Source organism: Gopherus evgoodei, chromosome 2 (genome assembly GCF_007399415.2).
Source record: "Gopherus evgoodei ecotype Sinaloan lineage chromosome 2, rGopEvg1_v1.p, whole genome shotgun sequence".
Taxonomy (NCBI): Eukaryota; Metazoa; Chordata; order Testudines; family Testudinidae; genus Gopherus; species Gopherus evgoodei.
The window spans coordinates 131,364,693-131,653,050 of record NC_044323.1 but is presented as its reverse complement, the minus strand read 5'-3'; the positions used below and the strand labels follow the sequence as shown (position 1 = coordinate 131,653,050).

At 44.4% G+C, this 288,358-nt stretch overlaps 5 protein-coding genes across 13 annotated transcripts; 2 read left to right on the top strand and 3 right to left on the bottom strand.

The window, feature by feature from the left end:
• Nucleotides 1-6,865: 6,865 nt before the first annotated feature.
• Nucleotides 6,866-8,360, top strand: LOC115644943 (zinc finger and SCAN domain-containing protein 29-like). Its single transcript, XM_030549377.1, has 2 exons — nt 6,866-7,289; nt 7,968-8,360. The coding sequence occupies exons 1-2, from the start codon at nt 6,911-6,913 to the stop codon at nt 7,991-7,993; spliced, it is 405 nt and encodes a 134-aa protein (XP_030405237.1). The 5' UTR covers nt 6,866-6,910; the 3' UTR covers nt 7,994-8,360.
• Nucleotides 8,361-86,190: 77,830 nt separating this feature from the next.
• SNRNP48 (small nuclear ribonucleoprotein U11/U12 subunit 48) lies at nt 86,191-100,615 on the top strand. Of its 3 annotated transcripts, none has more exons than XM_030551712.1 (9): nt 86,191-86,426; nt 87,226-87,339; nt 87,701-87,761; nt 91,163-91,237; nt 95,425-95,619; nt 96,787-96,908; nt 97,753-97,880; nt 98,857-99,021; nt 100,288-100,615. In XM_030551712.1, the coding sequence occupies exons 2-9, from the start codon at nt 87,265-87,267 to the stop codon at nt 100,325-100,327; spliced, it is 861 nt and encodes a 286-aa protein (XP_030407572.1). In that variant the 5' UTR covers nt 86,191-86,426; nt 87,226-87,264; the 3' UTR covers nt 100,328-100,615. The 3 variants fall into 3 exon arrangements, with proteins under 3 accessions (XP_030407572.1, XP_030407570.1, XP_030407571.1); XM_030551710.1 differs by lacking the exon at nt 86,191-86,426 and adding an exon at nt 86,435-86,562; XM_030551711.1 differs by lacking the exon at nt 86,191-86,426 and adding an exon at nt 86,608-86,630.
• Nucleotides 100,616-110,268: 9,653 nt separating this feature from the next.
• ROPN1L (rhophilin associated tail protein 1 like) lies at nt 110,269-132,896 on the bottom strand. Of its 4 annotated transcripts, none has more exons than XM_030551706.1 (6): nt 132,703-132,896; nt 127,123-127,290; nt 123,912-124,035; nt 123,490-123,651; nt 120,424-120,599; nt 110,269-110,652 (listed from the first exon to the last, which is right to left on the bottom strand). In XM_030551706.1, exons 1-6 carry the CDS (start codon nt 132,786-132,788, stop codon nt 110,604-110,606), a joined length of 765 nt encoding a protein of 254 aa, XP_030407566.1. In that variant the 5' UTR covers nt 132,789-132,896; the 3' UTR covers nt 110,269-110,603. The 4 variants fall into 4 exon arrangements, with proteins under 4 accessions (XP_030407566.1, XP_030407567.1, XP_030407568.1 ...); XM_030551707.1 differs by having other exon boundaries at nt 123,538-123,651; XM_030551708.1 differs by lacking the exon at nt 132,703-132,896 and adding an exon at nt 129,594-129,692.
• Nucleotides 132,897-139,414: 6,518 nt separating this feature from the next.
• MARCHF6 (membrane associated ring-CH-type finger 6) lies at nt 139,415-264,374 on the bottom strand. 4 transcript variants are annotated; one of them, XM_030551703.1, is made up of 26 exons: nt 264,293-264,374; nt 250,812-250,908; nt 249,750-249,823; nt 225,687-225,830; nt 222,827-222,899; nt 210,334-210,499; nt 204,148-204,340; nt 203,555-203,616; nt 201,683-201,715; nt 200,069-200,120; nt 193,563-193,621; nt 192,838-192,918; nt 190,579-190,647; nt 190,407-190,481; nt 188,918-189,052; nt 188,278-188,397; nt 186,799-186,899; nt 184,112-184,249; nt 172,360-172,561; nt 170,639-170,708; nt 169,157-169,353; nt 167,486-167,620; nt 154,845-154,934; nt 147,448-147,580; nt 142,905-143,040; nt 139,415-140,979 (listed from the first exon to the last, which is right to left on the bottom strand). In XM_030551703.1, exons 1-26 carry the CDS (start codon nt 264,309-264,311, stop codon nt 140,889-140,891), a joined length of 2,745 nt encoding a protein of 914 aa, XP_030407563.1. In that variant the 5' UTR covers nt 264,312-264,374; the 3' UTR covers nt 139,415-140,888. The 4 variants fall into 4 exon arrangements, with proteins under 4 accessions (XP_030407563.1, XP_030407562.1, XP_030407564.1 ...); XM_030551702.1 differs by having other exon boundaries at nt 250,812-250,911; nt 264,293-264,364; XM_030551704.1 differs by lacking the exon at nt 264,293-264,374 and having other exon boundaries at nt 169,157-169,338; nt 250,812-250,936.
• A 15,930-nt stretch (nt 264,375-280,304) lies between these two features.
• LOC115644942 (serine/threonine-protein kinase SBK2-like) lies at nt 280,305-282,382 on the bottom strand. The gene is given in 3 exon segments (XM_030549376.1): nt 280,305-281,190; nt 281,592-281,791; nt 282,211-282,382. Coding segments are annotated over 3 exon segments (939 nt in total). The 5' UTR covers nt 282,380-282,382; the 3' UTR covers nt 280,305-280,620.
• Between the last annotated feature and the right edge of the window lie 5,976 nt (nt 282,383-288,358).

Genomic DNA, 288,358 nt, shown 5'->3' with positions numbered 1-288,358 from the left:
CCCTGGCCCGCTGGTACGTCTGATGCGGTTTCTCTGTGTTCTCATGGCGCTGCTGCTGATCCCTGTTGTACCCGTTTGCCTGCATCTCCTGTGCAATCTTGTCATAGGAGTCCACATTTCTACAACTGCTCTGTAGCTGTGCCTGCACAACCTCTCATCCCCACAGACCCTGGAGATACAATACCCCCGTCTACTCCAGACAGGAGCACATCTAGCGTGTGGAGCCAGCATGATTGGTTGGGCAATTCCATGCAGCAAGAGAGATGCTAGGTCTGCTTGCCGAGGTGGGAATCAGGAAAAGGCATTTCAAAAATATGCAGGGTGTTAAGGGAATGGTGGCTGCTGGTCTCCTTGGCAGTGGAGATCACAAGTGTGAACAGTGCGGTGGCTGTTGGCATTGTGGGACAGCTGCTGGAGGACTGTTAGGGTCAACACAGGTCATGCAGTATCTACACTTACACTGTGTCAACCTCAGTAGGTGAAATGTGGCTCTTTGCCATTTGCAGAGGTAGTTTCACAGCACTGCCTTAACAGGGTACTTGTGCAGGCAAGAGACAAATTTGAGTGCAAACACATGCACAAATAAGTTGACATAAGGGGACTTACATCAGCATAACTCTATGGTATAGACCAGGCCTTAGTCTCTCTGTTTTAATCACCCATCTGTAAAATGGGAACAGTAACACTTCCTCTCTCCTCTGCTTTATTTAGGTTGTAAACTCTTTGTATATGAGTATATACAGCACCTAGCACAATAGGGTCTCAATCCTGTTTGGGGACTGTAAGTGCTACTATAATACAAAGAATTAATAAGGGTAACAACCTTATTACAGAAAAACAAGAGTCCTATAATCAAGGTTTCACTATATTAAAAATAATTTACAGAACTGTTTGGTAACAATACATAAAAAAACAGGGCATCTCCCAGGAATGATTGTTCTGTTGACCTTAATCTGTCATTGGCAAAGCTTGCTGGCTGCACTGTATTAGCAGATGGATAATCGGATCCAGCTGAAATTACTTGTACAGTTAAGTAGTTTATTTTCTCATTTTCCTACAGTGACAATCTTAAAGTAGACAGCTGGTCTATAAGAACTCATGTTTCTCTCTCTGTTTGTATTTGTTTTGCTGTTGTATTGAGCTGTTATGAGAAAAAGGCTGCCGACAGCAGAGCTGTATGCTGTAATTCATTTTCCAATTCATCTTACAATAAATCCAAAACTGAGTGAGCCCATTAGCTGCTTAGCACATTTCATTTGGCTAGAGAAAGTGCAGAGGGTCCAGATAAGCTGTTAATGTGATGTATACGCCTTTAGTTTTTCAATACTTTTGCTATGATTGGGAAGTTTGATCCAAAAGTACAAAGCTTAGATCAGCCTCCCATTTCAGGCCTGTCCTAAAGCCCGTAGAATGGGAATCTTTCCATTGACCTGAACAGCTTTGGATCAGGCCTGTTTCCTCCTTTAAAATCACATGTTGCCAGGCCTCCCTACATTGACCTTACTAATGATGGTCCTATGCCATGTACAGAGAAATAAACATTCATAGATGATTTTGCTAAGAGATGTTCAAAGGGCTTTTGATGACGCCAAAAGCCTCAGAGGACAAGAGAATGCAAAATCTCAGACCAGTCATAAGCAAAAATTAAAGTCTAGGTTCATCCTACCAATGACAAGGAACTGTATTTGGTAAACAGAAAGATTATGAGCTCTGCAGAGACATAGTTATCACTCCAATAACCTAGCAGAGGAATTAGGATATAGGAGAGCTACAGAGAGTCAGAATATGAAATGGTGTAAGCACTGCCTTCAGATACATGTGAGATCCTTGTAACCTACAGCCTTTCCAGCCTAACAAAGGAGAGTTCTGACAAAGACTTTTATAAAACTGTAAACATCCTGAAAGACCAATAAGGCAAATCAAGTCAGTAGCTCTTTCCAATGGGCATTCGTCCAAATGGCTTCCATTCCCTCACAAGAGTCCCTGGAATTCTTCAGTGCAAGGTTGGATTGGACTGCATGTGCCCCCATGATTTCTGTCAAGGCTAGCCTGCTAAATTGCTGAAATAAGATTAGACTAGAATCAACAGATGTGTAATTATGGTCTCCATCCTGAAAGAGGATCTGAAAGTCTGTTCCACAAACACACATGAAAGCACTGTCTGACTTGAATGCACTGATGACCAAATGGGCAAAAATACAAATAATCAGAGCAAATTGTGCACCTGTTGGGAGATTTATTAGGGGAATGAAATGTGGATTGCCTAGGAGTCTTGAGAGGTACCATGGAATATGTGTGAGTCTATTTGAAACGCTCAGCAATGTAGTTGTAAATGTGGTAACCACACCTTGTTTTTTTGGGATGCTGAATAATGTGAATTGAAGCTGGATTGTCTTCCTTGCCATATAAACCTGAAGCAACTGTGAGCATGCCACAAGGGTAATTTTAATGGAGCATGAATTGGAAATGGTTGAAGGAACATTGGCTGTGGAACTCCCATCTTGATTATATTGATTATGCTTTCATAATCCAGAGACAGAAGGTCTATCTATTTAGCCACTCTGAACTCTTGACAAAATAATGGATAAATTATGCTCAAATCAGATCAAGAACAATAGGGTAACCCTCACAGATGGCTAAAGCTGTAAATGAGAGCTCAAAAAAGGGAAGTCTTTGTGTATGGTGAAAAGCTACAGGAAGCAGCTGACTTAGTCTCAGATTTTCCAAGAGTTATATTGCCCCTATATTCTGCAACATAAAGAAAATGTGGCTCAAAAAGAACAGATAGGATGAAATTAGTAGTTTTAAGGCAGGCATGGCCAGTTGGCACTGTTACAAATAGTCATCCAAGAGCTTTTTCTCACTGTGCAAACAAATGCTCACTCTTAAGAAGAATTGTGGTGGTGCTGTGTTGGTTGTTAATTCTTGGGGCTATAGAATGTCCTGAGGAGAGACAGTGTTCCTTGGACAGTGAGCTCTGTGAGCAGCAGAAGAGTTTGCTCTCTGTCTCAGTCTCTTATTAGATGCAATTGTGGAGGCAGATGTGCTTTTGGGAACAGGGCTCTGCTGTTGGGTTGAGTTTCCTGAAAAAAAGGATTGCCTAACATGCTTTTTTATCAACTCTGTTCTAGGACTAGTGTATATATGACAATAAAAAAAAGTTATAGTTAGAAGATACTTAGACTCTGCATCACTGATTTCTTTTCCACTGGGAAGCCGATCTACAAAGCTCTTGGACATCAGCTACCACTCAGCTGAGGGGCAATGTTGATGTCAGAATGGGTCACTGGCATCAGGAGAAGAGGCAATTCTGGTGTCAGGTGTGGGAAGGAGTTTCCACAGAGAGAAACTGTGAACTGGTCTTCCTGTTGAACCAAGAGCAAATATTTGAGGCACTTGAGGAATTCAGGGAGGTCCCAGAGGAATAAAAACAGCACCTGGAGGCATTTCAGAAAGGAATGAGAAATGACCAGAAGATGGAGATCAAATCCAGTCAGCTCTAAATAAAATCTCTGTTGGATCAGAAGCTGAAAAGCTACAAAGTCAGACCTTGCAGCCCAGCTACAAAGTGCCCAATCCAAACTGGTGAAACCAGTTGAAAGGCAACAAGCAACTTGGAACCTGATGACGAATGGAGGCAGGAAACCCAGTTACCTAAACACAAATGGACTTCCAAGGGAAAGGTGAGTGAGAGTGAATTGCATTTCATTCAGGGTGGTGGTTGTTTTTTAAATACTCCTTGCAAGAGCAATGGTGTTTCAGAATCCTGTGCAAAATTTGTTTGTGTCTGTTTGCTTTCACTGTCAGATACCTCTGAAGGGGTAAACTGGGAACCAGAGGGCTCACACCTTTGGTGGGATTCTGGAGAACATACAAGAGCTATTGGGGAGGCTAGGGAGAGACCACACTAGTTTCACGGCCTAAGCAATTGAATTGGGGTGTCCCCACTGCCAGGAGGGGTGTCAAACGCTAGATGTGCACCAAGAGTGTGTGCCTAGAGGCCCAAAGCCTGGGACAGATCCTGACCCCCAGCAAGCTACAAGCACGCGGGATTCAACATTTGGATCCTTCACAGCAGTCTGAGTGTCTGTACCCTTGAGGGTATATCTGCAGTGCAGCTGGGAGCAAGTCTTGCAGCCCAGGTAGATAGACTCACACTAGCTCAGCTCAAGCTAGTGCACTGAAAAATAGCAGTGTGGCACTGTGGCTTGGGCTCTCAAACACACGCTGCTCCCTGGGCTCTGTGAGCTCAGGTGGCTTTTGCTGGAGCTGTAATGTTCACACTGCTATCTTTAGCCTGTCAGCTCGGCTCAAACTAGCATGAGTCTGTCCAACTGAGTGGGTAGGCTCTCCCAGCTCCATTGCAGATATAGCCCCAGAAGTCAAGATGGGAGAGATCAGACTTCCCCCAGCTCACGTCATAAATAAATAAATAAATAAATAATAAAGAAAAAACTTCCCAGGAGACTGATTTGCCTCAATTTGACATCAAAGCCTCAATGAACAGTTGAGGAGAGGAGCAGAGAGGGGATTTTCTAGCAGCTAACTTGAGTGGCTGCAGAACAGAAAACAGACTGCGTTATCTGGCAGTTTGGAGACAGCCATGCACATGAACTGCCCAGAAGAGGAGGCACACTAGAGACCCCACCTGAACTGGCAGAGGACCTCATGAGCCTGGTATATCCAGATACCAGTGAGGACCTACGAGATAAAATGGCAATAGATCAAGGTATTGATGCACAGCTAGAGACGGAGTGAGTTCATGAGTCCCTTGACTCACTGCATAAGGCTTTCTGAATATCAACACACATAATATTTTGGCCAAAAGGATCTCAGTGATTTTCTTAGCTCCAGAAATGCATGTGGTAAGGGTTCTTTTAGCACTACAACTGCTTATGTTGCTATTCAAGCTGCTGTCTCTGATGACAAGTGTGACTAGGTGCCCAGTGACATGCAGCCTTTCATGTCCATCTTTACTGGTGCTTATCTCAGAGATAATTATCTGGGATATTTATGGAGAAAACAAAAGTTTCCCCTCTGTCTGGTGAGTAAAAGTGTCATTGTCACATGGTGAATGATGAATGAAAGACACAGTCTTACCCTAAAGCATCACTTGGGAGGAATAAGTGAAGGAAACTGGAAGTTGATCTGTGGCAGTACTGTGAAAGATAAAACAAACTTAATGAAGAACATATTATAGCCTGATTTTTGTAAAAAATACATCAGTCAGGGAACTAGCTAAGAAAATAGAATCTCTTTCTTGGGGATAAAAGATCACACCAAACATTAAATAATAACTGTGCAGTAAATCAAGCGATGGTGATGTCTTAATGCAAGGTCTAGTACAAGTTAGCTGAACTAACATCTGCTGATTTATACAGAATAGAAGTCTGGTTACACCATAAAGTGTTCTGGGGAAGAATGGAGTGTGTGTTTATTAAAACAATCGTATATCTTTATACATAGCCTCTAACAAATAAAGACACTTGCCTTCAGAATGTGAAATGATTTGAAGTTCTAAACAAAGGACTGCAGAGTTGTCCAGGAGGGTGAGGTTTTCAGAAGTGCCTAAATGACTTTCCGTAGGACTTGTGATTCTAAAGTTACTTCAGCACTTCTGAAAATCTCACCTGATATATCTGACCTGAGCTCAAACAGATTAAGGACAGGGATTTCAAAAGTGCTCAGTGGTTGGCTTAACTCTGTTCCCATTGAAGTCACAGAGAATTTTACCATTGAATTCAGTTGCAATAGAGTTAGGCCAGCGCTGAGCACTTTTGAAAATCCCACCTTAAAATGACTTGAGTGGACGTCCGTTGCACTGGGTGTCTAGCAAGATGAGTTTTCTGAAGATTTAGCTCAAAAATGTGGTTTGCCCTGTAAACATATATTGCCATTTTCATGGTCTTTTGAAACAAGTGACATAAATTTGACTGTTAAACATTCTGGGTACATCACATAGAACCCATTGCCTCCCTGTCGGTCTTGGATAGATAAAGCACATATACTGTTAGTCCCTTAACAGTATATACTAACATTCCACCAGTCTCAGGAGAATGTTAATGGGGTGTGGGATGAGGATCAGGAGACAAAAAGAAGAGAAGATGGGTGTGGGGTAGGACATAAGTACCTATGAGTTTAGCTTCCCATGCTCCATGTGGGTTAATTATAAGCAGTAAGATATAGCAGCCAGTGATCAGTAATCTGCAGCAAGTGGTAAAGTGCTCAGTGAGGGCAGCTAGGCAGTTCCTGAACAAGGAATACTGTCAGTACTGCTATTGGCACTGGCACCAATGCACTCCGTTGTACTCTCTGCTCACACAGATCACTGTGGCTGGTGGATGACCTGTGGCGGAAAAGGCAAGAACTAAGGGCATGTCTACACTTGCGAGTTAAAGCGCATTATTGCATCCCAGTGCGCTCTAACTCATGACCCATCCACACTGGCAAGGCAGGTAGAGCGCTCTGACTCCATGGCTAGAGTGCTCCTGGTACTCAGCCTCAGCGGGGGGAATAACATTTGATGCGCCTCTGCTGGAGCACTACAGCATCAGTGTGAACATCCTGCTCTGTTAATGTGCTCTGATTGGCCTACAGAAGTGTCCCACAATCCCGTTCTAGCCACTCTGGTCATTGGTTTGAACTCTACTGCCTCAGGTGACCAACTGTCAGACCTGCCCTTTAAATTCTCTGGGAATTTTGAAAGTCCTCTTCCTGTTTTCTCAGCCAGGTATGGAGTTCTCTCGGCAAATCTTTCCAGGTGACCATGCCTACATGCGCCAAGTGATCCCCAGTATGGAGCAATGGCGAGGTGCCAGAACTCATCAGTGTTTGGGGGGAGGAAGCAGTCCAGTCCCAGCTGCACTCCAGCCATAGGAATTATGATACCTTCGGGCAGATATCAAGGGACATGATAGAAAGCGGCCATGACCAGGCCATGCAGTGCAGGGTTAAAGTGAAGGAGCTGCGGAATATCTACCACAAAGCCCGCAAGGCAAACTGCCGCTCTGGTGCTGCCCCCATGACCTGCTGTTTCTACGAAGAGCTGGACGCGATACTTGGGGGCGACCACACCTCCACTCCAAGGACCACCATGGACACTTCAGAGCCCAGTTCAACAAGGCAGGAGGAGGAGGAGGAGGAAAGCAGGAGCGAGGGTGCTGAGGCAGAGGAAGACACCCTGGAATCCCAAGATGCATGCAGCCAGGAGCTGTTTTTGAGCCAGGAGGAAGGCAGTCAGTCATGGTGGCCAGTGCTTGGGGAAGAACAAACACCAGAGGAGGTGCCTGGTAAGTGGCTTTTATTTTGGGAAGGCAATTGTTCAGTGTGGGTTCTTGGGGAGAGGAGGGTTAGGGCTGTATGCATGCCTAGATGCGGAATAGGGAATTGATGTGCTCTCTCACATCGCGGTAATCGGCCTCAGTGATCTCTTCCAAGGTCTAGCCAGAAGTTGAGCAATGCGCTTGCACAGGTCTCTTGGGAGAGCCACTATGGTCCTTGTCTCAATCAGGCTAACATGTCCATGCCACTGCGCCGTGAAGGGCAGGGGGACCATTGCTGCACACAGGCAAGCTGCACATGGGCCACAGCGGAAGCTGCATCGCAGTAGAAGACACTCCTTTGTTTCCCAGGTCACCCTCAGCAGCGAGATATCTTCCAGGACGAGCTCCTGTGGAAAACGTGGGGACAGTGTTCAGTATAGGGGCTCCCTGCAGTTGTTGGCTCTCCCCAAGGCACAGAAACCCAGAGGACAGTACGGCCATGAAACAATCAGTCCCCCTTGATCCTGCACTTACTCACCATTTTGGGGCTCCAGTGGGTTATGCGCGCTTGCTTTGGGATGTGCAAATTATGCTATTGTGTAGACTGTGCTTGCCCTTAAGTATGGAGGAATCATTGCCTGGTGAATCAACCTGTCCGGTGTGAACAATGCTGCCTCTGTTAACTGTTGCATTTTGCCTTTACAGATGCAACCTTGAGATCTCAGCAATGACGCTTGCCTAAGTTGGCTCCTCTTTTAGGGGGACACTGACTCCTGGGGCACTCACCCCTCTGCACAGCTCAGCTGTGCTGCTGCCCTGTGTGAGCTGCTGCCAACAGCCCCTCCCCCTGCCTGCTCTGCGTGCCTACTCAGCTGTTTGCTTCTCCCTTGTTGGTTGGAGGGCCGGACAAATGGAAGCCTTGGGCTGGATCCAGCCCGTGGGCTGCAGTTTGGAGACCCCTGGCATACAGAATGGAGAACAGAGATTCCAAGGCAAGAACCACACAGAACTCTGGGACTAGAAGAGCAGGGAAGCACTGCATGATGGGGGATCTCTGCTCCAGGTGTTAATGAACCCACCTGCACACACCCAGCTCAGTAGTTATCAGACCAATTCTAGTAATAAATCCTTTACTGGTATCCAAAATAGTGAAGCTCCCTAATTGCATTGTGAGCTTTCTCCAAGTAACACCGCCTATAGACAGATAGAATGATCAGTTCCCATTGTCTAGCCTGAACAAAACAACTTTGGTATACATCCTTGAGTCATCAGTTTACACATACATATACAATATACAGTGTTTTGATTTATAAAAATGTGCCTCTATAATATCTTCAGGGCACACAGAGACTTATCAAAACCTAACATCAAAATTTAGTTGACCGTAAGCAAGGTAATTAAAGGATTATGCCCACAGTTAAACAAAAATATATTCCATCAGTCAAAGGCCTGTGTAAATAGGCTTTGCACCATACCCTGAAGGTCAGCAGACCTGGGCTCTGTTAGACCACTGAGGGAGATGAATTCCAGAGCTCAGAGCCCCACACGTACAATGCTTTTCCCCATGTGTTTACAACTATAGGCTGATTCTCCTCTCATTTGTACCTTCTGGAAATCAAGAGTAGCTCTATTGGAGTTACACCAGTTTTACATAGGGTTGCCAACTTTCTACTTGCACAAAACCTAACACCATTGCCATGCCCCTTCTCCGAGGCCCTGCCCCCCCACTCACTTCATTCCTCCAACCACTGTCGCTCACTCTCCCCACCCTCACTCACTCACCCACCCATTTTCATTGGGCTGACTCAGGGGACTGGGGTGCGGCAAGGAGTGAGGATTCTGGCTGAGGGTGCAGGCTCTGGCATGGGGCCAGTAACAAGGAGTTCAGAGTGCGCGAGGGGGCTCTGTGCTTGGGTAGGAGGTTCGGGTGCAGGGGGTGTGAAGGCTCTGGCTGGGGGATGTGGACTCTGGGGTGGGGATTGGGATGAGGGATTTGGGGTGTAGGAGGGTGCTCCAGGCTGCAACCAAGGGGTTTAGAGGGTGTTAGAGGGATCAGGGCTGGGGCAGGGGGTTGGGGTGCGAGGGGTGAGGGCTTCAGCTAGGAGTGCAGACTCAGGGGTGAGGCTGAGGGCTTTGGAGGGTGGGAAGGGGATCAGGGCTATGGCAGGGGGTTGGGGCCTGGGAGGGTGTTAGGGGTGCAGGATCTGGGTGGTGCTTACCTAAGCAGCTCCCAGAAGCAATGGCATGTCCCCCCTCCGGCTCCTATGTGAAGGTGGGGCCAAGCAGCTCTGTGTGCTGCGTCATCCATAGGCGCCACCCCTGCAGTTCTATTCAGCTGTGTTTCCCTGCCAAAGGGAGCTGCGGGGGCGGTACTTGGGTTGGGGGCAGAATGCGGAGTCCCCTGGCTGCACCTACGCATAGGAGCCAGAGGAGGGACATATGCCAGCTACTTCCTGGGAGCCGCACAGTATGGAGGCTAGCAGGGAGCCTGCAAGCCTCTGCGAACCGGAGAGTCAATGGCCTGGTGAGCGGTGACCGGAGCCACCAGTATCCCTTTTCAACTGGGTGTTGCAGTCGAAAACCAGACACCTGGTCACCCTAGTTTTATACCAGTGTAAATGAGAGGCGAATCAGGCTCCGTGACTATTAGTTTGAATACTTCAGTGGACCACAAGATTCATGGCAGAGCCTGGGGAGAAAGGAGTTATCAGGTAGTTTGCCCGTAAAGCATACAGAGCTTTAAAGATCCATATCAGCCCCCTGAATTGTACCCCAAATAGCCAGTGCGATCTTGGAGTAGTGGGATAATATGCCACTTCCTGTAACACCACTAAGTAAGTAGGTTGATGAGTTCTACAACAGGTGCAGCTCACAGGTGCTTCAAGAATATAGCTCTGTATCCCCCATTACAGTAATCCAAACTAGAGACCACAAAGGCCTGGATAACTGAGCCAAGGTCGACAGCTGAGAGAAATGGTTGCGATCAAAAGCAGATAAAAATGTGTCCTCTGGCCATCTAAGCCACTGAGACTCCAGATGCCCCTAGACTACAAGCCTCTTGGATAACCTGTGGGCACATCTCCTCAACAGTGAGAGTAGACACCAACCACATCATATTTTCCAGTCGCTACACCCAACCAGAATCATCTCTGTCTGATCTGGATACAGCCTCAGCTCAGTCCCTGTTATGGCCAGAGACTGGAAATGATGGTACTGCAGCTTGTCCATCTCACCGCCTCATCTAACAGCCTCAAATGCATGAGCAGAAGTGGTGAGATCACAAAAGAGATTTACGGCATCTGTATGAAAGATCAAAATGGAACAGAAAAAGGCATGTAGCAGACACATGGTCTCAACATCACTAAGTTCGTTCTCTGCATGAATACATTTCTTAGGTGCAACTGCTGCCTACAGGACATACACATGGAAGCAAGCAGAAACATTACACGGGCTATGCAATAAATGGCCAGCCCTGGAATGCAAAGAACCCATCTACAATTCAACATCATCCCATATATTATATCAGAAATAAAATAAATCATCTATAACCATTCTGGTCCCCCTGATTGTCCACTTTTCAGTGCATTTGCTTGGATCGCAGATGTGTAACTGAGAACAATGAGGCTGCATAGGTGTAACTGAGGACAACACCTGACCTGCACAATCTTTATTACTGGTGATGTCCAAACCAGAAAGAAGCCTGGGAGGAGAATTAGAGCAGGACAGCGTGCTCGGGGAGGACGCGGAGCAGAGGTGAGCTGGGGTGGGGAGGTACAGCAGGGCTCCTCGGGCCAGGGGGTGGGGAGCTGCCGCAGAGTGTGGGGAGCTGTCACGGGAGTGGGGGGCACACTTCAGGGCGGGGCGGCGGAGAGCTGCTGCAGGGCTGGGGGGGCACAAGGTGGAAGTTTCGCCTAGGGCGCAAAACTTCCTTGCACCGGCCCTGCACAGAACAGACCCAATATCAAGGCATTTGAGAGAAGAGTCTGACAAAAATATTCCTTTGTTGTACTTACACAACAGCTGGAAAACATTAATGTTACGACCACCTCTTTGTGCCTGCAAGCAGCATGCACTGACCTTTAAAGCTGACCTGGCCATCTTGTTAATAGCGCCAGTAAAAGCCACAGCAGCAAATGAAACAGAGTCAAGCCAGCAAAATGTATTTTATGCAGATGTGGAAGTGTAAAATGTGCTTTGTTTTAAATGTAGTTTGTTGTCAATGTGCTTCAGACATTTTGTATTGAAAATATAAATAATGCTTTTCACTTTGCTTCCGTCAGAAGGTTTCAGCTCATAAATATTGATGAAATAATTCTCACACTAAACTGTGAGGTAGGGAAGTGCTACACTTTCAGGGGTGAAAACTGAGGCACACAGGGGAAATGACTTTCCCAAGGTCACACAGGAAACCGGTTCAATTTTGCAATCAAAATCAGATATGATTCCCAGGCCTGTGCTTCAGCTACAAGGCCACTTTTTCTGAAAGTTCCGTGAAAATGTAACATTAGGATTAGGAACCAAGGCCCAGCTCCACAAGGGTACTTAGGCACTTAAAGCCTAGATTTAGGCACCACTTCAATCCACAAAACTCCTGTTGAGCTGCCATCTAACCCTGTAGGTACCTAAGCCCATTCAGTGCCTAAATTTTCACTGTAAATGTTCTCTAGCTGCCTCAGTTTCTGCCTCTGGGCATGGGCACTTTTGCCCCCCTCTAGGCACCCAGTTGTCTATCTTCTCCCTAAGTCTCAGTGCAATCCTCATACCAAGTGAAGACAGGGGTTCGCCTGCCTATCTCACCTGTGGGGCATGATCCAAGCACACCTAGCTATCACAAAAAGATCAGAAGGAGTCTTCCCTTTAGCCCAGTGGTTAAACTTTTGCCTGGGATGCAGGAGAGCGCCTATGAATTCATCCCTCTGCCTGAGGGGAAGGGATTTGAACAAAGGTCTCCCTCCTCAGTGCCTTACCCACTGATGTAGGGCTCCCTCTGTCTCTTTTGTTGAAGCTGTTCCACTTTGTTTTAAAATAACGAGTGGGGTACCGAGTGTGAGAATGATTCCGGTAGTAGGGCACTCAGCTGATAGAAGACCCTTGTACAAATCCCTTCTCTTCATCAAGCAAAGGGGAAAACTGAGCTGGGGTCTCCTACAGGAGTGCCCTAACCACTGGGCTAAAGGGTCTGTTTTATGTGGGGTTAGGTACATGTTGCTACCATTCCTGCAAGAAAGAGCTTCAATGTCTAAGTCTAGGAGAGAGGTTCCAGACTGTGAATCACCTGGTCTTCGGCATCTAACTCTGTGAGAGAGACAGAGTTTAGGACATACCCTTGCACTGACATCTGCTGTTGGGTAGTTTAGGCAGCTCCCCACCTACCATGCTGACTTTTGTAGAGTCTATCCTCAGGTGCCTATCTCTCATCATAGGTTGTATAGGAAGCCTAGGCACCTAATCCAGCATTTGTGGAATCCACTAGGTGGCCAGGTGCCTAGACGTTACGTGTTGCCTAATTGCCTTTGTGTATCCAGGCCCAAGCAATTCTGCCAGCTTTACATCCTGCCAGGCATTAAAGAGTGTTAACCAATATTGACTGCTAATGAAAAACAAGCAACAAAACTCCATCTCTTTCTTAGGGTGACCAGACAGCAAGTGTGAAAAATCAGGATGGGGGTGGAGGGTAATAGTAGCATATATAAGGAAAAGCCCCAACTATCAGGACTGTCCCTATAAAATGGGGACATCTGGTCACCCTACTCTCTCTCATTCAGCCACTGATTTACAATCTCTGATTAAAGTGAGTATTCCAAGAGTGCATGGATTAATCAGCCCTGATTGTGTATTATTAAACCTCAGCCAATATGGTTTTGATAATCAACTTACATTTAATTACATTATTTTATTTTAAATCACTATTGAAGCCTTATTTCAGACATTTATTCCAATATATGATGAAATAGTGCATAGCTCCCTCCCCCTTAAAAGCTAATGACAACACTTCCAGCTCCAGCCCTTTTTTTAGTCATTGACTGTGATATTTCTTTTGTAGTAACTAAGTGATCAGAAAATAGCCTACACAGTGAGAAAAGATGTGAAAGTTATCACAAATATCCTCCTCCTGAAAATGATTATATTCAGCAGGATTTCAATTAGATTTCAATCAAATTTGAATGGTTTGCAGAACTCTTGTCTGTAAACTTTATAAGAGTACTCTCTGTGCCATTATCCAAATCATTTATGAAGATATTGACTAGAACCAGACCCAGGCCAGATCCTTGCAGGACCCCACTCAATATGCCCTTCCAGCTTGCTTGTGAACCATTGATAACTACTTTCTGAGTACCATTTTCCAACCAGGTATGCACCCACCTTATACTAGGTTCTTCTATGCTATATTTCCCTAGTTGGTTTATGAGAAGGTCATGTGAGGCAGTATGAAAGCTTCATTAAAGTTGAGATATATCACATCTGCTGTTTCTCCCTATTCACAGGGCTTGTTACACTGTCAAAGAATGATATTTGGTTGGTCTAACATCATTTGTTCTTGACAAATCCATGTTGACAGTTACTTATCACATTATTTTCTTGGTGCTCACAAACTGATTGTTTGATTATTTGCTCCATTGTCTTTCTGGGTGCCCAAATTAAGCTGACTGGTCCATAATTCCCTGAGTTACCCTTATTTTCCTTTTTATGGAGCGGTACTATATGTGCCTTTTTCCAGTCCTCTGGGATCTCTATTGTCCTCAGAGTTCTCAAAGATAATTGCTAATGGCTCAGAGATTTCTCCAGCCAGTTCCTAAAGTATTCTAGGATGGATTTCATCAGGCCCTGCCAACATGAAGACATCTAACTTACCTAAGTAATTCTTAACTTGTTCTTTCCATATTTTAGCCTCAGATCCTACCCCATTTACACCAATGTTCGCTATGTTAGTTATCCAGTCACTGCTAACCTTTCTGGTGCAAACTGAAACAAAACGTGCATTTAACATTGCTGCATTTCCTGTTATTGTATTTCCCTCCTTGTTTGGTAATAGGCCTGTCACACTAGCAGGCCAGGTGCTAGCTCTTGCCTAGACTGCAGGCATTAGCTAAGAACGGACAAACTCATAGCTGAGGACCAGACCAGTTCACTTGTGTGTTAGTGTTGCTCAAAATAGGTATTAGTCTTAGAAGACTGTATTTAGTGTTTAGAAGCTACAGAATGTTTATAAGTTGCTGCATGCATTAATCTTATTTGTAATGTCTATATTCCATGCTATGAGGAAATATGTAAGTTTTGCTTTATAACTTGGAAAATATTTGCTTTTAATTTGTAAACTCAGATGGGAAGGGTGCTTCCCCTGTCCATCCAGAAGAACTATCAAAATCAGATGGGCCATCAAGAAACATGCAATATAAAGTATTGATGAATTGCCCTATCACACCATAGAAATGCTATGTGCAAGGAAGCTCATCCTATGGACTTGAGGTTGAATGAAGGCAATAAAACAAACTCACAGAAAAATTTTCCATCTCTTTTCGGTTTGAACTCTCACAGGGCCACAATCTCTAAATTGAGACTGAGATCTCCAGCAATTACCCCTGAGGCTGCCCTGAAAGACATCTTAAATTGACATATTACCACATTTCTGTCATCTTTAGGGATCATAGATGGTATAGCAGGGTGGTCACCCTGCTTCTGCCCTGAAGGGCTTAAAACAACCCTGGGAGAGGGCTGTGGCAGGGGAAAAGCTGCGCTGATTGGGAAAGCATCCACAGCTGTAGCCAGAGGACGGTGGGCCTGAAGGAAAAAGACAGGATGCTCTCTCTAGCTCTCTAGCGTCTTGAGAGAGAAGGGCCTGGCTGCCTGGGAAGCTGAGGAGAATACCTAGGGCATTGTCTGTGACTCCATAGTAAGACTGCTACAGTGATCCAAGAGTTCACATGTATCGCTGGCTTGGTGAAATCTAATTATAGAACATACCACCAGTTTGGGGGTTCTGCCCTGTTTTTGACCATCTGCCCTGACATAGCCACTCGTGTCTGTAGCTAGTTTAATCTCATTTTGCGCCTTAGCATTTCTAATTTTGTCTCTATAGTCTTGTGTTTTTTTAATATCATCCTTTGCAATTTGACCTAATTTCTATTTTTTGTATGACTCTATTTGAAGTTTCATGTTACTGAAGATCTCCTGGTTAGGCCAGGTGCTCTCTTACCCATACTTCCTATCTTTCCTATGCAGTGGGATAGTTTTGCTCTTGTGCCCTTAATAATGTCTCTTTAAAAAACTGCCAACTCTCCTGAACAATTTTTTCCCCTTAGATTTCCTTCTCATGGAGAATTATCTGAGTTTGCTAAAGGCTGCCTTCTTGAAGTCAATTGACTTTTCTTCTTCTGTTTTCCCTTCTACTATTCCTTAGAATCACAAACTCTTATCATTTCATGATCACTTTCACCCAAGCTGCCTTCCACTTTCAAATTCTCAGTCAGTTCCTCCCTATTTGTCAGATACCCACGTGCCTACAAGGTTCAGACATGTCTTTACTCTACTTGCATAAGCAGTGCCTCACCAGCTGCACTTGCTAGGGGGTGTGCAGCGTATGTACGCTACACACTGCCAAAAGGAGTATGCAGTATAGGTACCTAAAGGTATCCCTATCTCAGAGGAAAGGGGCTTAACACACACCCCCGTCATCAGTATCTCAAATTGTATCTACTTCAAGCCATTCCCCACCTAGTGTGCTGGTTTTGTAGATCACAGCCTCTCCCATGCATTGTATAGGGAGCCTAGGTGCCACACTCAGGCTTTGTGGATCTCAGTGTTGCTCCTATGATTTTTTCTAGGTACCTGAAAGTTAGGTGCCATGATGCTCAGCATTGCAATGCCTAAATCCTTTGCAGATCTGGGCCTTAGTATTCAGAAGCAAAAAAAGGGTTCTAAAGGGAGTAGTTTGTCATGTATGAACTGCATATTTTATTTTACATGATATTCTTGTTTCAAATTATCATTCACAATCCTGCAGCCATGATGTGACACCATTGTATGCAAGAGGCTCAGTTAGATGAGGCTAGAGGATTATTTCTGATCTAGCAATGAGCTCCACCTGGTGGCTTAAGGCTGTAGTCAGGAAAAGTTCACTGTTTAAATGTTACTGGTTTGCTTCTGTCTTCAGTGGCCCAACCCTTCCTCTGGCAAATGGCCTTTGAATAAAGAGTGTAGGATCAGATCCCAAACATATAATGAGCACCGTCGTCATATATTTTGGAATATAATGCATACACACTCAAAAGCAATCACTGGTTTTCCAAGATACACAACCAGGCTGCTCTGAAATGGACATCAAGAATAAGGCCTAATTATTGTCACCATTTTTCACAACATATGGGCAGGATAAATGCAGCCTTCAGAAAATCCATCTGTTTTATTGCTCATTTTAGCGTCTCATTTTCTTAAGCGCTTAAAATGTGGGTTTTTTAAACTTCCTTTTTGTTAAGAAGTTTGATAAAGCAGCTCAGCATTTCTGCTGTATTTGATGCATGCACCATTCAGAATCTGAATGAAAACTGGGTGGTGAGGGTTTTTTTCCCTAGGAAGTTTGCGCCAGGTTTGAATGTCCATATTTACAGAGAGAACATGCAGGGACAAATGAGGTGTGACAGGGAAACACATAGCAAAATCCCTGCTTTGGGCCTTTACTCCTCTAGAATAAAGCTTTGGGCTCTTATTCCTTATTTTTCCTCTAGAATGCACAGCATAGTATTTATAAAGTTCCTATGGGGGGTTAATGCTATAGCTCTGTTTTACAGCTTTGACTAAATTCTCTTGAACAATGGGAGTCAAAGACCCTTGTCCTACATGGATAGCTGCCAACAGAGGCTCTAACCCAACCTAATACTATGCTCTGGTGGAATAAATTCCCCATCAGGTGTGGATGTAGCTTCTTGAGACATGGCAGACCTTCCTGTCTGTCCATCCACCAACTACCTCAGCTTGCAATCTTCTGCGTCCCCAGCCGGGAAATAACAAGTCTCAAAACATTATGTCAAAATAGTCAAACAGGCTTAGAGACAGTAAATCCACTCAGAGCATTTTTTTTAGAAATTGTTCACATTGGCCATAGCATAAAGCTAAACAAGAGTAAAGTTCCACATTCAGCTTTAGTCTATTAATGGACAAAATACTCAATTACTTTTAAGGCAGGGTTGCTAGTTAACATTCACATTGACACGTGCACACCAACAAACATTACTGTTAAAAAACCCTGGGTGTTCACAAGAATGGGAATAAACAGTTAAAGGGAGTAACAAAAATAGCTTTCCCATCCATATGATCTCTTAAACATATGTACATGTATAAAACATTACATTGCAGATTTCCAAACCAGCCTCAATGCTGTCCTTGAACATCTGCCCAGGTGTATGTACATTTTGAGCTCCATCTTTCTTTGTGTACGATTTAGTGTTGTATGCCCTGGTCACAAACTATTGCTCAAATAATACAATATTAATATGCGCAGTCTTTCCTAAAACCCCACTTGTGGCATGTCACCACGTGGATGGGAGTTAAGATCCCAGACTGCTGCTTAAATTATAGAATACAGGATTGTACTTTCCTCCTACAACCTTATGTGCAAAACTGTACTATGTTGAGCCTTGTCTACACTACAAAAAATACCCTTTGCTTGTAGAACTGATAAATGAAATTGTTTTCAATTGTTCACTTTATTAATGTAACTTCTGTTCACCATTCACTACACTTGCCTATACTGTAACTTCTGTTCCATATTGTAATTCAAACCCCATTTTAAAACACTCACTCCATTTTGTAAAAGCTTCCTCCAACCTTCATTTTTGCAAACCCTGCTGTAATCTTATTAGTTTAGTTTAGATGTGTGAATGAGGTATGTATGAATGATGGAATCAATCTCCAGCCCCTGCCTGTCCTGATGAGATAAAGTTCAAATTCCAACGGCTGAAGACCTAGACAACAGCCCTAAAACAAAGTAAGAAGCATCCACCCTAAAAAGAAAAGGACAACAGAACAACAGAAGGAAGATCAAAGCCAGGTCCAAGGCTGAAAGTCACGCCTGCAATTGATGGGTGATCAATCTAAACCAAGAGGCAGCGTGACTCAGCAAGACCTATAGACTTTGAATCCAAACTAAAAGCCTATAAAAAAGAAGGGTGAGATGAGAAACTCTGGGTAACATTCTGCTGCCAACATGGAAGAACATCAGTGCCTGCCCAACAGAGATCCAGCTCAGCCTTGTGCCCAGCTTTCCTGGCCAGTTAGCTGCCACAAGTTACGAACCCAAGCTGCAAAATCAAGCCATGAACTTAAGCTATCTTCAGGACTGGTAACTATGCAGCAGCTGCAGAACACCTGATGAATGTGGGTGTGTGTGTGTGAATGTGTGTGTGTGTGTATAGGTATTAGGTATAATGTGTGTGTATAAGAATTAAGATATTAGTTATTAGTCATAAATTGTAACCATAATAAATGTGGCATCTTTGCCTTGTCCCCTTTAATAAGATCCTGCTGGTTTTTACTGGTCTAATATAATTGGTATAACATGCTGACACTAGCTAGTTGGGCTGGTGCTGAATCCATGGTCGCACAACAGGAGAATGTATGTACAGTGTTTAGCACTATATACAACACAGAACCTCTAGCTTGCTCTTTGGACAATTCTACATTGTCCTGTTTCCCACTCACTTCAGCAACAGAGCAGTACACAAACAAACGGTAAAACAGACATTCCCAATCTTGTAGGTGAGCACGGAGGCCACCTGCCAAATGGGGTTCAATTCAAAATCCAGGCACAGGAGGTGGTGGTGCCCTCCTTATAGCTTTTGAGCTCAGTGGTTAGAGTAATCACCTGGGATGTGGGAGACCCAGATTCAATTCCTTCTCCCCCACCAAAGGGGGAGAGAGAAATCCTGCCTTCAAATGCTTTCTCTATCAGTAGAGTGCACTAACCTCTGAGCTATGGGATATTTTGATGGAGGGCTTGGAATCTCTCCTGGTGAAGCTATTCCACTCTGAATATACCATGAAAGACCAGCTAGAGCAGGAGGACTCTTAGGTGAGTGTTTTAACCACCAGGCTATAGAATCAGTATCACTTGCGCGCTCTCTCTCTCTCTCTCTCTGGCCAAATGACTGCGCTATTTTGGATAAATACATAACTAATCACTCTTTTTCCTATTTATCCACACTGGAAGAGCTTCAACAGGAAAACCTGAGGGAGTTCTACCATAGTCCAGTGATCAAAGCCCCCTCATAAGGTGGGAGACCCCTGTGCAAAGCTTTTCTCCCCCTCTAGCAGAGATGGGGTAATTGAACCTGGGTCTCCCACATCCCAGACAAGTGCTCTAACCACCAACCAAGATTTAAGTAGGTGACTACTACTTCTGTGGGCTTCATTTTCAGAATGCCACACCTGAGACATGTGGGATCTGATTCTTCAAAAGCGCTGCATGCTCACAGCTGCAAACAAAGTCAATGGGAGCTGCAGGGAGCCTGCACCTAAAGCTGTGTTAGCTGGTGGAAGAAATACAGTGGTAGGAAAGCAGCTGTGTATGAGCTCTTACCCTGTCTCTGACAGTGATTCCCTGAGAAGCCTCAGACAAGACCCTTTGCCTTCTTTGGCTCAGGTGTCCACCCATAAAATGGGAATAAAACTACTCCGCTATCTGAGATGGAGTTAGGAGGATAAAGGCATGAATGTCTGTGGTGCTCAGACACTGAGCAGTTGCTTCTTTTAAACCTTGTCCTCCTAACATATAATTAGGCTATAGGTCGGTAGAGGAAGTTACCCAACATCAGTGTGTTATTAGACTCAACACTAGACAGCACTTGCATTGCCATCTTTGCTGAGAAGTGGGGAAGCCACCATTTTTGTGTGAATTGGTGAAAGGTAAATTAAAAGGGTCAACTCTAGCATACTTGTACTAAAAGGTACCCATCAATTATTAAAACATCTGCAGAATAGTGTAAAAATGTGTCCAAATGATTATAAGTGGAAAGTTGTATGGTTTTTAAAAAAAAAATCCTGAGCCATCTTGCTCTTCCCTGTCATGTAAGAAAGCAGGAAATCTGAAGGTATAGTTCAGGAAACCTGTTAAGGTTACAAATCCATCCACCATCTCTCAACCTCTCTGGGTTTTTCTATTGTAGTTACCACTAGATCCTGAGAACCCTTTAAAATGTGTGCAGTGCTCACTGTTACTTGTATGGTATTTTCTTCTACAGTATAAACACACAGATACAAAAGTGTAATATGCAGTTATACCCTTAATAGACCATAAAAAATGGCACTATGAAATTTCCAAGTATTTCCTCAATGAGTCTGTATCAAGATTGCTCAGCTCACGTAAAGAAAAATCATGTAATTGCCAGTCTCTGCAAACTCAACTCAAAGTTCAACTGTGTGTTTCAGGCTCCTGAGTAATCACTAGTAATAAAGATTCTGCAAGCCAAATTCTGTCCTCAGTTACCTGTGTAACCCCATTTTCTTCAAAAGACTTACACAAGTGTCATCTATGAGCAGAATCTGACTGGCTGAAACTGGGTCTTGGACCCAAATCCAGCAAAACACTTTAGCATGTTCTCAAGGTTCCTCCCCCATCTGAACTTTAGGGTGCAGATGTAGGGACCTGCACGGACACTTCTAAGCTTAATTACTAGCTTAGATCTGGTAACACTGCCACTACCCAGAAGTTTCAGTGTCTGGAACACTTCCTGTCCCCCCCAAAACCTTCCCCTCCCTGGGCAGCCTTGAGAGGCTTTTTCACCAAGTTCCTAGTGAACACCGATCCAACCCCTTGGATCTTAACACAAGGAGAATTTAACCATCCCCCGCTCCTTTCCCCCACCGATTCCTGGTGAGTCCAGATGCAATCCCATTGGATCTTAAAACAAGGAAAAATCAATCAGGTTCTTAAAAAGAAAGCTTTTAATTAAAGAAAGAAAGGTAAAAATCATCTCTGTAAAATCAGGATGAAAAATACTTTACAAGGTAATCAGATTCATATAGCCCAGAGGAACCCCCTCTAGCTTTAGGTTCAAAGTTACAGCAAACAGAGGTAAAATCGTCTTAGCAAAAAGGAACATTTACAAGTTGAGAAAACAAAAATAAGACTAACACACCTTCCCTGGCTGTTACTTACAAGTTTGAAACGTGAGAGACTGATTCAGAAAGATTTGGAGAGCCTGGATTGACGTCTGGTCCCTCTTAGTCCGAAGAGCGAACAACCCCCAAAACAAAGAGCACAAACAAAGACTTCCCTCCACCAAGATTTGAAAGTATCTTGTCCCCTTATTGGTCCTCTGGTCAGGTGTCAGCTAAGTTTACTGAGCTTCTTAACCCTTTACAGGTAAAAGAGGCATTAACCCTTAACTATTTGTTTATGACACATGTACTTTATATACCTGAGTGTTCCTGGTTGATTTGAAGCCAAAGGGACTTGAAGTCAGTGGGGCTACTCACGTACTTAAAGTTAAATATGTCCTTAAGTGCTTTGCTGGATCAGAGCCTTAGCACAACTTTGTGGCAGCAAGTCCAGGTCAACTGGCTTGGGCTCACACAACAGGGCTAAAAGCAGCAGTGTGGACATTCAGGTTCAGGTTAGAGCCCAGGCTTTGAAACCTGGGGAAAGAGGAAGGTCTTGGAGCTCAGCTTCCAGCTCAAGCCCTAGTCCCTACACTGCTATTTTTAACTCCACAGTGCAAGCCCTGTCAGAGCCAAAGTCAGTTGACCTGGGCTTAGAGATTCACTGCCATGGGTTTTTTCGGGTTTTATTATTATTATTATTATTATTTATAATTCTATTGATGATGCATGAGCCAGAATTCAATCCTGCTTACTCACAGCTGTACTGGCTGTGTCAGGCTAACAGAAGTAAGTCATGCAATCCTACTGTTGGCACTAAAGTGAACAAATCCATTTCCGAGTAGACACACATGTAAATCTCTTGAGAGAGGAGTGTCAGTTTCACATGATCACTATTTAGAGCAGAGCAAACACTTAAATATATAAATAACTTTAAATCTGTGTTTCATGTTTACCTCCTGCTTGACTTTTGTGCATTTCTTTGTTCAGTAGTGATAATGACAGCCTTGCTGGTAAGCCTTTCCTGCCTGGTTTTGGGAAGGTTTGTGCATTTGATAACAGTATTCAGCAGTCACTACAGTCATCTGATATGTATGTTTAGAAGCCTCCAATAGCTTAATTGGATTGAGCTCTGTACAGAGGAATTCCTTTGATCCTATGGCCATCTGTCATCTACTTCTGACTTTTATCCTCTGCCTTGGATTCACACAAGGGCTGTGGTTCATTTTAAATTAGGTTTCCCTTGGAAAAATAAGATACCAATCTCTAGCTTTTACCACCAATGAAATGGAAAAACTTCCCATGTGCAATATAGTTTGACAGGAGTAAGGCTGCTAGGATTTATCAAAATTTTAGAAGGTTCTATAAACCTTTCTCTAAAAGCTACAGAACTGAATAGAGGATGAGATCCTTTCTATAGGTCCTTAGAACCCTCCTGTGGAACTCTTTAGTAAGTATGTAATTATCTACTACATTCTATAGGATGGTTAACCAAAAAAAAAAACTTCCTGTTAAATGCTACAGGACTTTTCCATAAGAGATCTGTCATCATAACAAGAAGCATTTTCCTCCTGATTTGAAATTCCACCCAGGCCAGTAGCAGGCCAGTAGCAGGTTTAAAAGTGTACGGGGTAGGGGGAGGGATGCTGGAAAATATTTTAGGAGCCTTTTGGAGAAGTTTCATCAGACGAAAAATCTCTGGTCTGGTTTGTGTTTGGAAATGGATATTTAATTTTGATCTCTGAGTAATAACTAGAGCTGGAAGGAAACCAGTATTCCCGTTCAGCAGGAAATCCCAAAATTTCAAGTACAATGTATTCTGAAATGGAAGGAAAAATGAAACTTCAACTGTTTCTGCAAAATAGAACTTCTGATAATTCATTTAGAAACTGACATTTTGTTTTGACCTTTCTGAAACACTTCTTGGGGTCCCTGTGCTGCCCAGAACCTCCAAAGTGAGGAACAGGGCAGCTTAGATAGCCTGGGTGCAGCACTGCCAGGGTTTCCAGGCAGCTGAGAGCCTAGAAGCCTTGGCTCTGGGACAGTCATAATGGTAGGCTGCCCCAGAGCTGGGGACCCTGGAAGCCCTGACTCCTCTGCTGCCCTGGCACTGGGGACCCTGGGAGTCCAGGCTGCTGAGGAGCCCTGAGAGCTGAAGCCCCAGAGCTTGTAGGCTCCTGGCTCTCTGTCCACATGCTAAGCAGGCTACCAAGGAACTGGGTGGGCAAGCTGGGAGGAACCCTGCCTGGTCTCTGTCAGAATTTCAACAATCAACACGGTCCCACGGAACATTTGGATTTTGAGAAACTGGCATTTTCTGACTGAAGAATGTTCCATCAGAAAATTTCTGACCAGTTCTAGTCATTTTGCATTGCCTGGATTCTCCATTGTAATAGGACAGATTGTCAACTGAAGATACTATTCAACTGAAATATGTTACTTGCTTTCACAGCACAAACCCTATTCTTGGGAGGCTGCAGAAATAAGAAGTTTTTGCAGAAATGCTTATGTCTGTGAATCATTTTACACAGCCAAATAGTCCTATTGACTCCAGTGGGACCTGACTGGCCCAGCAATTTTACCAATCTCTCTGTGGCTGCACACAGAGTGCCGTCCGAGTTCCTCCAGTCCAAATCTGAAGCATATCTCCATTCCTCACCCCCTGATGGGAGAGCATGTGCAATGACGAGGTGAGCAGCTGCAGATAGGGAGGTGTTAGTATTGAAGATTAGGGTACTGCACTGAGATGCTCTGGCTGCTGGATCCCTCTAAGTGTGAGCAGGAGCACTGTGATAATGATTTTCACTTCAGAAGGTTTCTCTTACACGATTAATTTAAAGGGAGCATGTTCAAATGTACCTGAATCTTTTGGATGGCATGAATGACAATAGTATGATTAGCCTTTCTGAGACATTAACTGAGGGCTAGATTCACAAGGGGGACATAGACACCCAGGGCCGGCGCTACCATTTAGGCAGCCTAGGCAATCGCCTAGGGTGCCAGGATTATTTGGGGGGTAGCATTTTGCGGGGGGGGGGGCGGCAGGCGGCTCCAGTTGACCTGCCGCAGGCATGCCTGCGGAGGGTCCGTTGGTCCGCGGCTCCGGTGGAGCTGCTGCAGTCATGCCTGCAGACGGTTGGCTGCTAGCGCGCCTCCAGTGGACCTCCCGCAGGCATGCCTGCGGCAGCTCCACCAGAGCCACGGATCGACGGACCCTCCGCAGGAATGACTGCGGCAGCTCCACCGGAGCCGTGGGATCAGCGCAGGGGGGTGGCGAAATGGCCATGCGCCTAGGGCACGAGAAACCCTAGCGCTGGTCCTGTAGACTCTTACATGCCACTTTAGATGCCTACAACCACTGTTTAGTTGTTACGGAGATCTTCAAAATCCCTGTTCAGCTGCTATCTAACTTTGCAGGCCTAAACTCCCTAGATGCCTGCATTTCCATTTCCTGCATCCCCTCGGTGTCTACATTTCTGCCACTTGGCAGGTGCACAGATGGCTCATTCCTGATACCGCTGCAGCGTGGCACTTAATTCATACCTGAACCCCAGCAGGATTCATGAGCTACGCATTCCTCTCCATCTCACCTGCAGGGCCCAATCTGGTAGGCATGCTCAGAAGCTGCCTAAAAGCACACCTACTGGATTGCTGCCCCCCAAAAAAAACACAGGAAGAAGGAAAGGTGGTGCCCCCTAATAGCCCTGGGGTTAGTACTCCTTCCTCATCCTGGAGGACTGCATGTTCAAATCCCTCCTCTACCTGATGTAGAACAGGGACTTAAACCTAGCTTGCCCACATGAGTGCCCACTAAGCACTGTGCTATGGGGTACTCTAGAGTAGGTCTAGCTCAGGGTTTCTCAAACAGGTTGCCACTTGTGTAGGGAAAGCCCCTGATGGGACGAGATGGTATGTTTACCTGCCCCGTCCGCAGGTCCGGCCAATCGTGGCTCCCACTGGCTGCAGATCACTGCTCTGGGCCAATGGGAGCTGCTGGAAGCGGTGTGGGCCAAGGGACGTACTGGCAGCTGCTTCCAGCTGCTCCCATTGGCCCGGAGCAGTGATCCAGACAGTGGGAGCCGCAGACGGACCCGTGGACAGGGCAGGTAGACACACTGGCCTGGCCTGCCAGGGGCTTTCCCTACATAAGCAGCGACCCCTGTTTGAGAAACTCTGGGCTAGCTCAATCTCTCTTCAATTAAGTTCTTCCATTTTGTATAAAATATTTAAATGTTCATTGGAGTAGGGACTGGCACCTGGGTCTCCTAGATGAATGTGCTAACCCTGAGACTATAGAGCAGTGGTGGGAAACTTGCGGCCCGTCAGGGTAATCCACTGGTGGACCGTGAGACAGTTTGTTTACATTGACCATCCAGAGGCACAGCTGCCCGCAGCTCCCAGTGGTTGCAGTTTGCTGTTCCCGGCCAATGGGAGCTGCAGGAAGCGGCAGCCAACACATCCCTGCAGCCTGTGTCACTTCCCATAGCTCCCAGGTTGCCCATCACTGCAATAGAGTCATTGTCATTCACACACTCTCTCTGGCCCAATACACCTCCTCTTCCTTGTTTTTTTCCTTGAGAAAGGATTGACCTAGCTTATGCACCTAACTCCAGGAGAAGGTTCACAGCTGTGAATCCCAGGCAGAAATAGGTGCCACCCTCCAGCCTGGAGTTAGACACCAAATAATCATTGAGGCCTAATGCCTCTCCTTGGCATTTCCTACCAGCTAGCTTAAGTGGCTCCTGTCCCTGCCAGCAGGTATATGGGACCTTGGGGAGCAATTACCACACAGGTGGGGTGCCAATTAATTTCTTTATTAAAGGAAAAAGGAAGTGGTGGGAATTTAACAATGAAATACGATGGGATGGGGTGTATAGGGTGTTTACAATAGACAATGATGTGGGGGTTCTTCTTATTGAACAGTGTAGGGAGTTCTAACAGTGGGGTACAGTAAGTGGGGTTCAGCACAATGGGGTACAGTACAGTCAATAAGCGTATCAAAAAGAAATGCAAAATAAAATGGTAGCTTCTACATAAAATGGTCAACAATCTTAGATAGAATGTATTAAGTGGTTAGTGGCCTTATACACAATGTAACACAATGGTATCAATGCAAATACAAAGTATATCAGAAAAGTGGAAGCAACCAATGGGGTGTTATAATTAAAAGTAAAATGTGAATATAAGTGAATTTATGCAATGTAACGGTATAAAGGAAAAGTAATGACTTAATTTGTGCTGGGTCAAGGAACAGGGGGCGGGCGGGAAGTGAATGATTAGTGGCAACTGATGAGAGGAGAGTGCGGCTGGAAGCAGCGAGAGACTCTGAAGCCCTGCAGGGTAAGGACAATGGAGCAGCGTGATGGTGATCTTCGGTAGGGGAGGGGCAGCGGAGAAGTGTAAAGAAGGGCTAGAGAGAGGTTTAAGCAACAAGCGGACACCAAAAACAAAGGAAAAAAATGGCAAAGGGTTTGGGAAGTTCAACAGAGGGAGAAGCAGCAAGGGGTTGGGAGGTTCGGAGGGTGATGCAGGCGCGGGGTGGGGGCAGCAAAGAGTTATAACAGGGAGACACGGAGAAGCACACAGAGGGGGAGATTGGAGAGGGGGAAAAACAGACACGGGAAAGTTCAGGGAGAGATCGGGACAGCGGGAAGACGAATGTAAGCAGCAAAAACCTTATCTATCTTAACCAATGACTAGGCAAAACAACAAATATCACAATTCTAAGCAAAACTATAACAAGCAACTATACGGAGCAACAAAACAGCAAACTATAACAAGGCAGGTGAACTTACAAGCTCTACAATCTTAACAAACTATGACTTATTAAACTAAAAAAACAAAACCTATGGTGCACCTTATGCTATGGGGAAGTCACAGAGGGCAGAGTGGTATGTGCCCAGGATACAGCTCCCAAGGAAGCCAAGGGATGGTGGCTGCAGCAGTGGAATACAGCTGAAAGCAGGGAGCCCGGAAGCAAAGCCCACAGGAGCAGAGCTTAGCAGCAGCACAAACTTATTTTTAGCAGCAAAGCGCCACTGAGTTTTAAGACACAGACCAAGGTTTAACTTGAGTCTGTGTGCTGGGGAAACAGAGCCAGCAGCTAAAATAATAAAATAAAAGTAGGGAAAGTTTCACAGAGGGATTCTTACCAGTCCCCAAGGCAGCAGCAAAGGCAGAAGCAGCAGCAACATCAGAAGAAGCAAGGAGGGTTCGGTACAGTCTCAATAATCAGGAGATCTCTCAGGTAGCAATTCATTCTTCGTGGGGGGGGGTTCAAAAAACGGGGGTACGGTCAAAAATAAAACGAGAGCGGAGAAAGGACCCCCCCCCCCAACCCCTGGCTGATCAGACCAGGCAGCAATGCAGGAACCTTTCTGATGTTGGTTTAAAAAATGTCTGTTTTTAAAGGCAAACTTAGGCAGTTTCCTGCCAGTAATCCTGATAGGCTCCCTCTGTCACAGGGGAGGAGGCACAGGGAAAAACCAGGCAGGAGAGCACAGAAACATGTCTGGGCAGAGTCCTGTGCAATAGGTGACTCAAAAGCACATGAGGCCTATGACTCATGCCCAGGATCTTAAAAACACAGTAGGTCTTGCAGCTCTGGACATTGCCTGCCCTACACCAAGCCCAGGTTCAACAAGGTGATAACAGGACTAACTCTTTGAACAGGGCAGTGGTCCCATTTAGCACGCAGCACAAGTAGCCATCCCTTTGAGAAGGGCAATGGCTCTTGTTAAACAACTCAAGGGGCCCTCCCTTTGAGAGGGGCATTGGCCCTGGTAAATGACTTAACAGCCAGGGAAGGGCGGCCACAGGAGGAGAACAAAAACAAAATGGAGTATGGGGACAGCTGTAAGAAACAAAATGGAATAGGGGGATAGCTGTAACAGACAGCTCCCTGTTTGGATTGGTGGCTTTTTTATCCCTTTTTTAGGTACCTGTCTCTCCCCTGGCATTTTATGGGAAGCACTGGACCCTAACTCTCAGCTGTGAATTCAACTAGTTAGGCATTGCTACTCTGAAACTCTGTTGCAAGTCCCCCTTATGAATCTAGCCCTTAGTTCTTACCTACAATCCCAGTGGCTTCTGTGCTATTTGAAATAACAGGGTTGATGGATTTTTCTAAGTAACAGAATCTCAGAAATTGGAGATGAGAGAAGATCTCTGGGTCAGCTAGTACCATCTCTGTTGCAGTGAATGCTTGTTCACTGCAGTCTATTTGTGTTGCTTCTAGTACTTCTTTGGTCCGTAGTATCAGGGGTAGCCGTGTTGGTCTTTATCCACGAAAACAATGAGGAGTCTGGTGACACCTTAAAGACTAACAGATTTAAAAACCCACTTTACCCACAAAAGCTTATGCCCAAATAAATCTGTTAGTCTTTAAAGTGCCACCAGACTCCTTGTTTTTCTTTGGTCATTGTCCCTCTGATAGGGGAGACAATTGGCTTTCACTGTTTAAGTCAAACTCTTTTAATAATGTGTGCATCAGCTGTGCTTTAGAATAGCCCCCTCTTTTCCTAGCAGTCTAGCTAGTCCTTGTATGGGGCTCTGAGAGAGAGCAGATACTGCTTATTACTAAAATATCATAGATGCTGTATCGTTGAAGTAGCCCTTTTTCAGGGTATTAAATTCATGCACTTCTGGATTTAAGAAGAGAACATCATCCCACAGCCCTTTAGCCAAGGAACATGCTATGAGCAGCCAGTATGAATGTGAATTAGAGAAAATATCAGAATAATTTGAAAACACATTGGATTGAGGAAAGAGAGCACCTTTCTGAGCTTGGCACCAGGAGCAAGTGCTGCATGTTTTCTGTCTGTTTTGTCTAGCTTCACCTGGTGCCAAAGGAAAGTTATAAAAACAAATGTTTCCAGTGTAACCCATGTGGCTTCTAATACACAGGTACAGCTCTTCTCCTTTCTTTCAGCCTCTAGGCTTGAAGGAAGTACAACATTTCAGCCAAGCTTTCTTCTCCTTCAGCGGTTTAGAATATGTTCCTGGCTGTTGATGTAGTGTAATTGGAGGAAGCTGACTCAGTTCCTCTTTGAGCAGTCACTGCTGGGAGGGAACTCACTCCAGAACCTGATGTATGCCATTAGGAAAGCAAGGGGAGTTTTGCCATCGACTTCATTAAGCATTTGGCAATTTTGTAGCCTTCTAGAGTTGATGTGGGCAGCTGCCCTATCCAGGTAAGTAGTAATTAGCATCTGACTCCTTCACTAAGTCTCAAAGGCGAAGAGAAAATGCCCCTCTTTTTTGCTTAACGTGTTCAGGCTGTTCAGAAATAAACAGTAAACTCTATATGTGAAAGGTACATTTTTATTTAAAATCACCAATCCTGAGCAATGTGAAGTGTGATTCTGCTCTGAAAAGTGACAAGGTAAAAATAGAGCAGTCTTAACTCATCAGCTTTGCTTCTGGTGGGTATTTGTAGTCACATCTGCTTCCTTTAGTGAGTATGTAAGTGTTTACTGTTTATTCCCCTGTAAGCCCTATAGAGCCATCTTGCCAAAATAATACCTAAAAACACAAGCATTCTCAAGTGGTCAGTTCAGCAGCACATATGGTTCTGGGAGCTGTCAGATACACCTTGTTTCTCTAATAGCTGGGGAAACACATATGAACTGGGCTCTGTCCTCAAACTTAGCATCTGGCCTGGCTTGGCCCCCGCACACCCTCTGGGGCACCGCACGGGGCTGTGGCTTCCCCAGTTCCCAGGTGGGGTAGAGAGAGAGCAAGACAGCCAGACTGGGCTCCCCTGCTACCAATGCCTAGGACCCAGCACCAGAAATCATTCTCATTCTCATCTCTGGGATAATAGCCTTCTTCTGCTGCAAGTAAACATAATTCTGTAGTTCAAGTAATAGCAGTCTATGCTGTGATGCTGCAAGTTTGAGGGTCAAACTCTTCTGAAAATAAAGAGCATGGGTGTTAGAATTTGGTTTACCTTTTTTACTTTTAAAAAATTAGGCAATTACATACAAAAGTACAACCTTAATAATGTTGACTTATCATAAAGTCAAGCACTCCAAATTAGGAAATGCCAGATTTACAGTTGTCCAAGCAACCTTCAATTGACCCTCTTCTGCATATGCATTATGCTCTGCAATATTTTATTTATATAAAAATGAACTTCCTCTTAAATTTAGGTGAGAACCCTGGAATAATTATTGGAATGATTATGTTGTAAAATGTCTTATGTAGAAGTGAATTTGGATGTTGTATTTATAATTTCATCGCTCATTTAGTATTTTGGTTAATGACAGATCTTCTTCCAGATGGGGCAATAAATGGTAGTGTGTGTTTTGAAGAAGTAGCAGGATATGTCTGTGCTGCAAAAGAAAAGGGGTGGGTGTGGTTTTTTTGTTTTGTTTTAAATCGGGTTGGCTAACTCATGTTAGCTAAAGTAGGTCTACACTTAGGGCAAAGTGTACAGTACAGACAATGCTCTCTCAGCTAGCACAGGTATAAATAGCTGTGTAGACAGTGAGATGGTGCTTAGGCAAGTAGAGAGCTTTACGTGCCTGAACCCTTAGGCTGTGTTGTATGTGCCTGTACCACTCTCACCATGCCCAAGTAGCACTTCCCATGTTTATGCTGCTATTTTTAGCAGTGGAGTGTCTCACTGCCTCCTCTCTGCCAGAGCCATTCACTGACATGTTTAGCTACACGCCACAGTGTGGACACAACCTGCCTTTCACTGCATGTACCCTACATGCTGCCACCACCAATGTAGACAAGTACAGACAAGGTCTAAATTGGGTTCTAATAGCAGTGAAGACACAGTAGATCTGCTTTTAGCTGGTGTTAGCAGCTAGAGTTAAAGCCGTAAGGGGGCTTCTCTGGCAGCAAACCCACATGCTACAGACGCTTGTTGACCAATACTCATGGATTTGCCTCCCTTGGCAGAAAATGGAGAATTCCATTTTAGCATTTCTTCTCCCCCTCTCCCCCCAACGTTTCATGTGGCATCAGAGGACACACTCTTACCCCTAACTCTCCATGCTGGGGAACAGTGAAGCGAACCACAGCTTCACATACAGCAACCGTGGCACTCTCAGGTATGTATAGCTAGAATGAACTGAAATGGACAAGAATGTTCTTTCCCCTTGCTAAGTTCTGCTCCATTCATTTATTTCAGAAGTTTGTACTTTGTGAATTGCAGATTGCCTTTTTGCACTGGTTTTGGTATGTAATAAAAATTAAATTCTGGTAAATAATTCTTCATTACTTCACAACATATGCTGCAGACTGCCTAGTGCTACTACAAGCACCTGCTTCTTGTTTTTGTACAGACCTCATAGGATCAGTGACACACAGTATAATCATTATAAATGAACATCAAGCACCGTAAAATTAATAGGTGCATTAACTGACAGTGTTATATTCATAAAGGTACACCCAACATTTCTTAACAGACCACACTGGGCCAGGTAGAACATGATCCACCCCACCATATTACTGGGGCTGACTGTTAAAGTGCTCTTGCAAGGCTTTCTCAGCTGCCTAGCTCCATGTTCAGCTCATCTAATAGTCCGTGTGTCTGGCTGTTCAAGCTCAGCAGACAAACACTTCACCTCCACCCTGCTGGCAACTTCTCCTCCTTTGCCTCACAGATATGATGCAGGACACAGCAGGCATCTTAACCATCGGATTTTTTTCTCATTGAGATCCAATGCTGTGAGTAAAGACTGCCAGCATCCCTTCAATCTACCAAGGCACATACAACTGTCATTCTGCACCTGTCAAGCTAGTAGCTCAATCTTTCCTTGGCACTGTTGAGATGGCTGGTGTATGGCTTCATGAGCAAGAGGTAAGCTAGGTCCTGTAGGGTCACTACTGGTATCTCAACATCACCAATGGCAAGCTATTGGTCAGGAAAGGAAGTCCCAGCTTGTAGCTTTCTGAACAGTTCTGTGTTCTAAAAGACCCAAGCATCATGCACCTTCCCTGACCAGACACACTGATGTCAGTGAAGCATCCCCAGTGATTTACCAGGGCTTGCATAACCATAGACCAGCAGCCCTTTATGTTGATGCACTCAAAGCGGTGTGGTCCCAAGCATAGCAGTCAGGCAGCTTTCGGCGGCATGCCTACGGGAGGTCCACCTGCCCCGCGCCTTTGGCGTACCCACCGCTGGATTGCTGCTGAAACTGCAGGACCAGTGGACCTCCCACAGAAATGCTGCTGAAAGCCGCCTGCCTGCCGCCCTCACAGCAACCGGCAGGCCATCCTCCACAGCTTGCCACTCCAGGCACGCTCTTGGTGCGCTGGTGCCTGGAACCGCCCCTGTTTCTCAGGTTCAGAAGCAGCGTGCCATCATCTTCAGCTGCTCTATAAATGCCACCAACAACCTTGAATTGGCTTTCACTATGTCCCACAGCAAGTTGTCCACCATGAAATCATCATGTCCCTTCCTGAAGCTCTGCAAATAGCAAAGGATTGTGTGTCTTGTGTTTGCTATGCTCATTACACTAGTGCAGAGATGTGCAGGCTTCTGTCAGAAATGGCGAAAAGCAAGAAGCGCTGCAGGGGGGGTGGTAGTATTTTTTTTTCTAAAAATACACAAAAATTAAGGGATATGCATGACACTGTGGGGTGCAGATGACATTAGAGGATAGAGAAAGTTGTATGACGGGAATTGGATCTCTTACTCCTAGTCACCCCTGCATGACTCATTTGTGCCCCACTATGCATAGCAAACATTTCTCAAAGGACAGTGTGCCAGATGGTGGTGAGTAGCACACTGGGCTAACTACCCATGGTGCACCAGACTGTGCATTGACACGTACACAAGGTGAATACGTGCAGTGCCAGTGCAACAGCTGAGTATGCACACATATGATATACTAACTGCAGCAGCTTTATGCTGACATTACTCATGTTGACCAAAGTCTGTAGTGTAGACATGACCTGAATGCCTTATTTCCCAGATATAAAGGAAAGAAAGTCTAATGGTGAGGGAACAGGGGTGCACTCAGATCCCCTGGCACAGGAAGGATAGGAGGAAGAGTATGCAGAGACCCTGGCTTGTGGGAGGAGGGAATGGGTTACACAGAGAGCCTCTGGTGTGGGCAGGGGGAGTTTAAGGGGGTCCATGAACTAGAGGGAGATGGGAGAGTGGCACACAGAGAATTTGTGCAGGGGAAAGGAGGAATGCAAGAAGCCTCAATGTATGTAGTGACCTCAGTCTACAGAAGCTATGAAGTGTGTGACCCCCTAGTATGTTTAATTTAAGCTATTGGGGAACATAGGTTGGGAGGATGCTATTGCTCAAATTGGTAGGTGGCCAGGATATGGAATAGGACACCTGTAATACATGCACATACAAATGCCATAGTATCCTCTCTGACCACAAGTGGGTGGGAGTTCAGTTGTGCCTCTCAGATGAAGAGCCGTGCTTCCAAGAGCACACTGCACTTAGCACTGTGCTGGAGTGCTGGTTTTGGCCTGACTGAGAGGGAAGAGCGTCACCTATTGAATTGTCGTTTGCAGTGTTGTTGTAGTCCCATGATATGAGAGAGACAAGGTGGGTTAGGTAATATCTTTTATTAAACCAACTTCCATTGGTAAGAGAGACACGCTTTCAAGCTACCCAGAGCTCTTCTCTAGGTCACAAATCACAAACCTATTAAATCATCTAATACAGTGATCTTGAATGAGATGAGAAAACATATGAGTTAAAACCATATTGTGGCCAATGTCCATTGTGAAGAAGGATTGCCATTCCTTGCCCCATAGGGGATGCTTGTTTAGTGAGGCAGTGTGAGCATGAGCACAAGCCACTCTCCTTGAAGGAAAGCTGTAATCCACTGTGTCAATCCTCCTTCAAGGAGGAGGACAGTTGCAGGCAACATATGTGAATCCACACACACCTAATATTAATCTTGTTATAAAACCTGGCCGGTCATTGTTCTGCTGACTGTTAATGGAGAAATTGTTGTGGATGAGTAATTTTCTCCTTCCCCTAGGTTTCCTTTGAAAGATTACACTCATTTAAAAATAACTGCTCCTTATATCACTCTCCTTATAAAAAGAAATGGTAACACAGAGGAACAGCTAGCATTAGTCATAATAGTACTAGACATAAGGGGTGGTCTCTACACTTGTATATGCAATGGTTTACTGCCTGACAAGAGCACATTGACCTACTCAAAGGGCATCCAGGCATGATGATTTACCAGTTGTACTGTGACGGCACCCAGAGGTCCCAATTGATTATTTTGATGGAGTAAGTGGGCCCAGAAAGTCAAAGGCACATGACCATCTCACTGCAAAACACGAAACAGTTAAGCATGGCTTGGGGTTTTGTGTACAGAGACCTCAGCCTGCTTAGTCCCATGGCAAATACGCCATTGAAAATCTTTTAAACTTTTTATTAAAGATACAGAAAAAGAAGGAAAAACAATTAAAGCAACTGAAATGTCAAGTATTATATATGGCTTGCATTTTAATAGTATCCCTTATTTCCTTTGCCTTTAGCTATAAAGAGATTTCCATAAGGAAATCCCCCGGTTGAGTCTCTTAGATAGTATTAGAGAGGGTAATAACGGTCCTTTTTTTGGAGGAGAGGGGGAAAAGTAGTTAGTTGAGATAGTCTGGTGCCATTATTGTTAAAGTCCAATCCTGTTTCCTTTAAAGGACAAACACTCACAAAAAGAGAGAGAAAAGTACAGCAAAACTAGAGAATGCAGCTTCTGTCTTCTATGTTGACTCTTACTTGGGGAGGTTCAAGTCCAAACACCCCTTCTGTCTACACACAATTCGTCTAATTCAGGCCTGGGCCCCAGGACCCCACGGGGTGAAGGGTTCGAGCTGGGATCCCATGGAGGTCCAGGTCCAAACCACCATTTTACAGTGTGGACACAGCGTGGGCCTGGACCCCCAGACTCATGTCCTGTGAGTTAATGGGTGACAAAATCAATATCAGAATACTACCTGGGGTTTGTGTGCAGTCCCGAAATATGCCGAGGAAGCAGAATGGCTATATAATTCTTTGAGAGTTCATATTACCATGTGTGTTTCAATGTAGTCCTTGGGTAGAAGCATTCAGAGCAGTCTACATCCAAAGCCTTTCAGAGCCATAGGGACACAGTCATCCATGGGGATGCTAACACAGCATCCTATTGATTCCTCCATGAATTTTGATCCAATCCCAGCCACTGATAGATGCAAACTTTTCCTATAGTAGGAACCCTAGATCAGTTGTCAAATTTTGGGGAAGTGCATTTTTCCCAGCCGCTCCTCTGAAGGTCACCAGCCCACTCCACTTGTACATGTGCTGCTCTGTCACCATTCATTTGAAGATCTCTGTGGCATACATGGCTGGTTCACCACAGGCAGCTTGGAATAAAATCTACCTTTGCCATTCTGGAGCCTGTAGGATTGTAATGTCCTCAGGAATGTGGAATGCCTGCAAGTAGACAGCAGGCTTATATAGTAACCCACGGCTCCCCCTCGGGAATACCCCCCAGAAAAGGCTAAGGAGCTCTGCAATTTTTAAACAAACAAGAAAAAAAAATCTGTAAACTATAACTTACCATGGTCTGTGCAGTCTTTTCACTGTGATAAACTGAGTTTTGTCCAAGGATCTTCTTGGAGCTGAGGTGTTCCTCTCAGAATATGTTGCAGCTCAGTTTTACACAATGTCAATTTCTGGCCTGGAGATTCCACAAGGCATTTTTGCCTGTGGATGAACTGAGCCTGTTGTGAAGCACTGAAACAATAATGCACTGCTTGCTGTAAGGCCCTAAGAGCTCTGATGCCCCTTCAACCTTGGCAGTTGGGCCCACTGCAGCAGGTCCCTGGGATGCAGAACTGTCACAGACCAGAGCAACCGGAAGCCCTTTCATGTTGAACTTACAGAACACCTTCTGGACAGGGCCAATGAGCAGGTGTAGTATCAGAGAGAGAGGATTCGTGACTAGTGGCATGGCACAGACAGGCTACAGTGCAAGAGGACAAAGTTGCAACACACAAAGAGAGGCTTGCAGCATAGTTTCTAGAACAGGAACATCAGCTAAGGGATGAAGATAGAGCCCAACAGAAAGACCTGTCTGTGCTTGAGGGCACCAGAATACAGGCTGCTACTGCACTCATACCACATTGTCATGACCCACAGGTCTGAAACCTGGGTCTGCAGGGTTTATAGGCACAGTGTGATACCAAACCTCCAGCTGGAAGCCTGCTGAGGCTTGCATACCTGGGACCCATCAAGCTCAGCCCCAGTTTGAGGCTCCACCCTTGCAATCCTATTGGTGGAGTCTCGGAGCAGCTGATTGGCCTGCTGGTCCTACTTAAGCCAACAACAGGAACAGGAAACTATCTGAATAACTGAGCTCTACCCTGCTCTGGACTTCATGCCCTGTGCTTCCTGCTTCCATGGCTTGATTTACTGGCATCCTGAACTGGTATGACTCCTGACATTTGATTTGTGATTCTGATCTCCAGTTTGTCTCTTGACTCTAACCTCCTGGTATCCTGACCCAGACTGCCTCTGGTTCCTGTCTTGTGACTGAAGACTCTGACTGCTAGGTCTGGCTGCCCACAACCTGCCTGTGACAACATCTGGAGTCCCCTCCATGCTTTTATGCGCTGCAGACCAGAAACACTTAAAACAATTCCATGGTTGTGTGAAATCAGGACTTGACAGCAGCTGGATCAGGCAAATCCACCCACATGCAGGCCTCCATCCCCATGCTGACTTCCTCCCCCCGTAGGCCTTCCACTCTCATGCAGACCTCTGCCCTCATGAACAGCTCCACATCCTTGCAGCAGCACTAAGGAAGGGAAGGGAAAAGAGAATGGGGGGTAGGTGCAACACATTGTACCACAAAGTAGCACTCTGTAACCCTCATATTCATCACTGGTATATGGTAGTGATATTTCATACAAAGAATGCCATGTACGATACCATATGAAAGGTCACGATCTGCTGAAACTCATTGTTCTGTCAAGTACGCATATTATTAGTGTATATGAAATTATGAGGTTGTCAAAATTAATGGAGGGGAATACTTAGGATAGGAAGATACTGGTGCAGGGATCTCTGTGGTTAAGTAGAGTGTAATTCAAGAAGGTGACATATTGCCAGAACAAAGGGCAGAGCTTTTATTAATAGGAGGATTCAAGATTCTTGTGTCTTTGGCCAAAATACACACAGAAATTGATGGTTAGAAAGTGATTTAAAGGTGAGGGTCATGGATAGTATCTCTGTTGACATGCTGCAACATCCAGTAGGATGAGAAAAATTGCTTGATCCAAATACTGCTTAGTCTAATAAGGTTTAGGATTAAGGTGTGCTTACTTTTTATTTTCTTTAACTTTTACTTTTATGCTTGCCACTTATAATCACTGAAAATCTATCTTTCTGTAGTTAATACACTTATGGTGGAATCTCCTTCCTTAGAGGTTTTTAAGGTCAGGCTTGCCAAAGCCCTGGCTGGGATGATTTAGTTGGAGATTGGTCCTGCTTTGAGCAGGGGGTTGGACTAGATCAGTGCTTCTCAAAGTGGTGGTCCGTGGACCGGCACCGGTCCGTGAGCCATCAGCTGCCAGTCCGTGGAGAGTTTCCTCATAACAGCATTGAATAGGATAATAATATGGCACCGGTCCCTGGCACACTGGAAAAAAAAATTGCCGGTCCCCCACATCAGATAGCTTGAGAAGCACTGGACTAGATGACCTCCTGAGTCCCTTCCAACCCTGATAATCTATGATTTTAATGCTTTATCTTAACCAGCGAATTTATCTGAAATGCTTAGGGAATCTGCTCAGATTACAAAGGCTGGTACATGTCCAGTTTCCTTTGATGAAGTGGTGAACTAGTTAATAAACTGGCACTACTCAAGAGAAGGGCTTGAGCAGTGTAAAATGATATATTCCTGAGGTGTAAGGCTGGGGGTTTGGGAGATTTGCTGGTGTTTTGCTGTGTATAATGCATGAGAGCATTCATGCAACTTAGTTATGTGTGCCTCTGCATGCCGGTGGCTGAGGATATGGCAAGTTTCTGGGCAACAAGTTATACCACTTTTATTAAAGCGCTGGAATTAAACTGCTGTTGCATGTCCACACTGTGCTCCTTGTGACAGCCAAGCACACCACATTAGCAGCTCTTGCAATGGCAAAGAGAGCAGTGCATTGTGGTAGCTATCCCACTGTGCAACTGGCCACAGGGTGCTTTGGGAAGGGTTTGCAATGCCTCATGGGGCAGGCAAAGCATCACATGATGCAGGTTTCCCCATCCCATTGTTCCATGGGCATCCTACTACACTGCCAGCTGCTTTTCAACTGAAGTGGGTGTAGGGGGGCAGAGTGTGTGACAGGGAATGTGTGTGTGTATGGAGGGGAGACAGTGTGTTCTGGGGGACAGAAAGTGTTTCCGGACGCTGTCTTGTAAGTCCAGACAGTGGCAGGAAGCAACCGGTCCTGAGGCAAGGGGAGGGGGAAACCCCAACATCAGCCCTTGCCTCTTTCCCCAGCTCTCTGCCCCCCTCTTTCTCTCTCATACCCAAACAAACACACACACACACACACCTGCCTCTGTGTTCAACAGCACGAGCATTCCACATTAATGGTTTGCTTTGTGTCCCAGAGCAGATCAGCACAGCATGCAATGGCTGTCAGAAATGGAGCTTTGAAAGGGGAGGGGCGCATGTCTCCAGGGCAGTTGAGTTCAAAACAATGATCAGAGTAGATACTTGAGGGATTATAGAATACTTCCAGAGGCCAATTGATTGCATTCTGAGTTGTAATGTGTTTACACTGCCAATACAGCCCTGGAGTCTGTGTGCTTTAAGGCTTACGACACTCATCAAGGTGGGTTTTTTGCAACCCTGCAACTGAGGAGTTTCTGCACACTAAATGGCTTGGCAGTGCGTACATCTCGGGAGTTACAATGCAGAAAGCTGCTTTCCTGCACAGTAACTTGCCAACTTACTTGCCAAGGCCTGAGTGATAACAGTACCTGGAGGGGTTTGCTGCTTGTCACTAGCAAAGCATTGTGAGAGACAGCTCAGGCTGGAGAGTTAGGGGGGCACAGCAGTCCCACAGTCCCTACTGCATCCCGGGAATCCCATCACACTCGGTAATTAAGGGGATGTGGTATGGGGACCCTGGAACCTACCTCTCCACTGGGTCTCAGAGTCCTGTACGAAGCAACACTGGAAAGGTCCTCCTGGCAGACAGTCTAAGTCCACTGTCCTAGGCTATTTCCCACCTATATCCCTTCATATCAGGGGGTGGCCTCTAGAGTCCAAACAGTCTGTAGTAGTGTGCCTGGAGTAGTGACCCCTTGTGGACCTTTTGTGGCATGCTTCCACGGCCTCAGGTCCCTCTGGGCTGGGCAGATGCACGATTGGAGGGGGCCAGGCCCCACAATGTTCTTATAGTCAAATAGTAAAGTTCACTCACTTCTGGGTGCTCCCTAGGTTCAACAATCTCCCTCTCAGTAAGGGACATGGTGCTTCTACCCCAGCAGCTGTTCCAGCTGTCAGGTTGGTAATGAAGCTCTCCTCATATAGAGAAGCAGAACTGTCTCTTCTCCAGCCAGCCCTGAACTGAGTCAGGTTCTCTCCTTTCCTTCCCCTTCCAGGCCTGGCATTGGCTGCAGATATAGCAGGGCAGGGCTAGCTGGGCCCTCAATCTCTCTTTAACCTTTGTTCTGGTGGTATGAGGTTTCTCTGCTCCATCACACATCTCTCCCTCCCTTATGATACCATTTGGGAGACATTCCTTCCCCATCAGCTCTCTCACATCTCACGAAAAGAAATCCACATTCACGTGGGCTTTTCTGGCCCACTGTTGGATATGGAAGGAGAAAGGCTGTGGGTTAGTATCCTTCATGTAGAGAGTCATGGTCTGTGACTAAAGCAAACTGAGTGCCCAGGGAGAAATACTGAAGTGGGTCCATAGCCCACTTCTCATCCAATGCTTCCTTTTCCATTACAAAGAGAGCCCTCTCCTTGGGGAGCAACTTGTGGCTCGAGGATGGCACTACCTGGGATAAGACAGTACCCCCAGTGCTTCATCTGAGGCTTTGGTCTGTAGCAGGAATTCCAAAAGCCTGTTCACAAGCCTTGGTCCACTGGATCTTCTTCGGGCTGTTACTTTTTAGACCAGTAAGAGGGTCTGTAGTGGTTGATAACCCAGGAATAAACCAGCCATAGTATCCTGCCAAGTCTAAAAACTGGCATGCCTGTTTCCTCAAGGAGGGTGTGGGGCATGTCTGGAGGACCTGGACCTTATTCACAAAGTGCTGCACTGTGCCTTTTCCCAAAGCGTACCCAACATAGGTTGTTTTGGTCTTGCTCAGGTGACACTTAGTGGGATTTGCTGTCAGGCTGGCTCCCTAAAGGAACTGTAATATTGTAGTTACATGTTTTAGGTAGTCTTGCCAGTTTTGACTGTAGATTACAATGTAATCTAGGTATGCAGTGGTGTAATGGTGGTTATGGGGTCCATCAGTCATTGGGGTGTGGCTGGGTCTCTATGTAACCTGAAGGGCTCTGGAACAGGAAGAGACAAAGAGGGGTGGAAAAGGCCATTTTTTCCAGGATTCAGGTATGAAAGGGATCTACCAATGTCTCTTGGTCAGATCCAGTTTGGTCTGAATATGATGGAGCATTAAATGGATTCCCCCAGGTTGGGTATAGAATACAGCTGAGAAGGTAGTGATCAACTGCCGGACTTGGGTCCTCTGTTATAGGTGAGGTTGCGTCTGTTTTTGACCATCCCTGGCTCCAACATCCTGGTGGCCTGAAGGCCCAATTCTGGTTCCAATGAGTAAGGGAATATAGGTAGGCTTTCTTTGGTTTTCCATGATTTTAAAAGATTCACATGGTAGATTTGTAGGAGTTTTCACTTGTCTGACTATTGCGTTTCCTAATTCATCAGCCCCACCTATCGTATCACCTCATACAGGCCAAGCCAGTGGACTAGCAGCTTTGATTCTGCAATGAGCAATAGTAAGAGAACTCAATCATCAAGTTGAAACACCTAGATGCAGCCTTTTCATTATAGGCTGCTTTCTGGGTGTTCTGGGTGTGTAAGAGGCTCTCTTTGATAAACAAGCCTAAAGCTTCAAACTTCGCTTGCAGGGTAAGAACATACTGTATCACATTATAGGCTCAAGGGGTTTTTCTTCCCACATTTCTCGAATGAGGTCCAAAATTCCTCATGGTTCCCTTCCCTACAACAGTTTGAATGGTGAGAAGCTGGTGGAGTACTGTGGTACCTCTTGTAAGGCAAACAGGAGAGGAGGGAGCAACTGGTCCCAGTGCTGGACATCTGTAATGAGAAACTCCTGAGCATAGTTTTTAGTGTTCTGATGAATTGTTTCATCAAACTGTCTATTTAGGGATGATGGAAGGATGTTCGGAGGGTCTTGATTTTCAGCTGACACAACTGCTTCATTGTCTGGGACAATGAAAGTTTGTTCCCTGATCCATTATGATCTGCCATGGTACCTCAGCCCAGGGAGAGATGTTCATAAGCTTGGCACCAACTGCTTTGGCATTCATAGAGCATAGTGGTATAGCCTCAGGGAACTGGCTTGCATAGTCCACCACTAGAAAAACTGGTAGCCTGCAGCACTCTTTTCCAGGGGGCTAACTGTGTCCATTTTGATGCCCATGGATATCCTGGACCAAAAGTCCAGAACTGTCAACCCACAGCCAATCCAAGAGACCCCCAACCCACCAGAGTTTAGGAAAGGAATATCACCAACTCCCAAAGTACAGGGATTCCACATGGAGAGGCCATCCCAAACATCCAGAGGAGGGCTAAGTCACCGCAGTGAAGACCAAGACTTGTGTTTTGCATGTGACCATCCTGAGCACTGATCCCGAGACTGTACTCCACACAGGGGCAGCTTTGGGAAGATCTGGACTCCGGGCTCAACAAGGAAACCTTGCCAAGTTGACACCCCGTAAGAGTGAATAGGATAGAAGTTGTGGGGCTCATGGACTCAGGCTGTGCTCAGATCCTAGTGCTGAGCTCTGTGGTCCCAAACCCTGGGTCTACCAGAGGCACCATCCTATTACAGTGAATGCACAGGAACATTAAATCTGATCCCCATGTTCAAGTGACACTAACTGTGGGTGAGCTTACAAAGTTCCTGGTGGTTGACCTGGCCCCAGTCCTCACCTATCCCATTATTATCGGCTGAGACTGGGACTATTGGGGGAGTTATTAAAGGAATTTTCAGGACCCTTGCCGAACACTGCAGCTGCCCTATCTCCAGTCTCAGTTCTGTTTAAATCAGAGAAACTTGCAGGTGTGGAGGAGCTCACCAGTTGTGGGCATAGGTGGCAGGTTTGTATAATTTTTGGTGGTGCCCAAAATGGTGATGCCTCCCCTCCACTTCCACCCTGTAAGCTGATATATATATTTTATTAAATAGTGTAAACATGGACTGGAAGCCGTAAGCATTTAAGTTTCTCTTTATTGCACAATATCACTATCAGAAAAATCCATTGTTGATTATTAGTGGTCCTACAAATCAAGAATTTGTTGCTGGGACAAAATGAATCTACAACACGTCGGCGCCACAAGATTACAAGCGTCAATTAAAAGTGGAAAGTCAGAAGCAGCACTTGCCTGCTTCAATATACAGTATTATATTTTGTGGGAATGTTTTTAATGTTTTCTCTGAATACTGTGTGGGTGCCTCAGCTTACCCTGCAAGGTGCCAACTGAAGGTGTTGGGGACAAAGAGATCAGGTGGCCTCCTTGTCCATAAGAGACACAAAGGCCAGAGGAGGGAGTGTCAGTTTGGAGCTGGCTGGAGAAATGGGGAGAGGCTCAGAACTTGGGTCTGGGCTCCCCACCCCCCAAGATGGACCTGACTGAGGGGTCCTGTTTTCTGCACCTACAAGCTCTGTTCTAGACTGTGATCCTGTCGTCTAATAAACCTTCTGTTTTACCGGCTGGCTGAGAGTCATGTCTGACTGCAGAGTTGGGGTGCAGGGACCTCTGGCTGCCCCAGGAACCCGGCTGGGTGGACTCACTGTGGAAAGCGCACGGTGTGGAAGGCCATGCTGAATGCTCTGAGGTCAGACCCAGGAAGCTGTAAGCTTCTTGCCCTGAAGACAATATGCTCAGAGAGAGGAGGCTCCCCCAGAGTCCTGACTGGCTTCGAAGGAGTGGTTCCAGAGCATCCCAGCATCCCCTTCCACACTATGCGCTTCCCGGAAGTCAGCACAGGTACTAACACTCCCTCCTCTGGCCTTTGTCTCTTTTCCAGGCATTAGGAGGCCACATGAACTCTTTGTTCTCCAACACCTTCAGCTGGCACCTTGCATGAGCACGGCCCAGGCCACCAGTTGCCCGGAGACAGGGTTTCGGCCATTCTCTGTGCAGACAGCATCACACTGGCCCTCTAGGGCTCTACAACAATCACACCCCCTTATCCCACCATCTAGATTGTTAAGAAATGCATAGGGGAAACTGAGGCACCCACACAATATTCAGAGAAAACATTAAGAACATTCCCACTTCGTAATACCTGTATACAACTAGTTATATACTTTAAAGGGTGTAAAATAATCAAGTATTGTGCTAAACACAATGATACTAGCAAAAGTGGATGGGAACCTGGGAGGCAGTGACTATGAGATGGTCGAGTTCAGGATCCTGACACAAGGAAGAAAGGAGAGCAGCAGAATATGGACCCTGGACTTCAGAAAAGCAGACTTTGACTCCCTCAGGGAACTGATGGGCAGGATCCCCTGGGAGAATAACATGAGGGAGAAAGGAGTCCAGGAGAGCTGGCTGTATTTTAAAGAATCCTTATTGAGGTTGCAGGAAAAAAAATCCTGATGTGTAGAAAGAATAGTAAATATGGCAGGCGAACAGCTTGGCTTAACAGTGAAATCCTTGCTGATCTTAAATGCAAAAAAGAAGCTTATAAGAAGTGGAAGACTGGACAAATGACCAGGGAGGAGTATAAACATATTGCTCAGGCATGCAGGAGTGAAATCAGGAAGACCAAATCACACTTGGAGCTGCAGCTAGCAAGAGATGTTAAGAGTAACAAGAAGGGTTTTTTCAGGAATGTTAGCAACAAGAAGATAGTCAAGGAAAGTGTGGGCCCCTTACTGGATGAGAGAGGCAACCTAGTGACAGAGGATGTGGAAAAAGCTAATGTACTCAATGATTTTTTTGCCTCTGTCTTCGAAACAAGGTCAGCTTCCAGACTGCTGCACTGGGCAGCACAGTATGGGGAGAAGGTGACCAGCCCTCTGCGGAGAAAGAAGTGGTTCAGGACAATTTAGAAAAACTGGACGAGCACAAGTCAATGGGGCTGGATGCACTGCATCCGAGGGTGCTAAAGGAGTTGGCAGATGTGATTGCTGAGCCATTGGCCATTATCTTTGAAAACTCATGGCGAACGGGGGAGGTCCAAGATGACTGGGAAAAGGCTAATGTAGTGCTCATCTTTAAAAAAGGGAAGGAGGAGGATCCAGAGAACTACAGGCCAGTCAGCCTCTCCTCAGTCCCTGAAAAAATCATGGAGCAGGTCCTCAAGGAATTAATTCTGAAGCACTTAGAGGAGAGGAAAGTGATCAGGAACAGTCAGCATGGATTCACCAAGTGCAAGTCATGCCTGACTAACCTAATTGCCTTCTATGAGGAGATAACTGGCTCTGTGGATGAGGGGAAAGCAGTGGATGTGTTATTCCTTGACTTTAGCAAAGATTTTGATACGGTCTCCCACAGTATTCTTGACAGCAAGTTAAAGAAGTATGGGCTGGATGAATGGACTGTAAGGTGGATAGAAAGCTGGCTAGATCGTCAGGCTCAATGGGCAGTGATCAACAGCTCCATGTCTAGTTGGCAGCCGGTTTCAAGTCGAGTGCCCCAAGGGTTGGTCCTGAGGCTGGTTTTGTTCAATATCTTCATTAATGATCTGGAAGATGGCGTGGACTGCACTCTCAGCAAGTTTGCAGATGACAATAAACTCGGAGGAGTGGTAGATACGCTGGAGGGTAGGGATAGGATACAGAAGGACCTAGAAAAATTAGAGGATTGGGCCAAAAGAAACCCAATGAGGTTCAACAAGGACAAGTGCAGAGTCCTGCACTTAGGACGGAAGAATCCCATTCACTGTTACAGACTAGGGACCGAATGGCTAGGAAGCAGTTCTGCAGAAAAGGACCTAGACGTTACAATGGACGAGAAGCTGGATATGAGTCAACAGTGTGCCCTTGTTGCCAAGAAGGCAAACAGCATTTTGGGCTGTATAAATAGGGGCATTGCCAGCAGATCGAGGGACATGATCATTCCCCTCTATTCAACATTGGTGAGGCCTCATCTAGAGTACTGTGTCCAATTTTGGGCCCCACATTACAAGAAGGATGTGGAAAAATTGGAAAGAGTCCAGTGGAGGGCAACAAAAATGATTAGGGGGCTGGAGCACATGATGTATGAGAGGCTGAGAGAACTGGGATTGTTTAGTCTGCAGAAGAGAAGGTTGAGGGGGGATTTGATAGCAGCCTTCAACTACCTGAAAGGGGGATCCAAAGAGGATGGATCTAGACTGTTCTCAGTGGTAGCAGAGGACAGAACAAGGAGCAATGGTCTCAAGTTGCAGTGGGGGAGGTTTAGGTTGGATATTAGGAAACACTGTTTCACTAGGAGGGTGGTGAAGCACTGGAATGGGTTACCTAGGGAAGGGGGAGGCATCTCCTTCCTTAGAGGTTTTTAAGGCCCAGCTTGACAAAGCCCTGGCTGGGATGATTTAGTTGGGAATTGGTCCTGCTTTGAGCAGGGGGTTGGACTAGATGACCTCCTGAGGCCCCTTCCAACCCTGATATTCTATGATACACTAAACTGACCACCAAATTTAAGTTGTGCGTTTTTCCCCTCAGGTGAGCACTCTGGGGTGGGGCTGGGGATGAGGGGTTCACGGTGCAGGAGGGTGCTCAGGGCTGAGGCTCAGGGTTGGGGTGCTTTGGGCACCGGCTCTGGGGTGGGGCAGGGCTGGGGATAAGGAACTTGGGGTGCAGACAGGCTGCCTCAGTGCTAGGGCCAGAGAGGATTCCCCTCCACCCCCCCACTGGCAGCAGAAAGCTCCAGGGGAGGGACCCCTCCTCTCCCCCAACCCCGGTCACTGCACATGTTCCTAGGGCCCCTCTCATGTCCAGAGAGCCCACTCGCCTCCCCTATGGTGGGTACTGGGATGGGGAGGGCGTTGCCATCATGTGTGGCCTCCCCTGCTGCTGTCCCTCACCATAGCCTCACTGGGGATGGGGCTGCCTCTTGCCCAGCGTGGTGCAGGAGTAGGGACAGCAGGATGGTGGCTGGGGTTGGGGGGGAAGAGTGTCACAAAATTCACCCAAGCCCCAGCTGCTCAGGTCTAGGAAGCTCCCCTCCCCAGGAGTGTAGCCAGGTTCTAACATCGGGGGAGAGAACACATTAAAAAAAGGTGCCACCTGACATATCCAATTACTAATCAGATAGTAGGGTTTACAATGCTATAACTAGAGATTATGGTATTACCATTATCCCGTCAGCTTGCACACTACTATTTTGAATTAGTGATAATTCACAGAGAGAGAAAGAAGAAAGCTGAATTTAGAGAACAATTATTAACCAGATTCCTGGTTATCTACCAGCCACTTTGCTCCAGTCCATAGCACAAAGAATCTGGCCAAAATACTATTCACCTCAAACTGGCATCTGCTACACTCCCTCCCCCCCCCCCCAGTCACCGCTATTCAGGAGCTAGCTCAGTGAAAAGGTGGCATTGCTGAAGCATTTAGCAGGCAGTTGAAAACTCGAATAGAGCATTGTACAGTCCCTGAGAACGTTGCTGAATTCGGAGCACTGGGGCTGCAGCGATTCAGCAGTGAGACTGAGGAGACATAACTGGCACCTTAAAGCACCTTTACCCTCCCTCCTTCACAAGCTGCACTAAGCTCAGTTTCACAGCCCCGGCACAGCACTGGGGGGGGGGAAGTACAGAGGGGGGGGGCAATAACCCAAAGTCGCTCCTTTGCCTCCTGGTCCAGCTGCGCCCTCAGCCCCCTCCGCTGAAGAGAGACCACGAGAAAAAACATCCCCCCTCCCCTTTTCCTTCCTTCTCCACCGGCACCAGCTGAGCTTCAGAGTCCCCTTCCCTGTCACACAGCCGTCTTGCTCTGCACGGGGCTGCCTGGGACCAATGGGGCTGCAGCTCCTCAGTCCCCCGCCACACTGAGGGTGCTGCGCTGCTGCCCTTTCCCGTCCCAGCAGAGCCCACTCTGGCTCAGGGAGCAGGGCAGCTGCAGGCGGGCGCCTCCTCCACCTCACCCCCGGGGAGCCCGGCAACCAGCCGACGCTGCCTGCAGCCCCGGAGCCAGCGAGCAGGGCTGGGGATGCAGGACGGTGGTGTGAGTGGAGAGCCAGCTGGTGGCCACACGCAAAACCCGGCTCTGGACGCCAAGTCCGGAGCCCAGTGCTGCCTGCCTGGAAAGACGTTGATTTTGGAAATGTGCTCAGAGGGAGGCAGCTGCTTCCCCTCCTCCCCCTCACTATGCTACTGGGTGGGAGGAGAGATGCTCAGGGCTGGGGAGTAGTGGTGGTGTCACGGGCTGGTGCCTGCTCCAGGCAGGGCCAGGGGAGAAATTCAGCTCCAGATATTGGTGGAGCACAGCCTCTAGCCCTGAATATTCCTGGTGCTGGGGCACGTGGAGCCCATATAACCTGCCGCCTATGGTTGTGAGAAGGGCACATTCAACCAGCCAGGGTCAATCCAACAGGGCAGGGTGATCAGCCCAATGGGGAGGCCACCCTTTTACCTGAATCAGAAATCCTTACCCAGTTCTCCAACTTTGCTGAAGAGCAATGGGTGGATGATATGCTGAGCTGAGCACACCCTCAAGTGGCGGTCGTAATTAGGAAGATCATCAAACCTCGTTAAGTGGAACTTATTCTCCCACTTTGAAATTCAGGGTGACCGCATATGAGAAGTCCTTGAGAAGGACTGTCAGAGTGAGGAAATCCAAAATCAGCTTCTGGTGCCCCAACCTTATCAGAAGGAGCAATGTGGTTGGCCCACACCATACTCTTCACAGGGCATCTCAGGAGGGAGAAGACACTAGCTCAAATTCTAGCCCCGTTTTTTGGCTCGAAGTCTATACAGCCATCTCATATTTTTGTGCCTCATGCCCAGTGTCAGCTCGTGGCCCCTTGGCTGACAGAGAAAGCTCCCTGGGCTCCCATCTTAAACTTAGTGGATACTCAAACCGTGGTCTGTGGACTTGAGCTCCGCTAACCCTGGGTTTACACTGCCTACCCATGGAGCATGCAGTTGTATCAGCCACTGTGGGTACATGCCCACACCAAAAAAACCCCACAACACAGCAGCAAGTCTCAGAGCCTGGCTTAATTGACTCGGGCTCATGCTGCAAGCTAAAAATAGCAGTGTAGATGTTCAGACTCAGACTGGAGCCTGGGCTTTGAAACCTCCAGCCCCAACCCAAACATCTACACTGCTATTTTTAGCTCTGCAGCGTGAGCCTTGCGAACCCAAGTCAGTTGACTTGAATTCTAAGACTTGCTGCCACTGGTCTTTGCTGTGTAAACATGCCCTCTGGGACCTGGCAAACTTATAGTGGTACTCCATAATGCTGTACCCCATGATGCTCTATGGGAATATGTCATAACTGGAATATGTTTTGGGCTGCCTGTGCCATGTAACATCTCTCTGTAAAAGTTATGGTCTATTGTATCTATTCATCCTATTTGTACACATATATCATTTTGTATTTGAGGTTAAGAATATTGGCTGTGTACTTGCTTAGAAATCAAGCTTTGTGAGGCATTTGGTCAGCTTCTTTAGGAAGGAATTCAAAGGGAAGTACCCGATCAGGAAGCACTTAGGGAACAATGGATCTTGGAATGCTCCAATCCACATAAAAAGTCTTCCTGGAGACATATAGGATACCATGTGGACAATGGCTTCTGCCTGTAAGGACTGTGAGTAATGCATGGACATGTGGCTTGCCCAGGTGACTCTAGAACTCCAGATTGGAGCTGGACTTTGCATAGGAGAGAGGGGGTCTCCACCCACAAGAGAAAGTCTATTTAACCCCCTGGGATACCCCTCCATTTTGTCTTCAGCTGGCCTCTCCATCCCCCCAGGATACTTGGAAGAAACTGGAACAAAGGGGTGTGAGTGATTGCTGGACCCAAGCTAAAAGGAGATTAGTCTGTAAAAGGGAGCATTCTGGAACTGGTGAGGATCTTATCTGACTGTATTCAGTTTGACTAGACATAGATTTGTGCATTTTATTTTATTTCGCTTGGTGACTTACTTTGTCCTGTCTTTTACTACTTGGAACCACTTAAATCCTACTTGCTGCATTTAATAAAATCACTTTTTATTTAAAAGCAGCAGAGTCCTGTGGCACCTTCTAGACCAACAGACGTATTGGAGCATGAGCTTTCGTGGGTGAATACGCACTTTGTTGGAGCAGACAGGAGTGTTTGACTCAGCAAGACAGGGTGCTGGAGTCCTGAGCTGGCAGGGAAAACAGGAGCAGAGGTAGTCTTGGCACATCAGTTGGCAGCTTCCAGGGGGGGTTCTGTGATCCAACCCATCACACCGGGCCATTTGATAGCATTGCTATGGCAAACTTGTTGCTCTCTTCATGGGCTCATAGCAGTGCTGTGAAACAGAAAAGCTTGGCCAGCTAAGCCAGACTCGTTAAACAGGAAAAAAGAGAGAGAGCAAAGAAGAACTAAGGTGGGGAAGGAAAATGATACATGGAGGAGATGGATGACAACAGGAACCCAAGGTTCACATTCCAGGTGTTCAGGATTTAGCTGGAGTCACTTGAGATGGCAATGTCATCTGGGTCCCCCTCAAGATTTCTCTCAGGACCAAGACAGTGAAGGTCCAGTGGTGACATGGTGGATCCTAGGGTCCCAGGAGATGGTGGGGGTGGTAGCCATGATGGTAAATCTTGCTCCTTCCAGTTCATCCATCTTCACCATTTTGATCCCCCCAAAGTCTCTTTTTTAAGAACCCCCAAAGGGAGTTATGGGCAAAATAGCCCATCTCCTCATTATTTTGTCCATCAGTTAGGCCTAAAATCCAACACACCAAATCTGGTTTGTAATTTTCCAATTCCCTTATCCTTTACCAGTCACAATAGTAACAGAGTCCTTGGGTGGTATCAGCAAACTTTTTTTTTTCTCTCCCATTAACTTTTGCTGACTTTTATACGCCATTTTATTCAACAGGCAGAGTTGGGTGATTGTTACCTTGGACAATTTAGAGCACAGGCCTCTACACAACGGGACCCGATTGTGCCAGGTGGCTGTGCAAACAAACATATATTGTATACTCCAAAGAGTTTACTACCCAGTTTAAGATAAGATGAGCATATGATTACTATTAGAGGACTTTCCCTTCACCCCCTCCCCTGGTTCTTGTCACACAGACAGAAAGCAGAAGATCAGAAGTCCGAAGTGTACACAATATGATGTTTAGCAAGCATATCAATAGCTCTACACGCCAGCAGAGTCTGTTTCCCAGGGTTCTGTTCCCAGCTCCAACGCTGCAGAGCCTTGCCTGTGTCCCTATTCCCAGTTCCCACCTCCTCCTCCTTAGCAGGCCCAAATACACCTTCCACGCACGCCCCAGCCACACCCTTTACAACTTATGGTCATGTTCCATTTGGGAGGGTCATGAGTTGGGGTCTTCATCCCACCTCTTTTAGGGCTTGTCTACATCAGAAAGTTGCAGCGCTGGTGAGGGAGTTACAGCGCTGCAACTTTGAAGGTGTACACATCTGCAGGGCACCACCAGCGCTGCAACTCCCTGTTTGCAGTGCTGGCCGTACTCCCGTTTTGTCTCGGGTGTAGAGGATCCAGCGCTGGTGATCCAGCGCTGGTAATCCAATGTAGACACTTACCAGCGCTTTTCTTGACCTCCGTGGAAGGAGGACGCCTCTGGTAATCAAGCTGGTCTCCTTTCCCGGTTTGCTCTCTCGTTCCCGGAACCCCGAGCAAGCAGGTCTCCTTCCCTGCGGTTTGCAGGGTGGTTCGGGGAACGCGAGAGCAAACCGCGGCGAAGCTGGTCTCCTTTCCCGGTTTGCTCTCTCGTTCCCGGAACCCCGAGCAAGCAGGTCTCCTTCCCTGCGGTTTGCTGGGTGGCTCCGGGAACGCGAGAGCAAACCGCGGCGAAGCTGGTCTCCTTTCCCGGTTTGCTCTCTCGTTCCCGGAACCCTGAGCAAGCAGGTCTCCTTCCCTGCGGTTTGCTGGGTGGCTCCGGGAACGCGAGAGCAAACCGCGGCGAAGCTGGTCTCCTTTCCCGGTTTGCTCTCTCGTTCCCGGAACCCCGAGCAAGCAGGTCTCCTTCCCTGCGGTTTGCTGGGTGGCTCCGGGAACGCGAGAGCAAACCGCGGCAAAGCTGGTCTCCTTTCCCGGTTTGCTCTCTCGTTCCCGGAACCCTGAGCAAGCAGGTCTCCTTCCCTGCGGTTTGCTGGGTGGCTCCGGGAACGCGAGAGCAAACCGCGGCGAAGCTGGTCTCCTTTCCCGGTTTGCTCTCTCGTTCCCGGAACCCCGAGCAAGCAGGTCTCCTTCCCTGCGGTTTGCAGGGTGGTTCGGGGAACGCGAGAGCAAACCACGGCGAAGCTGGTCTCCTTTCCCGGTTTGCTCTCGCGTTCCCAGAACCCCCCTTGAAGCCGCCCAACAGCGCTGCAGTGTGGCCACATCTAACACCACTTGCAGCGCTGGTTGCTGTAAGTGTGGCCACTCTGCAGCGCTGGCCCTATACAGCTGTACTAATACAGCTGTAACAACCAGCGCTGCAAAATTTTAGATGTAGACATGGCCTTATATCCCATGGGAGAGGTAAGAAGTTAGGTTGTATCAAAGTTAGACTCAGGACTCACAGTTTGTCAGACCACTCTGTTTTATTAGCACAGCGCTCTGCTAATAACATCCAGATAATGTGAGCACCATGCAAGACACAAACTATCTTATTTATACAGATAAAAGGGCGAGCACTTAACAAGATAACAAAGGAAGCAGAATCTGATATGTTTACCTGGGCTAGGCATGCATATCTTATTTCCTTACTAACTATTACCGATCCTCTGTTAATGTTTCGCCATTAGCACCCTTGTTTATGCCTAATGTTTCTTTTCCTGGCACCTGTATTTCAACATTTTTTATTTCTGCTTAAAAGGTACATACAACTTTTCTTTAATCCATTCTTATTTTTACAATTTAATTCATTCTACTTTCACAATCCCTCCTTTTGTTCAAGCTCATGCCATGACCAAAATTTTACTGGTTCCACAAATCAATTGTTCTTTATTTCTTCATCAGTGATATTAAAAATCATCATATTAGCACTCTGGTTTGGGGCAGCTATCTGTGTGGCATGTCTTATACCATTTTGGATGCAACAGGAGATTAACTGAAGACACAAAAATCACTAAGATTCCAAACAGGATAGTTAGGGCTCCCTGAAACCACCAGTTTCCTATGCCAGAGAAATTGAACAGGTTACTTAGCCACTTCCATAAAGAACTCAGATCTTCATGGGGAAGATATGTGATTTGTTCTAAGTAGCTAGTGCGATCTATTACCTCACTGGTATCGTCAGGTATAAACAGACAATATTGTTTTCCAGTGAGAGCACAGGTCCCTCCTTTGGCTGCCAGCACTATGTCCAATGCCTGACGGTTCTGGAGGGCCACCTGTCGGATCGCCCCTGTTTCTTTGGCCAGGGCTCTTAAACTTTCTCTGGTTTTATTTGCCATTATTCTAACTACTGCTTGTAACCTCAGGAGCCTTTTTGCTTGGTGTATTACTCCCCCAAGTGGGATAAAGGATCTGCCAATAACCTCTTCCCAGGTGTCATTAAACGGACAAGGTCCTCCAGTGAGGCCTGGGGAACTGAATGGGTAGCCAGGACAGGAACACCAGTTTGAGAGTGGGCTGGGATGTGGCTGCAGAACTAGCATTTAGAAATATTAAGGGTCTGAGCTATCCACACTTGCTGCTGGATAAAAGAATTGTCATTGTGGATTCCCCAGACCTTAAGACACCAACAGCCAAGGAACAGGCACCACCAGAGGCGCATGTTGGAGGCAGGGCCCTTCTGGTTCTGACAACCTCAACTGAGGGAACTGCAGTCACAGTTTTATGTCCACCAGGCAGCAGGCGCTAGGCTCACTACTGCTTCTTCTTGGGCCTTGCTTTATGTAGCGTCTGCTTCTGGCAACCCTTATGAGAGTGTAGATTGTAAGGTATTGCAGGCTGTTCCTCTACGTCTTCTTCTGGAGTCAAAATTGACTCTGCATGGTCCTGAGGTGATGATTGGTTCACTGGGGGCGGTGCATTCTTACACTGCGAAGCATGTATCCACTCTGAGATGCCAGACAGTTTAACAGCCGTTGGGGTAGTAAGCAGTGCTTGGTGATTCTTTGATGTTCTTTAAGTCTCTTTACTACTTCTTCCTTGACTCTGGCTATAACAACCTTTATCTTTTCCTGATGCATACATTCCTCATTCACACAAATAGATTGAGAATACAAACAGTAGTATTTTATATCGAGCAAAAAAGCATTGCAAATTAAACCTTGCAAGTTTTACAATTGATAACCAAGACAATTTACATTGAGATCCAAGCCTTCAGAGTTTCTCTAATTTACTTAACATAGACACAATATAGAATCCTGTCTCTTACTGCCTAAATCTTAAAATGAAGAGTTAGAGAGGGCCCAATTTATAATGCATATGGGAAAACAGAATCTTATAGTCCCAGGGGGTCATTTCTTTCTGCTATTTAAAAAAAGTGGCTAGCAGGATGAAATCAAATTATACTTTAATTATTATGGGACATTATAAAATCCTGCTCCTACATATCCCCCTTTTGACACTAAGATTATTAATTGCCAGTGTCACTTTCTTATTTCGTCCACGTAACAGAAAATACTGGGAGGAGATTTGGGCCTGTGGCTTTAGCTTTACATACATTTGTTTTATCCACCAGCACATTTTAAACATTTCAATTAAACACATACAATTTAAAACCAAAAATAATTAGGGGTAGTAACATTAGTATGCCAGTAGTTGTGGGAGACCATCCAGAAAATATGTTATACCAATGGTAAGCTGTTATGTTTTTCTGCAGTGGCAATTCTTAACATGTCCCCATTTGCGTGTATAATATGAATAGTACAGTTTTCCACATTTTTTATTTTATTTTTTTTTTTTTTTAGGAACTATGTTACCTTTTTACCTTTTAACAGATGATTGGTAACTGTTTGCCATTCAATGCCAAGATTGAGAGACAACTCAGCTAAATCAGTACTTACAGTAAGCTGAGACTTTTTGTTGTTGTTGTGGCAAATAGCAAATGCGATTATTGGTAAACACAGTGCTTACATTACATTTACATTTGTCTTCTGGTAAGTTGCTAACACTTTTTAAACACTTTTCCCCAAGAATTAACATATACACATAGCCCATTATACAGTACTTTGGATTATCTGAAAGACAAAAATAACATTTTTCTACCCCTTTTGGGGTGGCATTGATTATTGGTTAAAGATTCCGTTCTTTTACAAAGACCCTTGTTTGTTTTATAGGCAGGCCAGGTTTTAATGGCTTCTACATTTTAAGGGTTATGCAAAAATTATTCCACTATTTAGTTATTAAATTCATGAGGTGGTATACCTCAAGTTTTTCCTCTTATATAGCAGACCAAGTTTGTAATGTTTTTCCTGCTGTGTTAAGCTTTAAGTTTATTCACAGATAATAGCTGAGAAGCATCATTACCATATTACCTTAAAGGATTTTTCCAAAAATCATACACTGTATAAGTTGTTACAGGGGTACTTACTAACATTAAATTTATTTTAATGTTTAATATTAACAATAATATTAGCATCAAATCTATTAAAGGTATCTTGTTATACCATGCATTTTATGTTTGTTTGTTTGCTGACCAGGTATGTTCTTTATTTGCAGCTTCTTTTGTGCTGGCAGTTCTCACCTTTCTTTATCAGTTAGGTAATTTGCATCAACACAGGCTTGGCTTTTGGATTCAAAGCCATCAGCAGAGCTCAGAGACTGTCTTAACACACAGAGATCTGAAAAAGAAAACACAGCCTATTGCGGTTCTTTTTGGAGCCCTAATAGGATTTTAATTCAGCAGCACGTTTCATTTGCATTTCTTTTACCCCTTTCTACAATATACACTGCACATGTCCTAGGGAAAATGCACATTCTTTCTATACTATAACATTAGCCATATTATTTTTTACATAAGGTGTAACTGTTTCTTCATGTACTCTTATCAAAGTGACAGTCTGATTACACAGAGCCATTTTAAGGCTCAGTGTTTTTAACATTGCTTCTTTTTGTTTTGTGCACCTCACCTCTGCTGTTGCTTCAGAGGGTCACTGTTAATTTCTTATTCTTTCATTACAGCTTTTATCTGCTATTGTTACCAAAAAAAAAACCCCCAAACAAACAAAAAGACTCCAGAATCTCTACCTATTCTCCTGATTTTCACTGCCCTACTGCAGCCATGACTTGGTCTTTATTTAAAAACATTTTAATTTTTGTAAAGAATCAAGTTACCCCTTAAGCGTTAAATGCTAAATCCCAAAGCCAAACAGCACTAATTACCTGTGTCTTGCAAAAAGGTCTGTCAGTTTTGCAACTTTGAATTAAAGAGTCAAATGAGTTTTTAGTGGCATTAAAAACAAAAACAAAACCAATTTATCTCACACCTAGTAAACAAGAGTTTTACAAACCAGATGTGTTGGTTTAGATTCTTAGAACTTTACATATTTTTACAGACAAACAGATACATACACTTTTTCTTTTCCTTAACATTCCTTTACACTGCTTTGTTTTTACATAGCTGTATATATATTTGGATTATTTACAAGCATTCTTCTGGAAAAGGGCCCATTTTCCCTTCAGAATGGCTGCAAAGAAACCAAGAATTCTGGTCCTTTTTAACATTTTCACAAAGTTTAACTGCTTAATTCTCACCAGCCTCTGTAGAGTTAACATTTCACTCTCTTTCCTTAAATCACTTGTTTATGTCCCAAAATGACACCTTTATCACCTCAGATTTCACCATTTTAAGTATTGTTCCAGGGGTTCATGCCTGCACTTACTGCTTTTCTTACTCCTGACATTATTCCCTTAGGGCTTTCAACCTGTTTTTCAGTTTGTTTATCTGTTGCTTGCCTGCTTGTCTGGGCCCGATCCTGCTTTTTCCAATGAACCATTTGTGAGTGCCATTGTGGTCACTTCACAATTTTGAAAGAAATGTTCAAGGAAAGGGACCAGGAAGGGTGGGGGCTAGTTGAGGAGACTCCTCCCCCCTTGCTGAATTGGTAGTGGAACACTAACAAATTAGTTTCTGAGGCAGGCAACAAAAGGGAACAGAACAAGGGGCTTGTTGTCCTTTTTACAATGAGATGGGAGTATGAAGGGGGTTGGATCGATCTGGGGTTTGGAGAACAGGGTAAAGGAGAGCGCTTGGTCTGGTGGTGGGAGAGGAGGCTTTTAATAAAGCTTTTAACTTATTATTTGAATAATTGAGAGAGGCAAATTTTGATTTTGTCCACCTACGATTTGCTTCTTCCCACCACTGCATGAAACAATTAACCTCTCCTTTAGCCAATTTAGTTTTAGGTTGGCCGAGTTTGTCTTTTAAGACGTCCACTCAGTCTTTGTTCCAAGATTTTAACAGTGGCAACTGAGTTTTGGGATCCCCCCTGAGTTAGTCCAGACCATTTTCCAGAAATTTACGGGAGTCTGGACCCTTTTTACAGGAGTCCGGACCCATTCTAAATACATAAAATGAGCCGGCATTCATTTAGGAGACTGTCCCGACCTAGACGTCTGGTTACCCATACAGGAGGACTTCACACACCAATCATACAAGAAGGAAATTTGGGTTCGTCAGAGCGATGCCCAGTGCAACACACAAAAGGAGCCCACAGGCAACTGCCTCAATCGCCCTTGCTTTCACACCAGGGGTTTTACCCAAAGTGCGGTGCGGCTGCGATTGTGCAGATTCCACTCACTCAGACCGCGGGGACAGGAACCCCTTGGTCGGCCTATCCCCGGATGGAGACGGCACCCAGACTCAAACACTCCACAAGAGGACGGATAGACACAGAGACAGGACAGTCCTCAGTCCGGACAAAACACAGAAATAATTATCTGACCAGATTCTTGATGTCAGATCCTGGGATCCCTACCAGAACAGAGTGGGAACCAATAGGTTCGATGGCGTAGACATCACTGTGGTTGTGCGCCTTTCCACTCTAGTGGAGGACCTCTCGGGCCAAATGCCCAGGTGCCAGCTGCCACGGTCATCCTACAAAAACAGTCAGGAATCACACAGCCCCAGTGAAGACGATTGCCATCTCGGTGGAACCTCCAAATTGTCAAATTAGACTCAGGACTCACAGTTTGTCAGACCACTCTGTTTTATTAGCACAGCGCTTTGCTAATAACATCCAGATAATGTGAGCACCATGCAAGACACAAACTATTTTATTTATACAGATAAAAGGGCGAGCACTTAACAAGATAACAAAGGAAGCAGAATCTGATACGTTTACCTGGGCTAGGCATGCATATCTTATTTCCTTACTAACTATTACCGATCCTCTGTTAATGTTTCGCCATTAGCACCCTTGTTTATGCCTAATGTTTCTTTTCCTGGCACCTGTATTTCAACATTTCTTATTTCTGCTTAAAGGTACATACAACATTTCTTTAATCCATTCTTATTTTTACAATTTAATTCATTCTACTTTCATAGTTGTGTTCTGGCCAAAGCCAAGCTTTTCTTTGAATTTTAGTGTCTCTTATGCCTGCCCTCCATTTCCCTTTCCCCCTCCTAACTGGTTGCCTGACCTTGGCTTGAAATAGGGGTTCAGGCAATCTTAAAGTGTGGCTGGGCAGTCATGGAGTATAGGCTATAGCTCAAATTAACACAACTCATCTGCTGCTAACACAACAATTCAGTGCAAGTTGAATGTTATTTCAGGGTAGCCTCTCTCACTCAAGAGGAATTTTAACTTGAGTGTAGATAACTCAAGTTAAGTCTTCAGTCAAAACAGAGCCTGAGTTCTGTACTAATACCATTGCTGCGGTGCCTCACTTGAAAAGTATTGAATTGCACATCTTCCCCAAGAAATGTTGCTGTAAAGAAACAGTAAGCAAATAAATTGCTGAGCTTCTTTCCTCTCTTTTATTGGAAAGAGTCAGAGAATTTAAGGCTTAGGACCACCAAATCATCAGTTTTACCTCCTGTATGTTACAGCCACTAAACAAAGGGTGACCATATTTCCCTATCCTGAATATGGGACACTGGTAAAATTACTCGTATTCAAGCGAGTTCAATGGCAATCAATCAGAACTATTCAGTACAAATGTTCAAATTAACATGAAGTTGACTGAGCCCCTGTTAAAAAAAATACTGCGTAGTTGGCGTCTTTTCATTTACCTTCTTATCTTTAAGGCTTTAGTATTCATATGGGGAGAGGTGACACACACACTCCTGTACATCTCTCTCACATGGGGGGAGTGACTGACTGATCTGACCCTCCCTGCCCGGCGCTCTCTGCCCTCCATGCCTGGCTGGGCCCTCAGGATAAATGAGCCTCTCCTGGTACCTGCTGCCATGTCTTCCTTAGGCAACATGTGGGGAGGGCACACAGGGTCACATGCCCTCCCTCCCCAGATTTCTGCCAGAGTTCACTCCAGAATGTGGCCAGCACCAGCCTTTCAGAAGGGTGCAGGAGGGAAGAGACAGGAGCTGCTTCCAGCCACAGGGGGTGGGGGGAAGGAATGACCTTGCCTGTGTCTTTGCAGAGCTCATCTCTTCCCCACCACCCACCCCTGTGGCTGGAAGAAGCTTGTCCCTTCCTGCCCACATAGTGTGGAAAGGCAGCGAACACCTCCTGGCTGCTGCTGGCCAACTACATAATCCAGCTGCCTCTTGCCCCCCAGCTACAATGCAGGCAAGAAGGCGTTAAGCCCTAAGGATGTATTGTGCACCAGGGCCCAGGGAACATGACTGCAGGGGCTTCAGCAAACCCAGCCAGAGAAATGGCTCAGCATAGGAGGGTGCCTAGAGGATGGAGCAGCCCTGCGCTCCCTAGGGGCAGGACCGGGGAGGGGGGGGGCGAAGAAGGTGCTAAGCCCCTGTCTGGGAGGCTGCTGTGAAGCCTGCAGGGTCATGGTGTGAACAGGCTGGAAATTGTTTCTCCCCACCCCCCGCCACTCCAGAGCTTAGCTGAGGGGCAGGGAGGCTTCCCTGTGCCAGTGCTGTGCAGGGCTTTGGCACATGCAGAGCTTGGCTCTTCCGGACCAGCGCCCCGGGCCGGAGGATCCTGGGCTTTCCTGGGCACTGGCCCAGCCAGAGGCAGTAGGGGAAGGAAGGAGCCTGCCAGTCAGGCTGTTCCTGAGCTGAGCACTCTGACCAGGGGCTGGTTCTCCATACAACATAGGGAGTGAGATGCGCCCTGTCGGGGGGGATATGGAGGAGCAGCGGGACCGGGCGGGGTGAAGGGGCAAAGCAGGGAGAGGACAGCAAGAGGGGGAGCACGTAAAGGGCCGATGGGTGGGCAGCAGAAGTGACATGTAACTGGTCATCACCTGGCACCTGCCTACACTCACCAGCCACTGCAGCTTGCAGCACACAGCCAGTGCTGGCTGGAAACGGGAATGGGGCAGGGCCCTGCTGGCTGAGAGCCAGCATGCAGTGGGGACTGCTCTGACAGACCAGCAGGGGGAGCAGCTGCCCCACACATTGCAGCTTTCCCCTGCTAGCAGCCTTGCAACCCTGCCACATCATTGACCACTGGACCTGCTCACCACTGGTGGGCGGGTGGCTGGCCAGCAGCAGGACCTGCCAGCACCGATGGTGGGGGGATGGGTGGCGTTGGACAGAAAATATGGGACAATTTGCTGGTTTTTAAGGAAAAAATGGGACACCTGCAGGAGGGCTTAAATACAGTACTGTCCCTTTTAAAAATGGGACATCTGGTCACCCTAACTAAACACCAGCCAGCCACCCCTACACCAAGCCTACAATCAGAATTAAACCAAAGTGTTACAGCCTTCAGACTTAACTCCTGCAGGCCACAGGCAGAAAACTGCTTGTGCAGTTTCTAAAGAAAACTACCCACTTCGATCCATTCTTCAAACCAAAGAAGCAACCTCAACATAATTATATGAATGGATTAAAACTTGAAGAAAGTACACGGGACATGGGATGAAATGAATAGGAAAGAAATGCTAAATCACGTCAGAAAAAGCTGTTAAGAGACGAGGTTACTAAGTCTCCAAAACACTGTTTTTTAGTCAGTTTCCATCTCACACAACATGCCCTATTTTTAGCATCCCCTGCCTATGTATTCATTTTTCACAAACTTTAACAAATCACTGACATTTTCAAAGCTATTCTCACAAAACAAAACAGGTATTAAACAGGTGCTAATGTGCTGAAAGCAGCTGGCAGCAGCACTCTGCCAGACCCTGCTACCATGAACAATTCATGAGAAAAAAGGCAGCCAAGGGGACTCAGTTCTGAACAGTTGAGCCAGCAGGTATTGCCCTAACAGAAACAGCCCAAGAAAGGATGAAGAAGAAAGGAGGGAGCAGACAAAAGATCAAAGATGATATCAGAGTTACTAAGGAGGCAAAGTCCGTGTTTATTCAAAGTGCTCCATGTAAAACTTCAGATTAGATTAGATTGACTCTTGACTATTTATAGTAAATTTCCAGCTCTGCCTACTTTGACTGTTTTCATCTGTTATCAATATACATCCACCCATATCTCTTACTACCATTTTCAAGCCTGTACCATAGCAGTATAGGCCCCTGTATCATATCTAATATATAGCAGCAGCAATAAAAGATCAATCCCTTTATGGTTATTTACAAATACCTGAGAAATTGGTCTTGTCTTAACACCCCAATAGCCATCATGCTCAAACGGAGATAAGGAATACAGGCTGGAGAATTGGTAAGGGATCGACTTAAGCTAGATCAATATAAGCCATTTCTAAATCTATTTAGTAGTGTCCAGTGCAGTGTACGGTGTAGACAAGCCTTGAGTAGTAACTGTAAGGTGCAGTAGAGCCAGAAACTATAAGCAGTAAGATACAGCAGCCAGCGATCAGCAATCTGCAGCAAGTGGTAAAGTGCACAGTGAGTGGCCAGGCAGTTCCTGAGCAAAGAATACTGTCAGTACTGCTATTGGCACTGAAAGTGGGAGTAACAGTAGGGGAGATAATTCTACTTTGTGTAATGACCTGTTGATCGTTACACAAAGTAGAATTATTCCCTCTACTGTTACTTGACATCATCTTGTCAATTGTTAGAAATAGGCCATCCTGATTATCACTACAAATTTTTTTTTCTCCTGCTGACAATAGCCCACCATAACTGATCACACTCGTTATAGTTAGTATGGCAACACCCATTTTTTCATGTTCTCTGTATATCTATCAATCTATCTATCTATCTTCCTACTGTATTTTCCACAGCATGCATCTGATGAAGTGGGTTTTAGCTCACAAAAGCTTGTGCTTAAATAAATTTGTTAGTCTCTAAGGTGCCACAAGTACTCCTGTTCTTTTTGCTATTGGCACTGGCACCAATGCACTCCGTTGTACCCTCTGCCTACACAGATCACTGTGGCTTGTGGATGACCTGAGGCGGAAAAGGCAAGAACTAAGAAAGTCTGAGAGCGAGTGGTAGAAATTGCTGTCTGAAAAAGAAATTCTTTGTTGAAGGTAACAAATAGCCACTTTCTCAGGAAAAAATTCCCTAATGGCAGACAGAGCTGTCCCTAGGGACCCTGGGCACCATGGGGCCAGCAGCCCGGAGCCCCTGGACTTCCAAGAGCTAAGCATTTCAAAGCAAGTCTGTCTATCACACTGAGATTTATACTTCAAGACTCCTTACAAGAAATGGAAAGGGAGGTGGATATTTTTTGCTGTTTTAAAAATTATATAGGCAGCTAGAATTGTTTTTAAAATTATTATGCAGAACAAGTTTAAGCTTTGTTGTAACATGCGTTGTTTGCCTGGACTGCTCAAGACCTGAATGCTTGTGTAGGAAGAACGATTTGAGTTGGCTTCAAGTTAAATACCTTCACGCTGTTTCACATCTGATACTCCTTGATGAAACATAGGAGCTGTGAAAGTAGAATGAATTATATTGTGAAAATAGAAAGGATTAAAGAAATGCTGTCTGTACCTTTAAGACAAACTGTTGGAATGCTGCAATCCAGGTGTCAGGAATACAGACATTAACATAGAACAATTGCACCGTTTGAGGGCAATTGGTGAAGTATTAGCCTTAAATCGATAACAGTTAGTAAGGAAATAGGATATGCATGCTGTGCCCCAGGTGAATTTTCCTGTTTTGCTTTCTTTGTCCCTTTGTCTAATTCCCGCTCTTTTATCTGTATAAATAAGACTGTTTGGGCCTTGCATGGCCGCTCACATATTCTGAATGTTATTGGCAGAGCGCTGTGCTAATAAAACAGAGTGGTCTGACAAATTGTGAGTCCTGATTCTAACTTTGACAATTTGGAGGTTCCACCGAGATGGCAACCGTCTTCACTGGGGCTGTGTGATTCCTGACTGTTTTTGTAGGATGACTGTGGCAGCCGGCACCTGGGCATTTGGCCCAAGCGGTCCTCCACTAGAGCGGAAAGGCGCACAGCCACAGTGAGGTCTACGCCATCGAACCTGTTGGTTCCCACTCTGTTCTGGTAGGGATCCCGGGATCTGACATCAGGAATCTGGTCAGGTAATTATTTCTGTGTTTTGTCCGGACTGAGGACTGTCCTGTCTCTGTGTCTATCTGTCCTCTTGTGGAGTGTTTGAGTCTGGGTGCCGTCTCTGTCTGGGGATCGGCCGACCAAGGGGTTCCTGTCCCCGCGGTCTGAGTGAGTGAAATCTGCACAATTGCAGCCGCACCACACCTTGGGTAAAACCCTTAGTGTGAAAGCAAGGGCAATTGAGGCAGTAGCCTGTGGGCTCCTTTTATGTGTTGCAGCAGGCATCGCTCTGACGAACCTGAATTTCCTTCTTGTGTGATTGGTGTGTGAAAGTCCTCCTGTACTGGTAATCAGACGTCTAAGTCGGGACAGTTCCCTAAATGAACGCCGGCTCATTTTATGTATTTAGGATGGGTCCAGACTCCTGTAAAAAGGGTCAAGACTCCTGTAAATTTCTGGGAAAATGGTCTAGGCTAACTCAGGAGGATCCCAAAACTCAGTGGCCACTGTTAAAATCTTGGAACAAAGACTGAGTGGACATCTTAAAGGACAAACTCGGCCAACCTAAAACTAAATTGGCTAAAGGAGAGGTTAATTGTTTCATGCAGTGGTGGGAAGAGGCAAATCATAGGTGGACAAAATCAAAACTGGCCTCTCTCACTTATTCAAATAATAAGTTAAAAGCTTTATTAAAAGCCTCCTCTCCCACCACTAGACCGAGCGCTCCCCTTTACCCCGTTCTCCAAACCCCGGATCGATCCAAACCCCTTCATACTCCCATCTCATTGTAAAAAGGACAAAAAGTCCCTTGTTCTGTTCCCCTTTGTTGTCTGCCTCAGAAACTGATTCTTTATAGTGTCCCACTACCAATTCAGCAAGGCTGGGGGCGGGGGGGCTCCTCAACTAGCCCCCATCCTTTCTGGTCCCTTTCCTTGAACATTTCTTTCAAAATTGTGAAATGACCACAATATCATTCACAAACGGTTCACTGAAAAAAGCAGGATCGGGCCCAGACAAGCAGGCAAGCAACAGAAAAGAAACAGGTTGAAAGCCCTAAGGGAATAATGTCAGGAGTAAAAAAAAAGTAGTAAGTGCAGGCATGAACCCCTGGAACAATACTTAAAAGGGTGAAATCTAAGGTGATAAAGGTGTCATTTTGGAACATAAACAAGTGCTTTAAGAAAAGAGAGTGAAAAGTTAACTATAGAGGCTGGAGAGAATTAAGCAGTTAAACTTTGTGGAAAATGTTAAAAAGGACCATGTTAAAGAGAGAGAATTCTTGGTTTCTTTGCAGACATTCTGAAGGGAAAATGGGCCCTTTTCCAAAAGAGTGCCTGTAAATAATCCTTATATATATACAGCTATGCAAAAACAAAGCAGTGTAAAAAAAAAAAAAGTTAAGGAAAAGAAAATGTGTATGTATCTATTTGTCTGTGTATGTAAAGTTCTAAGAATCTAAACCAACACATCTGGTTTGTAAAATTACTGTTTTGTAGGTGTAAGATAAATTGATTTTGTTTTTGTTTTTAATGCCACTAAAAATTCATTTGACTCTTTGATTCAAAGTTGCAAAACTGACAGACCTTTTTGCAAGACACAGGTAATTAGTGTTGTTTGGCTTTGGGATTTAGCATTTAACCCTTAAGGGGTAACTTGATTCTTTACAAAAATTAAAATGTTTTTAAATAAAGACCAAGTCATGGCTGCAATAGGGCAGTCAGAATCAGGAGAATAGGTAGAGATTCTGGAGTCTTTTTGTTTGTTTGGTTTGTTTTTTGTAACAATAGCAGATAAGAGCTGTAATGACAGAATAAGAAGTTAACAGTGACCCTCTGAAGCAACAGCAGAGGTGAGGTGCACAAAACAAAAAGAAGCAATGTTAAAAACACTGAGCTTTAAAATGACTATGTGTAATCAGACTGTCACTTTAATAAAAGTACATGAAAACTCTGAAAAAAATAAAACAAAGTTATACCTTATGTAAAAATTAATATGGCTAATGTTTTTGAAAAGTTATAGTATAGAAAGAATGTGCATTTTCCATAGGACATGTGCAGCGTATATTGTAGAAAGGGATGTAAAAAAAAAATGCAAATAAAACATGCTGCTGAATTAAAATCCTATTAGGGCTCCAAAAAGAGCCGCAATAGGCTGTGTTTTCTTTTTCAAATCCCTGTGTGTTAAAACAGAGTCTCTGAGCTCTGCTGATGGCTTTGAATCCAAAAGCCTAGCCTATGTTGATGCAAATTACCTAACTGATAAAAAAAAAGGTGAAAACTGCCAGCACAAACGAAGCTGCAAATAAAGAACATACCTGGTCAGCAAACAAACTGCCTACATAAAAGGCATGGTATAACAAGATACCTTTAATAAATTTGATGCTAATGTTACTGTTAATATTAAACATTAAAATAACTTTAATGTTAGTGAGTACCCCTGTAACAACTTGTAGTGTGTATAATTTTTGGAAAAATCCTTTAAAGTAATATGGTAATGATACTTCTCAGCTATTACCTGTGAATAAACTTAAAGCTTAACACAGCAGGGAAAACATTGTTCTGCTATATAAGAGGCAAAACTTGAGGTACACCACCTCATGAATTTAATAACTAAACAGTGAAATAATTTTTGCATAACCCTTAAAATGTAGAAGCCATTAAAACCTGGCCTGCCTATTAAAAAAAACAAAACACACACACACAGAAAAATATGGGGGTAATTCCTCTGTTTTGCCTGCAGTCAGGAAGGGTATTTGTAAAAGAATGGAATCTTTAAGCAATAATCAATGCCACCCCAAAAGGGGCAGAAAAATGTTCTTTTTGTCTTTCAGATAATCCAAAGTACTGTATAATGGGCTATGTGTATGTGTTAATTCTTGGGGAAAAGTGTTTAAAAAGTGTTAGCAACTTACCAGAAGACAAATGTAAATGTAATGTAAGTACTGTGTTTACCAATAATCACATTTACAATTTGCCACAACAACAACAACAAAAGAGTCTCCGCTTACTGTAAGCACTGATTTAGCTGAGTTCTCTATCAACCTTGGCATTAAATGGCAAACAGTTACCAATCATCTGTTAAAAGGTAAAAAGGTAAGATGGCTCCTAAAAAAATAAAAACAAAAATGTGGAAAACTGAACTATTCATATTATACACGCAAATGGGGACATGTTAAAAATTGCCACTGCATAAAACAATAACAGCTTACCATTGGTATAACATTTTCTGGATGGTCTCCCACAACTACTGGCATACTAATATTACTACCCTAATTGTTTTTGGTTTTACATTGTATATGTTTAATTGAAATGTTTAAAATGTGCTAGTGGATAAAACAAATGTATGTAAAGCTAAAGCCACAGGCCCAAATCACCTCCCAGTATTTTCTATTACGTGGACTAAATAAGAAGTGACACTGGCGATTAATAATCTTAGTGTCAAAAGGGGGATATGTAGGAGCAGCATTTTATAATGTCCCATAAGAATTACAGTATAATTTGATTTCATCCTGCTAGCCCTCTTATTTAAATACCAGAAAGAAATGACCCCCTGGGACAATAGGATTCTGTTTTCCCATATGCATTACAAATTGGGCCCTCTCTAACTCTTTGTTTTAAGATTTAGGTAGTAAGAGACAGGATTCTCTATTGTGTCTGTGTTAAGTAAATTAGAGAAACATTGAAGGCCTGGGTCTCAATGTAAATTGTCTTAGTTATCAATTGTAAAACTTAGCAAGGTTTAATTTGCAATGTTTTTTTTGTTCAATATAAAATACTACTGTTTGTATTCTCAAATCTATTTGTGTGAATGAGGAATGTATGCATCAGGAAAAGATAAGGTGTGAAGGCCATTGTTACAGCCAGAGTCAAGGGACGGCTGTTAAACTGTCTGGCATCTCAGAGTGGATACATGCTTCGCAGTGCAAGAATGCACAGACCCCAGTGAACCAACCACCACCTCAGGACCACGCAGAGTCAATTTTTTTGACTCCAGAAGAAGACGTAGAGGAACAGCCTGCAATACCTTACAATCTACGCTCTCTTAAGGGTTGCCAGAAGCAGATGACTACATAAAGCAAGGCCCAAGAAGAAGCAGTAGTGAGCCGAGCGCCTGCTGCCTGGTGGACATAAAACTGTGAGTGCAGTTCCCTCAGTTGAGGTTGTCAGAACCAGAAGGGCCTTGCCTCCAACATGCAGCTCTGGTAGCACCTGTTCTTCGGCTGCTGGTATCTTAAGGTCTGGGGTGCACACAATGACAATTCTTTTATCCAGCAGCAAGTGTGGATAGCTCAGACCCTTATTATTTCTAAATGCTGGGTCTGCAGCCACATCCCAGCCCACTCTCAAACTGGTGTTCCTGTCCTGGCTATCCCACTCAATTACCCAGACCTCACTGGAGGACCTTGTCTGTTTAACACAATATGGAACAGTAATGACACCTGGGAAGAGGCTATTGGCAGTTCCTTTACCCCACTTGGGGGAGCAATACACCAGGCAAAAAGGCTCCTAAGTAGTTAAATAATGGCAAATAAAACCAGAGAAAGTTTAAGAGCCCTGGCCAAGGAAACAGAGGCGATCGGACAGGTGGCCCTCCAGAACCGTCAGGCATTGGACATAGTGCTCGCGGCCAAAGGAGGGACCTGTGCTCTCACTGGAAAACAATGTTGTATGTTTATACAATACCAATAAGGTAATAGATCGCTATAGCCACTTAGAACAAATCGCATATCTTCCTCATGAAGAGCTGAGTTCTTTATGGAAGTGGCTAAGTAACCTGTTCAATTTCTCTGGCATAGGAAACTGGTTGTTTCAGGGAGCCCTAACTATCCTGTTTGAAATCTTAGTGATTTTTGTATGCTTTCAGTTAATCTGTTGTATCCAAAATTGTGTCACCCAGATGGCTGCCCCAAAACAGAGTGCTAATATAATGATTTTGAATATCGCTGATGAACTAAGAGATAAGGAATGGTTAATTTGTGGAACTCAGTAAGGGTTGGTCATGGCGTACGCCTGACCAAAAGGAGGGATTGTGAAAGTAGAATGAATTATATTGTGAAAATAGAAAGGATTAAAGAAATGCTGTCTGTACCTTTAAGACAAACTGTTGGAATGCTGCAATCCAGGTGTCAGGAATACAGACATTAACATAGAACAATTGCACCGTTTGAGGGCAATTGGTGAAGTATTAGCCTTAAATCGATAACAGTTAGTAAGGAAATAGGATATGCATGCTGTGCCCCAGGTGAATTTTCCTGTTTTGCTTTCTTTGTCCCTTTGTCTAATTCCCGCTCTTTTATCTGTATAAATAAGACTGTTTGGGCCTTGCATGGCCGCTCACATATTCTGAATGTTATTGGCAGAGCGCTGTGCTAATAAAACAGAGTGGTCTGACAAATTGTGAGTCCTGATTCTAACTTTGACAGAGCCTTGTCTTTTAACAGGCTTATTCAATGTGATACAAGCTACAAAACTGACATCTTGGAAGAGTGTTGTCATTTTCATAATGTAATAAAAATATTGTAATGATAAATTAATAATAAATAGCATGTAATAACCAGGGACATAAAAACAAATTTTGTATTTCCAAGATCACTGCTTTTATAATTTATACTCAGGTAAAGGAGAAAATCCCTGGAAACATTCATTTTTAGGAGGGGGTTCACGAGACTTGACATTTTAGTGAAAGGGGTTCACAGGTTGTTAAAGTTTGGGAACCACTGTTCTAGTGCTAGCCCAGCTGCAGTCCCTAGAGTGGTTCCAAAGCCCTCTGGGGGTAGTTCCCATATCTTGTTGCAGCCCCTTGCAGCAGTTTCTAGTGGCTGTTGCTATGCTCATTCTCCCTCCTACCATTGACTAGAGCAGGGGTCGGTAACCTTTCAGAAGTGGTGTGCCGAGTCTTCATTTATTCACTCTAATTTAAGGTTTTGGTGCCGGTAATACATTTCAACGCTTTTAGAAGGTCTCTTTCTATAAGTCTATAATATACAAACAAACTATTGTTGTGTGTAAAGTAAATAAGGTTTTTCAAATGTTTAAGAAGCTTCATTTAAAATTAAATTAAAATGCAGAGACCCCCCAGACCAGTGGTCTGGACCTGGGCAGTATGAGTGCCACTGAAAATCAGCTCGCGTGCCACCTTTGGCATGTGTACCATAGGTTGCCTACGCCTGGACTAGAGCCATCCAGGCTCCAGCAGTAAGCAAGGGGGAGGTGCTGGTAACAACATGCAGGCAAGGCAAAGGGGGGTGTAGATTGTGTACTGTTAGTTTATCTAACACATGCACCAAAGTATCTCATAGAGCAAACCCTCCTAGACTAACACAATTGTATTGTGATGTGAGAAGCGACCTTGTAAAAGTGACAGTGTGAGACTCTGCAGAGTCCAACAGAAATTTGTTCAATTTGCAGGTAAAATGATGTCTTTTCTATTTGCCAGCCCTGTACAGTCAGCCTGGGATCTGAGAGTCAAGCTGTGTATTTACTGGCTCATGGATCATTGTAGAACTGATAAATGAATTTGTTTTCAATTGTTCACTTTATTAATGTAACTTCTGTTCACCATTCACTACACTTGCCTATACTGTAACTTCTGTTCCATATTGTAATTCAAACCCCATTTTAAAACACTCACTCCATTTTGTAAAAGCTTCCTCCAACCTTCATTTTTGCAAACCCTGCTGTAATCTTATTAGTTTAGTTTAGATGTGTGAATGAGGTATGTATGAATGATGGAATCAACCTCCAGCCCCAACCTGTCCTGATGACATAAAGTTCAAATACCAACGGCTGAAGACCTAGACAACAGCCCTAAAACAAAGTAAGAAGCATCCACCCTAAAAAGAAAAGGACAACAGAACAACAGAAGGAAGATCAAAGCCAGGTCCAAGGCTGAAAGTCACGCCTGCAATTGATGGGTGATCAATCTAAACCCAGAGGCAGCGTGACACAGCAAGACCTATAGACTTTGAATCCAAACTAAAAGCCTATAAAAAAGAAGGGTGAGATGAGAGACTCTGGGTAACATTCTGTCGCCAACATGGAAGAACATCGGTGCCTGCCCAACAGAGATCCAGCTCAGCCTTGTGCCCAGCTTTCCTGGCCAGTTAGCTGCCACAAGCTACGAACCCAAGCTGCAAAATCAAGCCATGAACTTAAGGTATCTTCAGGACTGGTAACTATGCAGCAGCTGCAGAACACCTGTGTGTGTGTGTGGGGGGGGTAAGTATTAGGTATAATGTGAATGTGTGTGTGTGTACAGGTATTAGGTATAATGTGTGTGTATAAGAATTAAGATATTAGTTATTAGTCAGAAATTGTTATCATAATAAATGTCGCATCTTTGCCTTGTCCCCTTTAATAAGATCCTGCTGGTTTTTACTGGTCTAATATAATTGGTACAACATCATCTCCAGCAATAGTTTCTGTGGGCAAAGCATGTTCTCAGTTACACCTGCCCAGCCCCTTTTTTTCCCTTTTCTTTTTTTCCCTCCCCGAGTTCCATGAGGACTGACCAGGAGAAGGGGGAACTGGAGAAAGAGGAGGACTTACTTATACACAAACTTGCACCTGTTTAGTTACGGCAACACAAACCCCTGTGTGCAGTCTGTCTTTTATGTTACATCAGCTTAAACCTGTTCCTAATCAATGTAAGCCAAACCAAAATAACCCTGATTTAAACTGAAGTTAGTGTCTATACAGTCTTTTGCACCAGTGTAACTAAACCAAATGTAAAATCCCACTTTATGTTAAACCAATGCAGATTTGCGTGGAGACAAGCTTTTAGACTGTGTGAAAAACAAACTTTATAAAAAATCAGTTATAATATATATTCTTCACAGATTGCTCAGTACTCCATATTTTTAGTCTTTCCTTCCCTCAACAGCTGTTTCATTCATTATGAGACAGCAATAATTGCTCCACAGTTCAAGGATGCAACAGGGTTTCTGTTTAAAGCTGCATTTTGCATCCTCTCCAAAATCTACCATATAGGCAGAGCTGTCAGCACCACCTACAGTTAAGGTTTCCCAACACTTTTCATTATAAGACCCTGTTTTCAGTTGCTTATCAATTTACAAACGTTAACTCTTCAGGCTAAAATGTTTTGTGCTGGGTGTCTAGCTGGGGATGATTTTTTATTTTTATTTCTTATGTTTTAACTGAAACAATTCAGCTACTTCTGAGAGTGAGGTTAGGAAACACATTGTTTGTCCATATGTTTTTTAAAAAATTCTTACCACCATTTCATTGAGAATCTCCAGTACCTCCATGCCTTGGAGCAGGGACATGAAATTTGGCAGGGGCTCACCCTCCTATCAGGAATGTGCATTTTTGCTGCCTACACAAAAATAAGCCTGAATTTGGCCTCAATATAAGCCTCTGAAAATCATAGTTCTAACATGTTCAGCAGAGGTTTGAGAGAGAGTGGCTACATTATACTCGTAAGACTGCATTTCCACTGAGTATGCCCAGTCTCCACACAGCTCATACATACCAACCAAATCAAGCATACTCTATCCCTACAGTGCACCTGAGCATGCTCCATCGTGGAGCCACAAGGACTGAGTAGGACATTCCCTGCAGCTGTGTCAGTGACCAGGACATTATCAGTTATTCCCAGTGACTGGAGCAGGCCATGTGGTCAGCAGCCAGGTGCCTAAGCCAAGGGTCAGAGCCAAAGTCAGAAACTAGGAATTGAAGCCAAAACTCAGGCCTGGGTTACCTGGAGTGAAGCAAGGCAAGAGCAGGCGATACTGCAGCAGAGGGCAAATGCTTTGAGCAACCACTGAACTGCTGCTGCTGGGCTTCACAGCTGGCCTACTGACTCCTCCTAGGATCAGGTGGTGTAGCCAATCAGGCAGCCTACCACAGTCCAGCTGTGCTAGTTAGGGTGCCTGGAGAAGGCTCTGCTGAAGACTCTACTTCTTGCCAGATTGCATCCTTGTACTGCTGGGGGTTTAGAGGTGCCGGAAAGCAGAGGCCTGTCTCTTCTGTGCTCCTGCACTGGCAGAAAGGAGGAGGAATGAGCAGGGCTGTCCTTAGGCATATGCAGCATATGTGACTGCATAGGACACCTGAAAATGTGGGGCACCACCCTTGCTGGCTGCAGCGCGGACTCCTCTCCAGCCCCTCCCCAGCACTGGGCCCGCAGGCTTCTCCCTGACCCAGTCCTCTCCCCTCTACCCACTCCTCCTCAGTCAGCCAGCTGAGGGCTCCAGCTTGGGCAGGACCTCATGAGGCCAGAAGCGGAAGTTTGCATGGGAGTGAGCAGGGGGAGCTGAACTAGGCAGCGAACAGAGCGGGTCGGGGGGGAGAATACCCAGAGGCTGGGAAGAGTCAGAGAGCAGAGCCGGACATGGGACTTCAGGGAGCGGCAAGGTGGAGGAGGAACTGGGCTGGGGGGAGCTGGGCTGGGAAAAGAGGAGGGGAGTGGTTCTTTGTCTGGCTCAGTGAATGAGCAGCAAATGCGCTAGGGCCTCCTGGGGAGCAGACTGGGGGACCCAGGGGAGAGCAGCTGTTCCGAGCAGCCCCACACTGTACCTGCACCTCTCCCCTCTTCTGCCCATGTGCCCTGCCCTGCCAGCAACTCCCTGCAATGTTTCTCCTAGTCTCCTTTTCATTCCGCCTCCCTCTTCTCTGACATTTAAGCCCACACACAAAGGATCCCCTTTGGACCATCACTTTTCCTCTCCTCCCTTCCCCAGGAGCAGCAGGTTGGGAGGAGGGAGAGGCAGCCTGACTAATGCAGTTGCAGAGAACTGAGGAGCAGAGAGGGAAAGGGAGGGATGCAGGCAGGAGCACCCTTAGCCTTTTCACCAACCCTGCCTTGACTCCCCTCCCAAAAGGCAGTGGCCAATTAGGAGTCTGTTCCTAGGAGTGGCCCTGGACACAGGGCTAGGCTGGAAGCAGTAAGAGGCTGGGAGATCAGATAAGAACAGAGGGGAAGAGCCAGGCTGAGGAAATGGGAGCAGGCGCCCCTGGAGCACATGTCAGTCCCAGATCTGGACCTTAGCGTCCAAAATATGGGGGTTAGCATGAAAACCTCCAAGCTTAGTCACCAGCTTGGACCTGGTACCTGCTGCCACCACCCAAAAAATTAGAGTGTTTTGGGGCACTCTGGTCCCCCCAAAAACCTTCCCTGGGGACCCCAAGACCCAAATCCCTTGAGTCTCACAACAAAGGGAAATAATCCTTTTTCCCTTCCCCCCTCCAGGTGCTCCTGGAGAGATACACAGACACAAGCTCTGTGAATCCAAAACAGAGTGACTTCCCCTCTCCGTTCCGGGTCCTGGAACAAAAAGGACTTTCCTATTCCCCCAGAGGGAATGCAAAATCAGGCTAGCCAATTCAACACACACCGATCTCCCCTGATTTCTTCCTCCCACCAATTCCCTGGTGAGTACAGACTCAATTTCCCTGAAGAAAAAAAAAACTCCAACAGGTCTTAAAAGAAAGCTTTATATAAAAAAGAAAGAAAAAATACAAATGGTCTCTCTGTATTAAGATGACACAATACAGGGTCAATTGCTTAAAAGAAATATGAATAAACAGCCTTATTCAAAAAGAATACAAATCAAAGCACTCCAGCACTTATATTCATGCAAATACCAAAGAAAAGAAACCATATAACTTACTATCTGATCTCTTTGTCCTTACACTTAGAAACAGAAGACTAGAAAGTAGAACTACTTCTCCAAAGCTCAGAGAAAGCAGGCAGCCAGAAAACAAAGACCTCAGACACACAATTCCCTCCACCCAAAGTTGAAAAAATCCGGTTTCCTGTTTGGTCCTCTGGTCAGGTGCTTTAGGTGAAAGAGACATTAACCCTTAGCTATCTGTTTATGACACGCCCCCCAAATTGCAGACAGTGGGGAAGCTCACTGGCGGCGATTTCCTTCTAGAACTTGAAAATAAACAGATTAATACAACACATGCACCTTTACATATACTACTAAGTATATAACTAACAGACTTTTACATTTTAAGAACACTTTTTAACTACTGGATTCTGGGAAACTCTCACGGGAGAGTGCATCAGCAACTTTGTTAGAAGCTCCTGTGATGTGTTGAATTTCAAAATCAAAATCTTGGAGAGCTAAACTCCAACGAAGAAGTTTCTTGTTGTTCCCCTTGGCAGTATGAAGCCACTTTAGTGCAGCATGGTCAGTTTGTAGTTGGAACCGCCATCCCCAAACATATGGGCGTAGCTTTTCCAGGGCGTACACAATGGCATAGCATTCCTTTTCACTGACTGACCAGTGACTTTCCCTCTCAGACAGTTTCTTGCTGAGAAACACGACAGGATGGAAGTTGTGATCTGTTGCTTCCTGCATGAGCACTGCTCCTATACCACGCTCAGATGCATCTGTGGTTACTAGGAATGGCTTGTCAAAGTCCGGGGCCCTGAGCACAGGGTCAGACATGAGCATCGCCTTAAGCTGGGTAAAGGCCTTTTGACACTCATCAGTCCACTTAACGGCATTTGGCTGGGTCTTTTTGGTCAGGTCGGTCAATGGGGCAGAGATTTGGCTGTAGTGTGGTACAAATCGCCTGTAGTATCCGGCCAAGCCTAAGAAGGATTGGACCTGTTTCTTTGACCTTGGGACAGGCCACTTTTGGATAGCATCCACCTTGGCCTGTAGGGGGTTTATGGTTCCTCGACCCACCTGGTGCCCCAGGTAAGTCACTCTGTTTTGGCCTATTTGACACTTTTTGGCCTTAACAGTTAGTTCTGCCTGCCTGATGCGCTCAAAGACCTTTTCCAGGTGTAGTAGGTGTTCGGGCCAGGAGTCTGAAAAAATGGCCACATCATCGAGGTAGGCAACTGCAAATTCTCCCAGTCCAGCTAGTAGACCATCTACCAGCCTCTGGAAGGTGGCGGGTGCATTTCGAAGGCCGAAAGGAAGGACATTGAATTCATACACCCCCGCATGGGTGACGAATGCTGACCTCTCCTTGGCAGGTTCATCTAGCGGTACTTGCCAGTACCCCTTGGTTAAGTCTATTGTAGAGATGAACTGGGCACGTCCCAACTTCTCCAATACCTCATCAGTACGTGGCATTGGATAGTTGTCCGGACGAGTTACAGCATTTAGCTTACGGTAGTCCACGCAAAAGCGTGTTTCCCCATCTGGTTTGGGTACCAGAACCACTGGAGATGCCCATGCACTGGTAGATGGGCGGATTATACCCATTTGTAGCATGTTCTGGATCTCCCGTTCTATAGCAGCTTGGGCATGAGGAGACACCCGGTAGGGTGGGGTTCTGATTGGGTGAGCATTACCTGTATCAATGGAGTGGTATGCCCGTTCAGTCCGTCCTGGGGTGGCTGAGAACAATGGGGCGAAGCTAGTGCACAGCTCCTTGATTTGTTGCCGCTGCAGACGTTCCAGGGTGGTTGAGAGGTTCACCTCTTCCACGCCACCGTCTTTTTTTCCGTCGTAGTAGACACCGTCAGGCCACTCAGCATCATCTCCCTGGACTGTAAACTGACAAACCTGTAAGTCTCTGGAATAGAAAGGCTTGAGAGAATTAACATGGTACACTTTAGGCTTTAGTGAGGAATTGGGAAATGCTATGAGGTAGTTTACAGCTCCCAGGCGGTCTTGGACCATGAATGGCCCTTCCCATGATGCTTCCATCTTATGGGCCTGTTGCGCCTTCAAGACCATAACCTGGTCTCCTACCGTGAAGGAACGTTCTCTGGCATGTCTGTCATACCAGGCCTTTTGCTCTTCCTGAGCATCCTTTAGATTCTCTCTAGCAAGGGCTAAAGAGTGTTGCAGGGTGCTTTGTAGGTTGCTTACAAAGTCCAGAATGTTAGTTCCTGGAGAAGGCGTAAACCCCTCCCATTGCTGCTTCACCAACTGTAATGGCCCCTTAACCTCGTGACCATACACAAGTTCAAACGGTGAAAACCCTAAACTGGGATGTGGTACAGCCCTGTAGGCAAACAGCAACTGCTGCAACACTAGGTCCCATTTATTGGAGAATTCGTTGATGAATTTTTGTATCATGGCCCCCAAAGTTCCATTGAACCTTTCCACCAGGCCATTGGTTTGATGGTGGTACGGGGTGGCAACCCCATGAGTTTCCCACAGTTTTTCCATGGTCCCTGCCAGGAAATTAGACCCTGAATCTGTAAGGATGTCAGAGGGCCAACCTACCCTGGCAAAGATGTCTGTTAGGGCCAGGCACACAGTGTTAGCCCTGGTGTTGCCTAGAGCTACTGCTTCTGGCCATCGGGTAGCAAAGTCCACTAAAGTCAGTACGTACTGCTTTCCTCTGGGTGTCTTTTTTGGGAAAGGGCCCAGAATATCCACAGCTACTCGCTGAAATGGGACCTCAATTATGGGGAGTGGCTGGAGAGGGGCCTTGACCTGGTCTTGAGGCTTTCCCACTCTTTGGCATACCTCACAAGACCGGACATACTTGGCAACGTCCTTGCCCATCCCCTCCCAGTGGAAGGACTTCCCCAACCGGTCCTTGGTTCTGTTTACCCCAGCATGGCCACTGGGATGATCATGGGCTAAGCTTAAGAGCTTCCCCCGGTACTTAGTTGGAACCACCAACTGTTTTTGCGGCTGCCATTTTTCCCGATGTCCACCAGAAAGAATTTCCTTGTATAAAAGTCCTTGGTCTATAACAAACCGGGATCGATTAGAAGAGCTGAGAGGCGGTGGGGTGCTCCGTGCCGCCGCCCACGCTTTCTGAAGGCTGTCATCTGCTTCCTGCTCAGCCTGGAACTGTTCCCTTGAGGCTGGGGTCACCAGTTCTGCCTCAGACTGTGGACTTGGGCTTGGTCCCTCTGGAAGCGATGTAGGTGATGGGGTTGTTTCCGTTGCTGGTGAACCGCTCTCCGCTGGTGCACCTGAGAGTATTTCAGGCTCTGGCTGAGCCTTTTGGGTATGGCTGTCTTTTGCTTCAGCCAGTTCTGGCTCTCTGGCGCCCTCTGGCGTTGAGGTTGAAGATGTGGTTGCACTTGCTGGTGCTGGTTGCTGTTCCAGTTCCGGGCCTGGGACTGGAGATGCTGTGGCTGTTTCACTGGTAAGCATGGAATCCGGGTCCACTACCTCTGTCTGGGTCTCTGGTAACACAGACGGGGCCTCTGTGGACGGCTCAGGAACAGGAATGGGTCTGGAAGCTTGCCTGGTTTGGCTACGGGTAACCATTCCCACTCTCTTGGCCCGCCTCACCTGGTTGGCCAAGTCTTCCCCCAGTAGCATGGGGATAGGATAATTGTCATAGACTGCAAAAGTCCACATTCCTGACCAGCCTTTGTACTGGACAGGTAGTTGAGCTGTAGGCAAGTCTACAGCTTGTGACATGAAGGGGTAAATTGTAACTTTGGCCTTTGGGTTGATGAATTTGGGGTCTACGAAGGATTGGTGGACAGCTGACACTTGTGCCCCCGTGTCTCTCCATGCAGTAACCTTCTTTCCGCCCACTCTCAAATTTTCCCTTCGCTCCAAGGGTATTTGAGAGGCATCCAGGCCTGGGGATCTTTGGGGTGATGGTGGTGTAATGAATTGCACTCGCATGGTGTTCTTTGGACAGTTGGCCTTGATATGTCCCAGTTCATTACACTTAAAGCATCTTCCATCTGATGGGTCACTGGGCCGAGGTGAGTTACTGGAGACTGGTGAGGTGGAAGAGTAGGGTGTTTGTGGCTTTACTTGGGTGGTATGCGAGGTCTTTGGCTGTCCTCGGTTGTAGGGTTTATGGTCTGTGTGCCCCCTGGGGTAATCGTTCCCCTTGACAGTAGCTTTCTTGCTTTCTGCCACTTCCATCCATTTGGCTCCAATCTCCCCCGCCTCAGCGAGATCTTTGGGTTTTTCATCTTGTATGTACCGTGTGATGTCTTCAGGAACACCATCCAAGAACTGCTCCATTTGTATGAGGAGGTTCAGTTCTTCCAAGGTTTGAATGTTGTTTCCTGTTATCCAGGCCTCATAGTTTTTTGCAATGTAGTAGGCGTGTTTGGGAAATGACACCTCTGGTTTCCACTTTTGGGTTCTGAAACGCCGACGGGCATGATCTGGGGTTATCCCCATCCTGTATCTGGCCTTGGTTTGAAAAAGTTTATAGTCATTCATTTGCCGCTTAGGCATTTCAGCTGCCACCTCTGCTAAAGGTCCACTGAGTTGTGGCCTTAATTCTACCATGTACTGGTCTTCGGGGATGCTGTACCCAAGACAGGCTCTTTCAAAATTTTCCAAGAAGGCCTCGGTGTCATCACCTGCCTTGTAGGTGGGAAATTTCCTGTGCTGTGGAGCAATAATTGGCGCCGGGTTGTTAGGGTTGGCTGGCACATGCAGCCCAGCTTTTGCCAAGTCCAGTTCATGTTTTCTCTGTTTTTCCTTCTCTTCATTCTCTTTTTGTTGTTTTTCCATTTCTTTTTGTTGTTTTTCCATTTCTCGGCGGTGGGCCACCTCTTCTTCTTCTAGTTTTCTTTTGTGTGCTGCCTCTAAGGCTGCCTGTTCTCTTTGGTAGGCTGCCAGTTTGATGCTTTCTTCCTTTTCTTTTAGCTCCAGTTGTCGCCGGTGTTCAGCTTCTTTGAATTGGTCTTCGGCCTCAATTTTTGCCTTGGTAGACATGGTTCCTGTTTTCTTGTGTTGGGGTGCCCTCCGGTGTTTATCTTCCAAACTGCAGGTTCTCTGTTGCCTCCTGAAGTCTGCCTAGCAACAGTGCCTTTAGCTAATCTTCAATGTTAAGTAAACCTGAAAAACCACTTTTTTTGCATTTATATAGTGCTGGTATGACTCTCAATGGGAGTGCTATTGTGTGACAAAAGACTGTTAATAGTCTGGTAATGGCTTCTTGCTTAACATGCAAGCCACAAACTGCCAGAGAGAGCAGAAAAAAAAATTCTCTCTGGTTCCCTTTTAAAACCAATTGTTTCTCTCTGCTAAAAAGCCCTTAGCAGAGAAAAGAAAAATATAATATTCCTACTGGCTTCTGGATTCTGTCTATCTCCCACCCGCTGCTACACCATGTTATAACCTTAGTCCCAGATCTGGACCTTAGCGTCCAAAATATGGGGGTTAGCATGAAAACCTCCAAGCTTAGTCACCAGCTTGGACCTGGTACCTGCTGCCACCACCCAAAAAATTAGAGTGTTTTGGGGCACTCTGGTCCCACTGAAAAACCTTCCCTGGGGACCCCAAGACCCAAATCCCTTGAGTCTCACAACAAAGGGAAATAATCCTTTTTCCCTTCCCCCTTCCAGGTGCTCCTGGAGAGATACACAGACACAAGCTCTGTGAATCCAAACAGAGTGACTTCCCCTCTCCGTTCCGGGTCCTGGAACAAAAAGGACTTTCCTATTCCCCCAGAGGGAAGGCAAAATCAGGCTAGCCAATTCAACACACACCGATCTCCCCTGATTTCTTCCTCCCACCAATTCCCTGGTGAGTACAGACTCAATTTCCCTGAAGAAAAAAAAAAACTCCAACAGGTCTTAAAAGAAAGCTTTATATAAAAAAGAAAGAAAAAATACAAATGGTCTTTCTGTATTAAGATGACACAATACAGGGCAATTTTTTAAAAGAATATTGAATAAACAGCCTTATTCAAAAAGAATACAAATCAAAGCACTCCAGCACTTATATTCATGCAAATACCAAAGAAAAGAAACCATATAACTTACTATCTGATCTCTTTGTCCTTACACTTAGAAACAGAAGACTAGAAAGTAGAACTACTTCTCCAAAGCTCAGAGAAAGCAGGCAGCCAGAAAACAAAGACCTCAGACACACAATTCCCTCCACCCAAAGTTGAAAAAATCCGGTTTCCTGATTGGTCCTCTGGTCAGGTGCTTTAGGTGAAAGAGACATTAACCCTTAGCTATCTGTTTATGACAGTCCCTCCTGAACCTAGAGCTTGAGCCACAAAGAGATCATGTTCAAAATCGTCACAAGCATTCCCTAATTTTGGATGCCCAATTTGAAAGGCCCTGATTTTCCAGCATATTTACAAGTGCTATAAGAATGCTGTGTTCCAAGCACAGAGCCAATTGACTTCATTGCAGGACAATGAGTTGTAACTAAGCAGTTGCTGCAGCAGCACACGTTAGTGGGGACTTTGCCTCTTTTTACTCTACACTGCACAAACTGCAAAGAAATTAGTCCCATAAAAGGGTGAGAAAAACCTCCCATGGAAAGGGCCCTTAGCCAACCGGGGCCAGGGGAGCCATGGCAAGCAGACAATCTCCTCCAAGATAGTAGGCATTAAGTTGCTACATGGAACAAATAAAACAAATACCTTTAAATAAAACTACCGTTAGGTTTCTCAATGAGGCCTTCACAGATATCTCCTCCCCCAGCCCTCTCAATCTTTCACAGAAGCTGATCTGGGCAGAAGAGCTCTGTTTGAGAGAATGGCTCAATAAAACAAATTCCCTTCATCTCCATGGGCCAGCCTGTTCACTCACTCAAATACAACATACATGCACCCTTAAAGCCTATCCTTTCCTTCTTCCACCAGAAAATGTCTAATCAGCATTATTCTCTACCCTTCTGAAAATGTGTATGTGTTGCCCCCCGCACTCCACAGGATGGCTTCACAGACATGCTACATTTTCATCTGCCCAGTAAAGTGTTTTCCACAGTACATATGTTCCAGGCTGCTGAGACAAAGATCCCATGGCAAGCTTAGCTAGAGCCAGGAAATTTCCACTCAGAGATCTGAAATCCGAGCTGGGATTCAGATTCGCTGTGCAAGGAGTAGAGGTTCGAGTCTATTAACCAAAGCAGATGTACAAGAATCATTCTGCCAGCTGCATCTATCACTCTTTGTTTGCATCTTAAATGGACTTTTCCTGTTAGTCATCTGAGCCTTTATCACAGAGGGCAAGAGCCAGCAAGCACGGAAGTCGGTCGTGGTCAATTCGTTCTCTAGGGCAGTTGGTTTTCCCTAGCTCCCAGTTCCAGAATCCTTTGGCCTTGCCAGAGTCCTCATAAGCCCTCCACTACTGATCACTCGATATCCTCTATGCTGCAGGGAGCATTACACAGTTCCCAGCCGTCTGCCCAGAGAGAACTGGACAGGATTCTCTTCAAAGTAATTTACTGTTATCCTGAGGCTTCAGCTTCCCATTCCCTGCATGGCATGGCCATTCTGCAGTGGGCCAAGGAGTGAGGGTCTGCAATCAGAAATCAAATTCAACTAGAACTGGACTTAGGCAAAGCAAGTGCCCATTTCAGGCCCAAGACCTACAGTAGATGCTCCACAAAACAAATGTAGGGTTGTCCCCATCTGCTGCTTTGGGAGGAAAATTGCTGCCACAGGTATCAGTCTGCCCCACCCCCCAGAGTGGGAGAAATTGCCTCCTAAACTCCTTCCTAGCAATGGGTCTGCAGGGGCATTTGTTGTCCCCATGGAAGAAAACTGCTACCAACTTCCCTCTCTCCAGCAAAACTGGAAAGAGAAGACTTTTGGGAGCTCCACAGTCAGGCCTCTCATTTATTAGGCCTGCAGTAGCTTGGGGCCGTGCCAATCCTCAAGTGAGCCCTGACCTTAAGGATCCTGTGTGACACTGTATTGAATATAAGTGACCATTTATAATATTACTGATACCAGTATTATAAATTTGCAATGAATCATATTTAAGATATCTCCATGTAAGATGTCAGTGGAAAAGTTACGATTGGCTAAATATGATAATCGTGTCTATCCGCATGTATCATCTTTGAATTGTGAGTTTTAAATATGTGTGGTATATTTGTATAAGAAACCTGTGCTGTGTTTCTAACACCTTCAGAAAGATTGTCATCAGCACCATCCAGCCTGCCAGATGGCCTGTCAAAGGCAATCAGCTGCACTGAGAAGGCAAAGGTTACACGTATGAGTCAACAGGAAATGTAGGGACATGCTTGTGGACAGGGGACTCTAAGGCTTTTCCATGCCATGTGTTGTAGGTTTGTGTCTAGGACAAAGGAAGTACAAGCCACATGGCAAAGGACAGAAAAAGGCAGCTGTATTTTCTCCATTTTGTCTTCAATCTGCTTCTTATCTCTGGAGCAACTTCTCTACAAACTGAAGCATGGAACAAAGGACTGACAGATTCATCCAAGCTGTGGATATGTTCCGGAGGGAGTTTACAAGGCAGCATGGGCAGTGGATATAATAGGCCAGGGGAGGCTCTGCTTCCCCTGGTACTGCCATGGCCACTGGACCCCCGGTTGCAGGGTTTGGCAGCAAAGTTTTTGCTTTATTATGCCCCATGCAGGTTCTGGTGCAGCTGAGGAGGCACATACTGCCTCCTCAGTCGCCCTGGAACCAGCATGGGGCATATCAAAAGTGTCTTTTAACAGATGCTTTTCCCCTGGGCAGTGGGTGGTTGGGTCTGAGGAGGGGAGGCACAACATGGCTGTGGCCAGCCCTGGGTTCCTCCAGGCGGGAGGAGGCTCGGGGCTTCAGCCAGCCTGGCCGGGGCTTCTCTGGGCAGGGTTGGGGGAAAGCTCAGGGCTTCGGCCGGCCTGGGACTCCTGCAGCCGGGGCGGGTGGTGCTCTCTGGGCAGCATGGGGGAGGAGGGGAGGCTGTGGGTCCAGCTGCGGAGGGGATGGGGGAGCAGGAGGTCTCGGGGCTCTGGCAGTGGGGAGGGTGTGAGTGGAAGGGGCAGGGCTCCACTCAGCACCCATGCAAGCCAGCAAACTCACCATTACTGCTAAGAACCTGACATATGGACTCTGAAGTCATATGTACGTATCTGACTGTTTTGACCACTTAACGACTCTCATCTTGTTCTTTTCTTTTCTAATAAAGCCTTTAGTTTTCAAATACTAAAAGACTAGCTGGAAGCGTGATATTTTGGGTAAGATCCAAACTAATATTGATCTGGTAACATAGCTGGCTCTGCAGATCGGAAGAATATTTTATATAGTGAGCAGAGTTATAAATAACTTCTCACTGTACTGGACCTAGGTGCTGACTGGAAGCCAGAGAACTGGAATGCAATAAAGGGGGCTGTGTGGTTTCTTTTTTCAGCTTCTTGATAACCAGCCTGGGGTACCAGCAGCACATTTTGTGACTGGCTGGTAAATCTAACTACAGTATTAACCTCCAGTTTTGGGAGAATCTGCTCTCCTTTTTGGAGCCTGCCCAGATCTTGGCATTTTCAGTGAGGGCTACCCTAGGCACCACGGGCAGCATCCTGTACAGCAGTTCAGAGCAGAGTGCTGTGGAACTGGCTGTGAGCTGACCGAGCATGTCTGTAATGTCTTGTTTTACTTGATTTTACAGCAGTTTTTCCAATAACTAACTCCTACTTATATCCATCGTGCCTTCCTACTTCCTCCTCCTCATGATACTCCAGTCCAGGAGTCCTACAAGCCCCATCTAATTAACTAATCAAAATATCAAAGGAACACTAACTCCTAGTCCAGGTTAGCAGCTTAAAAGGCAGTTTACGTCAACCGATCTCTGTAAACGTCTAAACTACAGGGTTGTCCCACCAATGTAAGTCTCCCACTACACTGATGTAATAACCCAACCTCAAGAGGCATAGCACTTAGACCCGTGTAGTTAGATTGGCACAGTTTCTGTGTAGACATTGCATTACTTACGCTGCCTGTCAGCACCAGCTGGGAGCCCAACTATCTGGCAGTGAGAGCCAGAGCTGTTAGCTCCAGGTAGCTGAGCTCCCAGCTGGGAGCTCTACGCAGACAGCTCTGGGCTGTCAGCCCCCCACACCACCCCACTTAAGTTGACAGAAGTGCTCCTGGTGAGGACAGGACAGTATTGTGGACATGAAAAATCACAGCAGTTTCTGCAGTGGCTGTAAGTCAACCTAACATAGGGCAACTTATTTGTGTAGTGTAGGCCAGGCCCTAGTCTTCTAACTGCATGGAGTAGCCACAAAACCCTTGGGTTAGTTTTGTTTTTAAAACGACTCCCATCATCCCTCCTGCTGTTCTTTGCACCAGCGAATGTATACCCCCGAGCTGGTTTCATGCCCTTTTCCCAACACTGATTTCTCCTCTCTGCTACTATACTGTAGATCTTCCTGCAAATGACACTGCATACTTCCCTGTGGCAACAGCAGGGGCAGTGACGCTGTTAAATGAATGTGCATCCAGAAAACACTGGAATGGCAGGCCTGATGCCTCCAAGATGTCCTTCCTTTTAGACTCAATGTGTAATAAATAATACTTCATACTTTTATAGCTAATTTCATCTCAAGATATTAAATTGCTTTTCACGGCTGGGTAAGGGTCATATTAAGCTAATTTTACAGATGGGGAAATTGAGACCCAGATACATTGATTTGCTCAAGATTCCACAGTGTCAGTGAGTGAGATATGAATAGGACTTGGCTCCTCCCAACACAAGGCTGTACTGACTCTAGGCCTTGGTGGGTTCCCAACACACAAAGACACATCTAGTAGTAAATTATTTGCTAGGACTGGCAGGAAGGGATCAACTGCTAGTGTGACCTACTTGTAGTTATATGAAGTACACAGTAATTCCTTGCTAGGCCCTTGGGGACAGTCTAGTAGAAGGAAACAGAGCTACTCCTGTCTCATCTTCAAATACATACCTCTCTGGGAGATATTCGTAAATGGACTTGGGTTTGGCTCTGTCTCTGTGTCCTGGGAGTTGCCTGGTGGGAGTATAACTGCATTAACTGTTCATTTGTTTTGCTTTACTGCTTTTGCACCTGTATGAGCAGAGTACAGGACATCCCAGGCTGCAGGTACAGCAGCCTTGGCTACACTGGCACTTTACAGCGCTGCAACTTTTGCACTCAGGGGTGTGAAAAAACACTCCTGAGTGCTGCAAGATACAGCACTGTAAAGCCTCAGTGTAATCAGCGCTGCAAGCTAGACCCGTAGAGGATGTGGTTTACGTGCAGCGCTGGGAGAGCTCTCTCCCAGCGCTGGCGCTCTGACCACACTCACACTTCAAAGCGCTGCCAGTAGCCATACCCATAGGTAGATATTCTGCATCAATGTCCCTATGTGAAACTCCTCCCAGGAACATGTTCACTGTGGTCCTCATCTCTGGCATATAGTTCTCTTCACGTGCCTTGTGCTGGGGAGCTGTTCCCTAGGTATAACTGGACCCACTCCTACTTGCATTTAAATCAATGAAAAACCTGTACTGAACTCAGTGTTGCAGTAGTAGATCTACAGGTCAGCACTTCCAATCCCTGGTGCCTAGGTTAAGCTCCAAAATTAGGAACGATAGCAGAAGTAGCCTGGTTTTTCTTAAATGCTGAGTAATCCCAGCTCAAAGCGAACTGCAAGTACTCAGTAGCGTTGAAGATCAGTGTCCAGTTACGGATTTAGCCGTCGGACTTTGGGCACTCGGGTTTGGACACTCCGGACACAGCCTTTAAGCACGGGACGTGTCTTCTCAGGGCTAAAAGGCTTTTCCCAGGTCCTGCTTTTACTGCCATTGCCCCAGCGAGGAGAGCCGGGGCCTGGTCCTGCCCGGGGACCCCGGCTAGTTCCCTTTGCCGCCGGCACTTTGTCGCGCTGACTCCCCCGCCGCCCCTGTTCAGCTTCTTCTCCCCCTGTGGTGCTCCCGGGGCAGGAGCTGCTCCCGCCATGAGGCCTCCCGCCCCCGGCAGCACCAGCTGCGCTGCACGTGACACCGCGCGCCCCGTAGTCTCAAGGGGGGGGTTGCGCGCGCTTCGCTCCCTGCCCCGCGGCTGCGTGGGCGGGGCCGGGGGCCACGTCTCTATTGGCCCAAGCGCTGCTGGGCGCGAGATTCTCCCGCCGCTCCGCCAATAAGAGCCGTTGCCTCGGCTCCTTGGCCCGGTGCCAGGCGGCCTGTGCCCCAGCCGCGCACGGGCCCTGCGGGGACAGCGAGTCGGTCACACACGCGGCCCCCATCAGGGCGCGAACCCCGGCGTCGGGCAAGTCCCGCCCCATCCGGGCCAACGGCAGCCTGGGCTGAGCCGCGCCGACCCGCCAGTAGGGGCCGCCCGCGCCGAGCCTCCCGCTCTGTTGCTCTCCTGCTGCAGCACCTGCCTGCGGCTGCGCTGCGGGGCCGCGCTGCGCCGGGCGAGGCCCCTTTGGGGCTGCCCAAGGAGCTGCCTGTTCACACGTGACCATCGGATTGCACGAGGCCCGGCTCCGCTAACACCCCTTAAACCGTTTCGTTTAGCGACACTTGCACTGTGCGGCGGGGCTTCCCGGGCCTGTGACTGTCACTCAAACCACGAAGGGCGGAACCCTGCGCCGGGCAGTCTCGACCGCGGGGATCACAGGCCACAGTGTTGCCATCACTAAAAATGGCCGCCACGTCCATTATTTACAATAACAGTGAAGCCAGATAGCTCCAAGGTAAGTAGAAGCCATTTCCCTGCCCTTAGCAAACATGGCCGCAGCCAGGCCCCTTTGTTTCCCCGGCGGGGTTTGAGACCTGGCTGGCCGGAGCGGAATGGCCGCCGCCCCCTGCGCCGTGTGGTTCGGGGCTCAGGCAAGAATCTCTCCCAGCGCCACGGGTCGGGCTCCCTCGCCTCGGCGTGTGTCCCGCGGTGCATGAGGGTGAAGGCCTGGGGGGGCCCCGCCTTGCGCCCCCAGCTCCAGCCCCGCCCACACTGCGCCCCCGCTCCCCCAGCACCCCACGGCCTGCCCCCAATACCCCCATCTCTCGCCCCCTACACTGCGCCCCAGCCCCCTATATGCCCTCACCTCACAGCTCCGCCCTTGCCTGTACTGCGCCCCCCCACCCAACACCCTCCGTGCGCCCCTGCCCCCAGTGCCCCCCAGCTCTCCCCACCCACACTGCACCCCCGCCCTCAAGACCCCCTAGCTCTGCCCCCGCCCGCACTTCTCCCCGCCCCCTATATGCCCTTCTAGCTCTGCCTCTGCCTATACTGCGCCCCGTGCCCCAACACCCCCTTTTCCCCCAACTCCACCCCCACCCTTGCTGCACTCCCATCCCGAACACCCCCTTGCTCCCCACAGCACTATCCCCACCTGCACTGTGCTTTCCGTCTTCAACACCCGCTTATCCCCAGCTCCACCCCTGCCCACACTGACTTGAGTGCCCTGCTTCCAATACCTCCTTGCCCCCCAGCTCCAAACTGAAGGAGTTCCCTGCCCCTGCTTCATGCTGATTATGTGTTGCTTCTGGCAGGAGGAGAGAGCCGTTTGCCCCTACGATGCCAATCACCAGATGCCCAGAGCCTCCCTGGCTAAGCACATGGTGGCCTGCCGGCTGAGGAGGCTGGAGTACTCTAGAGAGGAGCAGGTAGCCACTTTCAGCTCTGGGCGAACTGGTTGGTTTTTTCCAGGGCCAGGAATCCCTCGGTCAGGTTCTGCTCAGAGGAAATAGTTTGGCAGTCTTAAGAGATCTGGATTGGTTCAGAGAAATCTGCTGTTTATACTCTAGGCCCAGAGAAATTGTATAAACGAAGGCCCTGATGCTGCAGGTGGGTCCTTGCAGGTAGCCTGTGCACCTGCACAAGTCCAGTGAGAGACTGTCTGGGTGTGAAGGCCCAGTTGGGTTTATCAGACTACAGAATTGGGGAGCCCTGGCAGTTATGAGTGGGGATGCTTGAGTCTTAGCTATAAACTCCAGAATGGTATAATTAATGTCTTTTGGCTTGTAGGCTGAAATGTATGACTCTGCATTTTACTACGAGAAAGCAAAGATACCCACCATTACTATTGGTAAGTATGAATTTGGTAATGGTTGTACAGTGGAATGCAGACACTTCAGGTGACGATGTTACCTCAGTTGCTCCAGTGTAAGAGAAACCTCATTATTTTCACCATCTAGATGTTTTTAAAATAATTTGGCTTGTGGCCCTTTACCTTCATTCTGCAAAGCTGAGCAGCACACCTTTTTTCCTTATCTGATCCTAGTCAGAGGCTGTCTTTCCTTCTCGTTTTTTCAAAGTTTGAAGAGGATATTATAATTTAATTCCCACTTATTTATCAGCATATTTGTGGCAGATTGTTGTTTTTTCAATATCTCTAACACAGCTTGCAAGTTCCCTTTGCTTTGTTACTTTCTTGTTTGTGCACTGGACTCATCTGTGATGTGAGTAGATCACATGTATATGTCATCTCCCACCTCAGCAGTTTGACCCAGCTCTAAGAATAGCATTTAGCTGCTGCAGTAGAGCTTCTGAAGGGAGATCTGTTTTCACTGCAGTTGTGCATAAACTAGTGGAAACATTAGTGTGGGACGGTTCTTGGTTGGGTGAGGGAGGATTCTCTTTAATGTCTCTGTAGTGCATTATTGTACTTGCTTCCAAATAAATCTTGCTCCGGAATCTAGAGGTTGTTGCCACCAAGATTATAAGCAGCAAAGAGTCCTGTGGCACCTTATACACTAACAGACGTTTTGGAGCATGAGCTTTCGTGGATGAATACCCACTTCGTCAGATGCATGTAGTGGAAATTTCCAGGGGCAGGTATATATATGCAGGCAAGCTAGAGATAATGAGGTAGTTCAGGCAAGCTAGAGATAATGAGGTAGTTCAATCAGGGAGGATGAGGCCCTGTTCTAGCAGTTGAGGTGTGAAAACCAAGGGAGGAGAAACTGGTTCTGTAATTGGCAAGCCATTCACAGTCTTTGTTTAATCCTGAGCTGATGGTGTCAAATTTGCAGATGAAGTGAAGCTCAGCAGTTTCTCTTTGAAGTCTGGTCCTGAAGTTTTTTTCTGCAGGATGGCCACCTTAAGGTCTGCTATAGTGTGGCCAGTGAGGTTGAAGTGTTCTCCTACAGGTTTTTGTATATTGCCATTCCTAATATCTGATTTGTGTCCGTTGGGCACCCGCATGGCCCCACAATATGCCAATATTTTTATGGCTGACCTGGAACAACGCTTCCTCAGCTCTCGTCCACTCACTCCCCTTCTCTACCTACGCTACATTGATGACATCTTCATCATCTGGACCCATGGGAAGGAGTCTCTGGAAAACTTCCACCACGATTTCAACAGCTTCCACCCCACCATCAACCTCAGCCTGGACCAATCTACACAGGAGGTCCACTTCCTAGACACCACGGTGCAAATAAGTGATGGTCACATTACCACCACCCTATACCGAAAACCTACCAACCGCTATGCCTACCTTCATGCCTCCAGCTTCCATCCTGGGCACATCACACAATCCATTGTCTACAGCCAAGCACTGAGGTACAACCGCATCTGCTCTAACCCTTCAGACAGAGACCAACACCTACAAAATCTCCACCAAGCATTCTCAAAACTACAATACCCGCATGAGGAAATAAGGAAACAGATCAACAGAGCCAGACGTGTACCCAGAAGCCTCCTACTGCAAGACAACCCCAAGAAAGAAACCAACAGGACTCCACTGGCCATCAAATACAGTCCCCAGCTAAAACCTCTCCAACGCATCATCAGGGACCTACAACCCATCCTGGACAATGATCCCACACTTTCACAGGCCTTGGGTGGCAGGCCAGTCCTCGCCCACAGGCAACCTGCCAACCTGAAACATATTCTCACACCGCACCATAGTAACTCTAGCTCAGGAACCAATCCATGCAACAAACCTCGATGCCAACTCTGCCCACATATCTACACCAGCGACACCATCACAGGACCTAACCAGATCAGCCACACCATCACCAGTACATTCACCTGCACGTCCACCAATGTAATATACGCCATCATATGCCAGCAATGCCCCTCTGCTATGTACATCGGCCAAATTGGACAGTCGCTACGGAAAAGGATAAACGGACTCAAATCAGATATTAGGAATGGCAATATACAAAAACCTGTAGGAGAACACTTCAACCTCCCTGGCCACACTATAGCAGACCTTAAGGTGGCCATCCTGCAGCAAAAAAACTTCAGGACCAGACTTCAAAGAGAAACTGCTGAGCTTCACTTCATCTGCAAATTTGATACCATCAGCTCAGGATTAAACAAAGACTGTGAATGGCTTGCCAATTACAGAACCAGTTTCTCCTCTCTTGGTTTTCACACCTCAACTGCTAGAACAGGGCCTCATCCTCCCTGATTGAACTACCTCATTATCTCTAGCTTGCCTGCATATATATATACCTGCCCCTGGAAATTTCCACTACATGCATCTGACGAAGTGAGTATTCACCCACGAAAGCTCATGCTCCAAAACGTCTGTTAGTCTATAAGGTGCCATAGGACTCTTAGTCTGGATCTGTAAAAGCAGCAAACACGGCTACCCCTCTGATACTAGACATGATTATAAGGCCCTTTTAAGGCAGATGAAAATGTGATCTTCAGTTACTTGTCCCTCTTTAAATGGCTGAGTTGATATAAACATCTGTTAATTGTAAAGTGTTTGAAAAATCTGCTCAGCACAGTCATAATAATAATATTAAATAATAAAGCTAGACACACAGTGTGAGTCTGTGTTCTGAGGAGTTTAGAACCTGAAAAACAGACACAGAGGAGACAGGACACACTAGCAGGCAAGGCCGGCTCCAGGCATCAGCGAAGGAAGCAGGTGTCTGGGGCAGCACATCTGTCCGTTGTTGGGGCGCCATGTCCGGGGCGGCGGCAGCAATGCCTCGGCGGAAGCCCAATCGGTCCACTTCAGTCTTCTGCGGCAATTCAGCGGCGTGTCCTTCACTCCCTGTCTTCCTCAGCGGCATTTTGGCAGTGGTTCAATCTTTCTTTCCTTCCCTCCCTCCTTCGCTGCTTGGGGTGGCAAAAAAGCTGGAGCTGGCCCTGCTAGCAGGACCAGAGAAATAACTTGATATCATTTACATTTACTTGTAGAATAAATATAAATCTTATTAACTGGCTGTGGTTTGGTTTTCTGGACTGAAAACATGGAATGGATGTCAGAACAAACCTTTAAAAAGCCAGAATATATTTGGTTAAAAAACTTTTCCATTACAGTCAAAGAATTCCTGAGTGTCTGATGGCCTTTTCCTGAACAGCAGTAATTCAGGATGAGGAATATTTTCTCTCTGTACAATAACCACTTCCTACCTGTCCATTAAGCCTCGCCAGCTAAAAGCACAGATCTAGCACATACCTCAGGGTGGACTTGTACAAAGGTGTAGGAGGTTTGTAAAATTCTCTTTTCCTCTTTTTCAGATAAGGATCTACAATTTCAGATTATTAAACAAGCTAAAGCTTTAAGTGCAAAAGAAGGTGGAGGCTCCAGTGAAGGTAAGTGGAGTACACAGATTAAAGCCAGGGGTTCTCCAGTTTTTTGTAGTGTGGGCCATCTGTCCTCCTATTCATGATCACTCAAGCCATCTCTTCCCAGTCTCCCTTGATCTCTTTGTGGGTTCACTGTCTGTCATGGTATAATTCCCCACTCTGAACCTTAGCGTCCAAAAGATAGGGTACCAGCGTGAATTTCTCTAAGCCCAGTTACCAGCTTAGTACGTGTAGCGCTGCCACCAACCAGGAATTCCAGTGCCTGGTACAATCTGGTCCCCCCCCCCCCCCAAAAAAAAACCTTGCCTGGGGACCCCCAAGACCCAGTCCCTCTGGGTCTTAACAGAAGGAAAGTAAACCCTTTCCCTCACCTTTGCCTGTCCCAGACTTCCCCTCCCTGGGTTACCCTGGAAGATTACTGTGATTCAAACTCCTTGAATCTTAAAACAGAGAAGAAAATTCACCTTCCTCCCTTCCTTCTCTTTCCCCCTCCCAGACTCTCCCTGAGAGAGAAAGTAATCCTAACACAGAGAGACAATAACCTTTCTCTCCCCCTTCCCTCCTTTCTCCCCACCAATTCCCTGGTGGATCCAGACCCAGTCCCCTGGGGTCTCACCAGAATAAAAAAACAATTAGGTTCTTAAACAAGAAACTTTAATTAAAAGAAAGAAAAAACAGTAAAAATTATCTTTGTAAATTTAAAAAATGGAATAGGTACAGGGTCTTTCAGCTATAGACACTGGGAATACCCTCCCAGCCTAAGTATACAAGTACAAATTAAAATCTTTTCAGCAAAATACAAATTTGAACTCCTTCCAACCAAATACACATTTGCAAATAAAGAAAACAACCATAAGCCTAACTCGCTTTATCTACCTAGTACTCACTATTCTGAACTTATAAGAGCCTGTATCGGAGAGATTGGAGAGAAAGCTGGTTGCACGTCTGATCCCTCTGAGCCCCCAGAGTGAACAACAACCAAAATCTAACAGCACACACACAAACTTCCCTTCCTCAAGATTTGAAAGTATCCTGTCCCCTGATTGGTCCTCTGGTCAGGTGACAGCCAGGCTTACAGAACTTGTTAACCCTTTACAGGCAAAAGAGAGATAAAGTACTTCTGTTCTATTAACTCCTACTATCTGTTTATGACACTGTCATACAATATTCATTTGCTCCCTTACTTCCTCTGGTCCCCACAGCTGTGTTCTCCTCCCTCACCTGGGATCTGGGGAGGGTACAAGGCCTCCATGTTCAACTCAAGAGCTATCTTCAGGACTGGAAATCTAGCCGTGCAAAGCTCACGATGTTTCTTTAGTTCAGTCCCACAATCCCACTATTTAAAATCTTTCCCCTACTGACCCTCTCTGGCCCAGCTCTCTGAGCTGTCCCCTCTTCCACCTTCCACAGCCCAGAACCCCCTCAGACCGATCCCCACTCCCACTGGTGGGAGTACTTTTCCTGGACAAGAAATCTTCCCTTTTGCTTTCACTTCCTCCTCTGAATCCCCAAACTAACATTTGTTTTGTTGGGCGTGTGATATGTAGTTGTCTTTCATTGCCCCACAATACGTGAACCTTCAATTTCTGTATTTACAATGGATTATTGCACACTTTCCTAAGAGGAATTAGAGTGATTTAGTCAGAGGGGCCTGCTCCTCCATAGATAGGATGGAGATTGTGTCCACCCATACGTTTAAGTCCTTACACCCTGTTTTTCACTGATCAGAGAACATACAAAACAGCTTGGAGCCCGGGAAAGGACAGAAATAGATTTCTCAAGAGAATGAAAGATGAAATCAAGACAGCCTCTTGACAAACTGTGCTTGCTTGTACAGATGGCAGTAGAGCTAGTGTGTGCTGTGGGAGTGTTTGTGGCACCTGGATAAAACTGCTTTAAGCTACTGACTCTGTCATTTTAAAATACACACATGCACAAATTAAGGTTGCCAGCCCTCCAGGATTGTACTGGAGTCTCCAGGAATTAAAGAATAACTTTACATTTAAAGATTGTCATGTGATGAAACCTCCAGGAATACGTCCAACCAAAATTGGCAACCCTAGTGTACATAGGGAAAAAAGTGTACGCTCATTTTCCCTTTCTGACTTGCTAACTTAGCAGCTGAATACAGCAGCACTGACTGGTAAACTTTTCTGCTCTGTTTTTCTTTCTCTAAAATAGAAATGGAAACCTGTAGAATAGGCTGTCTGGAAAGGAGGCACCTGGAAATTTTCATAAGATTGATGGCATATTTTGGAAGATGTGAAGTCTTTTCCCCCATGGTTTAACAAAGCTATAGTAATGTTAATTTCAAATCTTAATCTAACCTGAATGCACTGAACAACTTTAAAAGAAAGTAAATGAACACCAAAACATGTACCATATGCTGTATTGCAAAAATACATCTATGGGTCACTAGGTGTCACAGTTATAGTTCACCATCCTCTCTTAACACTGTGCTCTTGCACTTTTTAGAAGCCGTCAGAAGAAAGAACCAAAGTTGTCCAAACTGTCCACATTCACCTAATAACTTCTTAATTTATTATCAGGTTTTACTTGGTAAACACTTATTCTTTTCTCTCAAGCTCTCCACTAACGCAGAGTTGTAGTCCAGGTTTTCAATATGCAGTCATCAATATTAAATAAAAATATCCTTGATTCTTCTTTCATGAGCAGGGGTGAGACTGAAGGGGAATCAGGGAGATTAATGTTCTCCTTACTTAGGCTTTGTCTCCATTGACCGTGTGTGTTGAATACATACGCTGCACGGGTATAAATAGCAGTGTAGATGGTGAGGCACTGCTTGGGCAAGTAGAGTAAAGACACACTTGAACTTTAGAGTATGTACTCTACTCACTCTTGACATGCACTAGCAGTGCCTCTCACATATACACTGCTATTTTTAGCAGTGTAGTGTTCCACAGTGGGAGTCTCTCTCTACTGCAAGGACAGGCTGTAGCAGTGGGGAGGCAGTGGAGAGACTCCAGCATCACCCCACTGCTGGAGCCTTTCCCTGCTGCAAGGAAAGGCTCTGGCATCGCTGTTGGAGCTTTTTTTCTATTGCTTCTCCCCTGCCAGAGCCTTTTTTTTTTTTTTTGCCACGTGTAGCTAACCACCACAGTGTGAATGCAGCCTGTTTTTCAGTGCAGCATGTAGATACATGTAACCTACATGCCCTTGGCAGCGTAGACAAGGCTTGAAAGCTATACAGCATCCTTTCTGCAAGTGATAGCCTTTCATAAGAGCCATATTCTGTTGTTTCAAGAATTTCACTTTGAAATGCTACAGTGTGTTGGAGAGAGCATGACTGAGGGTTTAACTATTCTGTTTGAAGGAAATAAAATTTTGCCAACAACAGGGAGCGCGACTACAGTTTTTTAATAAATTGGGAATGCAGGTTTTTTTTAGCCAGTAGGTAACAAATACATCTTGGTAACTGTATAGCTGGTGAGTAAGTGTAGACTAATAAATAGGAGGAGACTGGCAAGTCTGTTTTGCCAATTGTAAATGTTTTGTTGCACATTACTTCTCTTCAGGGTTTTTAAACCGACTAGCAATGTGAGCGGATAAAAGGTAGCCTGTTCTGAATTGTCTTCGAAAGTATTCGGCACAGACAATTGAGCATTATCTGTTTGATTAAACAGAGGCTTTGATTCCAATTATTGCCAATAGAATGTTGGTTTTCAACTAGTTTGCAGTTGAAATTTGGAAACAAATTTAAAAATAAGTATGTACTATTGGACCAGTACAAAAAGATTCTTTTGCAGGCTAGTGGGCTGTCACTAATAACATAATACAGGAAATCGTATTGTGGACTAGATAGTTTTTGTGGCCATTCTCTCCCTTTCCCCCCAAATAGCCTTCATAGTCCCTGCAGGAGACACCAAAACTCCTGGCTCCCCAGGTGCATATTGGAGGAAAGTTAACGAAATAGAAGTGTAGGGGCCATTTGGTGACAGTCTGTTACAGAGTCGTCATTTCATGAAGCAGACTTCAGTGGTTTCCCAAAATTACGCCAACTAAAGCACTTTTTAAGCTATCCGAATCCAGTGAAGCTGAAGAAGTCTGTCTTGCACAAGTGAAAAGTATGTAAATAGTGTCCAAGTTCCTAGTGCCAGCACACGTGCTCCTCCCCACAAGTTTTTTTCTGTATTTCCATTTTATGGAAGTAATAATGTCCATTTGTTCACAAGCTTTAGGTGCCTATTCTTCACTGCCTGTTGAAGTTCCCCAAAACCACAAACGCTGCATCTGTGACCTGACTCAAGCGGATCGTCTTGCAATCTATGATTATGTCCTGGAAGAGACGAAGAAACAGAGGTCCAGATCCCAGGCCACTGAAAACGACAGTGATCTCTTTGTAGATTTGGCTGCTAAAGTCACCCAAGGTTTGAGAAATATTCCAATTCTTGAGTTTTACAACTTAAAATGGCAGGGTTTGTCATTTTCTAATGTTGTCATGTTTCTACAGTTAGAGGGATTTGATTGAACATCTATTCAGGTTTGAATTAATAAAATGTAAACCAAATTGTGGATTCTAGGAAAAGGGCAAAAATTATACAAACTAGCCCGGAAAAGAGATGGCAAATACTCTTTGTATTTTTCTTTAAAAAAAAAAAAAAAAAAAGTACAGTTCAGGACACAGGTAAGATACCTTCAGATCCTGTAATGTGGTGGTCTTTGTATAGTTGCCTATTGTAGCTTTCTCCTTTCCACCTTCAATTCTGCTGGCTTTCTGTCCAAACAGTTCTTCTCTCATTGTATCTATTGCCTGCATTTCAGCAGGAGGAGGGATCCTTCATTTCTGCTGCAATAGGCCTGCACTTCTTTGGCTCACAACTGAATGTGAAATTTTGCAAGATTTGTGCTGTGAAAGCTGATATGAGATTAAAGCAGCATGGAACACTAACAATCGAAATGTGATAAGAGACACATGATGATCATTTGGCACAAAGACAATTCTGGAGAAATATATAAACTAGTGAGAGAGATCAGGACTCCTCCAATTACTATATTCTGTAAAATGAACAATATACATGCAGGGAAAAAATGCCTTATTTCTGGAGCACAATCCTGCAAAAGGATCTGCATGGCCATAGACATTTACATTTGCTGGATTGATCCCTCTGTTTGCCAGACTTCCGCAGTTCAATAATATGGATTTTGAAAATGTGACTTGTAAATTTGTGTTTAGGATAGTTGTTTTTAAATAACTTATTTCAAGTCACTACATTGGTCTTACTGCAGTGTCTCAGAGTTCATGTAATAATTTTGTATGGTGGCTTGAATGCCTTTTATTTTGGTTGTTGATTTTGGTCTTTACTGGGTAAGCAGATCTCTTCCAGCTTTCTCTCCAACTTCCGTAGACACAGTTTGATGCTGTAAATAAATACCAGAGAAAAATATGTTAAAGAACTTGACACAAACTCCTTTAGTCCTGTAAACAGCACCATTCTAAGACAGCCCAGTTATGTATTCTCAAGTGCCGATTTATTGCCTCTGACATTTTTTTTTTAGTTTGTTTAACCACTTGTTTCACGTTCAATTTGTATTAGATGATGGTCAAAAAGGTCCAAAGTCTCATCTTGAAATCCTGGCAGAAATGCGGGACTATAAAAGGCGGCGGCAGTCATACAGAGCTAAGAATGTTCATATAACAAAGAAATCTTACACTGAGGTGAGCATCAAATCTTTTTGTAGAGAATGCAAGTCCTTGCAGGTATTAAAATGCTCAGTCTTTTCACGGTGTACACTCTCTAATGTGCTCTATTCAGATTAGTAAAAACAGTTTTAACAACGATGCTTAGGCAAAAAAATCTTAAAGAAACTTTCTGACCAAGTCTGAAGATGTGGGTTAGTAAATGTGTTAGCAATTTTATAAATCTCAAAAAGAAATGTTAATGGTTTAAAGTATTTTTCTCCTTGTTGGTTGTCAGTGTTTCCTGGTATCACTTTGTGGCTATCCTGTAGTTTGAGCTATGTCAATTTGAAAGTTGCATAAACTACTTAGAGGGGCACTGCAGGGTTAAAAACACATGTATTTAAAATGCATTTTTCCTTACCCCAATTCCAATACAAACAGCTGAGACTGTTAGAAATGAAAGAACTTGAAAAATCTTGTGTCCATCATGTTTGTTCTTCATTCCTGAACAGTGAGGCTAGACTAGTCAATTTCAGTATCCTTTTCTTGTGCCTTAGCTGTTTGGGGTTGCAAAGACTTCAGAGAAATGTTTTCAGATGCAAACAGAAAACTTTCTTTCACTGCAAGTTACTGAATATATTGATCACAGCTACTTTTAATACTGAGTTTTGTATGTGCAAATTCCGCCAACCTGCATGTAGATAGTGTCCCTTTAAGGTGCTTTTTAGTAAAGTTACTTTGGAGTTTTTATTTCAGCAAACAAATGTTTTTCCGTACAAATATCTAGTGCATTTAAAAACCACACCTCAGACCTCCTCTTTTGCTTGGTGTTTTCTAGTCTATTTTAGCTTCAAGTTTTCTTTTATTAATCTCTTCCCAGGTAATCAGAGATGTGATTGGTGTGCACATGGAAGAACTCAGCAGCCACTGGCAGGAGGAAGGTAAACCAGACAATGCAGAGATGTGTGAAGGAGGAAAATCTTCCATTTCAGCAAAGTCTTCAGGAAGGTATTAAGAAGAACCTCTCAGCACTCACCAAATGCTTTCTTTGTGCAGGGACACTGGCAACCGTTAATCCATAGCGACCTATTACTGTATTCTAGTAACACATAGAAGGCCCAGTTGAGAAATAGACCCATTGTCATGGACAGTACAAATCCATACTAAGATAGTCCTTGCCCTGAAGAGTGTATGGCTTACGTAGACAAGACAAGGGATGGGAGAAAAGAAGTGGTGTTCCCACTTTGCAGATGGGGAAATGAAATGACTTTTTCCTAAGGCCACACAAGCAGTTTGTGGCAGAGCCGGAACATGAACATACGCTTTCCTGACTCTTAGTACAGCGCTGTAACCACAGGTCTCAGACAGTCACAGAGCAGCTCAGGAGAGAAAAACCTGTGAAAATGTGACTTTTAAAACACAAGAGTTGGAGAGATGTGGGACTGGAATAGTACCGTAAACTATTTTGAACTCCTTTTTTAAAAAACTGATTAGATGTCAAGTTGACAATGTCCCTTTAAGGTTCTCATAGGTACATGAACATAGCTGTGTTGCACTACTAGTGTATCTTATGTATACTTAACATCAATAGTAATCCTTCACTTGGGTGTTGAAAAAGAAAACAGGATAGACTTTATTACCTGTGTGACATGGAAGTGTGTCCGCGTCACTGTGTAATGCTTCCCATTTTTATTTCCTGACTTGGATGGTTGAAATAGTAAATCGGATCTATATCAGCCTTTGCACCTAAAGAACTGGGGAAGAAATTGCAACCTGTCAAATGAGAGAAGCCAAAATCAGTGGCTAAAAGTGTCTTGTTTCCAAGCTTTTATTATCACAAAAAAAGAAGAAAATGATCCTACCAAATGGGGTACAGTTCCTTTTCATTGCCTACCAGAGGCAGACCGATGGAGATTAAAAGTATTCTAATAACTACAGTGTTTATGAAACTTCATTAAACAAAACCAATGACTTTTTTCTTCAGAAATGAAGAGAGACGGTCAGCATCAGTGGACTCTCGACAGTCTTGTGGAAGCTCTAAGGATGTTGATCGATCTAGACACAGGAGAGATCCCAGCAGAAGTCCAGACAAACAAAGAAGAAGTAGAGAAAGAGGCAAAGACAGGGATTCCAGGAGAAAAAGAGAGAGGCAAGTGTTACTCTAAGCAATTTGTTTGCCTGTACCAGTCGGTGATGATAGTCACCAATGAAATGTAACGGTGCATCCGAGTTTAGTGCAGGAACGTAATACTCCTTCCAAGTGGAAATACAGGAGAATTCAGAGGCAGAATGTAGTAACTCAGATCAGCTAAGCTAAGCCCCTGTCCAAGCAGAATTTGCTGTGGAATCTTTAAAAAAAAAAAAAGTGATCCAGATTTCAGGGTTTAATTGGTGATCCAAAAGATGGCTCCCCCAGCAGTGACTTGCCCCTGACAATGCAGGAGCATTGGCTCAGATCTAACCCAAAGGGCCAGCTAGTGTTCTCTGCTTGTGTTATGTGGGCTGTATATTATGAATTAACCACACCTTGTATTACTGATAGTTACTTAGTTGGTGTACATGGAGTGAATGTTAATACATACTTCTGAGGAGTTGGCATGGGGATCTACCAGTTAGATTAGTTGTCAGCTCTACCATTTGCTTCACGTATAGGTGTCGGATTCTTTTGTTCTAAACAGAAAGATTTCCTAAGCTTCAGAACAAAATTGCCCGTAAGGAATGACACCAACACCACTGAAGAAATAGAGAACTAAGTTTTTTAGTCCTAAAAGTGAAGAGATGATGACCTGCAATGGGATCTACTAATACAGAGTCTCATGCCCATAGTGCAGAGTTGATGCAGTCCCATAGAATTCACTTGGATCTGGCACTGGTGCAAGTGCTAGAGCCGACAGATCCCAGCTGAGGATATGGTTCCAAGTGTGGTTTTAGGAGCTTACTCAAAACGCTTTCCCGTCAGCCTTCCGGGCTCTCTTTGTGACCCTATATTGGTTTATAACAGAAATGGAAGAAGTTGTATAGCACAATTCCTAGCAAGTGTGGATCAGCTCATATAAACACAAATGCTTTGACCATATACTTTGGTGCATAGGCTGGAGTGGCTGCTTGTCTCATAAAATGGGCTTTACGCAGTTGTTTTTACGAGATGCATTGTGCTCCATCAGAGTGCAGGATTGTGCAATGAGACTTGAATAAAGCTCACTGGCAATGAATCCTCAAAGGGAAGACAAGTCACAAGATTTTGAAGGAAGTGCTTTGATTTAAAGGATATCTTCAGTCTTGAAAAACTTCAGGCTTCTCTAATGTTCAGACTCTCATCAGTGAAAAGTTCAGTCAGCCAAGCAGTTTTGGAGTAATCTGTTAAGTGCTGAGATCCTAACAAGACATTGGCTATAATGGCTTATTTCTATTTCAGGGCTGAAGACAAGTATCACAACCACAAAAGAAGAAAATAGAAAAAGGACTTTAAAGAAGATGTGTCAGCTGTTAGTTAAGGAAATAAACTTAAACTGAATCATTCAGAGCTGTGAATATCAGCAACGTGCTGATGGCGATAGCATTGTGTATTGAATGTTGTACCCAGAGCTGGAAGGCTGCCAATGACATCTTTCCCTCATCCTGACAACCGCACCATGGTCTTGTGTCTCAGATGGTTTTTATCTCTGCATTAGAAGGTGACGTGTAATTTGTTGTATTGCCTTTGACTGATAAATATAATTTATTATATTGTCATTTTTCATTCAGCCCAACTTGGTCTGATGATTGAAGTAAAAGAGGAAGTGACGAGGATTCAAATTTGTGCAGGTTTGCAGTGACTTTGGGAGGATCCTCTATAGCAGTGGTCCCCAACGTGGTGCCCACAGGAGCCATGGTGCCTGCCGGGGCATTTATGTGTACCTGCCTAGTGCCCTGCAGGGGAGAAAAGCTGCGACCCCGCGCCTGCCGGGGACAGAGAACTCCAGGGCTGCAGATGCCGGTGTTCTCTGTCCCTGGCAGGTACGGGGCTGCAGCTTTTCTCCGGGGCTGCAGGCTGTGGGCGCCGGAGTCCTCTGTCCCTGGCAGGCGCCAGTCCACAGCTTCTCTCCGGCTTCGGCCCTGCCCCTGCTGGGGACAGAGAACTCGGGGGCTGTGGGGGCACCGGTGTTCTCGGTCCCTGGCAGGGCCGGGGCCATGGCTTAAGACAGAGAGAAACCGCAGCCCACGCCTGCTGGGGACAGAACTCCGGGGCTGCAGGCTTCATTCTAGGTTGAAGTAAGAATAATAAATATATTTGGACCAGCAGTTCAACAAAGTTTAACTTTTTAAAAATAAATAAGATGAAAACTGTTTGTTTATTTTGTAAAAACTCCTTAATTTTTCTTACGGGTAGATAAAAAAGAGCAAATTCACATGGTAAGGTGAAAGAGTAATTGCCAAATTTAATTAATACCTCTTACATGTAAAATTACCCTTTTTATCTTATTGATTCATATATTATGTATATTAAATATGATTTTCCTATTATTTAATGTACAAATACAAAATAAGCCTTGAAAAATTGTTGGCGCCTGCCACACTCTTCTGAAAACATGTATGTGCTACTGGCCTCAAAAAGGTTGGGGACCACTGCTCTATAGTCTTATGCATCAGTCATTGGAAACCTGAATAAAGTGCAGTGTGAAGGTGAGTCTGTTACAGGATGGTTAGCCTCTGAAGACCTGGGTCCTAGGCTGAGTCACAAGAGTGTGTGTTGACTGCTGTCATCTTAGTCTCCATTCTTGCATACTGCAAAGCTGTCGTGTTCAGCAGGGATGGTAGGTTTGTAGAAATGTTGGTGGTGCCCAGAACCCGTCTACCCAAACTCTTCCCCCAACCTGCCTAAGGCTCTGGGAGGGAGTTTGGGTGGGGGGAGGAGGTCTAGGGTGCAGGCCCTGGGCTGGGGCAGGGGATTGGGTGCAGGCTCTGGGAGGGAGTTTGATTGCAAAAGGGATGAGAGGTTGGGCTCTGGGAGGGAGTTTGGGTGGGGGAGGGGGTCTAGGATGAAGTTTGGGTGCTGAGTGCAGGCTCCACGCTGGGAGTGGGGGTGCAGGCTCTGGGATGGAGTTTGGAAATAGAAGAGGGTGTGTGGGAAGGGGGTGGGGGTGCGAGTGCAGGCTCTGGGCTGGGGGTGCAGGTGGAAGAGGGTGAGGGATGCAGGCTCTGGGAGGGAGTTGGAGGTGAGAGGGTGCAGGGGTGAGGACTGTGGATGGGTTTGGGGTATGGGAGGGGGCTCAGGGCTAGGGTAGAGGTAGGGGTGAGGGCTTTGGGGTGGGACTGATGGGTTCATGATGCAGGAGGGGGCTCAGGGCTGGGGCAGAGGGTTAGGGTGTGGGGGGATGAGGGCTCTGGCTATGTGGGCTCTGGGTGTGGCAGGGCTGGGAATGAGGAGTTTGGGGTGCAGGCAGGCTGCCCTGGGGCTGGGGCCAGGGCCAGAAAAGAGAACCCCCCCCCCAGCCCTTGTCCCCAAGGCAGCAGTGAGCTCTGAGGGAAGGGCTCCTCTTTCCTCCTCACCACATTCACCTCACACCACTGTCACTACACATGCTCCTAGAGCCTCTCTCAGGTCCAGGAAGCCCCTTTGCCTCCCCTGTGGTGGGTGCTGGGGGGGGCTGCCATCACATGTGCGTCTCCTCCCCTGCTGCTGCCCCTCACTGTAGCCTCAGTGGTGGGGAAGGATGGGGCTGCCCCTTCCATGCACACACATGGCGCTGTATATAGAATAAATAATAGCCTATGAATATCCCAATTTGCAGATGTACTGAATCACCACTTACCATTTCATACAAATCTTGGTCGAAGTGTTGAGATTGTGCCCAATTTTAAACCTGTTTAAAGGCTGGATTAAAAATATTTGCTACTTGTTAATTGTGAATGGCAAAAGCTATTTATGGGTGTTAGGTTGCGATTGTAAGATTTGTAACCTTTTGCAAACTTTGTAACTTTGTTGGTGTCACTAGGCATAAATCTAGGCCTCAGTGAACCAAAGCTCCTCTATGTTGAACTCTACTTGATCTAGAAATCTAGCAGCTGTGAAATTAAATGTGTAACAGTAAGTTCTTCTTCGAGTGATTGCTCATATCCATTCCAGTTAGGTGTGCGCGCCGCGTGCACACCTTCGTCGGAAGACTTTTTACCCTAGCAACTCCAGTGGGCCGGCAGGTCACCCCCTAGAGTGGCGCCGGCATGACCCTCGATATATACCCCTGCCAGCCCACCCGCTCCTCAGTTCCTTCTTACCGCCGTGTCGGTCGTTGGAACTGTGGAGCGCGCCATAGCTGTCCTCCACGTCCCTAGCTCTCCTTTGTTCTCATAGTTGTAGATAGTTGTAAATTGTAGTTGGACTTTTAGTTATTGTTAATTTTAGTATAGCTGTATATACTTAGTTAGCGGGCTTGGGCTGTAGCCCTTCCCCGCACCCTTTACCGGGCCCATGCCTGGTTCGCCAGGGTTCAAACAGTGTTCGGCCTGCAAAAAGCTGATGCCAACAAGCGATCCCCACGATGCCTGTCTGAAGTGCCTGGGGGAATCGCACATTTCAGATAAGTGCCGCATCTGTAAGGCTTTTAAGCCTCGGACAAAGAAGGAGAGGGACCAGAGGTTAAGGACTCTTCTGATGGAAGCGGCACTTAACGCTGTGGCCCCGACGCAGAGCGCCGGCACCGGAAAGACGCCCCGGCACCGGGACTCGATGCAAGGTCCTCGACGTCTGCCACTCCATCCTCGCAGATTCGAGCGGAGCACCTGGCACCTACCTCTGCCGTGGCACCACCAGCAGGGATTCCATCGACTCCAGGCCCTGGAGGTCCATCGAGTCTGGTCCCTCCTAGCTCCCCATAAGATCCGAGGTTGAGCTGTTGGTCCCTTCAACGCCAGAGACATCCACTTCGGCGTGGGACCTAACTACTCTCACGGAGCCCACCCAGCCTCAACCCCCGGTGCGGGTTTTATCTACAGGCAAGCCTGCGACAATGCGAGCGCCGTCTCTGGACTCGCCCAGCCGGCACCGATCCCCTTCGAGGTCTCGGCACTGTGGACGTTCTCGCTCCAGGCACCGCTCGCAGTCCCGGCATCGCTCCCTCCGGCGGTACCGGTCGTACTCGCGGCGCCGGTCATCTTCCAGATGGTCTCGCTACTCCCGGCACCGGTCTGGATTGAGTTGCCGCTACCGGCACCGAGACTCCAGGAGCCGTTCTCGTCGGCAGTCAGCACCCCGGTCGACCTCCTGGCACCGCGCCGGTGGCAGGTCCCGGTCCCGATCCCAGCACCGGTACGATTCCCGGTACCGGTCCCTGGCACCGAGGAGGTCGTCGAGACCAAGGGAGCCCTATCAGCCACGTTCGGCCCCACCATGGCCTTCCCGGCAGCCATCTGTCTCATCGCAGGCAGACAGCATGTACGCCCTGGACACGGACAGACCCGTGGCCCTCTTCCAGGACCCTCCTCCGCAGTGGGGCTTCTGGACACCCTGGGCGTACCATCAAGCCCAGGGCCCTCAGCACATTCCACGTCAACCAGCGACATCTGAGCGCAGAGCTCTGGAAGCCTCATTGTCTCGCCCTCCCCCTTCTCCGACGGGGGAAGACCGATCTAACCAGCAGGACCCTGAGCTCCCTCCAGGATCAGAGGCGCTGGTACAGACGGAGCCCCCCGTGGACCCGCTCCTACCGGGGGTCTCCTCATTGTCCTCCCCCGACGAGGCAGTGGCGGGAACGTCATCCTCCAGCCGCCCCCCCCACTCGACCTCAGGGCACACCAGGACCTCCTCAGGCGTGTAGCGCAAAACTTGAACTTGCAGGCTGAGGAGGTCTCGGAAATCGAAGATCCTGCGCTGAGCATTCTCTCAGCAGATGCTCCCACCAGAGTCGCCCTTCCCTTCATCAGAACTATTCAAGCCAATGCTAATACCATCTGGCAGTGACCGGCCTCCATCCCTCCTGCTGCACACGGGGTGGAGTGCAAGTATATGGCACCCTCCAAAGGGTATGAGTATCTGCACGTACACCCAACCCCATGCTCCCTCGTCGTGCAGTCTGTGAACGAGAGGGAGTGCCACGGGCAGCAGGCCCCAGCACCGAAGTCCAAGGAGGCGAGGCGCATGGACCTGCTAGGCCGGAAGGTCTACTCAGCGGGCGCCCTCCAACTCAGGGTCTCTAACCAACAGGCACTCCTTAGCCGCTATGTCTATAACTCCTGGGTAGCGGCGGATAAGTTCAAGGAGCTGTTGCCTCAGGATGCGCGTCAAGAATTCACGGCAATTCTTGATGAAGGCAAGAAGGTCGCAAGAACTTCATTGCAGGCATCCTTGGACACGGCAGACTCGGCCACCAGAACTCTGGCTTCGGGGGTTACCATGCGCTGCATCTCCTGGCTACAGGTTTCTGGCCTTCCTCTGGAGCTCCAACACACCATCCAGCACCTCTCGTTTGAAGGTCAGGGCCTGTTTTCAGAGAAGACTGACCCCAGGCTGAAAAGCCTGAAAGACATCATGCGCTCATTAGGGATGCACACGCCTGGGACGCAGCGCAGACCCTTCCGGCCTCAACAGCAGCAGCAGCGCCGGCCCTATCCCCAGTACCGCCAGCGTCAAGACTTTAGTAGGCGCCGAAGCAGGAATGGCCGGCGCAGACAATTGGGCAACCACGGGGGACAGAATCAGGGCTCCTCTAAAGCCCCACCTGGCCCAAAAGCTTCGTTTTGAAGGTGCGCCCGAGGACGCTGTACCAGTTTCCTCCACGGATCCGTCCCCTCCGTTTTCCACCTACCTTTCGTTCGTCCTCCAGGCGTGGACCCAAATAACTTCCGACCGTTGGGTCTTATGCACGGTGCAAACGGGATACCGTCTGCAATTTATTTCACACCCTCCCTCCCGCCCCCCACCCTCGTCCCTCTTCAGGGACCCCTCTCACGAGCAATTCCTCCTTCAGGAGGTGTGGACGCTCCTTGACAAAGGAGCCATAGAGGCGGTTCCAGAGAACGAAAAGGGCAAGAGGTTTTATTCCCGCTACTTTCTGATCCCCAAGGCCAAGGGAGGCCTCAGACCCATCCTCGACCTGCGGGAATTCAACAAATATATGGTGAAGTTGAAGTTCTGCATGGTATCCCTGGGGACCATTATCCCATCTCTGGATCCTGGAGACTGGTACGTCGCCCTCGACATGCAGGACGCTTATTTTCATATAGCCATTTCCCCACAACACAGACGCTTCCTTCGGTTCGTGATCGACCGCCACCATTTTCAATTTGCGGTCCTCCCGTTTGGCCTCTCCACGGCACCGAGGGTATTCACGAAATGCATGGCTGTCGTCCTCGCCTATGTTCGACGCAGTCGCATACACGTATTCCCCTACCTCGACGACTGGCTGATTCGAGGCCAGAGTCACAGGTCCTCAACCACGTCCGCAAGATCAGCAGACTCTTTGGAGATTTGGGCCTCATTATCAACGTGGACAAGTCCACTCTGCTTCTCACGCAGAGGACAGAGTTCATCGGAGCCATTCTGGACTCCACCTTGGCCAGGGCCATTCTGCCACTGTCCAGGTTCCAGACGCTGTCGGCCATCATTCGGCGTCTACAGGCGGCTCCCTTGACCTCTATAAGGATGTGCCTAACCCTCTTAGGCCACATGGCAGCCTGCACCTCTGTTATGGGTTATGCGTGGCTTCGCATGAGGCCCGTCCAGTCCTGGCTTATCAGCCAATACCGTCCGGCCAGGCATCTGCTGGATGCGGTTATCACCGTCCCCCAGGAGGTACTGGATTCCCTCTGGTGGTGGTTAGACCAGTCCATAGTGTGTGTGGGGCTCCCGTTTCATCTGCCCCAACCCTCGGTATCCCTAACAACGGATGCCTCAGACCTGGGTTGGGGGCCCACCTTGGAACTCTGAGGACACAGGGCCAGTGGTCTCCTCAGGAAGTGGCCCTCCACATCAACATACAGGAGTTGAGAGCGGTCCGCCTTGCTTGCCAAGCCTTCTCCCATCAGCTTCACGGTCGCTGTGTCTCGGTATTCACCGACAACACGACGACCATGTACTATATCAACAAGCAGGGCGGCATGAGATCCTCTCCCCTATGTCATGAGGCGATGCGGCTCTGGGACTTTTGTATAGCCCACTCCATTCACCTCATGGCATCCTTTCTCCCCGGAGTACGGAACACGCTGACAGACCGTCTGAGAAGATCCTTGCTTTCGCATGAATGGTCCCTTCGCCCGGATGTCGCCCTCTCACTTTTCCAGAGGTGGGGTTGTCCCCGGATGGACCTCTTCGCATCCAGAGGGAACAGGAAATGCCAGATGTTCTGCTCTTTTCAAGGCCGGGAACCAGGGTCGGTAGCGGATGCCTTCCTTATTTCGTGGACGATGCACCTGTTCTATGCGTTCCCTCCGTTCCTGCTTATCCACAAGGTCCTTCTGAAGGTGCGCAGGGACAGGGCCCGCTTGATTATGATAGCTCCAGCGTGGCCCAGGCAACATTGGTATCCCATGTTGCTGGACCTGTCTCTAGCCGACCCAGTCCCCCTGCCCCTTCACCTGGACCTGATCACCCAGGACCATGGCAGGCTCCGTCACCCGGACCTCCAGTCTCTGCACCTCATGGTGTGGCTCCTGAGTGGCTGACCAGGTTGGAACTACAGTGCTCTACCCCGGTATGTCAAGTACTCCTGGGCAGCAGGAAACCTTCCACTAGAGCGACGTACTCGGCCAAGTGGAAGCATTTCTCCTGCTGGTGCACGAGAGGGGTTCCCTCCCTATGGAGGTTTCTCTCGCCAGTATTCTAGATTACATCTGGCCCCTCAAGCAGCAGGGTCTGGCTATATCGTCCCTTCGGGTTCACCTGGCGGCCATCTCCACCTTTCATCCGGGGGGAGATGGCCGTTCGGTTTTCTCTCACCCTATGGTGACCAGATTCCTGAAAGGATTAGAACGTCTCTACCCCCAGGTTCGACCCCCTACCCCTACCTGAGATCTCAACCTGGTTCTGACTCGGCTCATGGGCCCTCCATTTGAGCCGTTAGCGACTTGCTCCCTGCTCTATGTCTCCTGGAAGACTGCTTTCCTGGTGGCCATCACCTCAGCCAGACGGGTGTCAGAACTCCAGGCCCTCACGGTAGATCCCCCATATACAGTCTTCCATAAAGACAAGGTGCAGCTGAGGCCACACCCTGCCTTTCTCCCCAGGGTGGTCTCAGCCTTTCATGTCAACCAGGAGATCTTTCTCCCCGTCTTTTTCCCAAAGCCCCATTCGTCCTGCAGGGAGCAACAACTCCACTCACTTGATGTCCGCCGGGCACTCGCGTTTTATGTGGAGAGGACCGAACCGTTCCGCAAATCCCCCCAGCTCTTCGTGGCAGTAGCGGACCGAATCAAAGGACTACCCATTTCCTCACAGAGGATCTCCTCGTGGGTGACGTCCTATATCAGGACCTGTTATGACTTGTCTCACACCCCTCCGGGCCATGTGACTGCGCACTCCATCAGAGCACAAGCATCATCGATGGCTTTCCTCGCCCGTGTGCCCATCCAGGAGATTTGTAGGGTGGCGACCTGGTCCTCCGTCCACACCTTCGCTTCCCATTATGCCCTGGTCTAGCAGTCCAGAGATGACGCGGCCTTCGGCTCTGCAGTGCTCCATGCCGCGACTTCTCACTCCGACCCCACCGCATAGGTAAGGCTTGGGATTCACCTAACTGGAATGGATATGAGCAATCACTCGAAGAAGAAGAAAAGACGGTTACTCACCCTTGTAACTGTTGTTCTTCGAGATGTGTTGCTCATATCCATTCCACACCCGCCCTCCTTCCCCACTGTCGGAGTAGCCAGCAAGAAGGAACTGAGGAGCGGGTGGGCCGGCAGAGGTATATATCGAGCCTCATGCCGGCACCACTCTAGGGGGCGACCTGCCAGCCCACTGGAGTTGCTAGGGTAAAAAGTCTTCCAACGAACGTGCATGCACGGTGCGCACACCTAACTGGAATGGATATGAGCAACACATCTCGAAGAACAACTGTTACAAAGGTGAGTAACCATTTATCAGTTGCAGCACAGCTCAAACCGGTCTAAAGCAGTAGTGATAAGGCCTGTGCACCTTTAGCAGAAGGACAAGATAACTTGCAGAAGGAAAACTTACTAATGAGCTGCTGCGGCCAAGATTACTTACTGCACCTGCGCTTATGTAACTGCTACAGGGGGAGGAAGGAGGAGGAGGAGGGGGGGAAGAGAAGAAAAACTTATAAAAAGGGAAAAGCTGCTTGTGTAGGGATGCTTGATTCGAGGCATCAGTCTCCTTGCACCGCTTTGAGATCTCAATAAACTTTTGTTTGCTTCTCCACCCTGGTGTATTTATTGGCGCGGCGCACACCGGGCAACAGACCCCGCTGTTGCCCCCCTCTGGCACTTTGTGTTGGCAACAACTTTAATTATTGTTAGCATAGCCTTTTAAGCTTTATAACTCTTGCAAGCTTTGTAACCTTTTCAGTTACTACTTGCATAAACATCCAAGCTTTGCAATACCCCATCATGCAATCGGAGAGTGTGAACAAGGGAGTGTGTGAGGGATCTAAGGGAGTGTATGTGGGACTGGGCGGAGAGGAACTGCAAGGAGAATAGAGCCAGGTGTGTCTGATGTAATCTGCTTGAGAAGGCAGTCATGGGGTGCTGTAAAGAACTTGGTATGCAAACGTTGCTTGGGAATGCTTCTCGGTGAGGGACACAGAAGGGAAACTCAGTGTATGTGACAGAAGCCGAGCAGTTCCAAAAGAAGGAATGCACACAAGCCCCTTGCTTCTTGACTTGCTTGCTGGCCCGGATCTGTGACCGCAGGTGGACACGCCAGATCTACTATGCTTCGGCGTCTTGGCTTCCTCTGTTATCTCCGGTAACTGCACCTATGTGGGTGCATGAGGGTATGAATGTGTGTGTGCATGAATAAGCCCCATCCCTTTTCTGTTTGATACAACAGCAGCATTACATTAAAACAATATAAGTGTAACCATGGGTTGGTTTCTAGGGTAACTGAGGTAACAGTGGGCAGTGCCAAGAATTAAATTGGCAGATCTTGCTCAAAACCAACTCTTGAAAGCCGTAGCTCCATAAAGGTAATAGTGATTGGCTGGTTGTGTTTCTGACTGCAACTTCAGTTGAGCAAGTAATATTTTCAGGGCAGTGCTGTGCAGAAGCGTAACAAGAAATGGGATTCTTTGTAACTGCTCAGTTTGCTGCAGCTCCTTATTTTTATGTCTCTTCTTTTGAAAATCTATTTTTGGGGTCTGTACTTCCTTTACTATATATATTTTTCTTTTTATAAACATAAAACAATATTCCAATTTACAAGAAGTGCAGATTGGATAAAATGTATAATAAACTTCACTCAGTACAAAAAAACATTAAACCATTTACTGTGTCATTAGTGGGGAGAGGAGGGAGGGATACAGAGTATCATCGTACTGGAGTGCAGGTTAACACCTTGATCTTTATGAATGGAAAATGGACAGAAGGATCAGAGAAAGAGATGAGAATTCTTGTAATAAGTTACAGAAAGAAAAGGGAGCAACAGCTGCATGGGGCACAGTAATTGTTCCCTCTTCTTATTAAGTGAAGAGTTGAGAATTTCATCTTTTATATTGCAACCTATTTTCTGGTCTGCTGAATAAAAATGACACTTCCTAGGATGATCACACTGAGTGTAGTTCACCTGCTGGCCAGGTCAGAACAGATCTAGGAGAACAGAAAGTTTCTGGGCTGCACCATGCCATTCTGTTGGTCTCTGGAAAAGAACAATCATACTCAAATATTTTAAAATACTATTTCTTAACCTTTACACGCCACAATGAAACGCTGGCTGCAGAAGAGAAGCACCATGGAAGAGTTAAGCATTATTGTCCTCTCAGTCAGATGAGGGGAACTGTGCTGTGCTGTGCTGTCCCGTCCCTCCACTGCACTGAAAAGCCACCCTCCAATATTGACATTTCCCCAAGAGGGCTTGGGGAGGGGACATGTGGTTTCTTAGTTTCAGAATAAAAGAGGTCTTTATTTTCTCAACACCCTGACAGTTTGAGCTGTGATATTTTGGAATACATGATAGGAACAGATCAATAGTCAATGGAGTCTAGTATCTCTAGCAGTGACCAATGCTGAATGGTTCAGAAGAAGGCATAACCACCCCTCCTCCACCATTCCATTAGGGATAGGTCTACATGCGAGGGAAATAAGCACCATCTCATAGGAAACTTTAAATGAAAAGAAAGCATTTTTTTACCCACTGCTGGTGTCAAAGCAGTTATGAGATCAATAAAGCCCTAAGACCCATGTGCCACCTTAACAACTGGGGAGGGGAATGGCCTGTTTTGATAGACAGCAAGGTCATAGCTTCTGCCAGATCACTGAAATATTTTTCCCTTCCTAACAGCTTTGCCTCCATTTTACTAAGCAGTTTGCCTCAACAATATCCTGCAGCAGTGAGTTCCCCAAGGTACTTATCCGGTGCATTAAGAACTTTTTCCTTTCCCATCACTGCTGATAGAGGATGTTGGTTTAACAAAAATGCCTTCTTAAGTATGACTACGCAGCAATTAGAAACTCACAGCTGGCCCATGCCAACTGACTTGAGCTACGGTGCTGTTGAACTGCAGTGTAAACATTTGGGCTCAGTCTGGAGATCAGGGTCTAGGATTCTGTGAGGTGGGAGGGTCCCAGACCTTGGTCTGAAGCCCAAGGCAGAATGTCTACACAGCAATTAAACAGCTCCAAGAGTCTGAGTCAGATGGCATGGGCCAATAACAGGTGTTTAACTGCAGTGTAGACATACCCCCTATTCTGCCTACTTTACTCGTCTGTCACTGATCAGTATTGGTGAGGTCTACATCTCTCTCTCACACACACACCCAGCCCCACCCCCTCACCCCAAGTGTGGTGGCCTCTGTGAAACGAGTTGTGGTTTTTTTGGTTCAGGTCCTGGGTCAAAAAAAGGGTTCACTGTTTGGCTCTTTTTGCCAGTCTCAGGGACATATTAGAGAAATCAATGGGCCTACAGAGCAAGCTACCTTTCGCACCAAGAGGTGATCTCTCTAGGGCAAGGTTAACACGTGTTTGAGAAGAACTGAGTTTAGCTTACATTACGTGCACATGGGTACTGCACCTGTTCCCTGCATAGATATGGATGCTCATGCAAGTCACTGGACAAAGTCACTTTCAGAGGAAAGGAAAATATGTCCTCCTCTGATGCCTTATGAGGGTGTGTATGTATTTAACCAGGAATATGCAATAATTTGTGTTTACATTAAACTAGGCTTATCACGGCAATGTATTCACAAAGACGGCAGTGCTCAGTGCCCTCAATGCAATGTAAAAATCAGCGATGGAAATACAGACCTTATCAGGAGTCATCATTAGAGGCTAAATTTGGACAGAGAGGATGGAGGTCCACATTCAGAGATATAAAAGAAGCAGCTACATTAGAAACTGAAGATACGTATTTCAAATAGAAATCTCCTAAACAAGACAGTTTGGGATGGGAGTTACTAGCTAGTTAAATGCTATTTCCAGAGTCAAGTGCATGTTTTTCACTGGTATCTCCAGGACAATGGTAAAGCAGCTGATAATTTGTGCTTCCATATCTTGAAGGTTTTAGCACGTGGAGGCAAAGGAAAGAGTTGGGTACTTATTTCAATAGTAAACACAAGCAGCCCTAACTTGCACTTCAGGCTGACAGTTCTCTCACTAACTAAAGGATAGCCCCAAAGCAAAGTGACAGGATCCTGGAGCCTGGCGTACCTGTTCTGTGTCACAGAATGGCTGATACTTGCAGATCAGACTTTTCTCATCTAAATCCCAGCTTCACGTTTCTCTTTCCTCCTTATTGTATCCGATATTAGCTTAACTAGCAGAGGGAGAAGGACAGAGACCTGGTAGTTAAATAACATGCAAGTGCATGTCCACAGCACTGGCAACTCAGTGTAGCGCTGGGAAGTTCACCCCTTAGAATACTGGATATTTTCTGTAACAGTAAGAGGGAGGAGGTAGTTAAATCAGATGATGGGTAGAGGTAGTTGCTGAGGTGGGGAGTGCCAGTGGGTAGCACATACGCTGCAACCTCACGAAAATTAGAGCGATGTAGAGTCCAATAGCGTGAGGTGTGGGGTGTCAGACTCCCTTTTCCCACCCCCAACAAAGAGGTCAGGAAAGTTTCAGTCTTTTTCTTCCCTGGAAACAGCCGAACATTAAATCATGGGCTCAAAACGGGGAGTAAAATGAACTTTCTCTTAAAAAGAAAAAAAAAGACTCTGGCTCAACGTTTTCTTCCCCTTTGCATTTCCATTCCCCTCTCCCACACCTGTCCTCTATAACTGTCAATCCCTTTTGAAGGTTTTATTTTATGCTTGTTTTTCCCTCTCTTTGTTCAGAGGACATAGTTTTTAGTTATGTCAGCCTCTCTTCCTTCCACATTCAAGCTTTGCTCTTTCCTGCTGCCCCCACACAGCCCATTGTTGGCCCTCTCCCTCTTTTCCCCTTTCCACTGCTGCTTTCTTTTTCATTTCCCTTCCCATTGGTGGTGAATGAAGGAGGACATCCCATGCACTATCTGACTGCTCATCTCACACTCATCCCCATCTCATCTTCCCTGGTTCTCTCCCACCCCTTCAATCTCTGACTTCCCTTTCTCCAATCTATTTCCTCAACTGGGGCTCTCCATCTCCCCCCTGAGGTTTTCCTAACCGCTTCATCTCTTGCCAGTGGTGGGGCCATGGCTCCTGTGATGAGGAGAAAAAGCTCAAAAGACAGACAAATGCACTTCTGAAACTAACTCTGACATTGTCACGGTATTACTACTAAAGAGGAGCCACAGCTTACATTAATGTAGCTGCCAAATTCTGTTTGCATGGCCAATAACAGCATCATAGTTATTGGGTTACAGCACATAAACCACCACATAATTAATCATTAAAAATGTTTCAGATAAAACACATTAAAAGGTGTTTTAATTTTTTTAAAAATGTGTTAAATGCTTCAAAAAGAAATGCTTTATTGGGGTGGGCTGGACAATAATCCTAGTGGCCACAGATCAGTGGGTACTCATTTGAAATCATGCTTTGAATAGCCAGACAACTGGAAAACTCTAGCTAGGACTCAAGGGATAAAACAGTTACTAATACTCCTGCAAAGAGGATTCATCACGACCACTCCAACTTCTTGTTGTACTAGCCCCAGAGCTAACCACCCCCAATCCCTAAAGCATTCAATAGATAGCTGTCCCATTGTTTACATGTTATTTATTACACAATTTGTTGCAGGAGTGATAGTTCAGGCATTAAGGGCTGAAATGGAATCTGAAAGGACTGGTGGCCAGTTGTACAAATAAAAGTTGATGTAGAGCCATGCACATTTGTCTTCAGCTTTCTGCACAAGGTTCTAGATGGTTAAACCATCATGCAGGGCCCTTGGCATCCCTCTGTCTCAGAATCCTGAACATCTGCATGTTTCTACCTTTGTTACTGTGTGTTCCCAGAGTCTATGAGCTGGTATGCTACAAGCTCCTGCCCAGCTGATAAACATGAAAGGTATGTTTATAGGTACCTCAGTTCCCTGATAAACTAGAAGGATGCTCCATTGCAGTCTCTCATATGACTGACTGCTTGGCACAAAGTTGGATTCAGTAAAGTGTATTGCCATTTAAAGCAGATGGGGTGGCTGTGTTCAATTCCTATCAGTCACAACACACTTTATTTAATCAAGTAATTAGTAACAATGAGCATTTTCACTGCAGTAGAGTTAAAATTATTCAGAGAAAACTGGGACTTTATCACACAAAGTAACACCAAATGCTGAATCGGCATTAAGATAAACAAATTGACAATGAGTGCCTGAGCGTGGCATAATTTAGAGAAATTGGGTATAAGGTCACCATATTTTCTAAATCAAACACTAAGGACCCTTTTGTGGCAATGTCTTTAAGGGTTGTGAAATTCACATGGAATGGCTATTTCAAACTATATGATATATGATTTCATATTTTTATTGCAGATAGCTTCAGACAGATCTGAAGCTATCTCCAGGTGAAATTGTGATATAAACCATATATGATTTTTGTATGAAGTCCATACAGTTTTGGTGATCATCTAGAGGAAGGAAGCGAAGGACAGATTGATCACCAGGTACCCATCTTCTCCATCCTCAATGCCCCTGAGTTAAACAACACTACAGTAACTGTAGTAATCTAACACCACTAAGGAAACAACTACTAAAAGAGCAACAGAATCACAGTGTGCAGAGAAGTAATCACTTCTAGGGTTCCGTCTCACTACCACAGCAGTAAAAAGGAACTGATGGATGGGTGGGCCTGCTCTACTATTTATGACCGGGCCGGGATGGGTGCGTGTGTACACTTGTGCAGGCATGTCCCCAATAGTCACTGCTATTCAAAAGAATCTGATCTCCTGTGCATGAGGCACATGTGAACCACAAGTGGAATACGTGTGAACAATTGCATGAAGAACAGGGTATTTCAGGTGTCCCAAAAGAAGTTTTTGGGACACTAGGACATCATATGAAAAAAATGGGATCTCTGATTTCTTCACTCAGGTAGATCCACTGGGCATGAGTTCCGTATAAGAACATACAATATAAATGAATGGTATAGTTCCTTGAGGTTCTTTGAATATGGCCTTCAGATAGAAGAATCTTGATCAATTTATGGAGGTAGATACCAATGTGAAAAACAATATTTTTTTTTTTACCTGATGTAGTAAGTTTCACAATATATCAGAAAATTTCCTAAACCACTAACTCTATTAAGTTTCTATTTATCTGCAGAAATCTAAAGCTAAAATTACACATCTATGCAAACAAATAAATCCTAAGGTGCATCTCTTACTCAACTTTTATAAATAAAAATTACACTGCATATGGTATATTGGTAAATCAAAGTCTATATTTTGTGGTGACTGCTAATGCTAAACTTTATGTGACTTTATTAAGTTCTGCTCTGAATTGGTGGCATTTACTTCCAGAAAATCCTTGTCATTTTTCTCTTAAGCCTTCTTTGATGGAATGAAGAAATCTGAAACTCCAACCTGATCTCCTTTATGCTCCCTAAATTACAAGAAAGTAAATATCCTTTCATTAAATTATTTATTTTAATAATGACCCAAATAGCTGAACTTTTTAAAGCTACACTTAATCTCCCCCAAGTATACATTTTCTTAGTGAGGATTTTTCTCTTAAACATTTTTCTTTGTAGCATAGTTCAGAATTACTTCATTATAACAGTTACAACAGACAATATAATCTGGTTCTGGAACATTACACATTTTACAAACATTTTACTCCTGGTGGAATTCTGTGGCAAAAAAATAAAAATTTTGCACACAATATTTTAAAAATCTGTAAAACGCTGCATATTTTATCAAAATAACACAATATAATGACATCAGCTTCAATTAATTTTGGTCATTTATTTCAAAATACCCATCAGCAAGTGTGTCTGTAACAATATAGACAACAAAAAGGATTCAGGAAACGTTTTTTGACAAATAGATTCCTTACTAGGTATATTAATACAGAACTCTAAGTAATAATTCATTTAAACTACAGTACAGAACTGTATTTCCCACACCCCTCAGACGCAGTGCAAAGGCTTGGGGGAGTGAGGGGTGATGGAGGAGCTGAGAGAGAGGGAAATAAATTGCTTTGAAGGAGCCTAGGTGTGAACTTGGAGGGCTGTTGGGTATGGGTGAGAAAAGTATGAAACAGGTTTTTGTGGGGTGGGGAGGAATTGTTAGGGAGCTTCCCCCATGCGGACCCTAGCCTCTCCCATTCACTCAGGCACATCTGCCCTTTCCTCGTGTGTTCCTGAACCTCCATGTGTTCTACTCAGATACCCACATCCCTATGCATCCCTGTACCTCCTCCACTTCTCCCTATGTCCCTGTACTCCCTCCCACTGTCCCCATGTGTCTCTGAGACCCCACCCAGCCACTTCCCTGTCCCTATGTGTCCCTGTCCCCCAGCCCCCTATCCCCATGTGTCTCTGTACCCTCACCCAGCCACTCCCCTGTCCCTATGTAGCTCTGCACTCCCTTCCCCATGTGGCCCTGCATCTCCCTCTCCCCTGTGGCCCTGGGCCTCCACTCCCATTCAGCCCCTGCCCCAGTCTGCCTCCCCTAGTAGCCCTTATGAGCCCCTGTATGACTCCTCCCGGCACTCTATGCTGTCTGTCTCCCCATAACCCCTTGTCTCCTGACCTGGCCAGGAGGAAGGCTCTGCATGCTCTCTCTCTTCCCCAGCTTGCTGGGAGCTGCTGTGTTCTATCAACACAGCGCCCTCAGAGGGCAAAAGGTGGAACTGCAGAAATTATTTTCCACTGGGAGCTGCTGCTGTTCTTGCGCCACTGCGCCTTCTGGTGGGCAAAAGGTGGAACTACAGCAACATATTTGCAGAAGCTTTTTTCAGAGCAAAAATTGAAAAATATGAGCGGCTCATTAATTATGCACACACGCAGTAGTGCAGAATTCCCACAGAAGTAAAAATTTTACTTGCACCAAATAATCAGCCAAATTTTGATTTATTTAAAATACAGAATTTAGGACTTGTACCAGATGAAGTTGCCCTAACTCTTAAATCCACTAAAGTCAAGTGGACAGAAGCTCTGTAAAGCTCCATTCAATGGGCTCAAATAAAAAAAAACAGTAAAAGCAGAATCAAACCTAGGATTGTGGAAGGGTTATTGAAGGTAAAACCTAATTTAATACTATGAAATCCAAACAACTTCAAAAAGATCTGCCAATAGCACTGGAGTGTCTTACATGGGCCATTTCTTTATAGCTGCTACAGACAACGTAAAACAGAAATCTAGTAATGTACCTTTAAAAGTGAAAGGAATCTCCCAAGAGACTATTATCTCAACTTTTCAAAAGTTAACAAGGGAAGGTAAATAAGGTTAACGATTTTAAACAAATTACTGTATAACGATTACTTACCTGGGACCCATTCAAACCTAAATCATTGTATTATGCAAAAGAGTAATATAATCTTAATTATATGTATGATTGCAATTCTAAAGTTATCCTAAGTGGTGACAGTAAAGCGTATCAATTTGTTAATATAAATGGATATGGCATTTGTGTATTTAGCTTCCCAACCAGAATGCTCCAGAGACAAGAAAGCTCAAAATAACACCACACTTAGGTTCAATTAATTTAGGACAGTGATTATGTTAATCCTGCTGGCACCTTCAGCAGGAAGGACCTGATGACAAAAGCTAAGCACAGGCACAAATGAAACAGGTAGTCTCCATACACCCACAGCTCAAGAAGTGAGCAATCCATGTATACTATATTCTTGTCCTCCTGCTGCAGGAATGCAATACTCAAATACTCGGGTACAAGAGATATGCGTTTTTGGGGATCAGGACTATGTCAACAGCATACAAGATAAATAATATTACAAGGATTGGGGATCTGAGACACCAAAGAAATGACAAATAAACAACAACTTCATGCCCCTCACATATACCCCCAACCCCAGTCCTGATGGGACTGAGGCAACCCAAGACAAAAAGACACATCTTCAGGATGGAATAGACACTTAGTGCATATCCATACATACAAACCAAGCATCACTCTGCAGCCATAGTAAGAAGGACAGGATTATATGATAGAGTTGCCTGCAATAGCATGGGGCTGGACTTTATGAGTCAATAGGACCCTTCCAGTATTATGTCCTAGGGATCAAGGACCATAACCTCAGGCTCATGAACACAAGATTGGTTAAAAATAAAGTCTGCATTACATATGACCTGATTATGGAGGAGGCAACTGACTTGGCCTACCTCGCTGAAACCTGGGTTGAAGACATTGTCAGATGCATTCTGGTACAATTCATTCCAGCAGGATATACAATACACCATGGGTGAAATCCTCATTCCACTGAGGTCAATGGAAGTTTTGCTGTTGACTTCAGTGGGGCCAGGATTCCATTCCATGAGTCCAAAGTTTGGTAGGGAGGCAGGATGACTATCAGATAACCCAACCAAACCCAGATGGAAATGAGATCTGAACCCAGAGACCAGTCACTCAGATGCATGCAGATGACACAGAATTCCAGGAAACAGAATCTCAAACCAAGACATCAAAATTTGTCTTGTGAGACTTCACACTTATGGAGTACAGTTCTGTCTTGGTGGCCCAGGATCTAACATCCATTAAGACAAACACAGCATTCTCCCACATAGTGTTCAATCCCACTCTTACATTCTGTTGGAATACACTACACTGGCCAGAAGCATGACTAGTGTGCTAAGGGACTAGTCAGACACTCTCGAACAACCACCTCAAAACAGCCCCTCCCTCTGTACCACCCCCAGAGATATCTACTGTTAACCAATGATCAGCATCAGATAAAGCAGAAGCAAGAACTGGTAGCCGGGAACATACAGTGTTTATAAACACCAACATTATAAAGGAAACCAATATCTAAAATGTCTGATCAACATAACTGTTCTTGATAGCAGAACTCCTGACCAGCCCAGATTGTTTTTTCCTTTATCTTGCACTTGAACATCTCTCACTGTGAGAAACTGTCATAATACTTTGCTGAAAATATTAATAAAATCTATAAAGGTGGCAGGAGCAGCAGAGAGATAGAACAGAGCCTGGTAATGGTAAATGAACACCTGAGATCATGTCTAAGGAAGGGCAATTTACCAGTGGCTTGGAATCATGGCTAATACTTTAAAACAAAATAAAAAAATGGAAAGACCCAAACAATTTTGCTAATTATGGCCTAGTCTCAAATGTTCCTTTCCTGAACAAGGACACTGAGATGATAGTGGTAGATCATCTCCAGCAATCTCCAGCAGAATCCACCTTCTGCCAATATGCTGGGTACCAGATACGGCCAACGCAAAGATAGTACAACAGTCAACCTATAAGATCTCCTTATAAAATCTGCTGCCTTCAGTAAGAGTTGGTCACAAGTGTACTCCACTTGTGCCATCTAGCAGGCATCAGTGGATTGCCCTCAGATAATTTTATCCATTTCTCTAACAAATCTCAGAAGGCTGTGATGGGCAGCTGCTCCTCACAGAGAGTCCTCCTCTACAATCAGATCATATGTAATACAGACTTTCCTCCTACAGGGCTTGTTTATTTCCCTTCTCCTGTTCAACATCTATGGTAAAACATAAGAAGAAACTTCAAAATGCTGTGGGTTCAAACAACAACATGCTGATGTTACAAAGCTATAAACATCATTTCTGTCTGGAGTAGAGAACACCATAATTCACCTAACCGAACATCTGGAAAAAATAAACATGTGGGTGAATAACTGTTGGCTCAAATTCTGACATTGAAGCCAACAGGAGTCTAACTTTAGGCACACATTTTTGAAAAATCTTGTTCTCAACATTTATTATGCACTCTACTAGCAAGTACAAAGAGAAAATGAAGTGAAAAGAGAGATTATCTAACTAAAATTAGAGATTTATGAAGCCAGTATGAACCAGCATAGCTGATGCATGCTCCAGATCCAAATTTATACTTACACTTGTCCCTTAAGAGCATTGAGGAAAGCTTCAACTTTGTAGTCTGGCATCTCACCATCTATACTGGCCAGGTATGTGTAAATAAATGAGAATGTATCAAATGGAATGCGAGCAGGTCCACCCTCTGGATCAGTTGTTAGAATTTCACAGGCGTACTTCACAGAAGTCATTAAGGACTAGCGGGATCCCAACCAAGAAAAGAGAGACATAATACCAGAAGGCATTAGCATCCTTTGTTCACTATGGTGTAATATCATATGAAAGACTGTCAGCTTCTGATATTCAGTGTGAATAGAACCAAGACTTCATTTACACTTGCAAAGTTTGTACCTGCAATTCATACTCCAATGCAGGCAGCTCCACTGGTGATAATGGTGGTAGAAGCTGTAGTGTAGACAGGGCGCAGGCATTTTTATTACTGTGACATTTAAGACTACAGAGTGGTAAAAATGCCTGAGCCCTCTTCACACTACTGCCTCCACCAACATTAGCACTGGTTAAGCTGCACTATTGGTGAATTAAGGCTAACAATTTTGTTAGTATAGAAAAGGCCTTAGTGTAATTCTGTTATCTTTTAATTAACACAAAAGAGAAAGGTAGCGTATCATTGAGCAATTAATTGTATCATGTTAAACTGAACAGATATCAGTCCACTGCCATATTACTAATACATCACCAGGTAAAGAATTGTCCCTAATTTGTTACCACATAAAGGCCTCAGTCCATCTGTGAACTATCATTTCAATTTATCTGAACCTGGCCCTAGCGAGGGCAGCACTAAATCGGCTAAGATAGCTAAATTTCAATGAATCTGGGGGAAAAAAAAAAAAAAAGTTTGTCTGGATCAATGTCGTGGCAGCTGATATTTTGGCATGATGCTGTGAATGTCAGCATTCACAATAACCAAACAATATCCAATCCTGGCAAAGGTCCTTTTGGATTCATCTAAACCAGTGGTTCTCAACCTATTTACCATTGTGGGCCACATATGTGGCCCATAATATGTTATGTGGGCCACATCCAATACTACCTGTATGGCCCTAAGGATGTCACATGGGCCATAGTTTTGTGCTGATTGGGCCAGCCACAGGTTGAGGCTCACTGGTCTACACATTCTGTGGCAGCAATCCTCCCAGCCTGAGTCAAGAGATAGAGGCCTGCAGGGCTCACGCTAGCGTTCTAATAATAGCTGTGTAGACAGCACTCAGAAGTTGCAGTTCAGGCTGGAGCTCGGGCTCTGAAGCTTAGGGATGGGAATAGACTTCAGAGCCCAAACTAAAACTTCAAAGAGCTGTCTACATGGCTATTTTTAATGTGTTAGTGGAAGCTCTGCATGCCCAAGTCTGTCATCTCAAGCTGGGAGGCTCACTGCCACAGGCTATCCTAAATGGAGTAAACGAACTGAAGTTAAGGATGTCAATAATTTAAAGAAAAATCTTAACATGAATGTTGCACTGAAAAAGCCCACCAAAAACCCAGAAAATTCAGAGTTAAGATTACATTTTAAAAAACAAACATAATCCCAAGTGTTAGTTAAGGATATACTTAAAAAAAAAAAATCCTGTAACTTCAGTGGGACTCCTCACAGATACTGTAATCTGAATTAGCGGATACTAGTGCTGGATCAATAAATACTAACATTTACAAATATTTAATGAGGAGTTTTGCTCAGTAATAGGCTGGCTGGGGTAACAAAGACCATGACTAAAGACCCTAAAAGTAATGGCAGTGACAAAAATTACAGCTTCAGTAACAAATAAACAATGGATTTTCTAAAGATAAGTATTTCTTAGTGATGGAATGGTGAAATAATAAAAAAAAGTCTACTCAAAATCTAGAGTATATTCCAAACCCTATTATTCACAAATTTAAGGTAACTAAAACTGGAGAACCAAACTGATATACAGTGACACTTTATAACTGGCACACCTGTCAGCCCTCTCATACAAGAGCTTTGCTGAATCTGTCAACCTTGGGGAAGCTGGGAGGACCTTCTGCAGAATTTCTAAAGGCCTCCTATACAATTTATAAACTCCGCAGGGCCTTCTGGCCCTCACATTTTGGCCTAGCCACAATTCTCTTTTATGTTGTAGCAAGTTTAATCACCTCAAGTTTTCACATATCAAGGTTATACAAATTGTTTCAAAAATATAAGGAAATTTCCACACCAAGAATTATCAAACCAGAGGTTAGACTGCAAAGACATTGCAATATTTTATGAAACAAGTGTATTAAATCATTGTTGTTTTTAAAAGTTAGAAAGCCAGGAAATTCTAAGTTAAGGTTGAACTTAAAATATAAAAAAATTCAAAGGTAAGGAACTTAAAGCTATCTTAACTCTGACCCTGATCCATGATCATCTATGCATATCATTTACTCACTGTTATGACTAATGGAGATGGATGAATGTGCTCACTCTTATTATGCTCTATGTACTGTCAGGTACAAGAGAATATGGATATAAATCTCTTATCACAGACAGTTAGAGTCAAATCAGGAGACAAATAAGGGAGTATTAGAGCCATTAGATACTTTGAAGGGCAGATGAGGTACATTGTACTGTCCAGTTTATAGTGATATGATGATACACCTCTACCCCGATATAACACTGTCCTCGCGAGGCAAAAAATGTTACCACATTATAGGTGAAACCACGTTATATCAAACTTGTTTTGATCTGCTGGAGTGCGGAGCCCCTCCGGAGAGCTGCTTTACCGTGTTATATCCGAATTCGTGTTATATTGGGCCGCGTTATAGCAGGGTAAAGGTGTATCTTCTTTTCTTGGTGCACCTGCTTGCTATTGTACTGACATTACAACCAGCAGCGGTAGCACTCTTCCCTCGCCTTCTTCTGCCTGTCTGAATCACACACACCCTCAGAGCAAAGGTTAACACTGAATGAACATAAACAAACACAAATACATGACCTGCCTTTGCTACACAAAAAATTGGGGTTTTAAAGTGACACAATAGTATCTAGATCTATCATCTATTTACTGTAGTTCCTCTTTGGTCTGCTTGGTACATAGTCATTTGATTATGAAAGATTTTAACATGCCTACATACCCCACCAAGTATACTACACCCAAGTGCTAGAACTTTTAACCATTCCACCTCGTCACCGAAGTTGTCCAACTGTAGAAGGGCTCTCAGCTGCTCCACTGGCAAACACAGATGTTTCCATTTTTTTTCTAGTTCTATCATGCTCACACGGCCCTTCGGAGAAAGCTTTAAAAGACAAAACACAACACCCCAAGTAAAACTGGAAAACATCATGGAGATTATCACACAAGTAAGAGTACAAAACTTTAGGGCTACTTTATTCCCCCCCAAAGAAATTGTGGCGTACTGTTTCTCTGACAGATAGTCTGTAGGACCAAACTGTCCAGGAAGAGTTCTACTGACATCTCATCTATGAGCCACATCTATGAAAATTTCCATCATCATCTCTCAACAATACTGTGTGTTAAATATGGGTTGGCTTGTACCTGCTTGTGCAAAACTTTAAGGAGGCCTGGTGTGAGCCCAGTATCTGTTTTCTGTGTTGCTACTGGCATTTCAATCCTGTCCTTTACAGGAAGAGGCTCTCCTTTCGACAGAGCTGAGAAATACCTAGATTAATAGGAATATCAACACATTTGAATGCTTATAAGCAAATAAAAGTTAAGCAAAAACAAGCTTTATAAAAATCTGCTCATCAATCTAAGTGCTCATGAAAGTGGGAAATTGGCTTCAGTTAGCTCCTGGTATAGAGACGTCCTCCCTTCTCTGTATCCAGTTTCCATCTTCCTTTTTAATTGAAGCCACAGAGTTTAGTTTTAACAGCGTTAATTTTAACACTATAATAATTATTATTGTGTTTTAATTGTGCATTCAATATTCTGTGTTCCTTGGGGGCAGTGGAGAGTGATTTATAAATATTATTAGTGGATTCTGGCAAGTAGCAAAGTCTAAGCTTTCCACACACATCTCTAACAATGCACTTTAAACCAGATTTCTATAATCCTCTACTAGTCTAATCTGGTGATAGGCCATTGTCAAAACAGCTCAACCAGCAAATCAAAACACAATTTTGGAGAATTTATATAAAGACTTACAATAATCATTATACTTATTTATTTTATAGCTGACCATAACTTAAACACAGTAGGAATTGAGCCAATGTCACCATCACAACTGGCCAAAAACTAATATACAAGAGACATATTCCGCTTCATTCACTACCATATATGGTGCCTTGCTCACAAGATAGGAAGAAACACTCAACTTTAACAACTTTTCCTAAGAAGTATCCACACAGCTATTTTCAAAAAGAGAACCACAAATAGTAACACATTTCAGCAGCAGCGTATATCTTCTTAATACAAACATGGCATAGTACTTAAGGTAAAGCTAGAGTTCACTAACACACAGAACTTTCAGATTCTGTTCCTTCCTATAAAATAGCATGTTTTTCACTGATATTTAAAAGTGATTACCCCAGAAAATCCAATCAAATATAAGGATCTAAAGATGGCAACAGCCTGCACCTGCTTTTCAACCAGGATTATTTATGAAATCTACAGGGAAAAACTAATTATGATATTCAGTACAGAGCAAAAATTAACATCACCAAAAATGTGAGCCAGTTCGCTAGATAGCAGTCCCTAAGTCACTCTGCCAAGGTTCCACATCTAAAATTGCATCACTAAATATAAATTCAATCAAAGACCACATTATCTTTATCAAATTAAAAGAACACATAAAAATATATCAGCATATGTGCCACACAATACTTAATATCCAGACAACTTAGGGCTTGGCTACAATTGCAAGTTAGAGCGCATTAAATCAGCCCTGGGCGCCCTAACTCCTGAGGTGTCCACACTTGCAAGGCACTTAGAGAGCCTGGACTCTGCAGCTGGAGCGCTTCTGGTAATCCACCTCCACAAGAAATATAAAGCTTGCAGCACCCTGGCTAAAACGCCCAGGTGTCAGTGTGGACGATGTGTTGCACTACTGTGAAATTTAATAGTGAAAAGTGCAAGGTCATGAATTTAGGGATTAATAATAAGAATTTTAGTTATAAATTGGGGACACATCAGTTGGAAGCAACAGAGGAGGGGAAGGACCTTGGAGTATTGGTTGATCACAGGACGACTGTGAACCGCCAATGTGATAATGGCCGTTAAAAAAGCTAATGCAGTTTTAGGATGCATTAGGATTTCCAGCAAAGATAAGGAGGTGTTAATACCATTATATAAGGCACTGGTGAGACCTCATCTGGAATACTGTGTGCAGTTCTGGTCTCCCATGTTTAAGAAGGATGAATTCAAACTGGAAAAGGTTCAGAGACGAGCTACTAGGATGATCCGAGGAATGGAAAACCTATCTTATGAAAGGAGACTCAAAGACCTTGGCTTGTTTAGCCTAACCAAAAGAAGGTTGAGGGGGGATATGCTTGCTCTTTATAAATATATCAGAGGGACTAATATTAGGGAGGGAGAGGAATTATTTAAGCTTAGTACCAATGTAGACACAAGAACAAATGGGTATAAACTGGACACTAGGAAGTCTAGACTTGAAATTAGAAGAAGGTTTCTAATCATTAGAGGAGTGAAGTTCTGGAAAAGCCTTCCAGGGGGAGTAGTAGGGGCAAAAGACATATCTGGCTTTAAAACTAAGCTTGGTAAGTTTATGGAAGGGATGGTATGATGGGATAGCTTAATTTTGGCAATTGATCTTTGATTATCAGCAGATAAGTATGCCCAGTGGTCTGTGATGGGAGGTTAGATGGGATGGGATCTGAGTTACTGCAGAGAATTCTTTCCTGAGTGCTGGCTGGTGAGTCTTGCCCACATGCTCAGGGTTTAGCTGATCGCCATATTTGCGGTCGGGAAGGAATTTTCCTCCGGGGCAGATTGGGGCATGGGTCACTTGCAGGTGGATTCTCTGCAGCTTGAGGTCTTCAAACCACAATCTGAAGACTTCAATAACTCAGACATAGGTTAGGAGTTTGTTATAGAAGTGGATGGGTAGGATTCTGTGGCCTGCTTTGCGCAGGAGGTCAGACTAGATGATCATATTGGTCCCTTCTGACCCTAAAGTCTATGAGTCTATAACTGGCCTCCGGAAACATCCCATAATCCCCTGAAGTCAAGTGGCCACTCTGGTCATTGTTTTGACTTCGGCTGCAGGCGTGCAGCTATCCCCTTTCAAAGTTCCATTTCTGACAGGCGGCATGCTTATCTGCTCCAGGACAAAGCAAACCGTTACCGAGGCAGGCATTTGTGCATGCATGCGTGTGTGAGAGAGAGAGAGGCGGCAGGGGTGTGTGTGTCCTGCTGCTGTCTGAACTTACAAGACAGAATGCTGACACACTCTCTGCCCCCTAAAACATACTATCTCTCCCCCCACATACACACACAACACACTCCCTGACACACTCCACCCCCTGAAAAGCACGCTGCAGCAACTCGCACACTGGGATAGCTACCCAATGCACTGCTCTCTGTGGCATTGCAAGAGCAGCTAATGTGGCCACGCCACTGAGTTTGCAGCTGACAGTGTAAACACACAGCAGCGTTTTCCCTGCTGCAGTCTCCGAAGGCTGGTTTAACTCCCAGTGCTCTACACCTGCAAGTTTAGCCAAGCTCCTAATTAGGTCAATATATGATGCAACAATATTTTGTATTAGCCTGTATATAAAGTACTACCTACCCAGCTGACCACTGCAGTACATCATGAGGTTGAGTCCTGATGGCAGCTTTGGTAAACTGTTTCAAAATATCTGGGAGATCAGGGGGTATGTTAATCTGCTGAGCACAAAACATGGTGTCTGGAAGAGGCATGATTCTTGTAAGGTCCAACAACAAGATTCTGAAAGAACTAAAAATATAAATGAATTCTAAACATATGAGATTAGCATGGTTCTATACAAGTTCTCTTAATTTTATTATTCAACTCAACTGTATAAAAAATCTAAACTTACTTTAACTGTGAGGTCCTGTTCCAGAACAGAACACCAATGTCCATGTGTTGCAACCAGTTTATTTTAATATCATTTAATTAAAGTAAAAGATAAAAGGAAAGAAATACAGATTTTTAGTCACAGCATCAGTTTTAGCCTAGACAAAAATAAATGAGGCAAATCCACAAAAGTATGCAAGACTCTCTTTGCCTGCAGCTCCTGTGATCAGGAGCAGCCTATTTCATCTTTATCTTTCTGTCTCATTGCCTTTCTCTTAACTGAAAGCATCCCTCTGCTGCTCTCTTACCTATGCTTTTTCTTTCTTAATCATCTCTTTATCTTAGTGTTATAATTGTATTATTTAACTCTGTTACAATTTTATGATACAGATTCTGTGCAAGATGATATACAAAATAAAAAGTTAAATCTGAAACTAAGTTAGATTCTCCTAGTTCTGTAACGGACTAGCTCAGGCGTTGGGGTAGTACGCACCAGATGATGGAAACTGATGGATTATATCACACAGTTTTTCTTTATTTCCTATTAAAAGGAAAACAGACTCCAAATTTCAATCACTAACTTTGATGGAAAAAACAAAAAGTGAGACTAAAGCACTTCTGAACTGGCACAGACTCATGACAGCGAGCTATCACAGACTGTTCAGAACTGAGAGGTCCATTCCAGGTTCTCACACTGACAAGGTGGTTTTGGGAGCTCTTCAACTGATGCTTAAAGGTGGAATAGCGCTTCATGGGGAAAGTAAAGGAATTCAGAATATAAGAAAAATGTTGGTATATCTTGACAGGCAGAACCACAGAATGAGTTGAACAACAGCTATGTTGTCAAATCTTTGCTGTGAGGAGAGTCTGCCATTTTTGAGCAGACAATTAAGTGTAAAGATTATAACGTTTCTACTGTATCTGTATGTACATTTAAGCAGAGCAAATATTTATTAACCTCTGCTCTTAGTTCTGTACAATACTACCAGAAAGAAATTTTACATGCAAGTCCTGCTATAACATATACGAGTAGTTAAAAATCCATAGAGATTTATTTTTAAAAGCATTTTAAAAATCACAGCGCTCTTAAGTTTCCTGGCTTCACAGCAAACAGTAGGACGGACTGTTTTATAATTAGAATAGACAACCTGAACCAGCAGGTAAGAAACATGTCTTTGTCCAAACAGGCTAATTCAGAAAATTGGAACTCTTATACCATTACCCAACATCAGCACAAAAATAGATATTGTGGGTAAAAACAGGTTGTGCTAAAAAGTGATTCTCTAATACCATTATGCACTAATCCTTTACAAAAGAGACCTGCAGTGAAAAGCAAAAGCACAGAGAAATATTTAGTTTTAAAAAAAAGTTTTTCTTTCATATCACTTTCAAATAACTCCACTTTTTGATCAACTTTTCCTCATATGTCTGTAAAAGATTGGTTGTCTACTTTAGAGGGAAAGCTGCTCAGCAGGGAGTTTCTTTTCCTGTGTTTTGGTTATGCTTAAATAACAAGCAAGTCAAATGAAGATCCTACCATATCCTAACTATCACCACAGCATGAGCACACCTATACAGACAGCTTGCCCAGGGGCGCCCTTTGCCCAGGCATGGAGGGCACCAGCCACTCCCCTGCCCATCACCGGCCTTTGCTACTCAGCCAGGGGGATGATTTATGGTCTGGCCTGTTGCTGAGCCTCACCGAGATGTTCCCCAGACCAAGGTATGTTACTGCCTTGTCCCACTCTGCATTAGGGTTGCCAACTCTGACTGAAGCTAGTTGGGGAGAGTTACACCCCCCCCCCAAGTCATTTTCTCAAAATAACCTATTAAAAAGTCTCCCGAGTCCCTTTCAAGAGTCGATGCCTATTCCGGGAATCTCCAGGCCACACCTGGAGGGTTGGTAACCCTAGGCTGGACTGGCGTGGACTCTCTAGGAATTCAAGATTAAGTAAAGATCAGGTCACGTGATGACACCTCCAGGAACGCGACCAAAGTTGCCCTCCCCCCGGGGAAGGGAGGGCGATGCCGCCTGCCCGGCTGAGCCCCCCGGCGCGGTCCCGCGCATCCCGCGGGGAGCGGGCGTCGCCCTCCATCAGCCGCTGCGGCAGCAGCTCCGAGGCCGCAGGCAGCGCGTTTCGCCCCGCTGGGCAGGACCCGGGCCAGGCGGGGGGCGGAGGGCGCGGGCCGTCGGGGAGCTGGCCCGCGGGCGGGTCTCTCACCTCCGCGCTGCGGCTCGCTCTGAGGGACAGCGCGTAACCGCCGCTCGCCTCCCGCCAGTTCCCAGGGCAACGTTTGTGTTTCACCGTCGCCATGCAACCGGCTCGAGCTACCGCCCGCACGACGCATGCGCTGGGCGAAGGAGGGGCCTGCTCCAAGGGTGAGGGCCGACCGTCCTTGGCGCATGCGCTTATAGGTGCCTGCTATTCAAAACCGCTTGCTGGCCACAGCTTGTTATGGAGCCGCTGCTCGCTCACAGCGCATGCGTAGGAGCGAGGAGTCCGGGGCGGCGAATGGCGGCTGTTGCGCTGCGCCCTGCCGGGGGCCGGAGAAGAGCTGCTCGTCCCACGTGCCAACCTGCTGCTCAGAGGCAGGGAGACCATTGGGCAGCCCCCTTCCCCCAACACCTCCTCACCCACAGTGGCCGGACAGCCCGACACAAGCAGGACCATCCCCATGTGGAGCTGTTCATCCCGGGTCCTGACTGAAGTGGGGTCAGGGCGCCACCGGTCGCGAGATTTGGTGCAGGACTGGACTGGTCACACTAGCGGGCAGGCTCCTGCCCTGGCTCCACACAACTCCCACTCGCGGCTGGTAGCAGGGCCGGCTTTAGCAAGTGCGGGGCCCAATTTGAACAGTTTTGACAAGGCCCCAGCAGGGATGATTGGGAAAAAAACAAAAAAACCTTTCATTTTTTCCCATGTATTATTTACTTTCCATGACCGTATACATAACAAAATTATATATTACATATGTTACATCATATTGTATATGGCTCTTTTCTTACTCCCACTTGGGTACTTTCTACCAATATCTCTTGATCTCTTGCCCATATTGATAGAAGTCACTACATCCTAAAAGAATATTAATTATATATTTTCACTTTCATATTAGGAAAATAATTTACGTTTTGATAGCTGTACAACTGATTTTCTTCAATAATATTTATTTTATGCCCCTTCCTTCCCCCCAGCACCGCTCGTCTCACAGAAACAAACCCTCCTTCCTCAGCGCCACCCTGTCGAAACAGCTGTGGGCCAAAGAGGAGAGAAACGGTACACATAGACAAAAAGTATTCCATTCTATTCATCCGAAGAAGTGGGCTGTAGCCCTTGAAAGCTTATGTTGAAATAAATTTGTTAGTCTCTAAGGTGCCACAATTACTCCTGTTCTTTTTACAGATACAGACTAACATGGCTGCTACTCTGAAACCTGGCACACACACAGGGGGACCAGATCACAGCAGTAAAATAGGACCCGCCCCCTCCCTGCTCAGCCCCACCATCACACCCCTCTTCACCCCCTAATCCTCCGCTGACTTGCTGCGTTCCTCCTAATCAGTCCCCCACCCACCATTCGCCTTTCACTTTCTCCCTCCCCTGCGAGAAACCCCCATGCCTGCCCCTAGAACCCCTGCTGCCTCACTGCTTGCTCTTTGCCCACCTGCCGCTTGCCCACCCGCTCACCCCCGACTCGCTGCTGTACCGCCCCCCACCCCCGAGTATATAGCCTCATTCAGAGACCCAGGGGTCACTATATTACTGCACACAGCAGTCAATGCAATTGTAGATAAATCTCTGCATTATGCATTTTTGTATAACTTTTACATGACTTTGTATTGAATCTTGGTAATATGTTATAGCAGGCCCCTAAGGTGGTATATAAGGTAAAAGAAAAATGTCTTTTTGCTAGAAGTAGAATAAGATCTTTCCTGCACTTTGTAATCAATTGCCCTATTGAATGAATGAGGTGTGAATGAGGAAGGTGTGGAATGCAGGCACCTCCAGACAGCTGCAACCCTTGGAGAGGAGCTGGGAGCCAGACCAAGGAACTTTGCCCAGGGCTGAGTGGGACGGAATTTGGGTGCTGGGTGCAGGCTCCGGGCTGGGGTGCAGGAAGGGTTGAGGGGTGCAGGCTCTGGGAGTGTGGAGGGGTGGGTGCAGGCATTGGGACAGAGTTTGGGGGCTGGAGGGGGGTCCTGGGGGGAAGTGACTGCCATGTGGCTTCCTTCCTCCCCTGATGCCCCTCACCCTAGCCTCAGTGGGGGATGGAGCTGCCCCTTCCCCAGTGTTTGCAGGAGTGGTGGCTGGGGGGAAACCCAGTCAAACTCTGGTTTTACTCTTTCGCTGATGGGTCACTTAAACCCCTTACAAACTCCTTCCTGCCTCTCTCACTCCCCTTTTCTACTGGGCTTGTTTGATCTTTCCGGTGGAGCCAGATGAAAACCACAAACTTCAGTGAGAGCAACAGGCTGGAAGACCAGACTAAACCCACCACCCAGCCTACTCCATCCCAGAGCCCAGGACTGAGGGTAATGTCCCCTCACCCCCAGGACACCTGCTTCCACTCCTGGTCTCTCCCAGCGCTGCCAGTGATTCTGTGTGGCTGCATCAGGTGGGATTTCAAGCGGACCCCCCCAACCTCCCGCTAAATTCACTCCTGTTTTGCGACCACTCTGCACCAAGAGCACCTTCCTTCCCTGCCCTAGAGCTGCTGGATGGCTAGAAAGCTGAGGTATTTGATTGATCTAGAATATTATCATGCCCCTCCTCAAAAACACCTTAATATCCACACAGCTTTGGGGGGCGCTATTCACCCCCCCCTCAAAAGCCGGTCTATTTTATTGTTGCTGGGCAAATGAAGGAGCCATAGCTTAATGGAAATATTCAGCCCCTACAGCGGTCTTGCAGCAGGGAAAGCAGAGTTGATGGGAAGGGAACTGGTTTGGATAGGAGCCCTAGTCCCCTTCCTTTGCAAAATAATTTGGAGAGGGAATCAGATCACGCTGTGCCTCAGTTTCCCCTTCTGCGATGGGGTGGAGGGGAGAGATAAAAGTCTCAGCCTGCTGTGCCATGCTGCAGACCTTTCGCATTCTCCTCTCTTGCTGTATTTGGTTTCCTCCTCCAAACCTCCCTCTCTCTCTCACCTGGAGTTCACAGCACTAAGTACCAGCTCAGGGCTTTTTTCCTGGGTTACGTTACATGATCCCAACTTTAGTTTTGAAACAGACGCAGGCAGGCACAAACTCACCCTCAAACAGCACCACCATGAAAACCACAAAACCAACCCAATATTACAAACCTACGGGGAATCACAGGGTCAAACACTCACCGTTGGAAGCCCCAGCAGCTGCTCAGGTAGGTGAGGTCCACTGCAGAGATTCCTGTCTCCCACCAGACCAGAAGCTCCCTCCGCATTCCCCCAGGTGAGTGCTAGGGAGAGGGGAAGGGAAGGAAGGCTGCAAAACACGTGTGCCTTCTCCCTCCTCCCCCTTTCCCCTCCTCACCTGCAACACCCATGCGGCTGCCTCTTGTTGTCCCACAAACTTACACAGGATCGTTTTAGGGGTCAAGACAAAGATGCCACATTTATTATTAATCCGTAACTATTAGCAAATACCTTAATGCTTATACACATACACTCTCTCTCACACACACACACACACACACCCCAAAATGTTCTGCAGCTGCTGGATAGTTACCAGTCCTGATTGCAGTTTGACTTTGCAGCTTGGGATCGGAGCTCGTGGCAGCTAACTGGCCAGGAAAGCTGAGCACGAGGAGGAGCCGGGTCTCTGTCGGGCGCGCACCGATGCTCCTTGATGTTGATAGCAGAACGTTACCCAAAGTTTCTCATCTCACCCTTCCTTTTTTATAGGATTGTTTGGATTCAAAGTTCCTAGGTCTTGCTGTGTCACGCCGCCTCTGGGTTTGCTTGATCACCCGTCAATTGCAGGCGTGACTGTCAGCCTGGGACCTGGCTTTGATCTTCCCTCTGTTGTTCTGTTGTCCTTTTCTTTTTAGGGTGGATGCTTCTTACTTTGTTTAGGGCTGTTGTCTAGGTCTTCAGCATTGGTATTTGAACTTATCTCATCAGGACAGGCTGGGGCTGAAGGTTGATTCTATCACCCATGCATACCTCATTCACACATGTAAACTAAACTAATAAGATTACAGCAGGGTTTGCAGAAATGAAGGTTGGAGGAAGCTTTTACAAAATGGAGTGAGTGTTTTAAAATGGAATTTGAATTACAATATGGAACAGAAGTTACAGTGTAGGCAAGTATAGTGAATAGTGAACAGAGGTTACATTAATAAAGTGAACAATTAAAAACAGTTTCATTTATCAGTTCTACACTCTGCTCAGCCCTGTGCCGGCCAGCGTGTCTCATTGCCTAGCAGCAACAGCTGCTGCTTCCAGGAGACGCAGAACTTTGCTTCCGGGAGACAGTGAGCGCGGGGCCCGATTTGGGGGAATCGGGCAAATCGGCCTAAAGCTGGCCCTGGCTGGTAGGACCCTGCAGCCCCTATGTTTGGGGCTGGTGCCGCAGCTCCCACTGGCCAGGAACTCAGCCAAAGGGAGCTGTGGGGGCGGGGCCCCCTGGCTGCTGCCCCAGGCCATAGGAGCCAGAGGGCTCCTGCTGGTTACTTCCCAGAAGACACCCTAGGCACGTGCTGCCTGGACCCTGCCCCTACACCCAGGCTCCTAGGTCTCTGCGTGCTGCTTGTCCACAGGCCCCACTGCCGTAGCTCCCCTTGGCCGGGATTGGGCCTGCTTTGAGCAGGGGGTTGGACTAGATGACCTCCTGAGATCTCTTCCAACCTAACCTATGATCTGCCCTGCTGGTAGCTGAGGTGACTGTCCATTGGGCTGAGAGCTAGCAGTGGGGCCAGGGCTGGAACTGGGATCATGCACTTCTGCCCTGTGGCTTGCAGTAGGGGCCGCAGTAGGGGCCATTTGCCCCCCTCGCAGCTTCCTAAGGCTGTGTGCCCCCCTCTCTTATGGTGCTGATCAGGGCTGTGGCTGCTCCCCTCACCTGCCCGTGTCTTGATATTTTACTCTTGTGATTTGGTCACCCTCCTCAGTTACCTTTGGATTTCCTTTTTCTCACCACTCAGCTCTCCCTGGTGTGAAACTGCTCAGTTAACCGTATCTGCTACAAACACCAGCATTGCTCTCGGCTGGAGTAGATAGGAGGTAGTGGATCTCCTGGGCCTGTAGGAAGTGGTGGCTGTGGGATGGAGAAAGTTGCATGACAGAACTTGACCCCTTGTTTCCAGTCACGCTTGCATGACTCATCTGGGCTTCACCATGAATTGCAAAAATTTCCCAAAAAATATTGTTCCAGATGGTGGTGAGTAGCACACAGATACCTACACTGCATCAATACACACACATCTGGTGAGTACATGTAGCGCCAACATAAGCAGTCAAGTATGCACACACACGAGCGATGACTGCAGTGGCTTTATGTTGATGTAACTTGTGTTGACCAAAGTTTGTATTGTAGACATGACCCCAGAGAGTGCAGCACTAGGATGAGTATTGACAGGCATTTATAAAGGATACAGTTATATTGGGTAAACTACTAAGCAAAAGCACACAACTGATAAGAAAATGATTAAGAGTTTAACAAAAGGAAGGGGTGGAGACCAGGAAAGGGCATGAGCAACTAGGAGGCGAACCACTGTAGTGCTGGAAGTCAGACAAGGCCTCAGATTCTAAACAGGGAAATTATACCAGTAGAAGGTACGGTGAATTTAAATGGCTAGAGTTATACATTGGTAAAACTTCCTCTATGGACACTTACTCCAGTTGGAATGGCTTTTTTCAGTCAAGCTTGTTTTGCTTTAAAAGGGGACTAAGCTAACCCCTCTGAAAAATGAAGCCAAACCATTCTCTAAACCAGAGTAAGGCCAGGTCTAGACTAGAAACTTCTGGGAATACTGGCAGTTATGGATGTGATTTATGATATTTCTATGCCAGCAAAAGCCCTAGAGTAGATATTTATACCAAAACCAAAATGCTTTTGGTGGTCTTTTTTTGGGGGGTCGGGGGAGTGGGGGAGGCAGGGTTAGGGGAAACTGTTGCAAGTAGCAGGGAAGTTTGCTGTCTGCCTTGTCCCTCTAATTTGAATAAATTCTTACAGCAGAGTTGCTCCATGGTAACTGGGCATTTGCTAAGGTCTAGAAAGAGAGAATTTGGTTAATGCTGTTTGTACACCAGTTTGTGAACAGAAGTGGCCACAGCATAAATAAAACTACTGTAACTAAGGGCTGGTCTACATTACACAGGTTGACAAACTGCCTTATGCCAACCTAATTATGTCAATGTTTACACTACAGCTTTCTTCCTGCCTGTGTAAGTGCTCTACTACACAGACATAACTCCACCTCCACAAGACACTGCCTCCCTTACATGGGCTGTTGGCTCTCGTCAATTTCACAGCAGGAGCCAGGCAGCCGACCCCGTTCCTGGGGGGCCAGAAACACCAGATGGCTTCCCTCAGCTCCCAGCGGGGAATGGGGAGGAGAGAAGCCCAGATGGCTTCCCCTCCTCCCAACAGGAAATGGGGAGGGGAGGAGAGGGAAGGGCCTCTGGGCTTCAGCTCTCAGCTCCCCACATTGCCCTTCTTAGGTCGGTGGAAGCGCTCTTGGTGAGGACGTTCACTAGCAACCCAACCAGAGTAGTGCAGATATGCACCACTGCAGTAATTACCTATCTTAGGTCAACTTACATTTCTAGCATAGACATACCCTAAAATAAGTATGGAGTCCATCTCACTGATTTCTCTTCCAACAGGAAATCAAATTGCAAGGTCTTGACATTTGCTATAGTTCAGCAGAGGGGTGAAAACAGCATTTATATCTTGTGTACATGGGGAAGTTAACTGACACAGCTATTGTGGAAGAGCTCCAAGTGAATTCTACTCCCAAAATAAAAATCACTTTATTCCAGAATTACCTCACTTGATAGAAATACCTGTCACTATTTCAGTGACCCTCCTTTCACACTAAATCATTTCTCAGTATATGACTAGACTCCTTAGTAAGTTCAGACAGAAAATGTATCTCCACGTTAGAATGAATCAGATGTCAGAATTTACCAAAACACTTGAAAATGTAAGATGTAAGAATTTAACAAGTACTGTAAAGTTAAATAATTTAAAAAAATGAAATCAAACTTACCTTCCAGCTTTGAAAAAGCTCCAGTTTCCCCATTTGTTTTAGTCTTGAGATATATTTTCTAATCTACATTATCAGTCTATCTAGGTGCCTGCCTGTTTGATTTTTTTTATATATATATAAAAAAAATCAAACAGGCAGGCACCTAGATAGACTGATAATGTAGATTAGAAAATATATCTCAAGACTAAAACAAATATATATATATACACACACACACACATATACATATATAGATAGATGTGTGTGTATATATAAATATGTATATATAAATAAATATATATATATAAAAATATATACACACACACACACATATATATATATATATACACACACACACACACACACATACATTTATTATTCATATTATTGTAGGGCCTACAGGCCCTAATCATGGACCAGGACCCCACTGTGTTAGACACTGTACAGAGAACAAAGATGGCTCCTGCCCAAAGAGCTTAGAAGCTAAGTAGAAGATAAAAGACAACAGACGCATACAGACAGGGCATACAAGGAAACAATAAGACAGTATTGATCAGCATGTTAGGCAATGGGCTCAGTGCACCAAGTTGTTAAATGTTTTGTAGGCATCACGACAAAGCAGAATTTTCAGGAGGGATTTTAAGGAGGATTATGAGATAGCTTTGTGCATGTTTACATGGAGCATCTCCCAAATGTGCATGGCAGCATGGGAGAAAGTACAAGGGTGCTTGTTTGAAAACGTTAAGTGGGCAATGGAATTTGGCCTTATTGGCTGATCAGAGATGGGAGTCAACATTTCAACAGTGAAATGAGACACAATAGGTAGGGTGGGGACAGGCTGTAGAGGTATGTCTACACTGCAGTTAGACATCTATGGCTGGCCTGTGCCAGATGACTTGGCCTGCAGGGCTGCTAACTGCTGTGCAGATATTCTGGCTTGGGCTGCAGCTTGAGCTCTGGGACCCTCCCACCTTGTAGGGTCCTATAGCCCAGGCTGCAGCCCAAACCCAGATGTCTACAGTGCAATTAAACAGTTCCTTAGGCTGAGCCCTGCGAGCCCAAGTCAGCAGGTTTTTAAATGCAGCATAGACATACATACTCTAAAAGGCATTGAAAGTGAAGATAAGCAGTTTGTTTGATGTAAAGGGGGGCTAGCAGAGAGATGCAAAATTTTAACTAACAATTTACTCTCTTTAAGGGCACTGGTAATATTTTATTACAATACAGTTTCCCTTTAACTTGTACTTAATATGTTTAATTTTAAGTAATATAAATTTTTACTACTTACATAGTTAAAATTAAAGTAAATAGGATCAACTGATTAAGTCAATTCCTCAGCAGGAAACAATTAGCAAACTTAGTTGCAGAAAAATAACCCCCCTTTGATTAAAACTTTCAGGCTGTGATTAGCCCTGTTTGCTGTGCAAGGGTGTCTATAATTCCATCCTCACAATCCCTCGGTGCACAGACCTGAAATATCTAATGCCACCAGTAGTGATGGCAAACACAAAAAGGGAGTTGATTGATTGAGTGGGGCAATGGCTTCAGCCCTTCCACACCAGTCCTCAGACTAAAGCACTTATTGGCACAGGAAGTGCACACTGCACTTTTCCAAAGAGCATAGCAGTGTCCACTGCACTATGTGCTACCTCAGCATTCCTAGAGATATTTTGCTTCAGACACAGATGCCACTAGTGCAGTGTCTCTCAGCCCTCTTACAACAGTGAAGAATTAACTGCCATAATAAAGCCTTTATTGTTCAATCTCTATCACAGAGGACAATGATTCAGAGTATTATTAACTGAAGTATTAAGCCTTAAAACAAAAGCTGCTTTATATTTTCTTCTCAACTGTGTGTGTCTTAGCAAAGACAGTGAAAGTTGTGTGGAACAAATGTGTAAAATATTCTCAGAATAAAAGAATATCTTGAGATAAAAAGACTTTTGGAAGTCTAAAGCAGCAATATACATCAACAAACTTCACCTCCCTTAAACAGCTATAAAATAATGCAACTTATTTTTATTAAGAAAAGCAAACACAACTCATGTAATCTTAGATCTATCTTTAGTGCAAAATGTTTAACAAGTTTACCTAACTGACCCAATGCAGGTTTGGTTTATATTATGATTTTTAAAAACAAACAGTAATAAGAAACAAAGCACAAAGGCTTTTTCTTAATAAACTTTAATATTTCTTGAAGACCAGTTTATCTGGATAAAAAACACAAATTACAAGAGTGCACTACTGAAAATGCTACATGAAGAAGCACAGCAGTGCCGGCAATATGTGAGTGGTAAGACTGTTTGGAATTGTTTACCAAAGGCTATGTCCAGGATCAGATCTTGGTGGAACTCAAAGCGTTACCAGTAAATTTCATTTTTTTGAAAAATATTTATCTTACAGAAAGTACACCACTATAAATATTCAAGCGTAAAACATTTCCATGTCAAAAATATTTGGGATGTGAATACTCAATTTAACTTTAAATTGACATGGACAGGGAAAATGTTTTGGCCATCTTTCCATTACTTCATTTTACTGGACATTATCTAAGAATCACTCCGAAATGCTCACATATTATAGTTCAAAATGACTAGAATAAGGTAATGTAAAATACCAGTTGTTGGCCTCTTGGTAGCAATAGCCCAATCCCCCTACTGCTTAACACAGATGCATTTGGCATGTGTCCACTGTCAAGGAATCTAGGCTCCTAATACCAAGATATTAATTCGGTTTAAAAAAATCCTGGACCAATACAGCTCTCAAACTTCACTGTCAAATCAGAGGCAGAGATGCAGTACCTTATATATGTCCCATGTATTATATTTTATATACATATAATTAAGTATGCAATGCTCAGGGAGAATGCTGAGTAATAATTTAAGTATGTTCCTTTAATTTTCTGATTACTACAATAAATCTCCACACATTTTTTTTCCTCATAGTCCAGAAATGGATAACTGCATCTAAGCACATGATTTAACTCTACTTAAAGCTTTGTATTATTGTTCTGTATTTTTCTTTAAAAGACATCTACGTAAAAAATCATTATCACCACTGAAAAAAATTCTATCTAAATATAAAAATATCAGAAATCGCTGAACTTGATTTTGGTGGCTCTTGTTTGGCTGTATCCTTGCAAAGAAATTAGTTCATTTTTCTTTAACTCTGTTTAATACTATGTGGATTTCTTTTACCACAGGGAACATTCTGTACATGTTCACTGAAAGTTTCTAGTGTTACTCCCATACAAATGAAAAGGTAAAGATTTGTTTTATTTTTATGTGATCTAATATGAAGTTTATAGTATAATTTGCAGCTTTGGTTGTAAGAAAAAAAGTTTTTCCAAGGTCTTCAGTGAAAGAGCATTTCACAGCATGTTTCTTACACTATGGTCCTGTGCAAACATATCAGCTAAGCTTCTCCTGAGTAAATATAACACCAGGAAAATTTACTGTAGCCATTTAAAATGCAGAGCTGTAGAGATATCAAGGAAATATTGGTTGATAATTAGAACTGTACTCTTACATACCTCTCAATTGGCAGGTTTAAGTGCTCCCACCATTTAGCGCTACTGAATTTTGATTTAGTGCTTAGAATCATGAAATCCTGATTTCCAGTGCTAAAGAATTAATGTTGCTGAGCCCTTACAAGTACTGTCTAAATAAGGAAATATTTTTCTTGACCTACCAGTAACTGTACAATATTACAAACCCAGACACATGAAAAAAATAATCAGGCAATAGAAAATGTACAACAGCTTTGGTGTTATACAAAACAATAAAAAAGACTGACAGTAAGGTACATAGTTCATTGTGTTCTTACCACAGCCACTTACTTCACTGCTGACTGGAAGGGTGGTTATTTCCTTTTTATATTCCCAGTGTGGCCTTCCAGCCCAAGAAAATCATATTAATATTACTGTAATAAGACTGTCATGAACACCATAAAATATGCTCCAATTTTTATAAAAATGCTTGCCTCTTTGCACCATTGCTTTGTGGCACATTGTTTGTCAACAGAACAGCAGTCCAAAATAAAGTGACAACTAGATTTAATAAATTAATATACTTTTTTAAAGATGTACAATGCACATTCTTTTTAATCCAAGGTTTTAGGTATCAGGATACTTCTATTTACACATTTACAGACCTCAGACAGCACTGATAACATCAGAATATGCAGGTAAAGGAGCAAAACCTTAACTGCTATCTGACTGCTACAAAGAGAAGCAAAAAATAAAAACACTGCTGAGAAGATCATTGGGAAGGATATCCAAAGATTGAAGAAAAGTCTGTGAAAAAGGACATGTAAAGGCAAAGAAAAGGCTGAGTGTTTAATGTGACCATTCTATTCTTGTGAAGACTGAGGTGGCGGTGTTGATGTGCTTTGTTTACCAGATTTTCGCTCATAATTCACAAGTCGTTGCCCAACAAGGTACCTGCGATTTTAAAGATAAACAGTCATCATTCAACAAAATGGTAAAATGTCATGAATGCACTTTTCTCACCCCTCTAATGTCCAGTGTATTGAAAGCACTACTACTAATGTAGCCTCCCCCTGTCATTCTAGTCAAGTTTGTTACTCCACACTTGAACCTCCTCACTGGCTTCCTTCCATCCTTTTACTTAAAAACAAGCTCTTAGTTCGCATCTTCTTGGCAGGGCAGGATTAAACACAGGCATTACTGGTCTGTGTCTAGGGACCCAAGTCCTGATTACCACTGAATCTCAGTTTTTATTTTAAAGAAATATTTCTATCCTTTGTAGATGGGTTACATTTTCAAATTCTTCTTCACAACAACCGCCTGACGGCAGGTCTACACTTAAAACGCTGCATCAGTTGGCACGTAGCTGTGTCGTTGTAGTGCTTCAGTGACGGTGCTACACAGATCAGAGAGCTTCTACCATCAGCACAGTAAAGCCACGCTGGCACAATGTAATTTCCTTCTACCACTGCCTCCTTGCCAAATCGCTCCTTACATTCTTCTTAATCCTGTCACATTACTGCTTTTTGCCTTTTGCACTCAGTTTCATGTCTTTTTTAACATTAATCCCCATGATCAGAAGCCCCCTCTTTCTACTAATTCTTCCTGAGAACCCACTTCCTTCAGGAACCAATCTATCATTCTCTTCCTCAGCCTTTTCTCATGTTCCTTTTTCCAACTGTCACCTTTTGTCATGTGCACTTCATATAAAAAGCATAAGCCACATTCCCTGTTGAAGTTCTGTGCTATATCAATGATTTAATTCAACAAGGTTAAGTTTAAAGAACTATCTTGCATGCATATGCTTTATTTGTAAATTACTTCAAAATCTGATTGTGTAAGTTTCCCTTTTCTACAAGGATGATTTGTTGTAAAATATGGTTACTTACAGAGAGGATATGTGTATTGCTCTTCAATTAAGTACAGAACAGCAGCTAAATTTTTAATAAAGTGGAGTAGTATCAAATTGAAAACTTTGTAGGGTAAAACAATCTGCTTATTCACAGTGCAACTGCAGCACAGGCTGTACTTTCCCATGCTGTGCTACCACTATGCCTCTCCACAGTGCTGCAAGGGCCACATCTAGTAGTGAGATGTTTGCTCATTCATTTCACTTCTCCAGTCTTTGTTTTCTCTAGTGATGATGTCAATAAAAGAGCCATTCAGGTTTAGTTTTCTAAAGCACATACATCTACTAGGGAAACCCCCCAAGCACTCTAGGTGCCCGTAACCCTCCAACTGCCAGAAGCTGGGACTGAATGACAGGAGATGGATCATTTGGAATTGCCTTGTTCTGATCATTCCCTCTGAAGCACTTGGCACTGGCCATATCAGAAGACAGGATACTGGTCTTGATGGACAGCTGGTTTCACCCAGTATGGCTGTTCTCATGAAACAAAATCATCCAGAGCTGTTACATTTTAATGACTTTTCATTGCTACCAAATACCAGCGGAGGCCGTATTTGAACTGGTAACAGGAAATCCACGGCAAGTTTCTTTAGCCATCCAGTCTCTTAGTAATAATATTTTATTGAGGTACTTTATTGTGAAGGAATCTTGCACTTTTATTAGGGACTTACACATATTGAGATTTTTCAGCTAAATATTTAATTCCCCAGTACTTTTCCAACACGTCACATTGAGAAAAATCAGTACACAGCAAATATCATTTGTTCAAATATGTTAAAGCAAATATGCTTTCTAATTATATATGATTGGTGCCAAGGATGTGCATGAAGAATGTGCCCATTTCCATCACGTGACACAGCAATGAAATGGTGCATGGCGTTACATCATTTCTGAACACAAAAGAGGTCTGATCTCACTTGTCACAATTTAAGAAAAATTTCCACCTACAGGGCAGGTGATCTGTACTTACTTGTCATTTTTAATATGTTCATAAAGGCGCTTGAACTGGCGGACTTGGAAGGACAGGATCCCCATCAAAACCACTACCATGAGTAGGAAAGGATAAATTCGGCGCTGTACCAAATTTTGCATTTCAGCAGTAACACCTGCAAAATATATATAGTTAGGTCCACATATATCCATTCCACCTTGCAGTATCTAACAACACTACTGAACAGAACATGCACTTTTCTCCCCGTCTGCCCCAGTGAACTACCACAAGTAAGGCTAAATATTAGCATGAAATATGCATTTCTAAATACTATATATCAAATGAATCATAATTGAGGAAAATAAACTAATTTGCCTACCCTTCCAAACAAGCATACCTTCAGTTCTATTGCTAGTAAGTATCTAGTTTTACCCCCATTTCCTCATTTAATTGAAATCATGAGTTTGTGAACACAGTCTGTATGTGCTCATTTATGTTACACTTTTATTGGAAAACAGGCAAATAACATGTCCAGAATTTTAAAAGATCCAACATAATAACCGGGCACTTGGCCCTGCAGTTGTAAGTACTGTGAAAACCCAAGTTGCAAAACCAAACAATGAGCAAGAGTCCTGCTTGCTTAATAATATATATGTAGTTTCAGATATGATGAGATGTTCACCTACATTCACATAAGAGGTGAATGACAAACTGGTACAATTACTGTACTCTCTATATCCATAACTGCTTCACATATAAAAGCTTAACAAAAAACAAGTGGTAACCAAAAAAAACCAGTTACTTACCTTTCTGTAACTGTTCTTCTTCGAGATGTGTTGCTCATATCTATTCCAGTTAGGTGTGCGTGAGCCATGTGCACGGATATCGGAAACTTTTTCTCTAGCAGCTACCTGTTGGGCCGGCTGGGGAGCCCCCTGTAGTGGCGGCGATATGGTGTTCTATATAAGACCCTGCCTGCCTGACCCCACTTCAGTTCCTTCTTGCTGGCTACTCCGACACAGGGGAAGGTGGGAGGGAATGGAAGGTTCATATTTAGGGCTACACGCCTAAGCAGTTCTTGTAGGACTCTAAAGTCCATCGGAGGTGGACCAGATGTGGATGTGCCAGCCACAGCCTCATCAGGGGAGGACCAAGATGACTCCACCGGGAGAGCCAGGTCGGAGGTGGCCCCTTGGTCAGCTATGGGTAGCTTTTCCTGGGCACCTGGGGTAGCCCCTACCATGGGTGCCGACTCCGCGGGTTGTTCCAGGTCTGGAAGGGGGTGTCTGAGGGTCGCCTCAGGAGACCAGCTGTCTGACAGTGACGTCAGATGGGCAATCAGGGGACGCCCTGGGCCTGATGATATGCCCGGGGGTCCAAAATGCCACTGGGCACCGGGGGGTCATGACTGAGGCTTCTCAGGCCTGACTGGGGAATGTTCGAAACCCCTGAAGCTCTCCCCAATCTGCTGGAAGGGGATTGGGATTGTGACAGCCAAGGAGGAGTGGTGCGCAAATGGAGCAGAGGGGGTACAGACAAGGGTCATATGGAGATTGGCATGGTAGAGCTGATTGTGACTGTGACCGATGGCATGTTGACAAACGGTGCCGCAATGGAGAGCGGTACCGCTCCGGTGACTAGTGCCGTGAGGGAGAACAGCGCCGCAAAGAAGATCGGCAACAAGTTGCGGGCCAGTGCCGTGGCAACAACCGGCGTGGGGATCGGCGCTCCGAATGGTGTTGGTCCGAACGGTGCCGCGAGGCTGCTGAACGTGACTTGGACCTTGAGCGAGATCATGTTCCAGCAGTAGACAGTGACCTCGAGCGTGAATGACTTTGAGAATCGTGGCTGCGGGACCAGCACCGCGAGTCTAACTGCTGCTGTGAGTCAGACCGGTACTTGGAGCGGTGCCGGGACTCTGAAAGACGCAGTGTGGAGATGCTGGTCTGAGGGCTGACAGTCCTAATATTGCAGGTTTACCCTTGGACAATACCAGGACTCGGGCCAGAGCCGGTGCTTGGATCGGGGACACCAGCGCTGTCATTTCGATGAGCCCTCCGGCGGCCTCAAAGGTATCTGGAGTGGAAGGCAATGTAACCTCTTCCACTTGTGCAGTGCTGGCATGAACAGACAAGGGCCTAGTGGCCTTGTCAGGCTTAGAGGCCTGGTCCGAAGCTTGCTCGGTTTGGCCGGAGCGACCGCTTCAGGCTTAACAGAGTGTCCTCCCAAGGCTTGCTCCTTTCGAGCAACTGGGGAACGGGAACGGTGCTGGGGTGGGCGTCTCTGGGGCCCGGGAGATTGTCGGTCCCGAGGTGGGTGCAGGATCTTCTGTGGTGCCGTGGCCGGTACTGCTGGGGGAGCACTGCACACCGACGTGCTCAGTCCCGCGTCTTGAGAGGGACACAATGCGGACTCCATGAGGAGCTGTTGTTCGGGGCTTTAACGCCTTGCAGATTTTGCACTTGTCGGCCTGATGGCCCTCCCCCAGACACTGAAGGCAGGAGTCATGGGGGTCGCCCATGGGCATGGGCTTGTTTGAAGAACTGCAGGGTTTGAAGCCCTGGGACGGCATGCCCCAGAGCCCCGCAGGGCAGCTGTTGAAAGGCGGAACTGCCCTCAACTACTGAACTATACTTAACACTACAGTAACGCTTAACGTTAAGATAACTATCAACAATTAACTAACAAAGGTAACTACTAAGAGAAAGGTAGGGATTAGTGGAGCAGTTGAGTTACAACAGACCATTGTTCCAACAACCGTCATGGGCGGTAAGAAGGAACTGAAGTGGGGTAGGGCCGGCAGGGTCTTATATAGAACGCCATACTGGTGCCACTCCAGGGGGCTCCACAGCCGGCCCGACGGGTAGCTCCTGGGAAAAAGTTTCTGACATCCGTGCATGTGACGTGCGCACACACCTAACTGGAATTGATATGAGCAATCACTCGAAGAAGAACTGATGTTTCATTAAAACTATGAATTCTTTATTGATGTTTCTGCTGAAATTTGCACAATTTAGTTACTGGTCTAGAAAGCAGGTGGAAACAGTCCACTTCTGTGGAACTCAAATTTAAGCAAAACTCAAATTCAGAAACATTTAAACAACTTTAATGTAGTGATAACAATATAAAACAAAATACATTAGTTTCCCCTACTCTAGTCTTCCCTTTGCATCCTCTCTAAGAATTGACTCCTTTTCCTCAGCTCAATAAGCTTTTAATGTGTCCACCTACACTAAAAAGTGCCTGGCTTCTGTGATATTTGACAACCATGGGTGTCAACCACCATCCCACAGTGGAAGCCATACATGGTATCATTAAACAATTATAATCCATACTCAGTGGGAACCACATCCTGAAAGAAATCTTTCCTGAACCCCCACTTCTGACCTTCAAACAACCCCCAACTTCTTCAAGCTCATGATCAGAAGCAAACTCTCCTCACATCAGGACACCAACTCAAAGCAGCACCAGACCTTGGAGAACAACAGATGCAAAATCTGTAGACATATTTCCACTGCTACAATGATCAACATCCCCCAGGACACACCTTTCAAGATTGATGGGTCCTACACATGCCTATCACAACATGTGATGTACTTATCCAATGCACAAAATGTCCCAACAACAACTATGTGGGTGAAACCAGACAATCACTCTCTAATGAACTCACACAGAAAATGATAAAAGACGAAAACACCATATCATCTGGGGGTGACTGCTTTTCACAAAGCAATCACTCTATATCTGACCTCTCAGTTGTCATCCTCAATGGAAACCTGCACAATATTTTCAAAAAATGAGCCTGGGAGCTTAAATTCCTAACTTTGCTAGACACTAAAATCATGGACCGAAGTGACAAACTGGATTAATGGCTTATTACAACAATATATATATAATCCACTTAACCCCTACTTCCCCCAGCGCTCCTTCCCCCAAATAACTGGAGAGATGTTAACTGGCCACTTCACCTTGAAATGAAATGAGTGTTAATTAATTATGCTAAACATAACTGTGACATACTGTATACATTTCCTAGACCTGAAGAGCTCTGTGAAAGCTTGTCTCTCACCTACAGAAGTTGGTTCAATAAAAGATGTTATCTCACCCACTTCGTCTCTCTAATATCTCATTAAAACATATTTATATTCAATGTATCAAAAAAATTACACAAAATGCATGATGACATCACTATTTAAGCATTTAAATTTGCTAGTTAACATTGATGCTGTATTGTATTCCCTTTATTACATCTAAGGCTATGTCTACGCTAGAGAGCGGTGCAGCTGTGCTGCTGTAAACTCTCTTGTGTAGCCGCTCTATCTCAATGGGAGTTCTCTCCCATCGACATAATTCATCCATGCTCGACGAGCAGTGGTAGCTATGTCAGCGAGAGAAGCTCTCCCGCCAATACAGCGCTGTGCACACTAGCACTTATGCTGGCGTAATTTATGTCACTCAGGGGGGCGGAATATTCACACCCCTGAGTGACACAAAATTTCCCGAGAGAAGTGGTAGTGTACACATAGCCCCTATTCGGCACAATAGCCAGATAATGAAACAATTACCTATAATTTATACTTACCTAACAAAGGAACAACACCAGAAGCGATGATATAAGGTACACAAAGGGAAAGCAATAGAACAGAGATGACAGGTGTTGCCAGTTTACGAATTATAAAATGTAAATCGATATTACGAATGCCATTTGCATAAACCTAAGAAGAAAGACAAAACAATTAGGAAGAGTGATTCAGAAACAATCGCTACAGGTTTTGGTAAATAAAAGTGTTTTTCATAATTCAAATTTCTTTGTTAGTACTTCAATATTTTCCTTAAATGTACCTACTTAAATAACTATGGTGACACCTTCACAGGTTACCACAGACTTAGGGCTTGTCTACACTTGAAATGCTACAGTGACACAGCTGTAATCCACCTCCCTGTGCTGTCTATACCAAGGGTTAGGTTGGCTTAATTACAGCGTTCAGATGTCTGGACTATTCACACACCTGAGTGGTGTAGCTGGGTCAATCTAGGTTTTTAGTGTAGACCAGGCCTAAGAAAGGCTGTTTTTCAGGAGAGTTGGAGAAATGGCTATGACGGTAGAAAAAACAGCAGCAACTGCAAAACTTATTTTTAGTACTGCTGGTGATGTTATGAAAATACAAAAATGTTTCAGTAACTAGTTTTTAATAAAGCAGGTGTTTAACAACTGTTAATTTAATTTTTTATTCCATGAATTTTGATCCATAATTATGAAAGTACTTAGCATACATACCTATGTAATTTTTCATTATATATTAAGTTTATCATATTTATATTCTTTAAAATATGTCCAGGTTTCTATTTTTAATAATACACAATCTCTCTCTCTCTCTCATGCTATCATTACTCCTCAATTCAGAGACTTCTGCATGTCTACAGATACACATACTACTGTAACACACAACACATTCTGTTTCTCCCTCAGTGGTCCTTTTTCTAATAGGTTTTATTATACTCCAGTTATTCCATAAATGTCAGCAATGTAAACTGCAAAAACAAGGAACTGTAGCATCTAGTCTACCTCCCATCCATTTTATTGTAACTTTCATCCTAGTGAAATACCTAAAACTGAGTCTGACGATGTGGGTATTCACCCACGAAAGCTTATGTGCCAATATGTCTGTCAGTCTATAAGGTGCCACAGAACTCTGTCGCCTAAAACAGTAGTCACTATTAGATTTTTCCTCACCTTTAAATCTACAGTTGTATCCTTGGTGTACAAGTAATGTAGTGTAAACTTGTACCAAAATGCCATTCAGCAGGCATGTGGTACACGCAGAACAAGTAACTTGCATGCAGTGGGTGTGAAAGGAAATATGGTGATAAGAATATTATGATAAAATCAGCCAATCCACCAAAAAATAAAGCTACCCCAAAATCTCCAAACTAAAACCAAAATATCATTGAACCAAGAGCTTGACGGAACAAGTGAGTGTTGGCAGCATGATCTGAAGCTCAAATATAGGCTCCTCTGAAAAGTCAAGAGAAGAAATTCCAAAGTGGTTCCAACAAGTCTGTTTCATACCCTCTGTAACCTTTTTAAGAATTGTTTTATCCAGTCTATATTAGCAGTTAAACTCCTTTTAAAATCAGCTGAAGTGGAACCAGGAAGAACTACTGTCAGCAACTAACTGTTGCCCAAGGGTATGTAGGAAAGGACTAAGAAATCAGTTTAGAAAAAGGAGGAGAGTTCCATCTTCCAGAAGTAAGTGATATATCTTCATTTTGAAAAGGTGCTCAGATATTAACATGATAAATACTACAGAAGTGTCTATAAATTTTTCCTGGAGGCATTCTGCACCATTGTACAAGCACAGAATTAATGTTCCCCTCACATTTCTCTCCTCCCCCACAGAATAATTGACTCCGATGGGGAGGTGAAGAGAAGCTATGAGAGGGGTCACAGTGCAGTTATACCTTTTGCTCACCAGGAGCTGCTGTGGCACCAGAAGAGAGGGCAGCTGGCTCATGGAGTGCAGCAGCCAACTGCAGAGAGGGAGGGGGCAGAGGCTGCCTTCCTCACAGCGCCCTGCCCATACAGCCAAGTGAGAAAGCCCAGGACAGACAGAGCTGGGCACACAGGGTTGCTGGGAGAGGGGGTCATACAGACCGGGGTTCAGAAGGGCTAGTGGGAGGGACAGAGTGTGGCAGGGGCATAGGAGCTAGTGGGTGATAACACTGAGCTGGAGCTGAATGGGAGTGGGGGTGCAGGGACACATGGGGATAGGGGCAGTTATGCCTGGCTCAATGGGAAGTGGAGGTGCAAGGACACATGGAGACAGGAGCAGCTATGCCTGGCTGAGAGGTTCAGGGCCATATGGGGACAGGGGGGATGTAGAGGTGCAGGGCCACCCAGGGATGGGGCAGATGTGCTTGACTGAAGGGGAGAGGCTAAGGGTATGTCTACAGTATCCGCCAGATTGGTGGGTAGCGATCGATCTATCGGGGTTTTTTTTATTGTGTGTAGTGTAGACGTGATAAATCAATCCCTGATCACTCTTCCGTCGACTGCTGAACTCCAGCTCGATGAGAGGTGGAAGTAAAGCTGATGGGGGAGCGGTGGTCACCGATCCCACGCCGGAAGGATGCGAAGTAAGTGGTTCTAAGTCAATCTACGATACGTCAACTTCAGCTATGCTGTTTTTGTAGCTGAAGTTGCGTATCTTAGATCGATCCCCCTCGCCCTAGTGTAGACCAGGCCTAAGGATCAGCCAGGGTCTGCATGGGGGAGGTTCCCCAACTCTCTAACAATTCCCTCCCCCCTAAAAAATCTCCTCCATACTTCCCCCTGCCCCCCTCTCCCCAAAACACAACAACTCTCCAAGTTCACTTCCAGGCTCCTTCCTAGCAATTACTTCCCTCTCCCTCAGCTCCTCCATTATCCCCAACTCCCCCAAGTCTTTTCACTGCTTCTGAGGGGTGTGGGAAATACGTTTCTTTATTGTAGTTTAAATGAATTACTCAAAGTTCGTATCATGGTACAATTCCCCACTCTGATCCTTAGCGTCCAAAAGACGGGGTACCAGCATGAATTCCTCTAAGCTCAATTACCAGCTTAGTACTTGTAAGCACTGCCACCAACCAGGAATTCCAGTGCCTGGTACACTCTGGTCCCCCCAAAACCTTGCCCGGGGAACCCCAAGACCCAGTCCCTCTGGATCTTAACACAAGGAAAGTAAACCCTTTCCCTCACCATTGCCTCTCCCAGACTTCCCCTCCCTGGGTTACCCTGGAAGATCACTGTCATTCAAACTCCTTGAATCTTAAAACAGAGAGGAAAATCCACCTTCCCTCCTCCTTCTCTCTCCCCCTCCCAGACTCTCCCTGAGAGAGAAAGTAATCCTAACGCAGAGAGAAATTAACCTCTCTCTCCCCCTTCCCTCCTTTCTCCCCACCAATTCCCTGGCGAATCCAGACCCCGTCCCCTGGGGTCTCACCAGAATAAAAAAAAACAATCGGGTTCTTAAACAAGAAAAGTTTTAATTAAAGAAAGAAAAAACAGTAAAAACTATCTTTGTAAATTTAAGATGGAATAGGTACAGGGTCTTTCAGCTATAGACACTGGGAATACCCTCCCAGCCTAAGTATACAAGTACAAATTAAAATCCTTTCAGCAAAATACGAATTTGAACTCCATCCAGCCAAATACACATTTGCAAATAAAGAAAACAAATATAAGCCTAACTCGCTTTATCTACCTAGTACTCACTTTTCTGAACTTATAAGAGCCTGTATAGGAGAGATTGGAGAGAAACCTGGTTGCACGTCTGGTCCCTCTGAGCCCCCAGAACAACCACCAAAAACTAACAGCACACACAAAAACTTCCCTCCCTCAAGATTTGAAAGTATCCTGTCCCCTGATTGGTCCTCTGGTCAGGTGACAGCCTGGCTCACTGATCGTGTTAACCCTTTACAGGCAAAAGAGATATGAAGTACTTCTGTTCCATTAACTCAACTATCTGTTTATGACAGTTCTGTATTTATATGCCTAGCAAGGAATCTGTCAAAAAACATTTCCTGAATCTTTTTTGTTATCTGTATTGTTAGACATATTTGCTGACAGGTATATTGAAATAAATCACCAAAGTAATTGAAACTGGCATGATTATATTGTGTTATTTTGCCAAATAAAATATACAGAATCCTGCAGAATTTTAAAACATTGTACACATTTTTAATTTTTTTATGCAGAATTTTCCCAGGAGTAATAAATAAATGTAGATACCTTATTCTTCCCAAGTGACACTTAGCTTTCTCTGTAAGCCCAGTAAGAATTTATCTATCTTAATATTCTTTAGTTGCTCATGTCTATGTAACAAAAAGTTCTCAAGATCAATTTTTTGGAGGAGAAGTTTCCTCCTTAATCTTGGTTAATTTGGTATAGAATCCATCATCTGAAGCCAACTTCCACTTTTCTATTAATTTTCACTTTCATTTGTCATCTAGTCATGTTTCCAGAGAATGAGTCAATTTAAGGCAGTTACATCCTTTCCTCTCATAGCAGGAAAGTGTAGAGGAATGGATAAGAAATTAGAAAAATGTGAAATAGACCCTCATTTATTGCTTAAAAGATGTAGTGATATAAAAGGTAAGTCTCAGGAAACCTTTAACTTTCTTATTTACTGCTCTCCTTTTTAGTTAAGAAACAGTCATATTAAAAACTCTTGACATACCTTTAAAATAGTAATATCAAGTTTTCATATTTGTAAAATCTTGAAAGTTAGGAAACTGAAACTTCATTTTAACACTGATGATTCACAATGCACATCTGTATGCAATATTTTTCTATTTTCTATTCCAGTTTTAAATTGTGCTGTAGCTTAATGTATTAGATACATACAATAAAAATACAGGATATATGTCCTGAGTTATTAGTGGTATTATAACAATTATTCCATTTTCTGACTTGAGTGTTCAAAATTGACGTTTGTGAACATTTATGTATTTTTTTCAAAGAACTGACTTGGATATTCTGAGTAGAAAAAGTGCAATCATATTTAGGATTGATCAGTTTACTACTGTGTCTCCATACTAAGGTTGATTCTACCATTCTAAGACTGATTTTGACTCCCAACTTTGCCAACACTTGACTAATCCATAAGAAAGTTGGCATGCAGTATCATCTATCAGAGCAGGATTTTTCTAGAAAGCTTCAAGCAATGTAGAAAAGCATTTCTGAGATACTGAGGTTTCAAAACCCTTCAAGAAATTACTTGTGTAAAGAAAAAACACAAAACCCCCACAAATGTTAAAAAGTCTAAATTTCAAAAATAAGTTAAACTTAAAAAGAATGGAAACACATTTAAGGTCACCCACACCATTTTTACTTGGTGTAATCTACAGAGCAATGAAAACCGAGTAACAATCCTGCCCTCAAACACTGTACCATCACCCTGCTAATGATCCCAAAACAGAGAAGTGATGTAGCTGAGCCTGAAATAAGAGTAAGAGAGACTTAAACAAAAATACCTGTGTCTAGAGAGAAAAATATTCTGACTGTCTGGCATTTACATAGGGTCCATATAGCATAAAGTGAAGCATTTACCTCACTTCACCAAATGAGACAATGTTTGGGACAATTATCAAAAACAATACACTGTTTCAAATTAAAGCATTGCCATACAGAGATTTAGCAGTGACATACAGCTGTGGTATCTGGCACTACAAACTTCTTAAAACACCATTTTATTTTGAGAAGTGACTATATAAAAACTGGCATTTTCTTGTACAACAGTTACCTTCTCTAAGCATATAGCTGCTTAACTTTACTAAAATAAATGTTTACTGCTTTGTATTCCTTGTTAATACTGAAAAGCGAGCAGCTATGGAAGAAAGCAAGATTCTATTCCACCATTAATAAAACAGAATATTATTTTATCTTAGATTATCTTTTTGGACATACAGGGTCTCTTTACTATGTGTTTCTACAGCATCCAGTTCAATGAGGTCCCAATCTTGATTATAACAGGAAGTCATTACTGCACTGAACTGCTGTAAAATTACTACTCATGATTTGTAAACCAGAAGTAATACAGGCTGACCCTCAGTTTCCAGGGTGAGTTGACAAAGTTGGCATTTAGAAAGACCATATATTTACTTATAAATTTAATAGATGTGATCTGGGATTATTAAAATAAACATAGAACCTCACAGATATTATTTTTAAACAGATTATTATAGAATCATTAGGGTTGGAAGAGACCTCAGGAGATACTCTAGTCCAACCCTCTGCTCAAATCAGGACCAATCCTAACTAAATCATCCCAGCCAGGGTTTTGCCAACCGGGCCTTAAAAACCTCTAAGGATGGAGATTCCACCACCTCCCTAGGTAACCCATTCCAGTGCTTCACCACTCTCCTAATGAAACAGTTTTTCCTAACATTCAACCTAGACCTCCCCACTGCAACTTGAGACCATTACTCCTTGTTCTTTCATCTGCCACCACTGAAAACAGCTGAGCTGCATCCTCTTTGGAACCCCCACTTCAGGTAGCTGAAGGCTACTATCAAATCCCCCCTCATTCCTCTCTTGTGCAGATTAAATAAGACCAGTTCCCTCAGCCTCTCCTCATAAATCATGCGTCCCAGCCCCCCAAATCATTTTCGTTATCCTCTTCTGGACTCTCCAATTTGTCCACATCCTTTCTGAAGTGGGGAGCCCAAAACTGGACACAATATTCCAGATGTGGCCTACAACTATATTTTAAAGGCTGGACCTCAAATTAGGTAGTTTATACCCATGGGCGCAGCACGGCAGGCAATTTGCATGTACGTACAAAGCCATGTACTCCAGACTTCAACTTCAGAGACCAACTACGCAAATAAAGTAGATTTAGTAGATTACAGACTTAAAGTCATAAACAAGAACCTTTAGCAAGAAGTCTCCATGTGCAGTGTGTGCACAGCTGGCAGACAATCAGTTAAGACTGAATGAATAACTTTAATTGTGTATTTCCATACATTATAATTTCCAAATTTAACCTTAACTTTAAATTTCCTAGCTAATATTAAAAAAAGAAAATCAAAACTTTTCAAAAAGACTACACTATTCTCAAAGATTTTTTCCATATAGCTAATTTTTATTTACAGCCTGGAATTCCAGTTAACAAAATTTTGTGCCTGGTAATATCTAAATCAGAAGATAGAACTCAAGGACCAAAAAAAAAGTTATGATTAATGAGAAAAATCAGCACCAAGAAATAAAACTGTTAAGAAATATCTGGAGGAAAAACATTGCAAGACATAACCAGGCATTTGGAGAAAGAAAAGTTGCAATATGATGTTAACTCAAATGGAGTGGGGGATGGACATACATGGCTTTTGAAATAGGAGTTACCAATCTTCGATTCAGGTCCTTCCTTGTTTTTGTTCTTTTTTATCCTTAACTTATATTTTAATGTGCTCTAACAAAGAAAAAAAATGTTACTTTCTTACCTGTTCAATAACTGTTTTCAACCACCACTGTGGGCCCATCAGAGTTATGGCAGCAATTATTTTGGCATGCAGAACTCCAAGAGCCCAGTCCTAATTTTATAAAAGTGAACATAATAGTAAAAGTCAACTGTCAGTATTTTCTAAATGTATCTTGACCAGCCAAAGATTTATTACAACAAATTTTTAATATCAAAATTACTTAAAACCATTAGAAAATTGCTTTATTATTTACAAAGTGGAGTAGTTTAAAGATAGCATCTTTTGCTAACTCGTGAGAAAAAAAGGATGCTGTGAGGCTTGAGTGCTTGTAAAAAGCTTTGAGATTTTTGTACAAAAGGACATCCTAGCTATTATTAAACCAATGACAAAAAATAATATAAACATTGCACTTTTTCAGTACACTCCTGAACTGGACAGGTAAGGTTGTTAAGATTTTTATTTCTAATTTAGTTTTATTTTGGTTTGCAAGACATCTACAGTAGAACGTCAGAGTTATGAACTGACTGGTCAACCATACACCTCATTTGGAACCGAAAGTATGCACCAGGAGAGACAGACACAAAACAAGAAAACAGTACAGTACTGTGTTAAACAAACTAAAAAAAATAAAGGGAAAGTTTTAAAAAAGATTTGACAATGTAAGGAAACTGCTTCTGTGCTTGTTTCATTTAAAATTAAGATGGTTTAAAGCAGCCTTTTTCTTCTGCATGCTAAAGTTTCAAAGCTGTACTAAGTCAATGCTTAGGTGTAAACTTCAGAAAGAATCATAATGTTTAGTTTAGAGTTACAAAAATTTCAGAGTTATGAATAACCTCCATTTCTGAGGTATTTGTAACTCTGAGGTTCTACGATATTTCTTGGAGAATGCAAAGCACAGAAATATGCAAGTACTGAAGCAATTCAGAGATTTTAAATATCCTGCCTGTTCACAAGGATAGACATGATGCATGCCCAGGTGAGTGAGATAAATCAATACCGTTTATATGTAGATAACAAACCACCCAGCTGAAAAGTTGGTGTTTTATCTATGTTGCAGCCCTCAACTAGGGGAGTTCACAGAAAACAAACTATGGATTTTTAGGGGGATTTTAAGTGTAGGTTAGATTTTAGGCCTATGGATCCATGAAGTATCTTTCCTTAGAGGTGGCCCGCAAACAAAAAACAATGGGATTACTTGTTTGTTTATACACATAATAAAAGCAAAAAGGTTCTTTCAAGAACTTTTTACATTAGAAATTCAGTTCTTGTATACCTTATTTTATTTGAAATGCACTATGGACAGCTACAGAACTGTTAGGATTGACTCATTACAGATTAGGAAGACCGGAAGAGCCCCGGGCAAGTATCTCCTCTTGGCCCCTCAGCAAACTGCTACGGGAGCTCTAACCACTGACCTCCCAGATGTTTGTTCAGACTCCAGAGGATTAAGAGTCCAGGCACTGCCACTGTCTTGAGGTCCACAGGTATACTTTCGGGGTACAGCTCCTTTGTCTAGTACCTCATCCTGAGAGATTAGACCACATGGCCCCATGCCTTGCCCCTAGAGCCAGTACTGATTCCTCAGGCTTCACTCATAGCTTAAATACCCCCTCCTCCAGAGCTCCACACAGAGGTGTCTTCTGGTTTACATCTCCAAGGGAGCATGTGGTAGGTGTAAACAGAGCCCAGAATTCTTCGGTTGACCTACCTACTGCCTCTCAAGGAGGCGGATTACCTACTCTGATGGAAGAGATTCTCCTGTCAGCATAGGTAACGTTTACACTGAATCAGCTGTGCCACCATAGCATTAAGTGTACTTTGCATAAAATTTTAAACGACCACAGCTCTCTTTAACAGCACGAGAAAGAAACAGATCTATACAAAAATAAACCTATGACCAAATGCACCCCTGTATTCACACCCTACACATTTCTGTAATAATCTTTGTACAAAATATGACTTGTGAGGTATCATCTGAAAACTAATAATGCACTGGTCAATAATATCATGGCAACATTATATGTAAAATTATGAATTCCCCCTCTATGATGTAGCACATGTTCAAATCCACACAACCCTGACTAGCAAGAGTGGTTAAACAGGTTTATCTTATACAATGGAATGTGTGTTTACCTCAATTTACATAAAAGTAGTAAACAGGGTTCTTGAAACAGCAAGAGTGAGACAAGGCAAATCTGTATTTCAGCATACTCAAGGGAGAAGAAAGAGCATGCGACCACTTCCACATGGCCTTCTTTAACGCTTGAATAAACTTTGCTTTGAGCAGTAATCCTCAGAAGAATCCAGTTCGAAGGGGGACTGGATTATAAAAGTGAGGGGCAAAAACATCCCCGCTCCTTCTCTCACATGCCTAAGAATACAAAGGAACAACCCGGGACAGATCCTGACTTTAGCACTGTTGTTGGGAACGTGTGTAAGGATTATATCTTGATTCAAAGTCTAGTTTGTCAAATTTAAGCTACTAGGAAGCGTCAGATCTTTATTTCTCTTGTACAAGGTATTACAAAGTCAGAAATGGTTACTTGTACTCATCTAAAATCTCTTTTTGTAGTTAATAAATTAGTTTTATTCTTTAAAACTAAGCCAGTGCTATGGTTGAACTGAACTGTTTGAGTAAACTCCAACTAACTATTGCGTATTGACCCCTTACGGGGGCAAGGAACCTCTAATATCTGAACTGCCCAGGAGATGGCTGGACAGTGCACAACACACATTTCTGAGAAAATTCGGGCCTGGGAGTATGTTGGGGTCATCCTGTAAGTCAACAACCAACGCTGCTGGGAGACAGAGTGTTACTGAAGTGTTGTTGGCGGGCTGCTGGGATCAGTTACTGGACCAGTGCTGTGGCTATACATACTCAGGATGTGACCTGCAGGTTGACTGAGAGTGACCCAAGTTCAGAGCTATCGCAGCAAAGCTTTCTGAGGCATCAAAGTTTGCAGGGCAATTGCTGACACAACCCCTCACTGGTCTGGACTGCACCCAGAATGTGATAGTGGCGTAGTTGAAACAGGATTTATACAAAGACTGGTATTTTGATGGAGATTTACACCTTAAGCACTGGTATAACAGTTTTAAGTGAGTCTTAAGTGTGGTGGCTGGGCACAATACAGAGAGTTTACAGTTTGTTATTTTCTGTTTATTTTGGTTAAAAGAAATAGAACAATAGTAAAGCATAAACATGAGCATCAGAGAAGCAACTATAAAGCTAGAGCTGGCTAGGTAGGAGAAAGAACAAAGAGACAGAGTGTGAACACCAGAAGTGATACACAGATGTGAAAGCCCAGGAAAGGATGGCAGAAACGCAGCAGCAGGAAGATGCATACTGATGAGTCATGTAACTGAAAGACAAAGAAGCCCTAGAAAAGGAGGAGAGAGAGTATAATCTGGATATGATGGCAAGACATGGATAGATCCCGCAGTCCCCAGGCATTCCCTTCATCCAAATAGCATTCAGCTGAGAAGTTGTGCACAGCATACAAGTAAAACAGACTGTACTGACAAATATCTTAGCACTTTTGAATAGCTATGTGAAGTTCATAAGGTTCCAGAGAACAAGGAAGTCCTCATACTGATTGCAAAACTCTCTGGTACAGTTTTAAATATATTTAATGAAATGTCAGTTGGAGAGGCTTTGAAATATCCTGAATTTAAAAACGCTGTTTTGCACAGGTTTCAAATTACTCTTGAAGTGTATAGGTTACTGTGAAGGTCTTTTTCCCCCAGTTTGAACTTTAGCGTCCAAAAGTGGGGACCTGCATGGACCCTTCTAAGCTTAATTCCTAGCTTAGGTCTAATAGCGCTGCCACCAGCCAAAATACAGTGTTTGGCACACTTTCTGTTCCCCCAAAACCTTCTCTGGTGAACCCAAGACCCAAACACCTTGGGTCTTAAAACCAGGAGAAATAAACCATCTCCCCCCCTTTCCCCCTCCCAGACTTTCCCCTCCCTGGGCTACCCTGAGAGACTACACTGATCCAAACTCCTTGGATCTTAAAACAGAGAGGAATTAACCTTCCCTCCCTCCTCCTTTCTCCCCACCAGTCCCTGGTGAGTTCAGACCCAATCCCCTTGGGTATTAAAGAAGGGAAAAAATCAATCAGGTTCTTAAAAAAGAAAGCTTTTAATTAAAGAAAGAAAAAGTAAAAAATTATCTCTGTAAAATCAGGATGGAAAATGTTTACAGGGTATTCAGATTCATATAGCCTAGAGGGACTCCCTCCCCCCTAGCCTGAGATTCAAAGTTACAGCAAACAGAGGTAAAAATCCTTCCAGCAAAATACACATTCACAAGTTAAGAAAACAAACATAAGACTAATCCACCTTTTCTAGCTAGTATTTACTATTTTGAACATGAAAGACTGTTTCAGAAAGATTGGAGAAAGACCTGGCTGCATGTCTGGTCCCTCTTAGCCCCAAGAGCGAACAACCAACAAAACAAACAGCACAAAACAAAGACTTCCCTCCACCAAGATTTGAAAGTATCTTGTCCCCCCATTGGTTCTCTGGTCAGGTGTCAGCCAGGTTCACTGAGATTCTTAACCCTTTACAGGCAAGAGAGACATTAACCCTTAACCATCTGTTTATGACAGTTACAATTTAGGAAACCCAGGAAATGTGCTGGCATGAGTCATAGTGAGTATGCCTATAAAATGTGTGATCTAATGAGAAAACAGGTAAAGAGAAAGTGAGCTGAAAACTATGACCAATTGTTTGATCTCTTTGCTCAAGACCATTTCCTAAGCAACTCTTCTGAGGAGGTCAGACATGCAATATGGAAAAGACAGTTATCTTTTCTGTAACTGGCGTTCTTTGAGATGTGTTGCTCCTGTTTATTCCACAGTAGGTGTGCACGCATGCCATGTGCACTGGTGCTGGAAATTTTTCCCCTAGCGGTATCCGTAAGGGGGGAGCACCCCCCGCAAACCCTGGAGTGGCGCCTGCTCGGCGCAGTAAAAGGAGAGCTGCGCACTCCCCCTACCCCCAGTTCCTTCTTGCCAGACAACTCTTGCAGTGGGGAAGGAGGGCGGGATGTGGAATAGACATGAGCAACACATCTCGAAGAACACCAGTTATAGAAAAGGTAACTGTCTTTTCTTCTTTGAGTGATTGCTCATGTGTATTCCATAGTAGGTGATTCGAAGCTGTATCTGCTGGAGGTGGGTAGGAGTTCATGATTTCTCGGGACGGAGTACCGCCCTGCCGAACCCAGCATCATCCCTGGTTTGGGAGACTATTGCATAGTGCGAGGTGAACATATGAACCGAAGAAGACCACATGGCTGCCCTACAAATGTCCTGAATAGGGATGTGGGCCACAAAGGCAGCCGACGAGGCCTGTGCCTGCATCAAGGGTGCCCTAACAATAGGTGGTGGGAAGATACCCGCCAGCTCGTAATAGGAGTGGATGCACAAAGTGATCCAGTTGGACAGCTGCTGAGTGGAAATCAGCTGGCCTCTTGTGCGCTCAACTGAGGTGATAAACAGCTGTGAGGACTTTCTGAACAGCTTGATTCGCTCGAGGCAGAATGACGGAGCCTGCCTCACACTGAGCGTGTGGAGGCGGCGTTCCTCATTAGTCGCGTGAGGTTTGGGGCAAAGGACTGGTAGGAAAATGTCCTGACCCATATGGTAGGCGGAGATCACCTTTGGGAGGAACGCGGGGTGTGAGTGGAGCTGGCCCTGGTCCTTATGAAACACCATATACAGGAGCTCGGAGGTCAGGGTCCTGAGCTCCGAGACCCGCCTGGCCGACGTGATAGCAATTAGGAAGGTCACCTTCCATGAGAGGTGAGACCAGGAACACGTGGCCAGCGGCTCAAACGGGGGCCCCGTAAGCTGAGCCAGCACCAGATTCAGGTCCCACTGTGGGACCAGGGGCTTAGAATAGCACCAGATTCAGGTCCCACAGTGGGACCACGGGTAAAGCCGGTCCAAATCCTTAAGGAACCGGCCAGTCATAGCATGGGAGAACACCGTGTGTCCTTGCACCGGGGGATGGAAAGCCGATATGGCTGCCAGATGCACCCTGACTGACGAGAGTGCCAGGTCCTGGGTCAGACGAAGTAATCGAGGATAAGCTGGATCGGGGTGGCTGTTGGGGATACACCTTGGTCTGTTGCCCACCTAGCAAAACAAGACCACTTCGCCATGTAGGAGCAGTGAGTGGAGGGCCGCCTACTCTCAAGGACGCGCTGAACTGAAGCTGAGCATGTCCTCTCCTCGCCACCTAGCCACACCAAGAGGTGAAGAGGTGCTAGGTTGGGGTGGAGGAGACGGCCCCAGTCCTGAGAGAGCAGGTCCAGGCGGAGCGGTAACGGCCATGGCAGACCCACTGCCAGGCCCAAGAGGTGAACCGTGACCATTCTGGGAGGAATGCACACAGCCAATTGTAAAAAAGGGAGCTTTACTGGGAGTGGATCCCTGCTGAAAAATAGCAGGATACCCCTGAGTGTCCCGTCAAAACCACTTTTTACCAGTCTGCTTGCCCTTAGAGGACCCAGGCTTGGGGGGCAGACCAGTTTTGTCTTTGCGGGCGTTTCTTATAGTCCCGTCACTTCTTATGGGCGGCCTCGTATTTCGGGAGGGCGACCTGGGCGGGAGCCTGCTGTGGCTTGAACTTGGGTTTTGCCGGAGCAGGGACATAGAGGCCCAGGGTCGTGCAGGAGTTTTCCATGCCATGCATCCTTGTATCCGTTTCCTCTGCAAACGGCGCCTTCCTGTCAAAAGGGAGATCCTACATCAACGACTGTGCTCTGCTGGATAACCCAGAATGCAGAAGCCAGGATGCCCATCTCATGGACACCACTGAGGCCATGGACCATGTGGCTGTGTCCGCTGCATCCGAAGCGGCCTGCAGGGACGCCCTTGCAGCAACTGCCCCTTCCTCCATGAGTTCCTTAAACGCCTTTCTATCGTGCTCCTGGACGGAGTCCTCAAACTTGGGGAGGGATCCCCAGAGATTAAACTTGTAGTGACTCAGGAGAGCCTGATGGTTTGCTACTCTCAACTGGAAGCCTGAAGATGAATACATTTTTCTCCCGAAAGCATCCAGCCTCCGAGTGTCTTTGTTCTTTGTGGTCGGGGCTGGCTGCCCCTGTCACTCCCTGTGGTGACAGACTCTACCACCAAGGGGCTGGGTGCTGTGTGAGTATACAAATACTTGTGCCCCTTACTGGGTACAAAGTGCTTGTGCTCCGTCTTCTTAGAGATGGGAGCCAATGAGGCTGGTGTTTGCCATAGGGTATGTGAAATTTTCACCACCCTTTCATGGAGTGGCAAAGCCACCCTGCCCGGTGCCGAGGGGGACACAACATTGAACAGGGAGTTTGAGGGCTCCTCCATTTCCTCTGCCTGGAGATGGAGGCTCGCTGACACTCTTTTTAGTAATTCTTGATGGGTCCGGTAGTCCTCTTGGGGGATGGAGGAGGGTGGGGCCACAATGAGCTCCTCTGAACAGGGCAAGGAGGCCAGTGTGGTGCTTTGGGTGTCAGCTGGCACTGGAGGATCCATCACCTGGTCAGACTCCGGGCAGGGCAACGAGGAAGCAGGTCTTGTTGACTCTTTCCTCGGCAGTCTAGGGATGGAGGCTGATGGTGCTTCCAACGCCCCGGCCACCAAGCGAGCCCCTATCGGGGGCTGCGCTGGAGGCCATGCTGCTCACTGGTACCACTGGGCCAACCATGATGCATGGTGCCACTGCACTTGCTGAGGCACCGGTGGGGCCGGCTGATCAGGCTGACTTACCTGGCCTGTAGACAAGCGATTGTGAGCAGAGGTCGGGCTGGCGTACGACATGCTGCTGCCTCCGGACCGGGAGTGGTGACGGTGCCGGGATCTACCTCAGTCACAGGATTGCGACCTCGAAACAGGAGAACAACATCGATGGTAGTGGCTGCTGACCTGCGATGGCAAAATGCCAACAATCAATGCCTGGAGCTACACTGCCTTGGCGGAGACTTTGAGCGGGATTCCGAGAGGGAATGACATCGGTCATGCCGCGACTGACTGCGGTACTGCCTTCGAGATAAGGACTGTTGATGACATCTGCCACGGTCCCATCTGTGCTCGCTCCATGAAGACAAGCGGTGCCGGGAGTCCTGATCGGATGGCACCCATCCAGACAGTCTAGCCGGTGTCAAGAGCGATCCACATGGACTGAGCCCTGAAAGGTCACTGGGCGGTAAGTGGTGTTGGGAACATTCCCTCGACCGAAACCAGTACCAGGCTGGCAGCGACTGTGGTGATCCCAGCGGCGGTTTGCCTCTGGAGCGTGGGGCCAACATCGATGGCGCTCCTGGGACCGCCATAGACATGACATCCTTAGTTGCCTGGAGGGCTTCAGGTGTAGATGACATCCGGAGAGGCCTGCTCCATAGGGGCCGGGCTACTCTGCTCCGCGTGAGTCGGAGGCCTAGGGCCCAATGGGGACCGAGGACTACCCGACATGGGCCTAGTCTCTGTCCCAGACTTCCCTCGGTGCCATTGCATAGAGAGAGTCTTTCCGGTCCTCTTGATATGCCCAGTGGAAGGGGAGCAACGCCAACTAGCCGAAGGTACCGGAGGGTCTCCACGTACCAACGCCGTAGTGCTGGGTACTGGATCGGAGCAGCGTGCCGGGGTCGGGACCAGCGCCAACTCCATCAGGGTGGCCCGGAGTCTAATGTCCCTTTCTTTTTTAGTCTGGGGCTTGAACGGCTTGCAGATCTTGCACCTTTCACTGATATGGGTTTCTCCCCAGCAGCGCAGACAGTCTGTGTGCGGATCACTCCTTGGCACAGAATGCCTACGGAGCCGTATGACTTAAATCCTGGAGTACGGGGCATGCCCCAGCCCGGGCTCATTAACTAACTAAACTTTACTGAAAACTAACTGACTACAGGTACTACTGAACAAACAGTTCTGGGGACAAGCTGCAGCGAAGCTGGAGCTAAGCAGTTCCGACACACCTTCACTGGCAACAAGAAGGAACTGAAGGTGGGGGGAGCGCGCAGCTCCCCTTATACTGCACCAGGCAGGTGCCACTCCAGGGTTTGCGGGGGGCGCTCCCCCCTACGGGTACTGCCAAGGGAAAAACTTCCAGCACTGGTGCACGAGGCAAGCACGCACACCTACTGTGGAATACACATGAGCAATCACTCGCAGAAGAATAAATCTTTACATTTTGTACAGGAAATTGCCATCCTGGCTGATTCTTTTGTACAAGCTCAGATGTCTAATGATTGCAAGACATAGAATGAGGAGCACAAACCTAGGGTAAAGTGACCCCAACCCAGGCAGGAAATAGTGAGGTTTGGGGCATAGGCACTCATCTCTCCAGAATCAGTCCTCTCCTAGAAATCCCCATCACAGACCTCTGGGACAGGAAAATGATCCAAGAAGGTGCTTCCAGTGTAATTCCACTAAGCACCTGAGAAATCAATGCCCTAAAATAAAAGAAACCAAGCCCAAACCTTTCCAGCCCAGATGAATGCAGCTGTTCTTAACACAGGACCTCAAGAGTTACCTGCAGCTCCTCTGATGTGTGGGGTTTGACCCTGTGGATGTAGACCTGGAATTTATTAAAGTTACCAAAGTGAATGGCAAAGAATTCATAGGGTAGAGACATACTTGTGCCCAGATCTCTCTGGTCAGGGAAAGCATGGTCCAAAGGACTGACCTGTTGCCTAGCCAGGAGGTAGAGCTTCTGGCACTAGAGAAACAATAATTCTCATGCCTCTGGCTTGAGTTCATTTGGAATGGGAAGGTTTAAAGAGTGACTTAGTAGTGGGGGTGCAAAATAGTATACGCATGGAAATGCTTGTGGGGAATATTTTGTATATGACTAAGGCTGTGAACATTGTAGCCCATAGTAAAAGGGAATATTATGCTAGGATTCCAGGAGGAAATTATAAAGATTCAGAAACTGCTAAGGGGAGAGGGGAAGGTCCCTCCAGCTCCACTGCAGCAGAAGAAATCAGTGTGTTTCCAGGTGCAGGAGGGACCAAGGCCAGCTCCTGTATGACAGAGGAAAGATACATGCCCTCAGGGGAGGAATCAACTGCTGTTATTGAAGAAGCTGTCAACGTTCTGCAGATGGAAAATGACAGACTGCACTCTAGAATGAATAAGGGAATATGTCTTAGAGGGAGCCCCAGTAAGGGAAAATAGGGAGAGGTTTTTCTGAAGAGCCAGAGGGAGAGCCAGTAAATGAACATGTACAAAGGTTCAGAAAAGAGTTAAAAGACATAGATATAGTTCAGACTAAACTCAGGGACAGTCAGTCCAAACAAAAAGCATGATATGACCAACATACTTTTAAACAATCTTTTGAAATAGAGGACACAGTATTAGTAATAAGCCCTGTGGAAAAAATGCACAATTCTTGGGAAGAACCTTTTGAGGTGATAAAAGAGGTGAAGGAAGTACATATGTTAAGAAGCCTCATGGTAATGCTGTCCCACACTGTACATGTGAACAAACATACAGCTTATCATAGCACGGAAGCCATGGTAAACATTGCTGGCTAGAAGGGGAAACTGAGACACACACTTGAATGCTAAAGTGACTCATCTTTGGAAGGCATCAATATTTGCAGTGAGTTCACGCTAGCTGAAAAGCCACTATGAACATAAGAACTGCCATACTGGGTCAGACCAAAGGTCCAGCTAACCCAGTATCCTGTCTGCCAACAGTGGCCAATGCCAGGTGCCCCTGAGGGAGTGAACCTAACACTGAAATGTAAGTACAAAATTTATGTTCAAGTGATCTCTCTCCTGCCATCCATCTCCACCCTCTGACCTCTACTCCAGGCCCACCCTCTACTCCGGGCTCCAGCCCAGGGACCCTAATAGTATCAGCTATGGTAGCTGACCTTTTAGAAACAGGACACGTACAATTCCCTGGTCTACTTCCCCACAGCAGCCCCCACTTCCTCAAGCTCCACTTCACCCTTACCTCAGGGCCTCCTTCCTTGTGCCTAATATAGTGTGTATTGCTCAGTCTCTCCAGCAATGCAACTTCCTCCCACAGCTCCTGACATCCCACCCACCTGACTACCTGGGAGGCTTTTAACTAGTTTCAGCCAGCCCCTGACTCGCTTCAGGTGTCCCAATCAACCTAGCATCCTCCCTACCTTCTGGAAAGCTCCTAATTGGTGCCAGGTGTCTTAATTGACCCAGAGCAGCTGACATTTACTTATCCTGGCACCAGGGATTTGTTTAACCTGAGGCTAATATATCTATCTCCCACTACTTTTCTATAGTCATCTGGCCTTGCCCTGTCACAACACCTAGTTATTGTAAGTAAATAAAAACTTGTTTGCATAGAAGTTAGAGATTCACCATCTCAGAATACTTTTTCTTACTTGGTAGATGCAGCTTTTATATGCTACCTTATAATGTGCTTAAAAGAACTTATTCGAAGTTCAGTTTGGGATGAAACAAACACCAAGTTATCACTAAGGCCTGGTCTACACTGGAGGGGGGGGGGGTGTCGATGTAAGATACGCAACTTCAGCTACAATATTCCCGCAGCTGAAGTCGAAGTATCCTATTCCAATTTACCTCCCGTCCTCACGGCGCGTGATCGACGTCCATGGCTCCCCCGCTGACTCCGCTCGCTCCGGTGGAGTTCCGGAGTCGACTGGGAGTGCGTTCGGGGATCGATATATCGCGTCTAGATGAGACGCGATATATTGATCCCTGATAAATCAATCGCTACCCGCTGATATGGCGGGTAGTCTGGACGTACCTTTACAGTCCACAGTAACTCCACATATTGTATCAACTCCTTAGAGGATCTTTTTGCCCTCTTTTCCTAGTCCATCTTAAAATTGCTAGTCGAATCCAATTAGCAAAGAAATTCAGATTTAACATGGATAATCTGGGACAACAGTTCCTCCTTATGTCACTTTACACAGGTAGGAGGTGAACAACCATTACTATTTTAAAGTACCTAGGCCAGGGGAATGGGCAACTTTAAGTTAGCATAAGGCCACAAAAATCCACTAAAACCTTTTAATGGGCCATTTTTTCTTAATGACTACATATTGTGTAACTCGGAAATGTTTGGTACAATACAGCATGTTAGTATACAATTCACTATGTATTAACAGTGGAAATCAGAAGTGTTCTTAAATATAAAAGCCCTTTACAGCATAACCTTTAAATAAAAAACTTTAAACACAAGTCTTTCACTAATCTCTTTTCCAGGGTGCAGAACAGCAGGGGATTAATACATGAAAACTTCAAAAAATAAACAACATCTTAAAGTTTTTTCTCTGCCTTTCCCAGTCTCTGCCTCTTCTCTGCTCCCTTATGGATACAGGTTCTCCCACATGGGTTGTACTTAAGTTATAGGTGTCAAAGATGGGAGATAAAACAGATCTTGTGAAAACCTGAACCTGTGATCCCAAAGAGTCAAGCAACCTCCTTCTGGTTTAACAGTGCTAGGAACCCCCATAAGCCACTAGTTGCCTTTTTTTCCCTTTTTTAACACTATACATGCACAGAAACTGAAAAATGCTTTAATACTTAATCAAACAAGAAACCATACCTCATACTGTATTTATAAAAGCCTTTAGAGAACCTCATATTCCAGTAAAAGCAAGGAAGTGTTGAAAAGTCTGAATTAAATTAAAAACAAAACCAGCAATTAACTGACCTGCCATGGGTAGAATAGAGGTGTCTGATCCAAAGGAACTCTCAGAGGAGCAACAATTACCAGTTCAAACAGAAGACCAAGCAGAAGTGGAACCACACCAGCTAGTAGCACAGCTACTATCAGTGTCTTCATTATCTAAAACACAAATAGTCTGATTTATAAACGATGCCAAGACAGCTAGTTCTTGTCAAACCTGCACCTCTCAATTTCTCGATGTTTAAAGCCTTTGTGTGTTTACTCTTTAAAGAGAAAAACAAAAAGGCAGAAAAACTTGATATTGAATTAGTATATATGCAAAATTAAGTTTTGTTAACTGTAAATTACAAGACACACCTGTAGTTACAAAATCTGCATTTTTAATCCTTTTTAGCCCAAAAAAAAAATTAACAGGATCCTCATCGATGTCCTCCTTTTTTTTTTAAACCACATACTCATATTTGACTGTCACAGGTATGGAAAGTACCCAATGACCAGTACTTAATCAGGAAGGATTCTTCCAATGTTTCCCCTCCTTCACAAAGTTATGGTCAAGATGTGAGTTTGTGTTATTTACATGTTATACAGTATTTGTTAAATTGATTAACAGATTCAACATACGTCTGTCCTTGAATTTTTTGCATATAATAAAAGCAAAGGCATCCTGATCTAATTAACGTTGTCAGTGCAGGCGTGCAGAGGACAGACCCAAGAATATAATTTGGTATTGATATTGGCAATTTCCTTTGGCAAAATAAAGAAACTACAAATGAAGTAAAGAATGTGCTGATCAGGGAGACAGTTATGCATGAAACATCTATTAAAGCTGCTTTGTCTATAAATATCCAGGAAGATGCAACCTTGAGTGGATCTTTCACAGGTTACTCCATTCCCCATGCATCTCTCAAATGTATCCATAAAGGGAAAAAATGTTACCATTCCAGAATTATATAAAGGTTGAGTATGGAAATTTTATAACTAAAACCAACTGAGACAGATGAGGGCTTGCCTTGATCATGATGAAAACTTCCCTCAGTGTTATACAGTCACTGCTAGCACAAGAACTATTATGAAAATTCTGTCTCATCGTAACTGGAGAGGAAGTTTTGTTTTTTTAATGTGTTCATTTCAACAATGCCACAAATTTGGTGATCTGAAAGAGTTTTCTGAAAATGTGCACCATGCAGGTACAGAACATATGCCTGTACAAAACAAATGGTTTCCTATAACTGACAATCATCTCCAGTCTTATTTTTGCCACTTCATTAATAACATTCAGTCTCTAAATAGGTGAACACTTCACAATTTTCATCTGTTACTATATATAGAAATAAACAACTGTAAACAAATATTTCTTGAGATCATGTGACACAGGTTTTCACCGGATAGTATCCTGTATTACGTTCACATTTAAATGAAATATAGTAGTTAAATAGTTAGTACTGTGGCACTCAAAGAACTGATTTGTTAACATTCTGTTGCAATACTGATTCCAACAGAACAGTGATTACTGTTCAAAAGTTCAAACACAGATTGAGTAGATTTAGGGGTAGGGGGCTGGCAATCAAAAAAGAAAACACAATACAAGGTGAGTTTGAGAGAAGGAGGAAGCAAGTATAAATCTCATTAACACTTAAAAAAGCAGAATATGCTGTTTGATAATATAGCAAAAGCTTTCTTCTATCAAGAACTTACCATGAGGGACCATTCTTTAACCTTCTGAAAAATCACTCTGCGACCTTGCGGCATCCATGCGACTAGAACTGTCACCGCCCGAATGGTTAGCCAGCAGACATAAAGACCACAAGCAGCTGTGTACAGTTCATGGATTTTGGCTGTTCCCGTCCAAAATGACATTAACCAACGGCCAGCAAATACTGGAAATGTAGAGACTGATAAACATACTAAGACTAAGTAGCAAGATTATTTTACCTATTAGTGATGGATGACAATAATTATATAGTAAATTTGCCTCAGTTTTAAACCCAATGTAAAATATGAGTTTTCAAAATCTTGTGCTGAGTTCACAAATATTGCAAATTTCAACTGGTTTGTTATCTCACATCCTAGACAAAAACAAAACATCCAGTTAGGATTCACAGATTTTAATTTCAAGGATAAGTATAAAAACAAAGCTGATGGTTCAATCTCAAAATTTATGGCATTCAGTTCAATCTGTGGCATTCAATCTAGCACAGGGTTTCTCAGACTGGGGTCTCCCGCTTGTGTAGGGAAAGCCCCTGGCAGGCCAGGCCAGTCTGTTTACCTGCCCCGTCCGCAGGTCCAGCTGATTGCGGCTCCCACTGGCTGTGGATCGCTGCTCCGGGCCAATGAGAGCCGCTGGAAGCGGCGTGGACCGAGGGACGGGGCAAGTAAACCATTGTATTCTGATCATCTGTTACATGAGGCCAAGATCAAAGGCTCAAGTTGTATAAAGGAAAGACTGAACTACTCATGGTTGTTCAGGTTCTGAATCTGAGAGTGTTATAAATTTATAACCACAGGAAAAGCTCAGCTGTGGGTTTTGAAAGACCAACACCTACCAGAGTCAGAGGCTGGAGTTGAGGTAACCTCTGGTAAGTTTTTTAGTATGCATGAAGGTTCTTTTATTATTTTAATGTTTTCTGTAATGCTTTCACCTTAAGAATAAACATGCTTGCTTAGAAAGAGCAGTGTGGTAACTTGTTATTGTAGCAATTACATTGTTTATAGCCTCTGGAGAGAAAAGAAAGCATAGACACTGGCCTTTTAGACCGTCTGGCTTGCCAGAGTTATCACACTGTATGCTAGGCTGGGAACTGTGCAACCTGGCTAGGAGGGAGACACACACAGGTCTTTGCCCAACAGGGGTAAAAACTGAAGAACTGGGAGCCTAAAGTGGGTTCCTTCTAGGGACCATGGAGGGGGAATATAGGTGCAGTTGCTCTGAACTGTGACAATAAGATGCTACAGTGGGCATCAGTCTCCCTTCCACTGTACTGACATTTGGATAAAGATACTGTTTTTGATTTATGAATCTGTCATTTTTAATTTAGAATATTAAGCTTTCAAAAAGTTTAAAAAACACATTCCCAACATTTTTCTGTGATTGCACAGTTTTAATTTTAAACCAACTACTGCCATAAATGTATGTATGGGGGTGTTTGTTTTAACACAGTATCATAGCATAAAACATACCTGGTAATGTAAGGCAGATAAGACTGGCAATCAGTAATGTTATACACATCAAAACAATCAACAGAAATATCTGAAAGATAAAATACAAAGGGAGACAGATAACAGAAAAACTGAAAGTTGCTTAACTAATTGTTATCAAAACAATAAAGAATCAAAATACGCATCCATTTAGAAATCAGTAGCCTAAATAGTAAATGCAACACATAAAATTTCTGTTCCAGTTATTTTAGTTCAGATAGGACAGCAGACAATCAAACTTGCTGACTCATTATTCACAGGATTCTGTTGTCCTCACAGACTCAGATATTTGGGTGTTTCCAGCTCCATTTGCTATACAACTCTGATTTATTTACCAACCAACCTGTATAAAAATGAGCAGAGGTACTATGGAAAAAACAGTATTTAATTATATCATCAAAATATTGTAGTGCTAATACACAAGGCAGCAGAACTTAAGATTCATAGCAATCTTTAGAATTTCTCATCTTTTGACACTTTCACTTTGATACTTTAATATTCTATGCCTTGGTTTGGGCATTTTGATGTTTTTCTTATTTTTAAAACAAAAATAAACAAAGTTCCATCTACTACAACAACCTGGGGGACAGGAGAAGAACACCATCCTACGCAGTGTTCTGGGAGGCAAGGACTCCTGTGCCTCCTTTGAAATGCATGTGTGTCACAGTTCCAGGGTTAATTGCACCTCTGCTTCCCTCTGTGGTCTGCTCCAAGACACCCCTTTAGGTCACTCTTGCGAAACTCAGAAGCTCTCCACAAGCTTATCTTCAGCTCTGCAGGAAAAAATCTCTGCTTCATACTATTGACCTGACAAGTTCTGGTACACTTGGCACCACTAAATGAAGCTGGTACAGTTTCAGCCCTCTCTAGTGGCAGCTCTGAACAGTTTAGACTCCTCTGATGGTTTATTCCCAGGTACATACATGACTTTTGCTTAAACTGGAATTTCAGCTACCATCGGACCAGCTAACTTAGATGACCTGTAGATTAGTCTACAAAGGCAAATTCATTGCATGCAAAAGTTCATACTAAAAATTAAAGTCAAGGTAAGTACATTTGTAAAAAATTCAATTTCTAAAATACACGCACCACACTTCCAGTGTCTAAAGCTGACAAAACAATCTCATCAAGGCTACCAGAGAGGAAGAAAATACATTGGCCAAGTAGCTGAGACACCACTTTTACAATTCCTTGGTACTAGTAAAGCTCCTTTTGATTATCTATTTGCCTTCTTAAAAAAAAAAAAATTTATATATCTCTCTCACACACCACACTCACTCTCTCTTCCTCCTATCTCTATAATTAAAAAAAACAAAACAACACTAGATAAACAAACCTGAGCATTCATATCTCATCATGGATCACAATGTGTATGGGATCTATAATAACTGGATGCAAGAGAGCTGGTTATTCATGTTTCAAACTGAAAAGGTTTTATTAAAGTCAGCTACATGACTATAAGACATTTGCTAACAAAATATACAGAGTCCAAGATACTAAGTAAAGTGGGGGCCTTAATTATTTAGCTTCTAAAAATGATGCTACCATCAAACCTTCCTTAAAAATATCCTATGTTTTTTAATTTGTTTATATTACTGTAGTTCCTAGGAATCCTAGTGATGGACCAGAACCCACTGTATTCTATGTTTGTACAGCACTTAGCAAAAAGATGGTTCTCTCTTTAAAGGATTCAATCTACCTACCCTGAGTGGGAATTTTAAAGGCCTACGATAAGGCTGGAAACCCACAGGTCCTCCTTGCTGAAGTATGGCTTGATGGGCTGCATGAAGACCTTCTCCCACAACTGGAATGGCATTGTTATTACGAGCATGCTGGTTATTAGGTTGCTGGTTTGCATTGTTCTCATTCTCTTCCTGGTCTCCAAGTAAGTAAGAATGGAGGTCTCTGTGGCAAAAAACATGAAATGATTGTGTAACTTCCTCTGGATTTGTAACATGAATGAAAAACTAGAGAACGTGTTCTACCCATTGTTTTTTAAATGAAAGTTAGAACATACAAAGCTTGGAAGAAAAACAATTTGGGTACAGGTTAAAAAACAGTGGCAGCACAGCTGCAATCTAAACGCACTGAATCATTCATCTATTTAAAAACAATATTGGTTACAAAAATGTCATGAACAGAAGAGGTAAACTCTGTCAAAATCTCTGCTAGTGTAAACAGGCACAGCTCCACTGATGTAAGAGCTCTCACTTTTACTGCTATTGTGAGATTAATCCAGCCATGTAAGGAACTAACAGGACAACAACATATTAACTCACACTGTGAAAAGTATCTTCAGTGTAATAAGAAGATATATATACATACAGAGAACATGAAAAGGTGGAAGTTGCCATACCAACTCTAAGAGGCCAATTAATTAAGATGAACTATTATTAGGAGGAGGAAAAAAAACTTTTGTAGTGTCAAGATGGCCCATTTCAGACAGTTGACAAAAAGTTGTGAGAATGTTGAGAATCATTAAGAAAGGGATATATAAGAAGACAGAAAATATCATATTGCCCCTATATAAATCATTTTTTCTTCTTCGAGTGCTTGCTCATATCAATTCCAGTTAGGTGACTTCCAAGCCTTACCTGCTCGCCAGAAGACAGTGCAATACGACTGCTAGCCATCGTCATCTCCCATTTATGTCCAGGCGCCCTCGGCCGACCTCACCGAGGCCAGCCAGGAGCACACGTATCTGCCCAGGCACCCCTGACCGACCTCACCGAGGTTGGCCAAAAGAGCACTCAGGAGATGACGACAATGACTACCAGTCGTAATGTACCATCTGCTGCCAAAAGGCAATGAGCTGCTGCTGTGTAGCAATGCAGTACCACGTCTGCCAACACCCAGGAGACATACGGTGATGGTGAGCTGAGTGGGCTCCATGCTTGCCATGGTATGTCGTCTGCATGAGTAACCCAGGAAAAAAGGTGAGAAACGATTTATTGCCATTGCTTTCACACAGGAGGGAAGGCCTGACAACATTTACCCAGAACCACCCGCAACAATGTTTTTGCCCCATTAGCCATTGGGAGCTCAACCCAGAAGTCCAATGCGCAGCGGAGACTGCGGGAACTGTGGGATAGCTACCCACAGTGCAATGCTCCGGAAGTTGACGCTAGCCTTGGTACTGTGGATGCACTCTGCTGACTTAATGGTCTTAATGATCTTAAGTGGGGACACACACAATCAACTGTATAAAATCGATTTCTAAAAAATCGAAATCTATAAATTCGACCTAATTTCATAGTGTAGACATACCCTAAGCCATAATAAGTCCGGACACACTGTGATCCAGGAGAAGATCTGCTGGGAAGAGACTGGCAAACCCTTCATCCGCTCTGCTATTGCAATGAACAACTGGGTTGTTTTTCGGAACGGCTTTGTGCGATCGATATAGAAGGCGAGCATCATCCTAACATCCAGCAAGTGCAGCTGTTGTTCTTGAGGGCTGTTGTGCGGCTTTGGATAGAAGACTGTCAGGAAGATGTCCTCGCTAATATGGAAGTGGGACACCACCTTGGGAAGGAAAGCTGGATGAGGTCTAAGTTGTACCTTGTCCTTATGAAAGATAGTGTATGGAGGCTCAGAGGTGAGGGCCCGTAGTTCAGACACATGTCACGCTGAGGTGATAGCCACCAGAAAAGCTACCTTCCAAGAGAGGTAGAGGAGTGAACAAGAAGCTAAAGGCTCATCCATGAGGTGTGAGAGAACTAGGTTAAGGTCCCAGACTGGGATGGGGGGCTTCATCGGGGATGTATCTTCTCCAGTCTGAACGCTCAGAATCGCCTGGGTGAAAGGCCGAGATGGCCACAAGGTGGACCCTGAGAGAACCAAAACACCAGATGCCAGTCTTTCAGGTACAGAAGATAGTCCAGGATACAAGCGATGGGAGCCTGGAGCGGGAGCACCTGCCTTTGGGTGCACTAGCTGGAGAACCTCTTCCATTTTGCCCTGTATGTGGCCCTAGTAGATGGCTTGCAGCACTCCAGAAGTACCTGCCTCACTGGATCCGAACAGGCAAGTTTTGCCTGGTTCAGCCACGGATTCTCCAGGCCATGAGGTGGAGAGACTGAAGGTCTGGGTGAAGGAGGCAACCGTGGTCCTGTGTAATGAGGTCAGGAGTGAAAGATGTCAATCCAGGCACTGGCACGGTTAAGTCCATGAGGGTGGGGTACCAGCACTAGCAAGGCTAAGCTGGGACCACCAAAATGATCTCCCCCTTGTCCCTGCGGACTTTGAGAAGCACCTTGTGGACGAGCTGGAATGGCGGGAAGTCGTATAGCAGCTGACCGGGCCATGGAATCATAAACACATCTGTGATCGAGCCTGCTCCTGAAAGAGCAGAAGGTTGGGCACTTGCTGTTGGCCCATGTGGCAAACAGGTCGATTTGGGAAAACCCCCAACTGCAGAAGATGGCGTGGATGATGTCCAGGTGAACTGACCACTCGTGCATGAGGAAATGTCTGCTCAGACTGTCTGCCAGCATGTTCTGAACACCTGGCAGGTATGAGGCCTGGAGGACGGAGTGGGCTAGACAAAATTCTCACAGTAGGAGGGCTTCCTGACGGAGAGGAGATGAGTGGGCTCTGCCTTGCCTGTTCATATAAAACATGGCTGTGGTGTTGTCCACCAATACCGCTATGCAGTGGCCCTGCAAGAGAGTCAGAAAAGCTTAGCAGGCGAGGCAGATTGCCCTGAGTTCTTTGATGTTGATATGTAGAGCCAGTTCCTCTACTTGCCACAAGCCCTGAGTTGTCAGGCTTCCGAGATGCACTCCTCAGTCCAATGTGGATGCGTCTGTGACCAAAGTCAAGGTGGGTTGGGGTGGGTGGAAAGGACACGCGGAGGATCCAGCCACTACCATAGGGAATCGAAAGTGTGCCGAGGGATGTTCAGCACCATGTCCAGACTGTCATTGCCCAGGCGATACACAGACAAAAGCTACACTTGCAAGGGCCTGAGTCGTAACCTGGCATGTTAAATCACGTAAGTGCAGAATGCATATGGCCTAGCAGCTGAGACACTGCCTCGCCGTGGTGGTGGGGGGACACTGCAAATGTTGCTGATTATCTGCGAGAGGGCAAGAATGCTCTCACTTGAGTTGCATCCAGAACAGCTCCGATGAACTCTATCCTTTGAGCTGATTTGTTGACATTGAGAATGATACCTAATCGTTAGAAAGTGTCTCTGACTATCTGTACCTGCGATTCCAGGAGCAGCCCCAAAGGAGTTGATTGGCGATCCTGAGAGAGAGACCCCCCCACCGTTGAATAAATTCTCCTTCCAAACAAATCAAGCCGTTTAGTCTCTCTTGATTTGGGTGCGAGGGCCTGCTGATCTTTCCTCTCTTTTTCATTCACTGCCTCCACCATGAGAGAGCATGGGGGTGGGTGGGTGAAGAGATACTCATATCCCTTAGTGGGAACAAAGTATTTATGTTCAGCCCCCTTGGCTGTAGGAGGAATGGAGGCACATGTTTACCAAATAGTTTTAGTGTTGGATTGAATAGTTTGTATAATGGGTAAGGCCACCCTAAAGGTACCCTCTGGTTCTAGGATATCATACCATAGGGTCCTCCTATCGACCACTTCCTCCACCTGGAGGTTCACATTTAGGGCTACTCATCGGAGGAGTTCCTGCAGGGCCCTGTAATCCATGGGTGGTGGCCCAGACGTTGAAGTGCCTGCCACCGCCTCATCAGGGGACGATGAGGAAGAAGCTATCGGCAGGACCAGTTCCACGGTGGTCTCTTGATCCTTGGGGACCGGATCCTCACGAGCATCAGGTGTAGCCTCCACAGGCAGATATGGGATTGGGTCCAGGTTTTATGGAGAGTCCTGGGGCAGGCGGCTGAGAACTGCCTCTGGGAGGCGAGATGCCGAACGGGAACGCGGTGGGACGAAAGGAGAGGCACCCTGGGCCTGATGGTATGCCCAAGGGGTCCAGAATTGCCACTAAGGCTGCCTTTGGGGCACTGAAGAGTCCTGCCTTAGGCTCACTGGCCCTGATCTGGGTGCCTCAGATGCCCCCAATGCCCTGCCTGAGTGCAGGCAGAGCAATCTTGAGTGGGATAGCCAAGGGGGAGCGGTGTGAGACTGCACTGGAGGCATCCTCCTCTGATGGACCGAATGCATGCTGTGAAGCATAGCCTCAATGTCAATTGGTGCTGAGTGGTAACGCTCCAGGGAGCGATGGCGGGATGTGGAGCGGTGCCGTGAAGTAGAGCGGTGCTGCGACATGGAGCCGCGCCGAGGCAAGGAGCGGTGTTGCAATCGAGGATGCTGCCGAAGTGGAGCAGTGCCAGTCTGTCGAGCGATGTCCGGAAGGTGAGTGGCTTGCAGACAATGGTGCCACTAAGTCACAGAGCGGGACCCAGACCTCGAGTGGGACCATGACCTATCTGGCGACGACCACCTTGAGCGGGAGCAGCTCCGAGGGTTGGGGCTGCGGGACCAGTGCTGCAAGTTGGATTGATGCTGCGAGTCAGACCGGTGCGAGGCGTAGGCATGGTGCCGGGACTCAGAGCAGCGCTGAGATCTGGGTCAGGGGGCAGACAGACCAAACATGGCAGACTTGCCTCTGGACGGTGCCGGGCCTTGAAGGAAGGGCGGCTTATTCCTTGTAGCGGTAGACTTAGATGCCGTCATTTCAATGAGCCCTCTAGCGGCTTAGAAAGGGTCCAGGGTGGAAGATATCATAACTTCCCCCACATGCAGCCGCAGTGAGTCCAGGAGAGCAGTGCTTCCTGGAGAGACAGGGGCCTGTGACGATTGTGCCCGAGCTGAGGCCCATTCTCTGAACCATCTCCCTTCCGGGGGAGCGGTACCCATACCAGGCCGCTGAGGGGACTTCCCCTTGGTCTGTTTCTTACAGGTAGCCAGTGAATGAGAGCGGTGCCAGGGAGAGCACTTCTGGGGCCTGGGGGACCGGTGGCTCCTGGGTTGGTGTGCTGAGTCCTTTCTCGGCACCGCAGGAGGAGCACTCTGCACTGAGGTGCTTGGGGCCTGGTCCTGCTGCGGATGGAGGGCTGACTCCATAAGGAGTTGCTTTAGGCGAATGAGTAATTATATACAGTGATTAGCAGAAGGGCTAGGGATTAATGGGACACTTGCAAGTAAGAGACCACTGTTCCAACAACTATCACTGGCAGTAAGAAGGAACTGAACGGGGGGCGGGCTGGCAGGGTCGTATATAAAGTGCCATACCAGTGCCACTCCCGGGGGGCTCCACGGCCAGCCCAGTGGGTAGCTGCTAGGGAAAAGTTTCCGACAGCCGTGCACGGGGCAAGCGCACTCACCTAATTGGATTTGATACAAGCATGCACTTAAAGAAGGAGGAAGTACTTTTTTCAAACAATGCACGGTCAGTCTGTGGAACTCTTTGCCAGAGGATGTTGCCAAGACTATAACAGGGTTCAAAAAAGAACTAGATAAGTTCATAGAGGATAGGTCCATCAATAGCTATTAGCCAGGATGGGCAGGGATGGTGTCTCTAACCTCGGATTGCCAGAAGCCTCTGTTTGCCAGGGTCACCTGGCATTAGCCACTGTCAGAAGACAGGATACTGGACTAGATGGACCTTTGGTTTGACCCAGTATGGCTGTTTCTTATAGTCTTAACCTTTGAACAGCAGTTTAGAATTTGTGGACAAAATAAATCACAGGTTCTAAAGTGTTTTCCCTACAGGTATACATTTTCTTCTATCCCTAATAAGTTTGAATATTTAAAAAAGCTACAAAACCCCTCAAAATTGTCCTCGCAGCAGTCTGAGAGCATCAGTATCCAGTATTAGTGAACCTGCGTAGAGAGGGATGCCATCTCTGTTATGCAATGTCATTAACTGGCAGGACTTTATGGGGATCTGCTAAAATCAAATACCTATTACGTATGTTCAGAAGCAATTTTTCATTCCCCACCCCCAAATCTAGCAAAACTTCCTCCTCAAACGACTGCTTACATAAAGCTCCAAGCGTCAGACAACTCTGATAACCCCATCAGAATGTGGATTTAAAAATGGTAATTAAGTTTTTTTCACCCTTGCTTAATTAAAAAGTGGCTGAAGGAATGTTTATTAGAGCCATCTCTACTGGTAACTGCAACAGTTGAAGATGCGTAATAGTTCCCATTGTTATCCGCCCAACTTGGTTCTCCCCTCCATCACCTACTTCCCATTGGTATTCATCTCTGGGATGAGTTATCCATGTTTTGACTGTATCAGAAGGTAAATTCTTCTATTAAGTTGGAGCTAAAAATCTCATTTGTTTTTCAGGCATGAAAAACCGAAAAGATTATTGCAATGAGGAAGAAAGTATCTCATTCTCCATGTCATTCTCAAGCCTCCATAAGAATAAATCAGTCAAGAAAAAACCTTCAAACTTGAAATATTATGTGCATGCCCCTTAATGAGTAGTAAAGGCTTTGGGGAGTGCAAGTACACTTTGTTAAGTCAAATTATGAAACAGTCAAAAACTACTAAAACAGAACAGTTCCTTACCCTACAGTAACTGTGGTCCTTTGAGATGTTGTAGTCAGTATGGATTCTTAGGTCCACGTGCATGTGTGCAAGCTCAGAATCTTTCAAATAGAGTTCAGTGAGGCCACACACATGCCCTTAGCTTCCCTGACCTTCTGTGCAAAGGCATAAAAAGGTGGAGTGGAAGTAATCCCCACTCAGTTCCCTTGCAATTCAAAGCCCATGAGTGACTGCTGAGGACTTGGAAAAAAGTGAGGATGAAGAGTAGGTCATGGGATCCACACTGACTATAACAAATCAAACTATCACAATTACTGCAGAGTTAGTAACCATTCCTTCTTTGAGCATTAGTCACTGTAGGTGAATGGTAAGCAATATTAACTTAGGATGGTGTGAATGAGGAGTATCAGCTGCATCTTCATAATGAAGGAGGGAGTTCATAGTTCAGTGGTCTGAACTATGCATGTGGAGAAATTGGAGAGGGTCCAGAGAAGAGCAACAAGAATGATTAAAGGTCTTGAGAACATGACCTATGAAGGAAGGCTGAAGGAATTGGGTTTGTTTAGTTTGGAAAAGAGAAGACTGAGAGGGGACATGATCGCAGTTTTCAGGTATCTAAAAGGGTGTCATCAGGAGGAGGGAGAAAACTTGTTCACCTTAGCCTCCAATGATAGAACAAGAAGCAATGGGCTTAAACTGCAGCAAGGGAGATTTAGGCTGGACATTAGGAAAAAGTTCCTAACTGTCAGGGTAGTTAAACACTGGAATAGATTGCCTAGGGAAGTTGTGGAATCTCCATCTCTGGAGATATTTAAGAGTAGGTTAGATAAATGTCTATTAGGGATGGTCTAGACAGTATTTGGTCCTGCCATGAGGGCAGGGGACTGGACTCGATGACCTCTCGAGGTCCCTTCCAGTCCTAGAGTCTATGAGTCTATGAGCATTGGCCTGCTAAACCCAGGGTTGTGAGCTCAGTCCTTGAGGGAGCCATTTAGGGAGTCAGGGCAAAAATCTTTCTGGGAATTGGTCCTGCTTTGAGCAGGGGGTTGAACTAGATGACCTCCCTGAGGTCCCTGCCAACCCTGATATTCTATGAAACAGCGTGGCTCTTGAAGCAGCCAACTGTGGCCATAAATAGAAAAAAATCCTCTATTCTTCCCCACAGCTATGAATATAACATCATGGAACTCTAGGTTTGTCCAGAGTGTAGAGTTTCTACTCCCCTCATGTGGAATGAGGTCTTGGGAAGAAGAATACAGGTTAGCCAGGATGGGCAGGGATGTTTAAACAGAACTTGGAAATCACCTTGGGAATTTGGCATGAGGTTTTAGTATCACTGTGTCTTTATGGAAATAAAAGTACAGGTGTTCCACCATGACTGTCTGAAGTGCGCTCACCATTCTGAGAGTAAGCTGGTGAATGGAGTAGTCCACAAGCTTTAGAACAATGACATTGAGGTCCCATACCAGAGCAGGTCTTCTGACCAGTGGGTAAGCATGCATTAGGCCCTTGACATGTTGGCATACCATCGGTATGAGAGAAGACTGAGACCAAATGTATCAGTCGATGATAAGCAGAGACTGCACCTAGATTAACTTTGAGCTAAATGAAAGTCCAGAATGTTTTAACTGCAGCAGATAGTCCAGAATCTTTGATATCAGGGCGTGCAATGTGTTTAGGCCATGGTGGGTTGTGCATATTGATTATCCTTTTCATTTGGAGGAGTAAGTTTCTCTTGCACAGTATTCTGCTCTATGTCAGGATTTCCTGGTTCTCCATGGCACTCAATCACTCAATATCCAGGCTGTCAGGTGCTGAGACTTCAGGTCTGGATGGAATCCCTGACAGTTTGAACGTATGGAGTCTGCAGGATCAGGCCTTCCTTGTCTTGTTATGATTCAATTAAATTTCAACTCAGTTGTGTATGGATCACTAGTGGAAGAGAAACACTTCTTTGGTCTGCACTATGATCATCTCAGGGTATGTCTTTGCAGCAACTGGAGACCTATGGGGCATTTTTTGTAACAGGCTCTTGAGGAAAGATCCCTGAAATAAGGAAGGGGACAAGGAAAGGAATTGGATGGGGGTAGCCATGGGCAATGGTGATGACCATTAATTCTTCATCTAATCTCTGAGTATAACTGACAGAAGAGGGGAAAAGCGATTCCTGAAAGTTGGCTGCAGTATAGGCTTGACACAACTAAACTCTGAATACTCCTGTCAAACCTGCTGACTCAGAGCAGGCTTGTTGTACAATGGAGGACAACAGGCGACTACTTGTGTAACAGGATTTCTTTCTGGGCAAATATTCTGGTTGACAATTGTGGGAACAAGACTGTGTTCTTTGTCTTTGTGGGAGCTGATCCCAGAAGGGCTTACTTAAGGTGTGGGATAGTGCATCCCTAAAGATCTCAGAATTGCTCTCAAATCTTTGAGGGAAAGGAATGCCTGATCAGTTCAATTGCTAAAGAGCTTCATGCCCTGAAGGGTAGGTCATCTCTCATTACCTGGACTTCTTTTGGAATCCTAGACATTTATAACAAGGAGGTGCAGAGCATTTGGACTACTGTAGCTATGAATCAATTGGTCACATCTGACTCATCCACTGTGGCTTGTAACACTGTTCTTATTACTACCTGCCCCTTCCTTGACAGTATGTCTCAGCTCTTCCTTACAATTTTGCAGGAGCCTTAATAGGAATGGGGTCACCCTTGCCCACATCAGAAAACTATTTTGCCAACAGGGCCAGTAGCTTCCCGTGAGGCGCTGGAGGGAGGCCTGATGAGAAAGCCTTTTGGCCAAAGTAGTTCAGTTTCGGGGGTGGGGGGGCAGTGGGGGTGTCCTTATCTGTGGTGGATCTAGTCTTTCCCTAGACCACAGACACCACAAGTGACTCTGGTGTCTGATGCTTATAAGAAAGTTCAAAGCCTTTGGATGGGACTTGATAACACTTTTATACTCAGTTTGAAGTAGGGGAAAGCAAGGCTGAGGTGTGCCACAACCCTTTTGCTGGGTTCAATATACTATGATTAGTAGCACAATCCCAGTTGGGGTTGAGGATATTGAAAGAGAACAAACCTAAGATCACAGTCTCCTCAAAGTCCAAGATTCCAGCAAGCTATCCTCAGGAGCAGGTCTGGAAGGCCCTAAAGTCATTGATGGTTGGTGTCGGGTCAAGGCAACAGCTTCATTTGGAAAAAAGGAGGATTAGGTGGGGAAGACAACTGGAGTGTTTCCCAAGCCATTACCTCACAAGGACACTTCTCTGGTCCTGTGACAGGGATCTGACTATTGATGCCAGATGAAGAGTGAGACCTGCTTTTCCCAGACACACGATAGGTCTCCACTCCGGGAAAGTGGGCCCCAACAGGGCCACAAAGGTAAATTGTGCAGTTACTGGCCAGGCTGTGATTGGCCTGTCCATTGTCAGCTGTGCATCAGTGCCAGATATGGGACACTTCCAGAGCCCCTCTTAATGAACTATTCTGGTCTGATCCCATGCTCGAATTCAGGGAGGAGTGGCTTGGACATGGTGAGGAGAAATACATCTCCAGGACCAGCCGTGCCATTAGATATGGGACCAGTACTGATTCTGCTTGTACCAAAACAAGCAGCAAAGGCAGTTCCTCAAAGGTACATCTTGATATTGGGAAAGGCTCACTGATTGGCACCAGTGGTGTTGACATCAGCATCAGTACTGTGGTCTCCAGAGTCTTTCACAGCCAATGCTTTGCTCCCATCCCTCAGCGCTAATGAAGGTTTAGACCTGCCTTTGGAGGAATGCTATGGGTCCTTCTCATGAAATGAGCTTGTTACAAGCTTTGAGCTGTGCTTATGCATGGTGGGGGTATGCTGCTTGGCATCCAAAGTGGATGATATGGGTACCAGGTCTCTTTGCCCCAGAGTAGGTACTGATGCACACATGGTGCCAGTTCCATGGTCCCATTTTAGATTTCTGCCTACTAGAACCAGAGGCATGGTGTCTGGTTACCAAAACACTTACTGTATATAGCCTCCTTGTCTCCAGCGGAGGATGTCTCTTCTCCAAGATCATATAAGACCTTTGAAGATTGCTTCAAGAGACATAATTCCAAAACACACATCTCTCAGTTTTCAGGTGTGAGACAAGAAGTGGCAGATGAAGCACTTGTTGGGTGATATGCTCTTCCAAGGGAGAAAAAAACACCTGCTGAGACCACTGATTAAGGACATGCGACTGTCGCACAATGGACTAGATTTAAACCCTGTGGGTTTACAATAGGCCATACTGGCAGTCGGTGTGAAGTGCCTCACCCTTCTGTACGGAGAGGTTGTGTAGGAGAATCTCTTCGTACTTTTTTCTGTACATGAGCAATGAAAGAGAAAAAGTGAAATGGTATTTCTTCACAAAAGGGTTAAGATCGAAGCTCAAAAAAAACTATAACCCATAGGACACTGTCCAAGTTCCATCTCTGTCATGGATAGTAAGAGAGAACTGAAGGAGGGTCGCAGCCACTCCAACCTTTATGCCCTCACATAGGAGGGTTTTCAGGGTGGATTTATTTATATTTCTTGCATGGATTAAATACACATTAATTTTGCTCATATTTTCCAAAGAGTCTATGGAAGAAGAAAGCAACAAAAATTTCATTCCGAAAAGATAAACTTAATGGAAAGCAAAACACAGAAACAGGGACAATAGAAATTGCTATTCAGAATCAGCTATATCATTTTTTACCAAGCGAAAGTTGTATTAGTGCAACAAATACAATTAATTGCAAAGGCATATTCTGAAGTTGCAATACACGTTCAAGGATTCACTGAACAATAATTTGTTCTATATAAATTTTCATGCATCTCCGCTATGCACACATTTATGTATCAGTTAATCCATAATGCTCCACTTTTGATATCTAGCCAAAGAATACATTTCTTCCATATTAAAAAGGCTAAAGTAACAAGCCACATAAATGATATTGGCTGTTTACACTTACAGTAAGTACCCAGCCGTAACAGTCCATGCTCGTACCAGACCTTTCAACCACTGTCTCGTGTGTCCTTGTTCAAGCAGAGCTGGCAGCACCACCTGAAGCAAAAGCAGCTCCAGAGAAAGTTCACTCACTGGAGCATCACTAGAAACAATGGGAAAGAACGAGGCAGCAAACATATAAGGACTATTCTAAATTTTTATGAATTTCCTACAAACCTTTTAACAAACCAAAACTATTATAACCAAATATCTGACTAAACGAACAGCAATGGCTAAGTAGGATTCCATCACAGACAATTCTTAGACTTTAACAGCCAAGATTTTTTAGTAGGGTTTAGGAATTTAATGTAATCAGCCAGTTTTATGAAAAGTCTTTAGGAAAGATACCTTCTGTTATCTGAAGTGTTCCAAAAACATTGTAAAAACAAACAAGGAAAACAAACAAACAAACTAGGGCTGTCAAGTGCTTAAAAAAATTAATCACGCTTAAAAAATTAATCACGATTAATCACACTGTTAAACAATAGAATACCATTTATTTAAATATTTTTGAATGTTTACTATATTTTCAAATATATTGATTTCAGTTACATCACAGAATACAAAGTGTACAATGCTCACTTTATATTTTTATTACAAATATTTGCCCTATAAAAAAAAATAGTATTTTTCAATTGACCTAATACAAGTACTGTAGTGCAATCTCTATCATGAAAGTTGAACTTACAAATGAAGAATTATGTACAAAAAAAACTGCATTCAAAAATAAAACAATGTAAAACTTTAGAGCCTGCAAGTTCACTCAGTCCTACTTCTTGTTCAGCCAATCACTCAGACAAACAAGTTTGGTTACAATTTGCAGGAGATAATGCTGCCCACTTCTTGTTTACAATGTCACCTGAAAGTGAGAATACGCGTTCACATGGCACTGTTGTAGCCGGTGTCGCAAGATATTTACATGCCAGATACGCTAAAGAGTCATATATCCCTTCATGCTTCAACCATCATTCCAGAGGATGTGTCCATGCTGATGACGGGTTCTGCTTAACAACAATCCAAAGCAGAACAGATGATGCACATTCATTTTTATTGTCTGAGTCAGATGCCACCAGCAGAAGGCTGATTTTCTTTTTTGGTGGTTGAGGTTTTGTAGTTTCAGCATATGAGAGTTGCTCTTAAGACTTCTGAAAGCATGCGCCACACCTCATCCCTCTCAGATTTTGGACGGCACTTCAGATTCTTAAGTCTTGGGTCAAGTGCTGCAGCTATTTTTAGAAATCTCACATTGGCACCTTCTTTGCATTTTGTCAAATCTGCTGTCAAAGTGTTCTTAAAATGAACATGTGCTGGGTCATCATCTGAGACTGCAATAACATGAAATATATGGCAGAATGCAGGTAAAACAGAACAGGAGATATATAATTCTTCCCCAAGGAGTTCAGTCACAAATTTAATTAACATTTTTTTTTTTTTTTTAACAAGCATCTTCAGCATGGAAGCTGTTCTCTGGAATGGTGGCTGAAGAATGTAGGGACATATGAATGGTTAGCATATCTGGCATGTAAATACCTTGCAACACTGGCTACAAAAGTGCCATGCGAACACCTGTTCTCACTTTCAGGTGACATTATAAATAAGAAGCAGGCAGCATTATCTCCCGTAAATGTAAACAAACTTGTTGTCTTAGCGATTGGCTGAACAAGAAGTAGGAGTGAGTGGACTTGTAGGAGGTAAAGCTTTACATTGTTTTGTTTTTGAATGCAGTTAAGTAACAAAAATTGCAAGTTACACTTTCAGGATAAAGAGACTGCACCTCAGTACTTGTACGAGGTGAATTGAAAAATACTATTTCTTTTATTTTTACAGTGCAAATATTTGTAATAAAAATAATATAAAGTAAGCAGTATACACTTTGTATTCTGTGTTATAACAGAAATCAATATATTTGAAAATGCGGAAAAACATCCAAAAATATTTAATAAATTTCAATTGGTATTCTATTGTTTAACAGTGCAATTAATTTTTGAGTTAATCACGTGAGTTAACTGCAATTTATCAACAGCCCTATTCCTCTCCACCTCCACCCACAGCATGCTGATAACCTATGGGGTAACTAGCCTATGGGATAAAACTAATACTTTGTTCAACTTCTACATGCCTGAATGCAATGTCAAAGTAATGGTGAAAGTGGTACAATGGTAATGGTGAAACTGGTACAATTATGCCTTGTCTACACTAGCACTTATTTCAGAGTAGCAGCCGCGTTAGTCTGTATCAGCAAAAAGAACAGGAGTACTTGTGGCACCTTACAGACTAACAAATTTATTTGAGCATACACTTTCGTGGGCTAAAACCCACTTCATTGGATGCACACAGTGGAAAAATATACTTAAGTTGGCAACTCTTTTGTCGCTCCGGGGTGTGAAAAAACACCCCTCTGAGCGATGTAAGTTTTGCTAGCATAAGTGCTCTCCAGCCGACACAGCTACCACTGCTCGTTGAGCTGTTTTATTATGTCAACGGGCATAACGTGGCTACACGAGCACTCTGACAGCAGCACAGCTGTACCAATACAGCTGTGCTGCTGTAAGCTTGTAAGTGTAGACACGGCCTTAGAGAGGTACGCAAGGAAGACTCTGTCTAATCACACGGAGACCAAAAACATCTTTCAGAATTAAAATAAAAACTTACCTGTAGAGCATGACATTATATGGAAGAAAATTAGGCAACAGATACTTAATAATACGTATAGGAAGCCAAAGCATGAGCAGGACAATTGACCCAAAGACGATCTGCAACAAGAAAATTACAAATGCATATTGTATCTACAAGACTCACATGAAGCCTTATTTTTTATATGGATGGGCCAATGAAGATGTAAACCATCTGCAAAGGTTCTGAATGAAAAAATGGTATGAACAAAGGTCCATGATTAAATTAAAACCTGTTCCTCTCAAATTTTGGTAGTCTATGTTCCATAAAGAGAAATAAATGTATAAACTAGAAGAGAAAGTTGTTTAATCTCTGAATATATAAGCTGTAATTGATCATCCTTCATGGGGCCCATGGTACCGCTGCGAGTCTGATGAAGGTTCTGAAATCATTTCAACTCATACCTTCAGAGAATGATAATTAGGCAAGCTTCATTTCTTGATTCACAAAGCAAAAACCAATTCCATTATATTCTGCTAACCCATGCATTTGAGAGCTTTAAAAAAAACTATATGTTGGACTAAGTTTGGGTCATTTGATGTGGCACATACATCCCTGATGCAGCTAAAGCAGTGTGGCTATAAGATGACAAAAGGCCAATACATCCTGCTGTTTTCTAGAGTCCTAAGCATGACTGACCAGCACTCCTCTCCAGATGGCAGGGAGAAGGTCTTACCCTCAGAGTGTATGCTGAGCACCACTAGGGTGATCCAACAAGGTACAGAAGCTGTTGATGTGTTAACAGTATACCAGCATCACAGTATCCCATACAGCAGTCTGTTTCAAAGGTATGCAGTCTTCAGGGCCTGTATCTGCAAAACCAGTGCCAAAGTAGGCCATCTGAGATGTTGCCTTAAAGGCCTTCCAGACAGACATCAGGGTGAACATCTGGAAAGTGCTTGGGGAGGCTAGGAAAGACTTTGAGTGTTTCCCCAATAATTTAACAACCTACAGCTACATCTGGTAGTAGATACCACTGCCCAGGCCATCATGATCCACCCCAAAACAGACCAGAAACATGAATCAGACCCATCGCTACTGAACTGAGACCCAGAATGTTTGTTGCAATAAATGGCTTAGACCAACACCGTGACCTCAAGGGATCTCCTCCACCGTCCATAGTAATAAAATAACTGTTGGCCAATGATACAAGCCGTCATGGCTTTAGCACAAGGGGAAGATTTGTGAGTGTCTGTACTAAACAAACATTTTAAAATTTTTAATTAAAAATTTTCCACCAGCATTTCAGATAATCTGAAGCGGGGCATCTGTTACAACAAATACCTCTGAAGAAGTAAACTTCAGCTTTATTTTAGTAACTAAAAAATGAACACAAATCAAAAAAGTAAGTTAAACATGCTAATATTGAAAACGGCAGCTAGGCTAGCACTGTATTTGCAACAACAAGACAGAAATGAATATAAATTATTCAAGGACAAGTCTGAAAAAAGTCCTTACCACTGATAAAATAAACCTCCTGAGATGTCTATAAATGGGCAAGTGAATCATTTCCTGAACTGGATTAAAATCTGGATCATTCAAATTCCTCAGAAACCACAGGACACCAGGTCTCAGTACCTGAAACAGGTATTTACATTTGAGTTTAAAAAGACAAAAATGCAAGCAACGTAAGAATTATTAGCATGTTGTCTAATTAACAGAGTTAGATTTCTGTTGGAAAAAAGGTGTTAGAAGGCTGTGAGATATAAATATGAAGAACTTTTCAATATAAGAGTCAACAATGAGAGGTACAGAAGAATACTGCAGAGCATTACTACTAGGCTAAGTGGAAACATTTTAACTGAAAATCTTTACTTTCAAATATATTTCAGTTTACAGATACAAAGAAGTACTTAAGCAAAAGCAGCATTCATATTAAAAACTCCTTTGCATGCAATCGGCTAGCACCCTAAGGGTGTTCCCATATTCACTCGCAACCAGCACGATTGTTCAATTTTTAAGGCAGAAAAATTTTGAAGTCTGATATGTATTAAAAGAATCATAACAGAAACACAGATTGGGAAGAGCTAATTAACTCTTCAGTATATAAAGTTGTTCAAATATATTTTATAATCCCCTCACCTGAATAAGAACTTACCTCTCTCAGTAAGAGAATGAAAGATGCAAAGTAAAAGACGTAAACCATTCCCACTAACCAGTGTAGGAACATTGTGGTACCAGGGGCAGACTGAAAGCTCAACTCTCTGTCTTTCAAAGTAGCATCAAACATTTCCTACACAAAAAAGTACATACGATCAACGTTTACCAAATACTCTTCCTTGGTTATCTATTTAATTTACACCAGTTTGTATCTAGCATATATTACATTTAAATAATCTCAACCTGTTGCAAAACTATAAATATTTAGAGGTGCATTCAAGAAAACAAAAATGTCTATTTAAGTCATAAGTGCCACTGAAAACTACACAGTTCTTACAACATACTTATAGCACTGACCCTGAAGATGGCAAATAGTGACATATTTCTCTGCGCCACATATTTTTAAGAATGGAAAGGAAACTAAAACACGGAAAAGACTAACATTTAATATGTAACACTACAAAGCATATCAGCATGAGCATATCAGCTCATACTAAACTATACTGTACATTTATTCTCATTAGAAATAGGGTATTTTAATACTGAGAGCAAAATGGTTGCTTTTTCCCATATAAGCATTTAATAGTAATCTCTTATATTAGCTTTTGGGGAAGTGCCATTTTAAAAGTTATGATAATTTCCCCTTCCTTTCCCCCACACTCCCTAGACCAAGGGTCCTCAACCTTTTTCTTTGTGAGCCCCTCCTCCTCCCCCAAAATGCTATAAAGTTCAACCGGCCACCTGTGCCACAACCACGGTTTTTCTGCATATCCAGTACATTAAAAGCCACTGGTATTTGGGGGTAGCACGCAGGGCAGTTGCCCAGGGCCTCATGCCACAGGAGGATCCACAAAGCTAAGCTGCTTGGGCTTCAGCTTCAGGTGATGGGGCTCAGGCTTTGGTTTTCAGCCCTGGGCCCCAGCAAGTCTCTGGTTTATTTCGGTGGACCTCCTGAAATCTGCTCGTGGGCTCCCAGGGGACTCCAGATCCCGTGTTGAGAACCACTGCCCCAGACTACAATAAAAACAGTCTCTCTCATATGGCATTTAGTACACAGAAGGAAAAATTCACAGTAATGCCACAAGATGAACCATGTATGAATTTCCCCATAGGCAGCCAAATAGAGAAAACTCAGTCATGGAGTTGCTGGTAAGACATTTAGCATAGCAGAGAAGGGACTTTTCACAGTGTTTTGTAACTAACTGTTTCAAAAAGTATAATGATGGGTTTTTTTGCTCTGTTTTAACAATAGATTGTAGACTTTAATTGCCTTAAATACAGGAACATAGACTTTGTATTGCACCACGTCTTAGAACAAACTACCTTTGACCTCTGAAACAATGAAAGTATTAAAAAAGTGAAGAGATACATTTTCTACAAGTCCAGTTTATATCCATTTTTTTTTTCTCCAGGGCAAAAGACCTTTTCCCTCAGAAAAATAAAACAGTGTAAGACTTGGCCTACACTCCAATAATTTCTATTCTTACCAAGGAGCATATATCCAGCCACCAGCCACAGATAAGGGGGAACACACCAATTTCTACAACCACTAATAAGGAAACCTTCAGGGAAAAGGAAAAAAAATTACTCAGTAACTATGAATAAATCACTAACAAAATTATAGTTGAATACCTTTTGCTTTCAGAAGACTATAATTACCTTAACAACAATATAGCAGACCCCCAATAAGTGACGTGATCTCTGGAATTTTACAAGCGCAGCCAAACCCTACATACTCTGGTCAAGGAAATATACTAAATGAAATGTTATAAGAGGACCAGAAGAGTATGATACAATTCATATCAGCAACTGTGCAATCTAGATTTTATAGCAGGAAACTCTGGAAGAGTCAAACACTAATGTGAAAGTGTGAATACTACTGCTGGGGTCCTAATCTTTCAAAAATAATGATGATTTTGGGTGCTTGATTTGAAACACCTTAAAGGGACCTGCTTACCAAAGTGCTAAGTATCCATCCTCTGAAAATCAAGCCCTCTTTCAAAGGCATCTGAAGTTGGGGACTGAAAACTGAGATACCAGAAATCACTTTTGAAAAAATTTATGCAGGAATATTTACCACCAAGAGTTTAACAGTGCAGTTACAAGTCTGGAGGTCTAATGTAATATGCATTTTAATGGAGTCTGAGAGAAATTCTCATCTCTTCACAGCAAAGCTAGAGAGTGTGTTCATTATTTTTTGGAAAATTTAATTCCAGGGTTTTAAAAGTATTTAGGTATTGTGGTGCTCAGGATTGCAATGCTTAAGTGATTTAGGAACCTAAATATACTTTTTTAAAGGCGATTTAGACACTTAGGAGCTTAAATCCTATTCACTGTCAATGGGATTTAGGCTCCCGAGAGTCTAAATCACTTTCAAATATGAGATTTAGGCTCCTAAATCATTAACGTGTTGCAAACCTGAGCACAATGCCTACATATCTTTAAATTCCTGGATAACAATCTCCTTTCAGTAGGCCAGAGAATCTCTAGAGACACATGGCATCAAGTACTTTACTGTGTTTGTACAGTGCCTATCACAACAAGGCCCAACCTGACTGTGGCCTTTAAGTGTTAAATAGCAAATAAATTTACTCCTTCAAACAGAAATCAATTTAATCTTTTTAAAGCATACACAGTTTAGTCTGTGACCAAGTTTCTTCAGACTTTCAAAATTCTAAGATAATGGTAACAGTCACTTCAATCTCTCCAGCGCAGCAAAGCGAATTGCTGCCCAAGAGCAATTCAAGTTGCACAAAGCTCTGAATGCCACTGGCCTGGTGCAGAAACCAAGGAAGATATACTTAGGGTATGTCTATACTGCAGTCAGGAGATGTGACTGCAGCATGCGTAGGCATAGATCAACACTATCTCAACAATAGCAGTCTGGTCATGGCAGCATGGACTACAGCGCAGACTAACCCTCCAAGTATGCATCCAAAGGGTCAGATGGGCTTGTATTCTGGCAGCTAGCTCATGAGACCATGGTCACACTACTATTTCTAGCATGCTAGTTCAAGCAGAGGTAGCACGTTTCTGAATACCCACGCGGGCTAAACATATCCTGAGAACCTCCCTGAAACAGGAGAACTGATGTAGATGAGCTTCCCATCCCATGTGGCACAAATCCTAGTTATTATTCTGTACGCCTATTTCTATCTCTGCTGCTGCTTTGTAGCCCACAAGAAGCCTACATGTGGAGAGAAATGGATGGCTCCATACCTCTATCAGACTAGATCACAAAACTCATAATTGCAAGCCTTGCCAGATCACAGGGGCACTCTTACTTTCCCAATCATGACTTCATTTCCGCAAAGCTTTTAAGTGCATTTCTCAAGTTTAACGTTGAGTGCAGTCCCTAAAACTGCTGCAAAATTCTTTCTGGACTATTATGGTGTATGGTGAACAAGGGACACCCTTTAGCATTTTAGTGGCTAGTGAAGAGGGTGGAAATATTTGTACCACACTGCCTCTTTTTTTTGGCTGACCTCCAGAAAGGGATCTGCCATTCAGGAAGAAAGCAATGCAGTCCATCTATGGCCTTGTGAAATTTTATCCTGGTTAGCTGACGGTCAGCTGGGGAAGAAGTTGATTTCATGCTAAGACCTCTTCAATGTCATTCCCATAAAACAGACCATCATACGTAGAAAACTGGGCTGAGTGAAGTCTCAAAGCTGTTATTGTTCTGAATATGCAGCCTGTTTTGAAATTAGGTCTGGATGGTCAAGCACTAATTAAACAGATTTTATCCAGATTTTTACCTAAAACAGCCCTTTTTAGTTTGTTTCATCTTAAGAACAAAGCAAAAAGAGAAAGAAAGTGCTCCTGCTTCATTTCTAACCCTGATCTCAACATGGTTAGAGATAATGATCCACAGACAGAATTTAAGACAGCGTCACACAACTACTTATGAAAGGATACATGACAAACAATTAGAGTTATTGCTAGCTGCACATAGCCAACTATTGTTGTGATTAGGCCTTCAAAGTGAGATGCTTGAACCTGAAAAAAAAAAAAAGTTATTTTAAATATTTTCCATTCAATTTTAGTTAGTTTTTATTCCTCAAAAAATTCAGTCCTCTTTCAATATTAATCACAGAGTCCACTTGGGCAGCTGGGATTTGGAACTACAAGGTTCCTAGGCTGCTTTATACTACAACATGAGTAGGACAAATATTTAATCAATAAACTCTCTTTACTAATCATTTGGCATCCTCAACAAATAAGTTTGCATCCACTAGAAAAACCATATAATGCAAAGCTGCCAGCCTTGCAGGATGAGCTACCACATATCCTACTCCTTTTCCTGGCATTCACTAATAGTCATTTATGAAGCATTATACCCCATGCAATCAAGGAATACCACAATAAAATAAATTAGATTTTATAAAAATATAATATTAAAAAGCCAAATATAGTGACCTTACAAAGGGGCAGTCTTAGACAGGGATTAAAACAATGACGTTTGGGGGTAGAGTAAACAGTTAAAAACAATGAAAGGTCCTAGAATGAAGACACGGACAACATCCCAGGCTGTTCTGTTGTCCTAAAGTAAAAATCAGGGGTTCCTTTAAAACACAAAAATTTTAAATTGCACAAATTTTTAAGAATTTAAAACATCAAAATGATAAAATAACCATACTTACATAGTCCTCAAAACCCAGGCCAACAACAGAGAAGTGACCAATGTGGTAAGGACAAAAAGCTGGAAAACATGAAGGAGAATGGAGAAAACGATAAACATTGCTCTATCAAATGCAATGTGAGACTTTTGCCGAAAAGTCTCTGTTCTGTGAGAGTAGTTTCAATTTTCACCAGTTTAATAAAGTGGACAAAAAAATAACTATCCATCCAATGTAGTTTGAAAATTTGGTTATAAAACTTGACATTTCTGTAGTACTTATGATTAATAAATCACATTACAAACTTCTAAGGTGTAATGTAGCTCAAGACTCATTTCTCTGAATTTTTTTTTTAAACTTGCAATATTACAAGTAACCTATGATTACTATAATTGAAAAACGGGAACAATGATTTTGCTCCTTATTCAGCTTTCATTTGACAGTGCTCTGAATCAAATTTATTTCCTAGTTTCATTCATTAGCTTGATAGAACTCTTCTACGCTGCTATAGGAATCTGCCTGTATGCCCTTCCCCAACCACTACAGAAGAGTGGAGTTGCTCTTTCATAGATCGGTTGGATGTTACTTTCCCTTTTAGTAAACATAATTTAAGAATCTGACATTTGAAACTTAAGAATTTAAAGATTTGGGGATTGTCGAGACAAACGCAGTTCCTACAGAAGTCTGGGAAGTGAGCAAAGAAGCAGATATATCAGGGGGAAGGTAAGACACACTCCAACGAAGGAGTCAGGAAAGGGAGCTTTTAAGAGGTTTGTCACATTTTCCCAGATCATTGAGCCGAGGATGGTATCTCATTCACAATCCTAAAGATTCCTCCCATCCACTCCCAGAGTTTAGGAAGGAAGCAGTCATGAGGGAGTCTTCTTTTCCCATATTTGAAGATCTCATATTATTGACTCATAAGGGGTTAGGTGCAGTAGAGTCAGGTATGCTCTTAGGGCTTGTCTACATTACCCGCTGGATCGACAGGCAGCAGCGGTCGATTTATCAGGTCTATTCTAGATGAGATAAATCGACTGCCAAGCGCTCTCCCATTGACTCTGGTACTCCACCAGGGCGAGAGACTCAGGCGGAGTCAACGGGAGAGCGTCAGCCTTTACCGCAGTGAAAACACAGCAGTAAGTAGATCTAAGTATGTTATTCACGTAGCTGAAGTTGAATGACTTAGCTCGACCCCCCCACCCCCCCGCCGTCCCCCTTCAGTGTAGACCAGGCCTTAGTCTCCCTCAGGTCTCCTATTAGAGCTAGGAGAGAAAAGTCTGAAGCAGAAAAGACATCAGTGTTCCCCCTTGGCATCTCTTCTCGTGCTTTCTTCTAGCCCTCAAAGCAGAAAGAGGAAGCAAGAGCTGGAAGCTCTCATTCCCTACCTCGATCCGCTCCACTGTATCAGATTAAGAGAACTGGAGATTGCCTATACCCCTTAATCTGTTCCATGTGACTACCTGGAAGATGGAGATGGAAGTCTTTAGTCCCTAGTCCTGTCTATTGGGATCAAAGAGCAGGAGCAGCATGCCTGGCAAAGACTCTTCACTTGTCCAAATCCCTTCCATCGAATCAATGGCAATAGGTGATAGCAGCGAGGAAGGGAAAGTATGGAGCTCTTCACACCTCAGGATCTCTCAATGTGGCTTAGTAAGCATAAGAGGCAAATGTGTAAAGTCAGGGAGGAAAAAAATCTCCACTTCTCAGGATCTCTCCACAGGAAATAGGAGAACACGCTGAGAGGAAGGATCATTCTAGAAGCCCCTATAAAGTCAAAAGACTCAGGTTTAGACCTGCTTAAGTTGCAAACAGCAGAAAGGGGAGAGAACCACCTTAAAAGCCGGGACCATGGATTAGGTATGGTTTTCAAAATTACTTTTAGTTTCTTTTTTTAATTCTTTTTTTTAAAAACGGGCCTAACTTCTGCCTGACAGTCCCACTGGAAACAAAGTGTGAACTCCTCATGATTTCCCTGTGAGTATTTACTCGAGCTACAACAGACTGGTAACTATAAGACCATCTGCAGAGAGAGAGTGTGTGTGTATGTGCATATGCTAAATTGTTACCGTATATACTCAATCATAAGCTGGTTTGTTTATAAAGCTGACCTCCAAAAACAGAGAAATAAAAATGGAAATTTTTTATGACCCATTCATAAGCTGACCCTATAATTCAGGGGTCGTCAAACTTTGGCTCCCAGGCCATCAGGATAAGCTGCTGGCGGGCTGATATGGTTTGTTTACCTCGAGCCTCCAAAGGCACGGAGGTAAACTTAAGTAAACAAAGTGTCCTGGCCTGCCAGCAGCTTACCCTGACAGGCTGGGACAGCAACTGGTGGAGAAATTTGGGGAGGGGGGAAAGAGACTGGGGGTCAGGGGAGTAACTCCTGTGACCAACCCCCACCCCTAGCCTGGGACCCGCACACTCTCCACATCCCATCCCTTCCAATCTTAGCTGGGGCGAGCCAGGGGAGGATGTCTCTGGCCTGGCCGGCTGGGCAACACAGCTGCAGCATGCACCAGTGGGCCTGGCGCCGCAGCCACAGCCTGCTCTGAGGGCGGGGCCAGGTGGTGCAGCCGCAGCCTGCCAGCCCTGGAGTTGCAGCTGCTTCCCAGAGGCTGTGGGGAGAGCAGCAGAGCACTGTGGCCAGAAGCGGAGACACTCTGGCCCCGACTCTTCCCTTCTGGCTGTGCTGCCTCTCCTTCCCTCCTCTGTTGTGGGGGGAGGCGCTGTGTCCCACGTCTCCCTCTCTATACTCGTTCATAAGCCGACCCCCTTCTCTGATGCTTCTCTTTTTTACTAAAAAAATTTGGCTTATGAACGAGTATATACGGTATATTTTTAATAAACACGGCATATTTCCTTTTCCCCTGAAAAGATCCCCTGTGCTTTTTATAAGCATAACATAATGAAACTGACGACAAACTGGGACAATTTCATACTGTTACTTTGGAAAGTATTGAGCAATAGCAGAAGCAGTTATGGGATTTATTGATGGGGAGGACCACCCCAAAAAAGGGTGGCTTCAGGGAAAAGTGGAGATATCTTTTCATAGTCTCCTCACAACATCAAGGAGGCTCTGCGAACAGAGCAGATTACTGGATACCTTCTACTCTTTACAATAACTAGCACCTCTCAAGAGGAGGAGCAGCTAGATGGGATGCACCTTCAAGTTTATCAAAATTTGCTAGTCAGAGGCTGATACGAAAGATGGACTCCTAAAGATCCCAAGCAGAGTTTACCCCTGAGGGAATTCTGTGCCAAAAAAATTGAAATTCTGCACACAATATTTTAAAATTCTGAAAAATTCTGCAAATGTTGTCAATATTTAAATGTGGCTCCAGCACGGCAGTGGGGAGCACAGGCCACTGGCTGCACTGAGGTAGGAGATCACCCTGAAGCCCCCCGCCCAGGCACAAGGACTCGGCAATGAGGCTGCACCTGACCCAGATACAGGGCAAGAGCTGGGCTTGCCCCAGAAATACCTCAGTGCCCTGTCCCTTTGCGCCAGTTGTGGGTGGGCAGGCTCAGCCCAGCAGGATCCAAGTGTGGAGGGGCTTCATGTGGGGGAGATCCAGGTTTGGGATGAGAGATTTCCTGTGTGGGGCAATCTGGGTGTGGTAGCTCAGTGGGAGACCTGGATGCACAGGGGCTTGTTGGGGAGTTCTGGATGCAGGGGCAATGGGACGCTGCAGAGGATCCAGGTGAAGATGGATGGGGCTCAGTGGGGGGGGTGTCTGTGTGGCTCAATAGGGGGAGGGTCTGGGTGCTGGGGGAGTGGGGCTTGATGGGGTGGGAGTCCGGGTGCAGCTGCTTGGGGATCAGTGAGGGGGGATCTGGGTGTGGGGGGCTCATTAGAGGGGTCTAGGTGTAGGGGGGTAGGGTTTGTCAGGGTGACGGTTTGATGGGCCTGCTTAAAGGAGGAGCTCCAGCTGCTGCCAATGGGTTGCTGCATGCCAGGCTCCCACTTCTCCTCACGATTGCCCTATCCTCTTTTCTTCCCCATCTCATCCCTCTTCCACACTGCTCCATGCCTCCTTCCTCTCCCTCATTCCTACATTCCTCGCCCCCTGCCCTATTCCACCCCCTTCCTTCCCCACTGCCTCTTCCCCCCACCCTTTTCCCTCATATCCCCCTACCTTCCTTACCCAGCCCCACCGCCAGCATTTACTGTTGCACAGAAAACAGGAAGGCTTCCAGCACACAGAAGCGGGAATGACTGGCACTAGGACCCAGGAGGCAGCATTCAGCTGCAGAGTCAGTGAAGCTGAGATGCAGCCTCCTTCAGCTGGGCAGCTCGGAGCTTGCAGAAATGAGGGGGGGCATTGGCATGTAATGCTGTGTGCCCCCCACATGCTTCACCGCTGTTTGGGGGGGCAATCCCCCCCCAAACTGCACCCATTGTTGTGTCCCTCCTCACCCTGGCATAGCTTCCCTTTGCTTCCCTACCGTTTTCGTCAGGGAAGCATAGGAATTCAGTGGGGCAGAGGGGTGTTTTCCATGGGCACGCAGTTACGCGGAATACCTCCAGGAGTAAGAGTTCAGGAGAAACATCATGCTAATGATGCAGGCTGGTCATTTTAACTACCTGCCACTCATCTTCTCTGGAGGAGCCTATATCCTCATCTTCCTTATCTACTTGTGGCTATCTGGTATCTACCAGTGGGTATCTGGTAATTTTTTTTAAGCCCCCAAAATACAAATATTTTCACATTAGGTGATTCCCGATATGTTGTTCCAAAACATAACAAACAGTTTTTGAAATATTTAAAGGAGCAAATGAACTTTATCAGCAGCGTGGAAACTGAAGAAAAACAATATTATTCCACTGTACATGACTATTACTGGAATCTTCTGCACCCCACCTCTTATTGAGGTAAAAGCACACAACATACTAAAACAAAGGCTTCTTTACAGACTATATTGCTAGGTTAATACAATAAGTCAATCAATTGACAGAGTTAATTTTTCTCCACCAAAAGAGGGAGGCAGATAGGCCCTTCTATAACTACTACTGTCTTTTAAAAAACACACCACACCACACCTTTGGGCATTTCCAGCCAAACTTTCTCCACAGCAGCAATTCTGAGTGTACTGGTTTGGTACAGGGCTACTCTCTGGAGAAAGAAACTCTCCTCCCAAGTACGGAGTACTAACGGAGCCGCTCCAAGACAACTACTGCAGTCTCAAGAGTACAGTATGTGCTATAGCTGCTGGTCCTCTCCTATCCATCTTAGGCATTTGTGATTTCAGCCTGTGGGTCCTTATGTCAGCGAATCTATCCTCTCACACGCTACCCCTAAAGCCCAGCATAATACACATCTCCCAACAAAAATACAATAGTGTTCTACCAATAATTTAATAAAAAGTGATCTCACAGATTTTCCTTCCCTTAGCCTACAATAAACCCCATGTACCAGAGGTATATGAAGTCCTTTAACAGAAAAGAGGTGAGAGACTGAGGATTCTGTTCACTTGATCTTCCCTTTAAACAAAAATAATCTTAACCATAACCAAGGAGGAAAGCAACATCATTTGGAAAACAAACAGATATTAAGGGCACTCTACTGGAAATGTTAGTGCTTTATCCCATGTACACCAAGTGTACAGATAGAACAGCACAATCTTCAACTTGAATGGGGTTGAATAAAGGCCTTACTGAAAGTAACAGGATAGTCTTCCTGGAAACTTTTTTTTTTTTAAATAATTGACAACTGTGTGCAGTCTGCTGAACTCCAGAGGGAGGGAGGGAGGGAGAGAAAGAAATATATATATATACATACACACACCCTCTTCAGAAATGATTTTATGAGCCTCAGGGACAAAAGATATCACTTGAAGGGTCATTTAGCAATATCTAGGGAAGAATGAAAGCAGGGAAATTATATCCCATCTGTCCCCACAACTTTTGGGGGAACTTCATAAAGTAATTCCCAGGAATTCCCTCCTGAATATTATTCCACAAATATATACACCTCTACCCCAATATAACGTGGTCCTCGGGAGCCAAAATATCTTACTGCGTTATAGGTGAAACCACGTTATACTGAACGTGCTTTGATCCGCCGGAGTGTGCCGCCCCGCCTCCCTGGAGCGCAGCCTTACCGCGTTATATCCGGGTAGAGGTGTAGTTCTCAGCTCTAACTAATAGCAATAAAGCTTAAGCAACATCTCAGACTTTTTAAAACCAAATCCAAAAAAATTACTTTCAGTAACAGAATAAAAAGGAAAAAATATCTGTCTTGGATGCAATACATGCCACTTTGGGAACTAAAATTACATAATAAGATGCAAGTAATTCACTGAGGTCTATTCACATCCACGTGTTTGCAGGATCTGTGTAATACGATTAGTAAGAAAGGTTTATTATTCACATTTAATTATTCACTTTTTATTCTAGTTCAGTTTTTTTAAAAATTAGACTCACTGTTTTTCTCTGAGAATAAAAGTGGTCTAAAAACCAATTTTTATCAAGCATTCACAAAGAAAAAGCTAGTTTTGAAATGAGAACAAATAATAATACCTACCAAACACAAGTATGAACAATGTGTTTAAAGACACCACCCAGAAGACATGTTCCTGGGGAAGAAAGGAAAACATATTTCAATAAAAGCAGGATATAAAAACATATGAATCACATAACAAGCAAATGACTGCACCTGAGTTCTCAGGGGAAGAATGAATAATAATGAACTAAGTTGCAAGCTTAGAATTTTCTGAATTTCAGCCCCAAAAATGAAAGTGAATGTTGTGAGTGAAAATGGCGGCTATAATGGAAATTCTTTGTGGCCAGGGTTAGGAAGGGTGTTTTGCAGATAATCTACCCAGTTCTGTAAATATAAATGACAATAGTTATACTCCTTTTTATGCTTACTTTAAAAGTACAAAGAATTTATATTTTCAGAAAAAGAGGAAAATTATTTCCAGTTTAATTTGCAAAGGGATTCTTGTTTCTTACTTTGGTTAATAATAGCAAGTGTTTGCTCCTCATTGCTATAGTTAAAGGGACACAGTTGGCTATATTTAAATTATAAACAAAACTTGTTTATCTAACTTTCTAATAGCACAGTACTCTATTAACAGTGAATTTTTTTAAACATTCAGTGTACTTGTCTTTTTGCTCTTCATGTACTACTTGTATTTCTCTCAGCTAAGACAACGAAAACCAGCGTAGTCAATTTCAGGTTTAAAGGTGCAATGCCTGGATTTTAAAAAGTGCAGAGGAACTCTTCTTGTTTAAAAACTTTTGTTTGGAATGTGGATATTTGAGTGGAAACATTTTTATTGATCATAAAATAAAAACTTGTTTTTACAAAATCTAAACTTTGGGGCAAATTTAAGTTTACAATAGATGAATAATAGCAAGTTCTGTGTAAAAATATTTACACTCTTTTTTTTTTTTTTTTGAGAGTGCTCTACTAAAATATAACCATATAACCTTAGCTTAAGAAAAAGGAGGAAGCTCTGGAATCATTTTAACTAGATGTACTCCATTGGCTAAACTCATTATTGTTATGAGGATTTTTTTTTAAAACTCACTAAGTTATATTTAAGCTTTTCCTTTCATTGGTTTAAACAACAAAAGCTAAGAAAATTGCTGTACGTCAACACAAAATTAAAACTGTGATAAGCACAAGTAACTAAAGACCGACGTAGCCTATATTACCTAAAGCTGGGTCTAAGCGTAAAATTTTACCAACATAACTATGTTGGTAAGAGGTTGGTAAGGGGTGTGACTACATAAGGAGGGCTTTGGCATTCTGACTCTAAAAGTTTTTTGCTGCTTTAAGTGTATACAAGGTCCAAATCTCTAGCATGGAGTTTTAAAAAAGAACTGAAATCTCACTAAAAAAATATCAAAGTTACTTAGGTCCTTTTGAAAACTGTACCCTTATGGAGGAGCCACCACAGCGGCATCTGATTGCCACAAAAAATATTATCCATGTGAATGCATGACACATCAAGTTTATGATAAAGTAAGAAAATCTGTTTAAATCTACCACATCGATGCAACATTTGAAATCTGTTTCATACATTACAGAACAGACTTTTTATTTAAAGTCTACATAAAACAAGTTATTAGTTTCCTTAAAAATAAGCCTACTGCAAAAACTATTCTTGAACTATAAGACTTCACTTACTAAAAAAACCAGAGATCCGTCAAGCCCAAGCATCTAAGAATAAAAGAAAGTTGAGTTCATTCACAGTTCTATATTCAAAAATCTTCATACTCCCACAACCAGTTTCAAGGTCACCCTTTTTCAAACCCACTTTTTACTGCCTTGGTTAGCTGCATGCCTTATACTACCGGACAATCAGATCAGCTCCCCAACACAAGTTTTTAAACCTATAGTAAGGAACTCTAAAATGGTCTAGTTCAGTACTGTAATCTAATAAAAGGTTGCAATATTTTAATACACAATTGTTTAAATGTATATTAGTTCATGTAAACCAAAGATAGTCTACAATTTAACTGATTATTTCAGAGAGAGTCCTGTTTCAAGAATGTGAACGGTGACAATTTTAATTTAGCTCAGGAAATGAATTATTTACCTAATTATAGCAGCCTAGCATTTATTTAGTGATTGAACTGAATTTTAACTACATATGAAATCTGAGGTAGGAGAAACTTGTATATCAAGATCTGTGTAAATACAATTTTGCTTTCTAGCTGCAGAGTATTACTCATGAAAGAATAAGGGCAGACGAGATTTCATCAAGAATATAATGCAGTAACAGCTCTCAGTTCTAGACCAGTCATATCTCATGCTGTTTAAGTCTGAAACAGGAAAGGGCTTGCAGATGGGAAAAATATCCTCCGTTTAGTTGTACATATGTTTCAGAAAGTGCACACAGAACAAAACAAAACAAGGAAAAAGATTTTTTTAAGGAATTTTCTTTTCCCGCTCCTCTAAAATCTTCTGTGCCAATCCAGACTCCTCCACTTCAAGATTAATGGAATTGTTCACAGTTTGGGGCTCTCTTGTATGTCAAATTTTAAGCTAATATTTCAAGGTCTCACGGTTCTCACATATTTCACTTAATAAACATCATGTAAACTACTGCTGAAATTTCAAACGAGCTTCCAAGCTTCTTACATTCAAGGATGACACCACCAAGAATTCTCAATGTACTGTCCTCATCAGGAAGGCAAGAAGGGACTATACCCAAACGCACAGACTGGCACAGAAGATCTAAGAGAGGTTTATGAGACTATTGCATTTAAACTTTGTAAAATGCTGAAGACAACGTATGTATTCATGAAAAGTTTTTGAAAATAATTAAAAATATTTTTCAAGTACGCAAGAGAGTTCTGGAATATATATATATCACTAAAAAAAAGTGAGCATAATGTTTATGCAAAAAACAAAAGAGCTAATAACTCCTTTCAGCAAAGTCCAGCAAGTAAGAAAGGGTCTGAAGTTTGAGTTTATATTGAGTCCTTTTCACCAAATGTCTATTAAACAAGACAATGCATTTAGCATTCTGTATCGTTAACAGAGGACCTTTTCCATCTCCTTATCGTATCATGCTACAAATTGCGAGAAAGTTTTAGTTATGGAATTTATAAACTAGAAAACGAAATGAGATGAGCCTGTATTGGAAATCATTCTTGGACATATTCTTGTTGGTTTTTATAAAAGTGTATACTTATTTTTACTATATCTATATATACATTCACTGAAAGATTAGTTTTTAAGCTATGCACCATTTAACATCTGCTGGCAAATTTAGGAGCAAAACTGAAGATCTCAGAAAAGTGCCTTGTTGAAAGATGTTCGTAGCGATGTTTCTTCACAGCAATCAAGGAATGCTTTTTTTAATGGTTCCTTAATATAGTATACGGTATTATTAACGTAATTACTTTTTGGAGTCACTAATATCTATCACAGTTAAATTTTACATGAAATCAAAGTATAAGTACCAATTTTCTATTAGGTTTAAAGTCATTTCAAATACAAGTCAGTGACAGAGAAATCTCAGAATACTTCAGGAGAATGGCTCTTACTCACTCTCTCCCATGTAAGCTCTTCTGCTGCTCGATCCCATTCCAAAGCATTCCAATTCATGTCATCTACAGAGATATTATAATTGTTAAAGGTATCAACTGACCCAAAGCAGCATGTTAGTCAGAGCTGTATTATGATTTAAACCAGCAAAAACACTATTTAGCTCACTCAGTATATCAATGGAGATACACGTCAAAAGAACATTTTAAAAGTAATTCTCTTTACAGTTTAATTTCTCCTTAAAAGTTACAACAAATATTTCCTTACTGCCATTTCCCTTTTGACAAGAGAAGCAGAGTAATTTCTCATTGTAGGGATGCTTGAAACCACAGAGCTGCTTATAATTTTGGCTTTTCTTAACTGCAAAGTGTTCTAGTGCTCGTTAAAAAAAATAACCTACATAAGCATTGTAATACACATGAGAAGAGGTAAGCAGGCTGAACTCTGAGCCTACTGGCCTTAGTAGTTTCCCTGTATAGGTTAATTACAAATGTAGATGTCAGCCACAAAAGTAGAATTTCCATTTTCACTTCTTTCCAATAACTATTTTATATGATCATTTTAGGGAAATGCTCCTGCTCTGTGTCACCTGTTACCTTGGGCTCCATTGTTTGCATCTGCTGCATCTTCGACTACAGCATCTTCTTCATCTTCATTGTCTTCCTCTTCCTCATCTCCCTGTTCTTCCTGAATTTCTGGGTTTTCGCCTACAACTGCATTCTCAGCAGGTGGGTTAGCAGGTTGATCAAGTGCAGCATTTTCACCTCCACCATTTCCTACCCCCTGAGCCTGCAGGGACAAGATTTCAGTGCAATTTCATTTAAATTAATTAAAGTATTGTTGTGTTTTGACCAATGTCCAGAAAAATAAACATATCAAAAGGCAACTTTTTTTGGTTCCACTTAAATCTTAACACAAGCCATTGCTTTTGGCAATGACATACCTCCTAAAATGTTGACAGTATCATTATCTTATTGGATTTCTGGAGATTCAATTTACTGGTGTGCAAGAAAGACACATTATTTAAGAACACTGTTAAGTTAAAGAACCATACTTCTGTGTTAACATTTTGTATCTATATAGTTACAATTGATACTTATGAAAAAGTTGGGGAAAGTTTTTTTTGTTTGTTTGTTGGTTTTTTGAGTTTGTGCATTTGACAGTAATTGGTGAATAGTCAGTTTCTCTCCTGATGACAGACCCTTATGATCATCAATAGTTATGGAGAAAAAAATGAAAGTTAAAAATAAAATAAATAATTCAGAACATACTGTTTAAAAGGGATTCTAGCATAGAAGACAAACTTTACCAAAGTATGGAACACAATTTTAAGAGATGTTCTCAGGCAACTACACTTGTTGAAGTGGAAGTATTATTAGGAAAATATATTTACAGTTTAATGCAATTTAAGACTGGAAAGAAGGAGAGCTAGCACCACATGCAGCTCTCCCTAGATGACCAGTAATTGTTCCACACACCACCCAGTTGTCCACATACCAGTGAAAAATTTTGTTCTATCAGAAACAAATATTTTTCAGGTAGTCATTTAAAAAAAAATGACCTGACCCTATCACTTCAAACTTGCTTTATCATGGTTACAAATTCAATTCCACAAGCACTAAATCCTATTTTAAAAGATTTACTATATTATACATATAGGGTCATAAGAACCATGATAGCTAGAAAATTATTTACTGCATAATCACAGTAAACACTACCGTAAGATTCTACAATTTATAATGGTTCAGGAATGTATATTGTACACATTACAGCTGTGATCTGGTGAATTTACATAGGACTAAGTTTCAGAAGGGCAGCCGTGTTATCTCTATCCACAAAAACAACAAGGAGTCCTGTGACACCTAAAAGACTAACAGATTTATTTGGGCATAAGCTTTTGTGGGTAAAAAAAACAACAACATTTCTTCAGATGCCTGGTGTGAAAATTACAGATACAGGCATAAATATACTGGCACATGAAGAGAAGGGAGTTACCTTACAAGTGGAGACCCAGTGTTGACAAGGCCAATTCAGTCAGGGTGGATGTGGTTCACTCCCAATAACTGATGAGGAGATGTCTTACCAGTACCAAGAGAGGGGAAATTGCTTTGGTAGTGAGCCAGCCACTCCCAGTCCCTATTCAAGCCCAAATTAATGGTGTTAAGTTTGCAAATGAATTGTAGCTCTGCAGTTTCTCTTTGAAGTTTTTTCTTCAAGTTTTTTTTGTTGAAAGATGGCTACTTTTAAATCTGTTATTGAATGTCCAGGGAGACTGAAGTGTTCTCCTACTGGCTCCTACTTGCACAGATACAGACAGACATCATCTTCCTTTCCAAGTGCAAACAGATGGACATCATACCAAACGGACTGAAGGTAAAAAATCCATTGCAATTGACATACTACACTGAGTATGGTGAGAGATTTTGCCACACACTCTCAAAGAAACTGAGGAACCCCTGATCAGCATCCTGTACCGCAAACAGGAGAAGATCAAGAATGAGCTCTCAAAACTGGAGACTCTCATAAAATCAATCTTCCACACAAACTTCCACGTGGCTGGACTTTACAAAACCGAGACAAGCCATTTACAACGCACACTTCACTTCTCTATAGAGAAAAAGGACAGTAAATTATCTAAACTCCTACATGCCACAGGGGATTACAACAGTGGTACCCTTAACTCATCCAACAATATTCCTTATCTATCCAACCACATACTTAGCTGAGCAGAAGAGTCTGTCCTATCTCAGGGACTCTCTTTCCGCACTCCCATCACCACCATGCATGTGATACAGTTCTGCAGTGATCTGGAAGCCTACTTTTGCTGTCTCCAACTGAAGGAATATTTTCAACACACCACTGAACAGTGCACTGACCCACAGGAACCCTCCTACCAACACTACAAAAAGAATTCTGCGTGGACTTCTCCTGATGGTCAAAATTACAAACTGGACTTCTACACACAGTGCTTCCACAGATGTGCACAGGCTGAAATTGTGAGCAAACAGCATCACTTGCCCCATAACCTCAGCCGTACAGAACACAACGCCATCCACAGCCTCAGAACAACTCTGACAAAATCAATGGGGCTAACAAAGAAGATGCTGTAGTCATCATGAACAGGTCAGATTATGAACAGGAGGCTGCCAGGCAACTCTCCAACACCACATTCTACAGGCCACTATCCTGTGACCCCACTGAGAAAAGAAACTACACCATCTGCTCAAGAAACTCCCTGCTATAGCACAGGAACAAATTTACACAGACACACCCCTAGAACCCCGACCAGGAATATTCTATCTTCTACCCAAAATCCATAAACCTGGAAATCCTGGACGCCCATCAGCTCAGACATTGGAACTCTTACAGCAGGATTATCTAGCTATTTGGATGCTCTCCTCAGACCCTATGCTATCAGCACTCCTAGCTATCTTTGAGATACCACCAACTTTCTGAGGAAATTACAATGCATTGGTGATCATCCTGAAAACACCATCCTGGCCACCATGGATGTAGAAGCTCTTTACACTAATATTCCACATGAGGGTGGACTACCAAGCTGTCAGGAACAATATCCCTGAGGAGGCCACGGCACACAGGGTGGCTGAGCTTTGTGACTTTGTCCTCACCCACAACCATTTCAGATTTGGGGACAACTTATACCTTCAAGTAAGTGGCACTGCTATGGGTACCTGCATGACCCCACAGTATGCCAACATTTTTACGGCTGACTTAGAACAACTCTTCCTCAGCTCTCATCCCCTAGGGCTCCTACTCTACTTATGCTGCATTGATGACATCTTCATCATATGGACCCATGGGAAGGAGATCCTTGAAGAATTCCACCAAGATTTCAACAATTTCCACCTGACCATCAACCTCAGCCTAGACCAGTCCACACAAGAGATCTACTTCCTGGACACTACAGTGCACATAAGTGATGGTCACATAAACACCACCCTATACTGGAAACCTACTGACTGCTGTACTTATCTACATGCCTCCAGCTTCCATTCAGGACACATCACATGATCAAATGTCTCCAGCTAAGCCAAAAGATACAACTGCATTTGCTCCAATCCCTCAGACAGAGACAAACACCTACAAGATCTTTATCAAGCATTCTTAAAACTACAATACCCACCTGCTGAAGTGAAAAAAAAGATTGACAGAGCCAGAAGAGTACCCAGAAGTCACCAACTACAGAACAGGCCCAACAAGGAAAATAACAGAACACCACTGGCCATCACATACAGCCCCCAGCTAAAACCTCTCCAGCACATCATCAACGATCTAAAACCTATCCTGGCCAATGATCCCTCACTCTCACAGACCTTGGGAGACAGGCCAGCCCTTGCTTACAGACAGCGCCCCAAGCTGAAGCAAATACTCATCAGCAACTACACACCACACCACAGAAACAATAACCCAGGAACCAATCCCTGTAACAAACCCTGTTGCCTACTCTGAACCCATATCTACTCTAGTTACACCATCAGAGGACCCAGCCACACCATCAGGGGCTCATTCACCTGCACATCTACTAATTTGATATGTGCCAGCATGTGCCCCTCTGCCATGTACATTGGCCAAACCAGACAGTCTCTACAGAAAATAAAAAACGGACACAAATCAGACACCAAGAATGGTAACATACAAAGCCAGTAGGAGAACACTTGATAGAATCATGGAATATTAGGGTTGGAAGAGACCTCAGGAAGTCATCTAGTCCAACCCCCTCCTCAAAGCAGGACCAACACCAAGTAAATCATCCCAACCAGGGCTTTGTCAAGGTGGGCCTTAAAAACCCCTAAGGATGGAGATTCCACCACCACCCTAGGTAACCCATCCCAGTGCTTCACCACCCTCCTAATAAAATAGTATTTCCTAATATCCAACCTAGACCTCCCCCACTGCAACTTGAGACCACTGCTCCTTGTTCTGTCATCTGCCACCACTGAGAACAGCCAAGCTCCATCCTCTTTGGAACCTCCCTTCAGGTAGTTGAAGGCTGCTATCAAATCCCCCCTCACTCTTCTCTTCTGCAGACTAAATAACCCCAGTTCCCTCAGCCTCTCCTTGTAAGTCATGTCCCTCAGTCCCTTAATCATTTTTGCTGCCCTCTGCTGGACTCTCTCCAATTTGTCCACATCCCTTCTGTAGTGGGGGGACCAAAACTGGACTCAGTACTCCAGGTGTGGCCTCACCAGTGCCGAACAGAGGAGAATAATCACTTCGCTTGATCTGCTGGCAATGCTCCTACTAATACAGCCCAATATGCCGTTGGTCTTCTTGGCAATGAGGGCACACTGCTGATTCACATCCAGCTTCTCATCCACTGTAATCCCCAGGTCATCTTCTGAAGAAATGTTGCTTAGCCAGTCAGTCCCCAGCCTATAGCAGTGCATGCGATTCTTCCGTCCTAAGTCCAGGACTCTGCACTTGTCTTTGTTGAACCTCAACAGATTTCTTTTGGCCCAATCCTCCAATTTGTCTAGATCACTCTAGACCCTAACCCTACCATCCAGCATATCTACCTCTCCCCCCAGTTTAGTGTCATCTGCGAACTTGCTGAGGGTGCAATTCATCCCATCATCCAGATCATTAATAAAGATGTTGAATAAAACCAGCCCCAAGACCGACCCCTGGAGCACTCCACTTGATGCTGGCTGCCTACTAGATATCGAGCCGTTGATCACTACCCGTTGAGCCTGACAATCTAGCCAGCTTTCTATCCACCTTATAATCCATTCATCCAATCCACACTTCTTTAATTTGCTGGCAAGAATACTGTAGTAGATTAGCAAAGCTTTTGATACAATGTCAAGATATATCACATCCATTGCCTTCCCCATATCCACAGAGCCAGTTATCTCACCACAGAAGGCAATCAAGTTAGTCAGGCATGACTTGCCCTTGGTGAATCTATGTTGACTGTTCCTGATCACCTTCCTCTTCTCCAATGCTTCAAAATGGATTCCTTAAATTGTCTGCTCCATGATTTTGCCTGGGACTGAAGTGAGGCTCACCAGTCTGCAGTTCCCCGGGTTCTCTTTCTTCTTTTTTTAAAACATGGGCACTATATTTGTCTTTTTCCAATCGTCCGGCACCTCCCCCAATCGCCACGAATTTCCAAAGATAATGGCCAATGGCTCTGCAATCACATCAGTCAACTCCCTCAGCACCCTTGGATACATTCAATCTCCCTGGACATTCAATAACAAATTTAAAGGTAGCCATCCTTCAGCAAAAAAAACTTCAAGAAAAAAACTTCAAAGAGAAACTGCAGAGCTACAATTCATTTGCAAACTTATTATTAATTTGGGCTTGAATAGGGACTGGGAGTGGCTGACTCACTACCAAAGCAATTTCCCCTCTCTTGGTATTGACATCTCCTCATCAGTTATTGGGAGTGAACCACATCCACCCTGACTGAATTGGCCTTGTCAACACTGGGTCTCCACTTGTAAGGTAACTCCCTTCTCTTCATGCACCAGTATACTTATGCCTGTATCTGTAATTTTCACACTAGGCATCTGAAGAAATGTTTTTTTTTTTTACTCACAAAAGCTTATGCCCAAATAAATCTGTTAGTCTTTTAGATGTCACCGGATTCCTCGTTACATAGTACTGTATATTTGAATGTGTAGAAATAAGATCCCCTTGCAGTAAAATGTATTAAATTGAAGTGGACAGGTTTTTCACCATTTATTCTTCCCTGCGCACATCTTTCCCTCCCCACCCCTTTATTTTAAATTAATGGGCATTTTACAAACTTTTACCTCATTTTGTTGGCCAAGACCATTGGGTGGCTGTTGATTTTGTTCCAACCACTGTGGTGCTCCTCCATGGACAATCTGTTCACGTAACCACACTAGACTGATAAATGCACAGAGTGTGCATGTCACCACAAAACAACCCTGCAAACAGTCCGCCAATAAATTTTCCCTGTTAAAAAGAACAAGACATTTATGTTAATATATTTTTGTTTAAAAAAAAAAAACAAAAAACAAACAAAACAAAAAAACCTATTTCCAATCATTTTTGTTCACAGAGAATCCCTCAGTCACAATCAGTTAAACTAAGTTCTCTGAAGAGCTACGTTTCCCAGTTCCTTTAGTAAGGAATGTACATACAAGTAATATTTCCATTTCAAGGGAAAAAATGAACCAAGGAAATATTCTTAGAAGACTATTTTACTGAAGAAAACTTCATATATTTAAACTTAAATCAATTCACAACATTGTTTATCTTAACCCCTTTGAGAATTATCAAAGCCTTGGATTAATGCAAGTCTGACTTTTCCAGTGGTCTCACTGACCACTCTATGACATTAGAAGAGGTTACTCACCTTTGAAGTAATTGGAGTTTGAGATGTGCACCCCGTGGACATTCCACTTTAGGTGCTCATGCGCCCTTGCACCTTTAATTGGAAATTTTTGGTAACAGTGGCTGTTCTGCCCAAGTCCTACACACCCTTGTGCCTTGTACCATAAGAACAGCCATACTGGTTCAGACCAATGTTCCATCTAACCCAGGGGTCTCCGAACTAAGGCCCGTGGGCTGGATTTGGCCCAGGGCTTCCATTTGTCTGGCCCTCCACCTAACAGGGGAGAAGCGAACAGCTGAGTAGGCATGCGGAGCAGGCAGGGGGAGGGGTTGTCGGCAGCAGTTCACGCAGAGTGGCAGCACAGCTGAGCTGTGCAGAGGGGCGAGTGCCTCGGTAGCCAGTGTCCTCCCAAAAGGGGAGCCAACTTATGGGAGAGCCATCGCTGCAGCCAAGCAGGTACAGGGAGAAGCAAACAGGCAGGCTGCAGCTGAGTAGGCATGCAGAGCAGGCAGGGGGAGGAGCAGCAGCTGGGGGAAGAAGGGGAAGCTCAGCTGAGCTGTGTGGAGGGGTGAGTGCCCCTGGGAACCAACTTAGGGGACAGTTGCTGCTGCAGCCGAGCAAGCACAGACCGCTGCTTTAGAGTAAAAATACAAGCTAGATGCTTAATTACATCTCCAATAAACGGAGTAAAGAAGATGGAAATTAACACTTTCATAATGGTTAAATTTTAACTACAGCACTAATAGAACCAAACAGTATTTCTGTGACACAAATGTGAGTTTTTAGAAATAAAATTAAAAAAAAAGTGAAATGATTTTTAATGTATTGACAAATATTTTGTGTGATTTCACAATACCTGCAACAATTAACTTTTATACCTGATTTAGAATTTAATGCAACACTGACACAGTAGTGTTGTTTTTTAACTATTTTGCATATATTTGTATATATTTAAATTCTTTCACAGTCACTTCGGCCCGCGAAGCCCCTTCAAAAATCTAATATGGCCTTCGTCTCAAAGTTTGGAGACCCCTGATCTAACCCAACATCTGCCAGATGCTTCAGGGGTGGAATCAACAGAACAGGGTAATTACTGAGTGATTCATCCCCATCATCCAGTTCCAACATCTGGCAATCAGAGGCTATGGGGCACCCAGAGCACAGGGTTGCACCCATGACCATCTTGGCTAATAGCCATTGAAGGACTTATCCTGCATGAACTTATCCAGTTCTTTTTGAACCCAGTTATACTTTTGGCCTTCTCATCCCTGGCAATGAGTTCCGCAGCTTGACTGTGTGTTGTATGAAGAAGTAATTCTTTTCATTTGTTTTAAACCTGCTGCCTATTAATTTTATCAGGCGACCCCTGGTTCTTGTGCTATGTGCAGGGGTAAATAGCACTTCCTTATTTACCTTCTCCACACCACTCATGATTTTATAATATCCCCCATGGTCATCTTTTTTTCAAACAGAACAGCTCCAGTTCTTTTAGTCTGTCCTTATATGGAAGTTGTTCCATACTCCGAATCTTCTTTGTTGCCCTCCTCTGTACCTTTTCCAATTCTAATACACCTCTACCTCGATATAACGCTGTCCTTGGGAGCCAAAAATCTTACTGCGTTACAGGTGAAACCATGTTACACTGAACTTGCTTTGACCCACCGGACTGTGCAGTCCCACCCCCCGGAGTACTGCTTTACCACATTATATCCAAATTCATGTTATATCGGGTGGCATTATATCGAGGTGGTGATGTATATCTTTTTTCAAGATGCAGCAATCAGAACTGCACGCAGTACTCAGGGTGCATGCATACCATGGATTTATATAGTGGCATTATTATATTGACTGTATCATTATAGATTCAGAGATTTTAGGACTGGAAGGGACCTCAAGAGGTCATTGAGTCCAGTCCCCTGCCCTCATGGCAGGACCAAATGCTCTCTAGACCATTCCAGATAGACATTTATCTAACCTAATCTTAAATTTCTCCAGAGATGGAGATTCCACAACCTCTCTAGGCAATTTACTCCAGTGTTTAACCACCCTGACAGTAAAGAACTTTTTCTTAATGTCCAATCTAAACCTCCCTTGCTGCGGTTTAAGCCCATTGCTTCTTGTTCTATCCTTAGAGGTAAAGACAACAAGTTTTGTCTCTCCTCCTTATGACACACTTTTAGATATCTGAAAACTGCTATCATATCCCCACTCAGTCTTCTCTTTTCCACACTAAACAAACCCAGTTCTTTCAGCCTTCCTTCATAGGTCATGTTCTCAAGATCTATCTACCCCTTTCATAATGGTTCCTAAAATCTGTTTGCTTTTTGGACTCCTGCTGCACATTGAGCAGCTGTTTTCAGAGAATTATTCGCAATGACGCCAATATCTCTTTCTTAAGTGATAATTGCTAATTTAGACGACATCAATTTGTATGTACAGTTGAGATTACTTTTTCCAATGTGTATTACTTTGCATTTATCTACACTGAAATTCATCAGGCAATTTATTGCCCAGTCACTCAGTTTTGTGAGATATACTGAGGCTATACAGGGCTGCATGGATGAACTGCCCTCCTTTCCTTCTCTACCATAAAGACCAAGAAATAGAAATAGAGGGGAGAAGGGCAGGTAGTAGAGCACCCACAAGGACATATCTCAAAGAACTCCAGTTACTGCACTTTCTTTGAGTAGTATTGTTGTGGGTGCTCCACTTTAGGTGACTCCTTTCAGGAGGTGGGGATTTTAGAGCAGAGTCCATCACAGAACAAAAAATTCTGTTGCCTACTGCTGCATCTGATCTTGCAGCATGAATTAGGGTATGTGGTCGGAAAACGTGTGCTCGGAGGACCATGTTGCAGCCCTGCAGATTTCAACAATGGGAACATCTGAGTACAACTACAGTCATAGACTGTGATCTAGTAGAGTTCACAGTCACTCTTACGTTTTCACTGTGTTTACCTCTTCCCTAACAGGCAATAATACATTCAGAGACGCATTTTGAAAGTCTCTTAGTGGAGACAGGGACTCCCTTACACATATCTGGAATATAAACAACGTCTAGGGAGTCTTCCTGAATGGCTTAGTCCCATACAAGTGAAAGTGTAATGCCCTCTTAGCATCTAGTGTATGAAAAGCACACTCCTTTGTAGACTGATGTGGCACAGGAAAAGAAACAGAAGGGGAACAGTTCAGTTAATATGAAATTCAGAGAACACTTCAGGTAAGAACTTTTGATGAGGTCATAAAGATACCCTCTCCATGAAAAACAAAGTAAAGGGAGAGCCTCCCACTAAAGCTCCCATCTTCCCAAACCTTTGCACAGAACTGATGGCTACCAAGAAGGCCATCTTCTTAGACAGAGGTAGCAGTGAGCATGTAGTTAATGGCTCAAAGGGTTGTTTCATGAGATGGTAAAGAACCAGGCTGAGATCCCAAAGTGATGTAAGAGCTCTAATCTTTAAAAAAAAAAAATAAATAAAAAATTGATAAGTCCTCTCAGGAATCTCACTGTGGTTGGATGAGCAAATACCAAGAAACTGTCTATTAGCACATGGAAACCTGTTAATGCCTCTAATGAATCTTGATGGAACTCACAGAAAGGCCTGAATTTTTTACTTCCAACAGGTAATTCAAAATTGATGAAAGAGATGATTGGACAGAAGAAAGATGGCATCTGTTACACCAAAGGTTATATCTTCTCCATTTCTGATGGTAAGTATGTCTAGTAGATTCCTTTCTGCTATTTAACACTATCTTTTGTATTTCCGATAAACACTTGGTCTCCACTCCCTAAAACCATTAAGAAACCAAGCTTGTAGTTGTAGGATATTCAGACTGGAGTGAAAAGTCTGACCCACATTCTGAGACAACAGTTAAGGTTTGATTGGAAGCCACCACAAAGGACGAGAAGTGAGTCTGATGAGGTAAATAACTCAAACTTGTCTTGGCCAAGTTGGTCCAATCGAAATTACTTTAGTTTGGTCCTGTGTGATCTTGATAAGGACCTTAAAGAGAAATGGAGTTGAAGGATACGCATAGAAAAGACCTTTTGTCCACATAATGACGAAAGCATCTCCTAGATAGTGAGGACTGAGCCTCCTACTGGAACAGAATTTCCCGCATTTTGTGTTTGCTTCTGCAGCAAAAACAAACAAACAAACAAACAAACAAACCCGACCTCTGGAAATCCACAAGTTGGGAATATTTCACTAGGGACTCGAGAGTACAAATCCCACTCTAATTAAGGGAGAAATGTCTGCTCAACTTGTCCGCCATAGTGTTGTATATACCCAGGAGGTAACAAGCTGAGATGACTATCCAATTGGCTACGCCCCAGTTACAAATCTTTATTGTTTCGGTGCAGAATGAGGGTACACGCGCTCTGCCCTGACAACTGATATAATATACGCAAGCTATGCTGTCATGATCTTGATGGACTTGTTTTGAATAGGGGAAGAAAGTGGAAGCAAGCATTTCTGACCACCCTTAATTCCAACAGATTGATATGCAAGCACTGTTCCTGTTGTGACCATTTGCCCTGGCCTGTGTGAGGACCCATCCCAAGAGGGAAGTGTCCAATGTTAATATGGCCTTAGGAGTTCCTGCACAAATTTTGGGTGGATTCATTGACCAGGTGAGTGACTGCTATCAAAAAGATACCAGGTTGCTGCAACTGTGTGTGTTGGGTACATAAACCCTCCTGAGCCACCTCTGGAGATATCGAAGATGCAACCTGACATTATGTGTCACAAAAACACAAGCTACCACGTGTCCCAGCATTTGCAGACATGCCCTTGATGGAACTTGAGGGCTAAGCTGCACTCTTTGCATAAAGTTCTTTAAGAGCAAAGAACCTGTTGAGAAGGAGATAAGATTTAGCCATTATCGAATCCAGAAGTGCTCCTATAGATAATTAGTTGGGCAAGGGTAAAGACTGACTTTGACAGTTATCTGCAGGCCTAGACTTCAGAACAGTGAAGTTGTTTGAACTGCCTACCATACCTCTACACCACACCTAACCAAAAGAAGGCTATGGGGAGCTATGATTGCTCTCTGTAAAAACATAAGAGAAATAAATATCAAGGAGGGAAAGAGTTATTCAGTTGAGTGCCCATGTTGACATGAACAAATGGATATAAACTAGCCATCAACAAGTTTAGGCCTGAAATTAGAAAAAGGTTTCTAACAATGAGAGGAGTGAAGTTCTGGGGAGCAGTTAAGAGGGGGGAAAAAATGGCTTCAAGATGCAGCGTAATAAGTTTATGAAGTGGACACTATGATGAGACTGGCTACAAAGGCATGTAGCCAATCTGCAACTGCTGGTAGCAAGTATCCACAACTGTCCATGATGGGACACTAAATGGGGAGAGGGCTCTGAGTCACTACAAAGAATTCTTCCTCAGGTGTTTGGCTGGTGGTCTTGCCAAAATGCTCAGGGTCCAGCTGACCATCACATTTGGGTTTGGAAAGGAATTTTCTCCTGGGTCAGATTGGCAGAGACCATGAGGGGTTTCCACGTTCCTTTGCAGCATGAGGCAGGGGTCACTTGCAGGTTTAAAGTGGAGTAAATGGTGAATTCTCTGTAACTGGATGTCTTTCAATCGTGATTTGAGGATGTCAATAACTTGGCCAGAAGTTAGGGGTCCATTTCAGGAGCAGGTGGGCAAGGTTCTGTGGCCTGAAATGTGCAGGAAGTCAGACCAGATGTTCATGATGGTTCATTCTGGCCATCAAATCTAGGAGTCTTCTTTGAGCTGAGCTGAGGTCCCTCAAAATTGCTGGAGGCACATGGCCCCTCGACCCCAAAAAGGCCAATGAGGGAGACCCATAAGGCCTGGAGGGAGGAATCCAAGATGGTGATCCCAAGTGTTGGTAGGCAGGGATCTGGTGTCCAGCTACAACAGAGAATGTCATCTCCTGGAATAAATTGGTGATCCTTGAACAGAAAGTTCAGAGTCTGAATCAAAATGTTCCCCCACATATTGTACAGGAAATGACAATTTCTCCTTGCGAATGGTCAAAGATGGAGAAGAGGTACGTCTCCCAGAAACATGAGCAGTCAGTGACCCAGCCAACCTTACTACCAAGAGGTACCTGGAGATTGCAAGGAGCAGAAATTCAGGTTCGTTTGACCATAAAGTCTTTTGGGTACAGGAATTCCTGCAGTACTGGAAGTACAACAAAACTCGATATCAGCATGGATGATGTTGCAGAGGCCTGTGGTCTCCAGTGACTGGATCTTCTTTAATGAGGAATTCTGTTTTGCTCCTTTTATCACCTTCCTTATACTTGGAGTGGAAAGCTCTCAGTACGAGCAGTGCAGTTATTGGCAAACTCAGTCAAAGATAGTATTGAAAGACCAGGGTTTCGGTGCCATCTTCCCCTTGGAAGCTCCTGGTGACTGATCTCGATGATGATGGGGCACAGGATTCTCTGTATCCAGGTCGGAAGCTGGTCTTAAGGCTTGCTCCCTCATTAATAGTCTATTTTTAATTCCTTGTTTCTACGCGATCTACCCTTAAAAGAAGAGCAGATTTTGCATTTGGTTGGAATGTGAGAGTATTGTATTTGTTGCAAGTGACCACCACCCACAGGGACTGCTTCTCAACAAAAGAGGCATCTTTTACATCTCAGGGGGCCCAGTATTCTGAACAGAAGAAAAAGCTGTTCAAGTCCCTCAATATGGGAAAAGGAAAAACAAAAATGTTTGGCGTTTTGTTTGTGTTTTTTAAAAAAAGGGGAAAGGAGGAAAGACGGTTACTCACCTTTGTAACTGTTGTTCTTCGAGATGTGTTGCTCATATCCATTCCAATTAGGTGTGCACGCGCTGCGTGCACGTTCGTCGGAAGATTTTTACCCTAGCAACACCCGGCAGGTCGGCTGGGCGCCCCCTGGAGTGGCGCTGCAATGGCATCGAATATATACCCCTGCTGACCCGTCCGCTCCTCAGTTCCTTCTTGCCGGCTACTCCGACAGTGGGGAAGGAGGGCAGGTTTTGGAATGGATATGAGCAACACATCTCGAAGAACAACAGTTACAAAGCTGAGTAACCGTCTTTTCTTCTTCGAGTGCTTGCTCATATGCATTCCAATTAGGTGAATCCCAAGCCTTATCTAGGCGGTGGGGTCGGAGTGAGATACTGCAGAATGTAAAACTGCTAAGCCAAAGGCTGCATCGTCTCTGGATTGTTGCACCAGGGCATAATGGGAAGTAAAGGTGTGTACTGAAGACCATGTAGGTGCTCAACATATCTCCTGAACAGGTACTTGAGCTAAGAAGGCGGCCGACAAGGCCTGGGCCCTGGTAGAATGTGCGGTAATATGACCCGGAGAGGCATGAGCTAGATCGTAGCAAGTCCGGATGCACGCCGTTACCCAGGACGAAATCCTCTGAGAAGAGACGGGTTGGCCTTTCATCCGGTCCGCCACTGCAACAAAGAGTTGGGGCGTTTTGCAGAAGGGCCTCGTTTGGTCAATATAGAAGGCAAGCGCCCTACGTACGTCGAGTGAATGTAACTGCTGCTCCCTACGAGATGTATGCGGTTTGGGGAAGTAGATTGGGAGGAATATGTCCTGGTTGAGATGAAAGGCCGAGACTACTTTAGGGAGGAATGCCGGATGTGGGTGTAACTGCACCTTGTCCTTGTGGAACACCGTGTAAGCTGGGTCCACCATCAGAGCCCAAAGCTCAGAGACTCTCCTAGCCGAAGTAATGGCTACAAGGAAGGCTGTTTTCCGTGACTAATATAGGAGTGAGCAGGTTGCCAATGGCTCAAACGGAGGGGACGTAAGCCTCGTCAGGACTAAATTGAGGTCCCAGGAAGGGGCGGGGCGTCGTACTAGGGGGTATAGACGCTCCAAGCCTTTGAGGAACCTTGAGACCACAGGGTGGGAGAAGACGGCGTGAGTACCTTCTCCGGGGTGGAAAGTAGAAATAGTCACCAAGTGCACTCACAAAGATGAGATAGTGCGGCCTTGCTGTTTAAGATACCAGAGGTAGTCCAAAATAGTGGGGATGGGAACCTCCGTAGGTGTGACACTCCGCGTTTGACACCAGCAGGAAAACCGTTTCCACTTGGCTAAGTAAGTAGACCGAGTAGAAGGTTTTCTGCTACCCAGGAGTACCTCTTGCACCGGGGCAGAGCAGCGTAATTCAGATTGGGTTAACTATGCCGTGAGATGGAGGGATTGCAGGTCTGGGTGGAGAAGCCTGCCTTGGTCCTGCGTTATCAGATCCTGATGAAGGGGCAGGGGGATCGGGGTGGCTATCGAGTGGTCCAGCAACGTGGTGTACCAGTGTTGCCGGGGCCACGCAGGGGCGATCAGGATCAGTCGAGCCCTGACCCTGCGAAGCTTTACGAGAAACCTGTGCACCATCGGGAAAGGTGGAAAGGCGTAAAGCAGGTGGTTCGCCCAAGAGATTAGGAAGGCGTCCGATATTGAGCCTGGGGCGAGACCTTGGAAGGAGCAGAATCTCTGACACTTCCTGTTGTTGCGGGAAGCGAAGAGGTCTACGTGGGAAAAGCCTCACTTCTGGAAGATGGAATGTACAATGTCCAGGTGAAGCGACCACTTGTGGGAGAGAAAGGATCTGCTGAGATGGTCTGCCAGAGTGTTCCGGACCCTTGGGAGGAAGGACGCTACAAGGTCTATAGAGTGGGCTATACAAAATTCCCATAGTTGGATCGCCTCCTGACAAAGGGGGGAGGATCGAGTCCCTCCCTGCTTGTTTATGTAGTGCATTGCTGTTGTGTTGTCCGTAAGCACTAGAACACAACGGCCCTGCAGCTGATGTTGGAACGTCTGGCATGCAAGGCGGACTGCTCTCAGCTCCCGGACGGTTATGTGCAACGCTTGCTCTTGAGATGACCAGAGGCCTTGCATGCGACGACGGCCTAGGTGTGCCCCCCAGCCGAGAGATGACGCGTCCGTCGTTAGGGATACCGAGGGCTGTCTTGGTTGGAACGGCATTCCTGCACACACCAGGGAAGGTGTTAGCCACCAGTTGAGGGAGCCTAAGACGCTCTGAGGAATGGTGATGACCATGTCTATGGCGTCCCTGCCTGGGCGGTAAACTGAGGTGAGCCAGGTTTGAAGGGGACGCAGGCATAGTTTGGCGTGCTTGGTTACAAAAGTGCATGCGGCCATGTGACCAAGAAGGCTGAGGTAGGTGCGGGCCGAGGTCGTCGGAAAAGTCTGGAGGCTTTCTATGACCGAAACTAGCGCCCAAAACCAGGGTAGTGGAAGGCAGGCTGTTGCGAGTTTGGAGTCTAGAATGGCCCCAATGAATTCTATTCTTTGAGTGGGCACTAGAGTAGACTTCTCTAGATTGATCATCAGGCCCAACTGCTCGAATAGGTCCGTGATGATGGCAACATGCCTCGTGACTTGGGCCTCGGAGGTCCAGTGAATAAGCCAGTCATCTAGGTAAGGAAAGACGTGTATTCACCGACGACGGAGGAAGGCGGCCACTATAGCCATGCACTTTGTAAACACGAGCGGGGCGATGGAGAGGCCAAACAGAAGGACCACAAATTGAAAATGTTGATGGTGCACCATAAACCGTAGGTACCGTCTGTGCGGAGGGTAAATGGCGATGTGAAAGTATGCGTCCTTCATGTCGAGAGCAGCGTACCAGTCTCCGGGATCCAAGGATGGGATGATAGTCCTCAGGGATACCATGTGGAACTTCAACTTCTTCAGAAATACATTGAGTCCGCGCAGGTCCAGAATTGGTCGGAGACCTCCTTTTACCTTGGGGATTAGGAAATATCGGGAGTGAAATCCCTTGCCCCTGAACTCCTCTGGCACCTCCTCTATAGCTCCGATGGAAAGGAGCGTATGAACCTCTTGCCAGAGGAATTGCTCGTGAGAGGGGTCCCTGAAGAGGGACGGGGAGGGAGGGAGGGAAATAAATTGGAGGTGGTATCCAAATTCCACCGTGCATAGGACCCAGCGATCCGAGGTTAATTGGGCCCATGCAGGGAGGAAGGAAGAAAGGCAGTTGGAAAACTGAAGGGGATCCTGGGGAAGGACTGGTGCTCTGCTCTTGGGCGCACCTTCAAAAGTTAGGTTTGGGTCCCGCTAATGGTTTGGCGGGACCATCATTCTGGCCCCCTTGGGAACCCGATTGCCGTCTGCGGCTGCGGGAAGCCGTGGCCAGCACATCCCTCCCCCGCGCAGCTTCCCGCAGCCTGCATTGGCCTGGGACAGCGAACCATAGCCAGTGGGAGTTACGATCGGCCGAACCTGCGGACATGGCAGTAAACAAACTGGCCCAGCCCCCCAGGGTGCTTACCCTGGCAAGCTGCATGACAAAGGTTGCCGACCCCTGCACTACAGGATAAAGCAGGAGAAGAAACTCAAGGAAAATAGTCCTCAAGAACAACAAGACAAAACAGAAGATACTCGCAAATTAAATTTCTAGAAGAAACAATTTACCATATATATACCGTATATACTCATTCATTAGCCCGTTCATTTATAAGCGGACCCCCCAAGATAGTTAGGTAAATATAGCAAAAACTGTATGACCCTTTCATAAGCCGACCCTGTATTTCAGGGTTGGCAAACTTCCTGCAGCTCCGATGGGCTGGGAACAGCAAACCACAGCCACATTGCAGGCGCTCCAGGTAAACAAAACGACAATGTATTAGATCAAGTGTAGGCAACCTATGGCACGTGTGCCAAAGGCGGCATGCAAGCTGATTTTCAGTGGCCACCAGTCCGGAGAGCTCTGCATTTTAATTTAACTTTACATGAAGCTTCTTAAACGTTTTAAAAACCTTATTTACTTTACATACAACAATAATTTAGTTACATATTATAGACTAATAGAAAGAGACCTTCTAAAAACGTAAAAATGTATTACTGGCACCCAAAAGCTTAAATTAGAGTGAATAAATGAAGACTCGGCACACCACTTCTGAAAGGTTGCCGACCCCTGTATTAGATATTCAATTTAATGATTCAATAGAGTTTAAAAATCATCAAATTCTGATGTAGACCCATAGTGAGCCTCTGTCCCCATTAAAAAAAAAAATGGATGTCAATAGAGCCTGACTTGAAGCATAACTCAAAACTCCAAGACTGAGTGCCTTTAGGCAGAATTGAATGCATTGGCCAAAATGCAAGGAGAGCTAACAGAACTTTTGTTCCATGCCTGTTTGGCTTACAACTCGCTCTGTCAGTACCTGGCTTCCATGTGCATTAACCTCATAAATAATTCAATTAAAATATAAAAGCAATCTGAGACTGAGTTGGTGACTAGTAGGGACCAGTGATTTGGGGGGGGTGGAGGGGGGGGAAAGGTAGGAAGAGAACACAAAGGTGATAATATTATATAGAGTCTGATGTGTGGAATATTGAAATGACCACTTAAAAGAGAGGCCAATCAATTCCAATCTTTACGAAATCCCCATCGTGGACAGATTAAATTAAGTATATAGAAATATAAAATGTAATTAAGCTATGGGGAAATCGTGAAGGATCCACTATCTTAGTAGGTCATATGGTATAAAACAATGTATAGGAAAATCACATAAAAGATGGCTATAATTCTAAAACCTTTAGAATAGGCTCTGCTGCAGTTTAATTAAAGAAAATTAAGTTTTTAAAAAAGTAAGTGATACACCAGAGCAAGTATACCTAAGGCTGAATAAACCACATAGGTCTACAATATGAAACAGCATTACCCAGGCCCAGTTCCACAAGTCTGATTTGTTCATCCTTCACATCAGCACTTCAAAAACAGGACAGTTGTAGCACAGCTGTAAAACACTTGGCTAGGTCTCCTTGCTATGGCAAAGATGATAGCAGTAGCAGCCAGTCTAAGAAGGTGTAAAGTCAAAGGATAATGCAAAAGAATTGGGAACTGAGAGTACCAAAAGCAACAACTTTAATAGGCATCTGGTTAAAAAGTCACTATATCAGGCTAGTTAGTACTTACGTTGACAGCATATCTAACGGCAGCGTCAATAGTGAGCTCACGGAGCCAGTAAACAAGCACTTGTAGATACGGCCTGTATAAAAGAAACCAAGTGCTGTAAATACCCTCAGTTATGAGGGAAGAACCCTCTCTAAAGTGACCATTATTAGTTTATTCCAAACTGTTCTTAGCCCTAGTAACAATTTACCTCTGGGACAGAAGCTAAAACCAATTGGTGGGAACCAATACAGATGTGCAAAAAGATTTCATTCAGACATAAATCACAAAATATATCACTATATAGTTGTTATTCACATATAAGTCCCAGCACTGGCGTGGATGACTGTCCTTGCAGTACATAAACTTGGGTTGACTGTAAATCTCTAACTTGCAGAAGGATCAAGGCCTCTCCTGATGTGCACACAGTACATGGAATAACACCAGCTTTTTTAAGTTAGTTGACTATACTGAACATACTCCAGGAATCTAACATTTTATGGTGTGATGTTTGAAGCCAATAGCCAGCTCTTCTGCCATTCTTCAAAAAGAGAACCCCCAAAATGAAACATTAACACATTCATAGAGCCTATCTTAGGAAATGAATCACTTGAAAGATTTGCTTATTTCTACAAAAATACTTATTTCTTTGAACAGGTGACCAAGCATTGCTCCATTTTACTTTATTTACCACTCTACTTTGATACCCCAGCTTGTGCTGATGGTACCACAAGTCCCCTTGGATTAGCTCCGAGAGTCTGCATATGGAGAAAAGTTTCACTTTTATTCAATAATTTAAGGGGGAGAGGAGCAGAGGTCTGTAGGCAGAGGGCAAGCTAGGAGTCTCTGACGCTAAACACAACAGTAAACATCTGAGCAATTGGACTTTATGTAGAAAGCCACTATTTATAATAAAATAAAGGATTCTCTTCATACTTAGAATCATTTAGTTTCATTATAGTAAGTTACAGGCTTGCATGCTTGTACATATATAAATTTTTAAAATAAAACTGTGTTCAATTTAAAAAAAAAAGTGAGATCCCTCACTGTGTCCCTCATTTCAAGGTGTGTTGTTCCTCACTGTTGTTCATTTTGGTGGTCACTGTCCCTCATTTCAGAGTCTGGGGACTGAGCTGACCAGCCCCTCCATCTGCCACAGTTACAACTTTTTAGCACGCTAGCTCAATTAGATCTAGTGCAGGTATGTCTCTTTGACCAGGGAGTCAAATCCCCAGCTCAAAGTACAGACATACCTGAAGTGAGAGAGGAAGAGTAGGAGAGAGGGGTAGGAAAAGTGAAAGGCCAAGGGAAAGAGACAGAACTGTGAATGGAGAAGAGGAGATGATGAATGGGTATGGGGAAATGAGGAGGGAGGACAAGTGAGTGGAAGTAGGTGAATTAAGGGATAAAAGGATTAGGAAGGGAAAGATAAGGAGGGAGAAGGAATGGGAGAGATTACACAATAGTTATGAAAATTTCAGCTTTGACAGTCACTCATTCCACATACAGAAACCAATTTAAAGGGAAACATTTTCATATCAGTTCTTATATCTAGGGCCCTACCAAATTCATGGTCTATTTTGATCAATTTCACAGTTATAGGATTTTAAAAATAATAGATTTCATTATTTCAGCTATTTAAATCTGAAATTTCACTGTGTTGTACCTGTAGGGGTCCTGACCCAAAAATGAATGGGAGGGGAGGGGGTGTCGCAAGGTTATTGTAGAGAGGGTTGCGGTACTACTACTCTTACTTCTGCGCTGCGGCTGGCAATGGTGCTGCTTTCAGAGCTTGGCAGTTGGAGAGCAGCGGCTGCTGGCCAGGATCCCAGCTCTGAAGGATTCAAACGTAGAAGTAGGGATGACATGGTATGGTATGGTATTGCCACCTTACTTTGGTGCTGCTGCCTCCAGATCTGGGCCCTCAGTCAGCAGCTGTCTCTCTCTGGCTGCTTAGCTCTGAAGGCAGCAGCATCGATGTAAGGGGTGACATGGTATGGTATTTCCACCCTTACTTCTGAACTGCTGCTGGTGGGTTGTTGCCTTCAGAGCTAGGCACCCCACCAACAGCAGCTGCTCTCCGGATGCCCAGCTCTGAAAGCAATGCAGAAGTAAGGGTAGCAATAGTGCGATGCCTCTAAAATAACCTTGTGACCCCCCTGAAATTTCCTTTGGGTCAGGACCCCCAATTTGAGAAATGCTGGTCTGGCTCAGTGAAATCTGTATAGTATAGTGTAAAAGCACACAGAAGACCAGATTTCAAGGTCCATGACTTATTTTTCATGGCCATGAATTTGGTAGGGCCCTAATAACTTCTATACATTGTAGTAACACATAGAATGTTAGGCACTTCCAAATACAGAGGAAAACAAGGTCCTGGGCTTAAAGAGCAGACAATCTAGAAGGGTAGGAGAAAGGGAAAAAATATACTATCAGGGTGACAGATAGCATGCACTTATCTTAATTCCAGGGGTGTTTTGTTAAAAAATTGGTTTATCTATATTATAAAAAAAGTAGTTTCAGGTTTGTTTGGAAGGGATCTTTGGGTTGAAACTAGGGCTGGTGACAGCATGTTAAATATTTTTACTGCTCTCCTTTTGAAATGCTACCCTGTATTCTCATGCTTCATAAACATTCCCTTAACAAGGTCTCTGTTTTCCTACCTATTAGCTATTGTCTGCACTATGCTATTGGTTTATGAATCAGATAGTCTCTTAGACAAAATAATTTAAAATACAGCAAAATATAAAACATCTGAAATAAAATGCGTGGTCAAGTCACAAAGCTGATAACACATGAGAAGTATTAAAGCTGATGGCTATTTGCAAGCTTGTTATAAGAATACCATTATGAAAGTACTTCAATGCAAAAACTCAATACTTACATGCTGTAAGAGGTACAACTCCCAACCATGCAAAGGCCACAAGTGTATAGTGAAACCAGTATCGTATTGCTGTGCCAATACTTGTAACCAGTCCAGCAAAAATGTCTTGGACTGGAAGCCGTGAAGGCATATCTGGGGAATAAACTAAGGAGAGGAAAAGAAAAACACCTTTATAAAACAGTTTTCATATGTGCTTGCAATAAAAGCATAATATAGCGCTGCAGTCAACAGCATAATTTTTAAATTATATTTAAGAAAAATGTACAGCAACAATAAATAAAAATAGTTACAAAGCCAAAAATAAATGAACATTTACTCTCTCTTCACACTTTATACATCCACTACAGGCCATCTCATGCAAGTGACAATGAAACCTTTAAACCACAAGTTCTCCTTAATTCATGTACTCCATTTTATAGAACAACTATTTTACAGACGCTTCAGAGTTTGAGAAGTTTTTGTTTTAGGGCATTAATACTGCCATGTCTACCAGTAAATCCAGGTTACCTCAGAACAAGCCCAACACCATAGGCCTTGAAAGGAGAGAAAAAACTAACTAAAAGTTTAAAATTCTGTAACACAGTATCACCCAAATATACAGAACTCCCCACCTTAATGACAAGAGACTTCCCTACTCAACCTAATCTCCTGAGAGAAAAGCTAATTAAGCAACAGATCATGCAGAAAAGTCAACAAACTCAGGCCCTGCCAAGAAAGGGAGAAGAAAATTCCAAATTCAAAGGCCCTCCAGAGAGAATACCCAACACCTAAAATGTACATCTCTAGGAACTGTTTCCGGATTATATCAGCTGTTGGATAAAAGCACAAGAAGAAAAGCAGTCACTAAAAATATTGATCTAAAACCATAAGAGACTAACTCAAAACAGTTCCCACAACGAAACTCCAAAGGTTTACACCCTAGCTATTCCAATCAAACATTGTTTCCTTCTTTTAAAATTAATTCACTGGTTATGCCATTCAGCTGTCTGGCAAGTTTCACAAACTTTGGTTTAATTTTCAATATCTTTTCCATACTATATAATTTTTAAGTTCTAACCACTTCATCTGGCTCCTGCATCCCTCATAGCTAGCCAAAAATCAGGCTCTGACTCACTAATATGATTTTTTTGTATGTTTTTACATGCAACTGCTCAATAGTTTATTAGACAGAGGAAAAGTTATTTTATTATATGTGAACACTTATAAAAGTGAACACATTAAAGTCCAGGTTTCATTATACAGTGCAATCAAATACTCCCTACATTAAACTTCTCGGACACTCAGGGCCACAAAACACAACTTATCAACAGCAATAAGGAAATAAAACTTTTTTTTTTATTAACGAGAAACGTATTTCAAAAATTAAGCAAGACACTGAATATTCCATCTGCTGTGTAATATGAGCATCAACAAGACTTAACTCTAGAAAGCACAGCTGCCATGGGATGCAAATATTTTGGTCAAAATTCTGAGCCCTATCTTTTGTGGGCTTCTCTTTTGCTCCCACAATAATTTGCAGACCCAAGAAAGATTATTCGAATGTCTAAGTCCCTTTTCACACCCACAAATCAGGTATTTGGACACACAAGGCACATTAATTACGAGTGCAGAGGCTGGCTTCCACAAGTCTGGCCTTTAAACTGATATTCCCCATCTGCTTGCTTTATTCTAAAAACTGCAGCATATTGCTTGTAATAAAATTAAAACTGCTTTACCAAAGAGGCAACTGTTTACCTTCTCCTTGCCCATATGTGAATTGGGACAGGTTTTTAATTTAAGAATCAGGAGTTTAAAATGCAAATTTTACAGTTTATTTTCAACTTGTGTGACTTCTGAAATCACGATTTACAAGCCAGTGTTTACCAATTTAAAAGACAATTTGAGAGTATAAATAGGAAGATGGACAAGTTAATTATCAGAACTTCCTCCAAAGGCTAAATATTTCACAGAGAATACGCAATATATATCTTACTTTAACAATACTTAAAATATCCATGCTAGTTTTAAAACCATGTTATTAAATAAACAGAACATTAAATGGGTATGGGGGGAAGGTTTTCCCATACAGTATGCTTTGTATCAACAAAACATTAACGGTTGATATCAAAATGGAATGTGTCATTACTTATTTCTAAAACCAGGAAAGAATAAACCAAAGATTACTGTACATTTAAAAGAATCTACAAATAGATTTAAGAAATATCCATCCATTTTAGATTTATATGCATAATGTCCAAGATGGCAGAGTTAAGAGACGCATTCCACATATAATTCAACTATATAGATGACATCACAATAAACTGATTTATGAAGATCAGGTAAGTGACTAAAGCTACTGCACCATTTTATAGTAGTTTTGTTTGTTTAAAATGTCTATTTTGTACTCCCACAGGGTTAGTCATCTCTACTGACCTCATACCTACCATGGCACCCTTCTGCAGAGTGAAGCCATTCTCTAATGGTAAATCTCCCCAACACATATGCCTTTCACAAGTGCCTAATTTTTGGGCTTGTCTGTAACTATTATAATACATTTTACAGAATATGGCTCCGAACTATTAACAACCAGTTTAGTTTGCTCAAGTGTACACAGAGTGGATACAAAGTGGCTATTTTAAATTTAAATATGACTTTTTTAAATTTTAGAAACACAAGTTGGGAGTTTTTTATTTTGTTATTTAAATTACTATACATTTCTTTTTAAAAATAAACCTGTTTAAAATGAAATCTGAATTTAATACAAAAATATGTTAAGGTCTACATTTTTTATAATAATCTCTTAAAACATTTAAATAAAAAACAAATTTACTGAATCCATAAGCCTCTATCAAAAACTTTGTGTTAAAGGCTGTTTTTCTACATAAAAAAAAATCAAGGGAAAAAAACATTTAACTTTTGAGGTCAAGCTTCATTAATATGGCACAATAGTGGCAAATAAGGACTATATCATTCACCCTTTTCTAACATAGTAAAATATACAATTAATAAGAAACTGAAAATAATGAGCTATATAACTTCTTAAATAAATGAATATAGCTACATCTTTTTCCTGTACACTATCAAATCTATTGTAAAGGCTCTGTTTAGTTATAACCATTAAAATGTCCATTTACATCAACCAATAAGAATGCACCTTTCTTCAGAAAATTATCTGAAGCACAAATGGAGAAGTTGATTAAAATCATTTAAATCAACTTTTTCCACTTGATTTAAATTACTTTTATTTAAATCAATCCATTCTGCCCACGCAAACTACAGCTGTTGTTTTACCTTCTCATTACTCAAATCCACTAAAATCCACTCCTCTTCTGACCTCCACATAAAATATACAGCCTTTAATTCTGATCATACGGATTGGTTAGAAGTGATGTGCTGATGTGTTGTAACAATTAGAAAACATCAATTTCAAACAATTCCATGCAATTGCAATTAGAGATTATATGTTTTGTGTGGAAGTGGTGGGAGTAGGCATGTGTGTCTTGAGTAATTAATTTGAGTGAGCTGAAGAAATGTTAAGAAGGTGGCCTTTCAATTGCTGTTTTGGTGGTATGACGACTTCAGAACACTTAGATAATTTTAACAAACTTTATTTGGAGAAAATTTCCAGGTTTTTAAGAAGCCTTCAACAACTTTGGTGGGGATCAGAATAGATATCAAAGTTAATGTCTCAATCAAATTTGATACCTACTTCTAAAAAACCTAGTGCATAGCCTGATTTGCTGCCCTCAAACTCCTTATGCTCTCTGTTCAAGCCCCACTTCCCATCCTTCTTACCACTCCCCCTGGCTCCTCAAGGTGCTGCAGCATAATAAGTCAAGAAATCCAGGAGGGCATGACACAATATGTGTGGAAGAGACCAGGACCATGCAGAGGGCTGCCCGGAGACTCTGAACAAAGACATCATTAGCACTTGATGGCTCCCCTAGCCATATAAAAACAGCAGTGTTTTGGGTAGCCCCTCACAAGAAAGTGCCTGGAATACAGGTTACACTGGCTTGCCTCTACCCCAGCCACAGATCCTTACCCATGGCAAGCCTAGGCAGAAGCAGGTGTAGAGATGTGTCGTAAGTGGTGGATTTGGGTGGGCTCAGGTAATGAGAACACATTCCTGTTAATTTCCCCCCCATCATCCCATGGCACCCCAGAGCACGTCTTTCTGAGACACTCTCTCTTCCTCCCAATATCTCATATCCAATCTGCCTCTCTTGCTTCCAACGACCTCAGAGGATTATCAGCTGGTGAATTAGGAAGGCAGAATGGGAGCATCAGTACACAGATGTAACTAATGAATTTGAACAGGTCTATAGGCTAATTTTGGCATGATTCTAAATATAAGGAATAACTAATTTTAATTTCACAAATGGTCTATGTCTGACATGTTAGATGAGTGTGTTTGAGGGATAGAAGGGTTGTCATTTGTAAGGACTGCATTTTTTTTAAACTAGAGAAATACAAAGAAGCATGAGAATACAGGGCAGCATTTCAAAAGGGGAGCACTAAAATACTTAACATGCTGTCCATTTGCTTTACAGTTTTAGGAATGCTGCATATTAAACTGACTGCATACTTACTATACATTTGTATTATAATCTTATTTGGTATCATCATGGTAGTTACTTTCTTGGTAAATCCTGCATTAATAATAATTAAGGCTAAAACTTTGTCACAGTTATTTTTAGCAAAAGTCAGGGACAGGTCACAAGCAATAAACAAAAATTCACAGGCAATAAACAAAAATTCACAGAAGCCCGTAACCGGTCCCTGACTTTTACTAAAAATGCCGTGACAAAATGGGTAGGGAAGAAGGGTCCAGCACCCACTGCTGCTGGGAGCTGTGCTTCCTCCCTCCCCTGGCAGACAGCTCCAGCCCTGCCACTCCAAGGCTGAAGCGGAAAATGTCACGGAGGCCTCCGGAAGTCATGGATTCTGTGACTTCCATGACAAAATGTTAGCCCTAACAATAATCTCCCAGCTGATAACAGGCTAACACAAATTTTAAGATGTTCTCTCCAAAGGACAGTAAAAGAAACACAGAAAAACAAACTGTTGAGTAATAGTCAACATGGTTTCTGTAAAGGGAAATTGTGTCTTACTAATCTATTACAGTTCTTTGAAGGGGTCAACAAACATGTGGACAAGAGTGATCCAGTGGACATAGTATACTTAGATTTCCAGAAAGCCTTTGACAAGGTCCCTCACCAAAGGCTGTCAAGTAAATTAAGCTGTCATGGAATAAAAGAGAAGGTCCTTTCATAGATTGAGAACTGGTTAAAAGACAGGGAACAAAGGGTAGGAACTAATAGTAAATTCTCAGAATGGAGGGGGGTAACTAGTGGTGTTGCCCAAGGGTCAGTCCTAGGACCAATCCTATTCAATTTATTCATAAATGATCTGGAGAACGGGGTAAACAGTGAGGCGGCCAAGTTTGCAGATTGACACTAAACTGCTCAAGATAGTTAAGACCAAAGCAGACTGTGAAGAACTTCAAAAAGATCTCACAAAACTAAGTGATTCTGCATCAAAATGGCAAATGAAATTTAATGTGCATAAATGTAAAGTAATGCACACTGGAAAAAATAACCCCAACTATACATACAATATGATGGGGGCTAATTTAGCTACAACAAGTCAGGAAAAAGATCTTGGAGTCATCGTGGACAGTTCTCTGAAGATATCCACGCAGTGTGCAGAGGCAGTCAAAAGAGCAAATAGGATGTTAGAAATCATTAAAAAGGGAATAGAGAATAAGACTGAGAATGTATTATTGCTCTCATATAAATTCATGGTATGCCCACATCTCAAATACTGTGTACAGATGTGGTCTCCTCACCTCAAAAAAGATATACTGGCACTAGAAAAGGTTCAGAAAAGGGCAACTAAAATGATGAGGGGGTTGGAGAGGGTCCCATATGAGGAAAGATTGAAGAGGCTAGGACTCTTCAGCTTGGAAAAGAGGAGACTAAGGGGGGGATATAATAGAGGTCTATAAAATCATGAGTGATGTGGAGAAAGTGGATAAGGAAAAGTTATTTACTTATTCCCATAATACAAGAACTAGGGGTCACCAAATGAAATTAATAAGCAGCAGGTTTAAAACAAATAAAAAGGAAGTTCTTCTTCACGCAGCGCACAGTCAACTTGTGGAACTCCTTACCTAAGGAGGTTGTGAAGGCTAGGACTATAACAGGATTTAAAAGAGAACTGGATAAATTCATGGTGGTGAAGTCCATAAATGGCTATCAGCCAGGATGGGTAAGGAATGATGTCCCTAGCCTCTGTTTGTCAGAGGATGGCGACGGATGGCAGGAGAGAGATCATTTGATCATTGCCTGTTAAGTTCACTCCCTCTGGGGCACCTGGCATTGGCCACTGTCGGTAGACAGATACTGGGGTAGATGGACCTTTGGTCTGACCTAGTACGGCCGTTCTTATGTTAAAGTTTGTAAAATATTACAGGAAATATTCCTTAGATTTCATTATGAAACCTGCAACTTGAGGAAGGCATGAAGACCAAATTCATTGTTTTGTTTATAAACAAAAATTAATTGAACAGTCAAGATAAAATTAGTTTTCTATATTTGGAGTGAAGAGACTTGTTTATGTTTTACTTAGAAATTAGTGCCAATGTAATTATTCAAAATTGGATAGGATTAAGTGAATATTTTAGTTTTAATGAGAATCAAAGGTTAGAAAAAACTTCTGGCGATTTTTAAAAGGCTAACCAGCAGAGACAAGTTATTAATCTGATCATAGGCAGATATGCTTTTTTTTTTTTATGACGACTCATCAGCAAGGATCCTAATTTTCCATGATTAAAAACCTCAACGTTCTTTGATTTAAAAAAAACAAAAATCTGCATCAACAATTTATTTTAGTTTCCGGAGACACAATATATATAGGTGTCAGCTGAACACGATATTTTACTGATATATTTACAGTTTTTTAGCAAGTTCAAAGCCTACCAGTGCCATTAATCGTTATAATAAAATTAAAAGAATTGCAATTCAGCTGACGCCCGAGCCCCGCCACCAGGGGCTCGGGCTGTCAGCCATGCTTCGGATAATACAGAGATAATGGAGGCTTGGATAAATGGGGTTCTACTGTATTTGTCTTATTTTTTCACAAAAAGTAATAACTAAAGAGTCTCTGTAAAAATGCAAATTCTGCATTTTTTGTGGCAAACGGATTTGGAGGATCCCTGCTTCTTAACATATAAATACTGTATTTAAGATAATTTACTGACGTTACAATTCACAATATCCAAAACTGAAGACACCTTGTCAAGGAAATAAATGTCTTCTTTAGCCAATTACATATTTGGAAAGCAAAAATTTCAGAAATCTATTTGTTGCAAATATTAAGACTTGTTACAATCTGCAAAGCAACTACCTCCTGATCATATCCACTCAGAATGCTGCTAAGATCATTTTTCTGGCCTGTCACTTTTACCATGTCATCCTTTTTTTTCAAATCTCTTCAACGGCTCTCCTTTCTCTATTGCATCAAACATAAGCTGTTTTTGTTCACTTTCAAGGCCCTTCGCAGCCAATTCACAGCCTATCTCCCTGCTCTTATACATTATTGAGTTGTTGATGTTCACCTCAATTATCCCAGGATGCCAGCCTCAACTGCCCACTTGCTGAATTTTCAAAAAAGCACCTTCATGGTTTCTCCCGTGCTGCCCCACACACTGGAAGATGCTCCCCATAAACATCCACAAAGCTATCTCATTATCCTCCTCAAAATTCTCCTTTGCAGTGATGCCTACAAAAAACTTGACAATGGTTACGCCGTTTGCGACCAACACTGTCCCATTGCTTACTTGTACTCCCCCCCATCAGTCTGTATCTATTTGTTCACTTTTCTACTGTTTGATTGTGAACTCATCGGGGCAAGCACTGTCTTTGTGTTCTGTTTTTGTACACTGCCTAGCACACAGGGTCCTGGTCCATGACTAGGGCTCCTAGGCACAACAGTAATACAATAATAAATAATGATGTATAGCACAATTGGAAATTCAAAGTTGGAAAGAGTTGTGCGGCATTTTTAAGGTCTATGTCCAAGAGGGCATTTTAACACCACTTCTTAACAGTAATCTTTACTTATTAGCCAACAAGGAAACAAGTGATAGGACTAAATAAAATTCTGTTCTGATTCTAAATTAGAGAGAGAGTTGCCATGATACTAGGGAGAATAAGACAGGGGAAGACTAACTTGTCTTCAGAAACCTTACCCCTACTCCCAGAAGAATGGAAGAGAGACTGAAAGAAAGATCAAGATAGACAAAAAAAGAGGAAGGGTAAAAGGCCCAACAAAATGTTAGCCTTACAGGTAAAGGGAATACAGTACCACGAAGGCTGGGTGAAGGAAAGGGGGAGGCAGAGAAGAAATGATGAAAAAGACCCATAGTGATGGGACTAACGGGGGGGGGGGGGGGAGCCCAAAAAACCCTTATTGTTTAGCTCACCTCTTTTCCTGAAATAAAACTAATTTGAGATGGACTGGTGGCCAAAAGTAAAAAACAAGGTCCTCTTAAAAAAAAAATTAATCCTCTTTGCCAATTTGAAAAAGTGATAGGCTAGGAGAGAGCCTCCAACATCCATCCCCCTCCAGACAAAAACGCAATTAGTCACTGAAGTTCTATTTTCCTGCATTATCTGGATGGTTTGCACAGTAAATTAGTTATCACTTCTGAGGTGGAGTGGTTTGCAGTCAAGTGTAAAAATAGTCTAGCAGCTTTCATGTTCAAAGTTAGGCTCAAAGGATGTAAGGATTTTGTATCAATCGTCCAGAATTCACTTGTTTTTCATTGTTGCTAAAACGTCTCCACCAAACAATCAAAAATGAAAAAAACTGACATGAATTCAACAAAGCTGTAACCTCTTGGCAATATGGACACAGCATGCCAATGACAACCAAATCTAAATCAGAAGTTATCAAGTTGACCACTACAGGCTAAGCCCAGTTTTAACATTTCCTCTTTCCCCATATAAGCTAACTTCATGAGACTATTGCCATGCAATTCAGGTCTACAGTTACAACTTCAAAAAAAGACATGCAAAGTTACTCGGCAAACCACTGAAAGACAGTGGTGGAATACTGCGCACCAGTTTGGAGTTGATAGTCACGCACCAAACAGATGGATACACAGTTGCATGCTGCCATGCACATCATCTCCGGTATCCTGCGTCTGACTTCACTCCCATGGCTTCCAGTTCTGAGCAATATTGCACCTCTTCATATCAGACGAGAGGTTGTCACTGGCAAGTTACTGGAGAAACTATGCACCAACTCAAGCCTGCCGCAATGACCTTTTTAAACCACCAGCTGCATGTTTGCAGTCACGCTGCCCATTATAGTCTCATCCGCCACGCCCAGGATGTTAGGGTGGAAACACTCTGGTGAGAGGAATGGAGCTCTCTTCTAATGCCCAACCAGTCCCTCGTCACAAACCCCACAATTTGCCCGCCTGGTTTTGAGCTGCCCTGTCGCCAATGGTCCCTGTTGAACAGGTTCTGGACCAGACAAGGTCTCCGTGCAGCCAGTATCGCTGGAGCCTTTGTCACACTCCTTTGTGCAGCTGTGGCACAACACAGACAATGATGCACATTGTCAATGAATGCCTGCTGACTAGATTCAGCGGTGGCCTAGAAGAATTGCATCACACCACTGAAGACGCTATCGCTTGACCAGATGACTATGCACACGCTAAATAAACAAAATACTAAAGACAGCACTGAAACTATCTTTATCTGAGATGTCACCGCGTACAGAATTTACAGCTATTAGCCAAATCAATCCCTGGATCAGAAAACTGTAGACATTAAGCAGGATGTTATGGCGTGAGTTACATTTCAGCTCACCATAATGATTTCAAGTCAGGTTATCCTGAATTTACATATTGAAGTTAACTATTTTAGAAGATATCCTCTAATTATCCCAATTTTCACCAAAAAGATACTTAATGCAATTTACAAAATGTAATTGGTTTATGACTGACAAACACTGTTACAAAGCAATACAACAAAAGATAACAATATGGACAATATCCTGGGTACTTGGCTAAATTACAAGATAAATTTGAAAGTCAGAATTCATACCAAATTTATCAGGATATAATCCAGCGTAAACGCTTAGACCAGGGATTGGCAACCTTTGGCATGCGGCTCACCAGGATAAGCACCTTGTCGGGCTGGGCCAGTTTGTTTACCTGCCACGTACACAGGTTTGGCTGATCGCAGCTCCCACTGACTGTGGTTCGCTGTCCCAGGCCAATGGGGGCTGTGGGAAGCAGCACGGGCCAAAGGATGTGCTGGTCGTTGCTTCCTGCTGCCCCCATTGGCCTGGAATGGTGAACCACAGCCAGAGGGAGCCATGATCGGCCGGACCTGCAAACACGGCAGGTAAACAAACCAGCCCGGCTCGCCAGGGTGCTTACTCTGGCGAGCCGCATGCCAAAAGTTGCCGATCCCTGGCTTAGACTTTGCCTAATCCCCCTCTCTACTTAAGTAGTGAAACAATTATGATCCAATGCAAATTATGCACTGAGCACACAATTTTTTCCCTGGGGAGAAGATGAGACAAAGAATAAACCATATATGACAGCATTAATCATGACAGTTAACTGAAAAGTTCCCAGATACTACAATGATATGGTCAGTACAAGATCATATACAGAGTACATGATCACCTGCTGTTCTGATACATCTCGATAAAAATCTAGCCAATAATTGAACACTGTTACCAAAATTGAATAGTTCCAGATTTAACTTTTACAAGTTTAAAATACAGCAGACCTGACCTAACTTGCAATGCTGCCTGCTCCTTACTTACAATGTCACCTGAAAGAGAGAACAAGTGCTCACATGGCACTTTTGTAGCAGGCATTGCAAGGTATTTACATGCCAGATATGCTAAACATTCATATGCTCCTTCATGCTTCAGCCACCATTCCAGAGGATGTGCTTCCATGCTGATGATGCTCGTTGAAAAAAAAAAAAAAAAAGCGTTAAATTTGTGACTGAACTCTGGTTTCTCCTGCTTTGTTTTACCTGCATTCTGCTACATATTTCACATTATAACAGTCTTGGATGATAACCCAGCACATTGTTCATTTTAAGAATGCTCTCACTGCAGATTTGACAAAATACAAAGATACCAATGTGAAACTTCTAAAGATAGCTACAGCACTTGACCCAAGGTTTAAGAATCTGAAGTCCCATCCAAAATCTGAGAGGGACAAGGTGTGATGCATGCTTTCAGAAGTCTTAAAAGAGCAACACTCTGATACGGAAACTACAAAACCCGAACCACCAAAAAAGAAAATCAACCTTCTCTTGGTGGCATCTGACTTAGATGATGAAAATGAACATGCATCTGCTTTGGACCGTGAACAAGCAGAACCTGTCATCAGCATGGAAGCATGTCCTCTGGAATGGTGGTCGAGGCATAAAGGGACATACAAATGTTTAGCCTATCTGGCACATAAATATGTTGCGACACCGGCTACAACAGCACCATGGGAACGCCTGTTCTCACTTTCAGGTGACACTGTAAACAAGAAGCGGGCAGCACTATCTCTCGTAAACGTAAACAAACTTGTTTGTCTGAGTGATTGACTGACCAAGAAGAAGGACGGAGTAGATTTGTAGGCTCTAAAGTTTTACCTTGTTTGATTTTTGAGTGCAGTTTTTCTTGTACTTAATCCTACAAATGAAAGTTGGGCTTACATGATAAAGAGATTGCACTACAGTACTTGTACTAGGTGAATTGAAATACTATTTAGTTTTTTTACAGTGCAAATATTAGTAATCAAAAATAAATATAAAGTGAGCACTGTACACTTTGTATTCTGTTTTAATTGAAATATATTTGAAAACGTAGAAAATATCCACAAACATTTAAATAGATAGTATTCTATTGCTGTTTAACTGAGCAACTAATTGCAATTAGTTGTTTTAAACACACGATTAATCATGATTAATTTTTTTAAAATTAACACTCGACAGCCCTAGTTTTTAATGTTCTTATTTCCCATCCCACAGGATGTTCAGTAGGAATACTGAAAGATTAAAAAAATTATACAATAGTGGGAAATAAACTTATCTATCTCAGTAGTAAGCTCCAGTACTAATGATTGTTTGGTGTGATGTTAGAGTGCATGATAGGGTATCACATGGAGGCAAGTGGGGGACTGCGGAACAGTTGCTCTTTAGAAACCCAGAGAAGAAAGAATAGTTAGTTAAAAGTGAACTGAAATGCTTTTTACAGAAATAATGAAAAAACTGATTCCAAATTATTTTTACAATTATTGTTCAGTCAACACATAGACCGACTAACCACAACTAAGAGCAAATTTTTAAAAATGGATGTCTAGAATTACACTAGGCTTCTGAATTTGTTTTCAAACATCTGATAAAGTGACCTGATTTTCAAGTTTTGGCCAATTACTTTAATATACAATTGCTGAAATCAACTCCTGCACTTTCCTGCCAAGATCTGAGGAGCCTGTTCCTGTCCCACTTACAATTAATAATTTCATTCACACCTAAAGGAGTGTAAAGAACATAGTTTCCTGCACAGTTTACGTGTTAACTGCAGTCACCAGATATTATAGAAGAGAGAGACCCAAGGACTGAAACTTAAGCCCTGACAGGTAAAAAGTATTTCTATTCCCCTTAACACATACTTATGTACATATTTTTAGGTCTAGACATATGTTTTGCAATTGATTTGGGATCGCTCCCACTTTTTACTCTACTTTTAAGGGAACGAACTTGTTAATATATAGAAACTGTGGTTCTTTGAGATGTGTGGTGCACAATTATATTCCATTTCAGGTGTGTTTGTCCAGTGCACTCGAGCCAGACACTTTTGGTCAGCAGGACCCATCAGGGGAGGTCATGAATTTTATGTGCTCTCAGTGCCTCCAATGAAGGGCATAAAGGATAGGCCCACCTCCCCCTCCCCTGTTTTCTCTATTTCCTTCATACCAGAATCCTAGTTGATATCAGACTCAGAGTAGCAGGGATGGAGGGTGGGTCATGGAATATATATGTACATGGTACATCTTGAAGAACCAGTTATTGTAGAGGTAAGTAATTGTTTATTCAAGTGGTTGCATATACAAATATTCCCAGTTAGGCGATTCTCAAACAGGGCTGTCCATTGGTGGTGCAAATTCAGCTAGTGCATGCAAAGAACTCTGGCAAGCTTAGTCATGTGTGCAGGATATCATGTGTCCCAGCAGCTTGAGACAGAATCTTGCTGTTGTTCTCGAGAGAGACCATAGACTGGTGCATAGGGTTAAAATGGACTGGAACATTCCCAAAGGTAGATATGTGACTGCACATGTTGAACCAAAAATGGCCTCAATAAACTCAATTCTCTAAATCAGACACATTGTCAATTTGTCCATGTTTATTTTCCAGACTCAACCAAGTAGCGCTTGGATCTGATGGATGCCATCTGTGACTTTTTGCCTGTAATGACAACAGATTTGTCAATTGTCCAGATACAGGAATACCCGGATAACCTCAGCTAAGCCACTGCCATAAGCTTTATAAAAGCTTCTGGGGGTTGATGAGAGGGTGAACAGAAGTACTGTATATGGATAGTGACGATCCCCATATCGAAAACCTAGGCTATATCCTGTGGCTGGGGTGGACAGACACACGAAAACAGGCATCCTGCAGATTAAGAGCAATACACCAGTCGTTCAAATCAAGAGAAGGAATACTGTCCTGAACACCATCGTTTTGATTAAGGTGTTCAGGTCTCTTAGGTCTAGGACAGGCCTTAGAATTTTTCTTTTTAGGGATGAGAAAATAGGAATAAGAAACACTTCAAGACTGTGGAAAAATCTGCTCTGTAACGCCAAGATCAAGAAGAGATTGTACAATCTCATGAGAAGGGTCCCTGAACAGGGAGTGGGAAGGTGAATGGGGGACTGAAAGGGAATGGTTAATCCCAAATTCCACAATATCTGGAACCCAATAATCTGAGGTTATGGCATTCCAGACACCGTGGAAGTGGTACAACTAATTCCCAATGGGACAGACAGGTTGGAAAGATCGGGTACAATGTGAATTCCGCTCCTGATTAAACAGTTAAACCTGCTGCTTGGAGATTTGCAAATCCTGAGGAGAGGTCAAGTGTGGAAGAAGCCTAGGAAATTTGTCTTTGCCTAGTTAGATCACATTGCCTAGGTGGAAGAGATACCAGTTGATAAGGCTGGGCCTGTAATGCCACCTATTGGGAGCAAGCATGTGAATTCTAATTGATCTCTAGGCCTTATCTGTTTTGTCCCTAAAGAGACTGCACCTTTCAAAAGGAAGGCCCTCAATTGTTTGTACTTCCTTAGAGAAAACGGAAGCTTGAAGCTATGAGGACCTTCTCCTCACTATGGCCATTGTCACAGATGGTGAGGCTGTGTCTGTCATGTCCAGACCACCAGAAGTGATGTTCCGGCTATGAGCTGGCCCTTGGTTATGACAGACCTGAATTCCAGCTGAGATCACTGGGCATTTTGTCCATAAATACTGTAAGGGAGTCTCAATTAATAAACTTATATTTGGAGAGATCCGCTTGATAATTTGTGATTCTCATCTGTAAGCTCACTGTGGGGTAGCTTTTTCTGCCTTGCTAGTCAAGCTTTTAAGGTTCCTTGTCCTTAGGGTTGGACTTCTGTTGTCCTGGCCTGGACCTCTCATTTACAGCCACCACTACAAACAATCCTTGCATGGAGTAAGAATTGTTTGAAGCCCTGTGTTGGAATCTGATAATGTTGATCAGCTTTTTTACATGTGGGTAGTACGGAGGCTGTGGTCCAGGCCTGACATGAATGGGCTGAAAGGGTGTACAAGATTTCAAGCTACCATTTTCCTCTTTGCCCCACACTGAGGTATAAGCCTCCACTCTAGGCTTCAGAGCCCAAACTTCAACATCAGCTGCAACTTCAAATCACTGTCTACACAGCTATTTTTCAAGTGCTAGCTGAGCTCCACTAGACCAAGTCTGTTGACCTGGGCTGGAAGGCTTGCTCCTGAGGGCTGTGTAGATATACCCTTATGGGGTTTAAGTGATAGCCCTGGAGACTGTAACTGGTGCCTCTATTCTGGTCGACTCTGTCATAAACAGATAGTTACGGGTCAATGTCTTTTACCTGTAAAGAGTTAACAAACAGGGACCCAAACACCTGACCAGAGGACCAATCAGGAAACAAGATACTTTCAAATCTGGGTGGAGGGAAGCCTTTGTTTGTGGGTTTTTGGTTTGTGCGTTGTTCTCTCTGGGTCCTGGACAGGACTGGAGGTGCAACCAGGTTTCTGCCAATCTCCCTGCTACAGTCTCTTATCTATTCAGCATAGTAAGTAAGTACAAAGGCGGTCATAGTCTTTTAACTTGTTTTTCTTTATTTGCAGATGTGTATTTGCTTAAATTGTGTTTCTGCTGGAGAAAGCTTCTTTCTATTATCTATAAGCTAAAAAACCCTGTATATTTACCATCTTGATTACAGAGACAATTTTTATGTTTTTCCTTCTTTAATAAAAGTTTTCCTCTTTTTTAGAATCTAATTGATTTTTTTGGGTTATCTTTTGTAGGACTCCAGGGAAGGGAGTCTGCACTCACCAGGGAATTGGTGGGAGAAGGGAAAGGCAGGAGGGAAGAAAAACCTGTTCTCTGCGTTTATCTCTGTATCTCTTTCTGGGGAAGAAGGGAGGGGGAAGGGAACATTCCTTTCGGGTGGGGATTCAAGGACTTGAATCACGGTGGTCTCCTAGTGTACCCAGGGCGGGAAGGAGCTGGGAGAAAGAAAGGAGGGGGAAGGGAAATGGTTTATTCCCCTTTGTTTTGAGACTCAAGGAATCTGGGTCTTGGGGGTCCCCAGGAAAGGTTTTGGGGGGACCAGAGTGTATCAGGCCCTGAAATTCCTGATTGGTGGCAGCGCTACAGAATCTAAGCTGGTAATTAAGCTTAGGGGAATTCATGCTAGTACCCATATTTTGGACGCTAAGGTTCAGATTTGGGAATTATACTATGACAGACTCCCAGTGCTTTCGCCCTCTTTCAGAGGAAGAGGTATTCAGCACTAGAGTGTCTATCAGGGGTGAAAGTAAAATACAGCTCTCTCTGGTACAGGTCCCACTCTGCCCCCCACCCCGGAAGGGGCGGGGCCTCAGATGGAAGGGGCGGGTCAAGGGGTGGAAGTAAGTTACATTTCTTACCCATACAGTCCAAACACAAGCAACCCACCTCTCCTACATACTTCATGGATCCCTCCCATTGCATGACTTAGATATAGAAAATAAAGCTACTACTACTATTACCACCAGTACTGTCTGTAATAAACCTTTACTATTGGAATAAGCCTGAAAAACTGAAAACTCACTATCACATTTTTCTCCTTGTACTCTCTCCTCCTCCTCCTCCAGCCAGGCTGCCCGACTGATCTTGGCTCCTTGTTCCTCTGACCCCCGCATTCAGCAGCAGTTGAAGGGGCTCCCCTCTAGCTTGTAGCAGGGAGCTGGGGGACTGGCTAAGGGAGAAGTCTCCCCAGGTAGCCTGCTGCCTGCATAGGAACAGTTTAAACTTAGCTGGTCTCCCCACGGTCTGAACGGCGGGATTAGGGCCTATTTCTGACGTCCTTGTTAATTTCACTCACGGTTGTTGAGGGGGACCGGGGACAGTGAGATCAAGGCAGGGGCAGAATACAATAGCATTTGGCTGCAGAGCTTAAATCCAGAGCTACTAAAAGCCAGTGGAAGGGAAAAACTCACTGTCACATCGATTTCTCTCCTCCCTCCTCCTCCAGCCAGGCTGCCAACGGGGCTTGGCTCAGTGCTTCTCTCAACACCTGCACTCAGTAGGGGCTGCAGGCTCCTCTCTAGCTTATAGCAGGGAGCAGAGGGACTGGCTGAGGGAGAAGCCTCCCCAGGACACCTGCTGCCTGCATAAGAACAGTTTAAACTCAGCTGTCCACCCTGGGACCTGAACTGCAGGATTCAGAGCTATTTCTGACATCCTTGTTCATTCCACTCAGAGTTGTTGGGGGAAAATATACAAGATACTTAGAGAAAGTTCAGCCTTCGCACTCTGCAGGACACCTACAAAACAAAAAGAGATTTGAGCCCTCATGTCCTAAGGACATTTCAGGTGTTAATTCAATATATAAAGAGGGTGGAATGAAAACTACTATTTCTTTCAAAGGAGACACATTAATTTCCCTGAATATTCAGTTTTTCCCTCCAATCCCTTTGTGGTTTTGTTTATCGGGCTATTTGCTTTCCCTGTGAATCTTTAGTTGTTTTACCAAAATTGCTTTGCCCAAAATAAACCCCAATCAGCAGAACACATCTTCCCACCATGTTCTTCATGTGTTTCTTTTTGTTTTGTTTTTTTTTTGTTTTAAACAGTAACATTTCAAAGAGGATCTGCAAGCAGTTTGGACATCACAGCCATGATCCTCTGCTGGGGAGAGAATGGGATAGATTTGAACTTGGAAATGGTTCCTGATTTTGATTGTATTTTTTGTGTATTATTGAAGATCGCCTCATCCAGGGGGCAGAAAAGAACTGCCCCGACTCTGGTCATCCCTCCCGCCCCCCAACAACCCTGAGTGAAATTAACAAGGATGCCAGAAATAGCTCCAAATCCCATCATTCAGACCTGTGGAGTGAACAGCTAAGTTTACACTGTTCCTATGCAGGCAGCAGGCTACCTGGGGAGGCTTCTCCCTTAGCCAGTCCCCCTGCTTCCTGCTACAAGCTAGAGGGGAGCCCTGCAGCCCCTGCTGAGTCCGGGGGTCAGGGGAAAGCGGAGCCTAGCCACTTCAGGCACCTGGCTGGAGGAGGAGAGGGAGAGAAACAACAAACAAATGTGATAGTGAGTTTTCCCTTTCCAAGCTTTTATTAGCTTTGCGTTTGAACTTTTTGTTATGCAGACAAAGGGGTGAAAGTAAGCCAGTACTGAATGCTCCACTTATTTGACAGCATGCTGCTGCATCCTTTTTTTTTTTTTTTAAACCGGTACTCTTACCGACTTTCTTTCACCACTGGTGTCTACCAAATATAGAGTGGCTGCCAGAACACTCCTTATTGAAAGATAGTCAGGGACACTTGGTACCAGCGGCCAGAAGCATGGATTCTTCCACGAGTTACATTCTCAGCCAGTTCTCTCTAGATTTCTTTGTTCTTCTGGAGAAGGAGCTACACAGGTGAACCTCTCTGGAATGCGGCCTTCTAAACAAAACAGGAACCACTGTATATCCATCATTTAGCGGCACGACAGCCTGAGAGAACAGATATTTAAAACCTGGGGATTTTCTGATAGACAACTTCAGCAGCAGCAGTAGTAGTAGTACAGGAGTACCACCCAAAGAAATAGAGAAGATACTTATCTCAAAAACTCAGAGAGAAAAGGAAACATGATTTTAAAACAACCTGTCACTAACTACTATGTAAAGTAAGCTAACTAAATACAAGAGTGCTAATAACTACTGAATGACAGTAAGCTGCAGATGGTGAGAAGAAACTGAGAAGGCTCAGGGTGGCCCCACCCTTTATGCGCTCAGCTTGAGGCACGAGGACACTCAGGACACAGGAATCACCCCAGTGGGTACTGCTGACCAACCATCTCTGACTTGAATGCACTTGATGCGCACACACCTTAACTGGAATACATATGTGCACAAGCATTCAAACGTTCTCTTCACCTTTCATAACTGTGTTTAAATGCCCTCTGCCTTCTTTAGAGGTAAGTGCTGTATTGTTCATACTTCCTTTGTTTTGCAGATACATTTTAAGTAACAGTTATTAACAGAGCCCCATGTAAAATTCAGTAAGTTGGCCTTTTGATTTTTGCAAATTTATGGATTTCTCTTAGAATGCCACACAGCTGTGCCCCAGAATCAAGGTAGATTTTCTGTTGCAACTACATATAGCCTTTAGCAAACAGCAGCACCAAATTTAGTGTAACCAGAGGATACACTACATTTATATAAACATTTTCGCAACTATATAGTTTAACTTCTTTATTCAGATTCCTAATTTTTATTATACTAGAAAATGATGAATGATGCATTTCTTATTTACTAGATGAGTAATGATTTAGTTGTGATTTGTGCCAAGGTCTGTTTGGATGGACATTCAAATTCAATTAAAATACACAAAAACAGTATTTTAATTTTTTTATTAAATAAAAACTACATTAAAAATGCTGGATACGTAAGAAAAAAGTTAGCCAAAGTTTATGAAAACTTTTTTTGCATTTAAAAATAACTGATTTATTAAATAAAGGAAATATATGTAATTAATTAATTTAACTGATTGTTTCTGGTCACCATGTGCTACAAGTTTCTAGCACTACCATATCTCATCTTCTTACACCCAGTGTTTATTCAGAGATTGCAAAACATGCATCCCTACTTTTTTAACTCCCAATTGTTTTCTCAACTAGTTATTGAACTGAACTAGTTGAAGAAAATGAAGTGAAGAAAATATTCTCTCTGCATATACAGAAGAGTCTACTGCTATCAAAAAAAGCAGCAAAGAATCCTGTGGCACCTTATAGACTAACAGACGTTTTGGAGCATGAGCTTTCATGGGTGAATACCCACTTCCTCAGATGCATGTAATGGAAATATCCAGGGGCAGGTCTATATATGTGTGCTAGCAAGCAAGCTAGAGATAACGAGGTCAGTTCAATCAGGGAGGATGAGGCCCTGTTCTAGCAGTTGAGGTGTGAAAACCAAGAGAGGAGAAACTGGTTCTGTAATTGGCAAGCCATTCACAGTCTTTGTTCAATCCTGAGCTGATGGTGTCAAATTTGCAGATGAACTGAAGCTCAGCAGTTTCTCTTTGAAGTCTGGTCCTGAAGTTTTTTTGCTGCAGGATGGCCACCTTAAGGTCTGCTATAGTGTGGCCAGGGAGGTTGAAGTGCTCTCCTACAGGTTTTTGTATATTGCCATTCCTAATGTCTGATTTGTGTCCATTTATCCTTTTCCGTAGAGACTGTCCAGTTTGGCCGATGTACATAGCAGAGGGGCATTGCTGGCATAAGATGGCGTATATTACATTGGTGGATGTGCAGGTGAATGAACCAGTGATGGTGTGGCTGATCTGGTTAGGTCCTGTGATGGTGTCGCTGGTGTAGATATGTGGGCAGAGTTGTATCTTATATTATCATATTATATTATACTTACACACAACTATTTCAAATTTGATGACAATATATATCTCCAGATCAGTGGCACTGCTATGGGCACCCGCATGGCCCCACAATATGCCAATATCTTCATGGCCGACCTGGAACAACGCTTCCTCAGCTCTCGTCCACTCACACCCCTTCTCTATCTACGCTACATTGATGACATCTTCATCATCTGGACCCATGGGAAGGAGACTCTGGAAAAATTCCACCATGATTTCAACAGCTTCCACCCCACCATCAACCTCAGCCTGGACCAATCTACACGGGAGGTCCACTTTCTTGACACCACGGTGCAAATAAGTGATGGTCACATTAACACCACCCTATATCGAAAACCCACCGACCGCTATGCCTACCTTCATGCCTCCAGCTTCCATCCCGGGCACATCACATGATCCATTGTCTACAGCCAAGCACTGCGGTACAACCGCATCTGCTCTAACCCCTCAGACAGAGACCAACACCTACAAAATCTCCACCAAGCATTCTCAAAACTACAATACCCGCATGAGGAAATAAGGAAACAGATCAACAGAGCCAGACGTGTACCCAGAAGCCTCCTACTGCGAGACAAACCCAAGAGAGAAACCAACAGGACTCCACTGGCCATCACATACAGCCCCCAGCTAAAACCCCTCCAACGCATCATCAAGGATCTACAACCCATCCTGGACAATGATCCCACACTTTCACAGGCCTTGGGTGGCAGGCCAATCCTTGCCCACAGACAACCTGCCAACCTGAAACATATTCTCACCAGTAACTGCACACCACACCATAATAACTCTAGCTCAGGAACCAATCCATGCAACAAACCTCGATGCCAACTCTGCCCACATATCTACACCAGCGACACCATCACAGGACCTAACCAGATCAGCCACACCATCACTGGTTCATTCACCTGCACATCCACCAATGTAATATACGCCATCATATGCCAGCAATGCCCCTCTGCTATGTACATCGGCCAAACTGGACAGTCTCTACGGAAAAGGATAAATGGACACAAATCAGACATTAGGAATGGCAATATACAAAAACCTGTAGGAGAGCACTTCAACCTCCCTGGCCACACTATAGCAGACCTTAAGGTGGCCATCCTGCAGCAAAAAAACTTCAGGACCAGACTTCAAAGAGAAACTGCTGAGCTTCAGTTCATCTGCAAATTTGACACCATCAGCTCAGGATTGAACAAAGACTGTGAATGGCTTGCCAATTACAGAACCAGTTTCTCCTCTCTTGGTTTTCACACCTCAACTGCTAGAACAGGGCCTCATCCTCCCTGATTGAACTGACCTCGTTATCTCTAGCTTGCTTGCTAGCACACATATATAGACCTGCCCCTGGATATTTCCATTACATGCATCTGAGGAAGTGGGTATTCACCCACGAAAGTTCATGCTCCAAAACGTCTGTTAGTCTATAAGGTGCCACAGGATTCTTTGCTGCTTTTACAGATCCAGACTAACACGGCTACCCTCTGATACTTGCTATCAAAAGCTGGTCCCATTTCAATAAATTGCTTAGGTTAGCGACTTCTACCAGCTCAGTAGTCTGACTTTTCTTAAAACTTGACAGCAAACATGTACTTTATTTTTTTTAAATTTAACTTAACTTATTATAATTTATTAAAATAATTTAAGGCCTTAGCATAGGTTGTCCTAATGTCAAATAGTTTTATTTTTTTAAAATAAATTTATTTAAATAAACACTGATTTTTTTTTAATAATTTTTATTCACCTCATTTTTTAAGGTTTAAGAGGAAACCCTTGCAAGCTAGAAATATAACCAAGAAGCAGGTATAACCAATGCAGTAACATATGTCAGAGTCTACCAACCAGTCTGAAACAGTAACTCTGAAAGATGCTAAATGCTCCACTCATCTGTCCGGTGTTAACCCCAAACTGTCAACATTATCTATATATTTTCTGATCATGTCACTAGTAGTATCAGTCTAATATGCTTTTATGTTATTATGGTTGCTATGACAGATTTTGGGGTGGGTTACAAGACGACAGCTAGTTGGTATAAATGGATCCTGGAATGGAGAATAAAATACTCCTTCCCTAGTTGGTTGAGGATAGAGGCAACTGAATCCAGGGGGCAGGGTGGGGGGGAGCAAAAGAGATGCATCACCTGTCCTTCAGCTGCAAGAGCCAAACTGCCTCCTGGATAACAAAAAACTCCCAACTATTCAAACCACCAGCTACCCTCCCCACCCCAGATAGTTCCTAGGATGCAGGAACTCAGGTTTTTTTTTTTAAAAAAGTCTCTTTACGCAGCACATTTAAAACTTAGAATTTGGGAGCAGCATAAAGTGCAGTAGAACCTCAGAGTTAGCGACACCTCAGGAATGGAGGTTGTTTGTAACTCTGAAGTGTCTGTAACTGAACAAAATGTTATAGTTCAGGGATCGGCAACCTTTGGCACGCAGCCTGTCAGGTTTGTTTACCTGCAGTGTCTGCAGATTCGGCCGATCGCAGCTCCCACTGGCCGCTATTCGCCGTTCCCGGACAATGGGGGCTGCCGGAAGTGGCAGCCAGCACATCCCTTGGCCCGGCCTGCTTGCCGCAGCCCCCATTGGCCTGGAATGGTGAACCATGGCCAGTGGGAGCTGCGATGGGCCAAATCTGCAGACGATGTAGGTAAACAAACCGGCCCAGCCCGCCAGCAGATTTCCCTGACGGGCCGTGTGCCAAAGGTTGCCGATCCCTGTTACAGTTCTTTCAAAAGTATACAACTGAACATTGACTTAACACAGCTTTGAAACTTTAGTACAGAGAAGTATTTTTTTTAGTAGTTTACAGTTAACACAGTACTATACTGTAATTTACTTTTTTTTTTTTTTGGTCTCTGCTGCTGCCTGACTGCATACTTCTGGTTCCAAATGAGATATGTGGCTGGCTGGTCAGTTCATAACTCTGGTGTTCATAATTCTGAGGTTCTACTGTAAACTCAATTAAAATAAACAATACAAGGAATATTGTACTGATTAGACAGGCAATGAGAGGGCAATGCGGAACGACTGAGGCCTAATGTGCCACATAGATGAAGGGCCTTACTTATTTGACACCTTGCCCAATGTTAGTTTTCTTGTTACCCAGTAGAACAGAACATGCATCCCATCAGAAACTGCACAGGGATAAGGTCAGCTCTTGAGTCTAAGGTTTTTAAAAATTAACTGAATTGCTTAACTTCAATTTTCGTTAGCTGAATCTAACACGATAAACAATTATTTGTGGTAACTACTCAACCTTGACTGAGGTGGCGGTAGAATGGATGGAGAATATTAGGGTACATTAAATCAACTCACATTGCTAGTGTCAGCTGTGTTGCTAGGAAGAAGTTAGTAAGATACTAAGTCAATTCTGCAAAGTAATGTTCTTACAGACAGATACTTCAAAAGCAATTGAAAAAAAGTTTGTCAACTGTGGATTACAGGTTTGATTCACCTCATTTTAGCAGTCTAAAACTTACAGATTCCTCAGAACTTTACTCCCGCTGAATACACTGTAACTGAAAATGAACTGTATGCATTAAGTTACTTAAACTCAGCTCCCAGTCCATGAACTGGAATTGAGGGCATCAAAAGATACTGAATATTCTTTCTTGGAAACTAGGTGGATGAAAAAAATCAGTATTATCTGCTACAAAGAAAAATTTTTGAAAAACCTATATTGTGATCTACTCAAAAGAGCTACAGGTCAAACAAGAATAAGAGACATTGGCCAAAACTATCTACACAGATACACCTAGAAATATAAAAAATGCCAATCACTACTATAAATATCACAAATAAGAAAATAAGGAAAAAAAGTGTTGAAAAAGATAGAAAAGGTGTTATATACTTACTTGGTGTGAAAGCAAATCTGTGTTTACATAATTCACAGTATTCTTTTCTGCTGTGTTTCAGCCACTGAACTAAGCTGCAATAAAGAGAAACACGAACATAGAGCTAAAATGTGTCTACGCTTAAAAATTTAAGACATTCAAGCAATTGATTTCCTGCCACTTGTGAAAAGTTCAAGTCTAAAAAAATTACAGTTGAAAAGCCAATAATTGGATTTATTAATTTATCAACTATATTAAGCCTGTTAAATTAATACAGATAGTTTGGACCACTATGAAAATGAAATTGGTATGCAAGAATGGAAAAGGAGAGCAGGCTACCTGGTAACTGTGACTCTTCAAAGAAATTGTTTGTACTACTGATGATGTGTGCTCTTTGGGTGTGCATTAACTCAAATCTTATAGACACTACTATCCAAAAGGCTAACACACACAGGGAACATGCACCTCTATTAATGTGGACCTGTGATTTTTTTTCTCCCTCCCTCTCTCCTCTCTGGGGATTGTTTGTACAAAGTACACCTGTATATCTAAGGTTGAAATAGTAAGCGATTGTGTAATTAATCACTATCATAATTCAGTCACACTGGGGGGCAGCTTTAACTTTGGCGTTTTCATGATTAACTATGCAACCATAATATTGCATTAATATAGGATTTTTAAAAGTTAAAATATAATATTTACCCTTGGGCGTTAGACCTTTACACTCTAATTCATATCTATAAAGGTGCAGAAAGATATACTAATAATTTAGTAAGTTTAGTCAGCTGTCTTCCTGATGCGCACAGTTTATAAAAGACTACCAGTCAAATACTACTGTATTCATAAGCAGGAATGACTGTTACAACATGTAGGTGCGCATACTTTGGTTTTCACTTGCTCTTTACGCTACAGAGACAGAAAGCAGATAATGCAAGCTAACTTGTAAGAACCATCCAAAAATTTACATTTAAATATAATTTTTCCACAAACAAACTTTTCTGTTTACAAAGTAGTTCTTTTGAAGACCTAACAAGTATCCCTTTTAGAAAACATTTGTGTTCTGTTTAAAAAATTAAAACTTACCATTCTTGATGAATAAATTTAATACTGCCAGTACACACGCACGGATGATAGAGGGGTTTCTCAGGTGTTCCTTCAGACCGACACACCCTACATATGTCTGCTGGCCAAAACAAGAAACTTATCATTTTGCTTAAAGTTTCTCACACATTTAATATCAAAATTAATTAAGAATAAAAAATAATGGAAAAAACAGCATTATGGTCAAGGATCATGCCACAGAGCAAAATAAAACCAGATAGATTTAAAATGAAATAAACTGTAAAATACACAAGACATATTTTGAACTTAATTGGAGAAATAAAGATTCTATGAGCTCAAGCAGAGCAGAACAGAATTCTGCTTCTGCTTCCTCCCACTGTAAAAAATTGATAAAAATCTCTACCACACAAAAACAACAGAACTGAAAGGTTCTGGAATTAACAAGTATATACAAACACACAACTGCTGAGGACGTATGCATGAGCACACTGGATGTAAAGATATTTGTACTGCTAAAACAGCAACACACAGGGGTCATCTGAGGACATAAGCTGATGCTCCCAGACAGCTGCCTGTCAACTTGGCATTGGAAGCAGAGAGTAGTTGTAGAAGTTTTATGCAAAGTAAACAGAAGACAGGAAGGTCTGAGGTATAACCAAGGATATGTCATTTGGGATACTAGCCCTGACCCTAGTAAATTATTGTTCTCAGCACTTTAGAGGAACTAAAAAAACAATTTTTTTTAAAAAAAACCTCACTGCTTTAAAGTGAGAAAAGCTGAAAGGTATACCTGATCAAGTGGTTGCAAGTTCTACCTAATTAGAAGCAATATAGGTTTCAGGAGCTACAGAAGAGCAGAATAAATTCTGTCTCTTTTTCCATAACCCTATCACCTGCTTTCTCCTGAATTAAAATAGCTGTGGGAGATTTTCTGAAGTGAAAAACATGTTATTTCTATTTATAAGAGCAGACACAAAGCCTATCCCAACTCTAGATGCTCTTGACAATTAGCTAAACACAACCAATACAGATGGAACACTTAAGTAAATAACATATTTAAGAGTCATTATCCTAGCCAAAAATCATCTGTATGAAAACATCAGCTCCATGCCTTGTGTTAAACATTTGTGTCAAAGAGTCAAGAAAGTGCCACACCTTCTTATGTTCATATCTTTTTGTGCTCAGCTGGAACTCAAACGGTTAATGTTTTACTTTCTCTAAAAGTCAGAAACAATATATAGCTATTTTCATCCACAGACCTCAAAGTATGTACTGAACACCAGCCTCTGTGTATGAGGCTAAGATATTCCATCCCAAATTCAGTTTTCAGAGACTGGCCATAAAAACTAAGTGATTCAGGAAATAAGAGGAGGAAAAATAAATTGGTACATTTGATTCAGGTCTCTGGATCATTTACATGGATTGCAAAGCTAAAATTCAGAGAGCCCAGAAACATTATGAATGCAGAATCAGTAATATTACAGATTGATGTGGTCAGCACTGAATTTGCCTCAGTTAGTTTCATTACCTCACAAGACATAGTGATAAGATCTTTTTATTAACCTATCACTATTACCCAGGAGGATTATTACTATACACATGAAGCGTGGCTGACTCATCTGTGGACAGCAGGAACGGACTGTATTGCTCTTAGGTAGGTACGTATAACTTTCTTATTGAGTGTTCTCAAAAGATGGTGTAGAACAATTGCTCTTCCTCCCTGTGGGCATCGCTGAGATGTTCTAGAGTAGGGGTGGGCAAACTTTTTGGCCGGAGGGCCACATCTGGGAATAGAAATTGTATGGTGGGCCATGAATATTCACAAAATTGGGGTTGGAGTGCGGGGGGAGTGGTTAGGGCTCTGGTTGGGGGTGCAGGCTCCAAGGTGGGGCCATAAATTAAGAGTTCAAGGTTTTAGGAAGAGGCTCCGGGCCAGAAGGAGGGCTGCGGACTTTGGCTGGAAGTGTAGGTTCTGGAGTGAGACTGGGGATGAGGGGTTTGGGGTGCAGAAGGGTGCTCCGGGCTGGGATCGAGGGGTTTGGAGGGCAGGAGGGGGATCAGAGCATGGGCAGGCGGTTGAGAGAGGCTCAGGGGTGCAATATAAGCCCAAGTCTGAGCCTAGGCTCAAGGCAAACACCCCTTGCGTCCACCCCGCAATTGTACTAACCTAGGGCTCAGACCTAGGGTCCCAGGACCCTGGAAGGTCTGAACCCGAATCAAGCTAGGGCCAAGGGTCAGAGTCCTACTGCTTTCCTATGTACATGTGGCCTTGGCTTGATTCAGGTTCCAGGTGTCCTCCAGATATATCGCACCGTTACTGATGGCAGAGTAATAGCACTGCAGGCAGCCAGCACAGCTGGCAGAAAGCATCATTACTGCCTGCCCAATCATGGTCCCCATTCCTGCTCCTCCTGCAATGATGGCTCCAGCTTCTGCTCCTCCCTGTTGCTGTGCAGCACTTGCCTGGAGGAGGTGGCAAAGTTGCCAGGTCAGAGGTGACTCCTAGCTGTAGGGATATTGGGGGGGTCCTCCCTCCCCAGGCCAGGCTGAGCTGGGAGCTCCATAGCATAGTGTTGCCAAACCTCCACTACTGTTCAGGAGTCTCCAGGAATTAAAGATTAATCTTTAAAGATTGTGTCATATGATGAATATGTCCAGGAATACATCAAACCAAACTTGGCAATCCTATCCACAGGGCAGTGCTTGGTCCCCGCTCTGCTCTCTGACTCTTGCTTCCAGGCTCACCCTGCCCTCACTGGGACTGCATATGCAGGGGCACCTGGGTGCATGTACTGTCAGGGTGGTGAGAGGGAGCCAGCCCCAAAATTTCCCTGCAGTCTTCAGTGGGGACAGGGATAAGGGCTTGCCTGGGGGTGCTGGAGCACACTGCACCCAAGCCCTGGGTAGGCACTTCATCACTGCACAGCATGGCTGGTGTGTGTGTGTTTTAATGGATGGGATCTTTGGGAGGAGAGCAATGATCCCCCAAGCTGGGTCACTTGGGCAGGGACACACACCCTGGTCAGAATGATGCATGGAAGGAAGTAGCTACTTCTGTGGCCCTTGATGGGGGATTGTCAAAAAATGAAAACCTTAGTTATTAAGCAGACTAATGGGTCATCCATGTTGGCTGCTTCTGGAGACTTGTTAGAAAAGTGGGAGTAAGAAGCACCATCAGTTGAACACTAGAGGCTGCTTCTGCCCCAGTGTTCAGCTGAGCTAGGGTTACAAAACTTTAATTGGGGTGGTGACTCTGATGCAGTGTATATCCCACTAAGGGTGTTCCTCCTGAAGAACAAGTGATCTGCAACTTGCACAAGCACACTACTTGGGAGTCTCCAGGGTTTTCAGTGGAGACTGATACAGTCAAGCCATTTCACAAAGCGATTCACTCCCTGTCTTCCCCCAACCACACATTTATTTTCCATCACATTGCACGGCAATCAAGACCACTCCCTCTCACAAGCACTGTTCCCTCACCCCCCACAAAATGAGCCAGTTTCCCCTCCCACTTCCAAGCACATAATAACATTTATGTCAATGTCATTTGGTGGGAATAGTATCCAAGCCTATACGGAATGTAGACAGTACAGTTTTCCCACAGTGTACCACGTTCCTAGGGCTAGAGCAGTGGTTCTCAAACTTTTGTTTTGGTGACCCCTTTCACACATTTCTTTTATATTTAACACCATTATAAATGCTGGAGGCAGATTTTCACAGAACATCAGAGTTGGAAGGGATCTCAGGAGGTCATCTAGTCCAGCCCCATGCTCAAAGCAGGACCAATCCCCAGATAGATTTTTGCCCCAGATCCCTAAATGGCCCCCTCAAGGATTGAACTTACAACCCTGGGTTTAACAGGCCAATGCTCAAACCACTGAGCTATCCCTCCCCCCACATATAACCTTGGGGTGGAGGCTGACAGTTCACGACCCCCCCCCACAGAACCTTGTGACCCCAAGGGGTCATGACCCCCCATTTGAAAACCCCTGGGCTAGAGTGTCAACACTGGTGGAAGGGGGCAACTAGATATTCTGGGATATGGTTACTTTGACTCAGATCTGTGCACTGCAGTGTGGATGCCAGAGCTCTAGGTTTGAGCACAGTCAAAAAACTCTTAACATAGGGTTAAAATGCAATGTAGACGCTTAAGCTCAGGGTTCCTTGACATGGATCAGCTGACTTGCGTCCCACTAGCCCAGGGGTTCTCAATTTTTTTTTTTTGCTGAAACTCTCTTTAAAAGTATTTCAGGCCGTAACAATCCCTTCTGCCATAAAAAAAAGTGATAGCAAATTACTGTACATACTCATAGGAGCATACTCATGATATTGCCACCCTTTCTTCTGCACTACTGCTGACAGCAGTGCTGCCTTCAGAGCTGAGTAGCTGGAGAGAGGCAGCTGCTGTACCCCTTCCCATTCCCTCCAGCAATATTTTTTGTGATCTCATGACCCCTGTACAATAGCCTTGCAATCCCTTTTTGGGTCGGGACTCCCACTTTGAGAAATGCTGCACTAATCCAACACACGTATTGCTGTGTAGACACAGCCTCAGGGCATGGCTACACTTGCAGATGTAGAGCACTGGGAGTTAAACCAGCTCTCAGAGACAGCACCAGGGAAAGTGCTGCTATATGTTTACACTGTCAGCTGCAAGCGCAATGGCGTGGCCACATAAGCAGCTCTTGCAACGCCACAGAGAGCAGTGCATTGTGGTAGCTCTCCCAGTGTGGAAGTGGCTGCAGAGTGCTTTTCAAATGGTGGGGGGGGGGGGTGGAGTGTGTCAGGGAGTGTGTTGTGTATTTGGGGGGAGAGACTGTGTTTTGAGGCACAGAGAGTGTGTCAGCATGCTGTCTTGTAAGTTCAGACAGCAGCAGTGGAAAACCCCCAACATCAGCCCCCCACCCCATCCCCATGCCTGCCTTGGTGGCTGTAGCATTCCACAGTAACGGTTTGATTTGTCCTGGAGCAGATAAGCATGCCGGCAGTCAGAAATAGAGCTTTGAAAGGGGATGGCCACATGCCTGCAGCCAAATTCAAAACAATGACAAGAGTGGCCACTTGACTTCAAGAGATTATGGGACTTTTCTGGAGGCCAATCACTGCGCCATAATGCAACACGTCGTCCACACTGACTCCCAGGCATTTAAGCTAGGGTGCAGCAAGCTCTATGATTCTCGTGAACATGGATTACCAGGAGCACTCCAGCTGCAGAGTCCAGGGGCTCTAAGTGCCTTGCCAGTGTAGACACCTCAGGGGATAGGGCACCTGGGGCTGATTTAATGTGCTCTAACTTGCAAGTATAGCCAAGGCCTAAGAAGCTTAGTTCTGAGGTAGTGCTTTAATATACTGATGACACCCAGTTTTTTTAATCACCCAATCCAATCATTGCTGTTGAATGCCTATCCTAATACTGGGATCAGATTGGAACATGGATGAAAACTAGGTGACTAAAGCTCAATCCACATAAAATTGAAATAATGTTGGCAGATTAGGGGAAGTTGCCAAATGATACAGTGAAGCGGATGTCACTGCCAATTAAGGACATTTGTCTGCCTTTTATTCCATGGGAACGCAGCTTGGTTGTTATGTTTTAAGCTCAGCTATGGCTGAGTGAAAACATAGAAGCAGAGTCCAGAAGTACTTTTAACCAAATGCATCTGAATTGGGCAATGTGACTTTTTTCAGATGCAACCCTGCTAAAATAACCCAGAAGGAAGGCACCGCTGTCTGAAGAATTGGACATTTGGCTGAAAGTCAGGAGACCTGGGTTTTATTCCCGGCTCTGACTCTGTGTGACCATGACCAAGTCACTTCACTTCTCTGTACTCTCACACACTATGTCCAACTTGTTTGGGTCTTGTAAGGGCTACTGCAATCCCTAAACAAAATAATGATCTGTATCTTTGTCACCTGAAGACTGGATTACTGCAATGCAAGCTACATGGGGATACAACTTAAATTAATTCAGAAACTTAAGGTGCCACATTTTGCACGAGCTTGCTTATTAAGGCCCTGTCTACACAGCCACTTTACAATGCTGCAACTTTCTTGCTCAGGGGTGTGAAAAAACACCCCCGAGCGCTGCAAGTTTCAGTGGCGTAAAGTGGCAGTGTAGACAGTGCACCAGCACTGGGAGCCGCGCTCCCATGCTGAGAGCTACTCCCCTCGTGGACGTGATTTTTTTACAGCGCTGGGAGACCTCTCTCCCAGCACTGGTGTCATGACTACACAGCCACGTTAAAGCGTTGCCCCAGCAAGCAGTGCTTTAACATTGCTAGTGAAGACATACCCTTTAGTATTACTTCCCTGGAGTATCATATGATCTGTATCAGTGGCCTATTTTCTTCTGAATGGAATTTAAGGTGCTAGTTTTGACCTATAAAGCCCTACGTGACTTCAGATATTCCCCCTAGAGAGACCATATCTCACCACCACAGCACACTTCACCAGCTTTGAACGATCAAGATGCCCTTGATTTCAAAGAAAGGAGGCTGGAATAATACATTCTCTGAAGGACATGCTGCAAGGCACATGAATTTGTGGAAGTTGCTTTTATATCTATGAGGGTGGGTGGAGAGTGGAATTCTGTGCTTTTTTAAGGAATTTTACTTCTGGCTGTCAAAATAAGTTTGTGTAACTGGTGTCAGGGTGTGCTGAGAACTTTTGTATAGGTGTTTTTTTATCATTGTAGAAATCCAAATATAAACACATATATTAGGCCTAATATAATTCAGACTGTAAAGGCAACAGTTAGCTTCAATCTACTCTGTCTCTTGAGGGCAGCCTCCCGGAATTAATTACACACATTATTGCCTATACATTGCAACATTCAAAATGAGTTCTGGCTGCCTAGCAAGTGTAGTTTTCTACTTGTGTATACAGATCTCATCTTCCTCTCTGTTTACATGCAAAGTGCAGGGAAATCTATGCTGTATATAGCTTTTTATCTTGATAAAAGTTGTTAAAGCCAGATTGCCTATTTTTCTCTGCATATAACACCTCAGTCTTCTATTTCCCCCATTAGAGAAATCTCTCTTCGGCGTCACAACGCCTAGATATTAACTATAGAGTAAAATTTAATTGCAGAGCAATAAGAGTATCCTCCACCAGCACAAACTAGATTTTGTTATACATGGAAGTTTTAGCCTTTCAAAGTTCCTTTATAAAAGATACACATATGGATATGGTCATGTGGTGATGGAGTTTTGACAGTTTTATGATGACGTAATATAGTCCGGGGTGGGTATTGAAATTGTATGATGGGCCATGAATGCTCATGAAATTGGAGGCTGAGGTGCGGGAGAGGGTGAGGGCTCCGGCTGGGGGTGTGGGCTCTGTGGTGGGGCAAGAAATGAGGAGTTCAGGGTGCAGGCGGGGTCTCCGGGCTGGGGCAGGGAGGCTCTGGCTGGGGGTGAGGGCTCTGGAATGGAGCTGGGAATTAGGGGTTTGGGGTTCAGGAAGGTGCTTAGGAAGGGGTTCGGAGGGCAGGAGACGGATCAGGGCTGGGGCAGGGGCACAGGAGGGGGTCATGGGTGCAGGCTCTGGCCGGTGCTTACCACAAGCAGCCCCCAGAAGCAGCAGCATGTTCCTGCTCTGGCTCCTATGCGGAGGCTTGGCTAGGTGGGTCTGCGCACTGGCCTGTCCACAAGCACTGCCCCTGCGGTTCCTGGCCAATGGGATCTGCAGGAGTGGCGCTTGGAGCAGGGGTAGCATGTAGAGCACCCTGGCTGCCCCTACACATAGAAGCCAGAGGTGGGACATGCCCCACATACCATGCAGAGTGGGGAAAGCCCCCTACCCAGCTCCCTGGCTAGAGTGCCAGAGCAGGGCAAGCCACCAGACCCTACTCCATGGCGGGAGCCTCAGGGCCAGATTAAAACATCCGGAGGGTCGGATGCAGCCCCTAGGCCATAGTTTCCCCACCCCGATATAGTTCATTAGCATGACCTTAACACGTGCTTAGAGAAGGTATAATCAGAGAAGGCTAACTACAGTTTTAATCCAGCTTTTAAAGAGTTATTAGCTACTACATTTCAACATATACCAATATCCTGTTAACATGTGGGAAAACTGATAACTAAGAGTGAACTAGGACTTGAAAAAGTCACTCTTCCATTCCCCAATGCCACTTGTAAGTGCTATAAAAGTTTAAATGTTAAATTTAAAATTAATGCTTTTGTATATACTACAGTAGTCCCCTTAAACCTCAAACACAATTCCATCTTATCACGCTACAACAGAGGTGGGAAAACTATGGCTCACGGGCCTTAGGGGCGCTGGGCAGGAGGCCGCACCACACGGCATGGCCCTGCTCCGGGCAGGGCGCTGGGTTAGAGGCCGCACCACCTGGTTCCCGGAAGCCACAGCATGGCCCCACTCCAGCTCCTACGTTCCAATGGGAACTGCAGGTGTGGTGCCTGTGGATGGGGCAGAGTGCAGAGCCACCTGGCCATGCCTCTGCATAGGAGCTGGAGAAGGGACATGCCGCTGCTTCGGGAGCCGCTTGAAGTAAGCGCCGCTCGGAGCCTGCACCCGCTGAGCCTCTCCCCACACCCGAATCCCCTGCCCCAGCTCTGATACCCCTCCTGCTCTCTAAACCCCTCGATCCCAGCCAGGAGCACCCTCCTGCACCCAAAATCTCTCATCCCCAGCCCCACCCCAGAGCCCACAACTCCAGCCAGATCCTGCACCCCTTCCCACATGCCTGCCCCAGCCCTGATCCCCCTCCCGCTCTAAAAAACCCTCGGTCCCAACCCAGAGCACCCTCCTACACCCCAAACTCATCCCAGCCCCACCCCAGAGTCCACACCTCATCCTGCACCTCAACCTCAATTTTGTGAGCATTCATGGCCCACCATACAATTTCTATTCCCTGATGTGGCCCTTGGGCCAAAAAGTTTACCCACCCCTGCACTACAACATATAAGTGGACATGGAGCTTACAATCGAAGGCCTCAAGCCTGTAAATATTTTACACATGATTAAGATTATATATGTGAGGAATCCCCTAAATGTTACTACTTCTATGAATGTTTTTAGGATTGGGATCTAAATTAAGATAAAACAACATCTGTAGCAACAGTTAAGACAAGGGTAACAGTACTATCATACATTCTCACAGGCTAACAACATGCTCAGCTTGGTAATCTAACTATTTCAGTTTTTCAAAAATTCCCTGTTAAGTGTACTCCCTCAGCTCCTTTAACATTTACATACTCCCCCCCTCAGAACTGGGCTTGTTGCCTATTATTTTGTTTATCCTCCTCAGGAGGCTATACTCCATTGCTAGCAATAATAGCTCTCCACCTCTCTAAAACAACTATCCTCATGAGTCTCCCTCAGACAACAGACCCTATTCCAGGGATCAGCAACCTTTGGCCCGTGGCGCACCAGGGTAAGTACGCTGGCGGGCTGGGCTGGTTTGTTTACCTGCCACGTCCGCAGGTTTGGCCAATCCAGGCCAATGGGAGTGGTGGGAAGCCACAGCCAGCACATTCCTCACCCCACGCCACTTCCCGCAGCCTCCATTGGCCTGGGACAGCGAACCATGGCCAGTGGGAGCCGCAATTGGCCAAACCCATGGACACAGCAGGTAAACAAACCGGCCCGGCTCACCAGGGTGCTTACCCTGGCACGCTGCAAGCCAAAGATTGCTGATCCCTGCCCTATTCTGTATATAAGCCCCACACCGACATTGGGTGCGGCAGGAAGGCAAACCAATGTTTCTGACACACACTGCTGCTACCCAGTTAGCAGAGGTGAATCCATAAACATGTCAGGTGCTACTGAGCAGCAAATCCTTTGCTCAGTTATGGAGCATATGTTCTGATGCCACTATGGTCTGGGGTTGCGAAACTGTCATTCAGGTCTGCTCATTATCTGATCCCTAAATCATCCCCCTTTTCCACACCCTCCCCACCCTCAGTCAGTCTCCCAACCCCAAGATGCTCAGAGTCCAGAAATGAAGACATAATAAGGACTACTGAGGCTATAAAGGCACTACCATGGTATTCCTATGAAAAGGGGAGGCTGCTTGGGCCATGTTCACCTGAAGTCTTCCTGGCTTTGCAGGGCAGTGAGAGGAAGCCTAGCTAGTCTCCACACCCCTATGAGGCTAGCAGATTCTGCAGTTGTTGGTGAGTTATTTATGGAGGAGGCTGAAGTCTTCTTAAAGGGAAACTCTTTGGAAATGAAAGATGGATGCCAGAGTCTGAGCCCCAAAGTTCTAGCTTTGAGAGAGAGGGCAAAATCTCTAAGTGTTTTGGATAGTTCCTCAGAGCAACTGTAGAGTCTGAGAGCAAATGAAGCTACAGAGTAACATACAAACATTCCAAGATGTACCAGACATTACCTACATACTGCATTCCAGAGGCTTACTGGAACAGCCTTAATGATTCTCAGTGTACTAAAGAACTAGCCAGTCTGGCCTGGTCCACATTAGAAAAATTACCCATTGCAGACAAGAGGTATCAGCAGCATATTGCAAGTTTAGAGCACGGCTTTTCATGATCAACACCATTTCAGAAAACAATGAATAAAATGAAATTTATTCCAAGCAAGTCTTAGCCAGGGTTTTCTCAAATGGTGCTGATTATGTGTCTTGTTCCTCAAATGCAATTAAGCTGTGCAGTTTAACCAGTACTGGACCTACTGCTGACAACTGGTGTCAGCAATGGGTAATTTTTCTAGTGTAGAGCTGGCCTCTGACTTGACTCAATTCAATGTATTCTCTTTTATCTAGAAACTATTTAAGTTTATTTCAATACTAAAAAAACTAGTGCAGTAACATTTTCTCTTTGCTCTGAAAGAATCCCATACTAATAAATAACATTCCTGTTCTAAACAATCAGGTGAAACTCAAGATAAATTTGCAGCGCACCTCATCACAAGCCCATAAATAGATATGGCCATTATGAAAACAGCATAAAAGACCTAAGCAGTTATTTAACATTTGCAAGTGTGCTTTTAACTGATTCTAAAGAGTTTGACTTTAGCATTAAGTGCTGAATGCATCAAGTCAACAACAAAGAAGGGCAGGACCATGAAGTGCAGATCCACTGACAGTCACCTATTTCCGTTTGATAAAATAATTGCAGGAAGTTGTAGACTGTACCTATTTTCTTTTATTTCCCATTTTTCTAATACTTTTTTTCAAAAAACTGAAATATAAAATAATGATTACTTTTCCGCAAAATGACAGCCTTCATGCTGTCAACATCACACAGACCATTGAAGAAAACTAGGAGTAAGGAACGATGCCCCAGTGAGCAGTAAGTAGGTCCAACCTTCATGAAGAAAAATGAAAACTAGTGCCTCTTGTCTTGATTTTTGTAAGATTGTCAACAAATACCTTAACTGCATTTTTATCTTTTTTGAAAATTTACAGGTCGTCTTTATTACACTTTTTCACAACCTCAAAACTCAACCCTCAGCAGCAATTTAACTGAGTTTTTGAGAGAATAATAGTTTAAAAAGTAAACAGCAAAAATCTTTTTAAGTACATCAGCGGCAGGAAGCCTACCAAAAAAACGCTGGACAATCAGGGTGCTAAAGAAGCACTCACAGAAGACAAAGCCCTTGCGGAAAAAATAAATGAATTTTTTTGCACTTGTTACACTGTAGAAGATGTGAGCAAGATTCCCACACCTGAACCATTCTTTTAAGGCAACAAGTCTGAGGAACTTTCCCAGATTAAGGAGTCAGAGGAGGTTTTAGAACAAACTGATAAATTAAACTCATTAAGTCATCAGGATCACATGGTATTCACTCAAGAGTTCTGAAGAAACTCAAATATAAAATTACAGAACTACTATACTAACCGTGGTATGTAATGTATCACTTAAATCAGCTTAAGTAGTACACCCACACCTTGATTACTGCATGCAGTTCTGAATGGCCCATCTCAAAAAAAGATATATTAGAAATGGAAATGGAACAGAGAAGCACACCAAAAATTATTAGGGGTATGGAACAGCTTCCACAGGAGGAAATTTTTTAAAAAATGGGACTGTTTAACTTAGAAGAGAGATGACTAAGGGGAGACATGATAAAGGTATATAACATCTTCAATGGTGTGAAGAAAGTGAATAGGGAAGGGTTATTTACTGCTTCACAAAACATAAGAACTAAGGAGTCAGCCAATGAAATGAATAAGCAGCAAATCTTAAACAAACATAAGGAAACATCTTCACACAACACAGGATCAACCTGTGGAACTCTTTGCTGGGGATGCTGAGAAGGCCAAAAGTATAACTTGGTTCAAAAAAAGAATTAGATAAGTTCATGGAGAATATGTCCATCAATGGCTATTAGCCATGACCGTCAGGGATGCAACCCCATGCTGTGTGTGTTTCTCTAAATCTCTGATTGCCAGAAGCAGGGCCTAGATGACAGAGGGATGAGATTGCTGGACAATTTGCCATTTTTTGTTCATTCCCTCTGAAGCATCTGGTACTGGCCACTGACAGAAGACAGGACCCTGGGGCTAGAGACATTGGTCTTATCCAATATGGCTGCTCTTATGCCTGTAGGGCCCGATCCCCTAGGCACGCTCACTCAGATGCTTCCTTACATCACACAAAACAGCCAAAGAGGAGACCCCTCCATTATAACCTTTAGCCCAGTGGTTAGGGTACTTACTCACTGAGGACATGGAAAACCACCAGTTCCAGTCTCCCTTCTGCCTGCTGAGGAAAAGGGATCTGGACATGGATCTGCCACCTCCCAGCAGAGCCCAAACCACTTATATTGTTGACATCACCCAAGATTTGTATTTAAAAGAAACAGACCTTCCAAACCATTTTTCACTTTTCAGAATTACACAGAATACATTTAACTGTTCCCAAAAGAGGTAAGTAAAGAGGCGCCAAGTACCTGTCCCTATCAGAGGATACGCTGGGGCAGAGAACAGGGATACATGTTTGACGGTGGGCAGGGCGGAGTGACTTTGCTCCGGGCAGGCGGCACTGCGCAGGGAACTCTCCGTGCACCGACGCAGCCCCTTCTATTGCGCTGCAGGCGGAGCTCTCCCCCGACGTGCCCAGCGCCCTTTGACCGCCAGCAGCGCCCGCCGCACCGGGCGGACATGGGCACAGCGGGGGCTGGGCAGCACAATAAACCCGGCGGCCGCTGGATCCCCGCACTGCGAGCCGCGTCTCCAGCCCGAGCCCGGCACGGCTCAGCGTAGGTGGGCCCCGCTGCCTATACCCCCGCCCCCCAGCGCTGGCTCCGGGCTCACCCTCACCCCCACAGCGGTTACATAAGAGACACTCCCCCAACACCCCGCTGCGCGCACCGCCCCCCCGCCGACAGCCCCTGGGCGCACTGCCCCGCCGACACCCCTCCCTCACCGACACTGCCCAGACCCCCACGCGCACAACGGCACGGACACCCCCCGCAGCCGCCGCGAGGCACCTGCAGCCCCAGGCGCGGGGTTGGGGGCGGCCCCTCCCGCGTGTAAACACCCTGCACCCGGGGAGGGGTGATAGCGAGCGCGTTACCTTCCTCAGCGGTCTCCATCTTGTCCGGCTGACGCAGCGCCGCGGCCGGCGGGCGGATGATGTGATCGCGGCGCGGGGTTCGCAGAGGGAGCACTATAGAGCCAGCCCGGCTCAGCGTGGCGGCCTAGAGCGCCGCGCTCGCCTCCAGCGCCCCCTGGCGCTGCGGGGACGTTGTTGACCCGGTAGAAGGAGGCGGGAGCCTAGGGAACGTCTAGAGAGAGTAACCGCGATTCCCGGAGTGTCTGCAACAGCAATACGTGTCCCGGGTAGAGTCCAGCCGCACTCCCGCCTACGCCTGGGCACGAGCGTGCACACACAGTATTCAGTTCTATCAGAATGTATTGGCTTGGACACTAGCCTTTCCAAACGAAGCAGGAGCCTTCACGTGTGGCTCAGAAACATGCTCTTCTCCACACACAGAGCAAAATGTGCACGTAAGAGAATGGCCATACAGGGTCAGACCAAAGGTCCATCTAGCCCAATATCCTGTCTTCCCATAGTGGCCAGTGCCAGGTGCCCCAGAGGGAATGAATAGAACAGGTAATCATCAAGTGATCTAGCTTCTGTCATGCATTCCCAGCTTCTGCCAAACAGGCTACAGTGGGGCACCATCCCTGCCCAGCCTGGCTAGTAGCCATTGATTGACATATCCTCCGTGAATTTATCTAGTTCTTTTTTGAACCCTGTTATAGGCTTGGCCTTCACAACATCCTCTGGCAAGGAGTTCCACAGGTTCTGTACATTGTGTGAAGAAATACTTCCTTTTGTTTTAAAGCTACTGCCTATTAATTTCATTTGGTGCCTCTTAGTTCTTGTGTTATAAGAAAGAGTAAATAACACCTTCTTATTTACTTTCTCCCCACCCATTTTGTAGCCCTCTATCATATCCCCCCTTAATCTTCTCTTTTCCGAGCTGAAAAGTCCCAGTCTTATTAATCTCTCCTCATATGGCAGCCATTCCGTACCCCCTCATCATTTCTGCTGCCCTTTTCTGAACCTTTTCTAATTCCAATATATCTTTTTTGAGATGTCACAAGCACATCTGCATACAATATTCAAGATATGGGTGTATTTTATATAGAGCAGGGGTGGGCAAAATTTTTGGCCCAAGGGCCACATATTGGTATGGACATTGTATAGCGGGTCATGTGTGCTCACAAAATTGGGGGTTGGGGTGTGGTAGGGAGTGAGGGCTCCAGCTGGGAGTGCGGGCTCTGTAGTGGGGCAAGAAATGAGGAGTTCAAGGTGCAGGAGGGGGTCTTCAGGTTGGGGCAGTCCGGGGAGGGAAGAATCTGGCTGGGGGTGCAGACTCTGGGGTGGGGCTGGAGATGAGGGGCTTGGGGTTCAGGAAGGTGCTCCAGGCTGCGACCAAGGGATTCAGAGAGTAGGAGAGGGATCTGGGCTGGGGTAATGGGGTTGGAGTGTAGGAGGGGGTCAGGGGTGCAGGCTTTGGGCAGTGCTTACCTCAAGCAGCTCCCAGAAGCAGCATCATGTTCCCCCTCGAGCTCTTATGCAGAGGCGTGGCGGTTCCCCGCCAATGGGAGCTGCAAGGGTGGCGCCTGCAGACGGGCAGAATGAAGAACCACCTGGCCACGCCTCCGTATAGGAGCCAGAGGGGGGGAACATGCCCTACATGCCACGCAGAGTGGGACAAGGCCCCTACCCAGCTCCCCAGCTGGAGTGCCAGAGCGGGGCAAGCCGCCAGACCTCACTCCCCAGCAGGAGACTGAGGGCCAGATTAAAACATCTGGAGGGCCAGATGCAGCCCCGGGCTGTAGTTCCTCCACCTTCCCCCCGATATAGAGGCAATATATTTTCTGTCTTATTATCTATCCCTTTCTTAATGACTCCCAACATTCTGTTTGCTTTTTTGACTGCCGTTGCACATTGGGTGGATGTTTTCAGAGTCATCCACAATGACTCCAAGATCTCTTTCATGAGTGGTAACAGCTAATTTAGACCTTATCATTTTATATGTATAGTTCAGATTATGTTTTCCAATGTGCATTACTTTGCATTTATCAAAATGCACAGAAAACATACCCAAATCCACAAGGACTTATACAGGTGCTCACATGCACACTTCTGCACAGTCACAATGATAAACACGCAGACAAATGCACAAGCATATCAGCACAAGCACAAATACACACACACGTGCACATGTGAATGCACACAAACATATGCATGCACACACACCCACAAAGTGTACATATGTCACATGCATAATCACAGATGAGTACATACATGCACAGATGAAGACAAGCATAGAAACACAAAAATGGATACCACGCATACACATGCATACATACAAATAAACATATGTAAGAACACACAAAGATACATTCATACAACATCCTCTCACATACACACCTTGTACTCCCTTTACTTCATAGAAGACTTTGAAAATTGGACACTTGATGTCACACGTGGAATAAAAACAGTTTTAAAGAGTTTAAACAAAATTCAGACATCATACTTTATGACTCAGGAGGTATATAAACTGTTGCTCTTAACAACAACTAAAATTCAAAGAGTATGAAAAGAACAAAGTACTAGCAGAAACAATATTATGTGGACCCAGTGAAACAGATAATATGGGGTGGGGGGGAAGGATGTATCAGTAGTTTGTGCATTGGCCTGCTAAACCTAGGGTTGTGAGCTCAGTCCTTGAGGGGGCCATTTAGGGATCTGGGGCAAAAATCTGTCGAGGGATTGTTCCTGCTTTAAGCAGGGGGTTGGACTAGATGATCTCCTGAGGTCCCTTCCAACCCTGATATTCGATGACTCTCTTACATAGATAACTAAAGTAGCCAACCCTTAAGGTTAACATACAGTATAACTGTACATGTGTCCAAGTGCATGGTTGTGCCATAAGAGAAAACTATTCACTCTGTACAGTATCTGCTTCTTCAAGAATTAAGGTTGCCAGGAGTCCAGTTTTCAACCAGAACACCCGGTCAAAAAGGGACCCTGGTAGCTCCGGTCAGCACTGCTGACTGGACTGTTAAAAGTCCAGTTGGCGGCGCATTGGAGCTAAAGCAGGCTGCCTGCCCTGCCTCCACACAGCTGCGGGAAGCAGAGGGCATGTTTCTGTAGCCCCCAGGGGCAACTGGGGAAGCTCTGCAAACTGTCCTTGCCTGAGCACCAGCTCTGCAGCTTCCATTGGCCAGGAACCATGTCCAATGGGAGCTGTAGGAATGGTGCCTGCAGGCACGGGCACTGTGCAAAGTCTCCTGGCTGTGCCTCTGCCTAGGGGCTGGACATGCCGGCATCTTCGGGGAGCAGTACGGAGCCAAGGTAGGCAGGGAGTCTGCCTTAGCCCCATTGTGCCACTGACTGAGAGTTGCCTGAGGTAAGTGCCAACAGGCTGGAGCCCAAACCCCAAACCTTGTGCCCCAGGTCAGAGCCCCCTCCAGCATTCTAAACCCCTTTATCTGGCCTACCACAGAGCCCACACCCCCAGCTGGAGCCCTTACCCCCTCCTTCACCCCAACCCCCTGCCCCAGCCCAGAAAGTGAATGAGAGTTGGGAGAGAGCGTGACGGAGGGAGGGGGCGGGGCTTCAGAGAAGAGGTGGGACAGGGTGAAGGCCAAGGGTGTTTGATTTTGTGCAATAAGAATATTGGCAACCCTATTCAAGATGTCTGTCCTCGAGGTGCATATGTGCTCCATGTGCCTCAGATCAGAGATTTTAAGTAGCAGTGCCCACTACAGCCTGCACATGTGCTCCATGCAGCCTCATGCTCTGCACTGTGTCTGTATAGAGTTGCATGGGTGAACTGCCCTCAGTTCCTTCTCTGATGCAAAACTCCATGGCAAAGAACTCTGAAGCAGAGGTGAGGAGGGTGAGTAGTAGAGTACCCACGAGGGGACACATCTCAAAGAAACACATTTCTTTGAGTAATGTCCCTATGGGTATTCCACTCTAGGTAAAGACTGAGCAGTACACTCTATGGAGGCATGGGGCTTTGGAGTCAAGTTCAAGACTGAAGACAATACAATAGAGCCAAACATCGCATCTAAGGCTGAGGCCTGAGTAAGTGCATAGTGTTCAGAAAAAGTAGGAATGGAGATCCAGGTTGCAGCTCTACATATGTCTGTGACAGGAACATTCTTAAGAAAGGCTACTGAAGAGTGTGTTAACACTCTAGCACAGGGGTGGCCAACCTGAGTCTGAAAAGGAGCCAGAATGTACATTGCCAAAGAGCCACAGTAATACAGCGGCAGCCCCCACCAGCCCCTCTCACCCCCGCCACCTTCAGCACCTGCTGCCTGCTGGCAGCCCTGCCTATCAGCAGCTCACCTTCCCTCCCCATGCCTCCTGCCCACTGGGATCAGCTGTTTCACAGTGTACAGGAGGCTTTGGGATGGAGGGGGGAGGAGCAAGGGTGCAGCAGGCTCAGGGGAGAGGGTGTGAAGGGGCGAGGCCCTTGGGGTAAGAGGTGGAGTGGGGGTGGGGCCTGGGGTTGAGCAGTGAAAAGTTGGCCCCCTTAGCTCCAACCCCAGAGTCAGCACCTATGCAAGGAGCCGCATATTAACCTCTTAAGAGCTGCATGCAGCTTCGGAGGCATGGGTTGGCCATCCCTACTCTAGAAGAAGGTTGAAGGTCATGAGACTGATAGCAATAGGTAATACAGCCAGATATCCATCTAAAGAGTCTTTGCTTGGAAATTGAAGCACCCTTAATTCCATTGCTTAAATTCTGATGGAGTATTTCCCGGAGCACCCTATGCCCTCTCCCCTCTTCCCTCAACATGCCATGAAAACTCCAGGGAAGTTGAAAATATTTACCAGAGCTCTACTCCAGACAACTCCAGATGAATTTAAGCCCTGGTCTGATCACATACTACAGTTCCTATGATTAGGCAAGGGTTTTGGATGAAGGAGCCTATAGTGTTATCAAATATAATTGTCCAGAGAGCATCACCAGTCCTGATCTGGAGTCCTTGAGGTAAATGGGAGATTTTGCATGTGGATTGTGTTAGTAATACCTCCAAAGATTTAGGTTCAGGCATGAGATTAATTCAGGAGGAAATATCCAAATAATAATAAATAACACATTCTTCTAGGGATCATTTCACGTGCAGGAGCTCACAGCACTTTATAATAGTTAATTAAGACTCATAATCCCAGGAGGAAGGGAAATATTGTTATCCTCAGTGATGGAGAAACTATAGCATCAAGAAGTGGAGTGAGTTGCCTAAGGTCTTAAGACAAATCTTTCAGCGTCAGGAATGGATCCAGGCCAAGTGGCTTTCACCCAAAGCTCTGACCACCAACCCATGCTGCTTCCTTTTATCTATATGTAACAATTTTTTAGATACTAACATACATGTTATTTCAAAACTTCAGTGTCTGTGAAGAACATAGGCCCTATTATGTAATGATTCAGTATAGCACAAAGGAGTCAAAAGAACAAAAATTAGAATTATCCTTTCACTTTCCTTCCAACTGCTAAATCCAACTCAGCAGCATTTTTTAATAATAACTGCTGGAGTGTTATATGAGATACTTACATATCTCAGAATCTCGATGAGCTTCTTATGTGCTTGCAGGACCGGCACTAGTATTTTTAGAGCCTTAGGCGCACAGCCATTTCACCTCCCCACGCTCTGGTCCTGCGGCTCCGGTTGACCTGACGCAGTCTTGCCTGCGGAGGGTCCCCTGGTCCGCAGCTCCGGTGGAGCTGCCACAGTCGTGCCTGCGGGAGGCCCACCGGAGCTGTGGGAGCAGCGGACCATCTGCAGAAATGCCTGCGGCAGCTCCACTGGAGCTGCGGGACCAGCAGACCCTCCGCAGGCATGACTGCGGCAGGTCAACTGGAGCCGCCTGCCGTCCCCCCCTGCAAAATGCTGCCCCCCAATAATCCTGGTGCCCTAGGCAATTGCCTAGGCCACCTAAATGGAAGCGCCGGCCCTGTGTGCTTGACCTCAGTGGTGTCATCTAACCTTCCAAATTGTGGAAGTGATTTTGGAGTGTCGGGGGGAACACCCAACCATCAAGTCATCTGTTATTTTGTATTGCTGAGTTTAATATTCCATATCCTAAACTACTATTCCTGGCCACTTAAAGGAAAGTGTGATGAATGGCCTAGTCCAATTTATAAAATGCCATTTGTATATTTCATCCTAAAAATGACAAGAGGGATTGCAAGTTAGAGAGAGAACAGCCTACATATTTAAGAAGGTCAAAGGGACTGTTGAAATGCTAAATGTGATCTGAAGCAAAATCTTTCACATAATTTGATTTCATGGCTAAAACCTCTTGAGGTAAAAAATTGAAATATTATTCATGAAAGATGCTGCTTTGTGAAAGAAAGAAAGAAAGAAAGAAAGAAAGAAAGAAAGAAAGAAAGAAAGAAAGAAAGAGAAAATTTAGAGGCAGCATGAGGTCCAACATGAGGCCTTGATCCTGCAATTGGATCCAAATGGATGGAACCTTCAGTCCACACAGGGCTCAATGGGTATGGGTATACCCTTTCAGTCCTCAGGATCCGATTGTAGGGTCTGGGCCTTAGATGACATGCTCTTTGAACAAGTGCCTTGTTTCTCCCTTTTGTTCTGTAAAGTGCCTAGCTTAGTTTTGGTTGCTAAAAAAAAGTATTTAGAATACATTTCTAGAAAGATATTATGACCTTCTTTGAGTTTAACCCATATTCTGTAAGTAACAGAAGCACTTCTTACCTGGGAGGATGTAGACTTGTTGTTTAGTTAGGATGTTTGTGTAATGTTTATTCCTGAGGTTAAAATGTATCCTTGCGTCGGTTGCCATGGAATACTGCACTTATGCTTATAGGTGCTAATCCACAGTACTATATAACAGACAAAAGCTCTGTCTCCTAAACTTATTTGAAGTATAGGCTATTGGTTATACCATAGAGAAAAGATTTTTAAACTAGACTGGACAAAAGCACTGGAGGAAGTACGATAGGGAACAATCAGTTTTGGTTCATGGAGTAGACTGGATGAACCATTATCTCTTTCTTAACTCTAATTTCTATGATTTATTTGCTATGAAACCTGTTTTTACCAGACACTTACCAGATACCTGAGGCGTTCCTGTCCCCAGCTGCTTCTGCTGTTTTCTCAGTCTGTTTAAATTCATATCTTGCACACCTGATGCCTCCCCTCTCCTAGATACTTTTCTTCGGCCCTTCCCCAATTCTGGTCTCAGGTTCCGATATATTTAATAAGGACAGGATGAAAGGAAGATAGTAAATGTAGAAAACAAAGTGGGAGAAAAACCATCCTGCCTAAGTCAGGTCAAATTTTGCTAGATGTTTTTAGGGAATGGAATATGAGTGCCTTTTAAAAAAAAGTACATTCTATTGTATGTTATATGGACTGCACCAGCATTATTTTTTCTAGCCATCAGAGGAAAGGACATGCCATATGGAGGGAATTCAAGTCCCTCCTCATTCCTAGAGAGTCTAGCCAGAAAGTGAGAATGTTGAATTCTGCCCAAACATTGTTCCTTGCTCTGAACTGGAAAGGTGGCGGAGGGATGCAATGTAACATTAAATTGCTGCTTCAGATTAATGACAACTCTTTTAAGAATGATTTCACAAGATGGCTTTGAATGGAATTGAACCTCTGCAGCCCAAATCAATGTAGCAATCCACTGATGAAAGAGCTACTTTTAAAGCTGTTTCATATAGCAGATAAAAGTAATATGATCTGGATGATGGACAGGGCTTAAATCTCATAGAGTGTTTCCCAGAGGTCCCCTTCCTCCCCACTTCCCCATGCTATAAAAAACTCCAGGAGTGTTGAAAATATTTCCTGGAGCTTTGCTCGGGACAGCTCCTGCTGAATTTAAGCCCCGCTCAGTTCTGCCCACAAAGGAAAGAAACAATCTGGGAGATTTCCTAAAGGACTTAGTCCTGTCTAGGTAAAAGACTAATGCCATTCTGACACTGAGTGTTTGCAATGCTTCATCTCCCTTATCCAGGTGTGGTTCAGGGAAGAACACTGGAAGATGAATAGGTTGGTTTATGTGGAAGTACAAGGATGCCTTTGATAAGACCTTGGGGTACGGTTGCAACATGACCTTATGACCTTAAAAAAATACCAAAAATGGGGGGCCCCTATCTCTCCAACTCTTTGAGCTGAGAAGTAATGTCTATGAGAAAGGCTGTTTTCATAGACAAGTTCAGAAGGGAGCATGTAGCCATAAGTTCACAGTAAAGCCTAATAAGGCATCTAAGCACCAAGATGAGGTCCCAAACTGGAGTAGGGAATCTGATTTGTGGAAAGAGGTTCCCCAATCCCTAAAGAAATCTCATCGCTGTAGGATGAGAGAACATGGAAAAACCCTCCAACATAGGATGGAAGGCCATAATAGTTGTCAAGTGTACTATAACAGAGTTTTTGGACATCCTCAACATTTTTAGCTATAAAATGTAATCTAGTATATCTGACAGCAGAGAGGATGCAGATGAACTACATCTTAGGTCACACCACTGGCTGAATCTCATCCACATTTGCAGATACTTATTACAAGTAGTCTATTTCCTACCATGTAATAGCACTCTCCTTACATCCTCAGAACAGGTTGTTTCTAACCCTGCAAACCGTCAGTCAGACATGCCTTGAGTCAAAGAACCTCGAGGTTGGGGTGAAGAATTTCACCAGCATCTGGAGAGAGAAGATGGGGGATGATTTGGAAGGAGATTGGTTAACAAACAGCAAGCATGATTGTCTTGGCCATGTCGAAAGTACTAGAATAACCCTTGTCTTTAATTTGATAACACTTTAGATATCAAGGGAGTTAGGGGGAAGGCATCTGTCAGGAAATGGCAACCCAGTCCACTTCTCAAACAGAACTGGTCGGACTTCTTGTTTGTGGCAAACAGGTCTATCTTCTTCTTGTCTGTGGTGAACAGGTCTATCTGTGGGACTCTCCAACATTGAAATCTGTGGTGGAGTGTAATGGAATCTATTTCCCATTTTTGATCCTGTGAGAAGTGCCTTGCTACAGGCATCTGCTGTGATGTTTTGTATGCCTAGAAGACAAGCTGCTGAGATTATCTGATTTGCAGTGCACCAGTTCCAGAGCTTCACTGCTTCATTGTAGAGGGTGGCTGATCTTGCTCCCCCTTGACAGGTGATATGAAACATGCATGGCATGTTGTCTGTCATGAAATTAATGTATTTGCCCCGATCAACTGAAGAAAATGGAGATAGACACTTCTGACTGTGACTGGTGCCTAGAATGGACCACATTGAGAATGAGTGCAAGAAACAGAGCAGAGGTATGTGATATTTTAAGAAACTACTTGGAGATCCCAGTCCTATGGCTTGAACCTTTCCTTGTTTAAAGTTCATCAGATTAGAGATGCAGGTTCAGGCCTCAGGTTTTCCATGAAGCAGGTTGACAAGTGTTTTGAGCACTGCATGTGACTGAAGATTCTTCTTTGTTAGCACACACTGATCCACCAGTTTGAAGTTAACATTCAGTTTCCTGTGCATACACAGGTAACCTAGTTACACTCATTTACATAAGGCAACAGCCAGAGATAGATTGTAAGGGATAGATAAGATGAAGACAATGTAGATAATATTAATAGTTTCCTGCAGTGTCTCACATGTTTGATGTTAAGGTTAACTGAATTCAGTCCATACATAAGGCAATTTAGACATGAGAAGGATTTAGCATCTGAAAGCTAATTTGGTTACATTGGCAAACTTCTAACAGGCTATAGTTACATAGACAAACATATTTAGCATCTGCCCTTGGTTTCTATTACTACAAATGAATGGGTAAGTGATTGCTGGTCTAGTACATCTCTGATATTGACATACAAGTGAATTTCCTGGTTACAATTGCAGTGCCTATTTTAAGACATTATGGGTCATACACAGGTTAGCTGGTTTGCTAGTGTCACACTGACTGCTGTGAGTTCCAGCAAGTTGATATGTGATGTGGATTCAAGAGGTGATCACCTCTCTTGAGCCATGTGAGCATCCAGATGGGCTCCATGTCTCAATGGGGATGCATCTGTTGTTATTACTAACGTTAACAATGGTTGAGTAAAGGGAACCCCATGCAAATATTATGAGGACCCTTCTACCAGTCAAGGGACTTTTTCATAATGGAGGGCAAGGTGTATGTACCAGGTCTTGAATGTCAATGGTCCTCTAATCCCATTCCTACAGTGCACTGAACCCTTTTCTGCCTGACCCTTACCCAAGCTATAAAGGTCCCTGACTCCCTGATGTCACCTGGAGCAGCAAGGAAAATTCACCTGACCTGGAAAATTCCACAGAGGCTGCAGAAGGTGATCATTCACTGGCCCCTAGCCCACTGCTGGGAATACATAATGTACTTGAGGCTTCTGTACAGGAGGACAAAAGACTCAAACTGTCACTCCTGGAGGATTTGTCATCATACATACCCCATCTATGATGAGCTGGATTGGGTGCCCTCAAGGGCTTCCCTGAAGGGACTCATGGCCCCTCTTCAACCCCACTGGCCTCATTGTCAATGAAAGCCAGAGTGAAGAGGCTGCAGGGACTGGAAAGGGTGCCACAAAAGACGCAGAGAAAGAGAAGCATGTGATTGTGCACTTCTGCCCAAAGAAGCCAGTTGAGAAAACACCATCAATAAGCCCAAGGAGAACCCTGAGCCATGGCAGGAACCAGAACCCAAGGCTGGTAAATTACAATGGACCTTCTTCCTCTCTACTAATATACCCTCTTCATGGGTGGCGGGTGGAGCCCCCCTTTGGGGAGGCTAGCCCCTGGCTCCACCCCTTCCACTAGCACCATCATCCAGTTGATCATCATCCAGTTGATGGAGAGGTGAGCAGGAATTGCCATCGCAAATGTGTAAAAGCAGGGGTCAATTTCAACAGCACACAGCAGAAAATCTCTGTGCACAGAATCCTGGGAAACCATTCCTGAAATGGTAGCCCTAAAGTTGCGTAACAAAAGTGGTCATGAGAACACAGGTATATGCATGTACACAGTGTTAAATCTTTGTCTAGCACAGCTTATGTGGACATTTGACATGGATACAGAGAACATGAGCAAGCATGTACATGGACAAGTAACCAAGTATGCGCACCAGCATAGACATAGCCTTAGATGTAGTTGATGTTCATGCAGCTGTTTCATAGCTCATCAGAGTGTAAACACACACTTTCTTTCTATAGTGTTAGTGGAAATACTGTTCCTACTATCTGGAAGAGCCTTGATGTTACTCAGAACAAAATATAACTTTATGGCTTTTCTTCAAATCGCATCCCTTCCCTGTGGTCTATGATTCCTAATGCTTTCTACAATAATTAATCCTACTCTTTAATTTAATAATTCACATCTTCAGATCTGTCCAGCTGTATCTACAGTTGGTACACATAGCATAAAATACAAACGATATAATCTGCAGGGTGCATAGAGTGTAATTTGCTACCAGACACTTTCTGATGTTTTGGTAAGAATATTATATAAAAATAGTTTTGTTGTACTGAAAGTAATAATTAGGTTCTTTGTGGTAAATTAAAGTAAAATGTGTCTTTAATTCTACAATAATGCTCTGAAATGCATGTGTGTTTTATTTTAACCACAGTTTACTGCTGCAGTAACTTTTAATAATTGATGAAGTAAATGAATGGTGAATGAGTCCCAGAAACCTTGAGCCCTTTTTCCCATATGAACTCACTGCATTCAGCCCATAATTAAAAGTTTGCTTTAAAACAAATGGTGCTGTTGGCCAGACATAGTGCCACCACCAAAGAGCAGCACGTAGCAATTCAAGCTTGGTCTTTTAAATCCCAGGTACAGTGCAAAACTACTCCTAGAAAACTTTTCTTTAGATTCAACAGCATTAATACCCCATAACAATTACATTTGGGATCACTAGAACTGCTGCTGGTGTGTATTTGGTTGCTGTGGTAATAGAATCTTGTTGTTGCTATGGCAACTGAGTTAGATTACACTGGTCTACAATTTTTGAGAAGTCGTCTGCTTCAGAGATAAAATGTGATATTTATTATGTATTTTGATGTGCTGAATTCAAATTTGACAATTAAAACAACTGATTGGCTACTGTTTCTAAGATATTTAAGTTTTTACATTTTATGTCTATGTATATTGTGTAGATAATAGAGTTTTAATCATAAATTGTAAACCTAGGTCTTTTCATGTGTTTATGGTTGCTTTACATGATAATATTTCACCTGTCCTGTTTATATAACACTTTAAAAATCAGCAAAAGGGTTATATAAATAAAATTTATTATGAAACAAAAGGCAAAAAACTATTATGTACATAGTTCAGTCCTATTCAGTGTCTACTCGGGGCTTCTTGGCTTGTCTCTTGTATTCATTAAATGGAGCATCTCTTGTCACTGTCCAGCAATAGTCTGCAAGCATTGATGGACTCCATTTGCCCTGAAAGCCTGCCAGGAGATTCCACTGCTGTAGTCTGGAGCCCAACAGCTCTGCCTTACTCTTGGGTAGTTCCAAATCCCTGACAAGGTCATTCAGTTCACCTTGTGTTATGAGGTGTGGTTCAGAGGAGGTGGATGGGAGAAAATGTGGGTCCTGTGACATTGATGGTTCAGGACCAGAAGTTTCATCCTCTTCCTCTTCCTCATCTGACTCAAGTCAGAATGATTCTGGTGCATCAGGAACCGGCAGTCCTTCTCCGTGGGGTACTGGACGTATAGCTGATGGAATGTTTGGATAATGCACAGTCCACTTTTTCTTCTTTGACACACCTTTCCCAACTGGAGGCACCATGCAGAAGTAACAATTGCTAGTATGATCTGTTGGCTCTCTCCAAATCATTGGCACTGCAAAAGGCATAGATTTTCTTTTCTTGTTCAACCACCGGCAAAGATTTGTTGCACAAGTGTTGCAGCGTATGTGTGGGGCCCACCTCTTGTCCTGATCTCCAAGTTTGCAGCCAAAATAAAGGTGATAGGCTTTCTTAACCATAGTGGTTACACTGCACTTTTGTGATGCAAAAGTCACTTCACCACAAACATAGTAGAAGTTATCTGCACTGTTCACACAAGTATGAGGCATCTCTGCTCACTTTGGCTAAACAGAAATGTGTCCCTTTGCAAAATCAAACACTGACAAATAAGAGAGCATGACATTGTATGATTTCTAGAGCTGATATAGGGCAATTTGTTCAGCAGAGCAATGTAAGCTTCATTATGATTGCATCATCCATGACTTCTAGGAATAACATGATGCAATTCATATCATGTATGATGCAATACCAGCTTCAGATTGCATCATTCATTGTTTTGCCTCAAAAGCAGGTACTGTCCAAACCCAGTCATAGATTTATTCATAGATCCAGTCAAAGATGTATTTTAGTCATTTCTGGTTTAAATTGAGATCCTTTCCCTTTATAACTCATTTATCCTCCGCCATTCCCAAGTCAAGGGTCGTACATACTGACCCAATAGCATATCTTGAAAGCTAGAGGCAATCAACAATTTTAAGCATCATTTTCGTTCTCACTGACCCAGAATTAGTAAAGTTGGACTACATTTATTTCAGAAGCATTTTGGCTGTAGAGCAGTGTTATTAGAGGGTAGCGCAGGCAGTTTTGGCTGGTTTTTGGCTAGTTCAGTGTGTGGCAATATGTGACTGCTTTCAAGGTTTACAGCTTTCTGTAGCTCCAGTGATTTCTTCCTAAAACTGTTGCCCCCAAGGATATAACAGTTGGCACATGGGATGCCAACATGTGAAAGCAAGAATATCCCAGGAAAATGTGGGTGCGTGGAGTGTCTTTCTGGCATCCATATTGTGGGCATCCACAAGATAATAGTGGAATTGGTATACAAGTTTTAAAAATTCTTTGAAATGATTTCTATGGAAGTCTGCTGAGCTCAAGAGGGGTGTCAAGCCTTATGTTCAGTCACATGGTCAGCAGTTTAGCATATTTCCCATTCACTTCAGAAGGGTGTTGCTTTGTAATGATACTATTACCAATTTTCCCTCAGCGTGTCATCATGACTGCCAGGGTAACCAAACCCTTTTAGATATATGGTAGAATACTATGTGAGACACTTTTCCCAAACCCATCTTGGCTGTATCCAGACTCTACTGTTTTCTTTCTATCTTCACAACCATATCTCTTACTCAAGCCTTTATTGTATCCCGTCTTTACTACTGCTTTCTGCCCCCCCCAACATATGCATTTGCCCCCCACTCAATCCATATCAAATACAGCAGGTAAACTCATCTTCCTTGCCCCTTGATTTCATTGTGTAACTGCACTCTTCAGATCCCTCCATTGGCTTCCCATCTGCCATCACAGCAAATCTGAGGTTCTGGCACCATCTTAAAAGCTCACCACAACTCTGCTCTTCCCTGCATGTCCTCCCTTGTCAAGCTTCACATTGTCCCCATCACTGTCGCTCTGCCAATTTCCCAGCTTGGTCCTCTCATTTGTCTGCTTCTCACACAAGAACCTCCGTGCCTTCTTCCACATAATGCCCGGTGTACAGTATGACCTCCATGAGTTCATCCACAACGTATCTTGGCCACTTTTAATTCCACCTTAAAGAACCACTTCTGTTTACAGTGAATCATATTGGCATATGCAGATTGTGTAAACATTTCCTGTTGCCATTCTCCTTCCCCTAACCTCTGTCCTTGGGTTATAAACACCTTGTATCAGGGACTATCCTTCTGAGTGTATGGAAACTGCCTAGCATGTATTGTACACTATTTACATTTACAATAAACTCAGAGGCACTAGTATAGGCATTCCAAGTACTACGCCCACTATTTCTGCTCCTTGCTGGTTCTCAGTAGAAACTCAAATACACATCTAGTAAAGGAGGATTTACCAAAACTTGCAGAAAAAGAGTTGGCATGTGCCCTATGTATAAAGTTGTAGTATCTAATTAAAGGATGGAAAGACCAGAATTCCTAACTAAGCCCCTAGAGGGCAGTAGGAGGAAAGATTAGAGCAGTCTGAACCCTGCTATGTGTTTGCTGAGACAGTTGACTTGTCCTGCAGTGCTTGCTCAGAACAAGGAAAGTGCCATTCAAAGCAGCAATCCATGTTTTCTCTGATACCTGTGTGAAAGGGAAAGTATTAAGCGCTAGAATTCCTGCACTCTTAACAAAGTACCAGTAATATGCATATATCCTGCTCTCTGGATCCCCCAAAACATGCAAGGAAGGGAGAAAAACAATTGAAAGACTCAGTTCCTTGCTGGAGTCTGACCTTGGTCCATTTAAGACAGAATGAAACAAACTGGCCGAGGAGGGGTGAGAGAATTTTGTGTGTGTGACTGACTCTTGCTGGTAGGTCACTGCTGGAAATCCCAGACTCAGCTCATGCTCTGAGCAGCCACAGCCAGGCCTGGTAGACATGTGCCAGCATGGGGCTATTTAAGGCCCTGCTTTAGCTGCCTTTCTGCTCAGTTTCCCAGCCCTGCTGCAAGGGCTCTTGGCAGCTGAGCTGGACACTTATTAAATAGAGACAGAGAGCGGGAGACAGGACACTACAGAACTACATCCCCAGCAGCCTCCCAACACCAAGTCCCCAGCTACCCACTTCCAGCAAGACCTGGCACCCATCCCACGACAACCACATTCTAGCCCCTCAGCCCCCCGCCAACTCCTTTCCGCCCCCAATACCCATCTACTCGCTTCCTGCCAGACCTGGAACATACCCTCTAGCTGCCTCCTTCCAGCCTCTTGGCTTCCCGGCACCTGTCTCCCAGCTATTCCCTGGCACGCTGCGGTGGACCCTGGGCAGAGCCCAAGGCAGGGAGGGAGCCCATTGTAACCTGTTCTCACACACTATGCGGGCCTCTGCTTGGAGATTTTATTACAAGTGAAAAAGAGCCACAGATGGGAATTTATTGATGAATAAATCTCTATTTCTGTAATAATGGAGTGGCTGCAGAGCACAGAAACTGCTCCAGAGGGATGTGCTCCCCACAGCAATGAGACTTGCCTTTATCAGGGTCGGGGTGTGGTAACTGGGGGGTGGGGATTGGCTTCCATTGCTGAATCAGTGCCTGTGGGAGAACTGGTGCCTGGAGGGGATCAACACATGGGCGGGGGGAAGTGGCACCAATTGGGGAATCAGCAGCCAGGGTGGATCTGTACCCAGGGGGATTGGTGTCTGCTGGGAAATCAGTGCCCAGGGATAACTGGCACCTGTGTGGGATTTGGCAGGAGCTGGAGCTCAGTGCTTTGGAACATATCTTGCCATGGCTGTTATTTGGCAGCCCCTTTCAATGTATTCCTGTCCTGCTGGAGGCACGCTGTAGGGCCTTGGATACTGATCATCCTATAGACAGGCCCCACAGGGCAATGGCCTCCACTCCCCCAAAGGAGGTTCTCTAGGACCCCACAGCCTGCTCCTCACCATGCCAGTTCTCCACTCTCCAGGGGTAGTCGACGTAGTGCAGGGCCCCGCTGACAGGGCTACGCTGGGCAGGATCCAGGACCAACAGGCTCCGCAGCATGCGAGTGGCCTCAGCCGTCAGGCACCTTCAATGGTGTGGTAGGTCCTCATCCAGGCCTGACTCCTGCCACAGCATGAAGTCCTCAAAGAAGGGGTCAGTTGGCAGGCTTTGCTCCCAGGGGAAGTAGCCGGTCAGCAGGCAGAAGTGCATCACACCAAAGGCCCAGGCATCCAGGCTGGCATCGATGGACAGGCCCTGGGCACTGGGGGTGTTGCTTAGCTCTGGAGTGGTGTAGGGGATCACCCCAGCCACCAGCTTGAGCCGGGTGCCCTTGGGCCGGGTGAGCCAGAAGTCGGTCAGCTTGATGCGCAGGCACTCAGGGTCGAAGAGCAGCACGTTCTCGGGCTTGACGTCTCGATACACCAGCCCCCGGATGTGGATGAACTCCAGGGCACTCACCAGCTGCTTGGCGCACTGCTTGGCAGCTGGCTCCGGGATCCCATCCTGGGCAGTGACAAAAAGAGGAGATGTTGCAACTCACAGCACCATGGCAGCCTTGCCAGCCGAACGTGCACTAGCCAGCTTTGCATTCAGGGGAGACTCTGGCACTTAGAATGTTGGAGATGGAGGTTCTCTGGGTATAGTCATTCCCCACAACCTGGGGCTGGAGAGGAGATGGTGCATCTAGTGGGGCAATGCCCATTCTCTGCCCCTGGCCCATTCCCTGTCCCCCTCAGCCAACCAATCCCACAAGCTGGGGCTGGATAAGAGCTGGTGCCCCCTAATGGGGAAAGCACCATCCCGACACCCTCTAAGACAGCTAGTCTCCCACAGATTGGCCAGATGAGTGCTAGTGCCTCCTATAGGAGAAGGCCCCATATCTCATTCCCTTTCCTGGCATGTACTCGTGGTTTGATGATGGAGATGAGGTCTCTGTGCAGCGCTGGCTTGTAGAGAAAGCCGTAGTGCTGGCTTGACTCAATGGCAATGCCAAACATGCTGATAATGGCAGGGTGGGTGGTGAGGGACAGCGCCACGCAGTACTCATACAGGAAGGTGTGCAGCTTGGTGTGAGCTTTGGGCAGCAGCTTGAGAGCCATGGGGGGTCCCTGAGGATGTGGGAGAGAGGTTAGGCTCCCTTTGAAAAGCTGCTCACACCATGGCCAGACAGGCAGGGTATTGGGCAGCCATGGGGCATGGAACCGTGGAACTCACTGCTACAGGGAATCTCCAGCCAGATCCTGCGGGCAGGTGTTCAGTGTAGGAGCTGGTTAAGAGGAATGGCCATTCTGAGAGTGGGCCCAGCCAGCTGCACCCTGGGTGGGTAGGGTCTGACCTGGGGCAGCAGGGGGTGGGTGATACCAGACTAGATGGACCCATTTGGTCAGATCTGGAGCAGTGAGAGGGAGAGATTCCAGGTTAGATGGGACCATTGGCCTGACCTAGAGCAGTAGGAGAGAGGAGCTGAGGGTCGGAGAGAGCAGAGGTGAGGTGGGGTGCAGGTCCAGGGTGAAGGCAGCTCCTTACCTCTCTGCCTGTGTGTCACCAGCACCACATGGCCATACTTGCCCCTGCCCAGCTCCCAGATGACCTGGTAGTGCTCAGCCACCTCGGTGCGCACCAGGCTCTGGGCCGTGATTTCCAGCATTTCGTCCGACACCGCCAATGCTGCTGCTCCTGGGCACTGGGCCATCACTGAGTCCTGCAGAGACACCACAGGCTGAGCTGCAGCAGCTCTCACTGGACAGAGAGAGCCAGACTTGACACCTTATACACCACTCCATCCCTAGGTGCTGTATGGGAGCCTGGGGCCTGCAGGGAGTGGTGCCTAGCCCAGCACCCAGGTGATGGTGCCCTGACTTCTCAGCAGCCTTCTGCACTGCAGGCACAAAGTGACAGGCGAGGGGAGAACTGGCTTGGTGACCTGATCCCCCTTTGTTTGTCCTGGTCAAGGGGCTGGTTAGCACTGGGTGGAATGGGCACTGTCCAGAGGGAACCCAGCTGAGACTCCCATTCATCTCATGCAGGCCAAGGAGATGTTGCCTCCGGTAGGAGGAGGGACTGCTGCCAGGAACAGCCCTCCCAAGCCTCCCCAACCCAGCTCTGTGAGTGGAGGGCAGGATCAGTGGAGGTGCCATTACCGCTGCACATGGCAAGAGGCTTAAATGAGCCAGCCTCATTCTCCATCCCAGGTGCGGGGTCCCTCTGGCTCAGAATAAGGCTTGGAGCTGAGTTCAAGCCCTTCCAGCAGCCCTTCTAGCTGCTTCTGGAGAGACCAGACCCCACCTAATGGGGGAGCGGACAGATTATCCCATGGACAGGGCGCTCACTGTGTTCTGTGTTCGGAAGCCACCAACCCCGCCGACCCCCCAGAGCCGCAGTGTGTACATGTGGCTAGGCCTTGCATGCCGTGTATAGCTTTTTGGGGAAAATCCCCCAAACCCTGCCCATGTGGATCCTTCCTATTGCAGATGCTGTGTAAGAGCCAAAGGCACAGCAGCCCTACACAGTGCCTCTTATGTGCTGCCAGCCTGTGCGCTGCAGGGTTCCTGCCAGAGGCTGAGTGGGTAAAGGGGTGAGGCCTGACCCCTCAGCACACCTGAGAGATCTGTAAAGCCTGGCATTGCACAGCCTCCGGCTGTGAGGAACGGCCACCTGCCCTGACATGGTTCCTGAGCAAAATACATGGGAAAAGCAGTAGCAAATCCACACACTTCCTAACAGCAAGATATATGGAAGATAAAAGCCCACCATTTTCCACCAGCATAGCCTGGTTGGTAATGCTTTCTGTCACAGGACATACTGTCCCTTTAAGAGCAGGACTGGCCAGCACAGCCCTACTGCATATAGGGCAAGCATGATGGGAAATAAGGTATTGAGGCTGCCAAATACATAATGGTATCCAGTTGCACAGCCACTGCACTGTGGGCAGCCAGTCACAAGTACAGTCACTAATTCAGATTACATGGCAGAAAGAGAGGAAGAAATGTCAAGAAAAGTCTGAGATTGCTACAGATTTTGAATCCCATATTGAGATGAGCATCTCATAAGCAATCTGTTACACTGATTAAATATTGAAGAATTCTAATGCAAACATTGTTATCATCCTTCCTTCTGTTCTTCCAATTTGTCTGGTATTTTCTTCCCACCCAGTTTTAGTTCCTTAATAAGTCATTACCTATTGCTTCTAAATCGCTTGATGCCACCTGAATTTTCTGTTATGGAGTTGACATTTCTCACCTATATTGATAAGAGGTTAGAAATAGCTCTCAGAATGGGTTTTTCCATTTTTCTTCCTTCCACCTATACCTTCTCTGTTCTGTGTTTTCATCTCTTCCCTTCCATTTTTGCCTGTTGTGCTTGATTTGGAATGGAAGTGAATTTTGCTGTTGATTTCACTAGGAGCAGGACTGGGTCTTTTCTTCCTCCCTTGAGTTGTTTCTCTTCTCTATTATCTGTGACTGTCACTTCATCTTCTACTAATTTATTTCTTCAGTCAGTTTTGACTTTTTGCTTCTGTTGCACTTGATTCCACTAGAGCATGGTGTGCAATAACTTTTAAAGGGAAACCTTTGTCTTCCTTGCAAACAACCCTTTATTGCAAATTGTAACTACTGTAATTTTCCTTCTAGATGCAGAATCTGCCCAAGAGTCACAAGCTAGGAGGGGAATTTCAAATATCATAGTGCTGGGGACAAGCCTGTGTCATGCATACTAGCTGTCTGAACTCAACATTTCTGACCTCCTCATCCATGCCCAGTCTGTATTACTATAGTGCTTTAGATTTAAAGGGACTGTAGCTAACCTATATCAAAGGACTCCAAAACAATATTCCTTAGACAGAAACAATATAAAAATATAGCTCCGCATTATAAGCGTAGGGTATGTCTCACACTGGTCTGGTGAGGCTTGAATAACATTTAAGTGCTTTGAAGTGTATAAATGGCAAACACGGTGTATAGTTACTATTGTTGGCCAACAGGAATTATTGCCACATTTAAAAAGAAACTCAGTAGAGCTACAAAACTTATTTTGGCATTACTTGCCTCTGTTTGCAGGACTCTTGTCTTGGTTAGTTATTGTCTTGCCCTCTAGTGGCTAATTTAAACAAGACAAAGAGAATATAAATCCTAAATTTTTCTTTCTCGTGGTAGAGGACAGAAGTCTGAAGCATAATATCATTAATTCCAATTCCCACAGTGCATATGTGTGGCTTAAACCATATCTGACTTGGACATATATGCAGCCATAGCTTATACACACATGCAAAGAAATAAACTAAAATAATTAATACTGTAACTTCCGAAGAGTGGCAATATAACATTTCAATTGTATAAGTAATTTGTAGCAATGTTGTATGCAGTGTTGGAGTAGCCGTGTTGGTCCCAGACAGGGTGACAAGGTGGGTGAGGTAAAAAATCTTTTATTGGATCAAATTTTGTTGGTGAGTTGGTAAGCTCAAAAACTTGTCTCTTACTAACAGAAGCTGGGCCAATAAAAGGTATTACCTCGCTCACCTTGTCTCTCTTGTAGTAATGTTAGTAATACATGGCAAAAAAATAATTAAGTAGAAGTTTCTTGTAAATAAAGATAATACAAGATTTGGTTACTAAGGAAAAACAATACTAAAATTATTAATTTAAAAATAATAAGAAATTTAGTTTTTTAAGGTCCTGATCCTGAACACACTTAAGAACATAATGAATATTATGTACTCATATAGTAGAATTGAGTGAATAATTAATTTTTTTCAATTTAGTGGCTAAACTGGCAAAAAAATGGTAAGTTTTTAACCAAAACTGATTTTGTTTTTGTTTTACCCAATGAATTGAAAAACTGGGGGGAAAAATCATTTGGGTCAAATGAAATGTTTTGAATGTCAATTTTCATCTACATTTCAAAGTTTTTGTTTTCATTTTTTTTTAGCCAAAACTATTTGTTGAATTTGACCCTACTTTGTGAATAATTTTTGGTGCCCCACAAAATGCATTTTTCTGAAAATGTACTATTTGCAAAAAAATGTTGGCCATGTAGTACTGTTGCCCTTTTGCTGAACGCTAGCAGATTGAGGTCTTGCAGGTCAGCTTTTCTTTGGTGGAGACAAAATTGGTGATGCAGAACAAAGATCTCTTGTAGCGTAACTGACTTCTTTACAAATATAGCCCTGGAACAGAAGTGGTCAAGACACCACAAAGGCAGTTCCTTCTTGCAGAAACCTCAGTTAAGACACCACTGTCCAGTCTCCAAGACGCTTCTTTCTTGATCCTGGTTTCTCTTGGGCCTTGTATAGACTAGGATTTTAAAATGGGATGTTAGCAAATGTTGGCATCACACGTGCTAACATCCCACCTCTAAGTCTTAATGTAGACTAAGCCTTGGACTTTCCTGTTTACCACACTGTACTTTTCTAGCTTTGGCCCCTGAGTTTTTCACCTTGGTAACCTCCAATGTAAAACTCTTTATCTCGGAGCATATGGTCTGGTAAGGTGAGCCTGGGAGTTTATTCTCCTTTTGTGCATCTGCTCTGAAACACAAATGAACCTTAGGGCTTGTCTACACAATCTTTAGTCTATCCCAGTGAGGTGTAAATTCTAGTGTGCACTAGCATGTTGCATACTAACTGGCTTGTGTGGCCCTCGCTAGTATGCACTAGCTCAGTGGTTTGAGCATTGGCCTCCTAAACCCAGGGTTGTGAGTTCAATCCTTGAGGAGGCTGTTTGGGGGATTGGTCCTGTTTTGAGCAGGGAGTTGGACTAGATGATCTCTTGAGGTCCCTTCTAACCTTAATTATCTATGAACTATGAACTAAAAGCAGGACTACATTCATGCGTTCTAGGGAATTTCTGATGTGCACCAGCAGGGTCCATACTGGCCAGTTTGTGCACTATGTGCTTGTGAGGACTAACATTTACACCCCTCTGATGTGGACTAATGCACCTGGTAGACAAACTCATAAAACAGGTTTAACTGCCCACTTAGACAAAGGACAGAAATTTAACCCACGCAATCCCTTTTAACAAGTGTCTGGGTGAAATTAATGCATTGAGTTTCCTTTAACTCTTGCCATGGAGAATTTCATTCTGAGTGCTCATATACCGATCACTTATAATATGCATGGCATTAGCACCTGTTGCCATAACATGAACCATTAAATTATAATTGACTTGCAGAATAGTCAAATCATTTACCACACCTAGTTAAACTGCTTACTGGACATTTATTTTAATGAAAAACAGCATCTCTCAGCATAACTTGCTGTATTTTGCAATATGTCAGCAAATAATCAGAGAAACTAAATCTTGCAACTGCTGTAACTCCTAACTATATTTGCTACATAGTCATCTGTGAAGCTCAATGGATATGATAGATGTGTCACCCACCTCATAAAACCTTAAATTTCTCATAACTCTTGGCAATGACTCAAGTAAAAAGGCTGACATAATATTACAGAGCTTAACTTCCTTGTGCACTCTTTAATTATAGGCGGTGCAGATGGAGACACTTATAGTTAAGATTGCCCAACACTTCCCAGCAGGGGCGGCTGTAGGCATTTTGCTGCCCCAAGCACGGCAGGCAGGCTGCCTTCGGTGGCTTGCCTGCGGGAGGTCCCCGGTCCCACGAATTCAGCGGCAGCTTGCGGGAGGTCCGCTGAAGCCGTGGGACCAGCAGACCCTCCGCAGGCTTGTCACCCCAAGCATGTGCTTGGTGTGCTAGTGCCTGGAGCCGCCCCTGCTTCCCAGGATACAATCCTGTTTTCAGTAATTTATAACATTGCCAGACTTAAAATGTTTGGGCTGAAACGTTCTATGCCAGATGTCTTCTAGGGCTGTAATCTTTTGAAAAGTTTCAGATAGAGCAGTTCATTTGTTTCTGAAAATGAGGTTAAAGAAAAATCTTATTTTGCCCATATTAGAAAAACTCTGATGATCATTTTTTGAGGAGAAGCTCTAATATCTGTGTTCTTTGGAGCAGGGAGGAGGCCCAGGAGATGTATTAGGGATGTGCCTTTCACCATCCCTGTGAAAATTCACCCAAATGAGTGGGTAAATAATGGCAGTTTGCACAAACTCAGTAGCAATTTGTTAGTTTGGCAGCCAACATCTCAGGAGATTCTATCTGTACTGGGCATGTTCCTTCCCTTCCCCTTCCCCTATGCAGGACTGGTGCCAGGGTTTCTCGCGCCCTAGAAGCACGGCCATTTTGGCGCCCCCGTGCAGATCCTGCGGCTCTGGTGGAGCTGCCGCAGGCATGCCTGTGGGAGGTCCACCGGAGCAGCGGGAGCTGCCCACCATCTGCAGGCATGACTGCAGCAGCTCCACTGGAGCTGCGGACCAACGGATCCTCCGCAGGCACGACTGTGGCAGGTCAACCGGAGCTGCCTGCCGCCCCCCCGGCAAAATGCCACCCCCTCAATAATTCTGGTGCCCTAGGCGATTGCCTAGGCTGCCTAAATGGTAGCGCCGGCCCTGCCCCTATGTGAGGATCAGACTGCACTTGTGCCATCCCCACAGAGTGGCTGAGCATGCTCCAACCCAAGGCTGCAGGGGCTGAGCTCACTTTCCCTGCAGTTATTCCTCCTAGCTTCCCAGAGGGCACTCTAGGTATGTCTACACTGCACCCTTCTTATGGCAGGGTGCAGAGAACATACACTGCATGCCCCGCTAGCATGGGT

Bases quoted from the DNA above. Each gene is read 5' to 3' on its own strand.
- MARCHF6 (XM_030551702.1), bottom strand. The intron at 190,482-190,578 runs GTAATTATAGTC...TTTTCCCTGAAG, and splicing joins TCTGCTATATTGTTGTTAAG to GTTTCCTTATTAGTGGTTGT. The intron at 184,250-186,798 runs GTAAGTTTTTAT...CATTGTTTCTAG, and splicing joins TATAATGTCATGCTCTACAG to TGATGCTCCAGTGAGTGAAC.
- SNRNP48 (XM_030551710.1), top strand. From the start codon at position 86,524: ATGGCCGCCGCCCCCTGCGCCGTGTGGTTCGGGGCTCAG. The intron at 95,620-96,786 runs GTTTGAGAAATA...AATTTGTATTAG, and splicing joins GGCTGCTAAAGTCACCCAAG to ATGATGGTCAAAAAGGTCCA. The intron at 96,909-97,752 runs GTGAGCATCAAA...ATCTCTTCCCAG, and splicing joins CAAAGAAATCTTACACTGAG to GTAATCAGAGATGTGATTGG.
- ROPN1L (XM_030551706.1), bottom strand. From the start codon at position 132,788: ATGCGGAGGGAGCTTCTGGTCTGGTGGGAGACAGGAATCTCTGCAGTG. The intron at 123,652-123,911 runs GTACAAGCCAAC...TGTCTTTTAAAG, and splicing joins TTAAAGTTTTGCACAAGCAG to CTTTCTCCGAAGGGCCGTGT. The intron at 110,653-120,423 runs GTAAGTATAAAT...GTTCTTTTCCAG, and splicing joins AATGCTCTTAAGGGACAAGT to AGACCAACAGAATGGCATGG.
- LOC115644943 (XM_030549377.1), top strand. From the start codon at position 6,911: ATGATAGAAAGCGGCCATGACCAGGCCATGCAGTGCAGGGTTAAAGTG. The intron at 7,290-7,967 runs GTAAGTGGCTTT...TTGCCTTTACAG, and splicing joins AACACCAGAGGAGGTGCCTG to ATGCAACCTTGAGATCTCAG.